The sequence below is a fragment of the Eschscholzia californica genome, unplaced genomic scaffold, assembly GCF_041429995.1.
Source record: "Eschscholzia californica isolate CP2 unplaced genomic scaffold, dmEscCali1.0.p SCAF_5, whole genome shotgun sequence".
NCBI classification, from domain to species: Eukaryota; Viridiplantae; Streptophyta; class Magnoliopsida; order Ranunculales; family Papaveraceae; genus Eschscholzia; species Eschscholzia californica.
This window is the reverse complement of record NW_028238472.1, coordinates 46,655,597-46,883,833: the sequence shown is the minus strand read 5'-3', so window position 1 is coordinate 46,883,833 and position 228,237 is coordinate 46,655,597. Positions and strand designations below refer to the sequence as shown.

At 35.6% G+C, this 228,237-nt stretch overlaps 28 protein-coding genes, 1 long non-coding RNA gene, 2 other non-coding genes and 1 pseudogene across 50 annotated transcripts; 20 read left to right on the top strand and 12 right to left on the bottom strand.

Moving 5' to 3' along the window:
• Positions 1 to 1,001: 1,001 nt before the first annotated feature.
• LOC147539840 (putative carboxylesterase 6) lies at positions 1,002 to 2,383 on the top strand. The gene has a single exon (XM_086640703.1). The coding sequence runs from the start codon at positions 1,247 to 1,249 to the stop codon at positions 2,171 to 2,173; it is 927 nt and encodes a 308-aa protein (XP_086496829.1). The 5' UTR covers positions 1,002 to 1,246; the 3' UTR covers positions 2,174 to 2,383.
• LOC147539839 (DnaJ/Hsp40 cysteine-rich domain superfamily protein) lies at positions 2,348 to 4,640 on the bottom strand. Its single transcript, XM_086640705.1, has 5 exons — positions 4,455 to 4,640; positions 4,252 to 4,352; positions 3,987 to 4,065; positions 3,090 to 3,186; positions 2,348 to 2,642 (listed from the first exon to the last, which is right to left on the bottom strand). Exons 1-5 carry the CDS (start codon positions 4,507 to 4,509, stop codon positions 2,564 to 2,566), a joined length of 411 nt encoding a protein of 136 aa, XP_086496831.1. The 5' UTR covers positions 4,510 to 4,640; the 3' UTR covers positions 2,348 to 2,563.
• Positions 4,641 to 4,703: 63 nt separating this feature from the next.
• LOC147539838 (uncharacterized) lies at positions 4,704 to 8,292 on the top strand. Its single transcript, XM_086640704.1, has 9 exons — positions 4,704 to 4,831; positions 5,131 to 5,258; positions 5,430 to 5,511; positions 6,268 to 6,350; positions 6,472 to 6,510; positions 6,989 to 7,059; positions 7,140 to 7,254; positions 7,820 to 7,962; positions 8,076 to 8,292. The coding sequence occupies exons 1-8, from the start codon at positions 4,783 to 4,785 to the stop codon at positions 7,886 to 7,888; spliced, it is 636 nt and encodes a 211-aa protein (XP_086496830.1). The 5' UTR covers positions 4,704 to 4,782; the 3' UTR covers positions 7,889 to 7,962; positions 8,076 to 8,292.
• Positions 8,293 to 12,020: 3,728 nt separating this feature from the next.
• LOC147539837 (DEAD-box ATP-dependent RNA helicase 15) lies at positions 12,021 to 16,957 on the top strand. 2 transcript variants are annotated; one of them, XM_086640279.1, is made up of 12 exons: positions 12,021 to 12,346; positions 12,428 to 12,544; positions 12,832 to 12,932; positions 13,220 to 13,392; positions 13,479 to 13,710; positions 13,804 to 13,922; positions 14,431 to 14,487; positions 14,576 to 14,760; positions 15,435 to 15,579; positions 15,665 to 15,748; positions 15,852 to 15,915; positions 16,635 to 16,957. In XM_086640279.1, the coding sequence occupies exons 2-12, from the start codon at positions 12,429 to 12,431 to the stop codon at positions 16,643 to 16,645; spliced, it is 1,287 nt and encodes a 428-aa protein (XP_086496405.1). In that variant the 5' UTR covers positions 12,021 to 12,346; position 12,428; the 3' UTR covers positions 16,646 to 16,957. The 2 variants fall into 2 exon arrangements, with proteins under 2 accessions (XP_086496405.1, XP_086496406.1); XM_086640280.1 differs by having other exon boundaries at positions 12,110 to 12,346; positions 13,089 to 13,392.
• A 1,459-nt stretch (positions 16,958 to 18,416) lies between these two features.
• On the top strand, positions 18,417 to 21,426 carry LOC147539836 (putative polygalacturonase At1g80170). The gene is made up of 10 exons (XM_086641367.1): positions 18,417 to 18,612; positions 18,729 to 18,866; positions 18,982 to 19,119; positions 19,330 to 19,500; positions 19,691 to 19,714; positions 19,873 to 20,080; positions 20,374 to 20,455; positions 20,584 to 20,692; positions 20,793 to 20,909; positions 20,991 to 21,426. Exons 1-10 carry the CDS (start codon positions 18,610 to 18,612, stop codon positions 21,252 to 21,254), a joined length of 1,254 nt encoding a protein of 417 aa, XP_086497493.1. The 5' UTR covers positions 18,417 to 18,609; the 3' UTR covers positions 21,255 to 21,426.
• A 5,855-nt stretch (positions 21,427 to 27,281) lies between these two features.
• Positions 27,282 to 36,719, top strand: LOC147539835 (polygalacturonase-like). Its single transcript, XM_086643180.1, has 18 exons — positions 27,282 to 27,296; positions 27,695 to 27,832; positions 27,922 to 28,059; positions 28,349 to 28,519; positions 28,706 to 28,729; positions 28,888 to 29,095; positions 29,461 to 29,542; positions 29,823 to 29,931; positions 30,042 to 30,158; positions 33,708 to 33,842; positions 34,085 to 34,222; positions 34,319 to 34,492; positions 34,957 to 34,980; positions 35,225 to 35,432; positions 35,550 to 35,631; positions 35,995 to 36,103; positions 36,248 to 36,364; positions 36,447 to 36,719. The coding sequence occupies exons 1-18, from the start codon at positions 27,282 to 27,284 to the stop codon at positions 36,678 to 36,680; spliced, it is 2,223 nt and encodes a 740-aa protein (XP_086499306.1). The 3' UTR covers positions 36,681 to 36,719.
• A 1,368-nt stretch (positions 36,720 to 38,087) lies between these two features.
• On the bottom strand, positions 38,088 to 62,158 carry EMB3142 (nuclear pore complex protein (DUF3414)). 2 transcript variants are annotated; one of them, XM_086641364.1, is made up of 45 exons: positions 61,636 to 62,158; positions 61,436 to 61,531; positions 60,629 to 60,703; positions 60,435 to 60,539; positions 60,196 to 60,306; positions 59,276 to 59,435; positions 57,975 to 58,060; positions 57,527 to 57,649; positions 57,183 to 57,410; positions 56,358 to 56,447; positions 55,526 to 55,687; positions 54,475 to 54,591; positions 54,185 to 54,391; positions 52,560 to 52,661; positions 52,269 to 52,412; positions 51,011 to 51,141; positions 50,746 to 50,865; positions 49,510 to 49,618; positions 48,479 to 48,676; positions 47,642 to 47,760; positions 47,371 to 47,521; positions 47,164 to 47,276; positions 47,002 to 47,083; positions 46,839 to 46,925; positions 46,653 to 46,730; positions 46,309 to 46,506; positions 45,950 to 46,042; positions 45,384 to 45,497; positions 45,056 to 45,226; positions 44,867 to 44,922; positions 44,714 to 44,786; positions 44,374 to 44,564; positions 44,141 to 44,270; positions 43,961 to 44,038; positions 42,763 to 42,927; positions 41,874 to 42,044; positions 41,634 to 41,771; positions 40,914 to 41,057; positions 40,527 to 40,646; positions 40,328 to 40,423; positions 40,099 to 40,236; positions 39,904 to 40,004; positions 39,564 to 39,683; positions 39,349 to 39,478; positions 38,088 to 38,354 (listed from the first exon to the last, which is right to left on the bottom strand). In XM_086641364.1, exons 1-45 carry the CDS (start codon positions 61,774 to 61,776, stop codon positions 38,271 to 38,273), a joined length of 5,646 nt encoding a protein of 1,881 aa, XP_086497490.1. In that variant the 5' UTR covers positions 61,777 to 62,158; the 3' UTR covers positions 38,088 to 38,270. The 2 variants fall into 2 exon arrangements, with proteins under 2 accessions (XP_086497490.1, XP_086497491.1); XM_086641365.1 differs by having other exon boundaries at positions 40,328 to 40,417; positions 61,636 to 62,097.
• A 2,071-nt stretch (positions 62,159 to 64,229) lies between these two features.
• LOC147539833 (RHOMBOID-like protein 1) lies at positions 64,230 to 70,172 on the top strand. 3 transcript variants are annotated; one of them, XR_015226120.1, is made up of 9 exons: positions 64,252 to 64,725; positions 65,913 to 66,076; positions 66,169 to 66,332; positions 66,514 to 66,773; positions 66,924 to 67,008; positions 67,111 to 67,989; positions 68,215 to 68,476; positions 69,175 to 69,524; positions 69,683 to 70,172. XR_015226120.1 is itself a non-coding variant. In XM_086643950.1 (6 exons), exons 1-5 carry the CDS (start codon positions 64,433 to 64,435, stop codon positions 66,997 to 66,999), a joined length of 957 nt encoding a protein of 318 aa, XP_086500076.1. In that variant the 5' UTR covers positions 64,252 to 64,432; the 3' UTR covers positions 67,000 to 67,004; positions 67,111 to 67,368. The 3 variants fall into 3 exon arrangements, 1 of the variants encoding a protein (XP_086500076.1); XR_015226119.1 differs by having other exon boundaries at positions 64,230 to 64,725; positions 69,175 to 70,172; XM_086643950.1 differs by lacking the exons at positions 68,215 to 68,476; positions 69,175 to 69,524; positions 69,683 to 70,172 and having other exon boundaries at positions 66,924 to 67,004; positions 67,111 to 67,368.
• A 559-nt stretch (positions 70,173 to 70,731) lies between these two features.
• LOC147539832 (pentatricopeptide repeat-containing protein At5g66520 pseudogene) lies at positions 70,732 to 72,505 on the top strand (annotated as a pseudogene). Its single transcript, XR_015226462.1, has one exon. The product of XR_015226462.1 is annotated as a pentatricopeptide repeat-containing protein At5g66520 pseudogene (transcript).
• A 5,028-nt stretch (positions 72,506 to 77,533) lies between these two features.
• Positions 77,534 to 79,301, top strand: LOC147539831 (putative sugar phosphate/phosphate translocator At5g25400). Its single transcript, XM_086640810.1, has one exon. The coding sequence runs from the start codon at positions 77,850 to 77,852 to the stop codon at positions 78,897 to 78,899; it is 1,050 nt and encodes a 349-aa protein (XP_086496936.1). The 5' UTR covers positions 77,534 to 77,849; the 3' UTR covers positions 78,900 to 79,301.
• Positions 79,302 to 82,470: 3,169 nt separating this feature from the next.
• TRNAW-CCA (transfer RNA tryptophan (anticodon CCA)) lies at positions 82,471 to 82,542 on the top strand. Its single transcript has one exon. It is a non-coding gene; the product is annotated as a tRNA-Trp (tRNA).
• A 74-nt stretch (positions 82,543 to 82,616) lies between these two features.
• Positions 82,617 to 82,698, bottom strand: TRNAS-AGA (transfer RNA serine (anticodon AGA)). The gene has a single exon. It is a non-coding gene; the product is annotated as a tRNA-Ser (tRNA).
• Positions 82,699 to 83,177: 479 nt separating this feature from the next.
• Positions 83,178 to 86,968, top strand: LOC147539828 (uncharacterized). The gene is made up of 8 exons (XM_086640811.1): positions 83,178 to 83,603; positions 83,777 to 83,889; positions 84,813 to 84,884; positions 85,122 to 85,157; positions 85,274 to 85,319; positions 85,501 to 85,588; positions 86,466 to 86,523; positions 86,762 to 86,968. The coding sequence occupies exons 1-8, from the start codon at positions 83,525 to 83,527 to the stop codon at positions 86,810 to 86,812; spliced, it is 543 nt and encodes a 180-aa protein (XP_086496937.1). The 5' UTR covers positions 83,178 to 83,524; the 3' UTR covers positions 86,813 to 86,968.
• Positions 86,969 to 89,285: 2,317 nt separating this feature from the next.
• Positions 89,286 to 98,107, top strand: LOC147539827 (uncharacterized). Its single transcript, XR_015225608.1, has 8 exons — positions 89,286 to 89,945; positions 90,043 to 90,253; positions 90,334 to 90,419; positions 90,512 to 90,616; positions 90,702 to 91,060; positions 92,285 to 92,367; positions 92,837 to 92,876; positions 96,422 to 98,107. It is a non-coding gene; the product is annotated as an uncharacterized LOC147539827 (long non-coding RNA).
• Positions 96,957 to 99,796, bottom strand: LOC147539826 (DnaJ heat shock amino-terminal domain protein (DUF1977)). Its single transcript, XM_086641673.1, has 2 exons — positions 98,096 to 99,796; positions 96,957 to 97,184 (listed from the first exon to the last, which is right to left on the bottom strand). Exon 1 carries the CDS (start codon positions 99,193 to 99,195, stop codon positions 98,110 to 98,112), a length of 1,086 nt encoding a protein of 361 aa, XP_086497799.1. The 5' UTR covers positions 99,196 to 99,796; the 3' UTR covers positions 96,957 to 97,184; positions 98,096 to 98,109.
• Positions 99,797 to 100,577: 781 nt separating this feature from the next.
• On the bottom strand, positions 100,578 to 101,693 carry LOC147539825 (basic blue protein-like). Its single transcript, XM_086641837.1, has 2 exons — positions 101,407 to 101,693; positions 100,578 to 100,810 (listed from the first exon to the last, which is right to left on the bottom strand). Exons 1-2 carry the CDS (start codon positions 101,597 to 101,599, stop codon positions 100,608 to 100,610), a joined length of 396 nt encoding a protein of 131 aa, XP_086497963.1. The 5' UTR covers positions 101,600 to 101,693; the 3' UTR covers positions 100,578 to 100,607.
• Positions 101,694 to 102,187: 494 nt separating this feature from the next.
• Positions 102,188 to 108,305, top strand: LOC147539824 (AFG1-like ATPase family protein). Of its 2 annotated transcripts, none has more exons than XR_015225764.1 (14): positions 102,188 to 102,455; positions 102,715 to 102,851; positions 102,929 to 103,071; positions 103,844 to 103,989; positions 104,192 to 104,271; positions 104,991 to 105,248; positions 105,370 to 105,480; positions 105,859 to 105,981; positions 106,129 to 106,250; positions 106,324 to 106,393; positions 106,547 to 106,639; positions 106,854 to 107,090; positions 107,144 to 107,656; positions 108,051 to 108,305. XR_015225764.1 is itself a non-coding variant. In XM_086642292.1 (14 exons), exons 1-14 carry the CDS (start codon positions 102,302 to 102,304, stop codon positions 108,198 to 108,200), a joined length of 1,857 nt encoding a protein of 618 aa, XP_086498418.1. In that variant the 5' UTR covers positions 102,188 to 102,301; the 3' UTR covers positions 108,201 to 108,305. The 2 variants fall into 2 exon arrangements, 1 of the variants encoding a protein (XP_086498418.1); XM_086642292.1 differs by having other exon boundaries at positions 106,854 to 106,981; positions 107,515 to 107,656.
• Positions 108,306 to 113,367: 5,062 nt separating this feature from the next.
• Positions 113,368 to 118,296, bottom strand: LOC147539823 (putative LRR receptor-like serine/threonine-protein kinase At1g53430). Its single transcript, XM_086643178.1, has 5 exons — positions 118,162 to 118,296; positions 114,809 to 115,028; positions 114,027 to 114,255; positions 113,745 to 113,889; positions 113,368 to 113,652 (listed from the first exon to the last, which is right to left on the bottom strand). The coding sequence occupies exons 1-5, from the start codon at positions 118,294 to 118,296 to the stop codon at positions 113,368 to 113,370; spliced, it is 1,014 nt and encodes a 337-aa protein (XP_086499304.1).
• Positions 118,172 to 121,390, top strand: LOC147539822 (O-fucosyltransferase family protein). Of its 2 annotated transcripts, none has more exons than XM_086642291.1 (6): positions 118,172 to 118,532; positions 118,616 to 118,695; positions 118,806 to 118,920; positions 119,036 to 119,124; positions 119,865 to 120,086; positions 120,582 to 121,390. In XM_086642291.1, the coding sequence occupies exons 3-6, from the start codon at positions 118,909 to 118,911 to the stop codon at positions 121,312 to 121,314; spliced, it is 1,056 nt and encodes a 351-aa protein (XP_086498417.1). In that variant the 5' UTR covers positions 118,172 to 118,532; positions 118,616 to 118,695; positions 118,806 to 118,908; the 3' UTR covers positions 121,315 to 121,390. The 2 variants fall into 2 exon arrangements, with proteins under 2 accessions (XP_086498417.1, XP_086498416.1); XM_086642290.1 differs by having other exon boundaries at positions 118,243 to 118,532; positions 118,850 to 118,920.
• A 4,212-nt stretch (positions 121,391 to 125,602) lies between these two features.
• Positions 125,603 to 133,130, top strand: LOC147539820 (uncharacterized). Of its 2 annotated transcripts, none has more exons than XM_086642289.1 (8): positions 125,603 to 125,783; positions 130,250 to 131,338; positions 131,426 to 131,587; positions 131,670 to 131,771; positions 131,967 to 132,036; positions 132,126 to 132,227; positions 132,303 to 132,386; positions 132,783 to 133,130. In XM_086642289.1, exons 1-8 carry the CDS (start codon positions 125,740 to 125,742, stop codon positions 132,783 to 132,785), a joined length of 1,656 nt encoding a protein of 551 aa, XP_086498415.1. In that variant the 5' UTR covers positions 125,603 to 125,739; the 3' UTR covers positions 132,786 to 133,130. The 2 variants fall into 2 exon arrangements, with proteins under 2 accessions (XP_086498415.1, XP_086498414.1); XM_086642288.1 differs by lacking the exon at positions 125,603 to 125,783 and adding an exon at positions 129,843 to 130,058 and having other exon boundaries at positions 130,143 to 131,338.
• Positions 126,376 to 127,553, top strand: LOC147539821 (uncharacterized). The gene is made up of 4 exons (XM_086640016.1): positions 126,376 to 126,412; positions 126,522 to 126,821; positions 126,983 to 127,098; positions 127,178 to 127,553. Exons 1-4 carry the CDS (start codon positions 126,376 to 126,378, stop codon positions 127,280 to 127,282), a joined length of 558 nt encoding a protein of 185 aa, XP_086496142.1. The 3' UTR covers positions 127,283 to 127,553.
• A 1,648-nt stretch (positions 133,131 to 134,778) lies between the features above and the next one.
• LOC147539819 (uncharacterized) lies at positions 134,779 to 152,342 on the top strand. Its single transcript, XM_086643177.1, has 26 exons — positions 134,779 to 136,414; positions 136,485 to 137,002; positions 137,112 to 137,423; positions 137,572 to 137,702; positions 137,798 to 138,011; positions 140,602 to 140,830; positions 140,992 to 141,136; positions 141,212 to 142,815; positions 142,910 to 143,071; positions 143,158 to 143,262; positions 143,451 to 143,523; positions 143,617 to 143,718; positions 143,808 to 143,891; positions 145,315 to 145,402; positions 146,353 to 146,619; positions 146,772 to 146,887; positions 146,982 to 147,195; positions 148,160 to 148,382; positions 148,500 to 148,641; positions 148,725 to 150,418; positions 150,509 to 150,670; positions 150,757 to 150,861; positions 151,067 to 151,130; positions 151,217 to 151,318; positions 151,397 to 151,480; positions 151,901 to 152,342. Exons 2-26 carry the CDS (start codon positions 136,966 to 136,968, stop codon positions 151,901 to 151,903), a joined length of 6,462 nt encoding a protein of 2,153 aa, XP_086499303.1. The 5' UTR covers positions 134,779 to 136,414; positions 136,485 to 136,965; the 3' UTR covers positions 151,904 to 152,342.
• Positions 152,343 to 155,411: 3,069 nt separating this feature from the next.
• On the top strand, positions 155,412 to 159,262 carry SHS1 (Mitochondrial substrate carrier family protein). 2 transcript variants are annotated; one of them, XM_086642287.1, is made up of 4 exons: positions 155,412 to 155,674; positions 155,843 to 156,466; positions 157,972 to 158,133; positions 158,469 to 159,262. In XM_086642287.1, exons 2-4 carry the CDS (start codon positions 155,876 to 155,878, stop codon positions 158,937 to 158,939), a joined length of 1,224 nt encoding a protein of 407 aa, XP_086498413.1. In that variant the 5' UTR covers positions 155,412 to 155,674; positions 155,843 to 155,875; the 3' UTR covers positions 158,940 to 159,262. The 2 variants fall into 2 exon arrangements, with proteins under 2 accessions (XP_086498413.1, XP_086498412.1); XM_086642286.1 differs by having other exon boundaries at positions 155,787 to 156,466.
• Positions 159,263 to 164,968: 5,706 nt separating this feature from the next.
• Positions 164,969 to 170,072, top strand: LOC147539817 (uncharacterized). Of its 2 annotated transcripts, XR_015225763.1 has the most exons (7): positions 164,969 to 165,050; positions 165,355 to 165,455; positions 167,700 to 167,878; positions 167,956 to 168,052; positions 168,477 to 168,970; positions 169,144 to 169,754; positions 169,917 to 170,072. XR_015225763.1 is itself a non-coding variant. In XM_086642284.1 (6 exons), the coding sequence occupies exons 4-6, from the start codon at positions 168,034 to 168,036 to the stop codon at positions 169,147 to 169,149; spliced, it is 519 nt and encodes a 172-aa protein (XP_086498410.1). In that variant the 5' UTR covers positions 164,969 to 165,050; positions 165,355 to 165,455; positions 167,700 to 167,878; positions 167,956 to 168,033; the 3' UTR covers positions 169,150 to 170,072. The 2 variants fall into 2 exon arrangements, 1 of the variants encoding a protein (XP_086498410.1); XM_086642284.1 differs by having other exon boundaries at positions 169,144 to 170,072.
• Positions 170,073 to 175,015: 4,943 nt separating this feature from the next.
• LOC147539816 (uncharacterized protein At2g34160-like) lies at positions 175,016 to 177,350 on the bottom strand. Its single transcript, XM_086642285.1, has 5 exons — positions 176,929 to 177,350; positions 176,630 to 176,678; positions 175,683 to 175,745; positions 175,523 to 175,587; positions 175,016 to 175,346 (listed from the first exon to the last, which is right to left on the bottom strand). The coding sequence occupies exons 1-5, from the start codon at positions 177,043 to 177,045 to the stop codon at positions 175,251 to 175,253; spliced, it is 390 nt and encodes a 129-aa protein (XP_086498411.1). The 5' UTR covers positions 177,046 to 177,350; the 3' UTR covers positions 175,016 to 175,250.
• Positions 177,351 to 178,625: 1,275 nt separating this feature from the next.
• Positions 178,626 to 183,488, bottom strand: LOC147539815 (DEAD-box ATP-dependent RNA helicase 11-like). Of its 2 annotated transcripts, XR_015225762.1 has the most exons (7): positions 182,090 to 183,404; positions 181,903 to 181,986; positions 181,049 to 181,291; positions 180,323 to 180,490; positions 180,129 to 180,242; positions 178,928 to 179,716; positions 178,626 to 178,786 (listed from the first exon to the last, which is right to left on the bottom strand). XR_015225762.1 is itself a non-coding variant. In XM_086642283.1 (6 exons), exons 1-6 carry the CDS (start codon positions 182,783 to 182,785, stop codon positions 178,991 to 178,993), a joined length of 2,031 nt encoding a protein of 676 aa, XP_086498409.1. In that variant the 5' UTR covers positions 182,786 to 183,488; the 3' UTR covers positions 178,626 to 178,990. The 2 variants fall into 2 exon arrangements, 1 of the variants encoding a protein (XP_086498409.1); XM_086642283.1 differs by having other exon boundaries at positions 178,626 to 179,716; positions 182,090 to 183,488.
• Positions 183,489 to 186,449: 2,961 nt separating this feature from the next.
• LOC147539814 (binding protein) lies at positions 186,450 to 190,930 on the bottom strand. 3 transcript variants are annotated; one of them, XM_086639789.1, is made up of 10 exons: positions 190,743 to 190,930; positions 190,538 to 190,652; positions 189,898 to 190,026; positions 189,309 to 189,424; positions 189,100 to 189,181; positions 188,807 to 188,866; positions 188,570 to 188,677; positions 187,912 to 187,957; positions 187,150 to 187,377; positions 186,450 to 186,746 (listed from the first exon to the last, which is right to left on the bottom strand). In XM_086639789.1, exons 2-9 carry the CDS (start codon positions 190,607 to 190,609, stop codon positions 187,172 to 187,174), a joined length of 819 nt encoding a protein of 272 aa, XP_086495915.1. In that variant the 5' UTR covers positions 190,610 to 190,652; positions 190,743 to 190,930; the 3' UTR covers positions 186,450 to 186,746; positions 187,150 to 187,171. The 3 variants fall into 3 exon arrangements, with proteins under 3 accessions (XP_086495915.1, XP_086495916.1, XP_086495914.1); XM_086639790.1 differs by having other exon boundaries at positions 186,450 to 186,558; XM_086639788.1 differs by lacking the exon at positions 186,450 to 186,746 and having other exon boundaries at positions 186,965 to 187,377.
• Positions 190,931 to 191,768: 838 nt separating this feature from the next.
• Positions 191,769 to 197,068, top strand: EMB1187 (Protein kinase superfamily protein). The gene is made up of 11 exons (XM_086639787.1): positions 191,769 to 192,606; positions 193,138 to 193,229; positions 193,330 to 193,436; positions 193,839 to 193,944; positions 194,271 to 194,393; positions 194,505 to 194,596; positions 194,894 to 194,978; positions 195,553 to 195,658; positions 195,753 to 195,819; positions 196,484 to 196,576; positions 196,680 to 197,068. The coding sequence occupies exons 1-11, from the start codon at positions 192,473 to 192,475 to the stop codon at positions 196,806 to 196,808; spliced, it is 1,134 nt and encodes a 377-aa protein (XP_086495913.1). The 5' UTR covers positions 191,769 to 192,472; the 3' UTR covers positions 196,809 to 197,068.
• Positions 197,069 to 205,542: 8,474 nt separating this feature from the next.
• LOC147539812 (F-box/kelch-repeat protein At1g55270-like) lies at positions 205,543 to 208,839 on the bottom strand. 7 transcript variants are annotated; one of them, XM_086638812.1, is made up of 4 exons: positions 208,294 to 208,839; positions 207,987 to 208,063; positions 206,387 to 207,087; positions 205,543 to 206,293 (listed from the first exon to the last, which is right to left on the bottom strand). In XM_086638812.1, the coding sequence occupies exons 2-4, from the start codon at positions 208,011 to 208,013 to the stop codon at positions 205,735 to 205,737; spliced, it is 1,287 nt and encodes a 428-aa protein (XP_086494938.1). In that variant the 5' UTR covers positions 208,014 to 208,063; positions 208,294 to 208,839; the 3' UTR covers positions 205,543 to 205,734. The 7 variants fall into 7 exon arrangements, with proteins under 7 accessions (XP_086494938.1, XP_086494931.1, XP_086494936.1 ...); XM_086638805.1 differs by having other exon boundaries at positions 208,275 to 208,787; XM_086638810.1 differs by having other exon boundaries at positions 207,987 to 208,076; positions 208,275 to 208,703.
• A 1,934-nt stretch (positions 208,840 to 210,773) lies between these two features.
• Positions 210,774 to 213,811, bottom strand: LOC147539811 (testis- and ovary-specific PAZ domain protein). Its single transcript, XM_086643287.1, has 4 exons — positions 212,673 to 213,811; positions 211,693 to 211,857; positions 211,526 to 211,577; positions 210,774 to 211,264 (listed from the first exon to the last, which is right to left on the bottom strand). Exons 1-4 carry the CDS (start codon positions 212,933 to 212,935, stop codon positions 211,169 to 211,171), a joined length of 576 nt encoding a protein of 191 aa, XP_086499413.1. The 5' UTR covers positions 212,936 to 213,811; the 3' UTR covers positions 210,774 to 211,168.
• Positions 213,812 to 217,290: 3,479 nt separating this feature from the next.
• On the bottom strand, positions 217,291 to 222,409 carry LOC147539810 (RNA polymerase II transcription mediator). Its single transcript, XM_086639664.1, has 9 exons — positions 221,964 to 222,409; positions 221,102 to 221,475; positions 220,815 to 221,004; positions 220,321 to 220,434; positions 220,068 to 220,153; positions 219,402 to 219,780; positions 218,858 to 219,322; positions 218,447 to 218,767; positions 217,291 to 217,746 (listed from the first exon to the last, which is right to left on the bottom strand). Exons 2-9 carry the CDS (start codon positions 221,188 to 221,190, stop codon positions 217,420 to 217,422), a joined length of 1,971 nt encoding a protein of 656 aa, XP_086495790.1. The 5' UTR covers positions 221,191 to 221,475; positions 221,964 to 222,409; the 3' UTR covers positions 217,291 to 217,419.
• Positions 222,410 to 224,726: 2,317 nt separating this feature from the next.
• Positions 224,727 to 226,789, top strand: LOC147539809 (glyoxylase I 4-like). Its single transcript, XM_086641910.1, has 4 exons — positions 224,727 to 224,825; positions 225,638 to 225,798; positions 225,878 to 225,983; positions 226,122 to 226,789. The coding sequence occupies exons 2-4, from the start codon at positions 225,656 to 225,658 to the stop codon at positions 226,401 to 226,403; spliced, it is 531 nt and encodes a 176-aa protein (XP_086498036.1). The 5' UTR covers positions 224,727 to 224,825; positions 225,638 to 225,655; the 3' UTR covers positions 226,404 to 226,789.
• The last annotated feature ends 1,448 nt before the right edge of the window (positions 226,790 to 228,237 follow it).

Here is a 228,237-nt window from a genome sequence, read left to right as displayed (position 1 = left end):
TACTGATGTACATGATAGACAAATACGAATCACTAAATATTGACTTCAATTGATATCTTTGAAGGATTTAACAAGCTTCAATTTAAAGTGAGCATGAACTTCAAAGCATTATATGAATGTAACTTGAAATGTCAAATGCTACTTATTATGATTTTGTGTCTATATACTAAAAGGAAGTTGTCGATAAAAAAATTTAACAATGCCCTCAACCTTCATGAGGGGGCAAGTTTATGAAGACACTGTACACTGTATTTTCACACTATACTCTTTTTCCTTCGTTAAGATTTTTCCCACATGATTTTTGCTAACAAGGTTTTTATGAGGCAGATTATCTGTTCGTCGAAGATGTACATGAACAAAGAATTTGTACTCTTTTTATTTTACTATGGCTATGTCCCATTGGGTTTTCCTAATAAGGTTTTAATGAGACAATTTCTGATGTGGTGGACATCTAGTCGGAATGTTATAAATATTTGATTTATGGTGGATGACCACCACGCTTTGTAACTCTCACCACCATAAGTTACCACCTTACTTTGTATTCAATCACCATTATTGTGTGGCTCTCTATGATTATGTAACTCATCAAGAGGCATATATAAAGAGGTTCCTTGCTAATGAATTAGATGTACCAATGTATCAAAGTAGGTGGCGCTTAGAAAACTTATCTCTATTGAGACTCTTTATAATAATTGCATCCACCTTAAATTTTCTTTGAGGATGAAGTACTTCTTTTTAATGTCTATCAAAGTGTTGGAGAAAGTTTTTAAACGAAAACTCAAAAAAATCATATGTGGCACTTCAAGTGTTAGAGTTTGAGTGTCACATATGCTCTCAGACTATCCCATTGGAGATGCTCTCAATTAACAATTCACACAAAAATTTTGAACTTTTTCTTTTAGAACAAACACAAGAACCTTTCAATGTGGTTAACTTTTAATAGCTGCATCAATATTCTTATTACCTATAAAGCACAACATGAAAGAAGTATTTCTAACCAACTTTCAAGAAATCTCAACAAAAAACCAACTTTCAAGAAATTGTAACCTTTCAATGGTAGTAGAAAACTAATCAAATCTTCAATTTAGAACAAATACAAGGACCTTTACATGAACAACCTGAAAACCCTAGTCGGCTTTTTTTTCGTGCTGATAATACCTATTTAAATAGCCCAAGTTCCATCTACCCGATTCATCAAATTAAGTTCAAATTTCATCATTATCCTTTTCTAAAGGCAATCAACAAAATGTCGATCGACGTAGAAGCACCTGTGTTTCTTCAAGTCTTGTCGGACGGAAAAGTAAAACGATTTACACCTCCCATTGTTGTCGCCTCAACAGAATTAAGGAACGGATACAGATCAAAAGATGTCATTATCGATCCATTAAAACCGATTTCTGCAAGAATTTTCCTTCCCGAAACAAAAGATTCCAGAAGTTTGCTTCCTATTCTGGTTTATTTCCATGGAGGTGGGTTCTGTATTGGCTCTACTACTTGGTTAGGTTACCATCACTTCTTAGGTGATTACTCTGTTCAATGTCAGTGTATTGTTGTTTCGATTGACTATCGTCTAGCACCGGAAAACAAACTACCTATAGCTTATGAAGATTGTTTTAGTTCACTTAAATGGATTAGCAGAAAGGGTGACTCTGATTCTTGGCTAAAACGAGCTGATCTCGGTCGAGTTTTTCTTTCAGGAGATAGTGCAGGAGGAAATATTGCTCATCATGTAGGAGTTAAATCATTAAAAGATCAAGGGTTTCGAGTTCAGATCAAAGGGTTATTATTGATTCACCCGTACTTCGGGAGTGATAAGAGAACAGACCAAGAAATGGGTGATGGAGCTGAAAGAGAGGTAGAGATGAACGATATGTATTGGCGATTGAGTTTGCCAGAAGGATCAACACGAGATCATTATGCGTGTAATTTTGAGATGATAGAGATGTCAGAAGACGAATGGAAAAAAATTCCGGCTGTGGTAGTTTACGTGGCTGGTTTAGATTTCTTGAGAGAGCGAGGAGTTATGTATGCAGAGTATTTGAAGAAGAAAGGGGTGGAAGTGAAGCTGGTTGAAGCTGAAAATGAAACACATGTGTATCATGTATTTCATCCTGACTCTGAGTCGACTCGTCTGCTCCAAGGCCAGATGAGCGATTTCATGAATCACTCGTGAAAAACGGTTTCATCGGTAAGCAATATATCTCTATATCTCCGGGCTAAGTCGATCAGTGTGTTCGTGTTAGTATCTGTTCTGGGTCCTGTGTTCTCTCTCTCGCTTTCTGTCTCCGTCTATCTCTCTATCTCTGTCTTTCACTCTCTCTAACTAATTTATAAGTATGTAATGAACTGAACAGAAATATGAATCCATTATATTCTACTCCAACTTAGTATCACATTAGAATAACACGAGAAATATCAGAATTCGATGAAAGATCATAAACAGAGTACTCAATGAAGTAACATTTCAGATAAACTGCAAAATTCGAAATAAATAGGACCTACTTTTGGAATGTTAAATGCCATCCGCAACTTACTCGGCAAACCCAATTTGTATATATGCTTTTTACTCATCAAATGTGCTCATGAATCCACCTGTGAAACCAGCTCCATTGCAACTTCCACATAATATATCCCTTTTACCTCTGAAAACATATAATTTCAAAAAACAATCACATCCACTATTATTTAAGAGTTGATATCGATTCTTGACATTTTGGTAAAGAAGTAGCTAGTCTAGAGTTATAGGAACAATGTATTTTTCAGGACAGGAATTACATAATGCCCAAGTTCATCTTAGGACTTAGGTCTCCCGTTTTCACGTTGTGATAAATATATAGGAAATTAGGGTGAAGACCAAATTTTGTTTTGGTCTTGGTTAAAAAGACATGCTGACAAATCTTTGCAAACCCTTTTTAAACCAAGTACAATAATGTTGTAAACCTTAGTTGCTCAAACCTCTGCAAACCCATGCAAAACTTACGAGAAACTTGAAGCCTAAAAAAAGTTATTGGATCCTTTTTGATAAAAAAAAAATTTGGCGTAGGGAGTTTACACCCATTTTCCCGTGTGCGTGTGTGTGTATGGTTCACCTGCAAAGCCAACATATTGCACCCGCTTTAAACCGTCCATTGAAGTGATCGACGGAGTTCACCCCATCTCCTTTGCATTGAGAGCACACCACCGCCCCTGATCATTAGAACAAAAAGATAGAAAACAGTCATTGATAAGAAAAACCCGATAAATCCCAGTGTTCAATTAAAACTACACAATGAGGAGACGACCATCCAAAACACGGCGATGAAAGTAATTATCCATTTTAGCACGACTCTCTGACACTCCTAAAACCTTCAACCCTAGCTTAAGATAGAAGTTTTAATTATATATCGACAAACAAGTATTTAGTTTTAACCCAAAAAAGATACAAAGTTTTTTTTTTTTTAATATTGACTACAATGGTCATTACAAAGGCATTGATACATCGATACCATGTGATAAGCACCATAACTGCCAAATTACTACTGGCCTAAAGCCTAACGGATTAAATGGCCTAAAGCCTGGCGAATTAAAAGGCCTAAAGCCTACATAAACTACTTTATTTATATCCATTGCAGTTCTATGGAATCGAACCTTGGACCTCCGCATTGCGGAGTAGATACACTTACTAACTGAGGTACCATTTGTTGGCGCAAAAAAACTTTCTATCAACTGCTTGTTTATTACTCAAACGTACATTTTCATGCCTTTTCCTCATAATTCTATTTCACTCCTAGATATCTTGAATCAAAATTCGTATCACTTCTAATGTAGGTTGTGTCTACCATAAATGAACTAAAAATTATAACTCCATCAAAGTAAATTAGATGTTTGCTCATAATTCACTTAGATAAAATTGAAGATAGAGTTTTTCGTTATTCTTGTAGATAAGAACTTCATATTCTTGAATCTTTTAGATGAAATATCGTATTATAATGTACATAATTACTTACCATTTCCCTCACAACTTGCACAGACTATACTAGATACTTTCGGTTTCGGAGTCGGAGTCGGATTCTCAGTATCTGTGGCCTGCAAGAACCAAACCCATAAGGTAAATCTTTTAAGCAAAAAAACCTAATTACAAGTTGAACTCTTGCATTAATGGAAGCTAAATACAGGAAAACAAGTAAACAGGAATAAACCCATTAAAATTCAGCATAAACATGAAAAGGAAGTATAGAAATATAAGTGAAAAAACAAAGATGAAACCCTAACCTTGACTACAACTGAGTGAGGTTTAGCAATTTGAGAGCTTCGAAAAATGTCAGTATCTATCCGAATTACCTTCTGAGCATTAGAACCTCCAATTAAAAACCCTAACATAGATTCAAAAGATGCAGAAACAACCATTAAATTCAAACAAAAAGAACCAATTATGGTATTAGAGAGAATTTGAAGGAATAAAATGAGGGAAATACCTGGTTTTGAAGATTTGAAAGAATTTACATGCGTGAAGCATAAAGTATTAGCCATTTTTGGAAATTAAATTCTGGGTTTCTTTCAAAAATTCTTTATGAATCTTCCAAAATCGATTACTTCGAGAGAGAGAGAGAGAGAAATTCGAATTTATTGAAGTTCTTAGTTTGGGTGGTGGGAAGCTTTAAAGAAGGTGAAAGAACAGATAAGATAAAACCACCACAAAAGTTGAGGGTATTATGGTAAAAAAGTAAAGTCATTCCCAAATTCAACCCGGGAAAAGAACTGAGAACTGAAATCACCACAAATTTTCTAAGTGAAGAAAAAAAAATGGCATCTTCTCTGTTATCAACTTCTCATCTTCTTCTCTCTCCTCCAAGTAAGATTTTATTTTCATATTCAATTTCTTCTTAGCTTCATGGGTTGTTGAAAATTATCTCCAATTTAGCTGATAATCTGAAAAAAAAAATAACTCTTTTTTGTAGGCAACCCATTTATCAGTTTCTTTCAATTTTCAATAAAAATCAATCTTTTTGAAAAATTGTTACATGTTCAATTGAGTTTTAATGAATTTCACTGAGTTTATAATGTCCTTGAGAGGAAAGTAGAGATGGGGTTTGTAAATTTGAGAAGATAATATTGTTGAAGCTGATTTTTTTTTTTGTTATTTTGGAACAGAGAGAGAAGTGAGAAGATGTGGAAGAGAACCCCATTGCTTGTTATTTACCAAATTTATCTCTGGTGAAAGCTTTTTAAGAAGAGAGGTTACTCCCAAATCTAGAGGTAGTTTGGTTATCAAATCAATGGTATGTGAGATCTTTGTATTTTCATTGTTGTTGGGTTCTGGTTCCATTGATAGTTTTGATTGATTATTATGTTTTAGTTTGATTTTTAATTGTTTCAGATGAGTTTTTGAGTTGATTAGTGAGATTTTAAACATGGGGTTGATTGTTTTTGTTGAATTATATCTCTTGCAGTTTGGGATTGGACGAAAGAAATCTCTAAAAAGAGAGACAATTGTTCCTGACCCAGATTTCAGATTACCAGTTGCTTTTCTGGGTAAGTATCAGATCATGTGTTTGATAAAATGTCTGTTTAAAACTAAAAAAATAAACTCATTAAAATAGCTGATTTTTTAGTTCATGGATACGATTCATTCAGTATTTTCCTTTTGGCATGCCATTTATTTTGTTGACTACATCGCTTGGGAGAGCTAACTTCTACCGGGCCTAGGCTATAGGTGAGACCTCAAGCTTAGTAAGTGTCGAGGCCTTCAGATGTAGAGCAAAACTTCGCACCACGTGGGTGGTGGCTATATGAGGACAAAATATAGCATCTAGGGGGTCCACGGGGTCACTCTGTAGTCTCATGGGTAGGACGAATCGTGTCTAAGCCAATGTTGAGGCCATTTGAGTGGGATCGTGGAGCCTTTGCAAGTACCATAACCCTGTATCCATTTGGCTTGGTCATGAGTGTCTGACAATGTGGATATAACCTTTGAGGCTTGGGTTCTGACATTTTATTTATGGATGGTTGTCAAAAACATAGTTTTATACTTGGTCTTCTCTAAGAGTCAGATTGGCTTTGCTATTTTTAACTGCCCATTAACTGACTTCAACTGTGCCGGTGCATCGAGTTCTATAGTATTTTTTACTAGAATTGGCTATAAATATGTATATGTAACTTTAATAAGACTAAAATATGTATTCCTGCATCGTTATCTTGAGTTGTGGTTCAGTTAACTAGCTAACTGATTCCGGTTTCTCATAAAGTGTTGATATTTTTTTTTAAAATGCCAATTCTTATTGAGATCAGGCTTAGCTGGTGGATTAGCATATACAGATAACATATTTGCAGCTGTTCCAGTCGGTCTCATTGGATTGCTGTTATTGGTCCAGGTAATAACGAGATTACGAGAACCAGATATACATACATATACATATATGATATATGTATATTGTACTGCATTTTTGTTTTCGTCTTCTGTATTGACTAATTTACCTTGCCCCTTTGCTTCAGACAACTCGGGTGAAATTCGTGTTTGATGACGAAGCACTGGTTCGTTCTCTCATACCCCCTAAATGGTGTTTTGATTTTTTTATTTTTCTAAACCAATTGAAGCAAGTAGCTAAAGCTTGATGCTTACATAAATTTTTGGTAAAATTGAAAACCAAGAGGATGTTCTCAAGCTTAAGTTGTTTTATCGCGGTACCGATTATTAACTTACTAGGTAAACACTTCTCACCATCTAGCTAATCGACGCATGAGTCCACTCTAATATGTTCATGAACTAGAGTTAACGTTAACGACATGTGAATCATTTTGAAGCCAAAAGAAAGATTGACTAAGTCCCATAAAACTTCAAACGAGAATCACAAAGTAGGATGGAACTTTGTGCTCTATTCTTGACGAGATTTCTATTCTTTTTCTTTGTACTCGTGATGCATCTGGATGGACTCGAGTCAGACTTTCGCTCCTTGAGCTTTAAACATCAGTCGAGTTCTTCACTTTTTGTTTGTTATGTTTAAATCTTTAGGAAGTAAAAGTAGGAGAGCAACTTGAGGAATCAGGTGAAAATGTCTTTGTTGGCGGCAAAAACCGTTGGAAGTAAGTATCCTGGATACTCTCATAAACAGTCTTATTAACTCTGAGCAGAAACCGCCGACTTGCCTAATTTTGCTCCGCAGATACTCCTCATTCGTCAATTGGGAGCTCTGGTGGCCAAATTTTCCTATTTTGGTGTACTTCAAGGAGACACAAACAAAACCCGAAGGACAAATTCACTTCTTTCCTGTAATTTTTGTAAGTAAAACAATAACCAAAATTTAATATCGTTTTCCTTTTTGGGGGGTCAATTCTCATTTGGCCGGTTATTGTGCAACTCCCTCGTTTAGCCTCATATTGAGCAATCAACTTTTTGTCCCCTATCTAACAATTCTGTTAGTGGCACGTTATGTCGCCTCTTTTATTCTTGTGTTTTACTCACAATTGTTTTGATAAAGAGGGAAAAAAGGAAGAGGTGGAGGGCCAACGGCCTTTCTCTCTCTCAATTAGCAATGAGATAGAGGTCACTGACCCTCTCTCACTATCTCCTTTTTTAATCTCTAAGAAAACAAATGTGAGAGAGTAAAAAGAACATAAGCGTAAATCTGAAAGAGAAAGAGACTTGACAAGTGACAACCCACTAGCATAAATGTTAGTCGGAAGGCCGAACAATCTATTGGTCAAAGACTCAAAATACATAGTCAAACGAGCGAGTTGGTCTTAATATACAGGCCAAAACGAAAATAGCTTCATAGCTTGTCTTGATTGTTTATTCTTCCTCCTACCAAATGATTCGACTTTGTGGTTTTTGCAATATAAACAGAACGGAAAGCAACTTTATGATGTTATGGTAGAAAGAGCTGGTCCTTCAAAGACAAGCTTGCCCAAGTAAACGTTGGAACTTGCGCTTACTCTACAAGCTTTAAGTCGGTGCTACTTCAAATAGAACACAAACAAAACAACAAGGTACAAGTTATGCTTCATTTGATACTGCAGGTCGGATTAAATGACAGTAACAGTGTGGAACCTAATTGTAAATCATCCTTATTCCTCAGTGCTTCTCTTGGTTGGTTTTGCAGGAAATATCGAATATGGACTCTAACAACAACTTGAGTCTGAATTGAGCCGCATGTTTCTTGACCACATAATGTTCCTTTTAATCCCTCTTACCGACGAACTATCGAATAGATCCTATGAATTACGAATATTGTTTTCAAATGAATAAGAAACTTCGCACAATTTGTACAATTATATGATTGTGTAGGTATGGTGAAAGAGGGTGACATGAATTTTGTACTTTTCTTGTCATTCTTGGTGATCGGTGTCGATAAAACCAGAAAATGGAGGAGAAAGCGAATTACGAGAGTTCAGATTTTGGTCTTAAAATATGTGTTTCGTGTTTGAACCCTTCCTGTCGGAGGGATTTTGAGCTCCGATGCTCCGAAAATTTTAGCATCCATTGAAAAATTGAAACCTCATTCCACCCATTGTATGTGTAAATGTTTTGCATACTCTTTTTGTTGGCCTAACTCAGTACTTGTACTTGGCCAGCTACCTCAACAACTAGGTATCAGGTCACGACCGAATTATAAAGAAGAAATATCCTTATAGTAGAATTCGGAATTAAGATACAATTGAAATAAATAGATACAAACTAGTAAAGAAATAGAAACATAATTTGGAAGGCAAGTAACAAAATTGCAAACCCTTGGGAGAATACATCTTCATGATCTTTTTTTTTGATGAAATACATCTTTATGATCTAAAAGGGAATTATCCATTCTTCCCTTATAACCAAATAATCTTTGTACAAAGGTGACTTTCAGCCATAATTTACACTATAGATGAAGTTGTATGTAGTTCGATTGCAAAAATATAGATCAATATTTTTCTTCGGATAGTTGCGGCCAGGGGCGGAGCTACAGGTGGGCTAAGCCGGGCTGCAGCCCGGGTCATTACCATGCAGCCCGAGTCTTCCACCTGACTCATGAGGTCGTGTGTTTGAGTCTCCTTTCTCGCAATATTCGTACAAATATTTGCGGCTAGGGTTTATCTCTTTGCCAACTCACCCTTATTTAGTGGGGAGAGAACCAATTAAAGAATAGTTAACAAAGAGAATAAATGACTATAGTTACATAATTGCATAATAATGTGAAAAATATTGGTGGCTTCAGAAATAAGGTCCTTGTGAAATTTGGGCAAAGATGAATTAACCCTTTTAGTTTACTCCAATATCCCCATTTCCCATTGTTGTGATCTTAATCAAACTAAAATAAATAGTTCGCTCAAGAATTTAAACTCAAGAAATAAGATCATAAACAAATATAAATTATATATGAAGTTAAACATGAAATAGAAAACGCTCATGTTCCACCAATGAGTTTTGTTCACGAACTTTTTATGTATGAATAGTGATACCAATGTCATTTCCCTTTAACAAAACTTCATTTCTTAACCACCCAATCAGTTTAATCATCTCCATTGGACCTTGGTACCAAACAGAAATATCAGAAAGACCTAAAATTCTCAAAAACTATTTGGGAGTAAAAAAACTATCCTCGTCAACCATGACCAAAGATCTTTGTCACCGACAAAAAGCACAACCTTGAGTTTCTTTTCGTAAAAAAAAAAACACTCGCCAACAGAAATCATTCCTTTTCTGAAGTGGCCACATTGTTGATTTTTGTTGGCGAGTTACTCCAATTAACCTCATTAAAAATAATCTGAATTCCTGCACATTCAAACGAAAAAGAACATTTGAAACTACTGTAAGATAGACGTCTACCTGCATCCTCGTAATTACTAGTAATTAAAATGGAATCGCAAATGAGGTTTTACCGAAACATGACATATCTTATCCACCTTAATTTGCAAGGTGTCTAGAATCCACGTATTGAAAAGCAGAAATCACCAAAAGAAAATTTGTAGTGGGTTGTAGTTAAGTAGTTTACAAAGGTGGTAAACATATAGATTAGTATCACAAATCGTTTATTAATGACAAAATGTCCTATAGATATTTTCAAACATTGAGGTGAAAAATTGTACTGGCCAAGAATTTATTTTTTGTGCTTCTTCATTTCTGTAGTCTTGTAATTTATAGTATTTGTTATATGAATGAAGTTCTGTATTTCAACAAGAAATGAAAGATTTGCAAATAATATTTCTCTTGTCGTTCCTATTTCGGGGGATTTTGCCTTGTTGAAGAATGTAGATGGTCACAAAATATTGACGATACGATGACAACAACCATACAATGCACACAAGAAATTATGTGGTGCAGTCGCAAAGATGCACTTGGTAACGAAAATTACAAGATAATTTTACTATGAAGGAAGAACACAATACAACTCTATAAAAAATTCACAGTAGCACCTCTTCTTCATAGTCATAAAAGGACGAGGACAACAAGAAGCAAAGCGGGTCGGCACTCTTCGCGGTACGCCGGATTTGATATCTACCCATATTACAACCACTTTGTGAACATATCGTGCTCATGACATTCCATTAGTTACCCCTTGATTTATAATCCTCAATTCTGGACAGTGTTGGGGACAACGGGAAGATTTAAAAGTGTCACCCATGATTCATAGCATCCAGATTGTCGCGCTTTAGACTTCTTTTGTGTTGTTGGATTTTAGGCCTCTTTCATTATTAGCTTAACTTAGACGGTTATCGTGTTTATCGCATCTTCATGACGTATCAATGTCTTGTAATGACTTAACGTAGGTGATCGTAGTCGATTTCCCAAAACAAAAAAGAAGGTGACCAATACATGGACAACCAAAATTCTTATGTGGACAACTATTTGCGGACCCGATGTAAGTCAATTATGCTTGACTTAATTGACTTTGATTTAATATGGGGACAACTCTGTAAAGCCTTAAATATTAAAACAGTGATAGTACAAGGACCACAAACAAATACATTAAAAATAGAAAACCTAATCTTCTTCATCATGTTAGTCTTTCCAGAGAGAGAATTTTCCACCATTAACATATTTGAACAAGATATGACTTTTTTGCAGTTTATGTGGTCACGGTGGATCAAAAGTTGCTCAAGTTTGTAAAGATAGATTACATCATGTAATTGCTAAACAGATGAAGAAGTAGTGTAGGTTTAATTGAAAGCAATGGAGAATAAGTTTAAACCCAATTAGTCGGAATCGACCTATGGTGCTCAATCATCAAGAAATATTATTTTTCTTTTTATCACAAGCACCAATCATTGCATGATCACCCACATGATTATAGTAACATCATACAAAAACCCCTCATTTTTCTAATCTACTTACCCTTTTATCAATTCTAGCAATTGATTTTGTCATTTCTGGATCATCAGGTCCAACTATATGACCTTGTTGATCTGGTCTTCAAAGTATGAAGTGATAAACACAAGTATTTCATCATAAGGAAGATCAAATTAATCTAAAATAGTATCGACCCTGTCTTCCAATGGAACATAACTATCATAAGAAACCCACACACAAGGACCAGATCCATTGATTGAGTTGTGTACGGTTTTTAGGGTTTGTTCAACAAACCATCGTGGGACAAAATTCAAACAAAAACCTAAGAAGTTCCATGAAAAAATCAATTAAATATAAGTTTTATGTTTCAATGAAAATTACTTTTCTCTTTTAGAAGTTTCTTTAACATTATCCTTTGATTTTTTGGTCTTGCCATCATCAACAACCTCTCCACAATTTCTCTCTCTAAAAGTTTAGTTGTTGGTGATGAAGAAAAAGTGTTGCTAGGGTTCATGGAAGAAAAGAGGGGGGACTTAAAATAAAAGTACTAATTTTTTAGAGGAGAATAGTGAAAAATAATAGAGTGATGTCCCTTTAAAAACTGTTGTCCGTATAAAATTTCTAATTTTTCTAGTTATCCACATAAAATAGTTGTCCATATAAAATAATTGGTTGTCCATGTATTGGCCACCAAAAAGAAGTCCGAGAATTTAGATTGCTTTTAGATGGGCAGGCCGGGGCCGGGCTGGGCAGCGGGAGTCCGGAGACAGGAGTTCTGACTTCGGAGCACTAGATTCATGAACCACGGTCGTAATATATGGGTAGTCATAAGGGTATTTCAGACCCATTAATCGTCTGAAATATCTTGGCCGACTTCCAGGGTACTTTCGTACTTTACTCTCTTCTTTATTAGCACCTCCTTCACTCTCGCTATCAAAACCCTAGATTTACTTCCCGCTCACCCTCTTTGTTTCCTCTCTCTGAAATTGGAAGCCCTAGAAGTAGAGAGATATTCTTTAGCTCCATTTGTTCTTACTTTTCTTTTGCAGAATCTTCGAAGCTCTTTTCATAGTTCTTGTTCTTCTAGTTTTTGCGGATTTAAAGGTAAGTTTTTTTTTTGTATGTATGATATTATTCAAACCCTAAACTTGAAATCTTGAACTGAAACTCTACCTTGTTTTATAGAATGGGAGAAGTAAGAGAAGCCGATGCTTACGAGGAGGAACTTCTTGACTACGAAGAAGATGAAGAAAAGGCCCCCGATTCAGCCGTGGCCAAAGGCAACGGAGAAACAGTGAAAAAGTGAGTACTTTCATTCTACTTCCTCTGATTTTGTTCTCACTCTGTAGTTAGTAGTTGTGTTAGGTTTGATTCATCAGTTATATGAAACTAGGGTTTTCCAAGCTATTTTGAGTGTAGATCTAAAGTTTTGTGCTTTATTTTGCCACTGACAATTTGATGAAAAACTTATTAATTGAATCAGTAAATTATATGGATATTCTCAGCTCCAAAAATTAATGTGTATCTATGTCGTCAGTTTTCCGGGTAGACGGGCTCATGTTGATGTTTCTGTGTTTTTTTTTCTGTAGGGGCTATGTTGGAATTCACAGTTCTGGATTCAGAGATTTTCTATTAAAGCCTGAACTTCTTCGAGCTATTGTCGATTCGGGATTTGAGCATCCATCAGAAGGCAAACTCTCCACTTATGTTTAATCACTTAGTTAGTTAAACAAATTCTGAATTGGTCAAATTAACTAAATTATTAAGAGTCTTAGAAATATGTAGTAAAATTTGTTGTCTATCAAGTTTGGGTATTAACATTCAAATGTTCTTGTACGTTGTTCAGGTAATACACTATCAACTTTCTCTTAATTTTGAGGGAGACCACTGGTAATCATTTCCATTAAAGGGATCCAGAAGCTGGTTTTTATACTTACTGAGGACTCGTCCGATGTGAATTTGTTTGGTCTTCATCAGTGCAACATGAGTGCATCCCTCAAGCTATTTTGGGAATGGATGTTATTTGCCAAGCCAAATCTGGGATGGGAAAGACTGCTGTTTTTGTATTATCAACTCTGCAACAAATTGAGCCTGCTGCAGGACAAGTGGCTGCACTTGTTCTATGTCATACAAGGGAGTTGGCTTACCAGGTCTGGCTTAATCTCTTGTAATTAGAGTTTTTATAGTGTACCCTCTATATCCCAATGGCTCTGACATCAGTTTTCTGCTTTTACAGATCTGTCACGAGTTCGAGAGGTTTAGTACATACTTGCCTGATGTCAAGGTTGCCGTCTTTTACGGAGGAGTAAATATCAGAAACCACAAGGATTTGCTTAAAAATGAGTGTCCACATATTGTTGTTGGAACACCTGGGAGAGTATTAGCATTGGCAAGAGACAAGGACCTTGCCTTGAAGAATGTGAGGCACTTTATCCTCGATGAATGTGACAAGATGCTGGAATCACTTGGTATGTTTTCTGAATTTCGGAATTGTTTTGAAATGATTTCTAATTTTCTTTCTTTGTCTGACATGGTTACTCCTTTCATGGCTGTGTATATAGATATGCGAAAAGATGTTCAGGAGATATTTAAGATGACCCCTCATGATAAGCAAGTGATGATGTTTTCAGCAACTCTCAGCAAGGAGATTCGCCCTGTTTGCAAGAAATTTATGCAAGATGTAATTTCGTTGTCACAATGCTCTACTATTTTGGGTCATTCTTTTGCAATTCTTATAGTTTGTCTGAGATAATATTGGACATTGGTGGGGTACTGATTGGTGAGGCGTGCCAGTATCATGCTTCATGTATCCCACATTTTCTGGCCCGTATTCGTATGCAGTCCTTTTTCTTCTCTTGGGAATATAGTTCTATTCTGTCATATGATAAGTCGGTGACACTTGGTAGTTAACCAAAAAATCTTCTCGATGGCCGTGCTATTCCGTAATGCGACATTGTGAAAGGTCTTTTGGGTGTATGAACAAGTCAGAGTACGTACTAGATATATGGGTCTACAAAGGTGCATAATATTACAGTATGAGGACACAGTCACAATAGATGAATTTTGAGGTGAACGCGATGTGGCTTGACCTGTTTGAGTTGAAGAATCTTTTTCATTTTCAGGGTTACTTTTTACAGCATTAATATAATTCTGTCTGGCTTAGTATTCCATTTCTTTTTATGTTGCAGCCTATGGAGATTTATGTGGATGATGAAGCCAAGTTGACATTACATGGTCTCGTACAGGTTTGTTGTACACATTCAAGCTATTCATTTTAAGTTATTAGTCGTTGTCTCGATGAATTGCATATAATCTTCTCTTATGTTCTTATAGCACTACATCAAATTGAGCGAGTTAGAGAAAAACCGCAAGTTAAATGACCTCCTTGATGCTTTGGACTTCAATCAAGTGGTCATCTTTGTCAAAAGTGTGAGCAGAGCAGCAGAGTTGAACAAATTATTGGTGGAATGTAACTTCCCTTCTATTTGTATCCACTCTGGAATGTCACAGGAAGAAAGGTCAGGCTGTTGCTTATTCTTCTGTGACGTGCAATGTATTTATTTGTTATACGTTCTTGATAAATAATCTAATCTTAATGTAAACTTTAGTTTTATCTTTTAAGGGAAGTAATTTATTATTTTTGATCAATTTAATTTTAAGCTGAGTAAATGAATCTTGACATACGTGTAGTGCTGTACGGTCCTACCTCAGTGTCTTCTCACACAATTCCTTCAATTCTGGTTCATGTGTCATTGTTGTATTGTTTGTGATAAACAATGAGTAGTTATTTTTAGAGGAATCAGTGGTTTAAAATACGTTTTTATGCCTCAAGGCGGTTTGCTTCGACGCGTACGCCTTTGAAGTTTTTTAAGACACTGAGAAGGATACCGTGATTAAGGGGTATTCACAACCATCCTTATAAGTAGGTAAAGAATATAGACTTCTGATATGGCAGACTAATTTCATGTGTTTGTGTTATGTGACTTGTTTCTTATATTGTTCATAAATCTGTGATGTAGTCCAAGTCCATCTTAGATTCTTTAAAGAAATCGATCTCTTTCCGTCTATGCCTCCGATTTCAACTATTCAGTTTCTTGACATAACATTCTAGGGATCTTTCCTTATTTGGCGGTTGAAGCTTATTAAATTATCATTTTATCTGAGTGTTGCAATTTATTATTATGCTTTGTAGGTTGACACGCTACAAGAGTTTTAAGGAGGGGCATAAAAGAATTCTTGTGGCAACTGATCTGGTTGGCCGAGGAATAGATATTGAGCGTGTAAATATTGTAATTAATTATGACATGCCAGATTCTGCTGATACCTACTTGCACAGGGTTGGTTTCTCTTGGCTACAACTCTTTTGTTTGGACAGTATGATTTGGTTTCAACTCTTGCTTCTTACTATGATAATTCATACAGGTGGGTAGAGCTGGTCGGTTTGGTACTAAGGGACTTGCAATCACGTTCGTGTCATCTGCTTCCGACTCGGATGTTCTTAACCAGGTTAGAAACCTTTTTTTAATCTTTTACACTTCAACCTATTTTCTGCATTCTTTTTTGCAAAATTTGACTAGTTTTGAAATTTTCTGTTTTTGTCGGGGTTTAGGTGCAAGAGAGGTTTGAGGTAGACATTAAGGAGCTTCCTGAACAAATTGACAGCGCTACATACAGTACGTCTTTTCTCTTTCCTTCATATTCTTGTAGCTTTAGTTACCAAGTTGCTTGTAGTGTATGTTCAAGCATAATTGAGTTCAAAGAATTTTGAACTATAGAGGATATCTTTATTTGGTGTACCCTGCAAATGAGTTGCTTGCTCAGAAAGCATTAGTTTCCCACTAAAACTACTGAATCTCAGGGTTTTTACTTTTTATGAAGATGAATTTAGTTTTATGATATCTTTTGTAGTTCTCAATATTTGTTGATGCTTAGTCATTTAGTTCATATGAAAATGTTTGATTTATTCATTTCTTTATTGCTAAGACCAAAAAAATAATTCTTGTGTAGTCACTCTTGAGTTACTTAGGACCTGGCTCGAGACCCAACCATCTTTTGTACTTGTCTTCATTTGTTCTTTTCATACACGGAATTCTTGAATACCATTAATATCACATTTCTGATACAGTTGCAATATGAAACGTTATTATGTTTATGCATATATTATATTGACCAGGCATTTTTTGAAGAGTCAGCCTAGTTTGGTCTAGTGATCCTTGGCCTAAAGCGTATCCGGGAAAAATCCTGACCCACTTCATTTTGCTACTAGGGTTCCAACTACTTAGTGTAAAGAGAGCTATTGATTCATTACTTCATGTTGATTCTCTTTTTTTGTTTGAGCTCAATGGAATTAAATGTCTAAGCTCATTTATTTCATTGCTGATATTATGTGCAGTGCCATCATAGACGAGCACCTTTCTCTGCGAAGTCAGCAGGATTTCGAGCTGCAAGGTTTTATGGATCACTCTGTGTCGCATTTAGATGTACCAGGCGCTTCCGATTACCTAATTATTGGGTGGTGTTGGATAATCTTTTCTAGTGAGTTGTATTTCATTTTTCTTGGGAAACAGAAAGAACAACTCCTGTGTAGAGTAGCAAATCTCAAACTGTTAGAGAGATTTAAATTCCTATTTTGTTTTAAGCACATTGACTGCTTTCAGAGTTGGAAGATTTTATATTACTCTAGTGAGACTTGAATTAATGGAAAACTAATTTAGTTCTAGCGGGCTTTTAAATATTGTGCTCCGAATGTTATCTTGAGGATTTGCAAAATATTTTATCCCGTTTCTGTTTGGTTTAAATCCAATTTGTCGTCAAATGAAAAACTTGCCCTCTATTCGTACGTCTCCAAGACAATATGTGGTGTCTAGAACTGAACCAAATTGGGGTTTGAGTTGGCTTGAAACCTCATTCTCCGAGGTCTCATAAGTCTGGACACTACTTGAAACTTCATGGTTGTAAGTTTGTGAAAATCTGATGGAGCTTCCTTTGCTTGAGACCTCATAATTTCACTAGAAATACATCATAGTTAAAGTTTTTGGAAACCTGACGGAGTTTCCTTTGCTTGAGATTTCATGATTTCACCAGACATACTTCATCATGGTTTAAGGTTGTGGAAGCCTGATGGAGTTGGATTTTAAACCGGAAGGAGTCGGAGAAAAATCTATAGTGTCAGCTTGTGAAACTCTACATCTTGGGTTGTTTCTGAAGTAGTAGAGAGAGAGAGAGAGGAGCGGTGCTGATGGTGGGAGTGAGGAGGAAGAAAAAAGGGGGTTGTTTCTAAAGTAGTAGAGAGAGAGAAGAGCGGTGCCGATGGTGGGAGTGAGGAGGAAAGAAAAAAAGGAAGAATTGATGAAGATTGTGGGTAGATTGGCAAGTTGATTGTCTGCTATCTTTTTTTGGTAAACAAGGAAGAAGAAAGGAAATTAAGGATACAGTTTTGAAACGAAAGTATATAGATTTGAAACAAAAGGTCCACTACCAGAATAATATCTAGGCTCTTATGGAATGCTGGACAAATATGAGGTTGAATCTTTTCGCGGATCATATCTTAACAAAAAAAGAAAATTAAAGTGAGATGGACACTAGTTGGTCAAAGTTATTGCAAATTTCATGTTTCTACTTCTCAATAAAAAATAATAATCCATTTTCTTGTATTTTGCTTCTCTCTATCTCTCTCACTTTTGTCATTCTCAGGATCAATTTATGGAGTACATGAAAGTTGTCATTTTTACATTATAAATCACTTGGGACGGTATGGGGTCTGAAATTTGCACTAAAAGTGACCTAAAGTGATGAATTGGCACACAAATATTTATTTCTTTATATTTGAAATAGATTAGTATGTAAGGTTTTATGTATATATATATATATATATAAAAGATATATTACAATAAATAGAAGATAATATAATTATCTATGTTTCTTAACAAAGTAGTTATGAGATACATTGCAATTAATAATTACAAATCTCAATTTGGTGGATATATTGACTTTGTGAGTATTTTTACGGCAACGAAAGAATCAAAGAAATACAAGTAAACTGGAAAACACGAAATCGTCTTTTAAAACATACTTCTGTCTTTTGAAACATATTTCTAGATTTTTGATCAAAGTCGTCATGAGACTCTCTCTCTCTCTCTATATATATATATTTCTTGGTTTTTGATCAACAAATGTAACCAAAGAAAATTGTCCACAAAGTAGTTTGGTGGTTGGAAACGGAGTAAACCCTTGAGAATAGTTTCCCAAAGATCCATAATTGTTGGAAGAAACAGAAACCATCCCAATATTGTGTAGTATTTAAATAACAACTAATTCATTTTTAGGAGTTTCTTTTCCAAACAAAACGAGCAAGTTTAATAAACAATATGGTGAGTTTCTTGGCAAATTTCTTTGGGTTTTGGAATATTTAAATTGGGTTTGATTTTCTTTTATTCATATTTAAATAGGGTTCTTATGATAATTTTTCCTTTTGTCCATTTCTCAGGGTACTTTTGGCGGCATTTTAATTGTGGGCGTTCTTGTTCTTACGTTTTGTCACGTAAATGGTAGCATCGATGCTGCAGGAAAAGCTAACGTTTTAAGTTTTGGAGCTGTGGGTGATGGCAAAAAGGATGATACCCAAGTACAATTTTCATTTTATCATAATCTCTCTTTTTCTTCTTTAACTTAAAAAGTTGGTTTTCTACTTTTAATTTTCCTAATTGATTTTCATAACAATTGATTTTATTTATTTCCAGGCGTTTTCAGCAGCGTGGAAAGCAATTTGTGATGCGAAAACAGGCATTCCAACAATGATTGTTCCAAAAGGAAAGACGTTTTTAGTAAATCCTGTAACGTTCCAAGGCCCTTGCAAGGCTGCAAATGTCAACATTCATGTATGTAGTATCGGTTCTTCTCATCTCTCTCTCTCTATATATATATATAAACACGAAGTATGTGAATGTATTGGAACGTGATAACTCATGGTGAAGGATGCATGCTTCGACAGAGTTCAAAGCAACTTAAATAATAAGATACGACTTTTGTCTCCTTATTTATAATTTAATTTTTTTTCACTTTGTTCTCAATTGGCCTCTACATTTTAGATACTTGGAACTATAGTTTCATCTGGAACCACTGCAACATGGAAAGGGATAGATGCAGGCAAATGGATAACATTCAAAGGTATATCGGGTCTCAAAATAAGTGGTTCTGGAACAATTGATGGCCGTGGTAAAGCATGGTGGGATCAGTCATGCAGATACCATCCTGGACCGGTGCGTTGTTATTCTACTCAAGATTATTTAAGCGGACCCAAATTCATTTTAAACAAACTTGAATCCCAAAACCTAAATAACCTAAATCTATAAGGGTTATTTTTGGTTCAATCATTAGCTCAATTTCATCTCTCTATTTTCCAATAATCGGCAAACTAACACTTTATGGTGTTTTTATTTTCTTTTGCAGGGCTGCACAAAATTGGCGCCAACTGTAAGTACTTCAATAATGGGATAAATTTACAAATCGTCTAACTGATAACGTGATATAATTTTTTCATTGTTTGCATCTGATTCTTCTGATTGAAATGGTTTTAACTAGTACCGCGTCTTAAATCAATTTTCATATATATTATGATTGTTTGTGCGCAGTCGATGAATTTCCTCACGTGTAATAATAGTCACGTGACAGGAATCAACATAGTGAATAGTCCTCAAACACACATACTTCTGATGGGTGTATATGGTTTTGACATAAATCACATCCACATCAACTCTCCAGGAGACAGCCCTAATACTGATGGTATTCACCTCCAGTTTGCTCATCATGTCACAATCTCTAATACTGACATTAAGAGTGGTTAGTTTCCTCTTTTAACTTAATTTACACTTCTTTCACTATTTATCATTTTATGCAAAATTAATCTAAACAGACAATATTATAATGGAAAATAATAGAGTGACTTAGAAATTGGTACTTAGAGGGTGACATATTTCCTTATTTAGAAATAAAAGCGGTCCCCACTGTAGTCAAACTTTGAAAAAACCTTGTCTTTTAGTGATTTCACATCAGCTGGACATTAAAATGCCCAAAAATTTGGGCACTCTAGCATCTCCCTATTATAATTAAGTTTTCTTCATTTTGGTGAACAGGTGATGACTGTGTATCGATTGGAGATAAGACTTCAGACATAAAAGTTGTTACCGTCAATTGTGGACCAGGCCATGGCGTAAGGTTAGTCCATAAACAGACAATATTAATCAGTAAATAATATTTAAGATAAGATCTCAATTAAATGTTCATTCTGCCCAAATGTTAGACAATTTATTTATGAAATATTTTTGGGTTTGTCATGCACGTAGCATTGGAAGTTTAGGAGGATCGGGGAATGCTGTTGAAGTAGAAGATATTCATGTCTTCGACGTGAACTTTATCGGAACTACTAACGGAGTCAGAATCAAAACATATCAGGTATAGTTCCACGATCATGAATCTTCACTTTTTTTAACAACTGCTTCTTGCTCCAAAAGTTCCAATATCTTGAATATTTATCTTTCCTACTTTTTTTTAGGTTGGCACTGGGTATGCAAGAGGCTTTTCGTTCAAGAAGCTCAATTTTACTAATGTTGCTAATCCAATTATGATCGATCAATATTATTGCTCTGTAGCTGGTGCTTGCAAAGCCGAGGTATATATATACATATGATACAAACAAGCAGAGTCTTGCCTGTGATATCAACATATATAATTACTTTACTTTTTGTTGCAGAAAACGGGCGTTCATATTAGCAATGTGACATATGAAGGATTGACAGGAACATCAATTAGCCCAGTAGCTATAAACCTAAATTGCAGTCAAGTGGTCGCTTGTACGGATCTAACCTTCAAATCAATAAGATTGTCGCCTGCAAAACCAACAGGAATACAAACACATAATAAACTACCAATGACAGTTACTTCTAACTGTATTAACGCCCACGGAACTACTTCTGGTATCATCCAACCTCCCATTCCCTGCCTCAACAAAAACTAATGATCATATTGACCTCATTACTCCACGGTCACGGCGATGCTGTATTTGTTGAATTATTTATTTATTTTACGTAATAATACACAAAAATATGTAACATTTGTTGTATAATTGTCATAAATCTATCCTGTAGCAATAATTTATGATTATTAATTCAAATTTATATTCTATCAAATTAGTAATGCGAAAATGGGGTCTTCTTATCAATGTAAAGGCAGCTGAATGACCAAAATTTACTTGCCCATGATTTAGATTGAATGATACGATAAAAGATAAATAACTCATGAAATGACAAAGACGAGAAACAAAAATACGATATATCATCGTCTTGTCGGTTGATTCCTTCCTTTTGTTATAGCCTCCTTTAGCCAATAATCACCACGATCTACTTGAGCAAGAAGGTCTTCTAAATTCCCACCTTGAGAAGGGGCAGCTACTACTGGCTTGAGTTGCAATTATTTGGAGTATGTTGTAGTGATGCCCCAAACCTAAAAATCTCTCAAACTTTTGAAAGATTTAGATTTTGGGTGAGGAAAACCATATACCTCCATGTTTATTTATAATAGAAGAGAATTACAATGCTCGGAAATAAATAATGTAAACATAGAAATAATCTTAATTCTAGTGTATCTATATCTTGGAGATATATATGAGAATATTTCCCTGGGTAGGAATTGTTGACTTGAGTACCACTTTTACCCTTATTACCCTCCCGCAAATTGAACGGAGGATCAAACCGAAAGTTCAATTTGGGAAATAACTTGATGAGACGATTCCTTGACACATTCTTCATTAAGACAATCATTGAATTGGTTGATGAAGAAATTTTTATTTTTGGTGAAGATCGATAGAAATATTATTACAGCAGTAACAACGAACAAACATGACATAGTAACAACGAGAAAGGTTGCACTTAGTGAGCATAACCATTCTAGGTTCAGAGGCTCATGGCAACAACATGAGACGTCTGCCCATGTGAAGACAAACTGACAAAACACCGACGAGGAGGCAACAACCTTGCACTCCAAATGAGACAAATAACGATGGCCGATATTATCGATCGGCAAAAAAGAAAACCACCACTTTGTTTTTCTTACCGTCTTGCACCAATAATGAATTAACCCTACACTTTCTTGAACACCAATTTAAGTCTATCCACAAAGCTCATTAAGATTGAATATCCCATTCCCTTTATAAATAATTCGTCCATCATTGATAACAAAAACCTCCCAAACCCATAATCGATACTATTGACAACTAGAATCTCCACCATTGAAATCTTATTGGAAAAACATCAAAAACTTCGATTGTTTTAGCCCTTTAGACGTTAAATTTGCTACATTTTAGTCCTTATATGTTTACTTTATTGTAATCCGAGGCCGAACAATGTAACTATATGTTTATTTATGAACTTTTGCTCAAAAAAAAAAAAAAAAAAAAAAGTATAAACTAAACTAATTAAAAAACTAGAGAAGAAAATAAAAGAGAACAAAAAATAACTATGATTCCGGCGGACGGTAGTCATAGAAGCGGCTACCGCCGCCGGTTAGCGGAAGTTAGATAGGATCGAAACTCTACTTGGTAAAGTCTTTTAGGCTTAGATACCATGAAAGATTTAGGTTTTGGGTGAGGAAAACCATATACCTCCATGTTTATTTATAATAGAAGAGAATTACAATGCTTGGAAATAAATAATGTAAACATAGAAATAATCCTAATTCTAGTGTATCTATATCTTGGAGATATATATGAGAATATTTCCCTGGGTAGGAATTGTTGACTTGAGTACCACTTTTACCCTTATTAACTTTAATAAGGGTAATATATAAATCAAGGGATATTTTCTTAAGAATATCTCCAAGATATGAAAGGATTGGATACACTAAAAGCACTTGAAGAACAGTATGGTGGAGATGAAGAGATAAATCCAGCCTTCAATTATGTACCAAGTAGGTTCACAAAAGGCTCGAGTATCAGGCCAACTCTCTCTGATCAATGGTTAAAATTTGATGATGAGTCGGAAACGGAAGTGGATACAAAAATAGCACTTGAAGAACAGTATGGTGGAGAGGAAGAGATAAATCCAAATTCTTAGTGTATCCAATTCTTTCATATCTTGGAGATATTCATAAGAAGATATCCCTTGATTTATATATTACCCTTATTAAACTTCAACCTCCATATAAGAGTCCAGGTCAGGCTATCACGACCGTTGGGGGTTCCCCAACATTCGTAATTAGGGTTCCAGAACATTCGTAATTAGGGTGGATCCCCTAAAGAAATGATTTTTATTTAATTTTTTTGTAAATTTCTTTTTTAATCTAATTTATATTTTACTTTTTTGCTGTAATATTTTTTCAGTTCTTTCTCTAATTTTTTTTATCTTTTTAAAATTCTCTCTCGAAAATAATATTAAGTTTTATAGACCTAAAAATTTATAGGTGAAAATTCAAATCAGTCATACATACTTACATAATTTAGATTTAGAAAGCCCATATTGAGTTGAAAAAGTTTGGGGCTTCCAAAAATTAAGAGTCTGAACCCTTACATAGAACTCGGCAACTCGCTCTAATTACCATAAACTAAAGTCTCATTTTCATTTCTTCAAGACCTTTTTGTGACACTCTAGTTAGTGGGTGTTCTCTATGTAACTGAGGTGTCTCTGACTTACCGCTAAATAGGTTTTCGCACATGGAGCTTTTAGTTATGGGTGAACTTCCAACTTGTCGAGCTTTACACAATCCCAAGCAGATTACGAGCAAATTCATCGAGTGTGCATAAACAAATACTCTACACGGGAGAAAATCACAATAATACCTTTGTTTGACTCTATACATGTTTGACATGTTCGCCTTTAGTTAATTTCGAGTTTCAGAATTAACTCCAAGTTCATTAATTTGTTTAATGACTTATTATTCATATGTCCTAATCTTTCTTGACAAATATTGGAGGACTCGACAATATACGCATAATTATTAATTTCATTAATAAAAGGTGCCTTCGACATTACAGAGGTAATATTTAATATAAATGCCTCCCCCCACATAAATAGCCCTTTCCAATATATCCTTTTCTTAAATAGGATAAAGATATCTGACAGAAAGATTAGTTTGAACCCATTCTCACTTAGAAGGGAACCAGAAATCAAGTTCTTTTCAGTGTCTGGAGCATGGAGTACATCGGTCTAAATCACTTCTATATCTGAAATGAATTTTAGCACAATCCCCCCATTTTCTTTGACTTGGGTGGTCGAGCCGTTTTCCTTAAATAAGGTATCTCCTTCGGCTACCTCCGTATAAGAAGAGAATAGGCTTTTGTCACTACAAATGTGACGACTTGCCCCGGTGTCGATCCACCATTCTCTTTGGTTGTTAACCAGTTTAACTTCAGATGCTACTGTATTAAGGTTCATATTCTAAAGTTTCTCAGACACTTCTTCGGCTTCAGTAATCATAGCAAATTGATTCTGATATGCGGTGTCTTTTACTAACGAAGCTTGGTTCATCACCTTTTTCGGTCGATTGCCATATGTGGAGCGACAATCTTTGGCTAGGTGACCCCGCTTGCCACAGTTGTAGCATTCGCCGAACTTCTTCTTTATCTACGGCTTGCCTCTGTTGTGAGACGGATGCTTGCGGTTCGAGGTGAAGTCAGTTCCCTTGAACTTCTTTGGATTTTCCCCGTATGTGGTGTTAGGCGGAAGAACCCATAGGATTGTTCTTGTTCTTGCCATTTTTCTGAAACACACAGAAAATAAACTAAATCAATCTATTTTAACCAGAGCAATAATCGTTATAAAATATCTTAAGATTGTTTTTTCTCTAGTTGTGGTTTGAGTTCACTTTATCTCTGTCTTGTCTTGATTAAGACTCTGTCTGGGTTGAAGTAGGGAACTTCTTTTCTCTAAGTTATAGGGAGATAGACCATAAGCGAATAATGTTTTATCAATATTCCTTCTTTCGGATTAACCGAGTTAGACAAAAATTAATGGAGTCGAAGCGAGAATAAATTCTCTTTTCTTAAGACATTTTACACCCCCGTAATAGTATCAAACTTCAGGGTGTATGCCTTCGGGATACAATGACTTTCCTTTCAGAATTTTAAGATGATACTTCTATATTCTGAAAGAGGACGAACCTTCGTAAATAATATGAGCTTTTGGACTGATGCGAATAGATCTTTTAGACACTTGACTATTATAACTTCATTCAGATACTTCTCTCTTTGGAATTTCAGACACACCAGAATAAATACTGATTCCAAAAGAGAAGAGAAGAAGAATATAGAAGAGATGCACTCGGGGACTTCTTTCTTCAAAATTCGAGATATACTAGAATACTTCCAAATCAGATTTATATTCCAAACACAACAAAAATACTGATTTTTAGAAGAGATTGAATTTGATTGAAGAATGGAATGGTTTTGGGTTGTTTATATAGGACTCGAATAGGTACATGTGTCTTTTGGGGTAAGGGACAAAACTGCTTGGAACTAGGGACTAAACTTAAAGTTTGGATCAAGTTTAGAGTCGGTTGAAATCTGGGTCATTAGATCAGGCTCAATTACTCGGGTGGAACGCCCACCGTTGGATGGAGCAAGATGCAGCCCGAATTCGTTCCAATAGATCAAGAAAGTGAATGTTAGATGAGGATCTTTGAAATCCCGAAGCTGACCCGACAGGGAGAAGACGCGCGACGTTGGATCTCGTTGATCCAACGCGTCTGGCTTCGTCCCAACACTGTCCCGAGGATTTCAAGGGAGATCGTCAGATCTCGCGAAGTCCCGCAGAGCGGATGCGAGCTGTCCCGATCTTGACGTGCTTGCTTCGCTAAAATGGCCCCCAAATTGACTTGTCCAACTTGACGCTTTAGTCCATATTTCAACCGATCTTCGTCCAAACTTTAAACTTGAATTTCTCATTTATCCGGAACCGGATTTTAGTGATTCTTGGCTCGAAGTTTAAGAGCTCGACGAGACGAACGCAATGACGTATTCCATTTATGAATTTGACGGGTCAGGTCGAGCCAAAATCGGCTCCAATTCCAACAATAGAGACCTTCAACTTTTTTGTGTCTCCAACGCTAAACTCTAAACTTATCTTATTTACTTATTTGTCATAGTTTTTTTGTGAAGAAATAATTTAATTATTTAGAAAATATAGAAGTCTTGATTTTTATTGGTTGAAATTCCAATATTGATGAGTTGGACAATTAGAGATATCTCAGGAGGAGACTCTGGAAATAGAGTGTTCTGTTGAGATATCTCTATTCCACCCTCGACACATCATCTTAGAGATCCAAATAGAGTGTTGCATTGGAGAAGGTTCCAAGCAAAAAAAATCTAAAAATCCTATGTGACACCCACAGTTTCTAAGATAGAGTGTTGCATTGGAGATGCTCTAATGTTGTTAGACACTCAATTTTTTAGGAGGTAGTTCAGATTTAGTTTGTAAATATTGAGAATATACTACTAATAAATTACTAAATACTAGGAGATTTACCTATATTTAGTTAGGCAAAAATGTCATGCTTTTTAAAATTACATTTATACAAATCTTAGAGATCAAGTTAATGTAGATTTTTGATTACTTTGGAGTGTAAAAAGGAAAAAGATATTTATTTTTGTTAGAATAAAAGGAAAAAAATCCCACTTTCTAGAAGTTCATGGAATCAATTTCAAAATTCAAATGTTGAATGTGCCAAAGAATCACAATTCAGGCCTGGATGAAATATTAAGTTCTAGTTTTTACCACATTAATCCAACCTTGTCCTTTTTTTTTTTATAAATAAGAAGTTTTGTTTTGGATTTATTTTCTCATTCAATTTGCTAAAGTGAGATATTTCTTTCGAAAGAGTCAGGATTTTTGTTTCTTCCTTCAAACAACATGGTGAGAAACTTTTAATTCTACTACTTTAAACCAGTTGTTATTTGTTTTTTAATAATTTAAATTCTGAATTTTAAATACAATTTTTGCAGTTATAGTTAATCTAATTTTCTTATCCTTCTATCGGTAAGTGCATATACTCCGCAATGCTGAGGTACCAGGTTCAATTCCATAAAGTGCAAATTCAGAAATATTGAACTTGGGTATAAATAAAGTAGTTTATGTGGATTTTATGCCATTTTATTTCGTCAGGATTTAATTAGGCCATTTAATTCGTCGGACTTTAGGCAGTAGTATTTCGACAGTTTTCGGGTTTGAGAATAGTTTCCCTAAAATCCATAATTGTTGGAAGAAAAAGAAACTGTCCCAAAATTGTGTATTTAAATAAAAACTAATTCATTTTTAGGTTTTTCTTTTCCAAACATTTAAACAATATATGGAGTGTTTCTTGGCAAATTTCTTTGGGATTTGGAATACTTAAATTGGGTTTGACTTTTTTTTCATATTTAAATTGATTTTTTTGTGTTCTTATGATAATTTTTTCTTTGTCAATTTTCAGGGTACTTTTGATAACATTTTAATTGTGGGTGTTCTGGTTCTTACGTTTTGTCACATGAATAGTAGCATCAATGCTGCTGGAGAAGTCAACGTTTTAAGTTTTGGAGCTGTGGGTGATGGCAAAAAGGATGATGCCCAAGTAAAATTTTTATGTTACTTAAAAAGTTGGTTTTCTCCTTCTGATTTTCCGAACTCATTTTCATAAAAATGGATTTTATTTACTTCCAGGCGTTTTTAGCAGCGTGGAAAGCAATTTGTGATGCGAAAACAGGCAATCCAACAATGATTGTTCCAAAAGGGAAAACGTTTTTAGTAAATCCTGTAACGTTTCAAGGCCCTTGCAAAGCGGTGAATGTCAACGTTCATGTATGTAGTATATCGGTTCTTCTCATCTCACTCCCTCTCTCTCTTTTTGTATATATATATATATATATATATATGTACACACCAAGTATATGAATGCATTGGAACGTGATAACTCTGAAGGACGCATGCTTCAACAGAGTTGAAAGCAAAATTGAAGTGACATTCATGGTGATATATATAATTTAACATTTATTATCGCAATATTATATAACATTTTCTACAAAAAGTAAGATAAGAATTTTGTCTCCTTATTTTTTCTCTTTGTTCTCAATTCGCCTATACGTTTCAGATACTTGGAACTATAGTTTCATCTGGAACTACTGCAACATGGAAAGGGAAAGATGCAAGCAAATGGATAACATTTAAAGGCATATCAGGTCTCAAAATAAGTGGTTCTGGAACCATCGACGGTCGTGGTAAGGCATGGTGGAATCAGTCATGCAGAGACCATCCTGGACGGGTACGTTGTTATTCTATTCAAGATTATTTAAGCGGACCCAAATACATTTTAAACAAACTTGAATTCCAAAACCTAAACTCATAAGGGTTATTTTTGTTTCAATCATGAGCTTAATTTTCATCTCTCTTTCTCTCTCCATGTAATCTACAAACTAACACTTTATGGTGTTTTTATTTTCTTTTGCAGGGCTGCACAAAATTGGCGCCAACTGTAAGTACTTCAATAATCGGATAAATTTACAAATCGTCTAACTGATGACGTGACATAATTTTTTCATTATTTGAATCTGATTCTTCTGATTGAAATGATTTTAACTAGAACCGCGTCTTAAATAAATTCTCATATATATTATGATTGTTCGTGCGCAGTCAATGAACTTCCTCACCTGTAATGATAGTCAGGTGACAGGAATCAACATAGTGAATAGTCCTCAAACACACATACTTTTGATGGGTGTATATGGTTTTGACATAAATCACATCCACATCAACTCTCCAGGAGATAGCCCTAACACTGATGGTATTCACCTCCAGTTTGCTCACCATGTCACAATATCTAATACTGACATTAAGAGTGGTTAGTTTCCCCTTTTAACTTAATTTACACCTCCTTTACGCCTATTTCGCTATTTATCATTTTATTGAAAATTAATCGAACTATTAACCTTGGAAAACTTAGTTTAGTAAACATCTTAGGTAGCAAGTATTATAATTACTATATCGGGAGTGATACAATGACAAAATTCTTGATTTAATGACTCATTTTCACTAAAAGACAATTTCTTTTCAAATTTTGACTTTGATCTAGACCGTTTTTTACCCGTGTGACTCATGGAGTCAAGGATTTTGTCAGAAATCATTTGTACACTTAACATTTCACTTACTATATATATTAGTAGTAAGTATTATGATTAAATTTTCTTAATTTTGGTGATCGAGCAGGTGATGATTGTGTATCTATTGGAGATAAGACTTCAGACATAAAAGTTATCACCGTTAATTGTGGACCAGGCCACGGCGTAAGGTTAGTCAATAAAGAGACAATATTAATCAATAAATAATATTTAAGATAAGATGAGCTCTTTGTCTTTAATTTTTTTGTGTTGGAGCAAAAGAGTATCGAGGTCATTATTTATCTGCAAACTTCACATAGTAACACGGTTTCTATAGAAAAATAATTTTCATTCATATACACTGATACACACTATAACATTTAACGCGGTTGATTATGCCCTAATATTAGACAATTATTTTATACTTCGTTTATAATTTAAGTCAAAGTTTCGGGTTTGTCATGCACGTAGCATTGGAAGTTTAGGTGAATCTAGAAATGTTGTTCAAGTAGAGGATATTCATGTGTTCAACGTTAACTTTGTCGGAACTACCAACGGAGTCAGAATCAAAACATATCAGGTATAGTTTCCCATCATGAATCTTCACTTCTTTAACAACTGCTTGCTCTAAAAGTTCGAATTTCTTGATCACATCTATATTTATCTTTCATACTTTATCTTTTTTTTTAGGTTGGCAAAGGATATGCAAGAGGCTTCTCGTTCAAGAAGCTCAATTTTACTAATGTTGCTTATCCAATTATGATCGATCAGTATTATTGCTCTGTAGCTGGTGCTTGCAAAGCCGAGGTATACAATAGAAACAGGCAGAGTCTTGCCTGTGAGATTCAGTATGATATCAACATATATATAACTAACGGGAGATGCTAGAGTTACAAAGAATTTTGACAAAAAAAAATTCCCAGCTGATGTGGCGGTTGTGATATTCATCTCTCAACAGTCTAGATTTGGTCAAAGTTTCAAACTACAACCACCACATCAGCTGGGAACTATCTTTTGTCAAAATCTTTTGTAACTTTAGCATTTCCCATAACTAGAATTCTTAAGCTCATATATATATTTGTTTTTTGTTGCAGAAAACGGGCGTTCATATTAGCAATGTGACATACGAAGGATTGATAGGAACATCAATTAGCCCAGTAGCTATAAACCTAAACTGCAGTCGAGCGGTAGCTTGTACGGATCTAACCTTCAAATCGATAAGATTGTCCCCTGCAAAATCAGCAAGAATACACACAGATAATAAACTACCAAAGGCACTTACTTCTAATTGTATTAACGCCCATGGTACCACTTTTGGTATCATCCAACCTCCCATTCCTTGCCTCATCAAACATTGATCATATTGACCTCATCAATCCATGGTCATGGGGATGCATCATTTGTTGAATTATTTATTTATTTCACTTGTACTTCTTAGTACACATTGGAGAAACGGCGGAGGATATATCATAAAAATAACATTTGTTGTATAAATGTCATAATCTCTAGTAGATATACTTTATTACCTACTGATTCAAATTTATGTTCTATCAAATTAGTGGTGGAAAAAATTGAGGTCTTCTTATCAATGTAAGGGCAGATGGATGATAAAAATTTACTTGCCCATGATTTAGACTGAATGATATGATAAAAGATAAATAACTCATGAAATGACAAAGACGAGAAAAAAACGATATATCATCATCTTGTTGGTTGATTCCTTCCTTTTGTTATAGCCTCCTTTAGCCAATAATCACCACAATCTACTTGCGCAAGAGGGTCTTCTAATTTCTCACCTTGAGTGGGATTGGTGAACTAAAAACTAAGGGAAAGGGAGGGAGAAGTGGTAGCTACTACTGGCTTGAGTTGCAGACTTAAGAGCATCTCCAATGCAAAACTCAAAAGAAACTCTAAAAATCTTATGTGTCGAGATTCAAATGTCAATCTCTAATTTTTCTCTTTCGTATTTGTCAAGATTGAGATCCTCTATTCGAAAGACTTCTCCAATGCAACACTTTAAAGTTCTAAAAATTGCTTATGTGACATTTTTTTTCATTAAAATATATGAAAATATTGAGTTGGCACCTAGAGATATCTCAAGAGGACACTCTAGAAATGGAGTGTTCTCTTGAGATATCTCCATTCCACCCTCGACACGTCATCTTGGAGATTTGAATTGAGTTTTGCATTGGAGATGAATTTTAAGATAAAAACTCTAAAAGTCTTAAGTGGCACTCCGAGTTTCTAAGATTGAGATTTGCATTGGAGATGCTCTAAACCTCCACTAATAAGAGAGTTAGAGCATCTCCAATGCAAAACTCAAAAAAATTTCAATTCATCCGATGTGTCAAGTTCCAGTCGAGATTCTCACTCCTAGATGGCCACAATAGAGATCTTCGATTTTTTTTATGTTTCCAATGCAAAACTCTAAATTTGTCTTATTTACTTATTTGACATAGTTATTTTTGTAAATAAATAATTAATTATTTAGAAAATATAGAAGACTCGAATTCTATTGGTTGAAAATCAAATATTGATGAGTTGGAAAATTAGAGATATCTCAAGAGGACACTTCTATTCCACCCTCGACACGTCATCTTAGAGATCCAAATAGAATGTTGCATTGGAGAGAATTTTTAAGAAAAATACTCTAAAAATTATATGTGGCAATCGGAGTTTCTAAGATTGAGTGTTGCATTTGAGATGCTCTAATATGATACTCTGGTTTTGCAAAATCTTTTTGGACTAACTTAGTAGTGTTTTTAGAAACTCAAGTTTTTAGTAGGCATGCAGGATTTAGTTTGTAAATATTAAGAATATGGAGTATTAATAATTACTAAATACTATGAGATTTATCTAAATTTAGTTAAGCAAAAATGTCATACTTTTTAAAGTTACATTTATACAAATTAGGGTATATCCCGTGCCCTAGGGCACGGACACTTGTATCAATCAAATGTTACGAAATTTATTAGTTATCATTTTATTGAGAGAGAGAATTTTATTAGTTATTATTTTTTTGTAATACTTTTTTTTGTTTCTTTTCTCTTAAATAGTTATTATTTTATTAAAAGAAAGAGATTTTAATTTCTTTTTTTAACCCTTGAAATTTATTTTGTTCCTTCTTTTTCTTAAGTTAGTTATTTTATTTATAAGAAGGAAATGATTATTATTTTTTAAATAGGTAACTTTATTTCTACGAAGGATTATATTTTAAATTTTGAGAAGGGTTTCTAGACAATATCTTTTATTAAAAAATGGTGTTTGTCCCAGTCATCGTTTTTCCTTTTGTTTTATTATATAGATCTTAGAGATCCAGGAGAAGTAATCTCTTAAGAAAATAGTTATAATATGGTCAAATATTTTCTTAAACATCAAATTAATGTAGATTTTTGGGTAATTAGCAGCGCAAAAGGGAAAAAAATATTTATTTTTGTTAGAAAAAAAGGAAAAAAAAATCCCATTTTCTACAAGTTCCTTCATGGAATTAATTTCAAAATTCAAATGTTGAATTTGCCAAAGAATCACAATTCAGGCCTTTGTATGGATGAAATATTAAGTTCTAATTTTACCACATTAATCCAACTTTGTTTTTTTTTTTGTATAAATAAGATGTTTTGTTTTGGATTCATTTGCTCATCCAATTTACTAAAGTGAGATATTTCTTTTCAAAGAGGCCGGATTTTGGTTTCTTCATTCAAAACAACATGGTGAGGAACTTTTATTCTACTACTTTAAACTACGTTATTTGTTTTAACAATCTAAATTCCGAAATTTAAATACACATTTTGCAGTTTTAGATGTCTTCATTTTCTTATCTTTATGTTGGAGTTAAATATTAAAGCAAGTCTCTTTATTCGATACATATATTTTCAGCAACGAAAAACAAATCCAAAATTGAGAAGAAAAACTTATTTTAGGATCCGATGTAAATAGAGAAATAAATCAATTAACTCGTTTTTAAATCTAATTTTCACAACAATTGTTTGTTTATTTGAAGTTTCTATTTATTTCAACTTAGTCGTTGCAACGGCTACTTTTCAGTAACAGTTATTTAAAACTACATTTACAATGCTAGATCAACTTCTCTTTTGATTGTGAGATACCAATCTATTCGTAGTTTCAGATTGACGTGTATTGTTATTCTCCGGAAAATCAAGATCCCTAATAGAGTGATGGAATACATTCATCAAGAGATTTGATCTAGCTATATCATTAACCTTCAATACCTAGTCAAATTATTTTTAAAATTCCATATCTTACTTTAAGAAAGTAATAAACTTTTTAATTTCTAAATCTTTAGGATTTTATTTGGTAACCCAAATATAATATTCTTTCTTTTCTCTCATTTTACAGGAGAATTTAAACAATTATGTGATTTTCACATTCATATTTCTATTAATGGCTAGCCTAAGTGCTCATTTTGGATTAGCAAGTAATGATGTATTACAATTTGGAGCTAGGGGTGATGGCCATACAGATGATTCTAAAGTAATTACTTCATTTTATTTATGTATTTTGAGATTTATTTATTAAACCAACTAAGGGTGGGAATTGGGCCAGCTGTGGACCTGGGCGGGCTCGCGAAATAGACGAGAGATCGTGGCGAAAGATCCATTTCAGGCAAAGGAATGGGTTTTTTGTCCAGCGATCGCAAGAAAAAGATGAAGATAACACTTAAAATGACGAAATTCATCGATCTAACTTTAATTAATAATTGTGAATGTTTTCAGGCATTTCTGAAAGCATGGAAAGCTACCTGTGAAGCAGATAATAGTAATGCAGAAATGGTTATTCCAGAAGGAAGGACATTCCTTTTGAATCCTCTAGTTTTCAAGGGTCCTTGCAAATCTACAATTATCAAAGTTGAGGTATTTCTCTGTCCCTCTGTCCCTCTGCCTATATCTATTTATCTATCTATCTATAATTTTATATTAAAATAATTACTTTTTTGTGTATTTTTCAAGATTAAAGGAATCGTAATTGCACCAGAAAATCCAGACGTATGGAAAGGGCTCGAACAAAGCCGATGGATAGAATTCAACAAAGTAGATGGACTCCAAATAGATGGAAATACTGGTATCCTCGATGGTCGAGGTCAAAAATGGTGGGACAAATCTTGTAGATACCACCCAGGACCGGTACGCTAGAATTTATAATTCTACTGACGTTATTGTTTAAATATGTTTTGCGTTGCTTTACTTTTTGTAATATTTTACTTTGTGTAATTAGCAAAATTTGTTCATTTTTATTCAAAATGCCGTTACATATAAAACATTTCATTTGTATACTACGTTTTTGTAATAATTCATTTATACTGTACACAATCTAATTGTCCACTTGACATAATTGTAGATTAATGTTTTTAATATTTGTTTGTCAAATTTGACGATTATATAGAACATAAAATCGTTATATATAAGAAAAGATTTAATTTTGGCCCCCCAAATCTGACATTTTCTCATCTAAACCCGAACTTATTATCTCCAATTTAACTTCGGATTGATTCCTCTATAAAATTCTGATGAGATTTTTTATGTTTAGAGTTGTATATTTAGTTAAAATGCCGAATTTGGAGTATAATATTCGTTCTCTTATTTTTCAGGGATGCATCTCGCTGGCACCAAATGTAAGTGTTGTTATGATGCGATTCATGTTAAGCACTTTTTAAGTTCTCTATCTCTACAACTAGCAAAAAGCGGCCGATCCGATATTTATCACCTTCACCTTTTTCGTATTACTACAAGAGCTTTTCCTAAACCCATAGGGCTAGTTTTGTTAGTTCGACAACCAATTCTAAAGCACATCATCTTTTCTCTTCTCGTCTTGTCGACGATTACTAATTTTACATAATAAATTTCCATTTGGTGCAGATATTGAAGTTTATTAGGTGCAATGGAGGTTCATTAAGCCACCTTAAACTAGTGAATAGTCCCCAGACTCATGTGTTATTACTCAATTTACAAAGATTTGATATCAGTAATCTTATCATAAGTTCCCCTGGTGACACTGCCAATACTGATGGCATTCATATCCAGATTGCTAAACATATCAAAATTCGACATACCAATATCCAATCCGGTATTCTTTCTCTTTCGCCGATCTTTTTTTTATATTATATTTTTTTATATGTATATGAAATTTTTGTTCATCTACATATTTTAAAAATTTCAACTTTTTATACAATATATATCACAGGTGATGATTGCATTTCTATTGGAGATCAAATTCAAGATGTTAAAATTAACGACATTCATTGTGGCCCAGGCCACGGTATAAGGTAAATTATTAAGTTATTCTCAAAACCAATTAGAAAATTCGTACCCTTATAGCGAGGATCAACCATATAGAGGGAAAACACTTTAAATTTAGGTTACGCAAAAGAGCAGTTTATATAATATATTTGGATATTTTAACGTCTCATCAATGATAAAAAGTTTCTACTTTCTATCTGATATTGAAGCTTATATTTTTATTTAAAGTTAATACTATTATATTTGTGTTTCGAACCTGGGACCTAGCTAGAGAATGGTCACCTAACTACTTCAATCCAAGGTTGTTCACATAAACTTGTAGAAATAATAGGGCCATTTTGTGGGGTGGCACAACCTCTCAACTTGTTTTATTTTGATGGGTTTGGCAGCATTGGGAGCTTAGGCAGGAAAGGGGAAGAAGCCAAAGTGGAAGATGTTCAAGTGTGGGATTCACATTTTGATGGGACTACCAATGGTATTCGGATAAAGACCTACCAAGTATGTCACAGACAAACCCTAATTATCTTTTTTATTGGCATGACAGTTCAAGTCACTCTCAAATCGAAAGAAATTCAAATTTTAAGCAATTAGATATAAGTTTTAAATGCTTGCAACTGCATCTTACAAAATAATTTTCTTTAGGAGGGAACGGGTTACGCTCGAGGATTCAGATTCAACCACTTGCATTTCAAAAACGTTCAAAATCCTATAATGATCGATCAATATTACTGCGCTGTAGCTGGTCGATGCCCTCCAACGGTAAGACATACTTTGACATTTTACCTATCTTTTTTTGTCAAAGGAATCATCGAATTTACTCTATTTCTTATTTGAACGACAGGACACAGCAGTCGCGATCAGCGATATTACTTATGAGGGTTTCACCGGGACATCAATTACTCAACTCGCAATGACACTAAATTGTAGTGGAGTAATTCCTTGCAGTGGACTAACATTCAACAATATACAATTAGCATCTGCAAAACCAGGACAAGAAGTTTCTTCCTTTTGTTATAATGCTCATGGTCATACTAATGGAGTGATTAAACCTAGTCTCTCTTGTTTGGCTCCATAATAGTATGTAAAATCATCATAATTCAGTATTGCTTTCCCATGATTTGATATACTTATATAAAGAATTATATAACCTTGTCCTTTTGGTTATGGGAGTTAAAGAGTTAATGTGGGATCAGCTTGTAGAATGGCATTGGCTAGAACATTCAAACCGAAAATCGACCTTCAAACCATCTGAATATAAACAATATAAAACTTACAAAAAAAAAGAATAATGGGGAGAGAGTCTTATAGCTAAACACCTCCAGGATTAACCAAATTTTGATAATAGTACCTCCTGTTTTTTTTTTTACTGAATGAATCTTTTTTGTTGAAAGACAAGGAGACAATGGTCTTAGATGCTGTGTGTTTCTTTTATCAAAATATAACTTGCCTTACGCTCATCGGAATCTGACTTGTTCGGCCAGGTGTGTACAATAGTCACTTTTAGGCATGCCTGAAACGAAATCTAAACCAGACCACGTAAGCCTTTCATAATCCCTCCTTGTCTCCTCCCCTTTTCTCTATTTGTTCGGCCAAAGGGGAAGACCCTTTCGGTTCCAAACGCCAATCTGGTATGAAGGACAAACGAGATCAGCGTTATATCTTAAAGGGACCCTTACCTTTCCCCGGACCAGATAGATAAGGAGAAGAGAGAGAGAAGTGATGGTGGTGGGAGAAATTGGTACAATGGTAGGAAGTGATGGTTAGGAGAAAAGAGGAAAAGAATTCGAACAAAATCAAAGTGCCAAATGGCAATTGCCAGCAACAATTGCGGACGTAGAGAATGAAGAGTTGTGGCAGTTGGGAGAAACAAAAAAGATCACACAATATTCACCACTAATTCAAGAATATTGAACTTAAGTCATTTCATTTCGTCAGGCTTCAAGCCATTTCATTTCTTAGGCCAGCAGTATTTTGACAATGATCGTGCTTATCACATCGTATCGCTGAATCAATACCTTTGTAATCAATATTAAAAAAAGATGTTTTACTCGTTCCCCGACATTGGAAAACACTTCAATGATACATCAATGAAATGTGATAAGCACAATCCCCGCATAATTTGAAGCCTTACAATCCATCTAAAACCCAATGGACTGAAACCCATCTAACAACTTTATTTATAACCAAGTTTAGTAAACCTTACATTTGCGCTTCTATAAGATCGAATCTGGGACTTCCCTATTCATAGTAGATACACTACCAGCTGGGCTACCCGTTGTTGGCAACACTTCCGCTTTTGAAACTACTAGAAAGTTCTTAAAATAAACTATTTGGTACCTAATTATGGTAACTCAGAACATTAAAAAGTGTTAGATCTAGGAGGTAACTTAATTGTGCTAACTCAATGAACTCCAAAAAATGAATAATTTTAGATCAGCCTAGAACAGTAACATCCAAAATCATCTTCTAAATCATTTTCATGTACTCCGCAGAAATTGACATTTCTATATAAATATATGACTTCAATACGAGATAGGATTCTAGGATCAAATATTTACTGATCTAGCCAAAGAATTCAAACATGAGTACGCTTATTTCCTTACAGAAATACAAACATATATATAGATTAAAGGTGAACTTAGTACAACAAATTTGCAGCTAAAAATTAGATTTCCAGTCTCTGGATTGTCATTTCTTTCAGTGAGCTCAATAATCTCCTAAACACCTTCAAATTGTGGCCAGTTTTCTCCTGCAGAAACCAGTTTCAGTCATGCAAGTAACTTAAGATCAAGAAATAAACCAGTTTATTAACTTTTGTAAACAACTGCAAAATTAAGCTTTGATTCTTAAGAGATGGGATCATATAAATATAGAACCACTTGGCATATTCAGGGGGATAACTTCGCTATCTGTTTACAACCCCAAAAGCCGTACCTAACAATTAGTAAGAAAATCTGGTTGTCAAACAAGGTTTGACGATGTACGTAAGAAACTATTTCTAAACCTAATGTTAAGAAACAGAGACTCCATTGAAAACAACACTTGTTTTCCTTCTCAGATTTTCAGCTTGTTTTCTAAGTTCTATCCTTCAATCAAACTTCAAAATAAAAAAGATTTTCTATCCTATAAGACTTCTTGTATCAGTGTCGAGGATCCAAGTACCTAATTATATGACAATGCTTTGTGGAACCCGGGTTCTTCAGTACGAGGCATGGGTACCGAAGCTCGATCTGCCACCATGTGAGTATCACTTGGGGTATAACTCTTTCATATGTTTTTTTGATTCGATGTACGTTGTGGATCATTTTCCTAGAAAATTTAGACTTTATATGATGCATATATAACAAATACCTACTCCAAAACATTCTTCCCATAAACCCTGAAATCTTAACTAGTTGAGCTTATAGAGTATAGACTTTCAGAAACCGCCTTAATTAAGGCTGAAAATTTTGGAAACCCAAATTTGGGGTATTGGATAGGGAACCCTCCCAACTCAGGTACCGGTACCACGCAAGCAAGGGAGGTAAAGTATCTGGTGACATTAGCATATGATAGGGCCAATAAATACTAAAAAGGAATATCCATGTAGCATAGCAAAAAAGCACTCTAATCCATCAAAAAAACAATCCCAAACTCAACCTAATTCTAGTTATGGGGAAGGCGATATGTCTTCAACCTACATGATCATAATAAGTAGCTAAACTAGAAAAGGTAACTGTAAAAAGGACAGCAATAAAAAATACCTCGCTTAGTAATTCAAGTCTCTCCAGAACTGGAAGCAACTTCCCACACAACAAAGGAATATCATGACCAGGTTCAGATTTTCCATTCGTAATCATTTTTGTAGTTTCACTGGGTTCAGCAGTGGACGAACTGTAAAGACGACAAAAACTTATAAATGATGAAGGAGAAATCATCCAGACTTCTAAGACTACCAGAAAATATTGAGAAATAGTACCGATCCCGAAAATGAACGAGGACAATGTTAAGAACGTGCTCCGCAAGTGGAAGCAATAGAGTAATTAGCTGGTCCCTATTGCCAACTATCTGACACATTTCGACCATCGCGATATACCTCCTGTAAAATGACAAAAAAAACATTAGAAAAGTATACGTGATTATTTAACTCCGATTTTTTTTTATCATCAACAAGTTACTATAATACGAGAATATAATAACACAAAATTTGGCTAGTGACCATTCTTTACCAATATAACAAGATCACAAGATATAAGAACTTCAAGTAATTCATGCAACAATATATAAAAAAACCAAGCAATATATATACAACAAAATACCTTTTCTGGATATTATCAGATGATGTTATGCAATCTTGTCGAATGCACATACTGATAATTTCGTCCACCTCTTGCCTTGATAGCTCATTAATGTCCTGAATCTGTAAAAACCGAAGAAGGGAGAAACAAATTTAAAAAGGAAGTTGACTAAAATGGGTATAAACGGAACAGCTTTATATGGCAAAATGGTATCACCTTATTAAGTAATACAGATTTTTCCTCAGCAGCCCTCTCAAGAGCCACAGTCACAGAATTAAGAAGACGGACAAGGTAAGACAATTTTGGCTGTTGTTGTCTACCATGTTCCTGGTAATCAGTAGGACCGTCTGAAACCTGTAAACCAGATGCATATTGGATTAAAATGATCGATTTTGAAAATCATTGTAGGAAAACATATAGAATGAATGCAGTATGACTCGTATACCTGCAACCTCAGGGACTTCTTCCTGACTAGAAAATAAAGATAGGAGCTCAAACTAAAGCAAAGCCTAAAGAAGATCAGCTCCGACCTCCTCTGTTTCTGAGAAACCATAATGAAATTTAGCTCCGCAGGGGTGTAAAAATCATTCTACGTCAATTCATACTTCATAGAATACTTTCACTAAGAGAAAATAGAAGGTTACCTCAAGTAATCGAGATGAGTGAGAGAAGCAAGATGCTGGATCAAGGGAAAATAGACTGCTCATCATACCAAATAGCCCTTGTACAAAGCCATACTCGTCATTTTCTTCATACGGCCAAACCTACAAGATATCCAACCATGACAATTCCATTAAAAGATTTTGGTAAAGTTGAACTTAGAAGAATGGAATATGCAATAATCTAAGAACAAACATTAGAAGCCAAATTGCAAGAGCACCAGTTGTCTGGCAGACCAACCGAAAGTGGTGTTATGGACTTCCAGTGTATAGGCCGTCAAACTATCAATTCCATTAGATTTACATGGTTGTGTTTTTACCAGCTTCTTTGAAATGAAGAAGATATGTGCATTTGGCATTATGAAGTCTTACCTTGCTAAGCATACCAACAACAAGATTGATCTGCTCCATTGCTAATTCGTCAGCTTCAGAAACATCTTCTCTAAGGATTTGATCAAAGAGTAACTGATGACCCTTGACAAAATCTATGACCTCGCGAACAACTTTATTCTTTACCTATTTCACATCGAACAAAAAAAAATTCAAATAATCACATGAAAGATCAATTACAAACCATAGTAAGACTTGACATAAAAAAGGAAAGTGACACATTATAGAGTTAATATCTCATAATGTTCCATGAGCTCTGATTTTTTAATCAACTTAAAAAAGACTCTTTGCAGTGAAATAGCTATAACCATAACATGGTAAAAGTAGCTCATATCAGATACACAGAATGCCCTAAATTTAAGTCAAAATGAGAAACAATGCGAAAAACATATTTTATTCTGTAAGTAATAACTTAGGCTGCATAGACAGACAAGGTGACAAAGATATGTGGTGAAGATAAAGATGCAAAAAGATTAAGGAATTTTACGAACATAAGGGCGTGTATCCATGTGGCCAGGCTTCTCACACATGTCTTAACAGTGAGACAAGACACATAGTTAGAGATCAACTCACTATCAAGTATCAAGATACGGTATCATTTAAAAGTGTCTATCTAATATAGACAAAATTGAAATGACAAAAGCGAAACTAGTATCAGTTAAGGAAAACATAAGCTACAATTTGCAGAAGAGTGTAACTAACCTCAAGGAAGTCAGATGTATCAATCAAGGATGTTAACGAAGTAACCAATCTAAAAATTGAGCATATAACATGGCGCTGTTTATCAATCTCCAATGCTACATCTCTGCTAACTTTAGTATCAATCCTCCTGAAACCTCCCTGCTAGATGCACGTGCGTAAGTACGAGTAAATCTGGATACGAACTTTTGTTTCTTATTCAAAATTATGGGATGAGACAATATGTGCACATAGAAACAATACCTTCAACTGCAAACCCATTATCTTGCACGAAGCAAGACGTTCTAAGGCACCCATGGAAAACAAAACTTGAGCGCCGGCCTTCCCATAGTTGTGACTAATCCTCAAAAGCAGAGCAAGCTCAGCATCAAGAGTATATCCTCGTTGTAGTGACCCCAATGAATGCCAACCATCCTGGGTTAAAGTAGTAACAAATAGCAATTAAACAGCCAATGTGAGAACAAAAAGGGCAGATGCAAGAATATTAAAAAAAAAAATTATGGTATTAGGTTTACTTCAGGGAATATCACTTGAGGCTGAAAAAAATAAAGTTATTTCCTTTTTGGCCCCCTACTTTGTGACCAGCTTCCTTTTTGACCCCCTATTTTTCATAAATTCAAATTTGACCCCCTATTTTCAAGTAAATGCCATAATAACTACCCTTCTTAATTTCAAAGTAAAAATATTTAAAAAAAGAGATATTACCACCTCACATATTTTCAAGCAAATGTTATAACTACCCGAATTATTTTCTCTTTTTTTAATATTTTTTTTGATATATTTATTTTGAAATTAGGAAGGGTAGTTAAGGCATTTACTTGAAAATAGGGGGCCAAATTTGGATTTATGACAAATAGGAGGCCAAGAAGGAAGCTGGTCAGATACTAGGGGGCCAGCAAGGAAATAACTCAAAAAAATAACTTGGTTACATGTCAACTGTGCTAAGAGAAGAATCCTACGGTTTATTTGCGGGTCAGCTTAGCTGTATTAGGCTTACTTTAGGGCATTTTTGGAGCTTAAAATTTTTCAATGTCCGTCTCTACTTCATTATATTATGTTTAAATCCAACTAGTATGCTGAATTCTCAATCTTACATGAACGGCAAGTTACAGCATAAAACCCAGATGCATACCTGACAGGATACATTGCTCACATCTGTTAAGCATGACCTTAGAAAGCCTCTACTCTGGAGCTGGCCCAGGAAAAACCTCTCTTGATCAATACTTATAAATGCATCCAGAACAAAGAATGCTATGGTTTTTCCAGCCTCACTACCATGAATTGCATCCCTTGTTACCTGAAAAGAACATAAATTGGGTAATTCAGAATCTGAAGTTAATGAAAATGACATTTGGGCTGTTAACGGCCTTTTTTTTTTTTGGCATACAATGCAAGTGCAGCATCAGCGTGGTCCTAAATAAAAGTCATAAGAGCATCACAAAATGTTTCAATTTTTCGAAGCCATTCCAGAGATTTATAACTTGGATATACAGCTATTAAGACTCGCAGTTTACAAAAAGTGCACACAACTGTGTTCCCACATGTTCCTCTATCTTATTCCATAATTTAGTTGAGGGAAACATAGTGTGTGACTACTTGGTTTTCATCATGACTAAGATTAGTTTACTGTTGTATGTACAGGGTTAGTAAACTGTAGAAACATGTTAGAAGAACTTGGTGAATGGTGATCTCTGAAACTGATACACTTAAATTTCTCAACTGGAATGTCCTTGACAGGCTGAACGGTAGGAATTTTCTGACCATCATCTTATTCACTGCAAAGTGGCTTCATCTTTGTGGCATTACTGTATCTAAGACTTTTAGGATCAGATGGTGCCTCCCGAATGAACGAATCAAGTTTCTTTAGAGCAGTGGCGAAACATGGCATCCCCTAACCCCCGAAGCTAAGGAAAAAACTTAGGAACGTGATTCCACTGGCGATCTTCGGGAGCTCGTGGAAGGATGGGGAATTCTACAATCTTTAAGGAATCTAATCCCCATAGTACAGTAGGAGTAGAGGACATAAAATCGATGCTACTCCACTGGAGTAGGAACATGAGTTGGGCTAATTTAAAATCCTAAACAGATATCACGCACAATTGGGAGGCTTTGATGCTATAACATGTAACCCATTGTGAACCAACTCTTTGTAAATTCTCCCTTCTAATATTGATCTAAAGTTTCGAAAATGTCCTTGACAAGCCTAATTGCAATTCCAAAATGTCTTGAATCATGCGTTTTCAAATCTAAACCTGTAAACCAATAAGATCATAATAGCCGGAAAAAAATAATACAGTAAGAAATCATTAAGTAGGCTGTACGCCACTTACCAGTTCCAGAATGGCTTGAGCCTCTTTTCTTAGAATAGAAAAATTGGCCTGTGATAACTCATTCTGTTCTTTGTCAATCTGGAAAGTAAATAACAAAAACTATGCTTGAAAATGCCCTTCTCAATCCAAACCCAAACTAAAAATCCAGAAGCTTCTACAAACATATCAAAAGTTAGAAACCTTCTGAATATCGAGGTCGTCTTCCCCCTCTTGTTCCTCACGCAGCAAAAACTGCAGTACTGGAGCGGGAACATCTGGATCAAGCATATGCCGACAATACTGGAAGTAACTAAGAAGTAATGCATATTGCCTGAAGATAAAAAAAAGGTTTACTCTTATCACATGCCTCCCAAGAGAGTAGCAAAAATGTAAATCGAAGAAACTAGAAACACCATTATTTAGTATTTACGTACCGCCTCCTTAGAACTTCGGATGATTCATGTCTTAAAATTGTCATTATAAGTTTGAATAAGATGGAATGACAAGCTCCATTAGACAATTGTTTCACCAAGATGACATCAAGACATGTAAGATTATCCTTGTTCATATATCCAGGTGATAAGAATCTTTCATCTCTCAATTTGGTCATGCAAGTAAGCGCAACCTAGTAACGCGTTAACATGGGAAAAAAGGTCAAGCACATCAAATATGAAAACATTCAAACTAAAGATGATGATGATGCACTAAGACACGGACATATTAATGCTACTAGAAGTTAGCACAGATTGAGAGTTTGGTACAGAAAAACAGTACCTGACTCAACAGTGTTGCCATCCTTAGAGAGCAATCTGGGGAAGCTGAAGCACTCAGAGAGGCATCCAGCACCCTGATAGCAATGAGCGACAAATAGTTAGATAAATTCAGAGGGATTAGAAGAAATTAGTTGTCTGCGATCATTTTACTCACTCAAACAAAACTTCAGATCGATTTTCGAGATATGACATTCTTCTAGATACTGCTACCTGAGAATTATTAAGTAGTTAGAAAAGTTGTTAAAGGTAGTAAGAAAAAAGTAAGTTCATTAGAACAAAAAGAGTGAAATGGAAACTAAATTCCACAACAATGAATTAAGTGATAAACCAAGAATAAATCAACCTCTACAATCTGAGACCAACTCGTTAACATATGAAGTTGGGCAGCTTGTTCCTCCAGGTTCTTATTGTATTTCCAGCCCCATTTGACCAAAACCTGGATCGTGTCCCTCAGATCACTGACCTCAGCTTCACCACCATCAGGGCTCAAGCCAGGTTTAGCAAATTTGCTTTTCTGCAGTAATACAGTAGAATTAGTACTGAAAGTCGTGTACCAGAGCTACTCAAGGAATCATGCTCAGTCTAACTTTTTTTCCAATTCAGATTAAATATGCAGAACACATAAATACTATTGAAACAATCATGCACCGGGACAAATAAAGGGAATCAACCTGCCAGAGTTTATCACAGAACGCAGCAAGCTCGATCAAGCGATCACCACGCTCCGAGTAATGATATACACCACCTTTTTCAGATGTTGTGGGATCGCCCAGTATGCTTTCCACCTATAAATTTTAAAATAACCACTATGAGATATATAATACCAATTCAGATACTTACTTTTTTTAAAACAACGATTGAATTAAGAGAGGGGAAAAGATACAAAGACCACAAGAACCTATAAAAAGTGGTCTGGGAAAACCAATCAAAAGATTACCCAAATTACATAGTTGTGATTAAGGCCTCCTAATTTAGAGTAAAATCTAGTTATAAAAGGTTCCTGTCCCAGTGAAGTTGCGTACTCCAGTGGAATAAGGTAGCCTTGATATTGTGAATAGTTTCTACGGTTGTGTGTCTTATCTCTAAAGATAATACTATTTCTATTTATATTCATGATATGCTTTTTCCTACCTATATTCATGATACGTAATCAGGAAGTAACTATCAAGGAGATGAAGAGTGATTTCTCTCCAGAAAACAAAAATAATATATATCCTTCAAAAGAAACTGCACTTACTGGCAACTCATATTTCAAATGGGAGGCAACTTGGGAAGACTTAATAGAGGTATCGGGACACCTGAACTGAACAACTTCAAGCAAGTCCAGCACCTGCATTTAACAAAGAAAACAACCTATACTCATCAAATGCATATCTCTGAAGCCTACGAAAGTAGAAATCTAGCATTTATTTAGTTGTTCCGTATTACCAGCCATAAGGCATTATGGAAATTTTGCAGGGTAAAGGGATTGGGCAAGATATATAATTGTCAACCATCTTATTAGTACTTTAGTAGGACAACAATTATACCAAACAGAAGATTTAACATGCGAAAAAAAAAAACACTATTAGAACTTTAGAAGCTCCTCAAAAATACCTTGCTCTTGTTGATTGCCCTCATTCCAGGATGATCAATAATCTTAGACGAATCAGTTATACTAAGATCAGGCCCAAACTCGCCAATGTTCTGCCCAAACATATGAGCGAGAATACTCAGGCAGGCTTCTCGATGCGCAGACACAGTCAAGTCACCTGAATGCAACTCCAATGCTAAAAGCTTCAACAGCCAGGCTCTCTAAACAAGAAAAATACAAGGAAAAAATAAGCACAGAACTAAAAAGATGCATAAAAAATTAGAAATAACATGGTATAGCATATGCGTAGAACATATTGGAGTCTGCAAATGCTAAAAGAGGAGATAAAATAAAATGGGAAACATACTTGGTGGAGAGAACTAATACGGAGGGCTTGGTTAGCACTTCTTTTAGGGAGAGGAGCAATGCCAACTGTGTACAAGTGCTGGCACAATTCGAAAACATAAGATCAAGAGACCCCCTCGAAACATAATGTATATAGCATGTGAACAAAGATCATAGAGTAAAAGATGAACTGCCTATGAGTTTGTACCTTCAAGAAGAAATGGTATTTTTTGTTGCTTAGTAGGTCCATAGTAGGACCACCTGTGAGTGGATCCAAGGACAACTCATAAAGGAGCTGCAAAAGGAAAAACAGTCAAGATATCTAGAAGACAATGAAATTGAGAAAGGGTGTTCATGAATTTGTCCCAGACCTGAAAACCAAATTCATGCAGCAAAGCATTCACTTCTGACTTTGAGAGGTTTTCCAGAATATCAAGAATAACTTTCAAACAGCTGCGAAGTAATATAGACGCAAACCTTTAATAAATTATCACGGAACTGAATATGAGAAGTGGGAAATAGAACTACTAAACCTGTAATGAAATTTTGGCTGTAAAACTGTCCTCTCTACAGATATATCCAAATCAAACTTGAGGAGCAAATGTGTTATGTTTGGGGATGGCCGATTGATATTATCAATGAGAAGCTGACAAAGAAAAAGAAAGGGAATTCAGAACCAAAGAATTTGAAAATAACTTTGTAGATAACTTTGTGAATATAGATATCGCAATAAGAACAACCTGCAGGATAAGAACACCTGTATCATCTTTACTGTTCTCTGTGATCTGAGACTCCTCTGAACGTAACTCTAAGCAAGCTGCATAATCCTCGACTAAAGAGTGTGCAGCATTTGACTTCAATAATAACTGTACAAGTCCAACCATGCGAGAACTGCCAACAATGAACCCGAGTTATCAGAAATTGAAGAAACTGTAATAGCCCTAACAATAGAAGCATATCGATGCACAAAAAACAAAAACTATACGGATGTGATCCTAGTCGACGGCATACCTTAAAATAGTCATGATCCTAATCGAGCACTGCTGAATTTGTTGTTGAAAGTCATATCTTACATACTCCAGCAAAGCTATAACTTGGTTCTGATCTTGAGAAAGGATACTATCCAAAGGCTGCGCAGCGGAGAGCATCTAGTTATACACTTATATTATTGCAATCAAGGGCCACAACCAGGTAACAGGTCAACTCAAACCAAGTCAACGAGGTGCTAACTAGGATTACAATTTTACAAGGCACTTGGCAAACCAAGTTACTACATGGTCACGAAAGGGGCCAATCAGATTCCAAGGAAAAGTAAACCAAGCAAACAATGTGCAGAAGGTGATTACAAGAAGACAGTGCATCAGATTTGCAGGTAATGAACCAGACTCTAGACAACTACTAACCACCAGTACTTTTTCTAAACATAATAACATAAACTCTATGTATTTGCTATTGTCCGACTTATTTCATGATTCAACTGTACTATATAGATTTCTCAAATTTGAGAACCTGCTTTTTTAGTTTCAATTTCAAAAAAATAATTTCGGTCAGCGTAAATGTAACAAAAATCACGACTTTTTTATTTCATCATGAGTAGTGGAAAATGATAAGTGAAAAGGAGATACATGCAGTAATATGGTCATATGCGAACTGACAAATACTTAATGCCAGATGATACCACTCATGTGGTGCAAATCATTAAAGACATGAGATTAGCATACACTCTCATTAAGCACGTCATTGAGAGAGAAACTGCAGCTGCTACGAGTCCCTTGTGTCTAAAGAAATTCCAATGGTGATATGACCAGCCTATGTGCATAGAAGTATCTCATAAATTATAAGAATTACCTGGTATAGAGGGCGCCAGAAGTCAGCAACCAATAAGTCCTTGTCCAAGACAAGAAGTATAATTTCCAATGATAGTTGGACAGCCTTCTCTAATAGTGGACCATATATTTGAGTAGTCCGGTCAACTATGAGACCATCAACTCCCGGCAAAAGAATACCCATAATATTGCGAAATATAGTTTTACCACTCATAAAGTCCTGCAATATCGTCACCAATAGCAATTTCAACATCAGAACTGTACCAAAAATCCCACTGAAAGACCATTTATGACAAGATCCAATAATGTAAGGATATATTCAATTGAAACACCATTAGTAAAACATAGGGCTGGTATGATTTGATATTAGATACTTATCGTATATTATCTGTACAAGGAGTTACGAAAAAAAAATTCCACAAAGCCGCCACTCTTTGAAGATCGACCTTAGTAGGATATTGAAGGGGATGAGAGAGGCATTTTTAACCAAATCATCATACTCTTTTCTAACCATAAGAAATGTTGTTGGTTCTCATAATGTGTGTACCTTTATTCACCTTATATCTCTTTCTGGATTAAAAGATATATCAGTTACATATCAACAATGTATGTTGGATATTTTTGCTTGTCCGCATGAGGGAAATATACAATCAATCGGGACTATATTGTAATGTAAACTACAGAGTGATCAACAAAGTTAAATACTTCTCAAATATGAAAGGGCGGTACTTATTAAAGGGGATGTCGAAAACTACATAAGCAGCAGATAACATATCATCTTCAATTTGATGTCAAAAGTTAAATATCACATCAAATGCAAAGACACAGAGTATTACACAGTATATGAATGTTATATCTGTATACAGACGAATATAACGATTGCAACCTATACAAGAGAACAAGCTAAATGAGCATGTCAAACATAAAAAATACTAACAACAGACAAGACAGAAGTTTGCAAATAATACTGTTCCATCAGCATATACGGAGTCCTGATTCTATTATGGATACTTCACAGAGAACAAAATATATAATGTTCAGCAGAATGCATACTTTCAACAACTCTATCACGGGGAGTTGGGGCTCAAGTGAGACTGTTGAAGGCTGGGAGTGGTGAACACTGTCAATGTCCTCATCCTTTATTTCATACATGTTAAGTATCCTGCGAAGTTCAAAAATGATAAATTTATGAGTTTGTTGTTTATACATAAGATTACATTCCATCATTTGTTGTATTAATCCAAAGAGACCTTGATCATTCACATAGTTTCGAAAATGCTCCCACGATAAATTTATATACTGTGATGAAAACTGATCACATCCGACTGATAACCAGTACAAACTGTCTCAAGAAAAAACTAAGAGGTGACTAGAAAAGCTTAATCTGCCTTATTTCTGATCACCGGAATATTTGTAACGTTTAAATACGATTCTGATAAAAGATATAATGAGTATAATGCTCCACACAACTAAAAACCTTTGCCCAGTCAAATTAAACATTTAAACTTAGTTCCTGACTTTCAGGTAGAGATAATGCATATAATCGTTTGCATAAATGAGAACTAATTCTTTAGAAAATATTGTCAGTGTAGAATATTTTTTTTAACAGATTTAAATCAAATGCATATAAATGTAATGACTATTTACATGGTAGCCCTCTTGAAAAAGTTGAAGTCGTATTGAAAAAGTTAAAGCCCATTCGGAAGAGGAAAAGAAACACTTCTCTAATAAAGAGAAAGGGTTTATGCTTCTCAAGAGAAAATTAAGCTGACAGAAATATTTTCTCTCTCGGGTAAAACAGAAAGTTAGATTTTCAAAATGTTCTTCCACAAACTCTTCTCAAAGTAGCCTACTCCACAACCTCAAAATTGGAGCAAGGGTTTGCCTTTTTCATGCCGTCCATGTCGCAACTTGCAAGTACTAAACATAACCGATGACAACCACCCCGTTAACCTATGACAACCACCTTGACACAACTATTCACGCAAATATTACTGAACGAAACAATTTGACCTATCTCTTTGTTCTTATCTTAAATACTCTTGAGAAATATATCTCTCATGTGGTATGGGTGAAAAATTAGAGAAAATATGGAGTGGATGTACTTGAGCGGTTGAACCTGGGGCTAAGTCCGTCAATCAGACACTTATATCAATGACATTCACGGAAAAGATACTTGCAATCTATGCTCGACCAGAGATCGGTCAATTTTGTAAAAAGAAAGTGACTGATAGGCAAAGAACTTTCAGGAAAACTGAGTTCAGAAATTCCTGATACTTACTAACTTACATTTTAAAATGCTGAAGGCAAGCAACAACCAACTGCCATTTCTCACTAGGATCTGCATAGGCTCTCTGAGGAAAAGGTCCAAATACATCATCATATACAAATCTAAAGATACCTAGAAACCTGAAAGAAGTCACAAGTAAAGACAAGTAGTTACTAATTATAATCAAGAAGACTGGAACTCAGAAACCTTCAAATTTCCAATTAAATATCAAAAAAAGTCGAAGAGCGTTACTACAAACAATTGTAACATAATAAGGACCATTACCTACGCCCTCTATCGTTCGTATCTCTCTCTTCAGCAATCAGTGCATTTAAGAGGTTGAGGAAGGAAATCGTAGAGGGGTACTTTTCTCTCCTTGCTTCTACTTCATTTAACTCAAACCGCATATCATAAACCTGGCAAGGACACAAGTAAATCAGCAGTTTGCCGCATGAGTAAACTGTGATACAAAGTATAAGCTTAATTTGCGTTGCAGAATCCACTGAAGTATTCAACAGTAATTACTCTACAGTCCGCTACAAAAATTTGGTTAATATAGTTGTAGAAGACTGCAAGTATATCAACTCGTTATCCTTCCACTATTATGGGAGGGAAGTTTTCACTGCTCTGTGAAGACAGACTGACGCTGTACCCTCCACTCTAGGGGGCAAGAAGATCCGGTCTTTCGTCCAAATCACATGGCCCAACCCCAACTTGAAACGGGCAAGTCAATTCCTACACTCACCGTAGCCTGCCTAGTGAAACCAATTAAACTAGGATACCACCAAAACAGCAAGCATAGGGCGTAGGTAGGAAGGAATTTAATGCCTCAGTCCCCAAGTTACGAATTCACTGAGTTGAAGAGTATGTCCCCACTCACCTGGACCATATAAAATTATAAACTTGACTACCAAGTTACCAACAAAACTAGCACGCCTCACTCATAGGTAGGAAGCAGTTCGAGCTCTACTTTCCGCGTCATATGAATTCACTGTCGTATTCTCCAAACTATATTTTTTAAACTGAAATGAGCCCCTCAAATGTTGTAGACCTATGTTTGTCTGAAGTTTGAGTTCGAACCATATCAAATCTTCAACTCAAGCACAATTTGCTCGACATTCAGAGGTATTACCGATGATCAACTTATATTCATTATTTATGTGAAAATTTCAACTCTAGTGTGATTCCAAATGTTAAAACTTATCCATGAGAAGTACCAATAACTGACGCAGATAAAATTAGAGAAGAGACCAATACATTAAGCAACCCACAAGCTCTAGTGAAGATTGTTTCACAATTATGATTTACAAATCAAGAACAAGCAATAAGCATTTCATCTGAGCTGGTGATATATGCTTATATGAAGCCAACCTAATTTTTGAACTTCCTAGATTCATTTAGCAATGAATTCAAGTATTCCAATCAGGCATTGTATTAAATTTCTTCCTGAGAAATTTCAGTTTCCAACAGAACCAAACATTAAGTTCAAGTGCTTCCATTAACCGTGCACTGATTCAGATCAGGTATTACCTACAATGTTTACCTGTTGAGATATCTGTTGTGGATTAGTCCCAGAGGAAGGCCCAACAACCACTGGCAAATCATACTGCTCAAGGTAACTCCAGATAGTATCCTTTAGAACAGGAGAGATTTGAATAAAAGTGGCTATAGTGTTCCTCAGAGCACCCTGTAGATAAATGGATACAATACGTCAGAATAATATAGCTTGGAAATATCATAATTATCACCAACGCCTTTGGACCTCCTACATAGAGTCCACAATTTAAGATTTAAGCGAAATTTGATTAGAAGCAAGCACAGGTTGGCACATAACCTTCAAATAAGAAGGAACATTTTCATAACTCAGAAGCTTGAATAAGGGCTCAATATCAGGAAACCAGTTCTTCCTCTCATTAGGATTTCCATTCTCCACAACCTACAGCACAATTGCAACGACTTCATCAAGAAATTTATATTCTGCATCATTATTAAGCACATTTTTTTAAGATGAAACAAATAGATACCAATCAAGGCATAGAAAACACCAAAACTAAAACAATAGAAAAAAAACATCAGAGTCCAATTCCTTTTCTGAAACTATGAAGGAATCATTTATTAAAAAGAATAAACGATACAAGACTAGGTGACTATGTTATATCATCATAGCCTCTCAATTGTTGACAAATCAGTGCATGATTCTGATCTCGCCCACCCCATATTTCTACTCCAGTGAAACAATAAACCCTTAATGTCTTCTACCCCTAGGGTACTACTATAAGGGTTTGCGTCCTTGAAGATTTTATCAATTCTCTCCTTCCATAAGCATCAAATTACGGCCAGCGGCATTATGTTCCAGATCTTCCTCACGCCCAGAGGACCAGGAACTTTGTTTTCCTTTTTCTTAACTAAATCAAATAATTCGAAAAAATAGATAGAAAAGGGAAAGGGAAAGACTACCACGATACAGTTTGCATTAGATTTGTTTGTCCTGGACAATAAAAGGGAATACAACCTGACACCATGAAGCTTTATGTAACAGTAACTACGAAAAATGTAACTAGTTGTGTTACCCCCAACATAGGTCGGTTACATTTGATGGTTTGAGCATATTCAAAACTAATTATAGATATTTAAATATTGCCTGAAATGTGTAGTTAGTTACTTAGTTTCAGCTATGAAAAGAAGCAAAGGCTCACAGATAAAAACATGTTTACTGAGCATGGCAACCATACATTTTGTTAAATGGAAAGAAAAATGATCGTCGGTGATGCATATGATCTATTTATCAAACTTGGCTGACATGATGTTTTCAGCAAGTCCAGAATTACTATCCAGCTTATTTGGAACAGAAATAATGGAGAGAAGGTGAAGAAACAAAATCGCCTTCAAGGAGAACTCACCAACTGCTAAAGCTTGCATTTAAAAAATAAAGGATTTAAAGAAAAATTTAAAAGTTTTGAAAGAGAAATATATAAAAGATTTCACAAGACCACAACGAGATGTAAATGGAAAGAACAGTGTTAATCCACGAATAATAAACACAATTAGGGATCTCTAAAACGAACCCTATTGAATATTCCATCCCTACCCAAACGCTCAGACTTCCTTTGACATGATGAAATTAATCAATTAAACTATCCAAGTTGATGAAACTGGTGACTAGGCTGCAAGACATTAAATTGGATAAGGTGTTTATGCTTGCATTTTTCAATAAAGTTTCTTGGGCTAGCAGGTTTCTTATTTACTAACGTACAAAAACCAACCTCACACGAAAAAAAAAAAATTGTGATGATCAGCACGAAGGCAAACAAATATGTACATATTCAGCAATATGATCCAAATTTCTAAGATTTCTGATGAGAAAAACTGCATGCTAGGACCACCTAAACTTGCAAAATCAGGTGCTAACAAATCCAGTATCAATTGAAACATTTTTTTCAGATAAGAAGAGGACAGAACCTTCTGAAGAACATTCAGATATGCAACAAGAATTTCTGCATCGCCCTCCTCAAACTCAGGCAACAAAACTCCAGACGTTTGATGGGACTGTTTGAACCTGCTCTCATAGATGGATAAGCAATCAAACAGAGTACTCCAACCAACCTTGTGGAACGTGTTACCCTGTAGTAATTCAAAAACCTTTGAAGCACCTTCCTGACTGGACGCCTGAAAGAGAACATCATAGTGATTAACTAAAGAAAATAAGAGTATAAAATGTATAAAGAGCGTGAGGAAGCGAGTTCACATACCAATGTACTTAGCATTTTCAGAAAAGCAACCAGTGTTTGGAAGTTAGTGTGATCCTCTCCCGCAAAGATAACAAACGTCCACAACACCTCATTGCCACATAAGAGATCTGGTTCTTTCTGATAAAATGTCAGGGCAAGATGATAAAAACACATTTGACACAGCGAGTACAAAAATTTAAAAAGCAGTGCACTGAAAAGACACCATCTAGACAACATAACATTGGCCATCAAATTCATAATAGAAGTCCGCACTGAAAACAAGTACGCACATGACTTCATCTTGTATAAATAATGTCATTATGCTCTAAAGTGAGACTTCTTTGTCAGTGACTCAGAGAGCATCTGACAAGTTTATTAAACTTAACTGGTGATCAGGTGAGACCAAGAAGTTAGAGGGAAACTAGTGATTAATGATTAGCTAGACATAGTGGAGGATGGCTCCTTCATCTATGCTGTTCTGCTTCCGAGAGAAGATCAGCGTGTGAACATGGTGACGAGATAACTAATCTGACAATTTGAGGAATCAAAAAAGGAATACAACCACTGGATGTACTAGTTTCATCACTTCATGTGTATTTAGTCTACCTGTAACAGAATTAATATACTGTGTGTCTGCATCTAAAGTAGGAACATGTTCCAGACTTCCAGCCTTCCGGAAGCACTATTGACTAGGAACCGCTAATGGGCATGGTCCACCCATACAATTCCCAATGGAAAGAGTAAACAGGACTAGCAAACAGGAGGAACTTTGAGATACAGGGATACCAAATGCGAGGCTACAGCGTCTTTTGTTTTTTAACAAAAAAAAAAAGTCAAACTAATGGAATCATTTGCGGCTTACATGAATAATTACTCCTATTAAGTTTGCCCCAAACATTTGGAGCATGATTATCCGACTGCGGAGTGGGGATTGATCTACACTTGGTTCTCTCTAATTTACTTTCAGGTCATCGCCAATTTTTGGAGTACCCCTAGATCTTATAAAGTTTCATTTTTAAAATGGAAGACATAAAACGTAGTAGCTGTAATCATGGCATGTATATATTCACACCTGATAAATTTCGCTAACCAATTCCAAGAGAGAAACAAAAGGCTGAGGAGTTGTTTCAATTGTCTGTTGAGAGTCCATATCAGTATCATGTTTGAAGTCATATGTTCCAGTCTGAAGGTAGGGGCTAAGGGAAGTCATAGCCTTCTCCTTCATTTCTTTAACCTATCAAATGTGAGCAAAAGTATAAGCAGAGCATAGATACAATTATACTAAAATAGGAAGTAGGAACCTTGTAAAAAAGCAATAAAATATAATATAAGCTTACTGAACATAAGTCAATAACAATCTCTCTTTTTGTCAAAAAAATAACCTGTGATTTTTACTTCACATATTAAAATCAATGCAAACAAGTGTAGCTAGAAACCAAGGCCTCCCTTCACAATTTTGATCTCAATAAAACTTAGATATAAACTCTTTCAACTAACTATTTCGTAATTACAAAGTATTCTAGATTGACTGCTTAACTAGTTACACTTTTAGAATCTTCTCAAATATTTGGAAGTATCAAAGAAAAAGATAAAAGGCTCCAATTTGAGAGCATTTAATTGCAGGAGCAATCAAAATGATACGCAACATCCGGAACATGCGAGAGAAACCGGTAGTAAAGTTCCTAGACATGTTGGGCACTACCCATCCAGGATGGTTACTATATCTATGTAACCTGTGTCACTTTAAAATCCAATTGTTATGTAAGTCCAAATTTGGGGAGTTTAGATTTGGTGTGGAAGAAATTATTAAAGAACCTATAGGCCTCGTAATTTAAATCCAACTGCACTTAGAAAATAGCAGATATTATATTATGCTTCAAATTAGATAATACAAGTCAACTGACCTTGTCTCTTGCTAGCGGATGGGAAAGGAAACATGTCATTAACTTGTGCAGATAAGCATTGTACATATATATCATATCCTCATCATCATTCTGTACAACCACACGAAAAGAAATTGTACATTAAAGCAACTGAAATGTGAAACAAAATGCAAAAGAATTTATCCAATAAAAAGACTAATCGTTGATACAGAGCCAAATCAGATACCCAAGAACATATCACAATTAGACGTAACTACGCAAGTCAGAAAGGAATGCAGGAAAAGTAATTGATCACACAAGACAAGTTATGAAAGCATTTGTACTTCAAATTGCTTCTGCTTAGGTTTAAGGCGAGATAGGTAAGGACACCATCAACAAACACCTAGAATTACTAAGCCTTCAAATTGGTCGTTTTTTGCCACAAGAGTGGGTTAGGGCCCATGGGAATCTTACATTCAAATCCTACATGACTTTTTTTTTTTTGAATTGTTCAGCCTGTGCCTCGAACCCTTGACCTCTAAGGTGGAAGATTATACCTCTTACCACTCCAACCAAGGGTTGTTGGCAAATCCTACATGACTTGCTCCACGCTGGATTGCTCGGTAAGTTGTACTACTTTGGCTGTGAAGAGATTTAGATTCAAACACTTGGATTCAAAAGGTTGAATTGAGTGTCGTAAATATAGGAGGAAATCCCTGATTCTCCAAAAAGATATTGAAAGATGAAATCCCTGATTGGTAATCATTCAGTGTCCCCTACTGCCACTAAGAAGAAAATGTGGCGTACTCTGATGCACCCAAGTCACGTCACTATTTGATATAGATTATGTGCAGGTAGCAGACTGACCTGGTAGGCTGCAGTACGGAGAACCTCATCCAGTATGAACTGAAAAACATTTTTGGAGCAAATGACTTCCAAGCATGAAAATATACTCCCGAGCTCACTGGATGATGAACCAGATAGTGTATCTCTAGCAGCAATTCCATCTTGCGTTAACATTAGATGTACAGTCCAGGCAAATCTGGTACCTCCAACAAAGCCCTCAACAGCTGGATCATTTCCGGACGCAAGCACCTAAAACAAGAAGAACTAGATGAACTGAGGAAAATCGGACAGAAATTGAACCATATAGTTTTAAATTTAGCTTAAGTTATTGAAAACGATATCGAAACAGTCATTGTCCAGCTTACAAGTTCATGAAATTCGCGTCTGAAAGAAGCATCTCTCGAGAGAATAGAAGCTTTATCCGGTACTGTGCTTAGAGCATCCGATATGAAAGTGATTACCAGAGAAAACAGTAGGCTAAATGCTATCTGCAGAGGCAAAGAGCAAGTAACAATATAAGGAGGTTGGCCAGCATAACAATTCTTAGACATCATTTAATTGCTATATTTACCTTAAGGATTACGAATTAGAGGATAAAATGTGCACAATAATAAAAACAAGTTACCATACTGTTTGCTCAATCAAGTCGATGGAATTTTTTTCAGTTGCTGAGCTTATGCTCATTTATTTATTTACTTTGTATTTTGTTACCCTTTCTACAAATAGATCCATTCAGCATCCAAAAAAGAATTAAAAATACATAATCTGTCTTTACAATGTGTCAGCATTAAATAACAAAATGCATATTATCACCTGAAGTTTTAAAGTAGCATTGCTACCATTAAGATCAGCAGCAGCATCTTTAAGAAGAGAAAACACGCCCTTCACATCTTTTGAACCTACAGAAATCCATAACTGACAATGTGAGGATATACATCCAATAATATAGAAAATACAACATTATTATAACTGGATAGCATTACAAGAATTACTAGAATTCAGTGTTTGAAAAAACGGACGAGGTGTGCGCCTCGAGGCATACGTATTTTAGACCATGAAAAAAACGGATGTATTTTAGTCTAAGGGGACTTGTTATGCTATGGTAATAGACTTTTCACTGTTATTTTTGAGTTGTTTGGCAACACTTTAGACTTTAACTATGGTAGTAAAGTAGAAAAACTTGTTATGCTATGCTTTTACATAATTGACGTCATTGTTTCTTGGCAATTTTTTTCTGAATTTAACACATCGAGGTGCGCCTTGAGGCACCGCCTCGCCTTGTGAGAGCAAACTGCCTTGAGGCGTAAGAACGTATTTTAAAACCTTGAACTAGATTGCATAAAAAATACATAAAGGGCCCACTTTACAAGGATCGGGCAGCCTATAGGTGGACTAAAGCAAAGAAACTTCTATATACTATTAGTCCAGTAACTTTGGTTAGTTACTAATATAACCTCATCCTTTGAACCTGACCAAAACACTAAAATATACATATTTCAAGTGTTTATGTCTTTGGCTGCTACCATTAATTACAATCAGAATACACTATGGGTCACCTACTATAATGGGAAGGTCGTGCACTACACCATAAGATGGCCTTAAGAAAAATAAATGGAACCGAGAGAGCATATAATTCATTATTCCAGCCTTATTTAAAGCTTCGGCAAGCAACTTAACAGGTTGCTTGCTCAACCGACCTTCCAATTTGCTGACAATGCTGATTTCTCAATTTTATGAGCAAGAATACCAATAAATTTCGCTTACCTTTTGGAGTTATACATGTCGAAATGTTCTCCAATTTCCTTAGAGTCAGATAAAACGCTAATGTGTTTACTTCACAAGCAAAACCAAATAGAAAGAAGTGTATACTGTCTTAATGATTTGTAATGTTAAAGTTGAAACTATTCTCTCCTTGCTCAAAAAATGTTCAACTCGAAAGTTATCATTTAAAACAACAAACGTAAGCTTACTGAGGTTTTAAGAAGTGACCGCCATAAAACCCCTACTTGGGCGCAAATTTTCAAATATGGGGTTTGTTTTTCCAAAAGGCATTTATACCTAGAAAGCTTGTAGTGACCGCCTTTATACATTAATAAGGTGTTTATGGATCTTACTCATTCGTACGACGAAGACAGATAGAACAAGGCAATGACCAAGGATGAGTCTCTCCCTACAAACAACAGCCCGCCGTTCCACAAGAGCACCTCTAGAATCAAGAACATAGCGTTCACTTTGTGGTCCACCAAAACCAGATGGTTCTTCCCGATTAAGTTCCTAAAATACTCACGCACATTAAATAGGCAATGCACACATAAAATAATAGTTAATGCAAACAAGAAAGAGTCCAGAGACCAAATGAAGTTACCATGCTGGCATATCAAAATCAAGAAAAAAGAAATTGTAATTAAACTAAGGATCTTGGACAACAAGATTGTTAACTTTAGGAGTGCAATGAAAGACTCATAAAGCGATAACTTACAGTACATAATACATACATATAATTTACCGAAAATATTATCTTTTAACTTAACAAAAGTAATAATTTGTGGGGTTCTTAAGAGTTAAGACTACGTTAGAGGATGATACGGGTTCTTGAGACTAGAACTACATCCAGGAACTTGATAACTAATAACTACTTTTTGACTTTTCACTAGATTTGGTTAGTTCGGTGCAAAACTTACAGGCTAAAGTTTTTACAGGAAACATCAACGAGAACTAGATTCAAACTACAGGTATAGTAGTAATTAAGATAAAGAATGATTCATTTTTCTTCCCTACGGGCTGATTAATCTTTTCAGTCATTCACATCTTGCCAACTCTCAACTCTACGCATGATTCTAGCCAATAGTTCTACATGAACAACCAGCCATTGATAGGTTTCTACTGATTCAATTTAAACTGATTTCAAGCTGCAGGATACAATATATTTAAATCTTCACATAAGCCCAAACTTCATATATTATGTGTATCTTCACACAAACCAAAGCTTCTATAAGGGAAAGCGAAAGACATGCAGCAAAAAGTTGTCCAAAACCTTTATAAGAGACATTAACCGTTGTCTGAGACCGTCATTAATGAGATTTTCAAGATATTTCTGGACATCAGCAACAACGTCAAGTTCAAGTCCTTGATCAAGAACAACAGCCTGCAAAATACCAAAAGAAGCGTCATATGTTTGGAACCAGATAACAGAAAGAAGGGGAAAGAAGGAAATCAAAAGGTAGAAGAGAGCGATAAACATGAAAAGAGAAACTGAAAGTGCCAAATACTTACCCTCAATAGAGTGTACAATGCAGTTATCAGATCTCTTCGCTCAGTATACCAAATTCCTGCAGCAAGGCGTACAATTTCCAGAGGTTCTCTTCCTAATAGACCCCACTAAAACAAATGATAAATTTAATCAGAAATGTGCTGCACTGTTGCTGATAAATAAATATATGAAATAAAGTAAGAAAGCATAGATTTACCTCTTGATTGGCAGCAACAATCAAACGGACACAGTCTATTTCATTAAGATGGAGATCATCACTCAGCTTCAGGGCCTGAGAAATTAGATATTACCAAATCATTTGTGAGAGAGCGAAAGGAATAAGTGGGAAAGCAAAATTATGAAGCCCATGATACAAACTGCCAAATTGCATATACATATGATGAGGTGTTACGCGTCGAACAATTTATACTATGCAGATAAGCTATTGTGCTAAAAAACTGATATCATGCGTTTCCCGATCAATATCCAACTTATGTGTTGTTTGTAAGCCAAATTAAAATTAGAATTTCTTCTCAAACGTGGTTCAATAAGAAAACAAGAATGAGAATTCTCGTCATCAGGTCAAACTTAAAATACAAGTAGAGTGATTTGAAAAATGTTGTAGAAATCCTACTTCGGGTAGTTTGGAGGCACCGGGGATTGGAACATCTAGTTTTCCTAGAGTGGGTCGGGTAAGTAAGGCAATTAACAATGGACAAATTAGGATAATTCGTATGAAATAAAAAGCAGAAAGCAATAAAAGATACTGATTTACTGACTAACATCACTAAACCAGTTTTTACAAGTTTTGGAACCTAAATCATGCAGTTAAATTGTGTAAATCACTACATCTTCCAACTTTATTCGAATACAGATACATGTAGCCTGATTCATGTAAATGGCACAGCTTGATGGGACATTTCATATTCATATTCATATTGAAATCAATTCATGCCAATAAAAAACACTAACTGATTGTCTGAGAGTTAACCTAAAAAAAAAGAAGACAACTTGAACAACTTACAATCTGAACGTCTTGATCATCTAGTGATATTGGCGGAGAATCAGCAAGTCTAACTTCTTTTGACTGAACTTGAGCTCGATCAGAAGCTTTTGGAGGCTACAAAATCGAACCAAACAAAAATCAAAAATTACACAAAAATAACCAACAAAATTGAAATAATTCGTAGATTTAGAGAGAAAGAGAGAGATTTAGCATCATACAGGATATGAAAGAAGTGATTGAAGAGAAGAAATAGAATTTCGAATAGCATGCATTAACTCAATCCTTTCACGAGGAGATGGAGGAGAAGGACCGAGAAGTGAAGATTCAACGATAGAAAGAAGAAGCTTAGGAGACACCATTTTTGTTCTGAAAATGCCAACTATTTCTTCTCAGTCTACTGCAACTATAAACCCTAGAATGAAGTAACGAGCTAGGGCTGAATAATGGAGGAAGTGTGGTTTCTCATGTAGTGAGAGAAAGTATGTGAGAATTGGCGCCAACTTTTTGTTTTTCGATCGAAATGTGAATGAAAATCTAAAACCCCTTTGCGGTGTTAAAACCCTACGGGAGAAATTGAACTCAAGCGGCGCACAGTGGTGCCTTGAAGTTTTTAATTTTGAGGGCTCTGTGATAACGTGCACTGGAGCTATATATGGCGCAAATTAACATATTTTTTTTTTTTAGTAAGGGGGCCTAGTCGATCAACACTTTCTTTGACATTCATAGACTTCAAGTCCATGTACATTTTTGTTGACAATGGAGAGTCCATGTACTTTCATGGATTCTCATTATCATTTTAATGACATCTCTATCGACATTGTATAATCTTTCACGGATTCTCTTTAACATTTTATAGACTTTCATAGATTTCATGTTAATTAGAAAACATCTCTCTCCGCCTCACTTCACCTCAAACATTAAAAAAATTCTTCTCTCTCTTTAAACACTCTGGCGAAGGGGTTGCCTTTCGTCGGAGGTCTGTTGAACCAGGCCTTTGAAGGTCTGTGAGTCAGACCTACGGCGAAGAAGTTTCCCTTCGCCAGAGTGTTTAGAGATAGAGAAAGGAGATAATTTTTTTTATGTTTGAAGGTCGTCCGCCGGAATATTTCCGCCTGGCGACCTTCACCGGAGAAGAGAGAAGTGAGGTGGAGAGACAGGTGAGGTAGAGAGACAGGTGAGGTGGAAAGAGAGGTAAGGTGGAAAGAGAGGTAAGGTGGAGAGAGATGATTTCCAATTAATTTATTATTTTGAAAATATATTTATATGAAGGGTAGTTATGACATTTACATTAAAAAAAAGAGTTCAAAATTGAATTTATGAAAAATAGGGGGTCGAAGAGAAAGCTGGTAAAAAGTAAGAGGCCAAAACGGAAATAATTCTTATTTTATTTAGGTTTATTTCTAAAATAGCCTTAACTTTATGACCAGTTTTCTGCCTCGCCCCCTACTTTATCAAAAATACCCAGATGACCCCCTTTTTCAGTTACCGTTATAAATTCGTTAACTGGTCATCACCTCTCTCTCCTCCATCTCATCACCTCTCTCTGTCAGCTCATCTTCTCGCCAGTTCATCGTCTTCACTGGCGAAGGTCGTCGGTCGACCAATTTCTCGGCGGACGACCTTCAACTGGATTCCATCAGCATAAACAAGACGGGTTAGAACGCGCATCGTATATCTTTGAAATATCAAAAGATTTTGGAAAATATCAAAATACTTTTGAAATATCAGTAAAAATATGTCATTTGAAGTGATAATAATAATAATAATTATTATTATTATTATTTTTATTACCATTATTGGTATTAATTTTAAATTAAAGTTGGAAGCATCAAAATGTCAATGAAAGTCTTTCATTTTTTAATTAACAAATTTGACTCATTTTTTACACTAGAATCCACCAAAATGTCAATGAAAGTCCAAGTCTACTAAAGTCCACGGATTTGCGAATGCCACTGACATTCGCGGACTCTAAATTGTATGTGATTGAATGTCGTTAATAATCACTGACTTTGAATTGTCCGTGATTGAATACCGCTAACATTCGCGGACTTTGGACTGTCATCCATAGTCACCATTGACTACCCCCCTCTAAATCAATCTGGACTTTTTCTCCCCACACTTTTCACTTTAATTACACACATATGGTTTTACTTACCCAAAGTGGGTGAACGTTCCAAAAATGACGTTGCTACCGCAAATGAGATCCATGTCCATTCGAAAATTAGTTGTAGGTCCAACACATCAGTAATTGTTAGGTCTGGAGTTAAAAGTTCATGAGAAAACTGTGTCATTGTTAACGAACCTAATATCTTTTTGTCTCGATTGCCCTTGTATCACGTCTCTCCTACGTATCTCTAAGAAATTTTCACATCCTCTTCTATTTTCGCTCTTTTTTAAGAAACTTCTACAACCTTATAACCAATACAACCTACCCTTTCTCACACAGTTTGTTGAATGGTAAAGAAGTGCGAGGAAAAACATATTCGTTATGATCTAAAAGTAACAACTCTAGATTTTTGGTTTGATGGTGAAGAAGTTTAGTTTAATGTGTTAATTTTTTTCTCTCCCTCTATATATATATATATATATATATATATATATATATATATATATGCTAGGTGTCTATCGCGTCTTACGAGCGCGATAGATCTTTTTAAGACCATCTTTTTAAGACTGAGATAGATCTTTTTTGGTTAAGGACTTTGAATAATACTAGTCCTAGATTTGTATTACAATTGTCACCACCACCATATGGTCTGGCGGGAAACAAACCATTCCCGAAAGACTCGCTCCCGAGTCCTGATTTAGGTCCGCCATTATCGTGCTCAAAAAATAAAACCGAAGGAAAGAAAAACCCAAAGAACAACTCTCTCTCTCCAAAACAATGCACCGATCAAATCATCACATCTTTCATCTTCTTCCATCCCATCAGCGTCATCGCCTGCTCAACAGTAGGCGTTGTACGCACTCATCTTTCTCCACCACCACCACCACCACCGATTTCTTCCTCTTTCGATGAGGATTAAAGAATATCCACCACCGCCACCACCACCTCAATTGAACAATATTGAATATGCTATACCAGTTCAAGCAATAGCTCAGGTCCAGATTTGTCAACCTCCACAGAAATCATGGTTTCCATGGTTGGTTCCACTCATTTTTCTTGTTGATGTTGGGGCGTTTGTCTTCACTATGTATGTTAATAATTGCCCTTTAACTTCTGGTAATGGTTGCATTCTTCCTCAAATTGGTCGATTCTCTTTTCAGCCTTTCTCTCAGAACCCTCTCTTCGGCCCTTCCACCACCACGTAACCCTCTCTCTCTCTCTCTCTCTAAATGCCCTGATTTGATTTGAATGTTGATTATTAATGCTTTAGTATCACTGGGTGTTTGTTTATTTCTAGTAAACTTCTAGCTTTTTCTGATTTAATATAGGAATGCAATTTAACTCTAGGAAGTAGGAAGAACCATGAAATGTGATATAATTTCAATGTTAATAGAATCAATTGAACAAAGTTAAAACCTTCTCTTTAAATTGTGAAAATTTTTAGATTTAGGGGTGGGTTAAGAAAACTAGTGATTAGAGAATGTTCAGAAAGAGATGTCTTGAAGCATATTTTCGACTTTGGTTGATCTTAAATGACATTTTTTTTCGGAAAAGGTAAAGGGTCTGCCAAAATTACAAATATGTTAAACCCGGTGGGAGTCGAACCCACAATTGCTTGATTAGAAGTCAGATGTGTTATCCATTAGGCCGCGAATATGATGTTAGATTTGTAATCATGTCTTGGCTAGGTATATAATAGTGGTCTAATCCTTGTCCTAGTGTATGAGATCAGCATTTTTCGTCTTGAATGCGCGATTTTTTTGCTCTGAATTAGGAGGTCCTGGACAATAATCTGACTACAGTCTATAGTCGAGGAAGAGGTAAGTTTTGCGATATTTTGGTTTCTTATGTCGAAGGAACAAAAGAATTTGGGAGTTGTAGTTTTCTCTATACAAATTTTCCTTTTCCGACCTCTTTTAGGTTTTAAATGGTGATGGCATTTCAGTATTTTGTTGGTCATGTTGGCGCAAAAAGAACACTAGAAAAATGAGTGTAACAGATGTTAAGACGTGAGGTGGGAACCCCAAAAAAATTAAAGGACTCTAATTTGAAGTGTCTATTAGACTATGATTTTATAAGTGAAGGCATGTTCCGTTTGTTTTTTGTGCCGTTGTCTTGGGACTGGGACTAACAGAACTCATCGAAAATGTCACAAATCTCTATTATATCAAAGATTAGCGTATATAGAGCTATAGTCATATATTAAGAGTTAGGTTCGAATTAATTTTTGTGATTGTAATTCTCTAACCCATGTCTTTTGCAACTTAACAACTACATGGGAGTGCTTACTGCTGTTCATTGTATAGTTAATCTTTTTCACTTCGAATTCTCACTAGTCAATGTGAAGCAACAGAATATGGGAGTTTAATTCATACTGTAACTATGTAGGCTTGAAAAGTTGGGAGCCCTTGAATGGAATTTAGTGGTGAAAGAAGGTCAAGCATGGCGTCTCATCAGTTGCATTTGGCTTCATGCTGGTGTCGTCCATTTATTAGCAAATATGATGAGCCTTTTATTTGTAGGCATTCGCCTTGAGCAAGAATTTGGATTTTGTAAGAATCGAGTTAACAAGTTTGTTCATATAAAAACTCTCGAACTTTTATATACTCAAATAAATGGTTCTTTCATGTTTGTATCTTTGCAGTGAGAATAGGAGCCTTGTTTGTCCTTTCTGGATTTGGTGGGAGCTTGTTATCTTCTCTTAATCTCAGGTCAACCATATCAGTTGGTGCATCAGGTGCACTTTTCGGACTTTTAGGAGCTATGCTTTCTGAGCTCATCACAAATTGGTCGATATATGCGAATAAGGTGCACTTATAACATTGTTGTGCTGACTCATTTTACTATTAATCTAAAATTTGGATTTGAAACCAAGTTTCCAGATTGACTTAACCAGTTTTCGTCTTCTTCGTTTTTTCAGTAATTTTTGTTCTGTTAGGTTTCATGATTACCGCTTTAAAATTATCTCGATTTTCTGTTGTTTATTCAGTGTGCAGCACTTTTCACTCTCATATTCGTTATTGCCCTCAATTTGGCTGTTAGCATTCTTCCTCATGTTGACGCATCTGCCCACATTGGAGGATTCATTTCAGGGTTTCTTCTCGGATTTGTTCTTCTCATTCGTCCTCAGTTTGGATATGTAAGCCGCAAGTATCTCCCCACTGGGTACAATACGACAAATATGAAACCCAAACACAAGCCCTACCAATACATTTTGTGTGCTGTATCTGCTGTTCTCTTAATTGCTGGGTAAAGTTTCAGATAACCTTCACCCTTGATGAATTTCACATGTCATAGATTTTTTTTTCAACTTCTTTTAAGTTTTAACCGAGTCATTTCATTAGTAACTTCTTGTTTTTCATTCATATAATAAGTATTGCATTTCATCTAATTATGCAGATATGCGAGTTGTTTGGCTCTGTTATTCAGTGGAAAAGCTGCTAATGTTAATCTGCAACTACCTAATACTTCATAAGATTTGTGGGTAATCACATTTGCAACACCCTTTGGAATGTTAATGATTATATTTACCCAATCTTAACTTGCATAGCATTATTTTTGAATATCTAGCTTTGTTTCTTTTTAGGTGTATCGTCTTTTTTGGTGTTTCCGAAAGCCAAGGGAAAAGGAAGAACAAACATCTTGAAGTGCATAACTCCATCAAAGTTGTATTAAAGATCTAGAACATAGTTTTGACTTTTAACATAAAATGAAAAGCTATTCAACTATCGAAATAGTTATAGGTCAAAATTTTCCAGTATTAACTCTTAATGCGTGTAATCAACTCTTGTATAATATTATTATATATTTTTAATTTATTTATACTTTTCAAAGTTGTCGATCAGATCGAGTTGTAATGATTAATGAAGAATTTCAAAATTTACTTACTGCAGAGAGGAACTTGGTATGTGTTTACTTGGATCAATTAGTTTCCTATCTTCGCACCAATGCCTAAATCCTTGTATGGTACTTCTATTTTAATTTAATCAATACATTTCATGCTCTATTTCTAGGACAACTTCTGTAAGGTAGTATATTTTGTGTCCATTTAAAGCACTTAGAAAAAAGCATATTACTAGCGATTGTCTTGTGATTTTATGCTGTAAATCTTATAGTCCTTTCTCTGTGTAAAAACATCTATTATTTAAATATAGTTCAGAGAAGTTTCCGAAATCAGCAAGTTTTTGGTTAGAGAGTATTCAACTTGTATCCTGTGAGTTTATAATGGCTCCATAGTTATATTCTTTTGTTGCAGGTCTTCATGAAACATCAGTGTACCTTTCTCAAGGACAACCAATATGACAAATTATAGCAGTTTAAAAAGAGGAATCTTACGAAAATATGCACCTTCATGTTTTAATATCACTGTCAATCTCTTTTTTTGTTGGAATTCTTGGCAGAGTAAACCAACCGATGTAGATGAACTTCTGCAGTTTTGTTATTGTCAAGAGAAGACAAAACAAAAGTATGCAGCTTCTGTTTTATTATATACATTATTATATGCTATTGTATAAAGAAGAATAACTTCCTAACGTAAACAAATTTTAGGGTATTCAGAATCTCTTAAAACTCACTGATCCTTAGTTGCATGTTTATGATTTTACTGCTATTTAGCTTTCTAAAGAGATCTGGCCACTCTAAGTCATCTGATTTTGCTAGCTTCTCTTTCCTTTCCTTTCCTTTGGTCCAGGTAACTGCTGAGACGATGGAGATCTCGGATGTCCATTTCTGCTTTACCTGGTGATGGACTGATCATCAGATGAAGATCCCTCATAACTAATGGCACGACTGCTTTAGTCCCAACGAAGATCCATCATAACTACACGAGGTACTGAAAACCCAACCAGCAGGTTCAGGTGATGGAATGGCATATATTGTGGCACGCGGTAACCGTCCTTCTCTTGTTAATAGCTATGGAGCATTTCTGGGTCTGCATAATCAGAGCGCAGAAGGTAAATAAAGTTAAAAAGAGTTGTTATTATTCGGTTGCATTTGTTATGTATTGTAGATAATAACTCATTGTCTTTCGGGACAACCGATTCACAATATTCTAGAAAGAATAACGTGATTCATGAACGACTTAATCCTGAAACCGCCAAAATTCTGAAAAACTAAATAAAATTGTTTGCTATGTTCCATCTGTTTTTTTGCAGTTACTTCTTTTGTCGAAAACAATTTTCAAATTTAACCCCAAAGTTGCTTCTCGGAGGTATCCCTATTTTCAAATGTGTAATCTAGTTTCTTAAAAATAATTTCCTACTTGGGAATCAAACATGGATTTAATTTTGTTGCTGTTGTTCTCTGTTTTTTCATTGTCCATGTGATGGCCATTTTGTTCGTCACGTATATGTCGAGGAAATGAACCTATACTAGTAGTTAACTGCAGTAGCATTTGGACAGTGTGCGTCTGTCCTCGTGTAGTTAGTTTGGGAGTTCAATTGCTTCTATTCCTTGTAGCTAGATGTAATATTTATCCTTTGGAAATACTATGGAAAGAAACAGGTTTCAAGGTATCTTTTATTTCCGTTCTTTTTGCCTTTCAGTTTCCATCATCTTCTTTTGTTTGCCCAACTCGAGGTACGTTCTTGGCTTTTGAGAGCTCCAATTTTTACATGGGTAGTTAAACTTTGTGCTTAAATGTTATGTGTAGGTGGAACAGTCCAGCAACTAAGAGTGGAGCTTGTTACAATAATGGGTTCGACCTCGATGACAACCATTTCGGTGTTGACACAGATAGCGATTGCCACTGCGCGTCAAATGTCAATAGGTTCATGATCAACCTCAGTGGTGGAAGAGATGTAAGGGTCAAAATTGACTGCAGCTGATGGGGCAGCTCCATATCGCAGTTGGATATGCTGTAACTCCTCTAATGTCCGTTCTGAATCATTCAAACTGGTGCCAAAACATTTCCAAAAGGGGTTTATGTCAAATTGATAGGTTCTACTGACATTGATTCAGAATATCACAAGACAGTTTTATGTAGAAGAAAATGTTTCGGTTGCTACAAAGAAAAAAACAGTGGAACATGTACGGAGTCTGTATGAGGAGGATGAAGTGATGCATTATATAGATTAAACGCTTCAAAACAACTTGAAACATGAAAAAAAAAATGAAAACTAGTTTGGTTGTTGGGCTTTCATGTGCGCATCCACACCTAGCTTCAGTGCCCAGTATTTGCAAGGTTCTGTACTTTTTCATGATCCCGGATGAGCCGGTAATGGAGTTACCAAAGTCTCGACCAATGCCTTTTATATACCTAAACTCTTGTTCTTCCTGTCTTACTACAACAAATGCTTAGGCTCAAGTGATGCTTCTACTTCATACAAGAAAATTTCAAGGAGACAATTGAGGAAGAGACAGTTATCTGATATGGCAGGTCATATGACATGTTTTTCGAATAGGTTGGTAGTTCTTCGTTAGCATGTTAGTGATTGTAGTACTTCCCCGTGGTATAAAAATGTTATATAGCAATATTGTTATCTGTGTACTTCCCCGTAGTATTGTCCGTCATTATGTTCATTTCTTTCGTATCTGTGTAATCACACTTGGATTAACAGAAAATGCGTAAATGAAACAAGTTAATATTTGTTGGTTCAGACTGGAGAAAGAGATTCCTTTGCGAGTAAATAATTGATATTTTGATGATTATGGAACGGAGTCGCTATTTCTTGCTCTCATTTTCACTCTTTGGATGACACAAGATGATCTGATTGCAACCCCCAAAAACTCTAAGTGCCACAAATATTTAGAATTTCTTTTCTTTAAAGTTCCCTCAAAGTGCAAAATTCAGTTTGGTTCTCTAATATTGAATTTGAATAAGATTTAATGGGGTGACAGCTTAAGGTGGATTTTACAAAGTTGGTAAACCCGGGAAAGGGGAAAAAATGTTTGTTTGTGCAGCATCTGGATCAGTCGAGAAATATAGTTGAGCAATATAATCGTAAGTATGCTAGGAATTGTTACTTGAAGATAATCGTAAGTATGCTAGCAACGAATAAGCAACATATCAATTCAACCCACAAGTCAGACAACCGTAAATCTTATCCGTGCAATGTGAACAATCTAGATCTTGGTCAGACTTTCTTAAGCAGTGATTTGTCTAATTAGCAGCTAAATAAATGAGTTGTTTAGCTGATAAAAGAGTTACAAAAATTAGCACCCACTATAGAGTTTGGTGCAAAAAATAGCACTCTTTTTCAAGGGTTCTTTTATCTAACGGTCCAAACACTCCTTAGAAAATAGTTTTCCAAACCTAGAAATGCTTCCCCTTCCCTCAAAGCCTTCATACACCTAATGTTTCAAAAAACCGTTGAGACATTGAAGAATTACAACCGCCATAATAACGGTCTTCTTCTTCTTCTCCAAAAATGCAGAAACCTAAACCAATTCAAAGAAATTCACGCTCACCTTCTCAAATCAGACCTTCCCGAATCCCCATTTGCAATTGGCAATCTCCTCTCAGTCACAGCCATCTCCGGCAATCCCGATTTCTTCGCTTATTCTCGCTTAATTTTTCAACATCTTACTCACCGGAATACCTTCATATATAATACCATGATTAGAGCTTATGTAAAAACCCATTCTCCAGTTTCTGCCATTTTATGTTATATTGATTTGTTAAATTATGGTTTAACTGCTAATAATTACACTTACCCACCATTAATCAAAGCTTGTACTCTTCTTGTTTTGCCTTTTTCCAAATCAATTGGTTATTTAGTTCATGGCCATGTTATTAAATTTGGATTAGCAGATGACCCATTTATCTTGAGTGCTCTCATTGTTTATTACTCTTCAAATTTGAGTATGGAAACTGCAAGAAAACTGTTTGATGGAATTCCTAAGAAGGATGTTGTTTTATGGACATCTATGATTGATGGGTATGGGAAAATGGGTGAGTTAGAGAAAGCAAGAGAGTTGTTTGATGAAATGCCTGAGAGAAATGTAATTTCTTGGAGTGCAATGATGGCTGGGTATTCACGAGCAAGCGACTTTAAAGAGGTATTGAGTCTCTTCAGAGAGATGCAAGAGACAAGAATAGAACCGAATGAGTCGATTCTAGTGAGTGTTCTAACAGCTTGTGCAAATCTTGGAGCTCTCGGGCAAGGGATTTGGGTTCATTCTTTTGTGAGAAAGTGCAATCTTGACTCCAATTCGATATTGGCCACAGCTATTTTTGATATGTATGCAAAATGTGGATGTATAGAAGTAGCGTTATCAGTTTTCGAAGGGATTCGAAACAAGGATGTTGGAGCTTGGAATGCTATAATATCAGGTGTTGCTATGAATAGTGATGCAAAGAAATCGATCAATCTTTTTCATCAAATGGTAGCCCAAAAAACACAACCCAATGAGACAACCTTTGTGGCTATTCTTACTGCATGTACACATGCTGGTTTAGTCGACGAAGGTCTTAAATTGTTTGATCAGATGGAAACGGTATATCGGGTTATGCCCCAGCTTGAGCATTTTGCATGTGTTGTTGATCTTTTGGCTCGAGCAGGGCTTCTAGAGGAAGCAGAGAAGTTTATCGAGGAAAAAATGGGGGGATTCATTGGAGGAGATGCAAATGTGTGGGGAGCTCTATTGGGTGCTTGTAAAATCTATGGAAACGTCGAAATGGGTAATAGAATTTGGAAAAAGCTTTCGAATTTGAGAGTTGCAGATTGTGGAACTTACGTGAGTTTATATAATATCTATAAAGAAGCTGGTTGGGAAAAGGAAGCAAATAGAACGAGAAACTCGTTAAATGAGTTGGGATTGAAGAAGAAACCTGGTTGTAGTTCGATAGAAGTGGAAGGCGTAGTTGAAGAATTTGTTGCAGGTGATCTTTCTCATCCACAAGCTATGGAGATCTGTAAGATTCTTGTTTCTTTGTTTAAGTTAGCGAATTCAGAGGATGTCTTATATTTGTTGAAATTTTGATTATCAAACGATTCAAACCCAATATATTCTTAATATAGAAATCAATAAACTTCAGAAAAGGCACATCCCTTCTGTGTAAATGAGTTATATTAGACATCTATACTTAGAATAAGAACATCTATTCGAACTCCATATTTCTCAGTGTCGATTCATTGAAAACGTGTGCTCGGATCTTTTATACTGGAAATCGAGAAAACCAATGCCTCATTATATTATGTAGTATGAACATTATGATATATCAAACCCAAGAGAAGCATCGGAGCCTTGGAGCACCTGGCTCAGAGTTGTGTTGCATTTGACATGTTATACGTAATGTGAATTGTTGTGTTTGTGTTTCCTCCATTATCTAACCACCCACCAAGCACAAACTGAAGACTCGAGAGCATGAACCAAGATCTTCGATTCAATTCTGTCAAGAACTGGTTCATAAACGACCAAACATTCTCAGGGAAAGTGTGCTAAACCACCCACCAGGCAAACCCATCAGGACTCTGGATCATGAACCAAGAACTTCGAGTCAATCTTGTCAAGAATTGGGTTATTGTGACTGGACTTCCTCGCGGAAAGCGCCCAACCATCTTGTGGTAGTCATTGAGGGTGAGATAGTTTGGATGTTGTTTGGGAGGGTTGTCCAATATATAAAAATGGTGTTGTAAAATTCATTGATAGTGCAAATGACAGTATGGAAGTAACAAAGGTGTGAGAAGAAAAAGAGAATAACATAATCCGGATAGAGAAAATTGTAACTTAACACGCTAACACAACTTTTAACCAAGCGGAGAAGTAGCCTGTTGGTCAAAATATGAGGGTCAAACTAGTGAGTTAGTCATAACATGGAGCAAATGGAAAATATATATATTGTTATGGGCTAATTCAATTTTTGCTCCACACTATGACCACCCAAAATTGGCTATATATGTGTTTGGAGGTCAAATTTTTAGCCCTCAAGACCAGTTTAAATAATTTCTTTTTAGAGTTCTACCTCTATTTTTCTCCAATTACTATCTTTTCTCTCTTATATTTTCTTTTCACAACTTAAGGGTATGTCTGTTCAACAAAACAAAGAAAAAAAAACTTAAGGGTATGTCAGCTGAAAAGCTACTGATCAAACGGTCGGGGCATCTCATCGAAAAAAAAATGGTCGGGGCTAACAAGCAACACTTTCTCCGACCGACATCATTCTATTTTCTCTTCCTCTATCTCCTTCTGTTTTCTCTTCCTCTATCTGCTCTCCAGCTACATAAACTAGCGGAGATTCCCTCCCACCTTTTCGAGGGGTGGGTGATTTGGGGAATTAAAGAAATTTTTCAGATACAAAATTTTGGGTAGAAACAATTTTTTTTTGTTTTCTCCAAACACTTAATATTTTCAGCTTCGTCCCTCTTCTTCCTCTCCCACTTCCACTATCAACACTGGCGACCTCAACCACAAATTCCTGCGCCACTTTCACCATCTTTGACAACATTTTCTCCTCTCTTCTCTCTCTCTTCTCCCTCTCTTTTCTCTCTCTCTTCTCTATCTCTTCCCTCTCTCTTCTCTCTCTATATCTTCGGCGAAAGGGGGAACCCCTTCGCCAGAGTTAGAGAAAGAGAAGAGAGCGAGAAGAAAGAAGAAGGGAGAGAGAAGAGACAAGAAGTCGTTGGCCGTTGTCGGACAACTCTGGCCAGCTACATTTTGCCGGCGACTTTAAGGATGTGCTTGGTTCATGCTTTCTTAAGTTTTCACTTTTTTCCCGTAAACAATTATTGTTTCCCAAAACACCGACCTTCCGAAGGGGTCTTGTCAACTAGTCACACATTACAAATATCCACTCAAAATTGAATTTGTCAATTCATTTATGTGCTATTTGGCGTGTTTTGTATGTGGGACTAGATATCAACCACTATCCACCTACAAAGAAGAACGTAATACATAATTAAGGCTTTCACGCCCTAAAATCCAAAGACTTCCTCAACATGCCCTAACTTGTCCTCAACATGGTAATATTCAAAGGTTGGAGTACTTCAGAAAAGTCATGTAGAAAATATGTTGGATATTATATTCTAAAACTGCATATATAATGGGTCTGGTAAGCCTGAAACATCATTGACTTTTTAGACGCTACCAACCTTTGAATATTACTATATTTTTGTTTTTTTTCATCATATAAATATAATACTTTTAAAGATGACTAGGTGAATTTAAAATATGAAAAAGACTCATGAGAAGTGTGGAAGGGGCAAAAAAAATGCTAATATTTCTAACTATATTCAAGAAAAATGATCATTTAAAATAAATATCACCTTCTGTTCCTTCTCTTAATGATTAGTAATTGCAATTGAGTTAATACAATAGACTTCGGCCACCAGCCTTTATTTATTTATAGGGTTTTCATATGCTTCTAGGATATCCTTAACGTCTTTATGTGACATTTATTTATAGTGCTTATTCATTTCACCTATTTTTTTCATGATGTATTTATGTCATGTTGAATGTAATGATTCTTGGAGTCTATGTAACAAAAAAAAAATGACCTTCCGATTGAGAAGAGAAGGGAAACGACAATTGAATAAGAAAATGTGGGAACAAAAAGTTCATTTTTGTTACTTACAAAAACAAGTTATATAGATTTTATAGTTATAGTTAATTATTATTGCAACAAATTTACCTAAAGACATACAATTATTATCACAGCAGATTTACAAGGGCTAATAGGTCCAGTTTCCTTTTTTATTTTTTGAGAAATCGACTACGATCTACGTTAATCGTTACAAGACATTGATACATCATGAAGATGTGATAAACACGATAACCGCTTAATTAATAAATTACTGGGACAACTTTCTTAGAGTACAGTCAACGTGACATCCACATAGTCTTAAGATACTCTTGAGTTGTTAATTATAACTGACTTAATCTTGACTTAAAGAGATCTTTCTTTCTCTCTCAAAAGCAATAGGTTCTTATTTATAAAATAAAAAACAAATACACAAAGTAAGAAAAATACTTTGTATTGCTAAGTTGCCTAAATTCTTTACAATAGCCCCAAATTAGGTTTCAATTGTGACATTTAGATCACTTGCACCTAATCTACTAAAAGTTATTTCCTTAATCCACTTAATTGTTTGTTAGGTTGTCAATATCACATATAAACCAACCAAAGTAATCGAATTGCGAATGAAGACGTATCTAGACTAATTTGACTATTGAAAATTTGAGGATAACAGAGGATAATTGAAACGAGATAGAAATAATATAAAAAGAGAAATTTGGTCAAAACTCACTGTAAATTTTTTTTTTGTTGAAAGAGGACCACTCTCACTCAATTTTTCTAGTCTTCAGTTCCTAAGTATCTTCGTAAGTGTTCGCAAGAGGTTTGTGACTAATTGCAAGATGTTTGTAACAACTTGTAAAAGGTTGCAAGTCCGAAAAAGGATCGCAACCGCTTGAAAAAGGTTTGTAACTGATTACAAGAGGTTTTTAACCAAACAAAATACAAATATTTTCGTTTTAACCAAACTAAATACTACAAATTTTGATTTTTTAACCAAACTAAATATAACTTGTCCTTTTAACTTAAAAAAAATATCGGACTTTCGACCAATTTCCTAAATAAATAGAGGAACGAACGAAGAGAAAACATGTGAACATAAATAAAAATTTAACGGTATTTGACAGATTAATTAATACAAGGAAGAAATAAATCTATTAACTGCAATTCAAAGGGCAAAAGAGAGAGTTGGTAAGAATTTGGGGACCATTGGGAAAATTAGCCCTTAATATAAGGTTGTAAACAAGGTAGGTAGTGATTTTGTGTTAAAGAAGTAAAGTGGTGGGGCACTTTGGGAAGGGTCACGTTAAATAGTGAAGAAGGTCAAATGCATGCAAGCCATGTGATTTCTAAAGACTTCAAACACGCGTTAAATCGCTCCCTTTGATTTTATTTGCATTTTGAATTCACTCCCTCCGAATATCCCCCTCACCCGATTCCCATTTTTGGTATCTCATTCTAATTTGGGGTCCCCTTGCTTTTAGTGATGTTTTTGATTGATAATATCTTTGGATTTACCCAACTCGAAATTGATCCGAAGACCTAATTTTAAATTTTTCTAAGCTAACAAGAAAAGTTACATCTTCTTTTGTTAAAAACTAAAAATTTACATTTTCTTTTTTGTTAAAAACCAAAATATTTGTATTTTGTTTGGTTAAAACTCCATATTTTTTGTAAAGTTATTGCAAGGTATTGTAAAACTGTCGGAAAGTGTGACAAAACTGTCAGGAGGAACTGTCGAAAAGTGTTGCAAAACTGTCGCAAAGTGTTGTAAAGTTGTTAGAAGTTATCACAAATTAACAAAAATACCTATGAGCTGAAGACAAAAAAATGAACTAATCCCTTTTCACCAAAACAAAGAATTTATCCGAGTTTTAACCAAATTTCTCACAACACAATTTCTTGAGACATTAATTAGCACAATCCATCTAATCATCGCCCATATGTTTTATTTATCTAGCCAAAAGTAGAATGCCATTACCAACATTTGAATTCTATAATAGTTTCGGGCATATACTGACTGCATTAAGAATCACATTTGAACAATTAGATTTTGGGTAGATAAATCCAAAGTTAAAGAAGGGTTGAATTTGCTATTCTCTTTAACTTGGGATTGGGAGTCATAATATAGATAGATCAAGAATGTCATTTCTAACCCAACACCGATAACAAGCAAAAAAGAAAAGAAAGAACACAATAATCAGAGGTCACTGATCTGATTTCGTCTAACCAACTAACTAAGAGAGATAACACATGAGAAAAGTATATCTGTCCACTACGAATTTAGAGACAATCCTTTTCAGATCCCAATCATTCATGTTACTAATATTGGAACCATTACATGTACATTGAATATGAAAAGTTATTGTTTACGAAACATCAAAATACAATGTTTACATAGGCAAAAATAAGAAACCCTAAACATGCAGAATGATCTATATATCAGTCTAGCATTATGACATCATTATCTGTGGTCTCTCTTGCCTCAAAACAATCGACACCTAAATTGTCTCTCACACTTATAAACTGACCACCACGATCCGTTCGGGTTATGAACATAAAAGCCCATAAATATTTACAAAAACCTAAAAAGCCCATTAACATTTCAAAAGGAACAAGATTCTCTTTCTTGGTCTCTCTCTCTACTTAACTGCGTTTTCCGTTTTTTTGTTCTTGTACATCTGACCCTTCCTCCACCAACTCCTCCCCATCTCAATCACGGAAACGTAGAGAGAGAAAGTCAGCAAGCAAGAGAGAGAAAACAAATCTCCCTCTTCTTTACTCACACATTTTCATCAACAATTCTCACCACCCAGACCAGACCCAGATCTCTTCTTCTTCTTCAGTAATTAGGGTTTCAACAGAGAGAGAACATGGGGAAGGGAGGTTCTCTAAGCGAGAGCGTTATCAAGAAGATCTTATTATCTTACGCATACGTTGGAATATGGATCTTCTTGAGCTTCACTGTCATCGTTTACAACAAATACATACTCGACAAGAAGATGTACAATTGGCCATTCCCAATCTCTCTAACCATGATCCACATGTCTTTCTGTTCTGCCCTAGCTTTCTTCCTTGTTCGTGTACTCAAACTTGTTGAACCTGTTTCAATGTCTCGTGAGCTTTATATCTCATCTGTTGTTCCAATTGGAGCTCTTTATTCACTTTCTCTTTGGTTCTCTAATTCAGCTTACATCTATTTATCTGTTTCTTTCATTCAAATGTTGAAAGCCCTAATGCCTGTTGCTGTTTATTCAATCAGTGTTATGTTTAAAAAAGAATCATTCAAAACTAAAACAATGGCTAATATGCTTTCAATCTCATTTGGGGTAGCAATTGCTGCTTATGGTGAAGCTAGATTTGATACTTGGGGTGTTATTCTTCAACTTAGTGCTGTTGCTTTTGAAGCTACTAGATTGGTTTTGATTCAGATCTTGCTTACTTCTAAAGGTATAACCCTAAATCCAATTACATCTTTATATTATGTTGCTCCATGTTGTTTAGTCTTCTTGTTTGTTCCTTGGGTAGTTGTTGAATTCCCTCTTTTGAGAGATTCATCAAGTTTTCACTTTGATTGGGTAATCTTCGGTACGAATTCTTCTTGTGCATTTGCTTTGAATCTTGCTGTGTTCTTGTTGGTTGGTAAAACTTCTGCTCTTACAATGAATGTCGCCGGAGTTGTTAAAGATTGGTTGTTGATTGCATTTTCATGGAGGGTTATTAAAGATACTGTTACCATGGTTAATTTGATTGGATATGGACTTGCATTTTTGGGTGTTACCTATTACAATTACTTGAAATTTCAAGCACTTACTAACAAAGATGTACAAAAGAAAGCTCAACCCACTGATGAAGAGTCTGGGAAGTTGTTGGAAGAGAGAGAAGGATCGGGGACTGGTAAAAAAGATGATTCAGAGGCCTAAGTTATTATTTTCAAAGGTCATTGCGTTTCGGTTATCATCATCCTCGGAACCAGGATAGAGTAGGAGGAATGATTTCGGCGTGCAATGATTCGGTGAAGATGAATTGTCTCGGTTTCTCTCTCCTTCGTGTCTTGCGTAATTCAGGTTTTTCGCGAATTTTCTTCTTTACGTGTTTCCACTATCTATTATATACGAGTTTCGTAGTTTACTTATCGTGATCTTGAGGAGTCGAGAGTCTTAAGTTGCTAGTTATAGCTTCAATGTTGTTTCTACGTTGAATAGAGAGATGAACTCTTAAGACCCTCTAGATTTACTTATCTTTTGTTCTTTATTTTGAGTTACTCTCAAGTACATGTAGGAACCATATGTTCTATTGGGGAATTTAAATACTATTTATTTTCAGTCTGTTGTATTCGAGTTTTTTTTATGTTATTTCTTCGAATAATGTTGATGTTTACAATAGATTGCCTCTTTAAATATACATAATTGATAATGGATGTTCTCGTTTATACATGAATGATGAAATTATACATGAGTTCGGGAAGGAGTCCTTATTTAAATCTTAGAGAAAACGTAGTACCCAGAGAGGCATTATTGTCATTCGATCGATTAAAATTTATTGGGGTGATCTCTGGATTTAGAGTTTAGAGTACTTTCTGCGGTAAGAAATTGGGTATCTATGAATATACAATACCAATTTATCACTTTATAGAGCCGAAGGTTGAGCAGTAAGAAACACAAGTCTGTTACAGATGAAAACCGAGATGAACTAGTTACTGGAAGTGAAGAAAGATAGCTAGAACTTGAGAGTTAAGTTTTTTGCAGAATTTAGTATGGAAAAATATGACATGAAGGGGAATCAAGTTTACGTTTAGGTTTGTATAGTGTTAAACTGGCAAGCGATGGAAACAGCCGAACAGGAACGATGAAAAATGTTGATGTTTAGAATAGATTGCCTCTTCAAATATACATAATTGATAATGGGTGTTCTCGTTTATACATGAACGATGAAATTATACATGAGTTCGGGGAGAAGTCCTTTATTTAAGTCTTGAGTAAACTTAGTACTTAATCAGACATTGTGATTTGATCGATTAAAATTTATAGGGGTGATCTTTGGGTTTAGAGGTTAGAGTACTTTCTCCCATAAGAAATGGGGTATCTACGAATATACGATACCGATATATAACCTTATGAGAGCCGAAGCTTGAGCAGTAAGAAACGTGAGTCTGTTACAGATGAAAGCTAAGGTGAACTAGTTACATGAAGAGAAGAAAGGTAGTTAGGTCATAGAATCAAGTAAGTTTTGCAGAATTTAGTTTGGGAAAATATGACATGAAGCGGAATCAAGTTTCGGTTTCTGTAGTGTTAAACTGGCAAGCGATGGAAACAGCCGAAGAGGAACGAGGTGCTTTTTGGTCAAAGTTAGAGAATAGGGAGAGAAGAATGAAAAATGACATGGGTTGGTTAGAGAATATCTAATAAAGAACAATAGCCACTATTCTTATCATTAGTTCTGAATTATGTTTTATTTACCATAGAAGCACTTGGAATGTGACCTGCACATCCATGACAATCATGTTTAAGCTTTCCTTGTAGTTTTCTTGGAGAGTCTGTAGTCAATTCGTGGCATTAGAAATCCATGAAGTCGATTATCGTCTGGGTTCTGGTAGGGTTTGTTTCTTTGTGGAAGATAGTTTCTTTCGAGCAAAAGAAGAAGATCGAAAGAAACCCTGTTTACCCAAAAAGAAAGAAGAAGACAACTAGAAACTCAGCGTTTTATATATTACGACAATATTTTGCTTGAACTTTTGAAATACCGGAAACTCTTTCAAAGATTATTATCACCAACTTCATACATATATAGTACGAGTATTCATTTATGGTGTGTTTGGTTGCAGGATTCTTAAGTAGGATTCCTATCAAAAGTGGGATATGGTAGGATTCAAGAGTCCTTGATCTATTTGGCTACCAAGAATCCTAGGACTCTTGAATCATAAGGATTCCTAATTCTAAAATTTGTATTGGACTAAAATCTCACCCTACACCTTAGGATATTGGATTAATAAATCTAGATTTTCAAGAAAAAATGTTTTAGAGGAAAAACGGCTTTCAGGGAAAACTATATTTTTTTTTAAAATATTATTTATGAAAATATTTAAAAAACTGTTCTTGAAAAAAAAATTATGAAGAAAACGGAGGGTTCTCAAATGAAACGATATTTGAAAAAATGAGTTTCGAGAACAAAGTTTTTTCAATATTTTTTTAAAGAAGCGTTTAAAAATACTCAAATAAAAATAAATCATAGGATTCTTATTAATTGTCAAACAAACAAAAAAAATATTTCTTGGCTTCATAAATCCGTGGAATCAGGAATCCGAACGACTTTTGAATTAGCAGATTCATGATTCCGTCATCCAAACACATCATTAGTGTCTGCCTGCTCTCTTTTGATATGGAATTTTAAATACCCGTTTCTTTGTTCGAGTTTGGTTTCATTAATTGTATTATCTATCATATATTTTATTTGACTTCTCCTCGTATCTGTATCTGTTAATTCGAGAGGAGAGTTTGGGGTTTCCAAGAGGGAAACAGTGTACCCCCTCTTAAACAATGAAGACCCTTGGCAACAAATTGAAGAGTCTACGCATAAGCAAGCTACAAATGACTACGTAAAATAAAGACGCTTTGCAAAAATAAGAAATCACGATATCCCCTTGGCAGATCAGTTTTCAATAAAAGTTCATAGCAACGACTGGGCCACCTAATATTTGAATTTCGAAACAAACTATGAAATCCCAATGCTCCCAAGACGGAGGAGACATCAATTGCCGGGCTACCGATCCTCCCGACGTCTTACAAAAGAGAACTCTGAGTCTTCTCAATCCCATGAAAGAATGGAAGAATGAACTCTTGCACTTGGGATTGTGTCAGAGTAAGAAGGTTAAGTGAAAAACTGAGACTCCAGTATTTGACAAGCTCTCATGCCTTAAACCAGTTGGTTTTGTAATTGAACCAAAATCAATTCAAATGTGATGTTACTATTACAATAATATGGATTAGCTCAAATGTTATTCCTACGATACGATGTTTTTAATGAGACTTAACAGGACAATGTTTCAATATTTAAGTGTGTAACATATATCAGTGTAAATTCTTTCATTAGCTAGAACACACTACAAGTTATCAACTAAATAAAATTCTTACGTAGCGGGCGCACAGTTATACTTCAATGATCGTATGAAATAACATAAACTAGCAAGTATGTCCTTGACTAATATAAGTGAAATTAGTTGACAGTTGGTAGCCCACGTGGTTCCAAGGTGTTGATATAAACTCTAGAAAGCCCGGTCTTGTTAGTGTTTGAGTGGGCGGTTATCGAGCATATCACATCAATGATGTATCAAATGCCAAATATTACGACATACGTAGACTGTAGTCTTCCAAAAAAAAAATATACGGGAGATTAAGGTGGTGTTTTATATAACTTGTCCGAGTAGATCCAAGTGAAACAATCAGTTTGTATACTACATATTATAAGAAATCTTCAACATGAAGACTAAGCAAGAACGGATCTGTGGCGCAATGGTAGCGCGTCTGACTCCAGATCAGAAGGTTGCGTGTTCGATTCACGTCAGGTTCAATATTTTTATTTTTCTCTCTTTGTGCCCGGAAGTTGAAAAGTGTTGTATATGCAAATCCAAAAAGATATGGAGTCGTGGTCGGCAGGATTCGAACCTGCGCGGGCAAAGCCCACATGATTTCTAGTCATGCCCGATAACCACTCCGGCACGACCACTTGCTTGTTGAACATTTGCTAACCTTCTGCTTCTATCATATAGTAAGTTAGGGACAGAGTCTAAATTAAACGAGATATGAGAAAGTAGATAGGTTTGAGAGGTGGAATCATCTCAATCTTTTAACACAGGGTTAATTGTGAGATCTTCTTATCAAATTTCAGTGTAGCAATTTTAATCAAAATTTATCGTAGTAGTTAACTCGCCAAATAAATTAAAAGTAAGAATAGACTCTTCTACTCCTCCCAAAATAACCTTAGAGGTCGTTACATAATCTTTAGAGCCTAGAATGCCTTAATACAACGAGTATAGAATAAATTCAGTTTCTCATAAATATTTTATATTATGTTAATTATATTATATCCACTACCATTTGGTGCAGTGGTTGGACACCCCCTCTCTTAAGTCTATGAAGTCGTGGGATTAAATCTCGGTGGAAGCATTCGCCATCAAAATCATGTAATTTATGTACTAAATAAAGAAGTAGGAGTAGATTTTAGTAGGACTTTCTGAACTCCTAGAATGACTGTGACGACTCTTGGAGTCCAATCTCATAAAGAAAATGAGAAGGAAATGTAATGGCCGTGATACTAATGCCTAAGTTGGATGTACGGTTGAGATTACATCTCCTTAATCAAGTCACAAACACTGAAACAGTAGAAATAAACCCAATTAAGGCGTTAAACTCATTATTATTACCAAGGAGATCTCCAGTCTTCAAAAAGACGACTTGAAGAAGAAAATCGAAAAATACAGAAAGATCAAAGAGATTCTAGAGAGAGAGAAAGACCAAGGAATCAGAGAGAGAGAGAGAGAGAGAGTTGAGAAATGGGTTGGATCGGAGATACAGTAGATTCAATCAAATCAATTCAGATCAGACAAGTTCTCTCTCAAGCCATCACCCTTGGTTCGTACTTTCTATCTCTTAAACAATTCAAACATTTTCAATTCTTCTTCTTCATCAATGTTTTTTTTTTTTTGGGATTTGATTTGATAAAACATTAATCTAAAATGGGTTGATTCTTAATATAATTTTCTTTTGACAATTTGATTAATATATTTGAAGTTTTATGTTTTCAGGTATAATTGTTTCAACAGCATTGATAATATGGAAAGGGTTACTTTGTTATACTGGGAGTGAATCCCCTGTTGTTGTTGTTCTTTCTGAAAGTATGGAACCTGGTTTCCAAAGGGTAAGTTTCTTCTTCTCTATTGCTTCTTTAGATTTGAATTCTATTAGGGTAAGAAAGAAAGAACATTTGAGCTCATTTAGGTGTGTTATGAGATTCTTATGATGAAATAGTAGAAATGCATGAAGGTTTCAAGGAATTGGTGTTTGAAAATTTGATAAATTTGGGGAATTTTTATAAATTTGGGGAATTTTGATAAATTTGGGGAATTTTGATAAATTTGGGGAATTTTGATTAAGTTTAGTTTAGTTTGTATGAAATCTATAGGATTTGATCAATTTGAAGGAAAAACCTCAAGATATTTATAGTGGGTACCTTGATCAAAACACCAACTTGAGTATTGATACTAATAACTCTTCTGACAAGCTCGTTACGGGAGCTCCGTATATAGATGACTCGACTAGAGACTCTTAAACCTAATATGTATTCGTGATGGGAGTTCAGTATATAGATGGATACTCCACAAGAAAGACTTGTAAACCTAATTTGAATTCGTAATGGGAGTTCCATATATAGTTAGGTCCACAAGAAAGACTCATAAACCTACTAAAACTCCTAAAACTTGCTACTTATGATACCTAATATTCTTAATACTCTTTTGGATATATATATATATATATATATATATATATATATATATATATATATATATATATATCATATAAGATTGTGCATAGTTAAACTTAAACCATAGCATTTGATTAGCTTTTGAAACTTGAAAGCAAATACATGAACATAAGTACGATTCACTTGATATGTTTATCGATACCTGGCCAGCCAGATAAATCAGTACCAAAACAGTGGTTAGCTTTTCATATAGCATTTGGTATGCGTGTCTGTGTAAGCTCACCTATTCTTTTATCGCAGAAAACGTGTATGCTCTTCGTATTTAGCATACTTACTGTATTACATTTTTGTTCTTGCAGGGAGACATTCTTTTCTTAAGCATGAGTCGAAATCCTATTCGAACAGGGGAAATTGTTGTTTTCAAAATTGATGTATGTAGCTTCTATTCTTCATCATGTAGTTGTTTTCTCAGACCCTTCATTGTAATCGGCTAATAGCATTCTGTGATTTGTTTCATGTTTCTTGAGCACATAATTAAATTTATCCAGGATCATCTTTACATATTATTTTGGTGGTCTCCGATTTTCTTCTTAAGTTTTCAACTCTGGTGTTTATATCGCTGAGTTTCCTAAATCACATCACTGATTACCATTTTCTTTTACTTCCAGGGACGTCCAATTCCAATTGTCCACCGAGTAATCGAGGTAGTATGAGAAACTGTGCAATAAAAATCATAATGAACCTTTACGGTGATAATGTTTTATGCTAAAGAATTAATTAACCACTTATCTTATTCTTGATGCTATATTCTCATTTATAGGTTCATGAACGGAACGATACTGGTGTCATTGATATTCTCACTAAAGGTACTTTGCCTAGTCCATACGCTTTTGAAATATGCACCACAAGAAATCTCTTATACAACTGGAGTTAGATGTTCAAATTCCCATTGGGGGTTTAAATTTGTGTTCATGTAATTTATATTGTTTTAACATTTTCCAATGAAAGGTTTCTGATCATCATCTTCTTATGCCTTCAATATTCCAGGGGATAATAATCAAGTTGATGATAGGATGTTATATGTCCCTGGTCAAAAATGGATTAATCAACATCACATCATGGGTCGAGCTGTGGGGTAAGGACCCTCCCTTGGCATTAATATTATTCCCTTGGTACATTAGTATAGATACGAACATTTCTCAACCCTAATTCATCTAAAATTCTTCTCAAGCTGACCTACTACTGTAAACCTAGTCAGCACTGATTGATTCACTACGATACAAGATAGTCTACCCTCCCTTGTGTATCGTGTACTACAATTTCTGGATATTTTGACGATCCAACACTCTAAAATGGCATATGCCAAAATCCTCAGCTTTAAATAACCCAAGTTTTTGTAATGATTACACGATTAGCTAGTTGAGTAGTGGCTAAAAGATGGTGTAGTTTTAGTTAACTAAGGTTTATACTACGGAGGTAGAATGTTCATGAGTATCTGTTCTTTAGGAATCTAGGATATATAGTCTAGGCAAATATCCGAATACTTACTGCGACATAATAGCGCACCGAAGAGGTATATTTCCAGCATAGCGCAAACCAAACGTGGTAGCATTCTGGTATTTGTACCACGTTGCAGGATTATCCGTGCGCGATAACCTTGATATAAGGCACTGATGTAATTTTACCAAGATCATTGTAGAATAAAGGCTGAGATATATTGTGGGTTCGGCTTAAATCTATTGGCCCATAATTTAGTGGAATGTCTTGCCAAAACCTTTTTTCTTTGTTTTTCTTGTCAGCACAACCTATATATAAGGGTGCGTATTACCAGTAGACTTAGTGGAAGGTCGAGCCCCGACACAAACTCCGTTATAGGAGATCATGGGCTTGATTCCACCTACGCCAGGATTCACATTATATTCGAAACAGATATATGAATTCTAAAGTAAAGAAGATTGTAAACGTGTTCTACTTTCATCCTCATAATATTCTCTTCAAAAATTTATCTGCAGATTCCTACCATATGTCGGATGGATGACCATTATAATGACTGAAAATCCTTACATCAAGGTATGTTTTCTTCATATATTTGACTATGATATGAAGAAGTTAAATCAATGTCTTTTTCCTTTTTCTTATGGTAATTGTGAATGTACTTTTGTTTTTGGAATCCATGAAGTCAATTTATAAATGGTTGCCAAGAAGTCGACACATGTACAAAGATCCCTAAACCCTAGTAGTTAATATACTTAGTAGTTTCTTCATTACTTGTGATTCTTACTGATATTGATTATTCATTTTCTTGCAGTACATAGTTATTGGAGCCTTGGGTTTGCTGATTATAACATCAAAAGACTGACGACCGATTCGCTGATTTCAGATTTATACACATTAACACCGCCTTATTTTTGGTCGGCCGATATTTTACATGTTATCATGATACCCTTAAAAACTTGTACATTGAATAGAAAAGGGTTCGAAAGAACATATTAAAAGAGTTTATAGTTCTCTAATACACATTTGAATCTCACTCTCATTTTCTTCTAGGGTTCCAGCTTCAGACATTGAGTTGATTAGCCTCGACATTACCATTTGTTCATACTTGGACACCATGTTTGGGGCAGAGTAGTGTGGTAGGCTGACTTTGGCTTGTAACCCAATCAGGCAAACTAAATTTTTCGGCAACTCAAATCACATAAATAAATAAAGAAAAAGAACAATGAGACGTTCAATGAGGGCTAAACTGAGCCTCCCTTTTCTTTTGTGTGCCATTACCATATATAGATAGATGGGTTGGTTTCTTTTGCTGAGTATGAGCACCTAGTTGCGCTCGTAATTGAGGTTAGGGGTTTCTCACTGGTTTGTTGATTTTGTTTCAGTTTAGAGGAGTTTTGGATTGGTAATGCCATTTTGCAGATTAGGTTTTTGGTTTTTAGTTGCCACTGTTAGGTACTATTCATTGCTGGTATTCTATTCAACTTACGGTTTGATTTATCAGAACTTCTGCTTCCATGGTTTTTTTTTTTCTTTTTCGGTTTCATTTTCAATTGAGTATATTGGGTTTTTAAAACTTCCCCATTGTCCCCAACACTGTCAAGAATTGGAGATTATAAATCAGGGGTAACTAGTGGTATGTCATGTGCACGATGTGTCTTTAATATGGGTAGATATCAAATCCATTACAGGCGAAGCGAGCCAACCCACTTTGCTTCTTGTTGTCCCCGCCGTTTGGCTTTGCTTCTTGTTGTCCCCGTCGTTTGGCGACTATCAAGAAGAGATGCTAATGTGAAATTCTTATAGAATTGTATTGTGTTCTTCATAGTAAATTTATCTTGCAATTTTCGTTACCAAGTGGATCTGTACGACTGAACCACATATTCTTTTGTGTGCATTGTATGGTTATTATCATTGTATCGTCAATATTATTGTGACCATCTACAACACAAGGCAAAATACCTTGAAATAGGAACAACAAGAGAAAGATCATAAAGATGTATGCTCCCCAAGGGTTTGCAAATCTTTCATTTTTTGTTGAAATGCAGAACTTCATTCATATAACAACCATAATACTTAAAATATTATAAATTACAAGATTACAGAAACAAAAAAACTAATAATCTTGCGGCGAGTACAAAATTTTCACCTCAATGTCTAAAAATATCTACAGGTGATTTTGTCATTAATAAACAGGGTTTGTGATACTAATCTATATGTTTATCACCTTAATAAACTACTTAACTACAATCCTGTACAAATTTTCTTTCCATGATCTCTGCTTCTCAATATGTCTACTCTAGGCACCTTGCAAAATTTTATGGTAGATGAGATATGCCATGTTTGGGTGAAAACTCTTTGGCAATTCAGTTGTTTAATTAGTAATTAGGAGGATACAGATAGATGTTCATCTTACAATAGTTTCAGATGTTCTAATGAAAGAATTCCTATGCTCTTAAGAACTCGAAAATGCCAGATAACTCTCGAGTAAAAAATGGTGGACAATGTATTGATTTGCAGGTGTATTCAACATCTGTGGCGATGCTTCTGACTGCAATTGTCGCGGTGTTTCTCTTTGGATTTCATCTTTCCCTAGCTTTCTTCCTTGGCTCAGTGTGAGTAGTCATTCGAGTTTTACTTCTTGACTACTTTAATGTCTAATAACTAGTGTAAAATTTCTGCGAGATTATTCCTAAGTAGAGAATAACGACAATCGCATTTATTTTGATTTCAGGGTTGTATCGGTCTCGGTGTATCTGCACTCAGTAAGTAAGATCCAAAAATAATTCTCAATTTTGTATGGTTACTGAGACAAGATTTTTTTTTTTTTTTTTTTAGTGCTTTAGGTCTAGTTTTGTGTTCTCAATTTAGGTCTAATAAGATCCAATAATAATTCTCTAGGACTCTACCAATAAATATTCAGATTCAGGTTTTGGCATTTTTTACTCGAGAGTTATCTGGCATTTTCAGATGTTCTAATGAAAGAGTTATCTTACAATAGTGTCACTCTTTGGTTTTTTGTGTTTTTTTTGTTCCAATGTGCAGAAATTAAAATTACATTTGAAAACTATACCTCTTACCACTCCAACCAACTGACATAATTGTTTTCACTCGAATAATTTTTGAGAATTTTAGATCTTTCTAATCTTTTGGTTTGGTACTAAAGGAGATGAATGAACTGGTTGGGTTGTTATGAAATGCAAGTTTTGATAAATGACATTGGTATTCACTACTCGTGCATAAAAAGTTCATGAACAAATAACTCATTGATGGAACATGAGCATTTTTTATTTCATGTTTAATTCATATATAATTTATCGGTTATGATCTTAACTCTTGAGTGAACTCTCTTTTGCGTTGATTACAGTCACAACAATGAGAAATTGAGATACTGGAGTAAACTAAAATGGTTGATTCATTTTTGCCCAAATTTAAGGCAGGCCTTTTTTTCGACTCAACCTATATTTTTCACTCTATTACGGTATTGAGCAATTATTGTCGATTTCTTCTCTATCCTAACAGTTCTTTAACTTGTTCTCTTTGATGGACGTCTAGACATGATAAATTGAATAATAATGAATAGATAAAGAGGGAAACTCTACCGACAACTTGCCTGAGGAAAACATCAACTTGGCCGAATAGAAATAATGATCTATATTTTATTAGTTTAGAATTTTAGATATGATTATTGATCATCTCCTATCTCATTTCGCACGACTATGCGAATGTCAAATGGAGGAACCACGGCCAGTGTTCTAAAAAGGGGAGAGAAAAAGATCATTTGAGTTTCTTAAAAACAGTACTTAATCAAGGTCAAAGGTACTCAGTGGAATTCGACGATAGCTTTCTACCCATTGGGGGTGAATGACATGCACTTAGCGTCTTATATAGCATCATTGGTAAGAGATACAGCTGATCAGCTCCCATTGTCTGTAAAATGGGGGTGAGATACCATCTGCTTCCATGGATCCAAGTATTCAACAATAAGTGACTTACGTGTAAATATTTCAATCAATTTTGTTTTTTTTTGTATTAATAGTATTTTCTTATTTTATTACTTCGTATCTAACAATTTACCAACTTATTTGATTAAAGGTGTCTTTGATTTCACCGGGCATGAAAACGTTATTAAGTGGATTAAGAGAGAACTCAATGCCAGATGGAGATCTTGGAAAACAAAAGTAAAGCATAAATATTTTACAAGTTACGTACCAAATACACAAGAATGCAAATCACATGTACTCCCAACCGTTGACCCTACTCAATGGTTTGACGTAGTCGATTATTGGAGTGAGGATATAGTAATGTAAAAATCTCTCTCGATCAATATGTATATTGAATTAAACTTTTATGTACTAACAAAATATTTTTTTTGAAATACAAAAGGTAGCAAAGACCAACATGATGAATAAGACTAAGATAAAATACCAATACGTTGGAGGCGTAAATCTATAGCTCAATATCGCGATGAGGTAGTATTTTCAGTTTCATTTAAGTTATTTTGTTTCAAATTCAATTACTTTCGTACCTAAAATTATAGTTTTCATTACTTTGTATATTGCAGTATGAAAAGAAGTATGGCGTTGTGCCTAGTCGATTTCAAGTTTTCAAGACGACTAGACTAAGAAAGGATGGAACTTGGGTTAACCAGGACACAACAAATTTAGTCGTAAAGTTTTAATTAAACTTAATTAATATTTTTAGTTTATATAATGTGTTTTTAGTTAATCTTATTAAGTGTTTAACATTAACAGGAAAAGTTGGATGAAGTTCTGGAGCAGCCACAAAGCGATAGCACCTCAGAAGGCGAGTTTGTCGATACCCCCGATCCAAATGATGTTTTCGGGAGCCATTTGCCACCCGAGACACGTAGGCGAATCCGAATCATGCCATTTGTCTCACCAAATGAAGAAGGTTTTAAAAAGTCAAACTCGGGTATCGTTTCGAATCTTCAAAACAGAGGTCAGCTCAGAAAGGAAGTTGATCAACTTAAGAAAGATCAAACTGCGACGCGTGAAATGATAGAGAGACAAACTGAAGATATTGCTGCAATGATGGTGCTCTTGAAGCAACAACAACGACAACTACCTACTTCTAAATCTTCACAACCTAGGTAAGCTTTTATCCATCTATTAGACAACTGATAATTTTTAGGTTATAAAATAGTTAGGAGTAGGTTAAGAAAAAGGTTCAATTGCTTATTATTTTATAGGAATATTAGCATTAGGGTCAAAGAAAAATACTGACATTAGCATTTGGGTCAAGAGTTTGTCTGTTATAGGATTTGAGTCACATACTAACCGTTGACTAGAGATGGTCGTTAGCAACCGTTAGTTTGTGACTTACACGCTGAGGCTGATACTTTTTCATTGACCGTAATGCTAACTTTACCTTTTAATCATCGAAGCGTGGACGTCTAAAGACAAATTGGTGAAAGCTGTGTGAGGTTACGGGGTGTACACATTTCGATAGGGGAACTTGACAGATTTGAGAACTTGTCTGATGTAGAGCAGAGCCTAGTCTTAAGCTAGCTCTTCCACCATTGTTAGCGGTGTGAAAGACAAGAACCCTGGCTGACGAACCCGCCAATAAGGAGTCATGGACAACGACGACCTATCTCTAGTAGAAAGACAAGTTGTGTTAGCATAGGTAACTCCAAAAGGATCGACTGCTTTGCATGGGCCTCTTCAATATATCAAGAAAATAGTCGTAAGAACTCGTTCGATGAGATTCCCAGAGGGCAACTGTATCAAACGCTTGGGAAGAAAATTAATTCCATGTGATATTTGTGAAAAATATTTTGGATATTATAGAGAGTTCCACGATAAGAAAGACGAGTGTCATGAGAACAAAGAGAAAGTGATCTAGAGAATTTTGTAGGGAAAATAATCTCATATTCGAGGCATTGGTACAACAATTTTCACATCGGAAAGACGCAACGATTTGAAGATGCGCAGTAAGTGCGAAATAAAGCATGTTCCCATTGCGATCAACATATTGTTCGATGAACATTTATGTTTTTGAATTATAATGAAGTTTTGCTAGACTGATCAATATATTTTTATTTTAGCATTACAATTTACTTATGTGATATTTAATATTAGGATCAATGTAAAGTACCGGCATTAGCGTTTGGGTCACAAACTAACGGTTGTTAACGACCGTCTCTAGTCAACAGGGTCAACAGTTAGTCTATGACCCTGTCCCTATAACAGACAAACTCTTGACTCAAATGCTAATGCCGGTACTTTTCTTTGACCCTGACACTAAATATCCATATTTTATGTGTTCAATGTGTATTTTTGCAGTGAGGTTCTAATATGTACACTATTTGCAGCAACAAAAGCTACAATGGGGCCCATGGAAGTTGAGATCGATCTTGTGGTGTGCATCACGGTGGGAATTCCTCAACATGACAGGGTAAAGTATATTAACTTGCTTGTTCTGTTTTCATGTTCTTATTTTGATTTCCATTACAAAACCAGAGGCTTTTTATTACCTCAAAAACTTGATTGCAAAATAATATAACAAAATGAGACACATGAGATAACCAACTACTAGGGAAATCAAACAAACCAATATATCGAGGTGAAAACATGAACTTTTACAGATATCCATACCTTCGAATTTGAAGGGTTGTAGACTGGAGTCCTAATGCAATCGACCTTGAGTTCATTACATAGGATCCACCAAACTTTCCTAACTCAAACTAGTAGCGTTAGAGTCAAAATAACAATGTGGAAGCGTGATTTTGTTGTTATCTCTTATACTCTATACTGTTATGTTTTATTGATTTGCAACTAGTGTAATTTTCTGATTTATTGATGTTGTATTTGAAACATAACTATATTAAAAATTCATTCTCTTTTTCTTTTACTCATTTTTTCAGGATGAAAAAGACAATTAAATTTGAGATCATTAATATTTTGGTATATTTTCAATCACTTCTTTTTAGTTTAGTTCTTACTTGGCATTCCTTCAAAGCACTTAAAGATGTTCACGAAGTACTGTGATGTGTTTTCTATATATATACATGTATATGTTTAGGTTGGAAGCGTTGATGAATTGTGTTAGTTTGAGTTATTTCGTTTTGGTTTTCAAACAAGGACAACAGTAGCAGCACCACAAATTTCAACCTAATATTTTTTCTCTGAAATGAGTTATTTGTAACGGTTTTAATACAAAATGCCGTTACAAATATTCCACATTTAGCACGGCTTCAAAATGAAAAGCAGACAAAGATAGACTATTTGTGAACGACCTACTGTTTTATAACCGTTACAAATAGGCATCCATATTTAGCGCCAAACTTTCTCGCACCACTTTGGCAAACTTTTTTGTAACGGATTCTGACTGGTAAAGTCGTCATAAATGTAGTCTGGTAACGACCATTTGTCGTTACTAGTGTATTTGCTACATAATCTTTTTATAAACGACTGTTATATTTTTATAACAGTTGTAAGCCGTTACAAATTTGACGTGTTTTTTGTGGTGTAACTACGAAGATAATTTATTTGAAAGTCCATCGAGGTAAATTATAGGTGGAAGTGGATTTTGTACAAAAATAATTTGGTTATAGGCAAAGTAGGGATTAAAATTTGAGTCCATGGGTATATAGACCAAAATAATGTTCAAAAAAGGTATATGATCCAATCTTCCCAAAATATGGATATTTAGTCCTTTTACATTATGGACATAAATAACACATACTTTATTAAATAATACCGTCCATGTCCCTCCTCACAAAATCGCGGGTATATTAGATTTTCCGGTTGAATTCGGAAAGTTTCTAAAGTGGAAAGGACATGATTTGAGGGTTTAAAGCTGGCAACGGTATCAAATTGAAATTGAATTTTCTCTATCTTCAAAACCGTTTTGAAAATAAAAAATTATCCCGAATCGATTGAATACGAACCCTAAAAAAAATCGTAACTACTGAAAAGGTAACATCATTTCTTCTTCTCAACTTTTTCCTTTTCATTTTTATCAGGTGAAAAGATAAGATTGTTCATTAACACCATTTCGTTTTCAAATCTGTTGAAAAACAAATCGTCGTTATATTCAGGTGAAAGCTTTATAAATCTGTTGTTGCATTTTGATTTTATGATAAAATATGAGTTATATTTTACAAATACTAATCATTTAATAAGAATAATTTGATGTTTTTTTGTCCATTAAAAGAAAATCTGTTGTTGAAGAAGATGTTGGAAAGAAGAAGACTAACACCAAAGAAACATCAATATCTGAGGTAATGTGTTTGAAATTTGTAGTAATTTATTGTTAATGTATGTAAATACTGTCTAAAGTATGTATCGTTTACGTATCAGTGTTCAAAATTTAATATACATTTTCATTTCTTCTAAGTAGCCATTGATTTACATATATCATACTCTTTTTTATTTTTTAAGTAAATCAATAATGTATCATAAAGTATGTATACTTTACATAATATATGGTTGCATGTACAGTTCTGATCTATAATTTATAGTACAGGTTGTTGGGAGTTCTAAAAATTATAAATTGAAGATGTTATTGGGAGTCCACGAGCATGTCGAATCTGGTTGTCAAAGGACTCTGATAGTTGAGAAGATATAGTTGTGTACCTGTTTAAACAACAACACTATATGATTATTTTATCATTAAAAAAACTTAAAAGGTGAAAAATGAAATTTATGTTTCCCTCTTTTTCACCTTTTATCTGCCAAACACAAAAACTTACATACATTAATAATGAAAAAGTATCATAAATAACAGGTACAAATTATTTTAAAGGACTCCTAAATTCGGTTTAAAGGACTCTTAAATTCAGTTTGTTCCTTAGATGCCAAACACAAAAGGTCATCTGTGATATCAAATTTACATACATTAATAATGAAACATTTAATAAAAAAAAACAAATCAGATATATCATAAATAACAGGTACAGATCAATAAATTATGTATAATGTATGAAAAAACACAATTGTTTATATTATTAGGTTAAGAGAAGTTTTATATGCTTGTCATGACCACTGTTCTGGTAAAAAAAGGGCGTTTAATGTTGGATAAATTTTTCATACTTTACGCACCTTTGTTCAATAATAATATCATCTTACGTGAAATATATGCAAATTGTATAAGAAAGTATGGTAATTTATCGTGAAGTAACTGTAATTTTTATTCTGTTACAAGAATCAGAAAGGATAAACATCAAGATATTATTAGCAAATTGTATCAGAAAGTATAGAAAGTTATCGTAAAGTACCTGTACTTTATATTCTGTTATAAGAATAAGTGTGGATAATCACAAAGATCAAGAATTGTACGGACAGATGATTCTGATCTGCAAAAAAAAAAAAGGATTTAAAGTAGATCTGAAGAAATACACAATGAACATTGGAAGGAGAAATAACATACTAAAATTGAAGAAATCATTAAATAAGAAATAAACATCAAAGATCTTAAAGAGTTATGAAAGTTTTAGAGAGAGAAATTATAAATCTTCCATTCGAAGCTAGTTAAGATGGAAACAGATCTTATGTAGTTGGATCACAAATGTAATATGTTCAATAATAGAGCATCGTAATCTGATAATGGAAAAAAAGAATCATCATTAGATCTTAACAATGGTATTAATACAGGAAAAAAAGAATCATCATTAGATCTTAACAATGGTGTTGATACAAAACTGTAAATTTTAAACCATATAAAAGATGAATGATTTTCGAGCAATCTAATGAAGATGAAAGAAAAGTTATGAGATTAATGGAGGTTTAACAACTAGCTTCGAGTTTAAAAGAGAGGAAATAAAAATTAGATCTTATCAATGGTTTGAATAAATAGAGAAACAGTTTAAAACCTGAATTACAATGGAGGTTTTTTTCAGGTTTTTACTACTGCTGCTGTATGAAGATGAAACAATGAAGGTTTGAGCTGCTGCTGGTGAGTTTAATGGAGGTTTATTGAAGATTTAGTTTTTAGAGAGAGAGAGAGAGAGAAAGTTACCAGATTTCAATCATGGAATATATTGAAGATAGTGGTTACTTTCCATTGAAACATGATTGGAGAGAGAAAGTTGAGATAAAAATGGAAAAAATATCTTTAACAGTTTAGAATGTAAATCACGTTTTGATATTAAAGAAGGATAGTGGTTACTTTCCATTGAAACGTGATTGGAGAGAGAAAGTTGAGATAAAAATGGAAAAAATATCTTTAACAGTTTAGAATGTAAATCACGTTTTGATATTAAAGAAGGTTAATATAGGTATTAAATCTTTAATATGTATTATATGGATTTGTGTTTTCTCTCTAGATGAGACCAAAAGGACTAGATATCCATTTAAATTATTATTTAGGTTTTGAAATCCTTTTTAGGATTATAGAGGACTATATCTCCTATTAGGACCCGTTTTTTAGGCTATAAACTCAAAAATTATTAAAATTTTTGGTGGAAAGTCAATATTAGTGCTTATGAAATTTCAACTTAATATGACAGGTTTTACGCAAATAAGAGGAGTCCAAGACCAAGAACCAAGCAGAGGAACCAAAAACCAACCCAAACTAGCAAATAAGACTGAGTCAAAGACCAAGAACCAGGCCAACAAAACTTACTCAAAGTCAATTCCTAAGAGCATATTCCTCCCATTATCAACGTCTTGTCCGCTTAATAAAGATTAGATTGCTTAGGCTTCAACTTGAACTTGCGGTCGGAATATGATCTCATCATACAGCTAATTTAAAATAACCAAACTCAAATGAAGTAAGAAAATTACAACCCAAATGTCCGATGAACTACCCAAACGGACAAGGGAATTGTAATCCTTCCACTAGCCAGTTCTGCATGTTATTCTCTCTATCAGGTCATCTTTATGTAACTTTGCCGATAATAAAACCAATAATAATATTATTAGGGAGGATGGACCTAAAATCCATCTAGGGCACGCATGTGGACGTATGCCCCAGGGGCGGCCAAACATAGGCAGGAGGTCCAAAAACCGTGAAATACTGAAATGACGTTACAGAAGTAGAAATGATATAAGTTGATATTTAGACACTCACTCATGTAGACCATTAGAAAGTTGATATTTCTCAAAAGAAGAGTTGTAGAAGTGTAAGAACTAAGAAGGTATATAAACCAAGCATGGAATTAAGTAAATTACGGAAGAATATATAGTTGTTCCCTTTATACGTAAAGATTGAACTCGAACTTCCTCATCATGGAGTCTTCAAACTTCAAGCAAAAACTACTCCATATGAACCTGCAAAAAGAGATGAATACCATTTTCAACGCTATCACATTCAAAACTAATCTTCTAATGACAACACTATTTCAAATTTCTATAAAGAACTGCAAAATCAAGCAATACAATAAATTAGTTGACGTTAATTGTTATTCAGTTTGAAATAATAAATTAGGTCAATACCATTTCGATTATCATCTCTAGTAGACCCTTTCTATTAGTTATCCAACAACTTGGCATTAGACCCTAGCCTGTTACACCATTCTCGCGTCCGAACTACTTTTGAAGGAAACACAGAAGAATGATATTGAACAGGTATCCATCAGGCATCACTTTAGTCTGCTGAAGAAATACAGCTCACCAATCCTTCGCAAGTAAATTTGAGTTCTAGGTTGAAGCAATCAGCATGTAGTAGAGAAAAGGAACAAGCAACTCCTTCATGTATGATCTACTTGGCTCTTGGTAGATCTCCGCTCTAGCAATTAGGCTGTTTCAGTTACGGTTGGACGTATAATCTTTCTATCTGAATAGGTGGCTAACATTTTCTAAGTAATACGGAGAGGATTCTAACATGCCACTGGAAGACTCTATATGGGGGCATCTGATCAAGGGGCTGCTTGAGGTCGCCGGGTAAAGGAACTCATGTCTTAAGAGCATACTTAAGCAGTGAATATGTACGAACGTTGTCAGTCGAGAATAAAAAATATCAGTCAGACTAACAAATTATCACAACCTTGAAACAGAAGGAAGATCCAACCCCTATATCCAAATACAAGTCTGGAAGAGTTTAGGCAGGAATTCACAAACATATGCAGTGAGAAGTCAATAATTCTCATTCTTTGGTCTCACTCGTCCACAAGGTTAAGAAAAGGTATCTTATCATATCTTGAAATGTAACAGGAAAAAGAAAAGATAGATAATCTACACACCTTAAACAGAAATATCAAGCAATTGCCTCAAACTCCTTCAATCTGTCACAATGTGGTGTCTCATACGAAAGTCCCCATTGACGCCGCTGCAACTCAACCCGACAATTTTGTCCAAGAATCGAAAAGTAATCTCTTTCAACTCGTTCTTCAAGTGCCATTCGACTTTCAGTATTAGGTGGATAATCCTGCTCAAATTTCGAAGTCCTAACAAAATAGTTGACACCCTTTTGAGTTACGAATTGATGTTCATACTGGTACGACCTAGAAAGTGAATAAATCGGCTCTGAGGAAGGCATGAAGTTCAATAGAATTACAAGGAGAATAGGTAGTAACTGAATCAAAGCTCGAACGTTAAAACCATTAGATCCATTATCTGCAGTTCGAACACTCGGACCCATATTAGTTCCAAAAGTAAATCCACCAAATTGGGTAGTGGCTCGAGGCATTCCGCCGAAAAAGAAATTCCTGAAAATCTCATCTGCATCAACATCAGCTTCATAGAAACCATTAAACCCTTGTGGACCTCTTCTTCTTGCAGGTCTTTCGTTAACAACTTCATCTGACCCTGAAACATCATACCTTTTTCGATTCTCTTCATCACTTAGACATTGAAATGCTTTCGAAACTGATTTAAATGCTTCTTCAGAACCAGGAGCTTGGTTCTTATCAGGATGAACTTTCAATGATAATTTCCGATACGCCTTTCTAACATCTTCAACAGAGCAATTCTTTTCCACTCCTAAAATCTCATAATAATCTTTTTGCTTTCTTATTTGTCTAACAATCGAAATCTGTTCTTCAGTATAAGTCTTCTGAGAAGAAGAAGAAGATGATGATGATCCAGTAGAAGGAACCCTATGTTTAAGAGATGGATTACTTGTTGCCCTAGCTGAAGAGGAAGATTTGTCACCGTTTGATGTTGAATTAGGAACACCAGATTCATCAGTTTCTAAACTAGATAATAGATCATCAACAGAAAGACTTGGATCAAGTCTACGCGCTTTGGTAATAAACTTTAGGGCACGATTACGATCTCCAATTTCAATTGCTTCTTTCCCAATTTTCAAACATTTCAAAGCTTCATCTTTGTTTCCATCCATGGCTAGTAAATTCTCAACCAATTAACAAATAACTAGAGAAATTTCGAAACCCTAGCAAAACTATGAAAGAAGTAGAAACTAAAATTCAAATTAAACCCAAGTCTTCTTCATCAAATCGGTTGATTCTAGTTTCAAAATTAACAACTCGCTCACTGAAATCTCTAAGAATTCGGAATTCCAATTGAATTAAGAGAGAGAAAGTACTAAATGTTCAATCTTTACCAATTCGAATCGATTTGATAGAATTACGAACTACACAAACAATAAAATTCAGAAAAAAAAAATTATGGGATTGAGAGGAATTGATCTTACATAAGAAATGAAGAGATTATTTCCTGAATTTTGTTTCTCTCTCTCTCTAAGATCGAACAATTTCAGGGTTTCATTTTTCCCCTCTTTTCTTCTTGAGAAATTTTCCTTGAGATTCCTAGCGGAGTTGAGTAATTTGCTACAACTTACCTTTCTAACGTCGTCGTTAGATCTTCACCGTTAGATGTGTGTATTATCCAACGATTTTGATAGCATTCATAGATGTCATCTGTTGGGGTTAATTTCATTTTAGGCACCGACCAACTCGAAATGTTAGTGTCGACCCCTCTTTACTGTAGCGGTTCGACATTCCTCTTAAGTCCATTGAATTTTTGGATCGAGTCTCGGTGGAAGCAGTTTATCACCAAGATTTATCCTATGTAATTTAGGCACTAGATAAAGTAGATGTTGTCGGGCTTTAGGTTCTACGTTGTTGGGCTTTTTAGGCCTCTTTAATTATTGTTTTAACTTGCACAAAAAAAAAAACTGGAAATGTTAGCCATTTGTCCATTATTTTAATTTTGGGGCTAAGATTACGATTTTGTTAGCCAAACTTCACCGTTCATACATACATTTTTTTTACCCTTCCTTTCGTATGGTTTCTCTCCCTGTCCTTTTACTGTCCATAAGTATAACCCAAATAACCTTCATGATTCGAATATAGAGTTATAGACATTTATGGAGTAATCATTGGAGAAACGAAAAGCTTTGTCAGACTGAAGTTGAAATAACGAAGACGGTTTCTGATTTTCTTCTCGATGCCAAACTAGTCGTATCTAGGGGGCCAAAATAAAATTAACCTTATTATTCAATAGAGGTTATTTTCGAGGGACCATTAAGCAATGGGGTTACCTGCAAATTACAAATCACCCCCAAAAGTAGAGTTTGAACAGACCATTCTGATTTTCTGCTAAATCCCCAAGAAACATAATAAAAATTTTGTTCCCTTCATTACTATGGGAGATTTTATAGGCCCCTCATTTTTGTTAAAAGACCTCCCCTAAGTGATAATTTAACAAGTAAAATGGTTCATGGGGAGGCCTTTTAACAAAATTGGGGAGGCCTTATAAAACTTCCCCATTACTATAATCTATAACTTTATCTTACATTAAAGCCCTAACAGATATCTTCATTCCACTAATACAATGTCCAGGAATTCCACAAATGAAGTAGTTCCTTCCTGGCTTTAGTACAATATGATCACTTCCACTGCTGTACATTTTCGACCCGTCCAGTACACTGCAACCGCCCTGGCCACTGCTCGGTACTTCAACAACGTTGTGGGCAGATGGATCGTAATTGAATACTGAAAAACAAAAGAGAAAAGAATAGATTGTTAGAATATTTCCTTAGTACTCATCAACCCATAATGCGATTTCGAAATAAACAGAAGGTTGTAGTTTGTTATAGGCGAGAAAACAGGTAACATCCGTTTAGATTGATGTTACTAAAATCAGATGGATGGTTTGGACTTTGATAACTAGATTAGTGGATGGTGAGACAACATTCATGGACAAACCAGTCGGGGACGGGAGCAGTTTGAGATCAGACAAGGGTGGATCCATGATCTTCACCTATCCGGGGCCTAGTAACTCAGACCAAGTTTTAACTAGCTCTTCTATATGTGATATTTCTATAAACAGGGCACAAACTCTACTAGTCTACTCTGATAATTCATACTAAACTCCAACAACTCAACATTTCATATATCAATTAACTCGGGGGCTCGACATGGGATCTGCTCGGGCTACACGGCTACACCTAACATGATCCACTCTCCCAGTTATTTGGGTGGATCAGTCGATCTAAACTTACTTTGCGTTTAAGCCACTTATTTTTATATTATTCCTGAAGGAGTGAAGGACAAAACATAACTAATTTGATGTACATGTAAATATTTACCAAGGACATCACCAGCCTTGAACGATTTGCCATCAGTCCAAGAAGCAACTCCAAAGCTCCATCCCTTGTCGTCTCCGACGACAAAAGTAGCAGCCTCTGCAACCTGAAATTGAAGAATGAAACCAAAGAACAGTAGCATTAAGATGCCTTGAACAGCAAGACAACCGGAAGCATTAGCTCTTCCCCGATGCATATTACAATGCCGAAAGAACAAACGAACAAAACACAAGAGAAAGAGAAACGAGAGGCTAGTTTAGCAGTGGAAGATGGATTTTACAGGAGCTTCTTCTTTGATCTATATATGTATAGACTAATAACTTACCATGTGTTCTTTTCATAAATTGAGCATATGAGAAGTTTATAAAGGTGAGTTTGGTTGCATTGATAACATAACATGTGGTAATAATTACTTTTGAGAGGTAAACATAAAAGTGTTTTCAATGTAAATTTCTATATACAGATATCTTTCCCCACAAACCACATTTTTCTCCAAACATCAATATCTTACACCACCCACTAAAACTAATTAACAAAACTAAGAAGAATCTCATTTTCTTGACAATATGACACGTCCACCACTCTCTCGTATAGCGGTTGGAAACCCCTCTTAAGTCCACTCTCTCGTATAGCGGTTGGAAACCCCTCTTAAGTCCATGAAGTCGGCAGACCGAGTCTCTAGCAAGGGTGGTACCAAGGGTGGTGGATGCAACCCTACATATTTGATCTGATACTACTGAAAACACTGTATCATAACCTCTACACGGTCCATAAAGGAACACGTAGCAAAAGAGTAATTGAAGCAGCCAGAAATGAATGAAGAAGTTGGAGAACACAAAAATGGCGATACTCCTAAATTTCCAATCTTCCCGGAGAACCTATCTTCAACTCCAGACTAATGACGAAGACAATCAGGAGATTTTATTCTCTTTCATCAATTCTTTCTCGGAAATTCTTTTCCGAAACCCTAATTAACCAATCCACCAAGTTTCATGTTAATCCGATTCGATGTTTCTGTGATCAATCTCATTTTTCTTCATCAAAGCGTCCTGGTTAGAATTCCACTCTCTATCTACTGACCTAGTTTAATTTTTAGTGGATTATGAATTTTCTTGTTTATTTTGATCAATTGTTACTTCTATTTATGATTTCATTCCTCATTTAGTATATCAAAACTCAATCTTGTTTGATTTTGCTCTCTCTTTTGCTCTCTATCTATCTAAGTTGGAGCACTCGATTTAAAGCTCAAATTTTGATTCTACTTTAAAAGTTGTCATTTTTTTACATTTTGCGCCCAAATTTGTTTTACAGGGCCACTTATTCAGTATAAGAGTTTGGTTGAACAAGGAAAACTTCAACATGATCCTTACCAAGAAAGGGTTGCTGTTGAATTGGAACAACTACTTGAGAGGTTGCAACAATATGAGAAAGAGATGGAGGACTATCATGTATGTCTTTGGATTATATAATGCACTTTGACATTGTTTTGGTGTTGCATTGTATTAATTTCGTTTTGTTTTTGCAGGGAAAATTGGCAATTTGGGAGAAGAATAGAGAGGATGAAAGGCGGAAACTTTTGATGGAGGAAGCGGAAGTTAGGCAACAAGGTGGTGTATGGACAGCCATGAACAAGCAACGGAATAGCCTTATTGAGAAATGGATTATCCGGTTAGTATCTATTTTTTAACTTCATGTACTGTCCAAATTATTTGTTGTCTCACTTGATACATATCTTTGATTATAAAGAAAATTGTGTTGACAACTTATATGTGTTTGAGTGTTTCTATAAAAGAATTAAACATAAGAACATAGACTATATTAGATTACACATGCAAATATTTATATGTAAATGATATCTTATTTAGAAACTCTTATGCTTCAAATTAAGAGTATCTAGAAGTTGAAGAAATAGTAGTTTGAGTGTTGAAAGAAGTATTATTCACCTTGTTAAGTCCATGTTCTAGCTCTATTTGGTCTAAGTGACGATTATTTAATAATCTTGAGAAGTGAATCCATCCTTGGTATTTCATAAATTTCACACTCGCCAAGCAGATGGTTTCTACTTCACTAAATCTTGTGCAACCAAACTTTTTTTTGCATAGATGAGCAGGGATTAAAGAGCTGTGCAACCAAACTTTGATTCTTATGTTATTTAATTTTGACATCAGGTTCATACTGTAACAGTGTTATACACATATGTCGTATCTTTGCTCTCGTTGTTGACACTCTGATTTTTGTGTACAATTAACATGCTTAATTTTCTTGTTTGATATGTTTCTAAACCATTCAAAAATAAGGTTCATATTCCATTTGCCATTTTCCGTTTTCTTCTTCTACAACAATTTTTTATAACTAAGTCATGACAGTAGATTGAATATTATTCACTGCGACAAATAAGTTATTCTGTTGCCCTGTTAATAGACCATGCTATGTGATTCAGGAAGAGAAATGAGTATGTAGAACCAGGAGTTGGGAAATGGGTCTCCTACCTTAATCGAGAGAGGAGATTGGATTCCGCTGTTGGTAGCCGTCCAGTTGCTCCTCAAGCCCCGAAAGGATTATATTTGTATGGAAATGTTGGAACTGGTATGTCTTTTATGCGTTTGCGACATGCTTAGTTACCGTGTTATTTGTTCCTGTTGAATTTCTTTCTGGTATCCATTCATTGAGCTTGATTTATTTATTTCTTTAATTTTATTTGACTTGAACAATCTTTTGCTTGTATCAAGAGAATAACACTTCCCTATACGGGTATTTGAGAACTTGACCTGATGTTATTTCAATGCAGGAAAGACTATGCTAATGGATATGTTCTATAGTGCTACCGAAGGTATTGTTCCACACCGGCGGAGATTTCACTTTCATGAGGTGAATTGCCTTGAAAAATATTCCATTTTTCCTGATAACAACATCACAGTTTGCGCATATGCTTGTGATCAGGCCATCTGTTACTTAAAGTGAGCGCGTGTATATTATAAATTACATGCTCATGCTCTTCTAAGATATATAAATGTTTTTTAAACACGTGTATGAGTGAGTACCTCTGATCAGTACAAGGTGTTTGACACGGTGTCCGGAAGAAGTCAAAATATGGACACACTATAGACATATATATTTCCTATCTTAGTTAGGTAATGTCTTTTTTACGTACATTTTTCGAATTATAGATTAACAATTGTTACAACGAAAAAACATGTGAAGTTTTAAAGGCGCCCCGTATATGTGTTATCCTTCCTCAAGGCAAATTTGAGGGGGAGTTTGTGAAGGAAGGAGGGACCTTTAACACTTACAGGAGGCACCTATTAAACTTCCGAAAAGACATTATCATAAACTGGTGTTTTATTGTCATAACACGACTTCGTGCAAGTCCGAAAAAGATGTTAGCACAAACCTTCCATTCCACAACCTGAAGTGAGTAAGTGACTATACAAGTGTCTGATTAGACTGTCAGTGTATCGAATACTACGAGTATCAATGCCGAAAAGAAAAACACTAAGACGGAGTGTCCATGTCAGGGAGATTCTTAGGCTTTCAACTCTCTCAAGTTTTACTTCCACAGTTCAAGATCGTATCTATTGTTTTTGTAGGCCATGCTTGAAATCAATGAACATATGCACAAGATATGGAAGAAGCAAATGCAGGAGAAGTCTTCTCTGTCTGGTATTTCGAGTTGGATTATGAACCTTCCATTTGATACAAAAGTTAAAGAATGGTTGGCTGAAGAAGAAAGATATAAGCAAGCGGTACAGCTGAAAAATATTCTCCCTGCTGTAGCGGACAAGTTCCTTGTAGATCGTCTTTCAGGTCAAAAGGGGGCGAGCATTCTTTGCTTTGATGAAATACAGGTACGACAAGTTTGCAAGTGTAGTATCCGTGTCTTATGGCAGCCCTTATATTATTATATAGTATATACTCTTACAGATACCATATATTAAATGAGGCAAACTTACTTTTAGCTTATTACAGGCTGTTGATGTATTCGCCATCGTGGCTTTATCTGGAATTCTTAGCAGATTGTTAAGTACTGGTACTATCCTCGTGGCCACCAGTAATAGAGCACCAGAAGATCTGAATCAGGTTTACTTCACTGTAGGACACTCTTAATTACCTTTTTTCTAATAATACAATGCTCTATAATTTTCTTACATGTTTTTAACTCTAGCAGTTCTATCTGCGGAGTGGGGATATTCTTTTAACAATATGTACTATTGTTCAAGGTGTTAGAAAACTATTTGAGACAATATCCTTGCCTACATTTTTGTAACAATAAATTATATGTATATATTTCCATATATCTCATGTTTCAGATACTTCTTACGGATTGAAACATGTTCATCTTTTGAGATTGCTTTGCGATCCTCATCATCTTCGCCTCAGTTAGTTTTAAAGAGACACTTGATAGTTAAATCTCATGTATTCAGTCCCTCCCTTATCCACCAATAATTGTGAATGCAGGATGGTATGCAGCGTGATATCTTCATGAAATTGGTCGCTAAACTAGGCAAGCATTGTCAGAATGTTTTGATTGGAAGCGAGATAGATTATCGGCGTTTTATTGCAAAACGAAGCGTAGATCAGGTAAAAAGCTGAAACAAGTGCTCATTTGTAGTTACTTCTTTCTTTATTGAAGTTTGTGTTTTGAAGTGATATATTTGAGTTCCAATATATTCATCATAGCAAGTGAGATTATTTGGTCTACTTTTGACGCTGAGTATTTGTCTGTAGGTTCACCACTTTTGTCCTTTAGATGACCATGCTCTTACAGAATTTGAGAAAATGTGGGCCAATGTAACCAATCAATCTGGTGGGAAGATTGTCTCCACTACCATCCCTGTGATGTTTGGAAGGTACATTCTTAACCAGAACTTAATTAAAGTGCGAAAGAGTTCTGCTAAGTGAAATCTATCTACTTCTACTCAGATTTTTGGAGGTTCCTGAAAGCTGTAATGGGGTAGCGCGATTTGCATTTGATTATCTATGTGGTCGCCCGGTAATATATCTGCATTGTCCAAGTGTGCAATTTTTTTCTTCTGATTGAGATACTTGTACATAATCTGATTATCATATTTAGGTATAAATGTGTAAGTTGTCTAGTATCCTCACATATTTATGTGGAGTTTTCATCCTTATCTTAATCTCTTAGGTAGGAGCAGCAGACTACATTGCGGTTGCAAGAAATTTCCACACTGTCTTTGTATCAGACATTCCTATGATGAGCATGCAAAATCGAGACAAGGTACTTTTCTTTTAAACTTCTTGCTTTTAGCATCCGTACTGATAATTACCCGTGGCAGTAGTTTTTTTTGTGGACTAGTCATTAGGTCTACTAGAGATTGGCCTTGATTCATTTCAAAATAATTCATTTGTTAACTTGATTTCCTGACTAGATTATCACACCAGGGGGAGGTTTGTTTCAGACAATATGACTATGTTTTCTCCTCTGTTATCAGGCAAGGAGATTTATCACCCTCGTTGATGAGTTATACAATCATCATTGCTGCCTTTATTGTACAGCAGCTTCTTCAATTGACGATCTGTTCCAGGGAACAGCTGAGGGAACACTTTTTGATTTGGAAAGGTAGTGGTTTGTGGGTTTCTTCACAGATGATTTATAAACATTAAAAATTAGCTGGCTGTCATGAGATGCTAAAATAGTGTTAGGGTTGTGACATAACTCGTTTGTAGAAGCATCACTTGAGATTTATACATATCTCTTAGCAAGCACCAAAACTTGTGGTAGTACTCGTAAAAAATATAACTGACTCTTTTTTCAAAGAAAAGGAAATACAATTGAAACATAAAACTGACATTTTATTTTGTTAAATTTCTTGATATTATTTGGCAATCCTTACGAATAATTCATGAGTTATTACACGTTTGTTAGTTCCTATCTGAAAAGATGGAATTCATTAGCTTGCGTACCATTCTTGTATGCTCTCAGGTCTCTGAATTAATTTCTGTGAGTTTAGTTCTGTTGAAATGATAGCTTGATTGCCTATTGTGATACTAAAACAGAGAAACCAGCATTGGTGTCTATAAACTGATCAGAGCGACGGCAAATACTATTCTGGAAAATGGGTTACCATTAAGTGAATAGTTTTTCTTTTTCAGCTTCCAATTTGAGACGGAAACAGAAGGTGGCGCACTCCGTCGAGATGTTTTAGCAAAAGGAAGTGTGGGTTCAGGTGGTGCACCATCTGGAATTCAAGCTTTGTTATCTGGTCAAGAAGAGATGTTTGCTTTCCGCAGAGCAGTAAGTAGCCTCTTAAAAGCACTTCATATAATCTTCTTTTTTTTACTTATTTCATTTTATTTTAGTATTCAAATAATACCAATGGTGGGGAATGAACATTTGACGCCACTGATCCAGTAAGCCACTAAGTACAATTTTCATAAGGCAAATCTGAATATTTCCTCTTAAAGCTTAATAATTTTTGTACGAAATCTCCGTTGATTTTTTTCCTAGTATTTGAAATTGATAACTCTTTTAACATCGTTATCAAGTTTAACGTTAGTTCATCTATTGCATATTTGAGTCATGCACTATATTGCTCTGTATATAGTGGAGTTTGAGTGATATGCAAATGTTCTAAGTATTCCGTATTAGAGTCATGCACTATACTTAATGAGGCTTTTTCGATTTGTAGGTTTCACGGTTGATCGAAATGCAAACCCCTTTGTACTTGGAAGGTGTTTCCCAGCTTCATCCTTATTTCCAGAGAAAGCGACAAAAAGAAGTACAAACTGATCGCTCGGAAAACCCTCAACCAACGTCTGAGCCAGCAATCTCATTGTAGTCCCCATGTATGTACCCCGAGTCTTTAATTCCATATTTTTCTGAATAAAATGTTACAGATTCTTATTTACGGAAGGAAATAAAAAGAGTTCAAGTAAACAGAAAATTGAATCAAGTTCACATAATGTAGTTTGCGAAATTGACCAGCTACTAAACATTTGTACCGTTGGGGTATTGGACTTGTGCTGTTAGGACCGAACTGGACAGAGGTGTCTGAGATTAAGGGGTGGGTGTGGCGAGGTGGGATGCATATATAGTCATTTTACACCTCATGTTATGGAATGAACATATGATATACGTTATTTATGATAAATTAGTAAAATTAAATCAACATATAAATGATAAATAGATGTATATATATAGTATACTTATTTGAATTACCAACTACCGAACTTTTTACACACGAGAGGAACGACAGCTAAATATGGAAGGCAAAGCACCAAAGAGTAACATAGATCCTTTTGGTCTATACTACAGGGACTCGGCTAAATGGCAGCAAAATATCGTCAAAATATCATCTTTGAAGATTTTAAATATCTGTAAGAAAGGGAATGGGCGTGAAACCCTCGTCATATCAAAAGGTTCATGTAGAAACCCCTTCAAGACGACGAAGGGTTTCAGGCCGTTAAACCTGCGACATGCTGAAAGGTTTTTGGTAGGGGTGGGAATCGGTCCGGACCGGTCGGTACCGGACTCTAACTTCATCGAACCGGTCGACTCGGACATAAACTGTTGGTGACCACCTATTTACACGGGCGTACTCGGACGGTACTCTCAAGAATTCTTTGTCCATTGACCGTCCAAGACCGTTTATTTTACCGGGCCAATCGGACACCGGACGGTCTCGGTCCGGGCTTTCCAATAAAATTTACTTAAATTCAAAACTTCATTTTTATTACCACAAACAAAATTACTTACAAATGAAGATGTTTAACCAAGAAAGCAAAAGTAGATATAAAAAAGAAAAAAACACAGTTAATCATTTGACAAGATATAATTAAGCCATGTACTAATGTTTGGTCTTCTAGAGGACTATATGACTATAGCCAATGACCATCATATATTCATATGTCTATAAATTCAATGGTCAACTTCTTAAAATGAGGACAATTTAGTCGGTCAACCTATTCGGTCACTCGTACCGGTCGGTTAGCGGTCTGTCCTTCGAAATAGAATTTTGACCATGACCGTCCGCCAATTCTTTCGGGCCGGTCGGACACTGACCGTTATGACCATCGGGTGTCCATGGACACTTTTTATCTCGGTCGAACGGATCGGATAGCGGTCTTCCGAATCTTTTTCCCACCCCTAGTTTTTGGCCATTGGAAACCTTTCTCAAATCCGAAGGGTTCCGACGTGAAACCTCATATTTGAAGGTTTTAGGCATGAAACCCTCTTATCTGGAGAGCTTTGAATGCTTGGAATCCTTCTCATCGAAACCCTTCTCATCGAAACCCTTGACGACGTGTTTTTAGCTCTTTCCCTTTGGTCGGGGTTCAACGCTTTGTCGTTGATTGAGGCAAAGTTTCAATAGAAGAGAGAGAGTGGTGGTAGAAGGAGAGGTCTTAATGGATCATACGAAAAAGAAATAAAATAAAAACAACTGGAGGTCTTGAAGGCTGGAACGAGATGCAGGACACAATTGAGGGTTAAAATGATATGTTAGTCACAAATAGGAGGCAAACCGAAATTAACCCAAAAATTAATTGATGCAAGAAGATGCTTGGGATTAGGAGATAACATCGTGGAGTGTTGAGTGTGATTTTGTGATACTATTGTTAGAGAAGAAATGTGGAAAAGAAGAATGAAGAGGAGATACAGGAGAAAAAGGATAAAGCGAAGGGTATTTCTGTACATTTAGATTTATATTAGTTTATCTAACGGCGCGAGAAAAGCCGCGTTAAATTGCGCGGTGGAGATAAACGGCTGATAGAAGAGAATCAAGGCGGCATCCGGTATTTCAAACCACACGATCAAGAAAATGACCGTTAGAAGTTGAACTTAAGATTTAGAACTTGGCAAGAAAATAGAAACTACAGTTTCCACTCTATAAATATCGGTCGCTAGTCCACTGCTCAAGATTTAGAAACAACAAACCCTAGAGAGAGAAAGAGGAAAAACAATTAGAAATTTCTTGAAATAGTTTTCAGAGTGAATCTATCAATTCTTTACTGAATCAAGAACAATAATCTAAAGAGGAAAGAAGTAAAATCAAGTTTTGAAGTATGGGTTCTGATTCAAATATGCTTTCTGATTCAATGATTGATGAAATTATTGCTTCTAGGGCTTTTCGTGAACAAGTTACAATAAGGAAAAAAACTAGACTCCCACCACCACCACCACCACCACCAATGACAGCACCACCACTACCAGTATCACCACCAGTAGGGCAACCACCTGCTACAAGCCAACCAATAATTGATGAAATTATTGCTTCTAGGGCTTTTCGTGAACAAGTCACAATAAGGAAAAAGAAACTTCATATCTGCTGCTTCAAATTACCTGCTGATTAGAGTGGCTCCAAGTTCTCGTTCTCGATCGGAAAAAAAAAAACACCACTTGCTCAATTCTTGTTCTTTAACTTTGTGTGTTGCTCAGAGTTTTGAATCTTACTTTAAAAAAGATTTGTGTTTGAGTTGCTAATCATATTCATGTAAATTTTTCATATTAGACTTTTCTTAATAGTATTCTTTTAACCTAATCGAATAATATCTCGCCTTCATTTCATTATTTTCATACTTCATTGCTTTTCTTTCTTTTTTGGTTGAAAAGGGGATATAGTTTTATTAATATAATTCAGCATTAATACAAGTTAAGAGTCAACATTGGCAATGTGTGTGAAATAGTATTACATTCTTTATAGCATAAACAATAGTCTTCAACGAATTCCATTGTTTAGTACCCGAGTTAATCAAATCGTCGACTCTGTTTTATGTTTGCTATCCAATTTGTAGGTTCAAAGAGTAAATGGTAGAATAAAAAAGTAGGCAAACTTAATACATAGAGAGAAAGCAAGAAATTAGTTCGAAATTGATTAGGCGGATCCTTTACTACTTCCAAAATAATCTCTATGTGTCTAGTGGTCTACCACCAATTCCTTCCCTTCCAAATTTGGAAAAGAAAACTCCCTTCTACTCAAGAACAGAGTTTTGAACATACCCTTATAAGTTCTCATTACATCCACCATTGATTTGAATGATCTTCCTCCAATGCTGTTATGACTGAAGTGGACAGAGGAGCCTGAGATTAAGGGTTGGGTGTGGCGAGGTGGGGATGCGCATGTAGTCATTATACACCTCATTTTATAGAATGAACATTTGATATACTTTATATATGATAAATTAGTAAATTAAATCCACGGGTAAATGATAAATAAGTAAATTGATGTACTTTTTTGAATTACCAATTACGTAACTTTTTGCACCGGAGAGGAACGGCCGCTAAATATGGAAGGTAAAGCGCCAAATGTAACATAGATCCAATTTAGGACCCGGCTAATGGTATTGAGACATGGTCAATATATCATCTTTTTTTTTATTTTAAATGCTTGTACCAAAAGGATGTATAAAATAAATGGGCTTGAAACCCTCGTCGCATCCAAAGGTTACAGTAGAAACCCCTTCAACCTGTGAAAGTTTTAGGCATGAAACCGTCGGGGTCTGGAGACTTTCAAGGCATGGAATCCTTCTCATTGAGTCCCTTGACGACGAGTTTCAAGCTATTTCCCTTTTCTCTAAGTTTAACCCCCAGTCTCTGAGTAGGTGAAATTTCAAATAGAGAAGAGAGAGTGATGGTGGTGGTGCTGGCAGGAGGAGATACGAGGATGACACGTATTTTTATTGTTAACTGCGGGTAACGTTATTCGACAGAGCTATTGTCGATGTAGGTCGAAGAAGAAAAAAATAGAGGAGAGAGAGAGATTAGGTTGATAAAAGAGTTCAAAAACAAATTTAAGTCAAACAAGTGAAGGGCAAAACTCAAAAAAAGTTAAAACAGTTGGTCTTGACGGTTAACTTTAGGTGGAGAAGAATTGGGGAAAATAAGATGAAAGAGGATATACAGGAGAAAAAGGATAAAGTAAAGGGTATTTCGGTACATTTTGAATGATACTAATTAATCTAACGGTACGAGAAAAGCCGCGTTAAATTGCGCAGTAGATATAAGCGGCTGATATAAGAGAATCAAAATGGCGTTCAGTATTTCAAACCACACGATCAAGAAAATGACCGTTAGAAGTTGAACTTGAGAAGATTTAGAAATTGACAAGAAAATAGAAACTAGAGTTTTCACTCTATAAATATCCGTTGATTCCCACTACCCAAGTCTCACAAACAACAAACCCTAAGAGAGAGAAAGAGGAAAAACAAATAGAAATTTCTTTCAGGGTGATTCAAGATTTCAGGTTCTATATACAAATAAACAGAGTGAGATATCAAGAACAATAATCTAAAGTAAAAGAAGTAGAATCAAATTTTGAAGTATGGGTTCTGATTCAAATATGCTTACTGATGCAATGATTGATGAAATTATTGCTTCTAGGGCTTTTCGTGAACAAGTTACAATAAGGAAAAAAACTAGACTCCCACCACCACCACCACCACCACCAATGACAGAGCCACCACTACCAGTATCACCACCAGAAGAACAACCACCACCTGCTACAATCCAACCGGTAATTGCTGAACACAAGGGCAATAAAAGCCATATACTTCATATCTGCTGCTTCAGATTACCTTCTGATTAGAGTCGCTCCAAGATCTGTTTCTCAATCGAAAAAAACACCATATATATGCTTAAGTGTTTCCACTATCATCTAAATTTTTGTTCTTTAACTTTTTTGAATATGATTCTCTTAACCTAATTGAATAAAATCTCCCCTCAATTTCATTATTTTCATACTTTATTGCTTTGTTTAGTTTTGTTTTGAAAAGGGTTTATTATTTCATTAATATAGTTTCAGCATCGATACAAAATAAGAGTTGCTCTTGGTGGATATTTGTCTAAGAGTCCAAATTCCATCCCTTTGATGGTAAAGAGTAAACAATGTCAATGTGCGTCCAATAGGTTTACATTCTTTATAGCATAAACAAAAGTTAATGGAATCATCGACGATTTCCAAACTTTAGAAAAACCCCCTTCCACTCAAGAAGAGAGTTTTGAACGTACCCTTATAAGTTCTCATTGCATCCAGAATTGATTTGATCTTCCTCTTCAGTATCGTGATCGACTATAGATGAGTAGTAGGATCCAAGTGGAGAAGGGAGTGGCTTGATTGGAGTCTTGCCTTCAAGAATAAACACAACTTCAGACATACTAGGCCTCATTGTCGGATCATCAACAATACATAACATTGCCAAATTCATCACCGTTTTGGCTTCTTCTACTGAAATATTTGTTTTCATGTCTTCGTCTATGAGTTCTAGAAGATCTCCCTTCTTTAACAATGAAACAGCCTGCCATAACGAATGCCTAAATATTAGTAGATCTGAATCATTTTTTTGTTCGGGTTGAAGGTGTAACCTTTTTATCTTTTTTTCTTACTCACCAATTCTTGAAGAAGCTCGTATTCACCATAATAAGAATAAACATTCTTTCTAGACATAAGTGCCAGTGTTAATACTCCAAAGCTATATACATCTGCTTTCGCACTTAAGATACCATGTTTAGTATATTCCGGGGGCGTGTAACCACTGCGTCAGTGAAATATGAATTAAACTAACAAATTTAAATCGTTTAGAAAATTGGCAATATTTAAATTTTACCTAAGTTACAAAGATGAATCAATTAATAAAGTAATTGTATTAGAACAAGTTCTTTTTTCACTCACTATGTTCCTTCAATAGGTTGGTTGGTGAGTTCTCCTTGGCAATGCATAGCCAACCCAAAATCAGAGATCTTTGGCTTTAGAGACTTATCAAGCAAAATATTTGCAAGTTTAATATCTCTATGAACAATATTGAGTTCATGTAAGTAAGCAATACCCTTTGCTATCCCTAGGCAAATCTTAAACCTGGTTTTCCAATCAAGTTTTCTCTTCAACTTCTTTACATCTTCATCTGCCAAAAGAATCAAGTCAAAATTCAAAAACTTTAGGTATTTTTCTATTGACTTGGGAAATTCCTGTTTGGCCCGCAAACATGACCCATTTGCTTGTTTGCCCCCTTTTTAACGGTTATGTTAGACTATTTCAACTTCAAGTTATCTTTTCCCGATTTACTCTTGATCTTTTCTCTAATTTCCACGTCCCCCATAACGAAGGGAAAACCCCCACCTAGACAAAGGGATTCACCTTGGCGACTTCAACTTCACTAGAATCTTTGAGTTTAGATTTTCTTTCTCCTCTATTAAGGACCCAAAGGTCTTCAATCGAGGATGGAGTGAGAGGGATGATGAAGAAAAGATAACGAAAGAGGAGAAAGAGATATTAGAAAAGAGACAAAGGATAAATCTAGAAAAGATAAAGTAAAGTTAATTTTAATTTTACAATCGTCCTAAACTACAATAACTAAACAGTCTATGGATGGTATTTGTCAGGCCAAAGAGACGAGTTGGTCACAGTTGGGGACCAAACATGAATTACCCCGAAAACAAAAATAATTGATTGATTACCAGGTTGCAAAGCATCATCAAGGTTACCATTTTGCATGTACTGGTATACCAGCAGGTACTTACCACTGTCACTCTCACTGTGACTTCCATATAATTTAATTATGTTTGGGTGTATCAAATTCGAAAGAATATTTACTTCATTGGTAAATTGTGAAATTCCATCACTTGTACTTTGAGAAAGTATTTTCACCGCAATTGTGGTTCCGTCCGGGAGAACACCCTATATAAATGCACAACTTAGTGAGAGAAAAAAAATAGAATGGACAAATGGGTCCCTCGGAAGGCACCCCGTCCTTTTGCTCTCAAGCCACCCCTTTCTTGATCGTCTTTGTGGGCCTACAGATGGGGACAGTCCGAGGACACTCACACTGGTCTGAGTCTATGGTGTTTAAGTCCAACACTGATTAGGTCAAGTCCGGGTGTTCTCGGACTGCCCCAATCTGTGTAGGCGCTAAGACTGAGGGAGGCCCGAGAATAAAAAAAGAGGAGCGGTAAGACTGAGGGAGGCCCGAGAGTAAAAAAGAGGGACGCTAAGACTGAGGGAGGCCCGAGAGTAAAAAAAGAGGGACGCCGGCCTATAGACGCAACGGTGAACAAATTTGTGATGGGTATAAAGAAATTGACCTTGTAAACTGGCCCAAAACTACCTCCACCAATCTTGTTGTTAAAACTGAAATTTTGAGTAGCAACTCTTAACATTATGAGACTGAAATATCTCTGTTTTTCAAGTCCCTTTTGGCCTTCATAGAGTAAGATTTTGGGTGCAAGATTGAACATCTTCCATAGTCTGCCTATCTTCTTCTTCTTCTTCCCCAAATGGTTTCTTTCATTTTCATGTTTAAGTTCATGATCTTCATCAATGTTATTTGCAGAACTAGTACTGAGTTTTTGACGGTCCAAACATATTTTCCATGCTTTTGTAAAATTTTTAGTCAACCCATTGAAACATTTGCCTCTAGATGATTCTGGGTTTTATTTTTCAATTTCAAGACAATCAAAGGAATATTCATCAGATTTTCAGAACAACAAGAACAATAAACAGAGTAGAAATAGAGAAATATATCTGACCTTTATCTGGTAGTACTATTTTCGGTCCAATTATCACCATTAGAACTAAAATTTTCAAAACCCCAAGACTTCAATTACAAGAGATTAGTTTGTTGATTCAATGGAAGTTGATGACAGAGATGAGAAATTGAAGCAAGAAAAGAATGAATATTAATCATGCAAAATATACTAAGGAAGTATAAAGGGTTTATGGGATTCAACTATCTAAAATTTCAGACAACACTTAGCAATTAACAAGGTTAGGTCATACTTTTAACTAAATGACTTTGTTGACTTCATATTCTTTAAGTTTTTTTTGTGAAGTTAGGAACCAAATTTAAATTAATAATCTTGTTAAAAAATGAAACTAGAGAAGACCTTCATTCATTAGAAAACTTTTGTATTAATTTTCTTTGGAATAGTAAGATGATGTTTGTGGACGAGAGATACACATGTTACCACCCAGTACCTTTCGCAATTTTTATAAGTTTACATTGCATAAGATTTTGAAGGAAAATTTTCTATGCAATCTCCCAATTAAGTCCAATAGTTAGACACGTTCATATTTGTTTGTGTTGTTTTCAATGACCGTTGGAACATGAATAATCCAAATCTTCATCAAACTTTCCCAAGTAACCATTGGGTCAAATTGTGAGGTTGTTGGGCAACCTAAATGGGTTCTTTAAGAATTTAGTACATTATATAACATGGATATATCATAAGATGAGAAGAGGACATAAGTCACATAACTATAATGAAAAGGGTGCTTCTAAACGCACCGGGCCAAAAGGTTGTTAACATTCATCTCTGTTAGCACGAGGCCCAACCGCTTCTTTCTCTATTAACACCGTCCAACTATGTAGGCACCGGTCAAGTGGAGTTAATCCTTCGTTGGAGTATTTAGAGAGAGAGGAGAGAGAAAATAAAAAAGATTTTATTTTATTTTAGATAAGGAGAGATAGGAGAGAGAAATTTTCTTTTTTAAATGTTTGAAAGTCGCCGACCGGAAAATTGGCCGGGCGGCGACCTTCGCTGGTGAAGACGATGAGGTGGCGAGAAGATGAGGTGATTAGATGGAAGAGAGAGAGGTGATGACTGATTAACGGTGTTATAATGGTAACTAAAAAAAAAGGTCATCTGACAAAGTAGGAGGCTAGGCGGGAAACTGGTCACAAAGTTAGGGGCTATTTGGGAAATAACCCTTAATATGCATGAAACATAAAAACCATTTGAAAAACATTGTTAGTATTAGTTAAACAATCGTAAAACTGAAAAAAAAAAAACGTTGCTCTCTGCAGCAGAGCGATTTCTGCGTTTGGTGGCGTCACCCCCCTTTTTGTACTTCATCGTTTCAGTCTGGTAAAACTCTCGTCGGACTCGACGAGGGTTTCATCTTTCTCCGTCTCTATCTCAGTTGGTGGTGGTGTGATCGGATCCTAAAGCCCTCAATCTCCAAAATCTCATTTATTTTTCCTTCTTTCTATCCCAATCCAGTCGGAACCCTTAATCCCCAAATTTCTGACATAATCTATCTGATTGTGATATCTAAGTACCAATTCCGAAACCATTTCAGTTCCACTTATTACCAATTCAGAGGTTTTAATTCTTATCCAATTTATTCGAAAACCTAGATATGTACCTTTCCTGAATTGAGAACTTTGAAATCAGAACACAAAACCCTTACCCAATTGCATCATGACCATCTATAGGTTGATAATCCTCCTGCACTAACAAAACCATTACCGTTTAGTGGTGGTGGGTTCGGGTCTGGTGGTGTGTTTAGTGGTGGTGTGTTCTGTAATTCGGTGGGGGGATGGTGGGTTGAAGAAATGAAGAAGAAGGATGTGCTTAATGGTGGGGGCGTGTTCGCGGCTTTACAAAGGATAATCAATCTACTACAACAATGGCAGTCAAGAGGGATGTATATTAGTATTTTTCTATTATTAGTTAAAATAAAATTAGTCATATTTTGTCGACCTTTAGGGTCTTTTCATTCTCGATCTCTAGGAACTCTCTGTCGACCTTCAAGGTCTTATCTTTGAGTCTGTGTCTAGTCAATTTCTTTCTTCATGAGACACTTTACATTTAAAGGTATGTAACTTTCATGAAGTTCTCAGAGGAGAGAAATAAGAATTATCATCCATGTAACATTGTGATTTTTATCACTTATGAATTAAAAATGGTTTCGCTTGGTTAAAAAAAAAAATCGTCATATAACCATCGAAATTCATACCGGAGATAAATTTAAATCAACGGCTCTAAATTTGATACTCAAATTTAGAGAAAGGTGATGAATCAATCTGAACCACTGATTCCAATTTCGTCCCAAATGCGGGAAGGATTTCGGTGGCCAGGTTATTTTCCGGAGTTAAAAGTTTCAGATCTACGTCAATAAACCAGTATGAAGAACCACCATAACCAACTGTTTCGATCATAACCATTTTTCATGTACTTGCCCTAAATTCGATCAGTTTTTCACTCTCCTTTGTATTAATTTCAACTTCACTTCCAAACTCATTTTTAGGGTTTTGACTGAGAACAGATCAATGGTAGTCTTGTCTGTGAAACCCCTCTTCAGTATTCTCATATTTGCTCTCTCTCTACTTCTAGTGATTATCATCTTATCTCCTTCCACACCATTTCCTGATAATTTCTTTTCAACAACTGGAATTACTCTGTAAGTGAATAAAAGACCTAACTTTTTCTTCTTCGATCTATAGTTTCATTAAACAGATCTGATTTTACTTATTATTTGTGTAGCCCTAAATCTGATATATGGAGTGTTCGGAGAATTGTAGAGTGGAGACCTTGCAAATGGTGGTTAGATGGGCATTTAACTGGTATGTGAAAATTAAGATGATTTAGGAAAAGGGGTTGTGATTAGGTTTAGGGTTAGGGTTTTTATTTCTTTTGTTTAATCTGAATCGTTCTTAATTTGGTTTTATTGCAGACAATTCCAATTGGTATTTTGTTGAAAAATTGAAATTACTGCAGTTCAACCAGCAAAGAGTAATGGATATATCAGAGTGGATTGCTATGGTGGGCTTAATCAGATGAGGCGTGATGTGGGTTTTTCTCCGATCTCTTTACTATTTTCATTTTGTTGCTTCTAATTTTTGAAAACTATGTTTTCTTGAATTGGGTGTTTATATTGTTCATTTGTTTGTTATGTGATTTCAGCTTTGTGATGGTGTTGGAATTGCAAGATTGTTGAATGCAACTTTGGTTTTGCCCAAATTTGAAGTTGCTGCGTATTGGAACGAATCAAGGTAAATTGTGGTTCTGCTTTTGCTGAATAATGTTAGGTTGTAGTATAGTCACTAGAATTTTACGTTCTTTTCACTTTTGATTTCACATGAATGATATTGACATTGAAGTATAAGGAAGTAGCTCATAAATTTTTTTAACCATTCGTAGAGATCTTCATTACCGTGTAAATGTCTTGAACCCGACATTGGGTCTATGATTTACCGAAACTTTGCCAAAAAGAACACTTTGTAAAAGAGATAAGCTGCCTTTTTTGAGACTTAACTTATTGATTGAGGTAGACATCTATTTATAAATTTGATTGAACTCGAATGTTTTCTGTGTTTGCTACAACCAAAAACATGAAAGTTTAGAAAAGTGTTCACCCTAAATTTGGATAGTAAAGATTGATCGTCTTTTTCCGTCTGAATCATTTGGTCTAATTGTATGGTTGCTCAACCAAATCCGTTATCCATCTCTTCACCAATTAAAGAAGGAACACTTTTGCACTTTAGTTGACTATTTATAGTGTTATGACTTTAATAAAGAAAGACTTGGTCGGATGGTAATTAGTACTTAAACTAATATTATTACGGAAGTTTGATTCTCTAATAACCTTTTATATATTAAAAAAATTGTTGATTGTTAATACTTCAGCTGAATAATAAACTACCTAGGACGTTCATTTTCTTTTTAAATCTGGAAGGATACTTCTGGTTGATGCTAAATGGACTGTGATGATAACGACTTAAGCTATTAACAGTGGTTTTGCAGATGTATTTGATGCCGACTACTTCATTCAACAGATGAAGGGCTTTGTAAAGGTTGTGAAGGAATTGCCAGCCGAAATAGAATCGAAAGAACCAGTTCGTGTGGACTGCAGCAAACGCAAAGGTCACTTTGATTACGTTGAAAGTATTCTTCCCTCACTGTTGGAACATCGTTATATTTCAATTACACCAGCAATGAGCCAAAGGCGGGACAGGTACTATTGCCTCTGACACTAGAAACTTTTCATCTTTTCAGCGTCGTATTGGCACGTAGACGAAGATATGTTTCTGACAATGATACAGATTTTAGTCTGAGTTATTTTTCAAATTCATATCTGTAATTTGACTCCATGCCAATTTTGACTCGAGCCAGACTTCAAAATGCTAATTTTTGTATCTGGCTCGTCTGTCTCACTTGTCTGAGTGGCTGGCTCTGGGTAATTTGGATAAACTTAAGTCGGGCATAAAATAAGTCTGACTATCTGAGTTAAGAGGCCATTGTGTGAAATAGCCTGAAGCCCTGAAGTGATTAATGTGCCCTTGGCCAAAACAAGTCACTCAGATTCAGACAAGACACACTCGGGCAAGTCGGATCCAAAAAATGAAAGGAAAGCTCCACCCTAGCCATTCTCCCCTTCTCTGTGCTTTTTTCAACAATGGACAGCATATCGTTGATCTGCATATACTGATTTACCTAATATTTTTTCCAGGTATCCTTTGTATGCAAAAGCTGCTCTATGCCAAGGTTGTTATAAAGCTATACGTCTTACCGAAACCCTAGAGAAGAAAGGCAAAGAACTTCTTGATGCCATACCGAAACCGTTCATGTCCCTTCACCTACGTTTCGAACCAGACATGGTGGCTTACAGTCAATGTCAGTACGAAGGGCTTTCTGCTACTTCCATGGCATCCATTGAAGCTGCTCAGGGGGATAGGAAACCCTGGACTGGGGAAACAGCCCAAGTTTGGAGGAACCGTGGCAAATGCCCTCTCACCCCAAATGAGACAGCTCTAATCCTCAAATCACTGGAAATTCCAACCAACACAAACATTTATCTTGCTGCAGGTGATGGTCTAATGGAAATTGACGGGTTTAAATCAATATATACCAACATATATACCAAATCAGTCCTTCTCAGTGGCGAAGATTTCACTAACATGCATGGAAACACGAAAGCTGCGTTGGATTATTACGTTTCGATCAACAGCGACTCGTATGTCGCTACATATTTTGGGAATATGGATAAAATGGTAGCTGCAATGAGAGCATATAAGGGTATGTTCAAAACTCTGTTCTTGAGTAGAAGAGCTTTTGCAAAGTTTACTTCACAAGGTTTGGAAGGGAAGGAATTAGTCGAAGCTTTGTGGAAGGCACATAGAGATGATTTTGCAAATGGGGTTGGATCTGCTTTGCCTGATTGCTTTTGTCAATTCAAATTGTAATTTTTTAGTTACCTTTCTTGATGATCTTTGTTGTTCCATCATGAACTTTTGGTCTATGAATGTCTTTGGTGAATCATTTTCTTCTGATTTTTACTAGAGAGGAAGTTCTTCGGTCTAAAATAGACAAGGGCACAAGTGAGTTGTATTTTCTGAAATTGTTATAACGACTGATTTTTTTTACTTACTTTCTTCTAAAGATCAGTAATATTATTTTTCGGTTATTACAGTAACGGTTAGACCAATATTATTATTTTTTTGCAATCTAGTCCTTGAGGATATGGTCACTGGCTGCTGTGTGTGTAGTCAAAAGTAAGTCAATTCAAGCCTTCTGAAATTTAGGGTGGTTGAGTTCAGCGAACCTTCCTGCTTCTAATTTTTTATGATATATTTCATGACTATAATCTGAGTATTTCTTTTTGGGAGTACATTTTGCATGATTAGAAGCTTCATTATTTCTTGTTTCAATCTTCTCGTTTTCATTTCTTATCAACTTAGCAGCTAAATCTGTTCTTTGCTGAACCTCGTTAAATATTGTGTTCATTATTGTTCGATAGATAATTTCACAAATTTAGATTGCAACTTTGTAGTTCCTTTCTGGATGACATTTTCTTCTGATTTTTGTTGGAAAGGAAGTTGTTCTGTCTAAAATAGCTTAAGACATAAGTGAGTTGACTTTTCCGAAATTGGTAGCAGCTAATTCTGTTCTTGGGGTAAATTGTTGGATTGTTTCCTGCTTTCTGATATTCTATTTTCTAGAATTTGAGTGATAATAGTAGCAGCAGCAGTGATGGTAATAATTGGATCAAAAATAGTACCAGATTTAGGTCAGATATCTTTCTCTGTTACACTCTGTTTTTTTCTTGTTCTTGATTTCTCTATCTTAAGTTGTTGTGGAAATATAACCTATATTTCTTTTATTGTTTGAAATTGAAGAACCAGAACCTCCAAGAAGGAAGTATTTTGATGGGATGACCCAAAATTTTACAAAAACATGGACGATATGTTTCGATCTTCAACTTTCCAGTACTACTGCAGATAATGTAGATGAAGATCATGATGGTGGTGGAGCTAGTGGTGGTGGTGGTGATGGTAGTGGTGGTGGTGATGGTAGTGGTGGTGGTGATGGTGGTGGTGATAGTGGTGGTGAACTTGAACTTCATTATGAAAGAAATCACAAGGGGAAGAAGAGAGGTGGGTTTGGAAATCTACCCTGGAAGATGTTCCATCTTGCACCCAAAATCAGTCTATGGAGGTATTTATTTCAGTTTCGAAGATGTTTTGAAAATTTCAAAATTAAAAGATAGAAGGTCAAGTAGGAGAATTGCCAAGGGAGTTGATCTAGCTTTATTTAAATAAAGATTTATTCTGATTTCAATTATGTTTTTACTGAACTTTTACTCTTAAAACTTGAAGACCAGGAGGGGTCTGGAAGATCTACATATTTCAGTTTAAGATTGATAAAAGATGCTACTCAGAATTTCAATCTTGATAATAAGATTGGAGAAGATGCTACTCAGAATTTCACTAGGTTTCGTGTTTGAGATTGATTCTTTTGGGAAGGGTCTGAGTCTCGGGTGGACGTAGTCTGTAACTACTTTGCTTATTATAGTTGATTTGGTTGGACTACGAGTCCCGTGGTTTTTACTTCTCACATTGAGGAGGTTTTCCACGTTAAAAATCGTTGTCTTATTTACTTTAAGTTCTTTGCTTATTGCTCCCACTATTCTTCTATATTATCCTCGTAACTAACACAAAGGGGAAAAACTCTTATATTTCCGCTGCGCCTAAGTGCCCTTTTTTTCCCAACAACGTTTACTAAGAGACGTCAAGGGCTGTTCAAGAAGGCTGCCGATACTTGTTTAGAATGTGGTGGAGAAATTGTGGTGATTGCTTTCTCCGAAGCTGGTAATGTCTTCTCCTTTAGTAATACCTCAGTCGATTCTGTTATCGATCATTACATCAATGGAGTTGAAGTAGAAGAAGAAGAGAAAGAGGAGAGGCAGGCTCAGAAGAAGAGGAAGTTAACTGATGATGCTGGGTTTTGGTGGGAACATATTGATCCAAGCAAACTTGATTACGAGAGATTATTGTACCTGCGAAATGTATTGATGGGTTTGAAGCATAATGTCAGGAAAAGGCTTGAGGAACTCACCTCGCCATCTTCGCTTATGGCAGCCGAAGTTAGTGAATGTGTTGCTTCTCCTGTTGCTGCTGCTCCATTATTGTCCTCTTCGTTTATGGCAGTCGAAGCCAGTACTTGTAGTGCTACTTCATTATCATCTTCTCCATTTATGGCAGCCGAAGCCAGTACCCCTGCTGCTGCTGCTTCTACTGACATTGCTTCTACATGTTTTGATGTTCCTGCTGCTTCTTCTGCCACAACTGCTACTTCTTTCACTGCTATCAAAATGGGAGAAGAAGAAGATCATTCCCCATTCTTAACAGAAGAAGACTTTTTGTTTTTAGCGAATGAAGATGAGTTTCCATTTATAACAGAGAGAGATGAGTTTTCGTTCTTAAAGGAAGAAGATGATTTTCGTTGGCCACTAAAACATGATGTATTCGATATTGCTAACATTTTTGATGATGCAGATGAAAGGGGCAACAGCTAGCTTCATTACCATGTGATATTCAAAGACAACTTCATGAATGAGATGGACCAAATTTTTCGCTTTAGGTTTGTTATAAATTTTTGTTGATATCATTGTCCTCAGTCTTCAATTGAATTTGTTAATTGTAAGTACCATTTTTGTAGTTATAGACCTTCTGGTTAGTGTTATTCATTGCAGCAAATCTCATTCATGTTCATTCAAATTATCAGTTTCTTGTCTCAATAAAAATTCCTTTCTGGTTAGTGTAATCACTGTTAGTACCATTTTTGTAGTTGGATTTGCTTTGCCTGATTGCTTTTGTCAATTCAGATTGTAATTTTTTAGTTCCTTCCATGATGACCTTTGTTGTTACATGATGAACTTTTGGTCTATGAATGACTTTGGTGAATGATTTTCTTCTGTTTTTTATTGGAAAGGGCGTTCTTTTGTCTAAAATAGCTGAGGGCACAAGTGAGTTGAATTTTCCGAAATTGTTATAACGATTGATTTTTTACTTACTTCCTTAAGATCTGTTTATACGAAGGATATATTTTTCGGTTATTACACTAACGGTTAGACCATTAATATTTTGGATATTTGAATTCTGTGAACCTTCCTCCTTCTTTCTCTAGTTTCTAGCTTCATCTAAAGTCTCATTATTTCTTGTTTCATTTGGCAGCTAAATCTATTCTTGGGGTAAATTTTTGGATTCTTTCCTGCTTTCTGATATTCTGTTTTTCAGAATTTGAGTGGTAATAGTGGCAGCATGCACTCATGCAGTAGTGATGGTAATAATTGAATAAAAAATAGTACCAGATGAAGGTCAGATATCTTTCTCTTACACTCTGTTTTTATCCTGTTCTTGATCTCTCTTGTTGTTTGAAATTGAAGAACCAAAACAAGAGCTACCCAAAACCAAGTACTTTGATGGGATGACCCGAAACTTCATAATATTTGAAATTCAGTTAAAACATAATTGGACTATATGTTTCCATCGTCAACATTCCAGTACTACTTCTACAAATAATGTTCATGAAGATCATGATGGTGGTGGTGATGGTGGTGGTGGTAGTAGTGGTGGTGGTATCATAAGTGCGAAAACAGATGTATATAGCTTTGGAGTATTAACACTTGAACTAATGTCCGGAAATAAAGTCTATTCTTATGGCAACGAATACACACTTCAAAGATTGGTAAAGAAAAAAAATGTTCAACCTTCCCGCCCGAATAATAAATAACTGAAGACATGAAACCTAACGTCTCATTGTGGCAGGACATTTCATTGTTAAAGAAGGAAGGAGATCTTTTAGAACTCGCATACGAAGACATAAAAACTAACATTTCAGTTGAAGAAGCGACAAAGGTTATGAATTTGGCAATACTATGCATGTTTGGTGATCCCACATGAGGCCTTGTATGTCTGAAGTTGTGTCATTTCTTGAAGGCAAGACTTCAATGAAGCCACTCCCATATCCACTTGGATAGTACTACTCATCTAGAGTTGGATTTGACCCCACTATAACTATTTCCGACGTGTCTAAATCAACCGAGGTTGTTTCTGCAACCTCTGGAAATCAGGTTGCAGATTTTCCAGTTCATGTTCTTCTGCAACCACTGAGGAGGAAGACGATACATGTACTACGTCTCGTGTTAATGTGATTTCAAATGTGAAAGAATCTAGACCCACACACGGAGAGGAGTGTAGAATTCTAGACCAGTCAAATGCCAAGTATGAGGATGAAGTTCATGAGGTTCAATATGTGAAACCATATCCCGGCTATTTTGAGATGATCACAGTAACTGAAATTGGGGTTCAAAATTTTAGTAATACTTCATGTTCATCAATCGAAGAGGTAGAAAATGTTCATACTGTGTTTAGTGCCCTGATTCAAAACTAAGGCCCGAACTCCAAATGCAAGTGGTGAGCTCGAGTATGTTGAACCTTGTTATAAAGAAAGAAGGCATCATACAGACTGTACAGAACAAGAACTCGAAACTGGATGTGATGGTGGAAGTATTCCCTTGTAGGATATGAGATAGATGAGGTACACCATTATTTGCTTGTATGAATGATATATTTTTCAGTTATAACAGTAACTGTTAGACCATTATTATTTTGACCTTTTCTTTAACAAGAGTACAAGACCTGTAATATACTTTTGGTTTATATAATATCTTTGAAAGTAGTAAGATTGCAATGTTGTTCTAAAAGATGTGGTTATTGACTGCTGTGTGTAGGCAAAAGTCAAGTCAAGTCTTCTGAAATTTTGGATGGTTGAAATTGAATTCGGTGAACCTTTCTGCTTCTTTATCTAGTTTCTACTTGGGAGTACATTTTTGCATGATTAGAAGCTTCATTAGTTCTTGTTCCAATCTTCTCATCATCATTTCTTATTAAATTAGCAGCTAAATCTGTTCTTGGGGTAAAATTTCCAGAATTTGAGTGGTAGTAGTAGCAGCAGCTGTAGTGATGGTAATAATTGGGTCGAAAATAGTACCAGATGAAGGTCAGATATCTTTCTCTATTACGCTCTGTTTGTTTCTTGCTCTTGATTTCTCTATTTTAAGTTGTTGTGGAAATATAACCTATATTTCTTTTATTGATTTAAATTGAAGAACCAGAACCTCCAAGGAGCAAGTATTTTGATGGGATGACTCAAAATTTTACAAGAACATGGACAATATGTTTCGATCGTCAAAATTCTAGTACTACTTCTGCAAAAAATGTTGATGAAAATGGTGATGGTAGGGGTGATGGTGGTGGTGATGGTGGTGGTGATGGTGGTGGTGGTGGTGATAGTGGTGGTGAACTTGAACTGCATAATGAAAGAAAGCATAAGGGGAAGAAGAGAGGTGGGTTTGGAAATCTACCTTGGAAGATGTTCCATCCTGCACCCAAATTCATAGTCTATGGAGGTATTTATTTCAGTTTCGAAGATGTTTTGAAATTTTCAAAATTAAACGATAGAAGGTCTAAGTAGGAGAATTGCCAAGGGAGTTGATCTAGCTTTATTTAATAAAGATTTATTCTGATTTCAATTATGTATAAACTGAATTTTTACTCTTTAACCTTGAAGACCAAGAGGGGTCTGGAAGATCTACATATTTCAGTTTAAGATTGATAAAAGATGCTACTCATAATTTCAGTCTTGATAATAAGATTGGAGAAGGTGGTTTTGGATCAGTTTACAAGGTCTGTTTCAATATACCTGCTCCTTTACAAGTTGTCCATCTCTCTCTATCTATATATGAAACTAATTTTGATTACACAGGGTATTCTCCCGGATGGACGGACAATTGCGGTGAAAAAACTTTCTACAAATTCTTGTTGGGACCTTCAGAATTTGCAAGTGAAGAAACTATTCTTCCAAATCTGATACACTCGAATATTATTAAGTTGTATGGAAGTTGCAGGGAGAAGAATAACAACCTACTAGTATATGAGTACATGCAGAATGGTGGTCTTGATAATGTTTTATCACCGGGTAATTGATCAGATTTCCTTTTTCTTTTCTTTTTTTCTAAGTGTTTTTTCCACTCAATAAGTATTCACTTGAAAGAAGAGGAAAGGAAACGAGTAAGAAGAGATGGGCACAAGAGAGGGTTGGTTGTATTGAGATACGTGTGGAAACACGTGTGGAAATACGTGTGGAAACACGTGATATAAGAGACGAATCGAGATGAGGAGATCCGACGATCAAGACTATTCCAAGATATTTGAAGATATGTGAAGATCAAGAATATTCAGTTTCATATATTTAGAATATTTCTTGTAATATATCTAATATTGTTATTAGATATATTTTATATTGTTTCTTAGTTTAGTTAGGAGAAATTAGGAAACCCTGACCCTAATTTCTCTATAAATAAGAAAGGGTTCTAAGGATTCAATCATTTGATTACTAATCAATCATTGTAACGAATCACCACAATTGTGGTTAATAAAGTATGTAGCCATTCTGGCTTTCTCCGGGGATGTAAGTCGTGAATGTCCGACTGAACCTCGTTAAATATGGTGTCATTTATTTATGTTCATCTATCTCCAATTATCACATTATCGTGAATTTCTACATTGTATCAGAGCCAGGTTGATTGTTATTATCTATGAAAAGTCTTCCTCTTCTTCGTGAAGATCGATCCAGACAAGACTAAACCAAAATCAATTTATCCTGGTTTGAATCTCTTGTTCTGATTTCTTCATCTGAACTTCTCAAGTCAAAACCCTAAGCTTGAATTCAGATTCTAAAAAAAAAAATCCTCTTTCCAACGATTTTCTTTCGTTGTGATTCTACTTTCCAGTCACTTTGTTGATTTGTTCGACTTTTACAAAATTCTCTTGTGTTTATTGTTCTCACTTCCAAACTGAGAACACCGGGTAGAAGATGACATTATGTTATCAGTTATGGCTAATGAGGTTTTTCGAGAAGAGTGTGAAGAAGGTTTTGTGACAACAAGGAGGTCGGTTATACCCTATATTCTTAAATCAATGAGAAACAGTAGTATGGAGTTTTATAGACTTAGCTTGGATTCCGTTATTCCATGCAAACCAATTAGCAACTGCCAAGAAAAAACATTAATTCAGCCCAAAATCTAAAGTGAGACAATTATTTTGAAGTCATGTTCAAGCCCCATCATCAAGTTGCTGTTTTTCGGTCAATCGAAGTCAAAGTTGCTACGTCCAACCTAGCCGGTCCGAGTATGCTGTAAGTTTTCGATGTGATTATTTCACTCTTTTCTTCAAGTCGGTCACTTCAAAAGTTCTATGTTCCGACTTGCGGGAGGGTATTAAGATACGTGTGGAAACACGTGATATAAGAGACGAATCGAGATGAGGAGATCCGACGATCAAAACTATTCCAAGATATTTGAAGATATGTAAGATCAAGAATATTCAGTTTCATATATTTAGAATATTTCTTGTAATATATCTAATATTATTATTAAATATATTTTATACTGTTTCTTAGTTTAGTTAGGAGAAATTAGGAAACCCTGACCCTAATTTCTTTATGAATAAGAAAGGGTTTTAAGGATTAAATCATTCGATTACTAATCAATCGTTGTAACGAATCACCACAATTGTGGTTAATAAAGTATGTAGCCATTCTGGCTTTCTCCGAGGATGTAGGTCGTGAATGTCCGACTGAACCTAGTTAAATATAGTGTCCTTTATTTATGTTCATCTATCTCCAATTATCACATTATCGTGAATTTCTACAGGTTGGAGCCTACGACTAATCTTCTTTAGGTTGCTTTAACTCCTCTTTTTACCCGTTCGACCCCTACATTTGACCAATATCTGTTTTGGCCCTTGTTATAACTATTCTGTTAAAGAGAATCTTAAGTCTATTTCATCGTTTCCACTTATACCCTTTTTCTATTCTCTTCCTTTGTCTCTCTTAGTCTCTTCTTTGTTTTCTTCTATTCCCATTTCATCTACGCTCTTCTCCCTTCCATGGAGTACCTCCATGGAACTCTGCGGAAGGGAACCCTATGTCGATTTTTGTTGTATTTAGTATTTACATTTCTAGTGTAGGTTTGGGAATTATGCCTTCCATGAAATTCTGGAAATCTGATTTGATTTTCTTGGGCAGATAAAGATACAAAGAATTTGAAAAGGCGACTTGATTGGGAAACCAAGTTTAAGATTTGCATTGGGATAGCAAAGGGTCTTGCTTACTTGCATAAACTCAAAATTGTACATAGAGATATTAAATCTTCAAATATTTTGCTTGATGAGATTCTTAACCCCAAGATCTCAGATTTTGGATTGTCTATGTATTGCCAACAAAAAGTTGTCACGTGTTGCAGGAACTCTGTGAGTAAAAATACTTCATTATAAATATTACTATACTAATTGAATCACCATCACATCATTTCAATTTCAAATTCTTGTATATGTAAACTTTAAATATTGTGAATCATCTAAAATGATGATCTCTGGAGAAGATTATCTTCAAACAAAACCTTGAGAATTCTTTAGTTTAATTTGTATTTTACTTCATTTGCAGTGGATACATGGCCCCTGAAAATTTATCTGATGGTATCATATGTACGAAAACAGATGTATATAGCTTTGGAGTATTAACACTTGAACTTATGTCTGGAAAAAAAGTCCATTCTTATGATCAGCCATACACACTTCCACAATTGGTAAAATAAAAAAAATAAATGTTTAACCTTCCAGCCGAATAATAAATAACTGAAGACATGAAAACTAACATTCTGTTTTGGCAGGCAGTTTCATTGTTAAAGAAGGGGTGTCTCTTAGAACTCATAGATGAAGACATGAAAACTAACATGTCAGTTGAAGAAGCAACAATTGTGCTGAATACTTCATTTAGTTCTGATTTAATGTCAGAGAGAAAGGTTTCTACAGGTGAAGGAGAAAAGGGCGTAGTGCCCAGATTCAAAGCTACGGCCGGAACTCCGAATGGGAGTGGAGAGCTCGAGTATGTTGAACCTTGTTATAAAAAAGGAATGAATCATATAGAATGTACAGAACAAGAAATTGAAATTGGATGTGATGAATGGAAGGACTCTCTAGTAGGACATTTCTTGGAAGAGATAAAACAGGAACACTTCAATATTGACAAAGAGATGGTTCAGAAACTCTGGCCGGTGAAAGGAAATATTTTTGTTTTCACTTTAGGGGATGGATATTTTCTGTTTCGATTCGATAGTGTTGAAGATAAGATCAGAGTTCTTGAATCATCAAATCTTTGGCAGATGATACATAGATCGTTGGTTCTAATGAAATGGGATTGGAAAATGAAATTCGATAAATATGAGATGAAATCTGTTCCTGTATGGGTAAAGATATATAACTTACCTCTTGTACTTTGGTCTTCGTCATTTCTTAGCAAAGTTGGGAGCGGGTTAGGCGTTCCTTTGTATATTGATCAAAAAACAAAGAACAGAGAGTCGTTAGACTACGCTAAGATTTGCATACAAATGGATGCAAGTAAACCATTCCTAGAGTTCTTGAACATTTCACTGCAAGGAACTGATTATCAACTCAAGTTAGAGTATGATTTTAGACCACTGAGGTGCACAATTTGCTACACTTTCGGACACATAGAATCAAAATGTGTTTTCGAAAAGAAGATAACGGACTTGAAAGCTCCAAAACCCGATGACAATGTTTTCTGCATCAATGAACAAGACGTTATTGATAATATTCAAGATGATTTTATACCTGGGAACAATGAGATATGCACTGAAAAATGTACTATACCGAAAGACGAGTTCAAGAAATTTCTAGCTAGAGCATCTTCACAGCTAGATGCAACTGGTAAAAATATTCGATTAAAACTTGGAGTTGATGTCTTCAATGCCAATGAAGACGTAGATTTTTATCTACCCTTCGAGGATATTTCTTATATATGCAATTATTCCGAGGCATCTCTCCTTAATGTTGTCTTCTATGTTAGGTACTCTCATTTATTCTGCAAAGATACTTTAAAACTACGCACCCTAAAATTCTAATCGTGCAACATTCTCTCTTATATGATTTTCAGGCTCTTAAGCGAGAAGATTGTATCCCAAGGGAAGGAAAAGAAATTTGGGTTTTTAAATCCTGTCGGACTTTGTACAACAAACGCCGATGATTTGAGTTCTGAAATTTTTCAAGGGTTGAGTAATGCAAAATGCGAGTTTACATTCATTCCCTATTTAGAGAAGTAAGAACAGCATAAACTAAACCAGCATTTGTATTGAAGAGATTATTACATAGCTTGTCTAACAATTAGTTGATTATTTCAGTTCACATTGGATTTTGATGGTAATAAGGTTGAAAAGTAAGAAAATTTGGTGGTTAGACCCGTTACAGCAGGAAATGCGATATGGTCATGTGATCATGAAAAGGTAGTTCCTTAATCTACTTAGATTAGGGGTATCAATCGGGTCAGGCAGCTCGATTGAAATAGGTCCAGACTGAGCCAAGAAAGCCAGCCTGTTGCATGTTATAGGGCTCGACCTGTGTATCCTGAATCCCGTCAGATTAGCCCGCCGGCCCTCAAATATTGTAATGTATCTAATTTTGTGTTTCTATCTTTATAGTGTCGTGAAAGCGTTAGAATCGACAAAAGGAATTAAGAATGTAAAAGATCCAACTTGGTGTTTCCCGTCGGTAAGTAGTAAAAACACTCCAGACTCTAACTACTGAGAAATATGAACAATTAAAATATGTGTACAAACTGAGAATTGTGAATGAAACAGATTGTTCCTAGACAGAAGGGTAATTGGGAATGTGGGTATTATGTGATGAGGTATATGAAAGAAATCATTGAAGAACACCCTAATCCTATATCAACCAACAAGGTATACCTATCTTATAGCTGACAAGTCTGTGCGTCTGTCTGTATGTGTCTTTATCTGACTATTTTATTGTTGCAGAAATTCATAAAGACCACATACAACGATGTTGATATCGACGAAATAAGGTTTGAGTGGATCACGTACTTGGGACAATTTTTAAAGGTACTTTCCCTGTTGTCTTCTTGAATGAAATGATAGAAAGGTGACATGGCCTGCCGCCTGCGCCTATTTGAGGATTGAATTCAAAACCAATAGACAGTAAAACCGTCTACATATAATTTACTTGGTCACAGGGTTCCCCTTTGTCCATGTGGGTCTATTCTCCTAGGCCCACTCACATTTGGCGTTCTTTGAGCATAACAAGTATCTTTTTCTTCACTGACGTGGAGAACGTCTAACTGTCGGGCATATCATGTCTGGTTTTGTTTAAATGAATAAGGAATCACTCGAGGCATCACATAGGTCAAAGCAAACATTAGGTGTTCTACTATTAGTTTCTGTTTCTATTGGATGATTTAAAGCTAAGCTCTCTTCCTCTGGTCTTATTCTTTGTCTCAGTAAAATTCGGAGCATGGAGAAGATTTATTTATGCACTTTTGTCGAAAATACAACCTGAAAGTGATCATATTATACGAAGATTATGAACCAAAAATACAAAAGATCGGTCATTTCCTCTACTTAATTCGTGGTTCATGGATATTATGTAGATACCAACTCATCATAGAAAGAACCTCTTCTTTTTAAATAAGTTATTGTTCGAATGAAAATTAATGTTACTAGATTCACACGTGTGGTTAAAGCAGCGCCCGCCTCTGAAAAGGGCTATATTTTATAGTTATGGTTACGCCTTTCTGCCCTTTTGGGTCGTGTATAAGAGTCTGAGGTTTGGTCACTCAAAATTTGGAAGTTAGATAATGTGAACTTGATTCAGTTTTCTGTTTACTTCGAGTTTATTTCAGTACATAAATAAGAAGTTTTATCATATTGTTTAGAAAAATATGGCAGGAAAAACTTGTTGCTTTTCTTTCTCTTCTTTATGTATTGATGGAGAATCTACAAATCTATTATATTAATGGTGCTCGAAGATTTGAAATGGAAATCTTTCTAATTAATAAACCATTGAAAGTTTTTAATAAACCATTGAAAGTTTTTGAACATATTTCTCCATTAGTGGCGCATCATCAATGTCAACTTCTTCAATTAAAGTAATCAAACTGAACTTCTTAGATGACGTTTTTAAGTTTCGGTGGTGTTTGTGGTGGGCAGTTATGGTGGTGATTGTAAGGGTGTTGGTGGTGGGATTTGAGATGACAAAGATAAAAATATATTATTTTCCGTTTGATCCTTAAAAGGATTTTCCGCTAAGTGATTTGTAAATACTAAAGCTTTTTTTCGTAAAGGAAAGAGCAAAAAGTGAAAAATATTTACTGTACAAATGGCAACTGCATTATTTGGACCCAGTTTTCGATGGCCTCAGACAAATAAAAGTTATTTTCCAAATGCCCCGTAGTTTATGATGAGCTTCCTGCATAGCTTCTTAGTTTATCGAAAATGTTCAGATAGTCTCCTTTTTAGTTTATCGAAAATGTCCAGATAGTCTCTTTTTTGCCGTTACCGTGTACTGAGTACCAAATGTCTAGATAATCTCCTTTTTGCCGTTACCGTGAGTACCAATTGACTGTTAATTTTTTTTACTTATTTCCAAAGATACTCTTATTTAATGTATTACATTTTCTATTTAGAGGAATAGGATTCCACCAGCATTCCTGCAAGGAATGCAAGCACAGTAGTCGGGATTGTGGTTTCCCGAAATCACATTCCATTCCCACCTGATTTCCGCGTGCCAAACATGCTCCCCTCAGAGAGGGTCAACTGGTAACCAAACTCTGGTGCATAGGGCACTTCTAAACTCTCCTATCTCGAATTTGGCCACCTTTAAGGGTTTGATACAAATCTTCTCCAACTAATTGCTGGTACCATTTTCCTAACTGTTTATACTTGAGGTTTAAGAACCAGGAATTATCAGGTTTTATTTTATTGTTCTGAACATAACTCTTTTCATTTTGTTGAAGCTCTGCATTTCTAATGGCACGCCCCAACTTGTGTACCGTTCTCATTTGTTTGGTGTATATTGATTTTTAGGGCATAATTTTTTCTGTGATTGCTCAATGTTCAACTCTAATGGGGGTTACTTTCTATTAGTTATTTTGAAAATTCACAGTTCCAAAATTTTCTTCATTTGACCTTTTATAAATATACAAATTTAAACACTGTATTTTGCCTAAAGTTGTTGTCAGAATAATCAGAAGTTAGAACTTTCAATTTTTAGCTGTTATGGTTCCCACTTTTGAGCATTTCATTCCACTAATAGAGACCAAGCATCTATAAGTTTAATTTCATGCAAGTACCTAGCTAAGCAAAAGCCAAAATGCATAAAATAAACTAATAATTTGATACATAATTATCTTGACTTCTTTTCGAAAAGAATTGTGTCTTTAAGAGTATTTATCTTTCGGGTTTCAGAACTGATATTGTTTTTAATCCATTTTTATAGGCTTTTGCAGCATCATAAAAGGGGTCTAAGAGGTTCCACGAAACGAGGGATTTTTGCGTGTTATTACTCTTGCTAAGTGAAGAGAATATTTTAATGCAAAGTCCTTTTCGACATTCAAAGTTTCAAGCAGAAATGGAACCCTAAGATAGCTTTGACAGGAAGAAAATCAAATTATTTTTTTGTCGAGTAACTTAGTTTCTCCCATTTAAAGTAGAGGCGAACTCTTTTTGCGACTATGTGTTTACTTTCCTTTTCAGGACAAAGAAGCTCATCCAATCCCTCTGCAATGCTCACGCCCTTAATGAGCAAGAGAGAAAAGATTCAAGATGAGCTGAGAAACATTGAAAAACAGGTTATAATTGTAATCGCGAGTCTGTTGCTTTGTCCCGATATGAATAAGCTTTAGCATGTGTGATGGAGTCATGGAACTCGAGGAACTATCATTATTTATTACATAGCTTAGAGGAGCTCCTAGACTACATGGCCATAAAGAGAAGCTCAACAGGAACTCATGCTAAGGCTTTTACAAGTGGTATTAGAGTCGAGGACGGCTCTTCACTGAGGGTGGGGGGATTGTGATAGTCCCACATAGCTCACGAAAGTGTCCAGAGCCTTATCTATAGATTTACGCTCAAGCTTGGTAAGTGTGGAGGCCTTTTGGGGGGCTCGTGGAGCCTTCGCCAAGAACGAAACCCTGTACTTGTGTGAGGTGCAAAAAGCGGGGACAATATCGACAACTGCTAGGGCTTGGGGCGTCACATTGGAGATCAATGAGATGTTTTAAGTTGCTATGCATTTTTTATGATCCCACATGAGGCCTTGTATGTCTGAAGTTGTGTCTTTTCTTGAAGGCAAGACTTCTATGAATCCACTCCCATCTCCACTTGGATCGTACTACTCATCTAGAGTTGGATTTGACTCCAGTATCAGTCTATCACTATTTCCGACGTTTCTAAATCAGGTTGCAGATTTTCCAGTTTATGTTGCTCCTGCAACCACTGAAGAGGAAGAGGATACATGTATTACGTCTCGTGTTAATGTGATTTCAAATGTGAAAGAGTCTCGTGTTCATGAGGTTCAATATCTGAAACCATACCCCGTGGCTATTCTGAGATCATCACAGTAACTGAAATTGGGGTTCATAATTTAAGTAATACTTCATCAGAAACAGTGGATACTTCATGTTCATCAATCAAAAAGGAAGAAAATTTTCATACTGTGTTTAGTGCCCTGATTCAAAACTAAGACCCGAACACCAAACGCCAGTGGTGATCTCGAGTATGTTGAACCTTGTTACAAAGAAGGAAGGCATCATATAGACGGTACAGAACAAGAACTCGAAACTGGTTGTGATGAATGGAAGTATTCTCTTGTAGGATATTTAGATAGATGAGATACACTTCAATGTCGACAAAGAGATGGTTCGGAAACTCTAGGCAGTGAAAGGAAATGTTTCTGTTATCACTCTAGGGAGTGGATATTTTCTTTTCCGATTCTTTGTCGATTCATACATAGATCGTTGGTTCTAATGAAATGGGATTTGAACATGAAATTCGATAAATATGAGATGAATTTCGTCCGGTATGGGTAAAGATATATAATTTAGCTCTTATACTTTGGCCTTCTTCTTTTCTTAGTAAAGTTTGGAGCGGGGTAGGCTTTCCTTTATATGTCAGATCAAAAAACAAAGAACAAAGAGAGGTTAGATTACACTAAGATTTGCATACAAATAGATGCAAGTAAACCATTGCTAGAGGCATGGAACATTTCACTGAGAGGAGCTGATTATCAACTCAAGTCTATAATATCTTTGAAAATAGTTTTAAAATTAAAGATTGCAATCTTGTTCTTAAAGATGTTGTCACTGTCTGCTGTATGTGGGCAAAAGTCAAAGTCTTGTGAAATTTTGAATGGTTGAAATTGAATTGGGGTGAACCTTCCTGCTTCTTTCTCTAGTTTCTACCTTTTTATGATATATTTCTATCTGAGTATTTCTTCTTAGGAGTACATTTTGCATGATCAGAAGCTTCATCTGAAATTTCATGAATTCTTGTTTCTATCTTCATTTCTTATTAAATTAGCAGCTAAATCTGTCTGTTCTCGGGGTAAATTTGGGTTCTTTCCTGCTTTCTAGTATTCTGTTTTCCAGCATTTGAGTGGTAATAATAGTAGCAGCAGGCAGTAGTGATGGTAATAATTGGATCAAAAATAGTACCAGATGAAGGTCAGATATCTTTCTCTGTTACACTCTCTTTTTTTCATGTTCTTGATTTCTCTATCTTAAGTTGTTCTGGAAGTATAACCTATATTTCTTTTATTGTTTGAAATTGAAGAACCAGAACCTCCAAGGAGCAAGTATTTTGATGGGATGACCCAAAATTTTACAAAAACATGGACAATATGTTTGGACCGCCAAAATTCCAATACTATTTCTGCAAATAATGTTGATGAAGATCATAATGGTAGGGGTGATGGTAGTGTTGGTGGTGGCGACGGTGATGGTAATGATGGTAATGGTGGTGGTGATAGTGGCGGTGAACTTGAACTTCATAATGAAAGTAATCATGAGGGGAAGAAGAGAGGTGGGTTTGGAAATCTACCCTGGAAGATCTTCCATCCTGCACCCAAAATCATAGTCTATGGAGGTATTTATTTCAGTTTTCAAAGATGTTTTGAAAATTTCAAAATTAAAAAGATAGAAGGTGAAGTAGGAGAATTTCCAAAAGGAGTTGATCTAACTTTATTTAATAAAGGTTTATTCTGATTTCAATTATGTTTTAATTGAATTTTTAGTCTTGAAACTTGAAGACCAAGTGGGGTCTGGAAGATCTACATATTTAAGTTTAAGATTGATAAAAGATGCTACTCAGAATTTCAATCGTGAAAATAAAATCGGGCAAGGTTGTTTTGGATCAGTTTACAAGGTCAGTTTTCTATATACCTCCTTTACTAGTTGTCCATCTCTCTCTCTCTCTCTATATATATATATATGAATGATAATATAATTTTGATTATACAGGGTATTCTCCCGGATGGAACGACAATTGCGGTGAAAAAACTTTTTATAATATCTCCAGAGGGATTTTCAGCATTTGAGACTGAAGAAACTATTCTTCCGACTCTGATACACCCAAATATTATTAAGTTGTACGGAAGTTGCATGAAGAAGAGTAACTACCTTCTAGTATATGAGTACATGCAGAATGGTGACCTTGCTAATTACTTTTCATCAGGTAATTGATCAGATTTTCTTTTCTTCTTTTTTCCAAGAATGTTTCTTCAACTCGTTAACTAAGATCTGTGAATGACATACACAAATCATCAAGATCTGGTGTGTAAAAGGTTGTAGGCGAGTGATGTTTTTTTTTTTTTTTTTTGGAAGTCGACTGCGATCTACGTATGTCGTTACATTTGGCACTTGATAAATCATAGATGTGATAAGCTCGATAACCGCCCACTCAAAGACTAACAGGACCGGGCCTATAGCCCAACTAGAATATGCCCTAAAGGCCAACAACATTATTGTTGCGTCATTATGCCATTGACATATTATGGGACTCCATCATCCCCTTTTTATCATTTCATTGATGGCCCGTTTGGTCCCACATTTTGACAAATTATCCCTAACTTATTGTTCTGTTAGTGTCAAAATTGGTTGCCTAAGTGGTCCATTGTGTTGATTGAAACTCCAAAATCCTGGAGGTCCCAAGTTCGATTCCCGGAGGTGGTTTCCATGGTTTATTGAACTTGAGTTATTAAGGTATAAATAATGTTGTTAGGCTTTAGGCCATAATTTAGTTGGGCTAGAGGTTCGTTCTTTGTAAGAGTTTGAATTCGGCAATTATTGTGCTTATCACATCTTTGATGTATCAATGCCAATAGAATGACTATCATAGATAGTAGTCAATTTCCAAAAAAATAAATAAAAAATAGTTCTGTTAGTCCACCAACAAAACTGGTCCATCTAATCCTGTGCGACCCTTTCCGTATCACGACGATGATAGAGTCGATATTTTTTTATTTTTTTTAATAATAAGGTGTAATCATAGGTTCAAAAGCTAGAATAATCCATCCACAATCACCCATCAACAGTGAGATGCAAGGGTTTCGTCGTGGAACGGAATGAAGGATATAGTATCACAGTCAGAAGGAATGTCCTTCCGAAGGAGTGTCCTTATACCAAGATGGCAATGCGTATGATTTCACTCATAGGATAATGATGACCTTATACGGAAGATCGTCAAGTTCGGTCGAATTAGGGGTCGTAATGCTTAGCTAGAAGCCGTTTACGATCGTCGGATCACTTCGGTAATTTGCAGCTAACATAGACTGGATCCTACAACAGGTTTCACAAAGAATGGTGGTTTGAGCAGAGAGAATTGACTAGTGGGAGACTGGCAAATAGATGGATTAGATCCACTATTGATAAGTCCAATTGGTTCGGAAGGAGTCCAGACAAAGACAGACACAACCGGGTCCGAAAGGGAGGCCCGAAAAGGCTAAAGGTGGGTCGGCCATGTGATGTCCGACCAGGGCAAGGTCCCGGCCATTTGTATGGCCGGGTATGATGAGTGGGCCGGCCAGGCCAAGCTCATGGAGGGCTACTCTTGTCAGCCACATCATGGAGAAACCCTAATTATGCCTAAAAGGGTATTTTGGGAAATACGCCTTATGTGGTCTTCATGAATCCTAATTTGAGTGAAACTCTTATTAGGACTTCTATATAAGGACCAGGTTAGAAAACCTAAAAGCCAACTCAGTTGCTTAAGTCAGAAACACATTCTCTACTCAGAGAGCGAGAGAGAGAGAGAGAGCTGTTTAAAAGAAAGAGAGAGAGTCTCTCATAACTATCTAGTCAAGAAGAAGGAGTTCTTCATCCCAACCTTCAAGAAGGTCCTAGCTGACTCGAAGGAGGAAGTTTAAGTTATCCATTCGGTGTCCCAAGTAGAAGAGCTACACTTGGAGCTCTTATCTTCCGAATACTGGTCGGAATTTAGTTCGTGGAAAAGTGATTAAGGTAATCTTCTTTCCATTCTAGTTCATAGTTAGTTCATGTATATGATCCTGGGAACCCTAGTGTTAAACATATGATGTTTGAGATTCCGCTAACAACACTAGGTAATATCGTAACCCAACATGGAACTGGCGGAGGAATTAGGGTTTGAAGGCTTTTTAATGGAAGGCGACGCTAGGGTCCTGATAACCCTCATCTCCATCGTTGGATCAGATGTTCCGTGGCGATTGATTAGGGATATAGAGAGCCTGCGTCAAAGAGTGCATGAAAAGCACGTGGAACTAAGTTATTGCAACAGAATCTTTAATAAGGACGCACACTTGTTAGCTGCTTCGCTCCTGACCCCCTACTTATGAATTTTTATGTTTCAGTCCTATTTGATGTTAACTTGTTCGTGTTTGGTCCATATTGTAACAGAATTTTGTATGGTCCTAATTGAACTGATATATTCTTCTTTTCCTCAAGAAAATAATAATGAGTTTATATTTTTTTATCTTTTGTCAATTTACATTTGCAACTCGTTTGGTTGCAGGATTCCTAGGTAAGATTCCTACTAAAATTGGGATGGTAGGATTCAAGATTCCTTAGTCTATTTGACTACGAAAAATCTTAGAGCTCTTGAATCCTAAGGGTTCGTAAGTCTAAAATTTGTACTGGTTACGAAACAAACTAAAGAAAATCATGTAGACTAATGAATCCACGGATTCATGATTCATTCATCCAAACAGACCATTAGTATCTTAGTTTACGTTTGGAAATATTATGCCTTTCGTGAAATTTTGGAAATCTGATTTGATTTTCTTGGACAGATAAAGATGTAAAGAATTCGAAAAGGAGACTTAACTGGGAAACCAAGTTTAAGATTTGCATTGGCATAGCAAAGGGTCTTGCTTACTTACATGAACACAATATTGTTCATAGAGATATTAAATCTTCAACTATTTTGCTTGATGAGAGTCTTAACCCCAAGATCTGTGCTTTTGGAGTGTCTATGCATTGCCAAGGAAACGTCGTGGTTGATCGCATTGTAGGAACTTCGTGAGTAAAAAGTACTTCATTATAAAGTATTTCAATTTCAAATCCTTATATTTGTGGAACTAGGTAAAATTTGAATATTGTGCATCATCTAAATGATGATCTCTTGAGTAATAACACTTGGAGAATTCTTTCCTTTAATTTGCATTTTACTTCATATGCAGTCGATACATGGCCCCTGAATATGCTTTTGATGGTATCTTAAGTGCGAAAACAGATGTATATAGCTTTGGAGTATTAACACTTGAACTTATGTCTGGAAAGGAAGCCTATTCTTATTTAGACCCTGAATACTCACTTCAAAGATTGGTAAAGTAAAAAACATATACGCTCAACCTTCCACCCAAAACTGAAGACATGAAAACTAACATTCCATTGTGGCAGGCAGTTTCATCGTTAAAGAAGGGGTGTCTCTTAGAACTCATAGATGAAGACATGAAAACTAACATTTCAGTTGAAGAAGCAACAACGGTGATGAATTTGGCAATGTTGTGCATGGTTGATGATCCCTTATTGAGGCCTAGTATGTCTGAACTTGTGTCTATTCTTGAAGGCAAGACTTCAATGAAGCCACTCCCTTCTCCATTTGGATCGTACTACTCATTTGATGATTCCACCATCATTACTTCCGACGTTTCTACATCAGACGAGGTTGTTTCTGCAACCTCTGGAAATCATGTTGCAGATTTTCCAGTTCATGTTGCTTCCGCAACCACTGAGGAGGAAGATAATACATGTACTGTGTCTCGTGTTCATCAGATTTTAAGTCTGAAAGAGTCCAGATCCACACACGGGGAGGATGGCAGAATTCTAGACCCGCCAAATGCCAAGTTTGAGGGTGAAGTTCATGAGGTTCAATATCTGAAACCATACCCCGGCGATATTCCATGTTCGTCATTCAAAGAGGAAGAAAATGTTCATACTGTGTTTAGTTCTGGAGGAGAGAAGGGCGTACAGCCCAGATTCAAAGCTAAGGGCCGACCTCAACATGAAAGTGGTGAGCTCGAGTATGTTGAACCTTGTTATAAAGAAGGAATGCATCATATAGAATGTACAGAAGAAGAACTCGAAATTGGATGTGATGAATGGAAGGACTCTCTAGTAGGATATTTCTTGGATGATATAGATGAGAAACACTTCAATGTCGAGAAAGAGATGATTCGGAAACTCTGGGCAGTGAAAAGAAATGTTTGTGTTTTTACTTTAGGGAATGGATGTTTTCTGTTTCGGTTCGATTGTGTTGAAGATAAGATAAGGGTTCTTGAATCATCAGATCTTTGGCAAATCGTGCATAGATCGTTGGTTTTAATGAAATGGGATTGGAAAATGAAATTCGATAAATATGAGTTGAAATCCGTTCCGGTATGGGTAAAGATATATAACTTACCTCTTGTACTTTGGTCTTCGTCATTTCTTAGTAAAGTTGGGAGCGGGTTAGGCATTCCTTTATATATTGATCAAAAAACAAAGAACAGACTGAGCTTAGATTACGCTAAGATTTGCATTCAAATGGATGCTAGTAAACCATTGCTAGAGTCATGGAATATTTCACTGAGAGGAACTGATTATCAACTCAAGTTAGAGTATGATTTTAGACCATTGAGGTGCTCGATTTGCTACACTTTCGGGCACATAGAATCAAACTGTGTTTTAAAAAAGAACATAACTGATTCGAAAACTCCAACACCCGATGACAATGCTTTGTGCATTAATGAGCATGATGTTATTGACAATGTTCAAGATGATATTATACCTGTGAATGATGAGATATGCACTGAAAAATGTACTACACCAAAAGATGAGTTTAAGAAATTCCTAGCCAGAGCATCTTCACTACTAGATGTAACTGGCAAAGATATTCGATTAAACCTTGGAGTCGATGTCTTCAATACCAACGAAGACGTAGATTTTTATCTACCGTTCGAGGATATTTCTTATATATGCAATTATTCAGAGGCATCTCTACTTAATGTTGTCTTCTATTTAAGGTACTCTTATTTATGTTGCAGAGACACTTTAATACTTACTTCTTACGCACCTTAAAACTCTAATCGTGCAACATTCTCTCATGTATGATTTCAGGCTCTTAAGTGGGAAGATTTTATCCCAAGGGAAGGAAAAGAAGTTTGGGTTTTTAAACCCTGTTGGACTTTGTACAACAAACGCCGATGATTTGAGTTCTGAAATTTTACAAGGGTTGAGTAATTCAAAATGCGAGTTTATATTCATTCCCTATTTAAAGAAGTAAGGACAGCATAAACTAAACCAGCATTTATATTGAAGAGATTATTACATAGCTTATGTCTGACAATTAACTGATCATATTGCAGTTCACATTGGATTTTGATGGTAATAAGGTCGAAAAGTATGAAAATTTGGTGGTTGGACCCGTTACAGCAGGAAATGCGATATGGTCGTCATGTGATCATGAACAGGTAATTCCTTAACCTACCTGTATAGGGTGTCAATCGGGTCAGACAGCTTGATTGAAATAGGTCCAGACTGAGCCAAGAAAGCCAGTCTGTTGCATGTTTGAGACCTGTGTATGCTGAATCCCTGCGGATTAGCCTGTCGGGCCCTCGAATGTTGTTATGTTTCTAATTTTGTGTTTCTATCTTTATAGCGTTATGGAAGCGTTAGAAGAATCGACAAAAGGAATTAAGAATGTAGGAGACCCAACCTGGTGTTTCCCGTCGGTGAGTAGTAAAAACTCCAGACTCAAACTACTGTGAAATTTGAATAATTAAAATATATATATATATATAAACTGAGAATGGTGTTTGAAACAGATAGTTCCAAAACAGAAGGGTAATTGGGAATGTGGGTATTATGTGATGAGGTATATGAAAGAAATCATTGAAGAACACCCTAATCCTATATCAACCAACAAGGTATAACTATCTTATAGCTGACAAGTCTATGTCTCACTATATTTAAATATATATCTACCAACACATTGTGTGGCTTATTATTGTTGCAGAAATTCATAAAGACCACATACAACGATGCTGACATCGACGAAATAAGATTCGAGTGGATCACATACTTGGGACATTTTTTAAAGGTACCTCCCCTCTTGTTTTCTTGAATCAAATGAGAAAGGTGAAAGGTCCTGGGCCTATTTGAGCGTTCAATTCAAAACCAATAGACAGTAAAACCTTCTACATATAATTTACTTGGTCATAACATTCCCCTTTGTCCATGTGAATCTATTCTCCTAAGCCCACTCACATTTGACGTTCTTTGAGCCTAAATAGTATCTTTTTCTTCATTGACGTGGAGAACGTCTAACTGACAAGCCTATCACTTGTGGTTCAGTTTAAATGAATAAAGGAAGTACACAGAGGCATCACATAGGTCAAGGTAAAGTTAAATGCTCTCTATAGAAAACTATTACTTTCTCCAAGGGAATGTTATTTTATGTTTCCATTCGAAAATTTAATATTTTACCTTTAATCCTCTGGTTATCCTTTTTCCCAGTAAAATAGGGAGCATATTGAAGATTTATCTATACGCTGATGCAGAAACTACAACCTGAAAGAGATCATATTATACGAAGATTATGAACAGAACATACAAATGGTCGGTCTTTCCCTATATTTTATCCTTGGTTCAGTATTTGTATATTATGCACATCCCAACTTTTCAAAGAAAGAACCTCTCTTGAATAAGTTTTGTTCGAATGAAATTGTCGTCATCAGATCCACACCTGTAGTCAAAGCCGCGGCTGCCTTAGGAGGGATCTATTTTATATTCCGGGGGTGGCTCCTTTCTGCCCTTTTGGGTCGTGTATAAAAGTTTGGGGTTTGGTCATTCAAATTTCGGGAATTAGATAATCTGAACTTCATTCAGTTTTCTGTTTACTTCAAATTTATTTCCGTACATAAATAAGAAGTATTATCGTTTGTTTAGAAAAATGTGGCAGCGAAGACTTGGTGCTCCTCTTCTCTTCTTTATGCATTAATGGAGACTCTACGAATATATAGAGATTTGGTTACTTGAGATTTGAAATAGAAATGATTCTAATTAATAAACCATTGCTACATTCAGGAGATTGGAGATCGATGAGATGTTTAAGTTTCTCAATCAACTGGTACCACCTAGAAAATGAAAAATCCTAAATAAAAAGAATAAACGATTTAATGAGTTTAGGCTTAAAATCGTGATGTGTGAGTCTGCAATAGAAGTAAATCTTGACATGTCTAAGTAACTTTCAGATATCTATTGTAATTGGGGAGAAAAGGTTAAATAGATAAGCAAAATAAACTAAACTTTGTAGGTATTCAAAGGTATAACCCGAGCCCACCGGACACGGACAGTTCTATATCTCAATTCTTGGAGATAAACTTAGGAGGTGTAGTCTTAGCCATCAAAACGTAATAGCAGCTTATGTTTTTCCGTGCATGTCAGTGAAATCTTCGCCACTGAAAAGTACTGATGGTTTATATGTTGGTATACATTGATTTAAACCCGTCGATTTCCATCAGAGCATCACCTGCAGCAAGATAAATGTTTGTGTTGGTTCAAATTTCCAGTTCTTGAGTATAAGTGTATGTTCAAAACTGGGTTTGGAAGGTAAGGAATTGGTTGAAGCACTGTGGAAGGCACATAGAGATGATTTTGGAAATGGAATTGGATCTGCTTTGCCTGATTGCTTTTGTCAATTCAGATTATAATTTTTTATTTCCCTTTCTTTATGACCTTTGTTGTTTCATGATGAACTTTTAGTCTAAGAATGTCTTTGGTAAATCATTTCGTCTGATTCTTATTGGAAAGAAAGTTCTTATGTCTAAATAGTTGAGATCACAAGTGCTACTTAAATGCAGTATGACTTGTCTACGGGTTTGTGAGTTGAATTTTTCGAAATTGTAATAACGACTGATTGTTACTTTCTTCAGAATATTTGTTTATATGAATGAAATTTTTATAATACGTTTGAAAATAGTTTGAAAATAGTTTAAAATTGCAATCTTGTTCTTAAAGATGTGGTCATTGACTGCTGTATGTGGGAAAAAGTCAAGTCTTGTGAAATTTTGAATGGTTGAAATTGAATTGGGGTGAACCTTCCTGCTTCTTTCTCTAGTTTCTACCTTTTTATGATATATTTCTATCTGAGTATTTCTTCTTGGGGTACATTTTGCTTGATCAGAAGCTTCATCTGAAATTTCATGAATTCTTGTTTCAATCTTCTCATCTTCATTTCTTATTAAATTAGCAGCTAAATCTCTTCTTGGGTTAAAAGCTTCATCTGAAATTTCATGAATACTTGTTTCAATTAGCAACTAAATCTGTTCTTGGGGTATGTTTTTGGGTTCTTTCCTGCTTTCTGATATTCTGCTTTCCAGCATTTGAGTAGTAGTAGTAGCAGCAGGCAGTAGTGATGGTAATAATTGGACCAAAAATAGTACCAGATGAAGGTCAGATATCTTTCTCTGTTACACTCTCTTCTTTTCATGTTCTTGATTTCTCTATTTTAAGTTGGTGTGGAAAATAACCTATATTTCTTTTATTGTTTGAAATTGAAGAACCAGAACCTCCAAGAAGCAACTATTTTGATGGGATGACCCAAAATTTTACAAAAACATGGACAATATGTTTCGATCGACAAAATTCCAGTACTATTTGTGCAAATAATGTTGATGAAGATCATAATGGTGGTGATGGTGGCGGTGGTGGTGGTGGTGAACTTGAACTTTATAATGAACGAAAACGCGCGGGGAAGAAGAAAGGTGGCTTTGGGAATCTACCCTGGAAGATATTCCATCTTGCACCTAAAATCTTAGTCTATGGAGGTATTCATTTCAGTCTCGAAGATGTTTTAAGAATTTCAAAATTAAAAAATAGAAGGTCAAGTAGGGGAATCGCTTGATTTAGCTTTATTTAACAAAGATTTATTCTGCTTTCAACTGTGTTGTAACTGAATTTTAACTCTTGAAACTTGAAGCCCAAGAGGGAACTGGAAGATCTACATATTTCAGTGTAAGATTGATAAAAGATGCTACTCGGAATTTCAATGTTGAAAACAAGATCGGACAAGGTGGTTTCGGAACAGTTTACAAGGTCTATTTCTATAAAACTTCTTTGCCAAGTTGTCCATCTCTCTCTCTACCAATATATACATATACATATCCGTAAAAGTAATTTGGTTATACAGGGTATTCTCCCGGATGGAACGACAATTGCAGTGAAAAAACTTTCTGAAAAATCTTGTCAGGGAGTTTCAGAATTTGCAACGGAAGAAACTATTCTCCCGAATCTGATACACTCAAATATTATTAAGTTATATGGAAGTTGCAGGGAGAAGAGGAACAACCTACTAGTATATGAGTACATGCAGAATGGTGGTCTTGATAATGTTTTATCATCTGGTAATAGATCAGATTTCCTTTTCCTCTTTTTTCTCACAAACATTTTTTGCTGTCATTAACTAAGATCTGTGAATGTCATTTACAAATCATCAAGATCTGGTATGAGAAAAGTAAACATTGAATGTGTGTTGTAGGGGAGTGTTGTTATTGTTGCATCATTATGCCATTGACATATCATGGAATAGTATCACCCTCTTTTTAGCATTCGATCAACGGCTCGGTTGGTCCCACATTTTGACATATAAGCCCAACTAACTGTTCTGTTAGTTCACCAATAAAAAGAGAGGGCTAGAGATTAATAGAGGGATGGCTCGAGAGTGAGTGTGAGAAGGAGATAGGAGTGGTCACCCTACTCCTCTGCCCTCTCCCGAAAATTTTCTTTGGATTGTTTCAAGTTAAACAAAGAAAGAAGGTTAAAAAGATAGAAGAGAGAAAGGAGAGACGGGAAGAAGAGGAAAGAGGAGGAAGGAACAAGAGACTTAAGAGAAAGAAGAGAGGAGTAAGGAGATATGGGAAAAAGAGAGGGTTGGTTAGGGCCGACGACTAGCCTTCTTTGGGCTTTTCTTCTCTTTTTTCTATCTTATTTATAAAAGGGTATGTTCACCCGTTTGGCCCCTACATTTGACCAGTTTCAGTTTTGACCCTTACTGTACCTATTCTGTTAAGAGAATGTTACGTCTATTTTTTCATTTCCAATTATACCCTTTTTCTATTCTCTTCCTTTTTGTCTCTCGTATTTGTTTCTTCTCTTCCCTTTTCATCTACGCTCCTCTCATCTATGGAGAACCTCCATCAATGAAGTTTCTTCAAAAGAATAAACATAGGTGCTCTGTGGAAGGGGAGCTCTACGTTGAATGGGCGTATGTATTTTCTTTTGTCAAGTTGCATATTAGTATTTACATTTAATTTCCAAGTTGCATATGTATTTTCTGGAAATCTGATTTGATTTCTTGGGCAGATAAAGATGAAAAGAATTTGAAAAGTAGACTTGATTGGGAAACCAGGTTTAGGATTTGCATTGGCATAGCAAAGGGTCTTGCTTACTTACATGAACTCAATATTGTTCATAGAGATATTAAATCTTCAAATATTTTGCTTGATGAGATTCTTAACCCCAAGATCTCCGATTTTGGATTGTCTATGCATTGCCAAGAAAAAGTCGTCGTTGATCGCATTGCAGGAACACAGTGAGTTAAAAGTACTTCATTGTAAATATTTTACTAATTGAGTTGCCTTCACATCGTTTCAATTTCAAATCCTAGAGAGAATTCGTTAGTTTAATTTATATTTTACTTCATATGCAGTGGATACATGGCCCCTGAATATGTTCGTGATGGTATTGTAACTGCGAAGGCAGATGTATATAGTTTTGGATTATTGACACTTGTACTTATGTCTGGAAAGAAAGTCTATTCTTATAATCAGACATACACACTTCAAGAATTGGTAAAGTAATATAATAAATGTTCAACCTTCCACCCGAATAATAAATAACCGAAGACATGAAAACTAACATTTCAATGTGGCAGGCAATTTCATCGTTAAAGAAGGGAGATCTTGTAGAACTCATAGATGAAGACATGAAAACTAACATTTCAGTTGAAGAAGCAAGAACGGTGATGAATTTGGCGATGTGGTGTTTGGTTGATGATCCCACATTGAGGCCTAGTATGTCTGAAGTTGTGTCTATTCTTGAAGGCGAGACTTCAGTGAAGCCACTCCCTTCTTCAATCGAGCCGTACTACACATTTATAGTCGGATCGAATTCCACCATCACTATTTCCGCCGGTTCTACATCAACCGAAGTTGTTTCTGCAACCTCTGGAAATTGGGTTGCAGATTTTCCAATTCATGTTGCTTCTGCAACCACTGAGGAGGAGGAGGAAGACAATACATGTACTATGTCTCATGTTAATTTGATTCCAAATGTGAAAGAGTCTAGACCCACAGACAGAGAGGATGATAGAATTCTAGACGAGGCAAGCGCTAAGTTTGACGGTGAAGTTCATGAGGTTCAAAAACCATACCCTGATGATTCTGAGAGGATCACAATAATTGACATTGGGGTTCATAATTTAAGTTGTACTTCATCAAAAACAGAAACAGGAACAGAAGAAACTTCATGTTCATCAATCAAACGGGAAGAAAATGACCATACTATGCTTAGTTCTGATTTAATTGTAGAGGCAAAGGTTTCTACAAGTGAAGGAGAGAACATAGTGCCCAGACTAAAAACTGAGGCCCGACTCCCAAATAAGAGTGGTGAGCTCGAGTATGTTGAACCTTGCTATAAAGAAGGAAAGCATCATATAGAATGTACCGAGCTAGAACTCGAAATTGGATGTGATGAATGGAAGGACTCTCTAGTAGGATATTTCTTGGAAGAAATAAAAGAGGAACACTTTAATGTCGACAAAGAGATGGTTCGGAAACTCTGGGCGGTGGAAGGAAATGTTTCTGTTTTCACTTTAGGGAATGGGTATTTTTTGTTTCGTTTCGATTGTGTTGGAGATAAGACAAGAGTTCTTGAATCATCAAATCTGTGGCAAATCGTACATAGATCGTTGGTTCTAATAAAATGGGATTGGAAAATGAAATTCGATAAATATGAGATGAAGTCCATTCCAGTATGGGTAAAGATATATAACTTACCTCTTGTACTTTGGTCTTCATCATTTCTTAGTAAAGTTGGGAGCGGGTTAGGCATTCCCTTATATGTCGATCAAAATACAAAGAACAGAGAGAGGTTAGATTACGCTAAGATTTGCATACAAATGGATGCTAGTAAACCATTGATAGAGTCCTGGAACATTTCACTGAGAGGAACTGATTATCAACTCAAGTTAGAGTATGATTTTAGACCATTGAGGTGCACAATTTGCTACACTTTCGGACACATAGAATCAAAATGTGTTTTTAAAAAGAAGGTAACTGACTTGAAAACTCCAACACCCGATGATGTTATTGATAATATTCAAGATGATACTATACCTGTGAACATTGAGATATGCACTGAAAAATGTACTATACCAAAAGACGAGTTCAAGAAATTTCTAGCCAGGGCATCTTCACAGCTAGATGCAATTGGTAAAGATATTCGATTAAAACTTGGAGTTGATGTCTTCAATACCAACGAAGTAGATTTTTATCTATCGTTCGAGGATATTTCTTATATATGCAATTATTCAGAGGCATCTCTACTTAATGTTGTCTTCTACATAAGGTATTTTTATTTATATTGCAGAGATACTTTAAGACTTCTTACGCACCTTAAAATTCTAATCGTGCAACATCCTCTCTTATATGTTTTCAGGCTCTTAAGCGAGAAGATTTTATCCCAAGGGAAGGAAAAGAAGTTTGGGTTTTTAAACCCTGTCAGACTTTGTACAACAAATGCCGATGATTTGAGTTCTGAAATTTTTCAAGGGTTCAGTAATGCAAAATGCGAGTTTATATTCATTCCCTTTTTAAAGAAGTAAGAACAGCATAAACTAAACCAGCATTTGTATTGAAGAGATTATTACATAGCTTATGTCTAACAATTAGTTGATTATATTGCAGTTCACATTGGATTTTGATGGTAATAAGGTTGAAAAGTAAGCAAATTTGGTTGTTAGACCCGTTACAGCAGGAAATGCGGTATAATTATCATGTAATCATAAAATGGTAATTCCTTAACCTACTTCTATGTATATAGGGGTGTCAATCAGGTGAGGCAGCTCAATTAAAATAAGTCCAGACTGAGCCAAGAAAGCCAGTCTGTTGCATGTTATAGGGCTCAACCTGTGTATCTTGAATCTCGGCGGATTAGCCGGCCCGTCGGGCCCTCAGATATTGTTATGTTTCTAATTTTGTGTTTCTATCTTTATAGCGTCATGGAAGCGTTAAAAGAATCGACAAAAGGAACTAAGAATGTAGGAGACCCAACTTGGTCGGTAAGTAGTTAAAACTCCAGACTCTACCTACTGAGAATATGAACAATTAAAATATATGTATGAACTGAGAATGGTGTATGATACAGATTGTTCCGAAGCAGAAGGGTAATTGGGAATGTGGGTATTATGTGATGAGGTATATGAAAGAAATTATTGAAGAACACCCAAATCCTATATCAACCAACAAGGTATAATAACTATCTTATAGCTGACAAGTCTATGCGTCTGTTTGTATGTCATTCTGTCTGACTATTTTATTGTTGCAGAAATTCATAAAGACCACATACAACGATGCTGACATCAACGAAATAAGGTTCGAGTGGATCACATACTTGGGACAATTTTTAAAGGTACTTACCCTGTTGTCTTCTTGAATCAAATGACAGAAAGGTGACATGGTGTGCGCCTATTTAAGCATATAATTCAAAACCAATAGACAGTAAGACCTTCTACATATAGTTTACTTGGTCATAGAAATCCCATTTGTCCATGTGTGTATATTTTCCCAAGTCCACTCACATTTGGCGTTCTTTGAGCATAACAAGTATCTTTTTCTTCACTGACGCGGAGAACTTCTAACCGTCTAGCCTATCGCTTGTGGTTTGCTGAAAATGAATAAAGCAATTACTCAGAGGCATTACATAGGTCAAAGTAAACATTAAGTGTGTTCTCTATAGGAAAATTACTTTCTCTACGGGAATGTTATTTTATATTTCTACTCGATGATTTAATACTTACTTCTCTTCCTCTGGTCTAATCCTTTTTCTCAGTGAAATTGGGAGCATATTGAAGATTTTATCTATACACTGATGTAGAAACTACAACCCGAAAGAGATCATACTGTACAAAATTATGAACCAAAAATACAAAAGGTCGGTCTTTCCTTATATTTAATCCGTGGTTCAGTATTTGGATATTATGCACATCCGAACTTATCAAAGAAAGAACCTCTTCTTGAATAAGTTGTTCGAATGAAGGTGTCATCATCAGATCCGCACCTGTAGTCAAAGCAGCAGCTGCCTCTCGAAAGGGCTCTATTTTATAGTCCGAGGTTACGCCTTTCTGCCCTTTTGGGTGGTGTATAGAATTCTGTTTGGGCTTTGGTCATTCAAGATTTGGGAACTAGATAATGTGAACTTGATTCAGTGTTCTGTTTACTTCGAATTTATTTTCATACATAAATAAGAAGTTTTATCATATTGTTAAGAAAAATGTGGCAGTAAAGACTTGGTGTTCTTCTTCTCTTCTTTGTGCATTCATGGAGAATCTAGGAATATATAGAGATTGAGTTACTAGAAGATTTGAAAGGGAATTCTAATTAATAAACCATTGCTAAATTCGGGAGAATGGAGACCGATGAGATGTTTGATACCACCTACAAAATGAAAAATCCTATAAGAAATAAACGATTTATTGAATTTAGGCATAGAATGTGGATGTTTGAGTATGTAATAGAATTATATATTAACAAAATATCGTTCAGTGTGAGAGCCGTCAAAGAAACTTTTAGTAATCGATTGTAATTAGAGAGAAATGGTGAAGGAGGAAACTATAGTCATATTGATTACAAATTTAAAAAGTAGTGTTTGTGGCGGATAGCGAAGGAGAAAATTGTAATCACATTGACTTCAAAAGAAGCACATAAAGTCCTCTGCTGAAGAAAAGATGTGAGTTTAGTTGAGTCTAAAAAAAAAATACTTGGAAATTACAGCGAGTGTCAAAATTGCAATTGGATTGTGGTACTGATGTGACATTGTTTTCCGATACAAAACTAACTCAGTGGTTAACAATACAAATTGGTTAGTTCACCAAATGACTTATAGAAATACAGCAGAAGAAATCGATTGAGGGAGTTTTGAAACAACTCCAGTGCTCCCGAGTAAAAATGTATTTTGATACTTCCATCAAATATATGAATGATATAAAAGGATATGCATTTGCGGTGAAAATTATTTTAATCTGATGGACACTTGGGGCGATTCGGGGAAAGAAAATTTGTCGGAGGAAAAAACACCTAAGTTATAAAATCAGATTTTTCCCAAATTTTGCTCTTGATGTCGGCGAGGGCAGCTGATGACTTTCTTTTGTCTAATCTCCTTCCTCCTCTCATCTTCCCACCCCCACCACCATAAATTTAATTTTCCACCTAAAATTTGCACTCAAAATTATTCGATTTTCCCAAGTGGGAGTCATATTATATTCAAAACAAAAGCACAAATTCAGTCCATATACAATCTTCCCCACAAACCTTATTCAAACGTCTTTAAGAAAACCATATTCAAACTAAAGTGACTAAATGCTGATGTCACGAGTGACAAATCAAACTAGGGTTGAACTAGTGTGAGAGGAAGGGCAATCAGATATTTGGATCCATAAAAGTGGTACAAAAGCTCTCACTAAATTCTCTTTAGATATCTTTGGACAGTGAGGGCACACATGCCCAACCCATTTCATTTGAGATATTTTTAAGAGTTAATTCCTATATGCCCCCCTACTTTGTGACCAGCTTCCTTTATGGCCCCCTTTTTTTCGTAAATTCAAATATGACCCCCTATTTTCATGGAAATGTCCTAACTACCCTTCCTTTAAATCTTTTTTCAAAATAAAATAAAAAAAACAAACATAATTCCACCTCACTTCCCTCTCCACCACTTATCTCTCTCCACCTCACCTCTCTTTCCAAATCATCTTTCTCTCTCTCCAACTCACCTTTTTCTCTCTCCACCTCACCTCTCTCTCTCTCCACCTCACTCTGTCTTCTCCGATGAAGGTCGCCGGCCGGAAAATTTTCTGGCCGGCGACCTTCAACCCAAAAAAAAAAAAAAATTTTTTTTTTTTACTCTCTCATCTCCCTCTCTCTCTAAAAACTCCGGCGAAGGGGGTTTCCCTTCGCCGGAGGATCTGTTCGTGAACAGAGCTGTTCACGAACAGCTCCTGTTCGGGAACAGATCTGTTCACGAACAGCTCTCTGCACGAACAGATCTCTGTTCGTGAACAGCTCTGTTCACGAACAGAGAGAGAGGGAGATACTCCGACGAAGGGAAACCCCCTTCGCCGGAGTTTTTAGAGAGAGAGGGAGATGAGAGAGTAAAAAAAAAAAAAAATTATTTTTTTAGGTTGAAGGTCGCCGGCCGGAAAATTTTCCGGCCGGCGACCTTCATCGGAGAAGATAGAGTGAGGTGGAGAGAGAGAGAGGTGAGGTGGAGAGAGAAAAAGGTGAGTTGGAGAGAGAGAAAGATGATTTGGAAAGAGAGGTGAGGTGGAGAGAGATAAGTGGTGGAGAGGGAAGTGAGGTGGAATTATGTTTGTTTTTTTTATTTTATTTTGAAAAAAGATTTAAAGGAAGGGTAGTTAGGACATTTCCATGAAAATAGGGGGTCATATTTGAATTTACGAAAAAAAGGGGGCCATAAAGGAAGCTGGTCACAAAGTAGGGGGCCATATAGGAATTAACTCTATTTTTAATCCTAATTTTAAATGTCTTGATATATAAGTGGCATCAAATTCCAACATTTTAAATGTTCTTAGAATGTCTACCAAATTCGATTGAATGTTGCAAATCTAAAATGTCAAATGAGGACATTTGAAATATTTCTAAATGTCGTGGCAAACGAAAAGAGAAAATGACAGTAAGATACTTCTTTTAACAAAAACAAAAGTAAATTATATATTTGATTATTGTCCTTCCACTGCAAATACTTATATAGATGGAAATGGTTTCCTCCCTTCAACAGGAGTGTACGAGTTGTTAATTCCTATATGATTTATGGTAATTTCTCTCTAGTCATTCATCTAGAGAATCCCACATATGTCGTATCTTCAAAAATCAGAAAAATGAAATATGTTATTTCAAATAAAATTTACTAACTCGATCACATTTAGATTGTGTTTGATATCAGAGAAATAATTTTAACGAAAATAAAATAGTTACAAAAAAGTTTTCCATGGAACCGAGACACTTTTTTGTGATTGAAACTTCATATTTTCTTCATCAAGCCCACAATACATACCTACCCAATAAAAATATGTCATTTTCTACTCAATCCCAATTAAGATAAATGAGTTTACATGGACTAAAACAACTCAATGAGTTGAATACTCCACCAGCCAAGCACCAACCAAACACACCAAAATAAACCACACGTGCCATTATCTTGACAAAAATCAGTTAACAGTTTTAAATGACATAAGGGGTAATAAGGTCTTTTTCAGAAAAGTAAATACCCTTTTGGTAATTTAACATCACTCAGTACTAAACCTAACTTCAAGTCACAAAGGGTCAGTTTTAAGAAAGATATAAAAATGAAAGAAATGAGATTCACTCTGACCATCACCAGCCACCCCCCACCACCACTCCCTCCGTTCTCTCTCTCTCTAATTTTGTGAGGGTGAAGAAGAAGAGAGAGAGAGAGAGAGTCCCTACCCTCTCTTTTATCTTTGATTTTCTTCCTCAAAAACTCTATAGAATAATCCTGCCTTCTTTGATTCTTCCATTACTAATCCAATATTTCAATACCCATATCTCAAAATCTCTCCTTTAACAGGTTTGTGACATTTCTCACCTTTTTTTCATTTGCAAAAGTTCATTTTTTTAGATAAAAATTTGTCTTTTTGGGTACCCATTTGATTATAAGAATTCTCTCTTTGTGTTCTTAGACCATCAAATCATTAGATTGAATGGAAATTTAACTCTGGGTAGGTGATATTTTTAGGGAAAAGGTTAACTTTTTACAAGTTTGCAATCAATGGGTAGGGAAAGTGTGAAGGTTATTGAGAGTAAAAGAAAAGATGGGATTTTTTCATCTAGTTCTGATTTAGGTCTTCAATGGAGTCTTCCTGAAGGATATTATCATCCTGGTGGGTTATTTGCTAGTGTTGGTCAGATGGGTATGGGTTGTGGAATGTCACCTAACTCATCTTCAAATTCAAGAGATAATGGTTTAAAAGTACCTTATACTGATCTTTATGTTAAATATGTAACTTCACCAGAATTTGGGTTTAGGATAGTTGGAATTAATCAAGAAACAACAACAGGTGAAATTATAGATGAAATAGAGGATGGGTTAGTAAAGAAGAAGAATAGTGGTGGTTTGAAATTTAAGGTGAAGATTAGGAATCCTTCATTGAGGAGGTTGATTAGTGGAGCAATTGCTGGTGCTATATCAAGAACAGCTGTTGCTCCATTGGAAACAATAAGAACACATTTGATGGTTGGAAGTAGTGGGGACTCAACAACTGAAGTTTTTCAGAGTATTATGAAAGCTGAAGGATGGAAGGGTTTGTTTAGAGGTAATTTTGTTAATGTCATTCGAGTAGCACCGAGCAAGGCTATTGAGGTGGGTTTCTTGATTCTTTTATTTTTTATTACTTTTGGGTTTTGTTTAATTGGTTTGCTTAAATTTTTGTTATGTTTGATTGATAATATTTGATGGTTATATTGTTTTTGTTATGCTGATTGTGTTGTTAGGGTGCTATCTTTATTCATTCGCTTATCTTTGTGATTGCGTGCTCATGTTTGTTGTTTGAACTTCAAAGGAAGTTACAAAAACTGATTTGCTTGTTTGTAGTGATGGTTGGTTCATTTTCCGTTACGGTTTTATATCCATATCGCTTCTTGCCTTCTTCCTTCTTCCATGTTTAATTGATTATGGAATTTAATGAATAGAAGTACTAAAGAGTGGAAATTCTCGTCTGCTCATACGAAACCTTGCTATCCTTTGCAGTTAAAATGGAACAAGGTTGTCCATGAAATAGCTTATCCGACAGTCTTTTTATACATAATATAATCCACAAGGTTTTGCACTGTTCTGATTATCATTTTGGAGGCAATTTCCTGCCGTCCCATTCTATGTGTCTTCTCATCTTTATTAGTTGGATCATAAACTTAAAATGGTCACTTAATTATGCTTATTGCAATTGATTTCTCTGTGACTCATACTTCGTGATTCTGTAATTGATATCAAAACTGGTTGAAATGAAAATTCTCTTTGTGTTAAATGATATTTTCATGGAAAATGGTCTCCAAAATTCAACTGAGTTTGTGGGTAACTTGATATTCTCTTATTCTTTAATTCTATTCAATTTTGCTTGATCCTCGAATTTTACATTTCACCATAAGAGTTTTTTCCCTCGTTTCTTGTCTTCCATCTGTGTCTTGGTTAATCTCAATAAGTCAGTCCTTGAAGTGTTTTTGCCCCTACCTATGTGACTATTCCATTCATTACTTTTACCCTGGAAGTATTATGAAATCACTACAGTGACTAACCACACATTTGAATTAGTAGGAAGGGTAAATGGAATTGTAGTCCAATTAAGTTGTCAGAGTTCAGTGTTTCAGCCAACATTTTCAAATTGTTCCATACGTCCTGAATGCGCGGTCAGGTATAGGAAATGCATTTGAGAGGCAGACTAAGTAGTCGATATGAAATGTTGGTGAAACAATTTAACGTTAATTTCTAAACTTTTAAGTGGCCGTTGTTTTCTCAAGTAAAAAGAGCTACTAAAGCTATGAGAAGTTGCTTTAAACAACTCAGCTTGTTGTTCTGTAGTATATTGAGGATTCAAGTTGTAGATGAGTTTCGCTCTGAGATGTCTGTAGTTGTTAGTACTTAGTTCTCATATGTTTTCCTTAAAGTATGATCTACGTGAAGGTTGTTGGAATAGAGACTGAAGAATTTGATACTATTATGAGTAATTTGTATTCGTCAACTTGTTAAGTTTTGAACTATTGCATGCATCAAATATGAAACCGGTGTTTTTGTTACAGTATCTATGTGCTAAAATGAATTGGGGCTTTTTAGATTTTCTTGCCGTTGCTGATGGGTATTTTATGTTTTTGCAGTTATTTGCTTATGATACAGTTAAGAAAATATTGACACCTCAGTCCGGCGAACCAGCAAAGGTGCCTGTTCCGCCATCACTGATAGCAGGAGCTTGTGCCGGAGTTAGCTCAACATTGTGTACATACCCTCTTGAGCTAGTCAAAACACGGCTCACGGTACAGGTAAAATACAAATTTATACCTTTATTTTGCATCTTCACTTTCTAAAGTTCAGTTCGGATTGCTTATTGTATGTAAAAAGGAAAACATTTTTGGTAATTTTTTCATCCGAAAGTTGGTAGATAGAAAAAGAAGAAATTGCTTTTCTCATCATAACTAGTTGAAAGCAATTGGGAGCAACTCAAGTGATGCTTTAAGAATCTACTTTTCCAAAGTTGGTTTTCGAAAAAGTAGAGATAGAATTACTTGGAGAAAATTTTCAAAGCACTAATAAAGCAAGCCCTAGTTGATCTCACTGAGCTAATTAACGAATTCTAACAGAAATGTATATACTGCAGAGAGATGTTTACAATAATCTTCTACATGCTTTCGTAAAAATCATCAAAGAGGAAGGACCAGGAGAACTATATAGAGGTCTGACACCAAGTTTAATCGGAGTAATACCATATGCTGCTGCAAATTATTGTGCTTATGATATGCTCCGAAAAGGGTATCGGAAAGTCTTCAAGAAAGAAGAGATTGGAAATATCGCGACTCTCTTAATCGGGTCTGCAGCTGGTGCGATTTCAAGCACTGCGACTTTCCCACTCGAAGTCGCCCGTAAACACATGCAGGTTGGGGCTTTAAGTGGAAGGCAAGTCTACAAAAATATGCTTCATGCTCTCACTTGTATACTTGAACAAGAAGGCCTTCCTGGCCTTTACAGAGGGTTAGGCCCAAGCTGCATGAAACTAGTCCCTGCAGCGGGGATCTCGTTCATGTGTTACGAGGCTTGCAAAAAGATACTGGTGGAAGAGGGTCAGGAGTAAGTTTGCGGACAAGAGAAGGCCCATAAATCCAAAATATATTGGCGGAGAACGGAGACATAAAATTGCGGATAAGGGAGAGCCATTTACAGTATTAAGGTAATTCGAATTAAATTTGACTTGTTTAAGTTAAAATTTTGACAGATTCTCTGTTCTTGTTTTTGTTTTTGGAATTTTCATTCAAAATCTATAAACCTTTCTAAGGTGAGAACTGAAGTGGGTTTTGAAACCTGTGTTAGAATGATCTTTTAGTTCTGTTATGTTCGGTAAAAACTGAAAAGTAAGAATTTTTTTTATACTGAATGTCAGATTTACAAGTTACAACATTGGACTTTTGTATAATAATTTCTTATGTGTGATAAACTATAGGGACATTTGCTGTTTGGACCCCCTTCCGTATAATTGACTTGTTGTTAGGACTCCCTTTTTCCAGAGTTGCATTTTGGACTCCCTTTTAACAGAATCACTCGAGAATATTCCGTCTCTAGAGTTATACTTTGAATAATTCTCATTTTACCTTTATATAATCAATATTGCACTTTTGAACCCCAAGTTTATTTAACTCATTTTCTTCAATCTCTAACACATCTTCTTCTTCATTAACCCTAATCACTTGATCACCCGAATATGCTCTCATCTTCTTCCTAACAAACCCTAATCACTTCATCCCAAAATCGCTTTTAGGATTTACACTACTTGTTCATCTTAGAGATTAACGCTACTTATTTTTCTTTCATCTCTAACACTAACCGATCGAATCATCAAAGCAACAAAGTACGTTCACTCGAGCAAACATGAATGTTTAGAACTCAATTTAAAAACTAATAAACTAGCAATTTTTTCCGTCAAGCTGCTCGATCAAGTTCCCATCTTTACAAACATCCCGCTTGCCGGATCATCAACCACACACAACAAGTCATTAATAAACTTTCTCTCTCATCACAAGTGTGGTAATGGAGGAACCATCAGTCGTGTCTTAACAATCATCCTAGCTACCCATTTCAAGAAAATATATCTCATCTTGATAACTCAATAAGTGTTGTTTCATGGCTTCTTAGGGTTTCAGCTGCTACTAAAATTCATGATGATCAATATCTAGGGTTACCCAATTGCTGCCAATGAACCAATTCTTTGTTTAATTTGGGAATAAATTGCTACCCTTGCCAAAGCATCACTTGGACCTTGATCTGATGTTGTTGCTTCTCTTGTTTCACTTGCCAGAGATAATAATCAAATAATCAATATGGGAAATTGATAATTGAAGAAGGTGGAATGTTTCCTCTTTTCAAATTTATTAGAGAAGCTAAATTATAAGGTTAAGAAAATGCAGCTAGGGCAATGGGGTTATTAGATAAAGATCGTGTAAGTGTTCTGGTGTTTGTTTCTATTTTTGAAGAAGGTCCAATGAAAGTTCAATCAATGGTTGCTTGGGCAGAAACAAGAATATTGTCAGTTGCTTTAATTACATGATGAGAAAGAAGTTGAAATTAGTAGAGAAGAAGCAATTACTCTAACCTAAAGTTGCTTGTACAGGGAATTATCTTCATCTTGGTCACTCAAATGAAATAGTAGATTGGGTGAGGTTAAGTAGAGGGTAAGATAGTATTTTCCCCCCTTCAAATGTTATCTTTAACTTTTTTCTTGAAAAAGAGTCCAAAATGCAACTCTGGAAAAGGGAGTCCAAACAGCAAGTCAATTATACGAAAGGGGGTCCAAACAGCAAATGTCCCTAAACTATAACCAACAAAAGGCACAAAAATAATGAAAAAGATGTCATTTTAATTTTTGATATGACATTCATCGAAATATCGATTGAGCTCTGAAAGCGACTCGCGACATGAATTGAGGACACTGCAACCATGTTCTTTGCTTCTCACTTGTATAATCAGTCCTATTTTCCAACAGCTCCTATAATAAACACGTCTTATACTCTGTATAAGCGGGACAAACTATATAACCTATAAACCATATATAACCTATAAACCAACCTGTGCCTCCGGCACAGACGAAAAAAGAGAATGGGTGAAGAATGATAGTAGAATTAAGAGTTAAAAGGAGTAGGGTACTGCCATTGGGACCTGGCCAAAGTGTTGTGAGCTTGATTTTTGAAGTGGTTAATTCCATAAAAAAATGTTCACAATTAGTTTTGGGTTGAATTCAAATTGTGTTTGGGTAATCTGTAAGTAGTAATGATTGGGTTGAACTCAAATTATTTTGAGGTGATTCGTTAGTAATGAACTAGAACGAGTCTGATAAACTTTTTTGAATCTTTTCGAACTGGTCCAGTCTGAGATAGTTAACAAAGTCATACTATGGTGCTAGTAGAGTCCGATAGACTTCGGACTAGCCCGTCCGAGAGCTTGCTTATGCTCTCGGACGTGACAATTAGAAGGCAAAATCATATTAGGGTGCTAGTAGAGTGTGTTGGTCAAAGTCAATGACAATTAGAAGGCAAAATCATACTAGGGTGCTAGTAGAGTCTGTTTGTCAAAGTCAATCAACGTAAATTAGTTATTTTATTTCTAAGGTTATTAAGGGAGAAATTTCACTTCTTTTAAATCTTTGCAATTCTTTTTTGTTCTTTTTAAATTGGTTATTTTATTTCTAAAAATGACGTAGTTAATTTACATTCAACTACCTTTTGCTTTGATTGATACTAGGATCTCTATTCTTTTGTTCACTTTAATTGACCCTAAACTTTTATTTGCAAGATTCAACAACCGCAAACCGTATAAATTTGAAATGAATTACAAAGTGATACCCATCCGTGCTGCAAACAAAATGTTCATCTCTAATATTTAAGACTCGAAAGAAACTTTAAAACTCATATTTTGACCATAAAATTAATTGATTTGCTTATGTGACACTTAGAGAGAGGAAATTTTGAGGATCTCTAAGTGTCACATAAGCAAATCAATTAGTTTTATATCAAAACTAGGATATATCTCGTGTCGTGGCCTATGGCACAAACAGTTGTATCAATCAAATGTGACGAAAATTTAAACAAGTGTTTCTATAGGCGCCCCATAACGCGCGCTCCTCAAATGTGTCACCCGACTTTCCATATTTATCATTGTTATATTCTGGATATCCTTGTTTCTTTGGTATTCTACTTATTGGTTATTTTCTTTTGTTTTCTTTTTTTAACTTAGTTCTGTAAATATGTTATCTTATTTCTAAGAATGACTATGTTTTAAATTTTGGGAAGGACTTCTAGACAATATCCTCTATTAAAAAAGGATGTTTGTTCCAGTCAGCGTCTTTCCCTTCTGTTTTAATATAAAAACTAAGGTATAGCCTGTGCCCGTAGGGCACAAAAATTTCTACATGCATTTTACGCTGTTATCGTCAAATATTTTGGTTATTTACATATATTCAAGTAGTAAAAATATAGTATTAAAATAATAAGTTGTAATTTCTTGAAGAATAACAATTTTTTATGGAGATTATATTGGGTTGTTTGAAGAGACAAAAGAGAAAGAGAGAAAAATACAATCGCTTTTTAAAAGAGAGAGAGAGAGAAACAATGTGAAGTTATTGGAAGTGGGTATTATTTTGACTTTTAAGTATTTATCTTTTTAAGACTCGTTACAAAGAATTGTTAAGATTCATAAATAAGAAATTAACGTCCGAGATTTATAGATGCAAGTTATGACATGACAAAAAATCTATGTCATTTCTTATATGGACTAGGGTATAGCCCGTGCCCGTTGGGCACGAAAATTTTTATATGCATGTTAAACGTTATCTTCAAGTACTTTGGTTATTTACAGATGTTCAAGTAGTAAAAATATAAATTAAAAATAATAAATTGTAGTTTTTAGAAGATTAATGGAGATTATATTGGGTTTTTTTAAGAGAGAAAACATGAAAGAGATGGAAATATAATCGTGTTATCTAAGAGAGAGAGAGAGAGAAATAATGTGAGAAGTTGTAGGAAATGGGTAGTTATTTTGACTTTTAATATCTATCTTGTAAAAACTCTTTGAAAAGAACGGTTAAGATTCAGATATAAGAAATGAATGTCCGAGATTTATAAACACAAGTTCTGACATGGCAAAAAACCTATGTCATTTGTTATATAGATATAGGTTTTTAGAGTTTATCTTGAGTGTTGTATTGGAGAAGGTTTTCCAATAGAGTATCTCTAAATGAGAGTTTTTCTTGAATTTCGAGTTGGAGATGCTCTAAAAGTAAACATGAAAGAACACTCAGATATTCTTATTTCACTTAAAATTATTTCTCCCTAACAATTAGAAAATAATTTGGTCCAGTAAAGTTGCCAATTTTTTACGAAGTCCTTGCACTCGAAAATTCTTTTTTTTTTCCTAAAGCACTGGCCTAAAATTACTCTCACAACTCAATGTTAATTTTTGATTTTTATTTTTTTATTTTAGAATTTAATATAATGTAAAAAAAAGTAGTAATGAGTTACATAAGCTACGGGCTGGTCTGGGTCGGTTCCCAGACTTGAGTTGGGTAGTATAGACAGTTTGGATTAGGGTCGGTCCGGTACTATCAACCTGGGTTGGCTGGACCCCACATGCACCTATCATTAGACACTAGCTATAATTGTCCAAACATAAGTCCACACAAATCAAATCTAACTATAGTTTCACCAAATTTTCTATCTCACTAGAACAAATGTAGCCACAAGGGACGATCCAAATAACAAATGTCCTAGCAACCCAGAATGTCCCAAATAACTACCATTTGGGTAGGGGTGGGAAACGGTCCGGACGGGCGGGAAACAGACACTAACTTAACCGGTCCGGGCGGAACGGGCACAAGTCTTAAGTGTCCACTCGGTCATCCGGACAAAACGGGCGGACATTTCGGATTTTTCTCAACGAAGTGCCCGTCCGTAACCGTTTTGATAGTCGGGCAAACCGGATATCGCTCGGTCGGGCACCGGTCACTAATGATCAAATAAAAAAAAATTTATTCGAAATAAAATTGTTTAGTAGCTAAATACAACTTTCTAAACTTCCACTTTACAATTCCAAAAAGTAAATGACTACAAAATTAATAATAATCATTGAGATTTCTCATGGATTAAGATCGGTTCTATTCTTCTTCTCATGGATTACGATCGGTGTATTATGGGTTCTTGAGTTACTAATGAGATATTGAGATTTTTATGGAGAGTGAGACGAATACAAGATTAAAAAAAGTGATTTCTAGGATTATATATTTTTACTCTTGAAATCTAACGCTTGTAGCTAACCCTACAAATCTAAAGGCTTACAATCAACCATATAGGCGGGCGGGTATAACGGGTAGAATAAACGGACGGGTATGGACGGATTTGGTCGGGCAGACTATATAAGCGGACGGGTTCCGGTCGGAACACCGGGTAAGGACCTATGCCCGCGTCCGTCCGTTTAAACTCTTTCGGTCGGGCGGGTACGGACTGATTCGGGCATCGAACGGTCACGAACCTTTCGGACTCGGACGGTCGTGGGCGGGTTCCGGATTTTCAAGCCAAGATCCCACCCTTACATTTGGGTGACTTTATATGAATTGGTGGTCCACTTATTTAGGGAGGATTTGGAGGTAGTCCTAAACTATTTTGGGAAATTTTATAAGGCCTCCCCTATTTTGTTAAAAGGCCTCCCATGAACTATTTTACTTGCTAAATTATCACTGAGGGGAGGCCTTTTAACAAAAATGAGGGGCCCTATAAAATCTCCCTACTATTTTATCAACCCTGACTGGTGTCTGTAATGTGGGGATCCTAAACTCATACTTCTTTCAAAATTTACAATGTTATAGTCCCATATAATGGGCTTTTTATGAATTCCCCTTAAAGTATCATATCATTAGTAGTCACTTGGTCACCCATTTGGTTACAAACTAAAATTAAAAAAAGAATCACTATGATTTCTTTTTTGTTGAAATAAAATCGTTGTGATTTAGTTTCCTCAATTAAGTAGATATGAAAGCGTGGCTTAACGCGTTCCACGTAGTCATTTTTAACTGAGATGCCCTAAATCTGCATTATAAATAGTAGTTTAAGAAGTTCTTGTAGAGCGGCAGTCACCACCTCTCTCTCTATAATTTCTCTATCTAGTCTCACCCTGTTGCCGTCATGGTAATAGATACCATGCCAAGGTAAAATATTTGATTTCTAAATTTTTGTATTTTATCTATTGGATATGCAACAACTTTGCTTTATTAGATGCGATTCTCTTTTACAATGATTATATGTTTACAAAATTTTACTGTCTTAAATCAACAAGAAGATGGCTAATCACACAGTATCGAGTAGAATCTTGCGAAAATGAATTTAAGTTGGTAGATTTAAGTTTCACTGTTACCATTTTTTTAATCAAACTAAAAGTACTTTGTGTCTACAAACTTATCATCTAATGGATGTAAAGACTGATCTAGTTTCTCATATTGTCAAAATTTTCAGGTTAAGGAGAACGTCTAGTTTATAAAAGTTCAATGATCGGATCAACGATTTACCATATTACTTCTTTACAAATGGCGGAACAGGCGTTTTCTCTCGACATGGTATATTTTTCCGTGAAATTCTAAAAGCGGATCTCAATCTTGTTAAAAATGTCTCTCGCACTCATTTGACTTGGTAAATCTGGTTTGACCTTATTTGTTAGAGTCACTCCGAAATAAATAGACTCGGGCCAAATTTTGTTACGAAATTCGACTCAAAATCTACCGAATTATCTCTAATGTTCTGACATGTTGAAATCGGGACGAATTTTGTTACAAAATTCGTCTCGAAATTCACTGATTTGAACTCCAATATTGTGGAGTTAAAATTGGTGAAATGTGTTACAAAGCTCGGTCCGCCTCGAAATCCACTGATTTGATATCCAATATTTTGGAGTTAAAATTGGTGAATTTTGTTAAGAAACTCGGTCTGTGTCCACCAATTTGAGTTGTATGTAGTACTGGCGACAACACAATCACAAAATCTGTTCGAACCCGTCAAATTCAGAATCAGTGAACTTAAGCTGATTTGGTTACCAAATCGGCTCATGTCCACTGATTTTAAATCCAATAATGGGGAAGTGTCTATTAGGAGAGCATCAACTTTAGCCTTTTTCTAGGATACGTAGTCACAAATAACAACGGGGAGCCATCAATAACACTATTGCAAGGCACCTTTAAAATTTTCCTTACGCCAAATTTTATATTCTCCCCCTATTATCTTTGACAATTTTAATTTATTTGTAATAATTAAAATATAGTTATGGTTTGTTTGGATGGCGGAATCATGAATCCGCGGATTCATGAGTCCTTGGGATTCATGATTCCACGGATTCATGAATCCAAGTAATATTTTTTGGCTTGTTTGGCAACTAAGAATCTTATAATTTATTATTATTTGAGTATTTTTAAACGTCTTTAGAGAAAATAACGCATCAATAACGCATCTATCTGGTCTTTATTTTGTAATTATATATAAAAAATGGTATATATATATATATATATATCTCATACATTCGGATGACCAGTTAATATAACACAAATGTGAATTTAATTATATCTTAGTGAATATGATTATTATTTTTGCTGCTAACTTGAGTTATGGTTTTTGTTTTTCACCACTAACCATACCCACATTTAAATTAAAGATCCATTGATACATAAATGAGGAGTTGTGAGATAATTAAATTATGATGCCCGGTGCATATGACAATAACGTTCCTGTAACTACAAAACAGGTAGGATTTAGTTACGCCCCTTTTGTTACGGACTACGAGTATCGTAACTACTAGTCACCATTTTGCTATGGATATTTCGTCTCGTAGCAAATGCCTACCAACAGCTACAAACTTTCTGTCCATTTGCTACACATTGGCCTGTGTCAAAATTGACGTAACAGCTACGGAATTGATCCGTAACTAAAGCATGTCTGTTTTGTAGTATGTTTGTTTTACCATGCCAAGAGCTTAAATTGACGACATGGTTTCACAATCATTAGTGACCAAATATTTGTTCATGTGTACTGCCGGTAAGAACGCTTCTTTTTACCCAACAAGTAGTTTTCTAAACCCAACTGATTTTTTACCGATTTTAAGTTAAGCCAGTACTGCTTAGTGTGGGTAAACACATAGTAGTAGATTTGTAGAGAGATGGTAGAATTCTCCTGCATATATAAAGTGTTACTAAAAATCTTAGATTACTATTCTTTAAGCATGACAGATTTAGTTATTTGAAAAACACTGGCTTTTTTACATATTTTATACTATATTTTGACTCAAATAACTATTTTTAATTAATTATTAGATAAAACTAAGTATACCTTTATTAACAAAAATTACAAACTCCATCAACTTCTACTTCTTTTTCTTTTCTTTTTGAAGGTGTTTGAACCTAGGTCCATGCCACTAAAAACATATCTTCTAGATGGAGATAAAATTAATTATTAGATAAAACTAAGTTTACCTTTATTAACGAAAGTATTTCACTTTCTCTCTCTAGATCACACCCCGACACGTCACCCCGCCGGGTTTCATGCCGAGATGAGGATCATTTTCCTTTCGTTAAAAAGGCATCTCTTTTAAAAGCGCCCCCAAATCTCTCATTTTGGTTAGAGGACCCCCTCCAGAAAAAGACACTCTCCCTTCTCTAGTTTGACATAATGGCAAAGTTAACGCCATTAGGTCATATTCATTCAAACCAAGAAAAAGTTTCTTGACCGATCAAAATAACATTAATACGTGTGATATTTTGATCTGGAAAGTGGCCCATGAAATTTGACGTTGTGTTAATGGGGTGATTATATTGCAGGTAGATCGTCTAGGCAAAAATCATATCTTCAAACGAAGCATAATGCTAATCAAAGCTTGGTGTTTCTATGAAAGCCACATTCTTGGTGGACAACATAGTCTTCTTACAAGCTATGCAATAGAAACACTCATCCTGTATATATTTCAACAGCTTCATAAATCTTTAACGACCCACTTTCGGTAAGTTCTTTAACGATTCTACTTAGGTTTCATAAATAGCTGTAGAATGTGTTTAGCTAACTTGATTAGTTTTGCAGGTTCTACATAAGTTTTTGGATTATTTCAGCAAATTTGATTGCGAAAACAACAATGTTGACATATATGCTCCCGTCTCAATGTCCACTCCGTCATCAGGTAATTTAACGAAACATTGGTAAGCAAACGTTTTTTCTTTTTTAGTTTTCTCAAGTTACCAATTTTAGACATGGTAAGATTCAAACCCTAGTTTCTTCAGCACGGAGACAAACGCGTTATCACCGAGCTAACGTGAGCTACTGAGCTTCACGGTTTAGTTAACTCTCTCAAGTTTCTTTTTTCACATTTTATGAATTTGACTAGTTTGACTCGTCTGAATCTGAATTGTCTAACTCGGACGAACCCATATTATTCGTAATCACTCATTCAGACAAATAAGACATCACAAGTCCAACAAAAGCATATATTATGAAATCTGACTCTAGTCAATTAAGACCTTGAGTCTTGTTTCATATCTGACTTAGAAAAAAAACACTACCTTAGTGTTGATCTCATGGTGTGTAATATGACCTTCTATTTTCAGGAAATTACTATAGGATAGTTTGTGCTTTCGATTATGGAGCACGAGACCTAAATCGGGTCCTTCAACTACCTACAGAAAAGATTGCAGATGGACTCAAAAACTTCTTCGAACAAACTTTAAAGGAGAGTACAATATTGAAACAAGGTAGTTTTAGATATTGTGAAGCTCTATTAGATCTTACTGGGGACTATGACTATAATATCTTGTGTGTGGATTTTGCAAGAGCTTATCTTTTAGCGAGTGAACCGTTTCTTCAGCCCATTGATCAACCGTCATCTTCTGAATCCACAAAAAAGATACAATGGGAGACTCTGAAGAAATATCAGCAAGCCATTCGCACTAGGATGTCATTATGGAGTGTTCCAACAATACCTTCTCCATATCATCATGTGAACCATTTTCCCGTGGCTCCTCCTCGAGTTATACCTATCGCTTATCGTGTTCAAGTTGGTAATGTGTCAGGGAGAATAGGAAGTAGCAGCTTCAATGAGACGGTAATTTCTCACTTTCCCAAGTCTTTTTTGTATTTGGAGCATAAAATAATATGATTCTTTTTCTGTCAAAACTTGATTTTATTCAAACCTTAGGTAGTGACTGTTTTTCTTAAAGTCTGAATCTGAAATCTGACTCTAAAGTTCTTTTTACTCTGTTCCTTAACTCTTTGCAGCAATGAGGCTCAACTTCCTTCCGCCCGCTCCCTTTTCTTATCCAACATCCATCATCCTCGAACCCGAACTATGTGCCCAACCAACATTGCGCTAGGATGAATAGAGTTTGGCAAGGTCGAAAAGCACCTAATGAGACTAGGCCGGCTACCCCGGCAATGAGGATAGACGACAACCCAAAAACGACTGATTCAGAAGAGGAGTCCAACGAGGAATTCCCGGATCCGCCTAGATCATTTGGAACCAGTAGAGCTAGTTTCGTCCCCACCAGAAAGGCGGTAAGCAATGTTGCTAGATTCTCAAGGACACCTCCTAACAATAGTAGGTTTTATCCATTTAGACAAGCAACAAAACCAGCAGCTTCATTGAACATGGATGAGAAACCAACTTCACATGATTTAGAGAAGAATAGTACATCAAATCCTCCAAAAGTTGTTCCTAAGGAGACTAATCAACTTTTTGATGATAAAGAGTTCCCTCCTCTAAAGTAACTTCATCCTAAAATTACCATTTTATTAACGTCACCGTAAACATGAAGGGGGAAGAGAAGACAACTTGAGCAAGAAAGAAGAAATTGTGTTGGACGTGTTTAGAAGATCGGGTATTTATTTCTGCAACTTTTTGAAATTATGGTTGGGGCTTTTATAACAAGGGAAATGCTAAAGTTACAAAAGATTTTGACAAAAGATAGTTCCCAGCTTATGTGGCGGTTGTGGTTTGAAACTTTGACTAAATCTAGGCCGTTGAGAGATGAATATCACAACCGCCACATCAGCTGGGAACTTTCTTTTGTCAAAATCCTTTGTAACTCTAGCATCTCCCAACTAACAATTGACATTATGGAGTAATACTATATTTGCGGTTAGTATAATATGAATTTGGTTCAATATAATGATATTATCCATTATTAAATATATTCACCTGTTACTAATCTTGTATCGAAAGATATTGAATATTTTTTTACAGTAATTTCATATCAACCGTTTGCAGTTAATATATTTTAGAGATGATATGTGTAGAAATTGTAATGCTGAAAACTTCTAATACTAAAGATGGAAATGACCGGCTATAAACGAATGAGGTGTGCCAATGAAATTTTTAGAAAAGGTGCCCCACCTTTTGGCTGTTAGCCCAACCTTCTCTGGGCACTCTTCGTAGGCCTCGCCCAATCTATGGAGTGCAAAGAGAGAGGGAAGCCAAGAGTAAAATGTAAGAGTGCGTAATCGATACGATGTGATGAGCACGATAACTGTTGCATTATTACTGGCCTAAAGCTCAACGAAATTAAATGGCTTGTAACTGACGAATAAAATGACATACAGCATAGGACCTCCGCATTGCAGAATAGATGCACTGATCAACTGGACTATCAGTTGTTGGACACCTTTTTATATTTCTAAAAAGACTATAACATTGAGGGGTGCGCTAAAGGCCTCAGGAAAAAATGTTGTAGGCCTCAGAAAAAAAAAGTTGTACGCGTATAAATGTTTGTTTAAAAATCACTACAAGTAATCTAATGACAATTTATATATTAAACAAACAAGCCTTCTAGCAAATTGCCTGCCTTCTAGTGATTTTTTTTCTTTCAAAAATAAAGAAATAAAAAATTTCCCCTAACTTTTGCCTTTTATTCTCTAGTGATTGTCTATATGTTTTATTAAGGATTATTTTCCAAATGGCCCCCAACTTTGTGACAAGCTTCCTGCCTGGGTCCCTACTTTAGCAAATATTTTCGTATAGCCCTCTTTTTCCGTTATCTTTAATTGTCTGTTACTCTCTCTCTTTTCCATCTCATTTTCTCCCTCTGTCAAGTCACCTATCACGACACATCATCATCTTCTCCGGCAGGAGTCGCGGGCCGGCGACCTTCAATATTAATTTTTTTTTCATTTTCTCTCTCCTCTCTCTAGAAATTTTTTTTCCTCACCTCTTTCTCTCTCTTTAAAAACTCCGGCGAAGGGAACCCCTTCGTCGGAGTTTTTAGAGAGAGAGAGGTGAGGAAAAAAAATTCTAGAGAAAGAGAGGAGAGAGAACATAAAAAAAAGTTAATATTTGAAGGTCTCCTGCCGGAGAAGATGATGATGTGGCGTGATAGGTGACTTGGCAGAGAGAGAAAATGAGATGGAGGAGAGAGAGAGAGTAACGGACAGTTAAAGATAACGGAAAAAGAGGGTCATATGGAAATATTTGCCAAAGTAGAGAACTAAGCAGGAAGTTGGTCACAAAGTTGGGGGCCATTTGGGAAATAACCCTCTTATTAATTGCCTCTTTCACTTCTCTTATCCACTTTTTATGGAGGTGAAGTCATTTTGAGTATACATTAGGCAATTAGGGTATTTATTGTTGGTAGATGTAAATTAGTAGTAATCCATAAACTAGTCCATGGTTCACATAGTTATCCTAAAACGAAACTTCGTGTCCTCAATGATTATTAAGCAAAAGAGAGGTAAGCAAAAGAGAGGTTAGTACTTTTTTCTATTTAGTTTATTCATTCGTGGTTGGGTTAACAATAGATAGCCTATCTCTTTAGATAGCTACAGCAATACAAGTTGGGGGTGATTCCCTTCCCAAGTTTGAGTTACATTATTTGAATAACCAAATTTGGCTAGTTGATGGGTCACAAAGTTGCTTTCACGAGTAATGAATTTAAAATTGATATTCTCGAACAATTTCGCTTCTTCATGAATTTTTGCCATTATGTTCCTTATCTTCCATGGCGTTGCTTTCTAATTCTATTTCACATGCTCTTATTATTGTGTACGCATCTCCTTCAATAGTGATGACACTTTCTTGCCTTTGTTTTGCCATCTTAAGACCTAACTTAACGGTTTTTGCTTCAGATTCCATTGGATTATTGGAGCTAAACGTTTCCACCATTGCTGCCACCATATTGCCTCTCGTGACACGCATTACTGTTGTTGTTGCTCCTCGTCTTTCAACAAAGGCTCCATCCACGTTAATTTTGTAAGAACCTAGTGGTGGTGGTTCCCATGCAACATTTCTATTGTTTTCTTTGAGTTGCTTCTTCTTCTTCATTTTTCTCTCCTTCCAAGTCTTTGAATATATTGATGGAAGCTGAAATTATGCTTTCACACCCTATCTTGCTATTTTCAAAGACTAGTTTATTCCTTGCCTTCTAAAGAAACCACAGTAGGTATAAACAAATTTTCACTCCCTCATCACTTATAGCATTTTCAATCCATTCTTTTATGACTTCTTGAATATTTCTACTGTCATCAACTCGAAGTCCAAGAGGAGATCGAACTCACATTTCTTTTGCAAATAGACACCTCTTAAATAAATGATTAACATCTTTTTCTTCTTCATTGCACATAAGACACATATTTTATGCACTTTGATTAAATCGAAGTGATTTCACTTTTGTTGGTAAAGCATCTTGAAGTAGTCTCCATATGAACATCTGAACATTTGAACCCTTGGAGCAATGTTCATTTTTTTTTCCAATACTTAGTCCATGGAAATGCATCTATAACTGATCCTGAAATTTGAACTCGATGGTTGTTCATTCTCATTCGTTTGGTATAATGATTTTCTCGTGAAGTTTCATTTTTCTGTGTATATCCAGACTACTTTGTCTGTAGCCTCTACTCCGCTCAAAGGTATCTTTAGAATCCCTCTAGCTGAATTTGTATCAAATACATCAAATATCAAGTTGCTCTTCCATGCTAAGAGATCTTGGTCAATCAAATCTTTCACCTTATATAAATTCAAGTGTTCCTCTGTATTGCTCATACTTCTTCCTGGTCTGAAGCCTTTTAACGAAGGAACTCATGGATCATCCCATATTCTGATCTCTTCTCCATTACCTACTATGAAGCATCTACCTTGTTCAATATATTCCCTCATTTGAAGAATACTCTTCCAAGTAGTTGTAGCCAATTTTTTATTTTTTTGAGTGTCTCCAAAAATCTTCATTTTTAAGGTTTTTGCTTTAAGTAATTTCACCCACATTGCTTCTTTTTCTTCTAAAAATCTCCATACTAACTTCCCAATTAAAGCCATGTTAACTTGCTTTATATCACGAATCCCCAATCCTCCATTCTTCATGTTGTTCTTTAGTCTCTGCCACCTGATATAGTGCATTTTCTTTTGATTCGAATCATGTCCCCACCAAAAAGCCTTCTGACATTTTTTCAATTTCATATAGTGTTCACTTTGGCATTAAATATGTTGGGAGAAAGTAAACCAGTATCGTTGCTAACTCATTCTTCAATAATACAGTTCTTCTGGCATGTGATAGTGAATGTCTTTTCCACCCTGCCAATTTCGATGAAATTTTTTTCAATAAAAACTCATATGACCTGCAAACATACTTAGATTGAAGTTCGTAGTTTCCAAGTATTTATCTGTGTTTTCCATCTCCATAACGCCCATAATACTTCTGATATGTTCCTTCCTGTTCCCATTGCAATTTCTGTTAAATTGAATGGAGGACTTATGATAATTTATGAGCTTACCAGAGTAACTTGCATAAGTTTTTAAAATCTCCTTCAATTGATTTTACTATCTGTTTGCTTGTCCAAAGAAGAAGAGGTCATCTGCAAACATCAAATGGAGGACTTATGATAATTTATGAGCTTACCAGAGTAACTTGCAAACATCAAATGGTTCACCACGGGTGCAAATCTGTTAACTCTAAGGCCATTATATAGCCCATTTACTCCTGCCTTCATCATTAACCTGCTCAACAATTTCGAGCGCAAAATAAAGAGGTACCGACTAAGAGAACATCCCTGTCTAAGTCCTCTTTCACTTCGGAAATTCCCTTTGGTCTATCATTTATCAATACAGAGAAGGATGGTGTTGTTACACAATTGATAATCAACTTACGTGTTTTACTTTTAATACCAAATCTGGTTAACATCTCACCCAAGAAAACCCAATTTACTTGATCATAAGCTTTAGCCATGTCAACTTTTAGCACCAAAGCGTCGGAAATAGATTTGGCTTGTTGTAAGAAGTGTACCATTTCTTGAGCAACTATCAGGTTATCTCTTATTTGCCTACCCGGAGCAAAAGCATTTTGAACTGGCGATATTAACTCTGATAAACGTGGACTAACCCGCTTTGTTAGTATCTTCGTAACCACTCTGTATAGCACATTACATAATGCTATAGGTCGGAAATCTATTGGGTTTTTTGGATTTTGAGTTTTTGGGATTAGTACTAAATGAGTGTGATTCAAATTACCTGGTAGTTTACCGGATTCAAATATGTTTTGGATTTGTCTCGTGACATCATCTCCGATTGTGCTCCTAATATTCGACTTTCTTCCTCAGAAATTGCTTTCTCGGTTAGAATTAAGTCAGTAGGTAATGGTTGGACTGTCTCCTCCCTTGAAGCCCTGAAAAAATGTTCAATAAGTAGCTATTTTACCCGGGTCTGATGTCCAATTTTGGTCTTTAAGTTTGATGGCATTTATGCTATTTTTCCTTCTCCTGTTTAGAACTGATATATGAAAGGATTTAGTGACATCTTGAAAAGTTCTGCCAATTTCATATTTAACTCCTCTTCCTCTTTGATCGACTCAGTCGAGGGGTTGCACTTTTGGGCTATAAGCAATTTTTGCTTTATTTCTTCTATTTGTATGAACAAGTTCCCTATCCCTTCCCTGTTCCATCTTTTCAACTGATGGGCTACTTAGGGTAGTTTTCAATAACTGACCCTTGTGAATTTTTCCAGGTTTCCTCCATCATCTTATCAAACTCTACATGTTGAGTCCAATGGGCTTCGAAGCGAAACGGCAGGTTTCCTCTCATCTTCTTCTTACTTAGGTTGGGGAGTATTGGTGCATGATCAATATTTAATCTTAGATTGTTTCATAAAAAGAAACCCTAATAATGCATCTTCATCTACTTTTATGATTGTTTCATAGAAGTCATAACACTCCAACATATAAAATTGCAAACGGGCTGTTGTTTCTACAGAAATTCATGAAAAACCATCTTCATGAAAGCTAACACTTGCTAACATGATCGACTAACTAACCAGAAAATGAAGTTCACAAATCATGGAAGTAAACAACTTGGTCATCTAGTGATAACAAACAGTATATAGTTCAAGTCAAGACATCGATCAATCTTGTACTTCAGCTCTGCTCCTGAGCTTCTGCAGCTTCTCTTTCCTCTGCTGCAGCTGCCATTAATTCGTCAAACTTGTCCGACTTTCCAAGCAATATCTCAATCTGAAAGAAACAAACACACAATGGAGTGTTAGATGAAGAGCTATGTTATAAAACTTTACGGTAGGATCGAGTTAATCTTTTGCCCAACTTAAGTGGGTCGAAGAAGAATTGATGACATGGTTTTAGAGGCTTTATGGTGAACTCCAAAGTTCTCCCCCATAAACCCATAGACTTACTTTAGCTTTTTGGACGGGTCGTCCTCTTGATTCATCTTTCATATCAATAGTTGATGTTGTGATCTCTGCAAATGGAATAATAGAAATTGAGCTCACGAAGAGTGATACATCATGACTTGTTAAAATTTTGAAAAAACATCGTAGAAGAAGCATAACCTACTTTTTTCGACAGCGAAGCCGTTGTTTTTCAAAATCTCTGCAATGGTGACAACAGTTGCAATTGCTGCAAACACGAACAAATCCAGCATTTAATGTTAAAAAAACGATATGTACATCACGTTGAACTTTAATGTAACTAATCGGACAGGGTAAGATAGAGTTTCAATTACAAAAACACAAGTAATATCCTTAATCAACATTTTCAACACAACATAGAATATATTGATCAAAACAAATGGCCGCGGCTTTGGGCTTATTGATCCAAATCGAAAAAGCTCTTAAGAGTGTGGGTGTAGTCTTGGGCCATCCTTCCTCCTAAGCGGTATTGGGCTCTTTGATCCAAAGCTAGTTCAAGAGGTGAGGCCTTCCCTCAGACTTATACCACCACGGCACCACCCCCTCCCACAATCAATGTGGGACTAATTCCAACAATCTTTTGGCACACACGATTGGACCTGGAAGACTACTACCTTCAAACTTCCCCCTCGGCAATGGGACCTGAAAGACTTCGGTAAATCTGGGTCTGATGCCATTATCGGGTGTGGCCTCGAGTATTCCTTGCCCCCAAGTAGTCTTTGGCCTCTCTCGCCCCAAAAACTACTCTTTGACCTGGAAGACTACTACCTTCAAACTTCCCCCTCGACAATGGGACCTGAAAGACTTTGGTAAATCTGGGTTTGATGCCATTATCGGTTGTGGCCTCGAGTATTCCTTGCCCCCCAAGTAGTATTTGGCCTCTCTCACCCCAAAAACTAGCTCAAGAGGTGAGACTTCGGAGTTCGGACTTCCCCACCACTCTCTCCCAGAACATATGTGGGACTAACTTTAACAAAAAGGACTTGATCAAGTAGGTTTAAATTGGCCAAAACCAACCAATACAAAATCACCTAAATTCAATTGAACTCCAAAAATTACAGATAAATGGAGAAGGGTATGAGAGAAAAATACCCATTCCAAGAGCAGACAGTTCGACATCGCCATATTGCTGCATGAACCTCTGTAAAAACAGTTTCAAAATCAACAAAAAAATAACTCAAAACTTCCATAAAAATGTTAACTTTTTAATCATCATGAGATGGGTACTCTTGATTTTAGGTCAGAATCATATAGCAAACAAGAACTGTCTATCTTACTACTGATATCACACAGTGAATACACAAAGAAAGATTAACAAGTCAATGTTTTCATAGAGGCATTTTCTCAAACAGTAACAACTCAAACATCAAAGAGATAGAGAGAAGAGTTACCTTGGCGAGATTAACATAGAAAAAGAGGGGTTTTTTGGTGTTGGAAACTTGAATTCGGTTCTTGTTTTGGTTATCAGAGATGTTAACGTTGTTCAATCCCTCTGTAATTTCTTCCATTTTAGATAACAAGCTAAAGAAGAACAGTTGAAACCCTAAAAACCTCTGAATAAAGGTTTTACCCACAACAAAATAGCGGTCGAATCCCTCCCTCTCTTCGAACCGGAACCAATGTTTTCTTTTACTTGTTTTGGAACCAAATTTTCCCGGAACTAGTGTAAACTCAATTTTCCATTAGAAAATCAGCAAATTATTATCCCGGGTCAATTACGAATTTACGGCCTAGTGATTGTCACTCGGCCATTCTAAGGGGGTGTTTGATTGTCAACAGCTTTTATTACGAAATTCTGGAAGTTTTAGGTTCCATTCATAATCGAAGTGAAGTTCATATATTTATTAAAGCTAGGTAGGTTATTAAGTGTATAAGAAAAATGGCCTAATAAGATAGTTTCAATAAATTCTTGGGATTATAATTAAGTTAGTTAATGACATTCGTAAGCATATTCCATTATTTGATGGTTCAAAAGTAAACGAATGTAATCATGTTGTTACTGGGGTACCGTGGTGATGGAATTGGTTTGAAACTATGAATTTAGCTAGAATTGTATTTCGTGGTTTTGAGAGACCAAAAGTAGTCTGAATCAAGAGTTAGATGGTCGTTGAATTCGTCTTGTCAAGTCCTTCATTTAAACATAAAGTTTATCCAAAACCGATTCATAATGAATCTTTTTTTTTTTTTTTGTTGAACTAATTCATAATGAATCTGTTATTAATATCAAATTGGTATAAGAAGCAGTTCAACTAAATTAAGTGTTAACTACATAGTCTGACACCAAAAAGTATAGAAAGAAACTTTTTCCTCAATCTATATTGTTGTAGTGACTTAAAAAATGATGGAGCGCGTTGGGTAGGCGAAGCAGCATCTAGGACTCACTTTGCACATACGCATTGTCGCCGCGGGGAAAAAATAGTCCTTTTGATTATTTCATCAAAAAATAGTGCTACTTTTTACGACTTTCTAGCATTCGGTCAAAAACTCAACATTTGAAACAAAAATCTTCAAAGAAACAACACGTGAAACCGGTGTCACCTTGTAGACTGTCATTCCCATTTTAGGTGTTTGATTTCACAGCTAGTTTTTTAAGGAACTTAACAAGTAGAAGCCCACTAGATATTCCCTTACTTCAGTGTAGATTTCACTGAGACTAGCCTGAAAAGTATAAAACGGGGAAAATGAGTCTTTGCGAAAGTTGCCAAAACCAGAGATGCCAAAGCCAAAATTAGGCCTCTCTGATTTTGGCTTCCCCGCTCGCAACCACGGAGCTCAACAGAACGGGTGATATATGAAAGTTGCCACATATACGTCTCACGATGAGATCTACTAAACCTTCAACAAGAATGATCTCAAAAGTATAATGACTAAAGTAGAATTCACTCAGGAAGTTTCGATAGGGTTCATGAACTTATCTGAGCTTCAGATTTGACAACATGATCAAGTTTAGCATAACAAACCAATATGTTTCTATTAACTTTATAAGAAACGCAAGAAGCAGAAGATGAAATCACCCTGCCATAACAGTAAATTTAGGAAGCAGTACAAAGAAACTAAATAACAAGCGCAAGATAAGAGACATTTGGTATGATTTCAGACCCATTTTGATAAAATGATACTATTCGAGCATGTAATAAGAATTACATATACTTGAAATCAGTCAGTCACCCATTACAGATATGGTTCAAATCGGTAAAACCAAAGGGAAAGTAGGTAAACATACCATTTTCCCCGACCAAAAAACAGAACCTGTCAGGCAAGTCAAAAAGAAAATGTTTCGGATTTAGGGTAGAAAAGAAGCTGGTGAGGATTACCACAATTAGTCTGTCTTTCAATATCATGTACGAGTCAGTTCCAGGATAGAAAGAAGTATATGCTATTCTAAATTACCTTTACTAATATCGATTTTGCAGAATGTGTACTTGTGAACTAGCAAGAAATGGTAGACCTACTTCAATCCCAACCACTAGGGACGATGTTTTCATGCCCATAGTCATACCCATGAGGAGCAGATTGCCCATAACCATATTGAGACGGAGCAGGTTGCCCGTAATCATATCCCTGTGATGAAGTGGGTTGCCCAGCATAATCATACCCCTGCGATGGAGCAGGTTGCCCGTAATCATATCCCTGAGGAGCACTATAGCCATAATCATATCCCTGAGGAGCACCATAGGCGTTTCCGTAATCATACCCTTGAGAGGGAGGCGCATAATAAGCAGGACCACTAGAACCACCCCGACCACGACCACCACCTCTGTAAGGGCTTGAATAGTAATCGTTGCCACCTCTAGATGGTTGATCCCTCCGGAAATCATGACCACCGTACCTCCCGCCCCCACCTCCATAACGTCGGTTCCTTCCACCACCAGTGTAAGAGGATCTTCCAGCGTAGTCATTAAGCCAGGCAGGAACTTCCTGGTTTCCTTCTTGCATGAGTTCTAATAGTGCCTTGGCCATGGGCTGGTTTCCTTCGCTGAAAAATGCTGTTGCTACTCCTGATTTCCCAGCACGACCTGTACGTCCTATTCGGTGGACATAGTCGTCTATGTCTTTTGGCAGGTCAAAATTGATGACATGTGCAACATGTGGGATATCAAGACCACGTGCAGCCACATCGGTTGCTACCATGATAGGAGTCATACCACTCTTGAACGATCTCAATGCGTGTTCTCTCTCCTGAAAATATGCGAATAATCATTATTCTTAATGTATTTAAAGGTGCGAACACAAACTAGCACACGACCTTCAGGTGTAAATTTATAATTGGCTGAACAAAATTTAACTTATAAGAATCATACAGATATCAAAAGCGCAGAATCAATAAAGAACAATCGAACCTAGTCCATTCAATTTCCTTTTTCTCTTCTGCAAAAACTAAATAGAGGGAAATTTAAAATTTCTCTCAAACCAAAATAACATATTTGTGGGGGCAATATCTAAAGCGCATAACCTGAAGAAAGACAGGAAACATACTAGATTGATTGCTTTGATGACTAAGAAAATCAATTAAAATGGCGAGTCCATGAAGAAGTAACACAGAGACAAAGTAGGGGCTAAGAAGATAAAAATGAAAATGAACTCAACGTACCATTTGAACTTTATCACCATGTATTGCTGTTGCAGGAAAGCCATTCTGAGACAGCCAGTGCTCTAAAGAGTCAGCACCTCTCTTTGTTTCGACAAAAACTAATGTCAAAGCTTGCTGCAGAAGCATTACGTCAGTTCTGTTGCTCGGTAATAAAAGACAGTTGTGCAATTACTAAACTTTAAAAAACTTATTACCTTTCCATAAGATCCATTTTGTCTTTGGTTATGAAGAATGGCCATCAAGTGGTTTCTTTTGTCCATGTCATTAACAAATTCAATTCGTTGTTCGATTAGGTCGGTGCTAGAGCCAACCCTTCCAACAGTCAGGAAAATGTAATTTGAGAGAAAATCAGAAGCCAAGCGCTGAAAAAACAGAAGATTGGAGTGAGGCACATGCAAGTTAAATCAAAAGCCCAAACAACATCAGTTTCGAAGACAAAGAATATCGCATTGACAGAAATATTTTACTAAAATATCAACTAAGAGTGCCACCCTTCTGAAATGAATCATCCGCAATAATGATACTACCCTTCCAATATTTTATACTGATGAAATGACTGTACATCTCAACTATATAAGCCTACCACAATAACCCAGCACCTCTTAACAAACAAGTTTCAGAAGACAGTGACAATCCAACAGGTAGGAACCATTGGGTGTCATATATTGATGGGATCAACCTCAGAGATGTAACAGTGCAAATATGGCAAGAAAAGACTCAGAAAGGGAATAAAAGTATTCAACAAAACAAAAAGCTTTTGGCCGAGCTCTTGTTTGTGGAACTATCATGGCAGATATCTCCAAGTTCCAACAGTTGTATAAATTTTCCTTTCCGAAGTAAAAGTTTCTTGACAAGCACAAACAAAAATATGATTAACAATTCTCTTAACCGCCATGTCCCAGTCAAACAAGAGAAATAACCTGAATTTCAGTTGGAAATGTAGCACTGAAAAGCATTGTCTGCCTTGCACCTGGAGGTGGCATGTCCATCTGCTGAACAATTTTCCTTATCTGGGGTTCAAAACCCATGTCCAACATTCTGTCAGCCTCATCTAAAGCCAAATATCTTATCTTGCTAAGTGATACCCTTGCTCTTTCAATCAAATCCACTAAGCGACCCGGAGTTGCAACAAGAATGTCAACACCTTTATCCAGATTACGCAACTGAAAGAAAGACACTCAACAAGATTGAGATGCATTTTAACCATAAAAAAAACTTATGATACTTTTATCCTAATAAACAGATTTCAGCAATTAGTCTTAGAAAGGAATGATTGATAGGATGAAGCATACATTATTAGGTATCCACTTGTCAGGATGAAAACAAAGAATATAAGGAAATGCAGAAACATATAGATACAGGAACATAAAGGTCATAAACCTGAAACAGAATAGCAATATGATTTCGAAAATCAAAATTATAAATCCTTCAAGAGAAATCTAATATGAATCAGAATCAAATGCTTTAGAAATACTAATAGAAAAGCAACGTTAGCCAACAAGTTGCTAATATTCACTACAGATAATAAAGGAGCATCAAGCACTTTCAGAGTTCCACGGGTGAAGAGGTCTTGATTCTTTTGCCAAGAGCATATCAAGTACCAATATAAGTCTCAAATGCTGGTTAGAATACTTTAATACAACCATCATATAACCAAACAAATTGCATGAAAAAGTGCTGCCGATTTAATCACCTTGATAGCAATATGAAACAAAGCACTAACTAAAAGTAGATGATCATAAATAGAACACGATAACATCAAAAGGAAATATACCTGCTGATGCATAGGCGCTCCGCCATAAGCAACAACAACTTGAACACCAGTGTGATAAGAGAACTTCTTTGCCTCATCATGAATCTGCAAAATCATAAGCTCAAAAATGGGTATCTTACAAAAATCTCAACAAAATGACAACAACCCAAGCAAAATCAAATAGTTCTTTAGAGTCCAAAATATTCACCTGGCAAGACAACTCCCTGGTTGGAGAGAGAATCAGAGCAAGAGGGAAAGCACATCTAATGTTAGACCTATCAGGCACATTTTTATCTGCTGGGTTCTTCATAATCCCACTAATAATGGGGAAACAAAATGCAGCAGTTTTACCAGACCCAGTTTGAGCACAAGCCATTAAATCTCTTCCAGCTACAACAATAGGGATTGCATGGCGTTGAACTGGTGTGGGTTTAACATATTTGCATCTGTTGATGTTCTGATTCAAAACCTCACCCAAATCGATTTCAGCAAAGGTATTAACCTGTGAAGGAACATCAGTTCCACTAGTTTCAACAGGAATATCTTCATATGCATCAAAATTGATTCCTCCACCATTATTGATCTCTTCTTTTTCTGGTTCAGTGATACCCAATTCAGCAAACTTCTCAGAAATGTCAAATGGGTTTTGTTCACGAGCTGGTCTTCGTCGATCTCCCCATCTCCCACCTCCTCTGTTATTATTAGATCTTCCACCAGATTCTCCTCTACCCCTAGAACGATTCATTTGTGAACCAAGAGATGATGAATCGTTTGATGATGGAGTAAATGAAGAAGCAAATGGATCTAGTTGATTTCTGAGATGGGGAGGTACATAACAAGGACGAGTTGGACGAGACCCAACAATGGTGTTATCAGAAACAGAATCTGCCCAAGACATAGCCATTCTAGAGAGAGAAATAAAAAAGATTTATATAGAAAAAATCTGAAACAAGCCGGATTTCGAAACCCTAGAAAAAAAAACTGATAAAATATGATTTAAAATTAAACCCTTCGAATCCCACACCTAATACAATCAATAAAACATTTTAAAAAAAAAAAATCTAGTAGTACGAATGTAGAAAGAAATCAACAGAAGAAATAATTGTAGTAGAGTAATAAATTTTCTCTCTCACTAGAAATTAAGGATCCTGATTCACCAACCCATCAGAAACCCTAGAGGAGGAGGAAATCGCTTTGATGGTATCTGACTCTCTCGGGAAATAACTTTTGAAAGGTCACAGAGAGTGTGCAAAGCTCGAGTGAGAAAATGGAAGAGAAATTAATGATTTACCGTAAAAAGGAGAAATGTTGGTACTTTCCCCATGAGAGAAGGTTGTAAAAACCCTAGAGAAAACCAGGAAAGGAGCATTTAACAAGGTGCGTTCTAGAGAGAGAAAGAGGGAGAAGGTGGTGGTGGTGGGTGTGGAGAGAGAGAGAGAGAGAGAGAGTGGGATTCCAAGGTAGTTGGGGATCTTTTTTATGGGAAAATACAAAAAAAAGATGGTGGGTCATTAGCATTCAGCAGCAGTATACATGAACAACTAGTCTTATATGACCTGATGCCATGGGATGCGACGTGACGAAGCTGATCACCTTTTTTTCTTTTCTTTTTTTATAATATTGGTTACGATGGTCTTTACAAACACATACGATAATCACGAGAACTGTCGAATTACTACTGGCTTAAAGTCTAACGAAATTAAATGACCCAACGCTCGATGAATTAAATGACCTAAAGTCCAAGACCTCCGCATTGCGAAGTAGATGCACTGATTTACTAGGCTACTAGTTGTTGACAAGCTGATCAAATTGACAACTCCTACTCACTTCCCCTTGAAGTATTATGGGTAAGAAAAAAAAATTCAAAATTCAAAATTAGTACAATAATTATTAAGATAACATTATCACATTAATAAGACGAGTAAGAATTCTTTTCTAACAACTAGTACTAATAAAGTATTGGACTGTGGTTTCTATCCTTAATAAATGACGTGCAATAAATCATTGATTCCATTTTCATCGTGAAACAAATTCGAAACTTTCAGGATTTTGAATTAGATGCACTGGTTGGTGAGTTCGCAGTTGTTGACAAGCACTATACCTTACACTTATGTAAAACACAAGAAAGTTCTTCCGTTAGGGCAACTCCAATGTGGGGCTCGGGCTCCCAATTTTGGGAGCCCCTGAATTTTGGGAGCCCCGGAACTTTTCTGAATTCCAACGTCGGGCTCCCAAATCAATATATTATACGTGTGCGAAGTATGTGTGCGAAATTTTGATTTTAAATTTCGACTATGAATTATTAGATTTCGACTATGAATTAAAATGTGATATTATTCGAGAGAGATAATTTCAAAAAGATAAACACAAAAAAAAAAAAAAAAAAAAAAAAAATGAGAGAAAAATACTTAAAAAAGTAGTATTTAAAATAATAAGAATATTAGAAAAAAAATTAGTTTAAAAATAAAATTTAAAAAAAAATAAATAAAGTGGGGTGGATCCCCTTTTTAGGGGATCCACCCCAAATATGGCCGTTGGAGCTCCCAACGGCCATATTTTGGGGGCTGGGAGCCCCCAGCCCGGGCTCCTATTTGGGAGCCAGGGAGCATGGGGCTCCCAGCCCCACCGGGAGCCCAGCCCCGGGGCTCCCGGGTTGGAGCATGTGGGCTGGGGCTCCCAAATTTTGAATTTGGGAGTCCCAGCCCCCCACATTGGAGTTGCTCTTACACATCTCTAAAAATGATGGAGACTTCCTACATGTGAATATTAAAAATTATAAGTTATATCGTCAAATTTTCACTCATTATGTGTAAAGTAAAAGTTTGGATGGCGACGGACACTTTTGTTATGTCCTGGAGGGATCAAGTGTCTTACTTACAAGATGGTTTATAATAGGGTTTTTTGAGTTTACCCCCTCAAAACTAATTAGTAATTGAATTTACCCCCTTTAGTAATCAGTTTTGAGCTTACCCCCTTGAGTTCATAATTTTTGGCAAATATACTAAGGACATGTTTGGCATAGGATAATAAAATCATAAATGACAACCAAAATCAATCTTTGCTAATCTTATTACTGACCAAATCAAACAATAAAGTAAGGTGGAGTAACTACGAGGATCATATTGAAGGATAATTGCTCTTAGTAGTCACATTTATTTCACGTACGTCAAGCACAACTTTTGTGTCTTTGTCAAAAATAGTAAATCTAAGGGGGTAAACTCAATTACCCATTATTGAGGGGGGTAAACTCAATTACCAATTAGTGGTGAGGGGGTAAACTCAAAAACCCCTTTATAATATAATTTTTCCTTTTCTTTTGTGTTGAAAGACAATACTCCATAATTTTACTTAATATTAATGATATATCAATGTCATATTGAACAACAAAAAAATAATCCATATTTGGTTGCACATGCAGTTCTATGATCTCAACTATTGGGAATAAGTTTCGAAAGCGTAATCTTGCTACTGAAGATAAGATGACAAGTATAATTTCAACCTCTAAAATAAGGTTGGGAGATAATTTCAATCTTTGAAGATAAATTTTGAAGGTATAATGTTAAACATTGAAGAGAAAAGTATATTCTAAAGAGACATCATCCTTCTCTTATTATATAAATGTTTTTAATTTTTTTTTTGGGCGAACCGAAGGCACAAGTGAATCCTAATGGAATTCAATACTAAATTCTAGTCTCTTAAAATATATCTCTCTTCTTCGATTCTTTCTGTAACATAAACACTACAACTACTACCATCACCCTTGCAACAGAAAGAAGAAAAAGTACTACCATCACCACCAAGGGGTCAGGGACCCTCTCACTTTTGTTTCTGTCCATCATCTCTTTATTTATCGGAGAGCAGAAGAATTCCCCACCATCGACAACCCATTCATCTTTGGCAGAAAAAGGTCGTAGCCTTTTATCCAAACTGTATTATCGAATCTTTTCAGAAAATAATACCCATTATATAAAAAGTTCTATAGTTCGCCAGGGTAATTATTCCATCAGAAGTTACAAGATGATTCATGCATTTATTCGAGTGATGCAGAAGTCTCAAACTTTTATATAACCTACCCTAAATCTAAATCATCTCTCACATATTACTGCTATATATGGCAAAACCTCATCACGTCGAAAGAATGGAACCACATCGAAAAGAATCAAATCATGCTATCTTCTTGTGATGTTTGAGCTCAACCCACTAGAAAAAATCTCTTAACTGTGAGCTGAAATAGAGGTTAAGATAATTTTAACCATAGGAAACATTTATAGTAGTTATGCCAGTTAGTATCATCTTTCAGCTGCTGCCTGTTTGATAGGCACATGGGAATTCCAGTACAAACATTTATATCTCTCTGCCTGTTTTTCTCTTTCAAGCATTTCTTCAAATACCTAACTAACTCTACCAAAAAGTATATCTTTCCCTTTTTGTTTTGAATTTTGCCCTTCAAGTTGGTTGTATCTTGGTTACTTTTTAGCAACACTTTTCACAGGTTTTCGCGGTTGCACTTTTAACGACGCTATCGCCCGAACTTTTGAAAGCGGTCCAAAAACACTTTCACATTTTCGACAATGATTTTCTAAAGGCACTGTCAGTTACACTTTTAATTCATGCTTGTATAAATATATCGCCGAACACACGCCTCTGAAACATCTAACAGGAAGTGGCTATACACGTCTGAAAACGTAAAAAAGAGTGAAAAACGTTGATGAACTATACAAATTCCTTATAGTACATATGCTAGAGTGCCCTAGGGCGGCTAGTAAAATTTGTTATCGCTCCGCGCAGAAATTTATTGAGCTTTTAGAGCAGTAAATATTTGCAGTAATTTCTGCCTGGGAGAAATGAGCTACGGAAACTATTTGCTGCAAGTAAAATTTAGAAAGGTACACCATAGGAAACAGCTCTACAATTTTATGCACTCTATTTCTACCACATATTCAATTATCACCTCCACCCAAATCTTGGAAATTTTTAATCTGTAGTAAGAGTGTTACGCTATTACGTCAAAATAATTAATTTTAGTACGGTACAAAAAACTCGAGCTCAGACAAAATAAACAGTTCCAGAAAACATGCTCAAATAATCGACAAAAACAAGTATTTGTATTAACAAGTTTGTATGAAAATTTACACGGGTTCAAGTTCCCGAAGGGAGTTTTCGATATCTTATTCTTGTAAATTGTCGATAAACATGAAATTTTGCTACAATGAACTTCCTAGTCATATCTCTACCATTATATAATCTTATAGTTTGTTAAAAGACTACCTGATTTGACTGTAAGTTGGATTCAAGCAGTTGCTTGAAGCTTTTGTTCATCTTCCAGTCTCTTTAACCATTGGAATCCGAGATCACATCCAGCCTTGGCAGCGATTTCAAACTGTTCTTTTGCCATCTCTATAGGGTTCTCTTCGGGGATTGCCATATTCTTCTTCGCCATTTTGGACATGCCCTTTCTTGAATTGAATTTCGTTACAGCCTCCGGGACTTTAGCACCTACATATATATATATATATATACAGAATATGGATCATATGGAAAATGTAATTTCTACTCAGAAGCATAACAAATCCAGGGTTTTGAAGACCACCAGGCCCAACATTAGAGATTGACCAAATGTTGAAAGTTGTCTTGGTCTTGATATGACCTGGGTGAGCAGAACAAAAAACCCTACCTAATGAGAAAGCTCAGACTTGTTAGCTATTACTATTAGTTGACGGTCTAAGTAGTAGGAATCATCGAATCCACCCGATAACTAGTGGACAGGATCATGATTCATGAATCAGTATGGTTTTAGGTGTAAGTCTCGAATGGTTTTCAAAGTCTACATAATTGCCTTGCTATACATATTCTAAAGATGAATTCCTTTTAATCGTCCTAAATTTGTTTAGAAATAGCACAACTTAACCTGATTGTAGAATTTTTGCATGGTCAAAGAGCTTGTGCCCATTGCTTATGAAATCATAAAAGAGTTTAGTATTTCTAAATATTCAATACGAATATATAATAGATTAATCGCAATAAACATACCTTTCAGAAGAAGTGATCCATATGCTATAGCTGCGCCAGCATGTCCCTACAGAAAACAAGGTAAAGCTAAGAGGTGTTTGTTATAAATTTTATGTATGAGATTCTGACTATGCATATTGCTGGAAGATTTAGTCATCTCAGAGACTCAGACGATTAGCGGTTGCAGTTATCAGGAATCAGGATCACTTACTGGGCCTCATTAATAGGTGTTTTACTCATTCACTAAGTATTTGGGCTCAGGACTAGTGCCTAGCTCAGTACGTCCCATCCACAAGCCGACCAAACGACTCGTGATTCATGAATCACTTGGACAAAGACTCAGCCTAGATGTAATTTTATTTTCAATCTTTCTTTAATGAAAAAAGTGATCTAAGCGTATGTACTTTTTTATAAACTTTTGAAAAGTCCATAGATAAGATGAAAGGAAGAACAAAAAGGAAGATTTAGTAACTTGAGTTGAAATTTCTAATTTAACAACGAATCAATAATTGGAAAATAAAACAGCAAGTACATCAATAAGTAATAAGCCCACCTAGTAAAGACTAATACGATCCAGTTCAAACATTTGATTTTTTATTCATTCGGGACACACGGGAATCAAATCAGAGTTTTTGGTAAGTAAAAAATCAACTATTAGTAATACATTGACAGTTATTACCTTCTCTGACGCTCTATGGAAACACCACAATGCAGAAGCAATGTCTTGCCGCACACAGTCCCCAGTCAAATATACTGCTCCTAGAAGGTATAAAGCATCTGGTTGCAACTAGAAAATAGCCAGGTCTAGTAAGTATGAGACTAGAAAATTGTCTGAGTGGTTTACTCATTTATTCCAGCTCAGTAGAATTATCCAAGAAATATGCTGGACGAGCTGTAGTCGAAGAAGGCAGCTTACCTGGTCAACGGCTTTTTCCAAATAATAGAAAGCTTGCTGATCTGATTGAACATATTTATTCTATCGCCAAAGAAGTGAAGAAGACAACACATCAGTAATAAGATCAATACATTAAATTTAAAAGGTATGAAACGAAATGAAATCAAGCATTTTCCTACATCCTGGTTCACATAGTCAGTTTGCCACGAAAAGAGGTGCTGTCTCAGAGATGCTCAGGAAATTGGCAATAAAATAAATCCTCGATGCAAATGAAAATTAAGCAATATGATCAGTTGCAAATAGGAGAATCTAACCTCGATTCTTAAACGGCGACCCAACTCATATTGTGCATCTGGATCGCCCATGTCTGCAGCTTCCACTAGTAAAGCAGCTCCACTTTCCAAAAAAGTGGACGGAGATGAAAAAGAAATAACTTAAAAGATGGTTTGCTTCATATTTTGATAAAGTAAAAAAGAGAGCAAAATGCAATAGGAAAAAAAGCTGAAGCGTTGGCCTTACTTACATGGCTTTACAGGATCCAGGAGCTTGATATTTAAGATGAACTCTGGCTAACCAGTATCTTGCATGAGTGTTTAAATTATCGGCTTCCAAAGCCAGTTCAAAATTTTCTTTTGCAGTCTGATAAGTAAATTTAAGAATATAAGTAACATTGTTATTCTTCCAACAGACACAAGTTCAATAGTAACAAAGAGAATGGAGCAAGATAGATCTGGTCTGAAACTAAATCTTAAGACTGATATATTATAACGCTCACTGCATAAACAGGAACAATTGAATATTTATTAGATTACCCATTCGAAACTAAAGTCACTATACGATCTAACGATCATAACATCCAACAATGAAATAGGTCAAGCATGTATTCAATGGACAAACAAGTTTAACAAACACATCAATAATGACGAGAAGTGATATTATTACACACATCCAATGACCACCTCATGGCCTTTGAGGGTCATTCTATGGCGGTATATGTGCTTATTCAATTCATGGCGTATTCTCATGATGTATCAATGGCATGTAATGATGTAATGACTCTTGGGGTCATTGTCAAAAAAAATACTTACATATGTATATATTAGAAATCTTACTCGAAATAGAGGATGAAGACGTGGGTCTGTGGGTTCAGTGAAATCTATGACTCTGTCAACTTCCTGTAAAGCATTCCAACCTTTCGCTATGAACTCCATTGCCTTCTTATTTCTATCGTGGATTCCCCTCTGATAAAACAAGTAACCAAATAATTAAGTAATAAGTCATTATTGTTACTCCCCTTGTTAATTAGATAAGGAACTATAAAAGTTTAATCTCCTCGGTTCATTTCATTTTTTTTTTACTATTTATTGGTTAATCATCAAAATGTGAACTTGGGTGGTGCTTAATATGCCACATATGTTCCCATATATTCATGGGTCAACTTATTATTCGGTATACAATCAACTTACGTCACGAATACACATCTCAAGTTATCCTTTAAATAATCACATCAATTAGGGAAGAGATAGTGTACAAGTTTGTGTTTTGAAAATTGACTTCAAATGTCCACATTCTTTTGCTAAACCTACATACTGTAATAAAACCTAAACAAATGAGATAATACCAACCACCAAGCAGAACTTAGACTCTGATGCTCACAGAAATGGTGCCTTAGATTATAGAATACAAAAATCCTAATCAATGAATCAAATAAAGTGAAGAAATATAGGTCTGTTGGCAAAAAAAAAAAATTACCTGGAGATTGAATTTGTGAGGAAGTCGTCCTTGTTGTTGTTGAGCTGCTCTCAAGAACAGATTTCGTAACATTTTGAAATTCCTGTTTATTCAATTGAAGAGAACAACCAAAACCCTAAAAACAAAACAGGAAATCAATTGAAGAACTTCGAACTATGGTTCTAATCATTGAAATCTAGGTTTTATTTTAGAAAAAATTACTAACCTTAACTTGGGTTTTGATTCTTGAAGAGTAAGAGTGGAGGAATCGATTTGTTTGGTTGTTCCTAGTTAGGTTTCATTGTATTTCCTCCTTCGTTCATTTCCCCAATTTTCCTTGGTTCAAAGTTCAAACCTAACATTCCCGTAGAAAAAAAAAAACCCCAAAAATATTACTATAAAATTTACATTACCAAATTATCCCTAGTAACATTACAAAATTACAAATGTGTGGGTCCTACTTGTAAGCGGTCCCTATGTCATAGGGGTGTACTTAGGGGTGGGAATTGGGCGGGTATGGGCGCCCATGGGCACTTGAAGCATCGGGCTGGGCGGGTCGGGCACAAAATTTCAATGGCTATTAGGGTAAGCGGGTTAATCGGGCGGGCAATTTTGAAATTTTCCTTGTCCATTACCCGCCCAAGCCCATTAAGAAGCTCGGGTAATTCGGGTATGGGCGGGCGGGTAGCGGGTAATCTCGTGACTTGAAAATTTTCACTTTTTCTTCTCCTTTTATAAAATCTCCAAACACCTTTCCTGATTCTAAAGAGACAATGTGAGATTAAAACTAGACATTATTTGTATTGTTCCTTTTAGGAATTTAATCTCACATTGAAAACTAATGAAGAATTCTCATGAGATATAATAAAACTTATCCCACTCTTTGTTCCCTCAAAGCCAAAGACTACTTCAGTATTCAACTAGGAATTCTCTTGAGCTAATGGAGATGCATTGGGTTCGTGTGATTGCCCTTAAACATATTGTTTACCATCTCAACTAAGCCTAGCAACATGGACGGTTGGGCTTCGTCAACTCATATAGTTGATGTAATTTGGTTGGTTATCATTGGGTGAGCTTAAGTGGGTGCGGGCATGGGCGGGTGCGCGGGTAGAGGTTTTAACCCATGCCCGCCCACCAAAATTTGGCGGGTTGGGCGGGTTGTGCCCGAGACGGGCACGGGCGTCCATGGTCCTCGTTGGGCTCGGGTGCCCGTGGGCGGGTTCGGGCTTATGGGCAAAATTCCCACCCCTAGGTGTACTCAAGTCGAGCCGATGCAAGTACTAAAATGTTCAAATTCGGTTCGTGTATTTGACTGTTTGCTCGAGCTCGAGCTCATTCGAGTAATGGTCCACTTGTTCAAGCTCGACTCGTATAAGTTTGAAAGAGCTCGAACTCGAGCTCTCGTTGTTTTAAGCTCCCTTATCAAAAGATTTCAAATTAAAACAACTTCCCAAATTATCAAAATACTTCAATGATCATTTCTCACATACAATAATAATCATAATGATTAATAATTCATATTATAATAATCTTTTAATGGTTGATATTTCATGTACTACAAGTTTTAATACTAATACGTAGTTATGTACTACACTATTATAAGAGTATGTTAAACAAGTTGTTCACGAGTAGCCCGACATACACTAAAGAATGATCAAACTCAATTCGTTTACGTAATCGAGTATGATTTTGGGCTCGTATTAAGCTCGTACTCGTTGATCTCCGAGCCGAGCACGAGCAATAGTCGAGTCAAGCTCGAGCAACTTGTTAAAAGCTCGATTAGTGTACACCCAAGGTCGAGATTGAAAAAGAAGGAAAGGTTTAGAATCTTGAAAGTCAGTTGAGGGGTATTTATGTCCATGAAAAGAATCTATACATTTTTTAATCAAGAAAAAAAAAAGATTTCAGTGATTTAATCATCTTGATTTAAGAAGAAAAAAAACAGAAGAATCTCTAATGGGAGCAGAAAAGATCTGGGACGCCATGGAAATAGCTCAAGAAGCTCAAGAAACTCAAGAAAATGAAATTCTTTCATCTTCTATTACCATTGAGATCTCTCTTCCTTTACCTCAAATGTTACCTCATATCATGTAAAATTCCTTTTCCATTTCTCTCTTTCTTGCAATTTCATTTCGGTTTATTGATTTCATTTTTGTTATAAGCTGTTGGATTCAAGATTAGGGTTTCTTTTTTTTTTCTTCTTTCAATTTTGACGCTGTCATTTTCTTTGAGAATCGTATGTTTGTTGTTAAATTCAGTTCTTTTCTGTTTTAGCTTAATATAGATGTTTCTTTCCCCTTAGGTATTTTTGTTTATTCCATTTTTGTTATAAGTTGTTGGAATCAGAAATTTGGGGATTTTGTTTGAAGTTCTAAATTGGATTTACTTGAATGCTTAATATCTGTAAAAATTGAGTTCTTTTAGCTTCATATAGCTGATTCTTTCTTGATTTAGAACTGGATTTAGGGTTTTGAAGTCATTCTTGTTTTGCAATATTGACATTTTTTATACAAAATTTGATCTTGTGATGAAGAATAGGAACCTCATTGGTGTTTGTATCTAAATTTGACCATCAAGCTGTGCAAGGATCATTGAATCATTGATTGCTTTTATTTGTACAGAAAGTTGTGCAAGGATTTGTTTAAGAAATGGTTGCACTTGGATGATTCACGTTTTTCAGTTGAGACGGTTTCCGGTGGCATTACTAATATGCGTGAGTAATCTCGCTCACCTATCGCGTTTCTTAAAATGTTTGTGTTATCTTGTTTTTTAATGTGGTTAATGCAAAGCAATTTTCTGATTCATTTTTGTAGTGCTGAAGGTAACCGTGAGGGAAGAAAATGGAAATAATGTTCGTATGACTGTTCGACTGTATGGCCCTAATACCGAATATGTGATTGATCGCCAACGGGAGTTGCAGGTGTGTCATCCATTTATCCCTGTTGGTAACTGTCCTGTGATGAACTCTTCTAGCTAGTAGATAGACTTATATATATATATATATATATATATATATATATATATATATATATCAGCTTTTTGAATTGGTAAACTGAGAAATGGCTCATAGCGGGAGGAACTAAACAAACCAACTTGAAAGATATTACTATCCTCCAAAAGGATACCTTCTCCTGGTAGCTAAGAAATCAGAAGCTTTGTTTGACCCTCTGTAGATAATAACCAAAATATTACTTTCTGAAAGTTGATGTTAATGTCACCAAATTAGATTATGTGACTTTGTTTTCTTTCTAGTAGGGCGAGTTTTTATTGCATACTCGCATGTGCCTGAAGGCGATAAAGCACTTACAACCTTTGTTTCCAGTCCATCAGATATCTGTCAGCAGCAGGATTTGGTGCTGAGTTGTTTGGAGTATTTGGGAATGGCATGGTGCAATCTTTTATTGATGCCCGTACACTTACTGCGCCAGGTAAGTAAGATAGAAGTTGCATAAGTTGATGAATCAGGAAGAAAGTAAAATTTCTGCAAAGAAAACTCAGAACTTGAGTTAATAGTTAATACCTTTTTATATTCGTAAAGATGCCTATATGTATTAATGGAAAAGTTTCATAAAGAGAAGTCAACTGACACCTATTCCTCGAAGCGCCTTATGGTGAAGATTACTGATTGCATAAACCTAATTATACATTTTGAAAAGCTCCTTTGAAACTCATATCCTTAGGTCTCTAAGTTGTTTTTCCTGTCACTTATATTAGTTATGTGCTTTATATGAACATGTGATTTCCTTGTTGACAGATATGAGAAAGCCAAAACTAGCTGCAGAAATTGCACGACAACTTCGTAAATTCCATCAGGTGGAGATACCTGGTTCTAAAGAACCACAATTGTGGCCTGACATCTTCAAGTTCCTAGAGAGAGGTTCTTCACTAACTAATTTGTCTATTTACATCAAATGGTATACGACCTCCCCAAGTTCTATGTCGGTTCGAAATTTGTTCTTTGGTTGATGAAATTTCTATTTTGTTGCAGCATCTGGGCTTAAATTTGATGACAGTGAAAAACAGACAAAGTATGACATGATATCATTTGAAGAAGTTCATGATGCGGTTAAGGAACTCAAGGTAATATCTCTAATTAATGAGTATATCATCCTCAAAATAAGAAGTAATATATGAATATCTCATTCATCATATGGCCCTTGGTTAGAGGATTTGGAGTGACAAAATGCCCTCAGCTTGGATAGTTCATGATTTGTCTGCATTTGTTGTTGTCTATGTGTTTATGTTCTTTTTTGCATAGTGATGTTCTTATCACTGCAAAGTGGGTAGTCAATGAATTGTTGATAGGAAAGGGTGAAACTTGAAAGAGGACACATACTATAGATTATAGAGGGAAGTTAACATTTTGTTTTCCAACAGGAGCTAACGGACCTCCTTGATGCTCCAGTGGTTTATTCTCACAATGACTTGCTTTCCGGAAACTTGATGCTTAACGATGATGAAGGTAAAGTAAACTCTGTTCTTGTTACATACTATTTTTTACCGGTTGAAAGTTTAATGCATATCTTTAGACTTCAGTTTCACCATCTCAATCTTTTCATGCAACACCCTGATCTGCAATGAATCCAATTAAAATTGCACCACAAACACTACCATGTTAACTTGATCTTACAAAAGTGAACTGAGAATTCAGATGATACTATTCTGTCACTGTGTCAAGTTGGTAGTCCAGATCTGCAGTTAGTATATGAAAGTTTACAGAAAGTGCTGATTCAAGGCCGAGAGAGTCTTGAGACAGACAACTTGGGAAAAGTTTAGGCGTTGGTGTGACTCGTAACAGCTATCTTACCTGGTTCAAGTTAATAAGTAAACTTGGATAAGTTAGACCTGATTTAGCCAAAGATTCATCTCACAACCAAATAGGTCAATATATTTCCTCTAGCACGAGAAATCATTCTATATCAACCAAAGAAAAAGTTCCACAATAAGATGCAACACTTGATGATTTTGTGAATTTTCTGTTGTCCTAATAATGCTAACTTGTTCTTTCGTTTTCTTTTTTTTGGTCGGACTTCCAGAAAAACTCTACTTCATAGACTTCGAGTACGGGTCCTATAGCTACAGAGGCTATGATATAGGAAATCACTTCAATGAATATGCAGGCTATGAATGTGATTATAAATTGTACAAATCCTTCCTTTTCACTTTTGTTTCTTCTTTCAAAATGAAACTATAACTTAAGTATCATTATTGATTGTTGATGGTATGGTATTTATAGGTCCCCAAATAAAGTTGAACAGTATCACTTCTTTAGGCATTATCTGAAACCTGACAACCCAGAGGAGGTATGCAAATTTCTTTAATATCTTGGTTATTGCATCATTTCATTAATATATGTCCAACTGCTGGGGTTCTAAGATTAGAATTTTATAATCTTGCTTGATAATGAGTTACTGGAAAACAATAATAGTTTATGTTAAAACAATTTAAAACATGGTACAATAAAGTAAAAGAACGGTAGTTAGGCTGTAATATCAAGGTCAAATATGCTTCTGCCGATGAAAAAGTTATATAAATATAAAAAAGTACTATTCATAATTTGCGAAATTCATTTGTATATTATATTCAATAGTTCAAGATACGACATTTCTACCGATCAAACCCCCCCTTTAAATTATGAAGTTTTGAGTACTCAAAACTTATAAAAGGAAGGTGGGATTCAGCTGATACAATGGATATGAAGATAGGATTTCTCTTCCCTGAGGTGGTGTTTGGTATCTGTGGCCTGCACCCGCTTGATTTGGTTAGGGATCCAATAGTCAGTTAAGGTAATTTCAAACAATGGGACTCATAATCCAGACTTATCTAACTTAAGTAGATCCAAAATAGGTCTGAATTAGCCATTCAGATGCGTCAAACGCGCGAAGCAAATAAAATGTTCTAGTATGGTTTTATATCTTGATGTTTAAGTTTGGAACTTGTAATTGATACAGTCTGTGTCATCACTAGGTATCTAACGAAGATCTTGAAGCGTTATTCATTGAAACTAATTCTTACATGTTGGCTTCACACTTATACTGGGCTCTATGGGCATTGATCCAGGTTGGTCTCCAACTCTCTTCTTTCTTTATCAGATAACAAAGTAACCCCAAATGTATAATATGCATTCTTGTTTTCCGTTTAAATACTTTTAACCCGTAAACAGGCTAAGATGTCTCCCATCGAGTTTGATTATCTCGAGTACTTCTTTTTGCGATACGATGAATACAAAAGGCAAAAGGAAAATAGCTTGTCATTGCTGAAATCGTTCACTGCGGGTAGTCAGGCTAGGTGAAGCTACCACTCTTGCCATCTCTGTCTCTCTCATGGTAATGGTAACGAGTGATTGTGAATTAGTGGTAAGTGAAACCCACTTTGTGTATGTTAAGAGTGAGCGATTCTTGTACAATTCTTTTTAGCCAATTTCAGAGATAAAAAAAGAAAAATATATCTTAATAATTGTTGTAATGGCTATTAGCTTGTTCCTTTCTGCAGAAATTCCAAAACAGTGTATGCTTTTGTTCCTTCAGCTTAATGAATTCTTTCCTTTTCTTACATTCCAAATAGGGAATATGAAGTGATTTTTTTTTATGAAGAAAGAAGTGAAAAGTTGGAACAGTTGAAAATTATACCATCGACAAAAATGACATCAACTATACACCTACAATTTTTTTTTTTGAGAAATTGACAACGGACATTTTTGAAAAATTGACTACGACCTATGTTAGTCGTTATAAGGCATTATTGATGCATCATGAAGATGTGATTAAGTACGATAACCACCTAAGTTAAACCAATAATGAAAAAGGCTTAAACCCAGAGTTTATGCCAACACTATCAACCACTTGGGCAACAAGTGTTAACTACAAACTTGCGAGGGTTTTTTTACTATACTTTCATAGGATGATTCAAACTAAAAAACCATTTTGATGGCATTTCTTTAATCACATTATCTCTTATCGTCAATGCGAAAGATAAATTGAGGTGATTATGCCCCCATACAGTTGCGGTATGATTATAGGGGTGGGAATCGGGCGGGTTCGGACAGGCTCGGGCAATTATGAGTCGGACTCGGACGGATCGGACTCGGATAAGTCGAGCCCGCGCTAGGGAGTCGGGTGGATCGGGTCGGACCGAACACTCACTATATGAGTCCGTAGCCCGTCCGAGCCCGGCTGCCCGAGCGGGTTCCAACAGGCTCGGGCCGGCCTCGGGTAATTTTATTAAGGGTTATTTCCCTAATGGCCCCCTACTTTGTGACCAGCTTCCCGTCTGACCCCCCACTTTACGAGAAATACCCATATGGCCCCCTTCCGTTATAACACCGTTACTCTCTCTCCTTTATCTCATTTTCTCTCTCTGCCACATCATCCCACCTCGCCACATCATCATCTTCTCCGGCAGGAGTCGCCGACCGGTCAAATTTCCGGCCGACGACCTTCAAATAAAAAAAATCTAATTTTCTCTCTCCTCTCTCTCTCTAAAACTCCGGCGAAGGGGTTTCCCTTCGCCGGAGCTAGGTCTGTTCGTTGAATAGACCTTGAAAATGAGGATCCAGAACCGGCATAAACAGTTCTGGTTTCGGTTTGGTTCCGGGTATATGGGTACCCATTGCCACCCCTAGTTATGCCTCATACAATCCGGTATGGGGCATACAGACTTTGGTTAAAAGTAATCAACCCCAGTTAACTTACAGAGTAATTTAATTTTGAGTCAAAAAAGATACATATGAAAACTAGACCCTGACAACGAGATCCAAACCTTGCCTAATAGAAGGATGAAAGGCTTGAGTTCAAACTGGAAACCCTAAATATTGGAACGTCAAAGAGAAAACAAGATAACGGGTGACGGAGCAATTAATAGTCAAAGCCCGTATTTTAAAATTTTGGAGGCCAAGTAAGAAAGTAGTAACATTACAGGGGCCCAAACGAGAATAGGTGGCAAGAGGATTGAGGTTGGTAGTTAGGTTTCTATTTTTGTTTACAGACAGTCTTGTAATAGTAGAATTTGGAGAGAGCCGACCCGCCCTTAATTTAGAAACTACTATTACTGATATAAGGCGGTAAAACCCATATTATTATATATAAATATAGAACTTGTTCACTTACTAGGTGGGCAAAGGAAGAGAAAACAAAAAACAACAACACAAAGAAAAGGTTTCTTTCTTCATCATATCATCTAATTTAGCAAGTGGAGCAGGAGAATTTCGTTGTTTCGAGAGCGATGGGAAAAAGAAAGTCGAGAGCGAAGCCAGTAGTTTCAAAGAAACGAATGGAGAAGCTTGATACAGTATTCAGTTGTCCATTCTGTAATCATGGAAGTAGTGTTGAATGTCTAATTGATATGAAGAATTTGATTGGAGAAGCTGTCTGTTGGATTTGCAAAGAGAGCTATAGCACAACCATCAACGCCTTGACTGAGCCCATTGATGTTTATAGTGAATGGATTGATGAATGTGAAAGGGTCAATGCAGTTGATTGATCAATGCTGGTGAAAGGGTTCGATCGACCTTTCCTTTCGAAGTTTTCTTTATTTTTCGTAGATTTTGCTGCAAATGTAAGAATCAAGACTATTAAGTAAAGGCTAAAGATTTTACTGTACAATAAAAATTTAAATAGTATTTCTTATCATCTTGTTAATAAGTTTGTCGAAGTTTTGCGTTCAAAGTGTTTTTTTTTGCATGGCGATATTATATACTAGAAAGGTTTTGGTTGAACTAATTGTTCGATTTGTATATCACTAAATTTACCGTTGTTCATCGTTCCCTCTTGCTTATGTTCACTTGAAAAATTCATAATATGTGTAATATTAATGTAAAACACTATAAATCATGAATATCTTACTTACTAATAAACTTATTGTTTAAACGTATTACAAATTATCAAAAGGGAAAGTACATTCTTCTAAGTACAAGAATAACTTTTCAACAAAAAAAAAAAGGTACAAGAATATAACTATTATACATATTTGTTTATAAGTTAAAATACAATATATAGTATAACAGATTTTAAGTTACGGTTAACTCCTATAAAAATTGTCTTCCATCGGGATAAGGTCAAAAAACAAACACAAAATAGGAATAGGGTCTTTTCTTTCCACTAAATGAGTTTTTAGTCCTTTAGCACTTTGGACCCTGTTAGTCTTATAGACATGAAAATATTCCCACCCAATCCCTCAACTCCCGCCTAAAGTTTAGTCAGTTGGACGGCCTCAAAGCAACCAACACAATAAAACGTGTATTTCAACAACCAGCCCCATTAATTTTTTTTTTTTTTTTTGTTAAAGGCCAGCCCCATTAATTTAAAACCCAAAACACAATTTTTTTCCTCTCATTTCTCTCTCTAGAAACAATTCCAGATGAAGCATCTATCTCTCTCTCTTTTTTTTGAATACTTTGAATTAAATAAGAGAGAGAAACAAGGATGTACAACCCCTAGGTGCTAAAAGAAAGAAAACCAGAAAAAGAGAAAACAAAACGAAACGAAAAAACGAAAGACTAAACTCCCAAAGGATTACAAGGAGAAAATAAAGTTTCCCGATTCCCAACTATATCAACAAAGGAAAAAACCTTGACCCTAGGAACACCCCTAGTCTAGTGAAATATGAAACACTTGGCGGAGAAGCATAAATCGTCCACCGATCCAAGCTTGTCAGAGAAAATGGCCGCATTTCTGGCGACCCAAATCGCCCAAATGATGGCTTTGGGAATAAGGTTTAAAATCGTCTTCCTACCTTTGATACCATCCTAAGCAGCCAATAGATCCAAGATGGAGTAAGGGTTGGTCCACGCGATGCCCAAAAAGATTAAGCCAGTTGGTAAAAGCTTTGCTTTAGATCTTGAAACAGTCTGTGGAAATCGACTCAACACCTTGAGCCCCGTATTGCCTAAAGGCACAGGAAGGTGGATCTGGGCAAAGATTTATCCAACCTGAGCCCCTACTTAACCTGAAACTCAAAGCTAAGAGATCAACCAAAAAAGCCTAGTTTACCCAAGTTCCGAAACAACATGAACAGAGTTGCGTGACATGGAATGCTAAAGCACGTCAAGAACCGAGTTTCTAGTTTCTACACACAAACAGTTATATGTCGGAAGATCTGGTAGTGTTAAAAGATACACAAACATCAGATATTATCCTCCTAATGGCCATCAACAAGACCGGTGCCTTGCCACCACTTTATCACAGTCGAATATCATGGCCAATCAATCAGACCTATATGCACATATCAGGTTTTCCCTTAAACAAAATCGAAGGTTTGTTTTCTAATTCAAACTTCAAAATCATTTTTTTTTACTGCAAAAAGACCCCATGATTATAGCGTAGGAGTGGTTTCTGAGTTGTTTGCAGACTATATTTCTTTGGATCACACAAGAGAAGTTTATAATCTGGTCGTAGATCTTCACCAACAGGAAGATAAACGAGATTACCATTTTTCGACATCATCAGTTACCTTGATTGGGGCAAGAATTGCCTAACTACTATTGTGAGCCAGAACAGTTTCTGATTCTAGCCTATATAGGCTAGAAAAAACTACTATTCTGAAGTTGGATCCATAACAAACCAAAATGACCATCTGAGTTATTTAGGCTTTCAGAGCAGAAACCAACAGGAACCAAGACTAACTGGAACCCAATTATCTCCATCTCTCGGTCTAACTGTCTTTCTGTATATTCTATTATCAAGAGGTTTATCCCTCTTCACACCCGACAAATTTATTACATTATTTATACCTTTAATAACCCAAATTCAGTACGGTTGATTCCACTTTCTATGCGAATAGGACCTGGGACCTTTAGGATTTTGGAGTTTATGTCAACACTATCAAGTATCAACCACTTGGGCAACCAAATGTTGACAATTATAAACTTGCAAGTTTTTTTATTTTTACATGGGATGATTCAAACGAAGAAACCATTTTGAGGGCTCTTCAACAATCACATTATCTCCTTTCGTCAATGTCGACAGTTTTAATGAGGATTTCGGTTAAAAGTAATCGACCCCCATTAACTTACAGAGTAATTTAATTTTGAGTAAAAAAATCAGCACGTTTGTTCTTTTTTATTTTTCTTTTCTGAAAGCGGCACGTTTGTTCTACGAGCCTGGGTACATATGAAAACTACTTAAGACCCTAACAGAGAGATCCAAACCTTGCCTAACAGAAGGATGAAAGGCTTGAGTTCAAACTGGAAACCCTAAATATTGGAACGTCAAAGAGAAAACAAGATAATGAGTGACGGAGCAATTAATAGTCAAAGCCCATATTCTAAAGGGTTTGGAGACCAAGTAAGAAATTAGTAAAATTACATGGGCCCAAACGAGAATAGGTGGCAAGAGGATTTCAGGTTGGTAGTTAGGTTTCTATTTTTTGTTTACAGACAGTCTTGTACTACTAGGATTTGGAGAGAGCCGACCCGCCCTTAATTTAGAAACTACTATTACTGATATAAGGCGGTAAAACCCATATTATTACTATATAAATATAGAACTTGTTCACTTACTCGGTGGGCAAAGGAAGAGAAAACAAAAAACAACAACACAAAGAAAAGGTGTCTTTCTGCATCATATTATTATCTAATTTAGCAAGTGGAGAAGGAGAATTTCGTTGTTTCGAGAGCGATGGGAAAAAGAAAGTCGAGAGCGAAGCCAGTAGTTTCAAAGAAACGAATGGAGAAGCTTGATACAGTATTCAGTTGTCCATTCTGTAATCATGGAAGTAGTGTTGAATGTCTTATTGATATGAAGAATTTGATTGGAGAAGCTGTCTGCTGGATTTGCCAAGAGACCTATAGCACAACCATCAACGCCTTGACTGAGCCCATTGATGTTTATAGTGAATGGATTGATGAATGTGAAAGGGTCAATGCCTGCTGATTGATTAATGGTGGTGAAAGGGTTCGATCGATCAATTCTTTGGAAGTTTTCTTTATTTTTCGTAGATTTTTTTTTGGCAAAACTCTTTTAGTAAGTGCGTTGTATAGGTATTAAAATATACTTGTGGAAAATTAAATATAGTAGACAAAAACAATTGTACCGCAAATTTAAGAATCAAGATCAATATCTCTTAGCGTCGTGTTAATAAATTTGTCAAAGTTTTAGGTTCCAAGTGTTTTCTCTTTATGTGGAGTTGTTCATCGTGACCTCTTGTCTACCTTTGTTAAAATTATAAACTCAAAAGGTATTTATTTATTTATTCATTAAATTAGTGTTAGATGAGGTCGATTAGTGTTAGTAGTTAAGTAATTAAAGAGTTAATTTTAGTGGGATTAATGTACTAATTAGTGGGGTTAATGTACTAGTTAGTGGGTTAATGGATAAGTTAGTGAAATCATGTTACTAGTGGTCTTAGTTAGTGGGTAGAATTTGGGTCTATAAATAGATCAGTCTTTGTAGTTTATTTCCATAAAATCAAATCAAAATCAAGTCAAGTATTCAATTCAAGTTAATATCTTCTTTATTCTTCTTTGTTTGTGCAAGTATTTTTAATTTCCAACATTTGGTATCCGAGCTAGAATTATTTTGTGATTACTAACCGAATTACAAAATGAATGGATCAATCCAACCTCAGCTTCCGCGATTTTGTGGGAAAAATTTTGATCAATGGTGTATCCAAATGAAAGCATTATTTGGCTTCCAGGAAATTTGGGAGGTTGTCGAATTTGGGTATGTAGAGCCAGTTGATCAGGCAGCACATGAAGCTCTCTCTCAGGTCCAAAAAGATAGTTTGAGAGAGAACAGAAAGAAGGATAAGAAGGCATTGTTCTTTCTCTATCAAGCTGTTGATGAGATTGTCTTCGAGAAAATCTCAAGAGCTGAAACAGCTAAAGAAGTGTGGGGCTTGTTACAAAGATCCTACAAGGGTGATGAGAAGGTAAAAAATGTAAGGTTGCAGACTTTACGAGGTGAATTTGAATCTCTTAATATGATTAACTCTGAAAATATTTCTGATTATTTTTCTAGAGTTCAATCTATTGTTAATCAATTGCGGGTTAATGGTGAATATTTAACTGATCTTCGTGTTATTGAGAAAATCATGAGATCATTAACAGGTCGTTTTGACTATGTTGTTGCTGCAATTGAGGAAGGAAAAGACCTCTCAACTATGTCAGTTGAAGGTTTGATGAGTTCATTATGTTCTCATGAACATAGGATGAACCAGAGAGCTGCTGCAGGGTCTATTGAACAAGCTTTTCAAAGCAAAGTGACTCTGCTTGAAAAAGGTGGTTTTAATGGTGAAGAGAGCCATGGTAAAGAACCCAAAAAATTTGGAAGGTATGACAAATCTAAAGTTAGATGTTTTCGTTGCAAAAAATTAGGTCATTATAAGTCAGAATGTAGAGTTTCCAAGAAATATTCAGAGCATGCTAACTTTGCTGAAGATGATGTAGAAGAGGGAGAAATTCTTTTATTAGCTTGCAGAATGGATGACGATTCGGATGAAGATTCGGATGAAAATTTAAATGAAGATTCAGATGAAGATTTAGATGATTATTCGGTAGAAAGTGATGAAGATGGAGTTTGGGACTCTCCGGTTAAAGATCATCAAATAAAAATTGATACTGATGATGAGACAGTAACTTCAGAATCTCAAGTAATTGAGATTACACCTATTTCTCTGAATATTGATGATAATTCAAATCTAGAATTATGTCCCAGTTCAACTTACATTCAAGTTTTGTCAAGGTTCGATGACTACGTTGTAAGCAATGATAATAATGGGTCTAACGAAGATTTTTCAAGTGTTGTATCTTTTGCAGATTGTAATCACACCAAACCTATCACTGTTAAAGAAGCAGTAAAAAATGTGGGGTGTATTTCTACTATGGACGACGAAATTTATCCAATTGAGAAAAGTGATACTTGGGAGCTAAATTATTTTCCAGCAGAAAAGAAGTCAATTGGATTGAAATGGTCATTCAAAACCAAGTACAAACCAGATGATGAAGTAGACAAATTAGTTGTGAAAGGGTATGATGAAAAGCCAGATTGATATGAAGTTTTTAAGTTGATGATTAAATGACTAATATTTTTTATTAAGTCATTGAAGGTCCATTGATTTTTCAAGTCGAAGATTATGATGGTTGTTATAGTGTTTGAGTTTAAGGGAGAGTGTTAAAATTATAAACTCAAAAGGTATTTATTTATTTATTCATTAAATTAGTGTTAGATGAGGTCGATTAGTGTTAGTAGTTAAGTAATTAAAGAGTTAATTTTAGTGGGATTAATGTACTAATTAGTGGGGTTAATGTACTAGTTAGTGGGTTAATGGATAAGTTAGTGAAATCATGTTACTAGTGGTCTTAGTTAGTGGGTAGAATTTGGGTCTATAAATAGATCAGTCTTTGTAGTTTATTTCCATAAAATCAAATCAAAATCAAGTCAAGTATTCAATTCAAGTTAATATCTTCTTTATTCTTCTTTGTTTGTGCAAGTATTTTTAATTTCCAACAACCTTCACTTGAAAAACTCATAATCTATCTAATATTAATGTAATACACTATAAATCATGAATGTCTTACTTAATAAACTCATTGTTTACACAGATTACAAATTATTAAGGTAAGGTACGCTCTTCCAAGTAAAAATAACAAGGCTACACAACCCGCCTCTTGAGTCTCCACCAGTCCCACTTGAACCGCATGTTAGAGAAACAAGGGTTCTCTCTCCACGCGAGGAGCTTGTTTCTCTACACAATACTTAGTATAGCAGATTTCAAGTTACCGCCACTGCTGGTAGCGTCCACGTATATATGGAAGAAGAATTTCTTACGTGGACGGTATACTTTTGAGGGACTTAAGAACCATACAAACAGAAACAACCACTAGCCACCACATACCATTTCGAGCACTAACAACCACCACCTCCACCATCACCTTCACCATCAACCATCCCATTCTTTTTTTCTTTCTCAAAAGTAAACTGTCTTATGGCGTCAGAGGTTGTCGCGACAGGACTTCCCCTTCGTCACAGGCTACATTTAGAGAGAGATGGTTGCACTCTCATATAAATCAAAATTGTCAAGTGGGTAATATAAGTCAGGTAATATTGTACTATCTTATAAACATACATTAATATCGAAGAGGCAAAATATCATCAATCTCAATGTCTAAATTGATGAAAAATGTCTATACAAAAGAACCAACATCAACAGTTGGACTTGGCCTCATTCAAGAGTCATCAACCCTAATCCATCTGAGATATCCATGATTCTTGATTTCTACTTCTTTAAGCTTGAAGAACCTGGCAATGAAGAATATGGCTTTTGACACGGTTTCGACCTGCAAAACTTGACCAAATATTTGTTATGAATGTCTTCAACTGTCCTTTCCCTGCAATTGTTTCCCATAGATGATCTGCTACTACCCCTTCTTTCTCATTATCAAATTTCGATACATCGACTGTTGAAATGTTCATGTTGTTACGGATAATACATAGTTTCCCGTTTAATGGGGCAAGGGCTGCCGCTTCTAGAGCACGAGAGTTACCCAAATGCAGCTTGCTGTCAATGTGCTTGGCCCAAGAATCGGTAGCTATGTCATAAATTCTTAGCTTGCAACCGTCTTTGCAATCTAATGCGTAGAGATTTCCGTTCAGACATATGCTTGGGTTCCTCCAGCCTGCAACCATTCCATTATAAACTGAAAACCATTTGTCGGTCTCAGGGTGGTAGACTTCACTTGTTACCTGTCGGTGAGATCCGAGCCCTTTAAGGAACCACTTTCCGTTGTAGACAACTCCAATGAAAGGTATCATCGCAGTTTCCATCTCCGATATGAACGACCACCTGTTAAGATTGATATTATTAGTAGAAAGACGTGAACCAATACACAAGCTAAGAAGTTGGGCCCGAGACTCGAGCATGCTCAGCCAGGCTCACCTGTTCTTGTTAGGATCATAAACCTCTGCCGATTTCAAGGATCGCTGTCCACCCTCACTTTCCCCACCAGCGACATACAAACAGTTGTTTATAACACAAGAACCAAAAAAATGTCGTCTCCGGAGCATATCTGGGGCTCGGTGCCACTTATTAGTACGGGCGCTATAAAAGATAACTCGTCTCATTGACCCTTTGATTGGGTCTTTGCCTCCAAACAAATAGAGATGGCAACCACTAAGAACTGCACATCCAAATCCAAGGGCTTCTGAGTATTCCCTAGGTAGGGGCGGGAGAGGCTGCCAAAGTTGGCAAGTAGGATCGAAGGCATGAAATGAGATTTTCCCATCTCGGTCTCTCTTTATAACATATAACCATTCTTCTGCAATACCAAAATTCTTGCGTAGAGAGTAAAAGAAGTTTCCTATTAGTAATCTGTACCATCTTTTACATACAAGCCTTAGTTTTCGGTGCTCAATTCGTGGAACCCGGATCAAACAAGCTATTGCCAAGTCGTCTGGGAGTCCAGGGAGGAGAGGAGATTGGTTCCGACTCCTCACATCAAGTGCGTGTTTGTGTCTGGAAGGATGAATTGACGGTTTTATGTCGGGCTGGATGCAAAGCTTTGTACCAGGAACATATTTCTTCGCTCCAGCGACAGTTTTCAAGCCCGCGTCTACTCTACAGAAACATGTAGTATCAACCTGCAGTAAATTCTTTCTTAGCTTCTAATAACAAGTGAGAAGAAATAAAAATGCAAGCTAATCTACGATTAATAGTTCTAGTGAAGAACACTGATGAACTACTTGATACACAGAGGTAGAGGGTTCAATCACTATCCAGGAGCCCTTTGATCAGGGGACAGGAATGAACCGAGAGATTAACATATAAAGGCATTTTATATGCCACTAAAATTTGGTACAAAGTAATAAAGAATGAACATTAGCAATGAGTCAAAATAATAATTTAGAATGAATGCCCAATTTACTGATTCCTCTGTTATGCCTCGTAAAGAAACCAAATACTATAAGTGAAGAACAGCATCGTCTCAACTCCGTAAAAAACTTACTGAATTTTCATATGTGGTGTCGACTACTAAGTCGAAGTAGGCTAGTCCGATTCTTTAGGAACATAACAGGTAAGCTCATCGAGTACATGATTCCAGACCTTCTAAAGAGATTTTTGTTCCACCTTATTGTGTTTTAGCAGCATAAACCCCACTATACAAAACTTTTCATGAGTTGCGATGTGTTTTCATTCTTTACATGAATCCTAGATCCTAGGAATAGGTCATAATTTCATATTCGAAGATATCGAATCTGCTATAAGATCCAGTATCAAGCAGGGGTATGTTGACATGAAAATTTCATCTTTATTAGTTCTATTTTTTCAAGTCAAATTCCAATTAGGTAAGCCTCATTTTTACTATAAGCTAGTAAGAAGAAGAAATCTACAAACTTAGCCAGTTTTTTCTAAAGGATTTTAAATGGGTGAAATTATAAAAAAAAAAAAAAAAAAACAATGACAGTCAAATGAATATTGAATATCAAAGACTAGATGAAACCCTAAATCCCAAAAGATTAAGAGGAAGAGATCAAATTACCAAAGCAGGTTGAATCCCTCTTTCCATTGCTTCATTCAAAGACTCACTTATCTAAAAACCCACCACCATTTCTTCAGCTGAAACAAACAGCTTCAAATCAATCAAACAGACTATCAAAATCTCTTCTGAGGGAACCCAAAATCTCTCTCAAAGTCTTTTTACAAGATTATCAAAAAAATCAAATATTTAAACTAATGTTCTTTTAACTTATAGTTCAAAAAACAAAAGGTACCCTAATAAGAGAATGAATGAATCCCTACAAAAGTTTGAAAAATCTGAAATACCCACTTGCTGATTACAAACCCACTTGCTAAATCTGAAGTGGGGAACTACTACTACTACTTTATCTCCAAATCCCCACAATAATCAACCTTGACTACTGCTTCACAGTTCCCTTTGGAGAAGATCTCAAACCATACTCTCCTCAAAAACCCAAACACTAAAAAGTGAAAAAGTGAGTGAGGAGAGACTAGATAGAGAGAGAGAGATATTCAAAAAATTGAAAAAGTAATAGGCATTAAAGGGGAGTACTTGGTGGAACCTAACAAACCAAAGATGGGTTTTAAAGAGTTGACAAAGGAGGACCCACTAAGGTCCCTACAGAAAGGGAAGAAGTTCTTCCACCACCATTAAAGAAAGAGTAGAGAGAGAGAGAGAAGGTGTTGGAGGTGAGTCTTTGTCTGAGTTATTTGAGGAGAGTGGAAATAGAGGGAAAACAACAAAGAGGAGTGACCCACTAAAAAGAAGGAAAAAGGAATATTTGGGTGAGTCTAGACTTTAGAGAGAGAAGAAAGAGGGGCCATATATCATCATCCAAATGAGAGATAAGTATGTGAGAGTTCATTTCATTTTCAACTCATTAAAAGATGATGGATGAAGAAACCATATCATAGCTGCCTCCCCCCACTCTCTTTTAACTTTCTTATTCATTTCTCCCTAGAATTTGATAGAAATATGGAACTTTTCTACCACTTCTCACATTGTGTTGAAATTATGAACTCATATTTGTTGTGATGTGTGTACGGTCTAACTCTTATAGAGTAACATTTCAGAAGCGCTACAAGGCAAAATTAATTTCAGACTTATCACAGAATAAACTGTTCTTATTTTCGAGTCAATTTGTCTCCCTTTTTAAATGGGTTTGTTTACCGTTCTATTAAGGTCTGAGGTAGGTCTATTTTTCTAACTTCGTCTCTCATTTTTCCTGCTTAAAATAGCTCATTTTCAAAGTTTTATAGACAAATCAGCTCTTTGATGGAAACTTTATTTGAGAGTGTTGGGGTTGTCACACGCCGTAAGTAGAACCTCCTTATCTACGCCTTTGCGACAGTTGTTTTGAAATTCAAACTTGGGGGACTTTAACCCCACACATATAGCAAACATTATCATCTTATTAAGCATTCATGAATATTTTAAGGTAATTATAGCTATACCTTAGGGTGATTATAGTGGTAACAAGCAAAAGAATAAAATTGACCACTTAAAAAGTGATTAAGATGTCTCTGACTAATGGAAGTCTCACAAGAAAAAAAAAATTATCCACTGGATAGAGACTGCACAAAATCAAAGTCATGCAGGCCAGCAGAAAAAAGCTACATAATTTAAGAATTTCTAAACCCAATTTATTTATGCATGACATTCATTTGTTGGTGGTGTCTAATTTTTTTTTTCTTTGTTGAAAGCTGTGGTGTCTACTTAATGTCATCACATACCCACATTCTTATTTTTGCACATGAATTTGATAAAAACAAATTGTTGAAACACGTGAGTTTGATTAAATAAAGTGAATAAACTGCATACATTTCGAAAAAAATTTACTGAATAATTTAGACCAATTTTATATAGTTAACTAGGAAAAGGTAAATGACCAATTTTATATAGTTATCTTTCTTTATCCTTGATTAACTATATATGACAATAAAGTTGGGTTGTTTCTCATCTAGTTATCTTCTAAAATTGTAAAGACAAGATGAATCAAGAAAATCCAAGTATAAAAAAAGAGAGTAGTTGGTGGTATATATGTATTTGCAGGTTAATTAGTCCTGCTTAATGTCAAAAATACCTAACTTTTACTACCAAATGATCATTATCTTTTAATTTTAATACGGTGGTTAGGTTAGATGGAGAGTTAGATAGATGGTATCATCAACTTCATACATATTGACATAAATATAAGTTTAGCTTCTTCACCTACCCATGGACCATATCAACATGCTTTTATCTTTTAAATGAACACATGTGTGTGTGTATGAGATATATTAAATGGAAGAGGCATATTGTTTACTTCAATTATTGCACCATTTTTTCTTTTTCGTGTTATCTAATTCTGAATCGTCTAAATTTGACTTATTTGTTCGTAACTCGCTTTGCTACCTTTTTTAGTCTGACTTGTTCTTTGGACAAAATGAAGAGAAGGGAAATGGGTAGGAAGCCTCAATAGTTAAAAGGACATTTGCCTTAAAAGCCCTAATTAAGAGTTAACACAAGTAACTCTGCAAATTCTGATCATCCGTTTCAGAAACTCCGGTGACCTAGATTCAATAATCAAGAATCATACCTCTTACCGTTAAGAAAAACATCGTAACTGCGAGAAGCAAAGAGTAACACATAAGATGAAATGCTTATACACTGGTAAGTAAACGAGAATCGAACTGCGGATATAGATCTCAAATTGTGAGCTTCTAGTTTTATCTCCTAAGTGGGTATTACAGAGTTCTAAGATTGACAGGATCCAAGATTCATGAACCAATTCCCCAACTGATCAATCAAGACAGAAAAAAGAAAAAGTTGAATTATAACAAATGATTTTCACTAAAAAAAGAAGTATTCAAATGATTTGCAAGTATAGATCTTCAAAAGATCAGTTTTCGAATCAATCAAAATTACATCAGAAGTCAAGGATATCACAAGTAAAGCGCAATTTCGTCTGAAAATTCTTGATGTAATGTGGGTAGTAGAAACCCGAGTGTGTACCACCACAAACCTATTGAACAAGGCGATTTCGAGAAACTTTTTTCTTGAGGATTGATGAATCTTCATCACGAATGCAAGGCACGCACCAAAATAGAGAGAGAAAATATTTACCCGTGTTAGGTGTGTCATAGGCCATCAATCTTCTGGAAAATAACCCTCTATTGAAGATGAATATACATTAGAGGATCACCATTGGCACTGTAGTAAGCTTAATCTATACGAAACATATCAGCTGCAGATGGTGACCTGAATGTCCTAATCGTTAGGTATGGAATTATAATCATGCAAGCCATAAAAAGCGTGAACTGCAATGTGGAAAAAATTTGAAGTTAGATTTTTAGCATTCAAGATCCTTTTCCCACACATATATAGCCAAAAAAAAGGGTTTCATATTTCGTATACAATTGAGTTGTGGGTATGTGAAAATCTCTCTCATGAACTGTAGAACCAACCACTTAGAAGCTAGAACTTGAGAAAACCTAACCGCTCAAGGAAGCATTTCAAAATAGATAAAATGTGACAATGTTTAATTAATTAATTGAGTAATAAAGATATAGGATGTGTACCATAAGTGGAAGCGTCAAAAAACTCCAAATTGGCCATAAAGCATAGGTGAATCTGCACAAGAATTTCATCAAATTAGGCACGTGTTCATGGACTGAATCTAAATCAGGAAGAAGGATTTGAATCCAAGTATATAAAATGAATTCATAAAGAGAGAAATGCTACTTACAAGCAAAAGGAAAATAGCCCGGAAAAGGTCACTAATGGTGCAACTGATGGAGTTAGCAATTCCCATCTGTCATCAAATTTACTAATACGTAAAGCTAGGAGACCCTTAACAACAAAGATCCCTATATTTAAAACGAGACCCATCAATCCAATATATAAAGGTGTCCTGCAAGAAGAGACTGAATTTTAGAAGACGAGACGTCGATAATATATCATCAACCTAAAGAGTGAAATATTATCACATTTACATCAATCAAAACAATACGTTTTTATCTAGTTGGTTTGTAGATTTTTTTCTTAAAGCTTCTTTTGTTCGATCAACTTCTAGCTATGTTGCTTCGTCGTTTAACTTCCTAGTCCCCTATCCAAGTCATTAAATCCAATAGTTAAGAGTAAACACAACGATATTACAATCTGTTGATAATCAAATATTCAAATCTACGTCTTTTTCTCCTATTGAGTTTTAAATGTGAGTACTCCACGGGTATAATAATCCTGCGCAGGCAGGACATCTACAAGTACTTGAACATACCTAGGAGCTCTAATTTTCGGGTTTTACAAGATCGTTATAAGTACTTGAATGACCGAAAAAGAACATATTTCCTTTGAAAATAATGAACTAATTTCAACACATAAGAACATCTACAAGAGGACATCAAGTTCGGCTGATTTGCTTCTTATAAGCATAAAACCGAACGAATTGCTTGTGTATTATGGAACTTCCCTTTAATGGAGACAACAAGGCATCATATAATCTACTTCTAATCATCTACCCAAGAGTCAAAAATGGATAACATAACTAGGCAAAGATCATCCAAGGCTAGCTATGTCCATGAAACAACCAAGTTCATAGATTCAAAAATTTATACCTAAACACTATGTCCAATATATGGATCAAAATCATACTATTTCGAACTAAAACTGAATAAAATACTAAGTACAGCTACAACATATTTCAGGAAATTGAAATGTGAAATTTACCTCCTAATTCGATTATCATGACAGATTAGATATACGAAATTGGAGCGACGATCGCCAAAGTAAACAATAAAAATAGCAGAAGCAATCCAAAGAACATTATTCAAAACCTCAATCCAAGTTTGAGCCCTAGGAATTGAAGGACTTTGGATAGTTGGTGTTCTTGAACATGCATCATCTTCAAGATCATCTCCACTAGAAGCATATCCTTGACTATGTCTTTGCCTCATTAATCCACCACCACCAACTGGTGTTCCACCAGACATTATCACAGAATTGAACAAATAATCTAATCCAGTTTATCTATGAATTCCCTAAATTGAATTCCCCTCTTTGAACTCTTTCCCTCTCTATCAATGTTTACCAGATCCAGCTAACTAAACAAGTCCAAATAATTCAATCTGTAAACAAATCTCAAAAAAAACTAACACAATTATCTGAAAAGAATCACAACCCAAATCAAGATTTTGAATTCCTAACAATACCCAAATCGAAATTTTTCAAAATTTCAACAAATTCTAAATATGCCTAATTCTGAAACTCTCAACCTAACTATCTATCCATCTGAGAAAAATACCATCTCAGATTCAATGAAACCTCAAACAAATCCAAAATCGAAAACCCAAATCCAAAATCAAATTTCTGAAATAACCCATATCTTGATTTTCACCATTAAAAAGAATAAGAGATTTAAAAGTAAGATTTCTCATATAGAACCAATACCAAAGGTGAAGAAATATCTGAAACTAAAAGACCTTCTTCTTCATCATCCATCCATGCAAACCCAAATCTGGATTCAAAAACTTTTCAATACCCAAATCGTAGCTCCTCCCGCTGTTATTTTTTTCAATTGGTTTTGTTCACCAAATAAAAAAAACCCTCGAAGGACCCACTCTTGTAAACATCCACAGAATGTCTATATACTTTAATGAAAGACAGAGACAGAGATGGTAGACCAGACCGTGATATAGTAATAGTATTTGGTTACAGAAGGAAAGATAGAGAGAGAAAGAGATCCGTATAAAGAGAGAGAGAGAGAGAAAACAGAAAGATCTGAAGATATAGAAAGATCTTGTAGAAGAAAAATAGAATGAGCGGGATAAGTTTCGTGTTATTTGGATTCTTATACAAGTTTTATACGTATTGTACGATGGTAAGTCGACTCCTTTTTAAGGCATATGAAATACCTACACGGGTGAGTAGGTTCCTTACCGTAATTTTGAGGAGTGTGTCGATATGTTATGTAACTGACAAAAATGTTTAGAGGTTATATATTCTGAAACTCTCTAATTATGTACTTTTGTTATTGGAGACACCATTTTTCATCTTCGTATTCATCTTTATTATTACTGTAAGTCTGTAAGCCAACACCTTTGCCACCACCATTGACCACTGCAATCTCTCTTTTGTGCTCATATCCATTATTTTTCTTCCCCATTCCTTTATTTCTAGTCTCTGTCGATTGTTCAAGGTTTCTTCAACCGGTGTCAATTATTTCGTTTGGAACGAAGAAAACCTAGACGAGGGTTCCAGTCGTCCTACATTAAGGGGCTCTCAACTACAGAGTAAACCTCTTTGCAACTGGCTGATAGTAAAGAGAGGAATAGGTGTGAGAGAAAGATAGTAGTGGTATGTGGTGGTGGTGGTCAACGGTTGGGCTGAAAAATAAATAGTTGGTAGTTTTGTCTTTAATGTTAAACTACCATCTAACCTAATCAAATCAATTGGATCAAAATAGATTATCCAATTTTTCCACAGGGTTTTTCGTTCCAACAATGATTTCCTCGGTGACGATTGCAACAACTATATCAAAATGCCCACTATATTTCTTCACTTTCTTTTCACCCATTTTGAAATATAGTGTGAGCAAATTTGATTACTTTAACACTTCCATAACCATATTTCCATAACGATTTGAGATCGAGACACAAAGTTCTAAAACTAAAATGCAAGTACATGTCCTCTGGGAAAAAAAATATAAGTACATCTCAAATAGTTGGGAACAAAATTTTTATGAAGACATTATGGAGTTTCTAATGTTCAATGAAGACAAAAGAATGTCTAAGGATATTTGTTTTTTCTGCAAAATCACCTCCCTCCGTCTTTATCTTTCAACTCACCACCACACCACAAACCACACTATCACTGTTACCACCACCACCAACATTACAACAACACCACTATCAGTCTATCACAACCTCTCTTTTGCAAAATAATAATAAAAAGATATCAAAACAAGATTGTTTTTATCCTTAAAACAGCATGCCCCCAACTTAATAAAGAGAATTTAGTCATAATAATTTGACTTAGTTTTGCAAAACTAATTGTCCCCTTGTCCATTTCTGAGTGTATCCTTCAAGCCTTGACCTAGAGGGAAATTGTGACATGGTGAAGTGTAGAAAATTGGTCAAAAAACTCTTATATATTTTCTTTTGTAAAGATGATCCAATAATTTCTTTCTGACTTTCAACTCTGAAATGATGTTCGCACAACTTTGCAAAGATTTGAACAAATTTGCACAAGTTGATTTGCATAGATTTTTTCGATACTTGGTAGGTTAACTTTCACATGTTCACGTTTGCATATAAAGTCAAATGACTAAACACAATACATGGAGAATAAGTCTAAAAAATGTATTTTGAATTAAAATCAATACGAAATTTAGTCTACGGAATAATTTCTTATTTACTAAATAAGAACTCAATAATGCCATCCACCACCTTTTCCTTGCTTTTTCGAAATCTAATACAGAAATCCAATAGGATTATGATGTGTTTGGACGAAAGTACCAAAGTAGAGAATCCAAAGTAGGATTTCGGAAGACGGGGGACCATTGGATATAGGACCATAAGAGTAATTATGTCAAAGGGATGAGAGGCTACTGGAAGTTGGGGTTGATGTTCCTACAAATTTGTTTGTCAATGACTTCCAAAGTGATCCCCTCAATAGGAAAACAAACTACCTTTCAAAAGTTGTCTATGATGAGTCTATGACCAACTAAATGGGTTTAACTAACTTCTAAAGGCAAATACATCAAAATCAATAAAGCTACCAATTGCTTTTGAAGAGAAAAACCAAAACAAAAAGAACAATCAAGAGGTAAACTATATTTATTCAAGATAAATAACTTATAAGATATATAAGAAAAATTTATTCCTCAAACTAATGAGGAAAATCCATAATCTACAAAAAGAAGTTTCAATTCATTAAAAAAAAATAACAATAAATTCTACCAAATAACATATATATTTGAATTTTTTTTCTTTCATGTTTCCGGCTTCATAAATGAGAGTACACATTAATTTCATGTGCTTTTGATATTTTTGTTTTTACAAAACAAGTAGTACTACAAGATACTCAATAATGGTTAATTTTTTTTTCTTTTTATCTCATTAATCTATAATAAGGGAGGAGAATAACTTTCTCTGAAAACCTCATCTTTGGGTTCTATCTCTGGTCCATTAGACATGAAAGTGACGGAGGATTTACTCATCTAGCTCTTCCAGGTTGTATGCTAAATCGTCGTAGGGGGTCCACCTTGGAAAGTAAAACGAACGCTCACGCACCCTATAAAAGATAAACGGGAGAGGGAGCTTGGGGTCTAGACTTGAACATTGGATTATTTTTGTTCTTCTTTGTTGTCGAATTCAACGATGACCACGGATTCTTGAATTTAAAGCACCTACTTATGAAATGTATGACCTAACCTACTTATGAAACGGAAGAGGGGGCACTAAACTCTCCTTCACACCTATCATTATTTACCTCTAAAGTAAATATTTACTTCAGAGGCTATTCCTGAAGAAGTATAGTCTAAAGATTACACCTCTCCAACTTATATTCCAGAAATGAGATTACTTATATTCCAGAGTTGGAAATTACTCATGTCCAAGAGTTGAAATTATACTTCTCAAACTTATGTTCTTTTACAAAAATAACAAAATACAAATGCCAAAGAGAGAAGTCCATATTAAATTATGAAGTCAATGTTACCCCCATGTGATGCCACCAAATTTCAACACCTCCCATGTGAAGGACTTTCACAAATCTAAGGACCAAGTCATCTCACCAAGTTTTAAAGAATGAGATAGTGTATAAACATTTCATTAATTACATTTGTCGAAATGGTTTCATTTTCAATGAACCTGGTAAACGGGCAACTCCAATTCTTCAACTACTTCAAAACACTCAAATGCAAACTTCAGCAACTTCTGAGAGAATTTAAGTATACATACACTGATACACGTACATGGACATTGGAGAATATATGATTTGGAATGCCACTTTGAAAACAGGGGTCGGCCCACAATACGTGGCCCTGGTCCAGCCCATGAAGCAATGTGACTACACCACCGGGCGCTATAGCAGGAAATTAAACCAAGCATAAGACCACAACACAGGCCTAAGAGTTTAGGGCAGTCCACATGGGTCTGGGTCAACTTGGCTTATCTAGGCCGAAACCTGTCCAAAACCGCCCCTAGGGGAACCTGGGTTGGGCCAACCGGAGCACCCTTGTTGTACGGCTTGGAGGGGCGAGGCTACCCGGGCTATTCCAAATAGTCAGCTGTAGAAACATACAAATTTGCTTCGTGGACATTTCATGTATCAGCAGAATCCTATATAAAAAAAAAAGTCCCTGATTTTCCCCATTAGCCTACTCATGAACAACAAGGTCAACTGAGAGGTTTTGCAGTTCTGGTGATAAATATCACATACAAGGAAACATTGTGAAGGAGAAAGTTTGAAAGGTTCAGTTATTCGCACCACTATTGCACAAGCTGACCATGTCCATCATTACGGAATATAATCCTTCTAAGGACAAATGACCTAAGCATTTCATGTTTTCTGAATCACCTTCGGTGTTATCTATACGAAGCTTGCCTTCTTCTGTTAACCCATCAGCCATTAGAAACCACCATGAGATGTATCCCGAGGTATCTTTTGGGTCAACGTGTGCTAGTAAGCATAACCTTTCACCTTGATCTAGCTCGAAAGATAAGCACAGAAAGTCCCGGCTTGCATTAATACCCACCATAAGGGCTTCTTCGTGAAGCCAACGAATCACCTGACTAGCAACCTGGTAGAAGAGCTTCTTTTAGTGTTCTTGGATGGACAAGAAAAGTCACAAAATGAAAATCGAAATCATGTTCAAAATCGAAATTAAGAAAGAAGTTCCATTAAATGGCACATGACAGAAAACAAAGATATATAGATCAACAGTTACATGCGCGTGCTGGTCAATTTGCCGACTAAATGGCAGATGAGTTTTCGATGATAGAAGGGCAGCATCGATACAGATAATTGTTAAGACGCCAGTTAAACGTATCCGAGTTGCAGAGAGAATGTCATATTTGGACTCACGTATAAATCTACATTAACAAGGGATTTGAATATAATTTTTGAAAACCCCCACCAAGTTATATAGTGATATCGAAGTGGAACTGATGAAAGCTATAAATGATGTCTAAAAGACAAATTTCAATGTTTTCCATTATGTGATATGAGTATGACATTTTGTTTTCTACAATCAAGAGATATACTTTTCTACCTTTACTCTCCGAATTTCAGCTTTCAGGACAATAATAAAGAGCTATAATAATGTTTGTCCCGTTTGGCCAGTTCGTGACAACAGCACTGGTTATATTCACTAATCAAACTATGCAAACTTCTCTTTGGTCACGTAAACAAAAAATATTTAAGATTATATTGAGGTTGTTATGATGTTCTGGCTCATTCTACTCATAAAAGTCCAATGTTCTCATAATGATAAAGCATACCTGTTGCAGAAGTATCACTGAAATATCTGCCAAGTCGCAGTCGTAACTGTTCATGGAGCAGGTTTCCTCAGAACCACCATTAAACAGGCTGACAACATTCGGTGCACCCTCTCCTTCAATATTTATGCAGTCATCATTTACAACCACCTTGGTTTGGAACTGTGACCGTACTCCATTCCTCCCGCCGTGATTATCTGATAGTCTGGTTCGATGACCAGCATCCAGAATGCACTGAGGAACCTTCATTGTGAGTGACCATGAGGATATTCGAGAGTTCCAAGTAGGGTGAGAAAGCAAATGGAGATATGGGATCCTCGTCGCCTGCACTTACATAGGAGTCCATTAGATTAGGAATTCAAGAGCCTTAATTTACCTCTCAAATTGATTTATCACAAAATTCAGTTAAAATACCAGATTTTCTAGCTCCTCTAGAACTTTTCTCGAAAAGATTCTGTGAGTCAAACTCATACAGAAATGACCCAGAAGATCAATTGTACCCCCAGCCGGCTGGACAGAAATTTGAGATTTACCAAGAGAACTTCTTCTATCCTTTGCTCTTACAAACATATTTTCGTGGAACATCTGCTGGAGAAAAATTTCATAACTGGTTGGATTAGGAAACCCTGACAACTTTTTATGGGCGTGAGTTCTTTCTTCTGATGGCTTCGAGCTGTCAATTGTGTCTATTGGTATAACTGCAGATTCTAAAGTTTCGGCGTCTACAGGTTCAGCTGTTTGTTCTGTATCTTCCTCAATAAGTGATAAAAATACAGATGCTCCTTGGCCAATCCCTAGTTCTAGATAGTTTTCACGTATCCCAGTCACATTAACAGCCGGAGATGGATTACAAGCTTCACGACTCACCAAGTCAAACACCTGAAATTCTAAGAACAGTCAGTGAAAATTCCCGTATAAATAAAAGGATGGAATGAAAGAGCTGACAATAAAAAAACACCTGTTCATCAAATATTGCTTGATGTACTCCACGAAGGACTGAATGTGTTACTTTAACACATTCATCGACATCTTTCTCTCTCAGATATTCATTTTTAGCATCTGAGGCAGACTTATCCCTTTCATTGGATTTCGTGGTTTTACCATCTAAACCACCATCACGAAAACCGAAATGAATAGAACGACATGACTTTGGAGGCAAGTTCACAGCAAGCATTCCAGCAGAGTCACGGTCAACACGAACTGTAGATGTAGAAGGTGGGCGGAATAAATTCGTTGAGTCAGCCAAAGTGTTATCAAATAGATCAATGGTGAAGCCTTCATTGCTGGGAGCAGATGCAGCTATTCGCTGTCTTTTAATTTTCCAGTTTTGCTGTAACCTGCTTGTCATTAAGAAGGTTGACAGAGACAGATGTCATTACGAAGAAAACTTATGATTAGACTAAATAAATTCAAATAAAGACTAATTATCATAAGAATATAAGTTCATGATGTTAATCAGATACAAAAAGAACGAGCATGGTTAAGGAGATTTGGCCCAGTGTTTATGGTTAATGGCGCTCTAAGAACCTAGAAAGCATAAAAGGATAAAAAACAGTGGCCTCCCTCTTTCTGTGGTCGTTCAATTAAAAGAAGCAAATCTTAATCTTATATAAAGGCCACTAACCGGATCAAAGCACCATAAAATCTTGCTTCCCTAGCGACCTGCTGTTCCAAGGTTTTCGCAGACTGCTTCAAATACTTTCCCAGATGCTGTAGATCAAAAGCAATAAATCAAGGGTCATAAGAAATAATCACACAATTCTCCAGTTATGAATTGTTTAATCCTCTTCCTACAAATTCGTCTTTTACGCGGCGAACAGGATATCAAGTATACGAAGATATGAAATGGGCTTTAAGCAAAGAAAAGTAAGCAATACCCGGAAGCCTTGTAGCTTAGTTGCCGCAGACACTGAAGTGTCGAGTAAAAGTTCATTAGGTAACTGCTTTGGTCTAGTCATACCAGCCACAGTCACGGCATCATTAGCTTCTAGCTACATGAAGTATATAGAAATCCAAAATCAAATTAAAACCAATTCATTCAGCAATGCATAATTTCTTGTACTCTTTAGATTATTCTACTTAAGAGCACCTTTATAACCAAAATATAAACCTGAAATGTTGTTAGGGTTAAACAAACCATTGACACACTTCACTGCTTCTAACAATTCAAACCCGCAAACGCTAAATGCTCTTTTCATGATAGACAAATTAGAACAAAATTAAGCCTAGTTGCAATCCTAAGTGCTCTAATTTCTGATATCATGACTAGATTGATGAATACATTATAACAGATTTCTAACCCTAAGTAAAAAACTTCAGTTCTAATTAAATTATCATAATGAACATAAGAATCATAATAAGTGCTTCTTACAGTGTTAATCAAATCAATTACAACAGAGAGTTCTTGATGAGCTGATTGCAAATTCTCTATCATACTCTGCCATGGCCATGGAGTTGTCGTCTCTTTCGAACTTTTCTGTTTCTTTGTGTCTTTCTCTACCACAGGAGTAAAATCGATTCGTCGAATCAGATCAAGTCGCTTTCGATCATAATCTACATCACTACTCAGACAAACAAAACCCTAAATTAATCCAAAACAGAATGTGAGGGAAACAAATTGAAGTAAAAAAAATAAATAAAAACGATTGAAAATCATACTGTGAAAATCTTTCAAGTCCATTTTCTTCAATGGCTTCTAATCTCTTAATTGGAAGCTTATCTAACGAGATTTCTTTGTTTCCGTCCATTCTAATTAGATCTTCTTTAGCTGAAGGAAGAAGAAATTGCAGCTGAGTGAAAACGAGAAAATCCGAGAAAGATTGAAAACCCTAGAAAGGGAAGAAGAGTGCAGTAATTTAGTCCATTTACTCCGATTTCGTTTTCCCGGTTTCTCTCTCCATTAGCGATCGTTTTTATTTTCTTTGTATGCTTATGTATTTAGGGGTGAGCAAAAACGGGACGGAAAGTTTTAAGGCGCCCCTTATCATCCCCAAGGTAAATTTGAGGGGAGCTTAAGAGGAAAGGAGACGTTTCTAATAGCAACTCCAATGTAGAGGTGCTGGGTCTCCCAATTTGAATTTGGGAGCCCCAGCCCCCAGTCTCATAACTCCAACTCGGGTGGGACTCCCCCAGCCCCATAACTCTAACCCGGGAGCTCCGGGACTGGACTTCCGGTGGGGCTGGGATACCCCCAGCCCGGACTCCCATTGACCGTTGGGGTGTTCCTAACGGTCACATTTGGGGTGGATTCCTTAAAAAGGGAATCCACCCCACTTTATTTTAATTTTTTTTTAAATTGATTTTTTTTATTTTGTTATTATTATAAATACTTCTTTTTTAAGTATTTTTTTTTAATTTTTTATTTTTTGTGTTTATCTTTTTGTTTTATCTCGACGGAATAATATCACATTTTTATTCATAGTCGAAATTTAAAATCAAAATTTCGCACACGTACTTCGCACACGTATATTATTTTAATTTGGGAGTCCGACGTTGGAATCGAGAAAAGCCCCGGGGCTGCCAAAATTCAAGACGCTTATAACGATTCCCACATGGGATCGACCGACGGGGCTAAACTGGATCGATCGAAACAAAGCGCGTGCCCATTTGAACAATTGAAGTCCATAGCAAGACCTAACTTGTTTATACGATAAATTGCATTGAGTTTTTACATAAGAGTATCTATTATAATAAAACAACTCAGTCGGTTAGGAGAGGGATAAGTCTGTCCGTCCATTTTTGTTGGGAGTTTGATAGAGATCTATTAGTATAATAAAACAACTCAGTCGGTTAGGAGAGGGATAAGTTTGGACGTCCATTTTTGTTGGGAGTTTGATAGATCACATCCGACGGTTGGTATAAATCTGTCTTTATGTAAATAGACTCAAAAGGAAAAAGTAATAGTGTCATTAGGACGCGGCGGAAACCTAATATATTCACGTCTACATTCACTCTCAAGAATCGAATATGTAACATTTTGGATTTTAGAGGTGCTCCATATTAGATAATGGGAAGTTACATAAGCAATGAGCAAACTTGTCATAGGCAATGCTCTTAACAAAAAAAAAAAAACTTGTCATAGGCAATGTGCTTTTCACACAAGACTTGGTAAAACAAAGTGACAAAGTATGGTTAGAGGCAATTCCAAGGTGTTTATCACCCACCTTTTCTTTTTCTCTCCTTTCGACAAAAAAAAAACTTGTCATAGGCAATGTGCTTTTCACACAAGACTTGGTAAAACAAAGTGACAAAAAGTCGTTGATCGACCATTCCTAGCCAGCGGTCTTAACTAAAATAATTTTTATTTGATTTTATGGTCATAAGTATAAAATTAATTGGCCATTATATATAATTAATTGATTTTCATTACCATCTAATTTGAATATAAGATTCAAAGGATGAGATTTAAAGATGGAGAATTGGACGAAGATGGAGAACTGGACGGCGACGAAATTCATTCCTATGTTTGTCCCAACACTCTTCAACTTGTTTTATATTATAATAATAATTATGAAATGTTTGTTACTTCGTTCTTTATCTAATTTGAATATTGTTTTAACTCAGATAGCTAAAATCCCATGTATAAAAGTATCTCGCAATATTCATGCTTGTAGGGTTTATATGGAGCCACCATATATATCATGCGATTTGATCACAGTAGTGTTGCCTAAACTCTCCGAAGAACGTGAAGACTGCATGCTTGGTGCACATTTTTAATTGATAATGCATGATTCGACACGACAAAATACATGTTGACGCATACATCAGCACGATAAATGCATGTTGTATTTGTGTCCGGCCACTACATTATGGAAAGTCAAATACCTTGCTTTTGTATACAATTGGCCAAACCACTGATTAAGATAGAAATCAAATTAGTAACATAATTCCCTTCACACATAACACTAAACTAAAGTTTATAAAATACTTTTGTGACACATACAAAATTCCATTTTATTGTACGAAAACAAAAAAATTGTAAGTCAATGAAAGAACAATTACTTAAACTTAATTCATTCTTTTCCTATAGCATAACCTACAATTATTCCTAAATAATTAAATATTAAGTGTTACATCACTATTGTCAATTTCTTGTATATAAAATATTTGACGCACGTATCTATTGCTAGAAAATGATAACATGTACACCGTGGGATTGACTTTTGAGCCGTGATTCTTATTTGCTTATAGATACACAATTTGTAAAGTAAATGGTTAAAATTCTCTCTATGAAATATTGCTTTTACCGTTTTGTATCAGATATTTCAATGTGTTCTCATGTTTGCTTATCTATTTCTTATGATATATTCATGTTGTATGATGGAATCGTGTTCAAACTATGCTTGTTATATTGTTAAGGTATTATGATCAGTTAGTGGAAATTACCAATAGGTAATTCTTAATATAATATCATATGGCCCTTGCCATGCCAAATTTAAGGTTTATGTCACTCTTGTGGGTATGAACGTGGAACCGATATCTTAGTTGGTAAATGATATTTTAAACAAAATTTTTTCAATTTTAAATTCACATAAAAATGTGGTTTTTTTGTTTGTTGAGAATTCGACTACGATATACGTTAGTCGTTACAAGGCATTGGCGCATCATGAAGATGTAATAAGCACGATAAGCGCCTAGTTTAAAACAAGAATTAAAGAGGTCTAAAACTCAACAACAAAGAGGCGTAAACCCGACAAATTATTACATTGTTTATAGACTAAATTACATAGGATAAATTTTGATGCAAACTGCTTCCATCGAGAATCGATCCCACGACCTCATAGACTAAACAATTTGATTATTGAAGAATTTTGATGACTAAATTACATGGGATAAATGTTGAATGATATCTAAGAATTTGATTAGACTTGGGAAACCTAATCAAATTCCAACCGTTGCACGAAAAGGTGGCGGACCTTGTCAATAGTTTTCTTATAAAAAGATGTGGTGTTGAATGTTTCAGCCCAAATTTATGAGCTACCTCAGCTAGGTATACCGTGAGTTGTTCTGATTTTGTATTTTATGATCTCACAAAACACATTTCTAAAACTTTCTTGTATATAAATAGGTGCAATAGATATTCTCATTATACATAAAATATTAGTATCTTATAGAAATAAATGAATAATTTATCCAAGTTAGGGTAAAATCCGTGACATCTATACATTATCATGCATTCTACTCTCCTAAGTTGGTTTGGGTATTGATCCAAGTAACCCTTCTTTTTTTACTTGGGGCAGAATTGCTCTCTATAAATATGTGGCAGCACTACAAATTAAAATTCAGACTGCTCTGTTTGAACATTAAACAAGCTCTCTCAAAAACAACAATTTTCTCCCCCTCCAATTCTAATTCTTCATTTCAAATTTGATCATTCCAAAAGGTAAAACAAAAGATTAATTCTCCAAAAATCCTAACTTTTGGTCGCCTTACAAATTTACCCCCAATTTCAGACTGATAGATCAATAGTTTTCAAAATTAGTTGTTTCCTTGGCTAACTATGGTGTGAATTTTGTCCTTATTTGTCTCTTTTTTTTTTCATTGATATTTAACAACTTTTTTCTATTTATCCTTATCACCATTATTACAGGGTAAAATCCTCCTTTTGTCTATATTCTCATTATTAATTTGTCTATATCCTATATTAGGGAAGATCTTTTATTTGTCTTTTTCCAATCTTATCTGTCTATATTCTTCTGCCATATATATATATTCCTATTTTCTATTTGTCTATATCCTCCAAAGGTTCAACAATAGAGATGTGATTTTGTAACGAATGAACAACAATTCTTTATCATAATTTCTTGCTTCGACCAAGAGAGGGCCGACCTTCCTCTCTCTAAGCGTCGTTTTCTTCTCTCTGTCTCCCTTCATTTTATTGTTGTTGTGCATTTTTGTCCTACAATGAGATAAAACTTTGTGATAGCCTAATAAAAAATGTACTTCGATAATCTAAGGAAGAGGAAAACTAAGACATAAACAACGAGAAATGAGAGAACGATAAAATTTGATACTTCGGATAAACTACGTACAAAACTAAAAACTAAACTAGCGGGCTAAAATGACAAATGTTAGAAAAGTTGGGAGTTTATAAGAAATAACCTATTTTTATATTATATTTTATCTCATATATATTTTAATTATGCTTTCTTGAAATATTGTTAATACTTCCTAATTTTATTTTATTTTTTTCAGTTTTGGAGATAAGAAGTCATGGCAAACCCTTTGTCAATTAAATCAATGAACCATGTCTCACGTATATGCAGATCAGTAGAAAAATCTCTTGATTTCTATCAAAATGTTCTAGGGTTTATCTCTATCAAGAGGCCTGAATCTTTTAACTTCAATGGAGCTTGGTAAGTTAAAACCCTTTTATTACTTATTTATTTATTTTTATTTTTATATTGCTTTCTTATCTATATATTTTGTTTTTAGGTTATTCAATTACGGTATTGGCATTCATCTCTTGAAATCAGCTGATCCAGAAAACATGCCGAAGATAACAAAGATAAACCCCAAAGACAATCACATCTCTTTCCAGGTAAATCTCTACTAAGTTCACAAACAAATTTGACGAAATATTTGAATTAGATAGTGATATTTATATAAAAAAAATGTTGGAGAACTGAAGTAAAGTATCAAATTTTTATTTAACTAATGCATTATAACATTTTTGTAGTGTGCTGAGAGCATGGAAACTGTGGAAGAAAGGTTGAAGGAAATGAAAATCCCATACGAAAGGAGGTTGGTCGAGGACGATGGAGTTTTTGTTGACCAAATTTTCTTTCATGACCCAGATGGTTTTATGATCGAGATCTGTAACTGTGAGAACATTCCAGTTATACCACTTAATGGAGAGTTGACACAACTTTGTTCGAAAATTATCTGCAACACTCGCCCTCAACAAGTTCAACAACCAGAACAAATCATTATACCACGTATTTCCGCTCTACAAGTGTAGGAAGACTACCGATCATGGATCATGCACTCTCTTAACGCATGAAATGAAAAAAATAAAACTATAAAAAGACAAGTATATAAATATTGATATTATACATATATTTGCTTTGAGACATCTCAGCAAGTAAACTAAAAAAAAAGATTTGAAGACATTTTGGGGGGTGATTCACTATAAATAATGGCTTTAATTGATTGGAAATGAGAGATGGAGGAAATTCACTTTTTAGTGATTTTCCCCCACGGATAAGAGTACAATGTACTATGATAATGGTATCAGTGAGTACTTGCCTTATAATTGTATTTTTCATTTTCCACCTACCACTAATGTTTACTAGTGTGTTGTTGTTGTTGTTTGATATAAGCATTAATATATTTCTATTTGTATTATTTCGCTATTTGTCCGTTTGAAAAGCCTACCGTTTCTGGATAAACACCCCGATGACACCTTATTTTGTTTTGTCACTATTGATGATGCCTCAAATGAAACCTTAATGTATAACTAGATAAAAATAGGTTGTTAGTTGAAATTGATCAAAGAAATTGTTTTATTCCTTGATGGATTACAAAAGAAATATAAGACTCTATTTATAGAGTTACAATACTACTAGTTTCTAACTTTACTAGTTTCTAATATTTTACTAGTTTCTTAATAGTTTATACTAATATATTTACTAGTTCCTAATTCTTACTAGTTTCTAATATTTGATATTTCCTAATATCTATTATATGGGATATTTTAATATATGGAAAGATATTTCAACACTCCCCCTCAAGTTGGTGCATAGATATCGCACATGCCCAACTTGTCTACCATTTTCGAAAATATTCGACTTGAAACTGCTTTGGTAAGAACATCAGCCAACTGATCTTCAGATCGGACCTTTGGTAACTCTACAATGTTGTCTTCCAACTTTTCTTTAATAAAACATCGATCCACCTCAACATGCTTTGTGTGGTCGTGCTGGACTGGATTGTGAGCAATATCACATGCTGCTTTATTGTCACAATATAATTGAATTGGTCTTTCAGAAGGATATCCTAAATCATCCAACAGGAGTCTTAACCATAACGCTTCACATATGCCATCAGCCATTCCTCTAAATTCAGACTCTGCACTTGAACGTGCAACAACATTCTGTTTTTTACTTCTCCATGTAACAAGATTTCCACCAACAAAGGTAAAATATCCTGCAGTTGATCGTCTACCATTTACTTCACCGGCCCAATCTGCATCAGTATATACTTCAATAGTTCGACAACTCGAATTTTTAGTAAACAAAATACCTTTTCCAGGAGCCGCCTTCAAATATCTCAAAATGCGTAAAACAGCATTCATGTGTTTTTCACCGGGATTGTGCATAAATTGACTAACAATACTTAACGCATATGCAAGATCTGGTCTCGTGTGCGCCAAGTACATCAACCTTCCAACCAGTCGTTGATATCTTCCTTTATCAACCGGTATCTGATTAGGCTCCACTGATAACTTTAATCCTTCTTCGACAGGTGTATCAATCGGCTCACACGCTGACATACCCACCTCATGTAACAAATCTAAAGTATACTTTCTTTGGGATAAGAAAATTCCATTACTAGATCGAGATACTTCAATTCCAAGAAAGTATTTCAATGGACCAAGGTCTTTCATCTCAAACTCTTTAGATAAGTAATTCTGTAAAGCCTTTCGTTCTTCAGGATCATCCCCAGTAACCACCATGTCATCAACATATACAATAAATGCTGTGAGTTTTCCTTTCTGCCTTTTTGTAAATAAGGTATGGTTAGAATTGCTTTGGTGATAACCGAATTCCTTCATAGCCTTTGTAAACCTTCCA

Bases quoted from the DNA above. Each gene is read 5' to 3' on its own strand.
- LOC147539811 (XM_086643287.1), bottom strand. From the start codon at position 212,935: ATGTCTGGTGGAACACCAGTTGGTGGTGGTGGATTAATGAGGCAAAGA. The intron at 211,578-211,692 runs GTAAGTAGCATT...ATTCTTGTGCAG, and splicing joins GGGCTATTTTCCTTTTGCTT to ATTCACCTATGCTTTATGGC. The intron at 211,265-211,525 runs GTACACATCCTA...TCCACATTGCAG, and splicing joins TTTTGACGCTTCCACTTATG to TTCACGCTTTTTATGGCTTG.
- LOC147539835 (XM_086643180.1), top strand. The intron at 34,223-34,318 runs GTATTTCTCTGT...GTATTTTTCAAG, and splicing joins CTACAATTATCAAAGTTGAG to ATTAAAGGAATCGTAATTGC. The intron at 34,493-34,956 runs GTACGCTAGAAT...CTTATTTTTCAG, and splicing joins GTAGATACCACCCAGGACCG to GGATGCATCTCGCTGGCACC.
- LOC147539816 (XM_086642285.1), bottom strand. From the start codon at position 177,045: ATGGAAGAAATTACAGAGGGATTGAACAACGTTAACATCTCTGATAAC. The intron at 175,746-176,629 runs GTATTTTTCTCT...TCGTGTTTGCAG, and splicing joins ACTGTCTGCTCTTGGAATGG to CAATTGCAACTGTTGTCACC. The intron at 175,347-175,522 runs GTAAGTCTATGG...TGTTTCTTTCAG, and splicing joins GACCCGTCCAAAAAGCTAAA to ATTGAGATATTGCTTGGAAA.
- SHS1 (XM_086642287.1), top strand. From the start codon at position 155,876: ATGGGTAGGGAAAGTGTGAAGGTTATTGAGAGTAAAAGAAAAGATGGG. The intron at 156,467-157,971 runs GTGGGTTTCTTG...ATGTTTTTGCAG, and splicing joins CACCGAGCAAGGCTATTGAG to TTATTTGCTTATGATACAGT. The intron at 158,134-158,468 runs GTAAAATACAAA...TATATACTGCAG, and splicing joins AAACACGGCTCACGGTACAG to AGAGATGTTTACAATAATCT.
- LOC147539825 (XM_086641837.1), bottom strand. From the start codon at position 101,599: ATGCATCGGGGAAGAGCTAATGCTTCCGGTTGTCTTGCTGTTCAAGGC. The intron at 100,811-101,406 runs GTAAATATTTAC...TTTGTTTTTCAG, and splicing joins CAAGGCTGGTGATGTCCTTG to TATTCAATTACGATCCATCT.
- LOC147539831 (XM_086640810.1), top strand. From the start codon at position 77,850: ATGGGGAAGGGAGGTTCTCTAAGCGAGAGCGTTATCAAGAAGATCTTA.
- LOC147539812 (XM_086638812.1), bottom strand. From the start codon at position 208,013: ATGGAAAGAGGGATTCAACCTGCTTTG. The intron at 207,088-207,986 runs GTAATTTGATCT...AATTTACTGCAG, and splicing joins GAGGGATTCAACCTGCTTTG to GTTGATACTACATGTTTCTG. The intron at 206,294-206,386 runs GTGAGCCTGGCT...CAATCTTAACAG, and splicing joins TATGATCCTAACAAGAACAG to GTGGTCGTTCATATCGGAGA.
- LOC147539839 (XM_086640705.1), bottom strand. From the start codon at position 4,509: ATGGCTAATACTTTATGCTTCACGCATGTAAATTCTTTCAAATCTTCA. The intron at 4,353-4,454 runs GTATTTCCCTCA...AATCTATGTTAG, and splicing joins TTTCAAATCTTCAAAACCAG to GGTTTTTAATTGGAGGTTCT. The intron at 3,187-3,986 runs GTAAGTAATTAT...TCTAATGATCAG, and splicing joins TGCAAGTTGTGAGGGAAATG to GGGCGGTGGTGTGCTCTCAA.
- LOC147539809 (XM_086641910.1), top strand. From the start codon at position 225,656: ATGGCAAACCCTTTGTCAATTAAATCAATGAACCATGTCTCACGTATA. The intron at 225,799-225,877 runs GTAAGTTAAAAC...TTTTGTTTTTAG, and splicing joins TTTAACTTCAATGGAGCTTG to GTTATTCAATTACGGTATTG. The intron at 225,984-226,121 runs GTAAATCTCTAC...ACATTTTTGTAG, and splicing joins ACAATCACATCTCTTTCCAG to TGTGCTGAGAGCATGGAAAC.
- LOC147539814 (XM_086639789.1), bottom strand. From the start codon at position 190,609: ATGTTACGAAATCTGTTCTTGAGAGCAGCTCAACAACAACAAGGACGA. The intron at 189,182-189,308 runs GTAAGTAAGGCC...TTTTTTGGAAAG, and splicing joins CCTGGATCCTGTAAAGCCAT to TGGAGCTGCTTTACTAGTGG. The intron at 187,958-188,569 runs GTAATAACTGTC...TGTTTTCTGTAG, and splicing joins TCCATAGAGCGTCAGAGAAG to GGACATGCTGGCGCAGCTAT.
- LOC147539822 (XM_086642290.1), top strand. From the start codon at position 118,402: ATGGTAGTCTTGTCTGTGAAACCCCTCTTCAGTATTCTCATATTTGCT. The intron at 118,696-118,849 runs GTATGTGAAAAT...AAATTACTGCAG, and splicing joins GTTAGATGGGCATTTAACTG to TTCAACCAGCAAAGAGTAAT. The intron at 119,125-119,864 runs GTAAATTGTGGT...AGCTATTAACAG, and splicing joins GCGTATTGGAACGAATCAAG to TGGTTTTGCAGATGTATTTG.
- LOC147539824 (XM_086642292.1), top strand. From the start codon at position 102,302: ATGACGAAGACAATCAGGAGATTTTATTCTCTTTCATCAATTCTTTCT. The intron at 104,272-104,990 runs GTGAATTGCCTT...TTGTTTTTGTAG, and splicing joins GGAGATTTCACTTTCATGAG to GCCATGCTTGAAATCAATGA. The intron at 106,640-106,853 runs GTACTTTTCTTT...CTCTGTTATCAG, and splicing joins GCATGCAAAATCGAGACAAG to GCAAGGAGATTTATCACCCT.
- LOC147539828 (XM_086640811.1), top strand. From the start codon at position 83,525: ATGGGTTGGATCGGAGATACAGTAGATTCAATCAAATCAATTCAGATC. The intron at 83,604-83,776 runs GTTCGTACTTTC...TTATGTTTTCAG, and splicing joins CTCTCAAGCCATCACCCTTG to GTATAATTGTTTCAACAGCA. The intron at 86,524-86,761 runs GTATGTTTTCTT...ATTTTCTTGCAG, and splicing joins CTGAAAATCCTTACATCAAG to TACATAGTTATTGGAGCCTT.
- LOC147539819 (XM_086643177.1), top strand. From the start codon at position 136,966: ATGGTAATAATTGGATCAAAAATAGTACCAGATGAAG. The intron at 137,703-137,797 runs GTCAGTTTTCTA...TTGATTATACAG, and splicing joins GTTTTGGATCAGTTTACAAG to GGTATTCTCCCGGATGGAAC. The intron at 148,383-148,499 runs GTGAGTTAAAAG...CTTCATATGCAG, and splicing joins GATCGCATTGCAGGAACACA to TGGATACATGGCCCCTGAAT.
- EMB3142 (XM_086641364.1), bottom strand. From the start codon at position 61,776: ATGGTGTCTCCTAAGCTTCTTCTTTCTATCGTTGAATCTTCACTTCTC. The intron at 46,926-47,001 runs GTCTGGGACAAA...TTCCTTTTGCAG, and splicing joins TGCATGAATTTGGTTTTCAG to CTCCTTTATGAGTTGTCCTT. The intron at 44,923-45,055 runs GTTGATTTATTC...AATAATTCTCAG, and splicing joins GTTGGTCTCAGATTGTAGAG to GTAGCAGTATCTAGAAGAAT.
- LOC147539836 (XM_086641367.1), top strand. The intron at 19,715-19,872 runs GTAAGTACTTCA...GTTTGTGCGCAG, and splicing joins GCACAAAATTGGCGCCAACT to TCGATGAATTTCCTCACGTG. The intron at 20,081-20,373 runs GTTAGTTTCCTC...TTTGGTGAACAG, and splicing joins TAATACTGACATTAAGAGTG to GTGATGACTGTGTATCGATT.
- LOC147539833 (XM_086643950.1), top strand. From the start codon at position 64,433: ATGAGGATTAAAGAATATCCACCACCGCCACCACCACCTCAATTGAAC. The intron at 64,726-65,912 runs GTAACCCTCTCT...GTAACTATGTAG, and splicing joins TTCGGCCCTTCCACCACCAC to GCTTGAAAAGTTGGGAGCCC. The intron at 66,333-66,513 runs GTGCACTTATAA...TTGTTTATTCAG, and splicing joins GGTCGATATATGCGAATAAG to TGTGCAGCACTTTTCACTCT.
- LOC147539815 (XM_086642283.1), bottom strand. From the start codon at position 182,785: ATGGCTATGTCTTGGGCAGATTCTGTTTCTGATAACACCATTGTTGGG. The intron at 180,491-181,048 runs GTTATTTCTCTT...CTGTTTTTTCAG, and splicing joins CATTTCCAACTGAAATTCAG to CGCTTGGCTTCTGATTTTCT. The intron at 179,717-180,128 runs GTACGTTGAGTT...GCATATTTTCAG, and splicing joins ATGGTGATAAAGTTCAAATG to GAGAGAGAACACGCATTGAG.
- LOC147539838 (XM_086640704.1), top strand. From the start codon at position 4,783: ATGGCATCTTCTCTGTTATCAACTTCTCATCTTCTTCTCTCTCCTCCA. The intron at 6,351-6,471 runs GTAATAACGAGA...CCTTTGCTTCAG, and splicing joins GATTGCTGTTATTGGTCCAG to ACAACTCGGGTGAAATTCGT. The intron at 7,060-7,139 runs GTAAGTATCCTG...TTTGCTCCGCAG, and splicing joins GGCGGCAAAAACCGTTGGAA to ATACTCCTCATTCGTCAATT.
- EMB1187 (XM_086639787.1), top strand. From the start codon at position 192,473: ATGGGAGCAGAAAAGATCTGGGACGCCATGGAAATAGCTCAAGAAGCT. The intron at 193,437-193,838 runs GTGTGTCATCCA...CTTTGTTTCCAG, and splicing joins ATCGCCAACGGGAGTTGCAG to TCCATCAGATATCTGTCAGC. The intron at 194,394-194,504 runs GTTCTTCACTAA...ATTTTGTTGCAG, and splicing joins CTTCAAGTTCCTAGAGAGAG to CATCTGGGCTTAAATTTGAT.
- LOC147539821 (XM_086640016.1), top strand. From the start codon at position 126,376: ATGGTAATAATTGGGTCGAAAATAGTACCAGATGAAG. The intron at 126,413-126,521 runs GTCAGATATCTT...TTTAAATTGAAG, and splicing joins GAAAATAGTACCAGATGAAG to AACCAGAACCTCCAAGGAGC. The intron at 127,099-127,177 runs GTCTGTTTCAAT...TTGATTACACAG, and splicing joins GTTTTGGATCAGTTTACAAG to GGTATTCTCCCGGATGGACG.
- LOC147539823 (XM_086643178.1), bottom strand. From the start codon at position 118,296: ATGGTTATGATCGAAACAGTTGGTTATGGTGGTTCTTCATACTGGTTT. The intron at 113,890-114,026 runs GTGAGTGAAAAA...TCACTGACGCAG, and splicing joins CAACCTATTGAAGGAACATA to TGGTTACACGCCCCCGGAAT. The intron at 113,653-113,744 runs GTGAGTAAGAAA...TCGTTATGGCAG, and splicing joins ACGAGCTTCTTCAAGAATTG to GCTGTTTCATTGTTAAAGAA.
- LOC147539840 (XM_086640703.1), top strand. From the start codon at position 1,247: ATGTCGATCGACGTAGAAGCACCTGTGTTTCTTCAAGTCTTGTCGGAC.
- LOC147539826 (XM_086641673.1), bottom strand. From the start codon at position 99,195: ATGGATGGAAACAAAGATGAAGCTTTGAAATGTTTGAAAATTGGGAAA.
- LOC147539837 (XM_086640279.1), top strand. From the start codon at position 12,429: ATGGGAGAAGTAAGAGAAGCCGATGCTTACGAGGAGGAACTTCTTGAC. The intron at 12,545-12,831 runs GTGAGTACTTTC...TTTTTTCTGTAG, and splicing joins AACGGAGAAACAGTGAAAAA to GGGCTATGTTGGAATTCACA. The intron at 15,580-15,664 runs GTTGGTTTCTCT...TAATTCATACAG, and splicing joins CTGATACCTACTTGCACAGG to GTGGGTAGAGCTGGTCGGTT.
- LOC147539810 (XM_086639664.1), bottom strand. From the start codon at position 221,190: ATGGACGGAAACAAAGAAATCTCGTTAGATAAGCTTCCAATTAAGAGA. The intron at 219,781-220,067 runs GTTAGTGGCCTT...AATGACAAGCAG, and splicing joins TTTTATGGTGCTTTGATCCG to GTTACAGCAAAACTGGAAAA. The intron at 219,323-219,401 runs GTGTTTTTTTAT...TTAGAATTTCAG, and splicing joins AAGCAATATTTGATGAACAG to GTGTTTGACTTGGTGAGTCG.
- LOC147539820 (XM_086642288.1), top strand. From the start codon at position 129,924: ATGGCCCCTGAAAATTTATCTGATGGTATCATATGTACGAAAACAGAT. The intron at 131,588-131,669 runs GTAAGAACAGCA...TGATTATTTCAG, and splicing joins TTCATTCCCTATTTAGAGAA to TTCACATTGGATTTTGATGG. The intron at 132,228-132,302 runs GTATACCTATCT...TTATTGTTGCAG, and splicing joins ATCCTATATCAACCAACAAG to AAATTCATAAAGACCACATA.